A 288,358-nucleotide genomic window follows, 5' to 3' on the forward strand; every position below is an offset into this window, starting at 1 on the left:
TGACATTGTTTTTTCTTTCACTACTTTAAAAGCAATATTCCATTGTACTCATCTCACCCAATAGCAAAGTGATGCTCAAAATTCTCCAAGCCAGGCTTCAATAGTATGTGAACTGTGAATTTCTAGATGTTCAAGCTGGAATTAGAAAAGGCAGAGGAACCTGAGATAAATTGCCAGCACCCATTGGATCATCAAAAAAGTAAGAGAGTTCCAGAAAAATATCTACTTCTGTTTTATTGACTATGCCAAAACCTCTGACTGTGTGGATCACCACAAACTGTAAAATTCTGAAAGAGATGGGAATATCAGACCACCTTACCTGCCTACTGAGAAATCTGTATGAGATGAAGAAGCAACAGTCAGAACTGGACATGGAACAACAAACTGGTTCCAAATCAGGAAAGGAGTACATCAAGGCTGTATATTATCACCCTGCTTATTCAACTTATATGCAGAGTACATCATGAAAAATGCTGGACTGGATGAAGCACAAGCTGGAATCAAGATTGCTGGGAGAAATATCAATAACCTCAGATATGCAGATGACACCACACCTATGGCAGAAAGCGAAGAAGAACTAAGAGTCCCTTGATAAAAGTGAAAGAGTAGCGTGAAAAAGTTGGCTTAAAACTCAACATTCAGAAAACTAAGATCATTGCATCTGGTCCCATCACTTTATGGCAAATAGATGGGGAAACAGTGGAAACAGTGAGAGACTATTTTTTGTGGCTCCAAAATCACTGCAGATGGTGACTGCTGAATTAAATTCAAAGATGCTTACTCCTTGGAAGAAAAGTTATGACCAACCTAGACAGCATATTAAAAAGCAGAGACATTACTTTGCCAACAAATGTCCATCTAGTCAAAGCTATGGTTTTTCCAGTAGTCATGTATGGATGTGAGAGTTGGACTATAAAGAAAGCTGAGTGCTTAAGAATTGATTCTTTTGAACTGTGGTGTTGGAGAAGACTCTTGAGAGTCCCTTGGACTACAAGGAGATCCAACCAGTCTATCCTAAAGGAAATCAGTTTTGAATATTTATTGGAAGGACTGATGTTGAAGCTGAAACTCCAATCCTTTGGCCACCTGATGCAAAGAACTGACTCGTTTGAAAAGACCCTGATGCTGGGAAAGATTGAAGTCAGGAGGAGAAGGAGATGACAGAGGATGAGAAGGTTGGATGGCATCACCTACTCAATGGACATGAGTTTGAGTAAACTCCAGGACTTGATGATGGAGAGGGAAGCCTGGCGTGCTGCAGTCCATGGGGTGGCAAAGAGTTGGGTACAACTGAGTGACTGAACTGAATGAACTTTTTCTTTCTACCTCAATATTCAGATCTTTTTTTATTTATCATTGAAACTCAATAAGTCCACTAAGATGACCTTGTGTTGACTGTTCAGTAACAACTTTTGTTATGATATATATACTCTTGTTGAAGATATGTAATATATGATATATATATTGTATGTTCAGGATGTTCTCTTCATCAAAAATGCTTTTCCTCTCATATGTTTTGTATACATTTTCTGTTTCTTTTTTTAAAATCAGAAGCACCAATTACATATATATTGAATCTTTGATTTCCTTAGTTTTACAATACCTATCATTGTCTTTATGTACTTTAGTAACTGTATTATCTTCCAGTTATTTTTGTATTAATGCCTTTAACCTGTTCACTATCTTTTCTGTTTTCAGTAATATATATTCCATTGCTTTTGCTTTCACTATGGCTTTTGTTTATATTTATCTTCGATTCCCTTTTCGAGCACTTATAAACTCAGTCTTCATCTTCTATAGACATGTAACACTTGATCTCATAATTTATTATTAGTATAATTTGTTAATAGAAATATCACATACCAATTTTACTGAGAGTCTGAAAAATTCTTTATTTGAACTATGGCTCTGTTTTTTTTCATGTGCCTTCCTATTCTTCCTCTTCTACCTTTTGCTTGCTTTCCTTTTCTCTTTTTATTTTTCCTTTCCTCTTTTTAGTTTCCGTGCTGGCATTAACAGGGCTAGGAATTTGCTGAAAGATAAAGTGGAGAAAGAAAAGTCGTGACAAAGAAACGAGCTGGAAGGGCCTGTGACTCTGGTTTGGATTTTTTTCTTAAGCACCCCTTCAAGGTACATCCTTACTCAGTTTTCAGCATCCATGAGATGGTATGACTGACAGTGATGTTTGCAGTGAAGGTCTCCATCCTGTTCACCCATCCTTTCCCCACAGACTTTCTGAGCTTTGATCTGGTAAATGTTATAGATCATTTGATTAAGTGCTATGCTATCACCTTGTGTAAATGTTATATATAAATACAATAATTGAAAAAGGTAGTAGAAATTATATGGCTAAATAATTATCTTGTGTTGATATTGTCTTGTAGCTGAGGGAATGGACTCTTGTCTTGCAGCTGAAGGTACTAGACTTTGAAACTCAGTTCTAACCACTGTCCTTGCCTGATTATACTTAACCATTCTAGTATTTGGTTTTCTTAACTTTGAACCTACTTCATACATGATGTTTGTATTAAATGATATTAATTTCCAAACAGCACTGAGTAGAATGCTTGGCACAAAGTATTCAATACATTTTATTATTACTGTTAGTAATTTGCATTTATTATATCCTTTTGCTTTCAACTACTCATTCTGTCTCACTTATAAATTTGTGAAATCCTTACCTACAAGTTGCTAAAGGAAAAACTCCCCCTAATCTCATCTGGATCACTTTTTCTTAGCCTTCTTTTTTTTTTTTTTTTTTTTTTTTTTGCCAATAGTCTGCTGTATCTAACACTTGGAAGAATTCTAGTTTTGATAGATTGTGTATACCAGAATCCTGGCAAGAAACAGATGAGATCCTCTGGGACGCAATAGAGGATGATGAATGAAAACATTTACAACGGTGTGAGAAGGAAAGTATGTTCAACAACAAATGGTAATGCACCCAAGACCTGTGTTTATCATCCTTGGGCCTGGATAAATAAAAGAAGAGAACAGTTTTTGGAACCTGGGGAAATGTTGCTTTAGGAAAAAGCTACCCCGCAGGAATGTAGCCATTCTCTAACCACAGCGGGGCAGGCGGGGGCCAGGAGAATAAATACTCTGACCTCATTCTCTTCCTGCTTTCCAATCCCCTACTGTGCTTCCCAATGCCCAGACCATAACTGGCCAAGCCAGAGAATGAGGTTGTTGATGGAACTGTAAATGTCAGCCTCTTGGGACTAGCAGATGTATAGAGAGAGATGGAGAATGAATCTGATGGGGCAAAAGGAGAAAACCAAGTACATCTGTTGCTTTCTTTGGGAATTTATTGTATCAGAATAAATATTCTAACTGTAGAAAAGTCTGTAGAACCATATCTGTACAGAGTTTAGACTTTAAATTGAATAGTCTTTTTCACCTGACTTTTTAGAGTTCTGGCTATAATTTTTAAATTAGCCACCCTACAGCTTTGTGTTCTGAAATAAAAGCAAACAAATATAACACTGTGGGTTGTTCTATATTTTAAAGAGAAGAGGAAAAAATTTGACTAAATGCTGCCTTAATAAATATTACTCTATAGATGGTTATGGCATTATCTCGTGTTTCATCTTCCTTGCTAACATTTACCAGCTAGTTTTACATTTAAGTTTTTAATGACCACCAATATGTGAATTATAAAAGTTTTTACTACATAAGAGTAGAATTAACAAAATAGTCATTTTACTTTTTCATCAAGGGTCTGCTCAACAATTTGTATTTATAAGAATTCAACTCAAAAATGTTACAAAACGAACTGGTCTTAATTCTGTTGAGTCATAGTCTATTGAAAAGATAGAACATCATGTAAAAACATAGTTTTAGAAAAGGAAGAATATTAATGTGGCTGAATGAAAGAATACATCGATGAAGTAGTTGATGAATAAATTAGAAATTAGAATAGAATTGCTCTGAAAATAAAAATCAATAACTCTCTCTTGCTTTCCAACTTGGAATCTAAAATAACGATTATTGCTGAAACAAAAAATTAGTTTACATCTCAAGTTGATAGATCGGTGGCTTAACGCTGACTATCATTTCTTCTGCTTATTTATTAATATAACTTTTGTCTATCCCTCAAGAGGATGACTTATATATGTTCTACAACAGTAGGTAAAGAGTTGATTTTCAGACCTTTAATTGTTTTCCATCTACTATTATAAAAGCAACTTATGGATGATTATTTAACTTTTTAGACATATCATTAATAGAAGTATCTGATAAATGGCTCTAGTCAGCATGTGTTTCCCACTTGTCAACAAACCAACAAATAAAACGTCATACCTCCATCCATTTTTCTAGCAAATATTCTACCTAGCCTATCCTTTCTCCCTAGATTTTTCCAAAAAAGTGGTACCTACCACCATGTTTCCCTTTTGCTATCGACATTTCATCCACTTAAAGATGAGCTTCATACTGTTTCCTTTTTAATAAGATCTTTTTCTCATAATCAAATAATCACAGAGTGGTGGTAAAAGAGGGGCTTCACACATGGCACTAGTGATTAAAAAGCCCACCTGCCAATACAGGAAACATAAGAGACATGGGTTCGATTCCTGGATCAGGAAGATCCCTTGGATAAGGGCATGGCAACCCCACTCCAGTAGTTGTGCTTGGAAAATTCCATGGATAAAGAAGCCTGGCAGGCTACAGTCCACGGGGTTGCAAAGAGTCGGACACGACTGAAGAGACTTAGCACGCACCATGCGTGGTGGTAAAAGATCTCACTTCACTCCAACAGCACTGTGAAAGAGGAGTAACTGCCAGCCTAGATTCTGTGCTTGTAAGTGTATTCCTTGTCTTTATGTCTATATGTCTTTATCTTTATTGTATAAAGATAATATTTATATATTCAATCTCCATCTGGAAAATTGATGTTAAAGAATAATATACACTTCTTCCAGGTAGGAGTGATATACTCCTAGATCTAAATATGTATTTTATTAAAGGTTAAATTTGCAGAATGAAAAAATAACAAGGGCTTATGAGAAACTTCTGCTACATAAAAGAATAGTAATATGAAGCCTCTGGCCATACTTGTTTTCTCTGTTTCTTAACTATATCAAGCAGATCCTATCTTAATGCATTTGTATGAGTTTTTGCCGGAGTTTTCCACCTTTGAAGATTTTCATGGCTAGCTATTTTTTGTCATTTGGCTCTCAGTTTAAACATCGCTAGTAAACTAAATAAACCTAAATAAACATTCTTTTTAAACCAATTCAACAGCTTTAACATATCTTTTCTTAGCCACAATCAAGCATATACTTGTCTCCAGCGGCTTTATCTATCACACAGAAACAGAGAATTCTTTCCAGGAACTCTTTCCATCTTTCTTTATTTATAATATCGTAAGTTAGGGAACAGCTTAATATCTGACAACAGGGGAATGACTAAATGAATTCTAGATTAGATGTATGATAGAAAATTACATAGTCGCTAAAAGGGCCGTTCACGGACACTAGGAAACCAGTAGGACATCAAGAGATTGCATGTAACATGCATTCACAAATGAAAGAAATTTGAAACAAATAGTGTGTTAAAAATTATTATATCAGGGTTTATTAAATGAAATCATTTTCTTTGTACTTTCTATATTTTCCATTTTCTAGGGATGGGGAAGTGTATGCTATGTTTACTCTTGTAAACATGAAAATTACATACTATCTTAAAAATGTAGAAGAGAACTGGACATGCTTGGATCATGGTGTGGAGCAGTGTTTCCTGAACTTTTAGTTTGGTTTCAGGAGCCTTTTTCACTTGTATAATTATCAAGGATTCCAAATAGCATTTAGTAGTTTATACTTATTGATATTTACAATTTTAGAAGTTAAATCTCAGAAATTTTTAAAAAGTTATTAAGTCATTGAAAACAATATACCTATTTTATGTTAACATCAAAGATGCGTTATTATAAAACAACCATATTTAACAAAACAAGAACTTAATTAGATGAGTGGCATTATTTAAAAATTTTGCAAATCTCATAAATGTCTGGCTTAAGAGAATACAGCAGATTCTCATATTTGTATCTGATTTCCATCTCTTGCCATATTTTGTTATGGTTAAAGTATATTGAAAAACATGGACTCATACAGATATGTGATTGCAAAAAGGAAAGCTTCACAGACTTACTCTTACATTTTTACACCCCAACTCCCTAAATGTAGAAAGTCTTGGGAGCACCCGAGTATGTAGACCTTCCTCCGAGGTAGAGGAAGAATTGGAAGTCAGATCTGGGTTGAGTCCTAAATAAGTGATTTATTTACTAGTTGTGTAATTCTGACATTTCATTTAACGCCACTGAACTAAATGTTACGGAGAAGGAAATGGCAACCCACTCCAGTGTTCTTGCCTGGAGAATCCCAGGGATGGCAGAGCCTGGTGGGCTGCCGTCTATGGGGTCGCACAGAGTCGGACACGACTGAAGCGACTTAGCAGCAGCAGCAGCAACTAAATGTTATCTGTGAAATGAGATTCGTATTCCACTGTGTGGTTGAGAAAAGTCATTGTTGTTGTGAAATTCCTTTGCATTGTCAAAACAAAGACTTGAGATACAACATATGTCATTTTCCTATTTTCTCTGTTTAATCAGATAGTAGTAGTATTTATGTTTGTAGCTTTCATAGTCATAAGTGGTAAAGAAATAATATTTTAATTCTGTGCATTACTTCTATGCAAAAGGAAAAATCTTTTCTTTTTTTTCAGAAGGTTGTTGGACTGTCCCCCTCATTATTCTGTCCCCTCCTGTCTCTCCCGGAGAAGGCAATGGCAAGCCACTCCAGTACTCTTGCCTAGAAAATCGCATGGATGGAGGAGCCTGGTAGGCTGCAGTCCATGGGGTTGCTACAAGTCGGATGCGACTGAGCGACTTCACTTTCACTTTTCACTTTCACACAATGGAGAAGGCAATGGCAACCCACTCCAGTGTTCTTGCCTGGAGAATCCCAGGGATGGGGAGCCTGGTGGGCTGCCGTTTATGGGGTCGCACAGAGTCAGACACGACTGAAGCGACTTAGCAGCCTGTCTCTCCAAACTCTTGCTCTCCTCTTAGCTCATTCTATGAGATCAGTACTCAGTTGGAAGTTGTTTCTGAGTTTAGGCAGTCTAAAGGGAACCCTGCAAACCAAGGAACATCGCATTGTTCACTTGTCTTGTCCTTTTACCCATTGAAAATATGCGTTTAATGGCTAAAAATAGCTTTAGGATTCACTGTCCTTTCCTAAGCAAAGAAAGGTATAGGATTTTTCTTAAATGGTCTGTTTATATTTAATCATTCTTTAAGTGTATTAATAATGAGAATGATAGCTTATATTTTATTAATTTTTAGAATTTTTAATGCTCATTCATGAATAGCCTCTGTGACAATACCTGGGAATATGAAGGGACTTCTACTACTTCATTTGGTAAATAAGAAACTGGGCTCTGATAATGTAGAGGGGTCCTTCTCAGGTCAAGAGGTTGATCCGAGATCGTCCCAGGACCAGGTTTGTGTTTCCCAAGGCCCAGTACTGCTGCTGATAATAGTCTATCAATTCTTTCAGAGATATCACACTTCAAGTTCTTAATGACAGAAGATTAATTTTTGTATTTTTTTTGTAATCTAAAATTACTTTGATTTTACTAGCTACTCATTCCCTCTCTTCAAGATTTGGAATTTGAAATGGTATTTAATCTTTCCAAATATTTTAAAGGGATAGTAACACTCACAGACAGATAAGATAGGGATCTTCAGATGTGTATTTTCTACTTCTCCTTGGTGTGTTGACTCAAGCTGCTGAAAAATCACTTTGGAGAGAGCTTAGATGAGATGAGGTTGCTATGTGAAAAACAATTCAAGTTTATGTATGGTTACTGATTCATGCATTTTTTCTTGAACTATGTCTTCTTTTGGAAGCTAAGATATGGGTGTGGTTCTACAAGAAACAAAACCATGCAAAGTATTAGAAAAGTTTTTTATTTTTGCTACAAGACTAAAGATGTGGGGATATTATCAATGTCTTTCTGTGCTTCTTGAATGACAGAGAGTTCTGCAGAATCCAGTACAGTAGTTTATTAGTTTAGTGAAATCATTAAAAAAATCCCTATACCCTGAAATACAATAATTACCATAGATGTTATCTTGAAATACTAAATAGACTTTTAAAAGATAAAGGTATTTTTAAGGTTGGGATTTATTGCAATTGGCTTTTAAATATTTTGGGGCTCATCTTCCTATTTCTTTTACTGTAAATACCTTATACTTTTAAAATATCAAGTTTTCAGAGAAGGAAAAATATTGTATGGCATCTCTTATATATGGAATCTAAAGAGTAATGATACAAATGGACTTATTTACAAAACAGAAACAGACTCATAGTCCTAGACAATGAACACAAATGCCATGGGTAGGATGGGTGGAAGAGGTAGTTTGGGAGTTTGGGATCCACGTGTACACACTGCTATATTTAAAATGGATAATCATCAAGGACTTACTGTATAGCAGAGGGAAATCTGCTGGATGTTATGTGGCAGCCTGGGTTGGGCAGGTAGTTTGGGGGAGAATGGATGCATGTGTGCGTATGGCTGAGTCTGTTTGCTGTGCACCTGACACTATCACAGTATTGCTAAATGGCTACACACCAATATAAATTAAAAGGCTTAAAAAATAAAATATTAAGTCTTACTAATAATATTTTAAGTTAATGTGTTTTACTTTAATACTTCACAGTTTTAAAAACACCGAGTTTTTATTCCTTCCTTTGTACTGTTAAGTGGCTTCTGATTTAAATCTGCTAGATTACGATCAGATTCTCTAAGTCACTTGTTCTCTGTATCTTCCCTAACCTCCCTTCAGTCAATCTTTGTTGAAGCATTATTCATTCTTTGATGCTCTGCTTAAATTCCATCACATCCATGGGCTCTTTCCCAGATTCCTTGCGATTCTGTCCTTCTGCCCCGCTCTGTTCTTCCATTGCTCTGTGCACTTTTACAATACAGAACTCATGCCAATATCATGTGGGTTATATCAATAGATACCAGGGCTTAAGTCTATTACCACCAAACCCGGTAAGCCCATGGAGGACCCAGGCTAGGTGCTATATATATTTGCATCCTCAAAGTAATTTCCTGAAAAATGTACCTTATATTGAATTGCATATATCTTCTGAAGCCAGAACCTCCTCTTCCCTAAGTAAGTAGAATGGACATATTAGGATGGGCAAGGTATACTACTCATGCTTCAGCAGTACAGTGACTTATTAACTCCCCCTGTTACTGCTGATTTCCATGTCACAGATAACTGAAGTAATTTTTAGAGTTTTTAACAGATTCATAAAAATTGAGCAGAATCCAGAATAAATTTAGTCAAGTAGTGCATTGTGGCTTTTGGAGACAACTGATGGGCCTTAGAGATTCACTACAAGAAGTGAATTAATAAATGATCTTTTCTTACAAATAAATGTGTATAAAATTAATGCTAACTAGTGTAACAGGAAGGGAAATGGCCAAATGTTCTAAGCGTCCCTTGATTGTTTTAGCTATATATTTATGGAGAAAGGACTTCTAATGTCCTAGGAACAATTTTCTGGATTCCTCTCATTCCAAAATCATGGAAGTGGAGATGATACTGAAAGAGAAGACAAGGCACATTTATAAAATTTCACTCATTCAATAGTATCTTATGATTGCAATTATTCCAGAGAAAACAAAAGTAAGTCTTTGTAAAACAGAAAATGAGATCCATGTGTTCCTTCTAATCTCATGAGACGATATCACTCACATACTTAAAAAATAAAAATAAAACATTATTCAACTGGTGAGTGAAACCTACATTGGTATTTTCTATATATTAGGAATAATGACCCATTTTTTGGCAGTAAGTGATCACAGGAGGCTATGATTTTCTTATCCTTCGGTATTCAGGACTCAAATTTATGTGGCTGAAATAACTCAAGAACATATTAAAAGTCAAGCTTGTAAATTGTTCTCTTGCCAACTCTTTGTATATGTGTGTAGATATCTAAATATTTTAATTAAATAGTAATTAAGGCAATATGTGATAAATATGTAGAATGCTCCTGATTTCTAAGGCATATTGTCAGTCAGCCACTGGGTCCTTGTGGTGTTTTGAAGACTGAAAAACTTGGATACAGAGTGACTAATTTTAATAATTAATTAAGACTTTAATACTGCAGTCAGAGCCTATCTTAATTTATACTTGTAAATTCATTTCAAAGTAACTCGTTAATTACTTGGAGGTATTCAAACAAAAATTGTAATCTAAATGTGTCATATGTTTTTAATCAATATATTTCAGCTTTTTCATGATTATTAAAGTACTTGCATATGACAAATAGTTGTGATAGTAGAGACTGTGAGCAGAAGTTTGGCCATTTCCCATTTGATATATGCACATTGGAAAGCGGGAGTTAGGGATGAATTTTTTATTGCTCATAGATTATCTAAAAGTGCTTTAAAAATTGGCATCAAATACTTCTGACATATTGACAACTGATGTAATTTTTGGTGTAGTTATTTTTCATATTCACATTCTGCACACAAATATAAAACATCAAGCAAAATTATAGCATAAATCACACTTGAAATGGCAGGCTATATAAAATGCTATACTTTCTCAAGTAGCCAATTATACAAAAATTTCTTTTATGACCTCTCAAAGCAGAGAATTCCATAGCTCTGTAAAACAAAAATGAACTTATAAAAGGGTCTGAAGGGTAGTTTGCCCCAAGCAAGGAAAATGTAGAATATTAAGCAAAATATTGATGGAGGTATGAAGTGTGATAAAATGTATTACTTTGATTTCTTTGCTTTCTGCTGCCCTCTCCATACCAAGGACCAATTTCCCAGACTTCTGATCTCCACATAGTTGTCAGCTGAACAGTATAAGAACTCAAAAGTCTTATGGGCTGAAAGAGTCCTTATTTTGTTGAGAAACAACTTGGGACTCTCAGGCCTTTAATTTTCTCAAAACAGTATACGGAGCATGGCAAGCTCATTTGGTATAAGTGGCCTTTGGTGTCATTGAGTTTCTGGACAATTTCCCCTTTGTAGCTTGTATGTACTCCTGCCATCTAACAAGTTTCCCTTAGGGGAGCCCTGACTCATAGACTCTCATTTTAGCTACAGAGAATTGTCTATTCCAATTCAAACAATCATCCACATTTTAGGATTTATTAGGCTTAATAAATAATGGATTAATGGTTAAGAATGAGGGTCAAATTTTAAAAATGTGAACATAAGTTCTTTAAAAATAAGGAATGAACTACTGATACATGAATGAATCAGGACCAGATACAAAAGTATGCATATGCCTGATTCCACTTATGTAATGTTCTGGAAAAGCAAAGCTATGGGAATAGAAGTCAGATCAGTGGTGCCAGGAGTAGGGTTGGGAAGAGAAGGTTGAATTCACAAGTGGAGGCACTTTTGGGGGTGAAAAAAATGTCCTCTAGGTGGTGATGGTAGTTATACAACTGTATACCTTTGTCGTACTTAAAGATCTGTACATCTAAAATGGTGAATTTTACTCTGTCTAAAATATACCTTAATAAACATAACACAGTTACCTTTTTTTTTTTTTTTGGTGGTGAGAACAATTAAGACCTCTTCTCTTACCCAGCTTGCAGATTTTTTTGATGCTATCTTCCTACTTAGTAAAATGAAATTATATTATAGTTCAATTATCATGAAGTACAGGGCCTAGACTGCTAGGATTTAGAAACCATTTTATAACTATTGTTTGCATTGTCTAAAAAGTAACTTAATCTCACTGAATCCCAGTATAAAATGGGAATGATTATCCTGCTCATTTCACTGGGTTATTGTTAGTCTCAAAGGGTATGTACTCAAAGAGTATGTAAGCAGTTAGGTGCTATATGAGCTAACATTATTTGCTAGATCATTTTATGGTTTTCATTTACAGGACTCTCCATAACTTCTAAATGTGACCATTGATTGTCTTAAGAGATAAGAAAATATTTTAAAATTTAAAATTGCAAACTTCTTAAAATATGACTTATTCTAAAATATAAAGATCCAGATTAAAATGAAAGTTCAGAGTTTAAGAAGTTAAAAAAGAAAATATTCCTTATTATGCCTACCTGTAAAAAATTACATTTTTAATACAAATATTCAGATAGAGCTAACCTTTATTTATAGAGTTTGAATATAGATAGCATTTATAATTAAATTAATTGATTCATATATTTGTTTACTTGAAAAGCTACTATGCTAAAGACATTTTGAAAGATTCTCTAAGTGTTGTCATTTGTTTTAAAAAAATCAGTGATGGAACTTAAGCAAAAGAAATAATTATCATATAATTTATTTGCACCACATCTCCTTAAGAGAAAAGGCTGTGAAATGAGAGTTCCATCCAGGACCTAGCCCTTTCTTGACTAGTATGTCATTTCTTGACTAGTTTAGTATGACTTGACACAAGTTATTTAGCTTCTCTGAGCCTCAGTATCCTTCCTTCATTTGTAAAAGAGAGAAAATAATAGGACTAATTCTACAGTATTGATATGATGATTAAGTTGATGAGTCCATACAAAGTACTTACATAGTACTTGACCCATAATGAATACTTAATATGGGCTTCCCGGTGGCTCACACAGTAAAGAATCTAACTGAGGTAGGAGACAGGGGTTTGATCCCTGGGTCAGGAAAATCCCCTGGAGAAAGAAATGGCAACCCACTCCAGTATTCCTGTTTGGGAAATCCCACCGACAGAGGAGCCTGGTGGGCTACAGCCCATGGGATTGCAAAAGAGTCGGACACAACTTAGAGACTAAACAACAACAACAAATATAAATAACCAGACAATGAGCATAATCTTAAGGCACTTTCAGTCTGACAGGGAGGTCAGACATGTAAATATTGTGTAAGGTTAGGGAGGGCCCTGGGCTTCCCTGATGGCTCAGATGGTAAAGGATCCGCCTGAAATGAGGGAGACCTGGGTTCAGTCCCTGGGTTGGGAAGAGCCCTTGGTGGAGAGCATGCAGCCCACTCCCCACAGACAGAGGAGCCTGGCGGGCAGTCCATGGGGTTGCAAAGAGGCAGACATGACTGAGCGACTAAGCACAGCACAGCACAGGAAGGAACATACAGAACACGCTGGTCAGCTCTATGAAGGAAAAGGCTAGTTTGTCGGGGGACCCACACTTGAGCTTTGCTGGCTCTATCATCCACTTAGTTGGCAGAAGTTTCCTCTTCAAATTCGTACTTCAACTTCTCATAACTCATTAGGGATTTTATTTCCAGAATATATTCTGAATTTTTCTTCTTCTTTCTATTTTCATCATATCTCATTTGGACTAAAAGTGCTTCCTAACCTGTGTCCCCACTTCTATTCTTGCTTTGCTATAATACATTTCTCACAAGCCATTCAGATTTTTTAAAAAATCAGTAAATTAGAGAACATCATTCCTTTGTTTAAAACCCGTCATTGGATTCTAATTGCATATAGAAAAAAATCTCAATTCTTCCACACGACCTACTTTACAGTAGGTACATAGAGTAGGTACTTTACACTAAGGTACACAGATCTTATCTCCAACCTCACATCATATCAGGCTGGTTATAACAGTTTTCTTTTATTCTTGCACACTCAAAGCTTATTCCTATCTTTGGAAAGAGGAATTATAGCTTCCCAAAGATGTCCATGTCCTGGTGTCTAGAACCTGTGAATATGTTACCTTACATGTCAAAATTGATTTTGTGATATATGATTAAGGATATTGAGATGGGGAAATTGTTCTGGATTATTCAGATAGAACCAATGCAGTCATACGTATTATTACAAGCAGAGAACCTTTCCTGGCAATGGTCAGAGAAAGAGACGTAACCCCAAAAGTAGCGTCAGAGAGGCTCTACCTTGCTGGCTTGAAGATGAGACGAGGCCGTGAGAATGCAGGTGATCTCCGGAAGCTTGGAAAGGTAGAGACACGGGTTGATCCCTAGATCCTCTGAAAAGGGGCACAGTCTTGTTGACACCTTGATTTTTGCTTAATGAGACCTAGGCTTCTGACCTATAGAACAGTAAGATGATACATTTGTCTTCTTTTAAGCCACTCAGTTCAGTTCAGTCACTCAGTTGTGTCCGACTCTTTGCGACCCCATGAATCGCAGCACGCCAGGCCTCCCTGTCCATCACCAACTCCCAGAATTCACTCAGACTCACGTCCATCGAGTAAGTGATGCCATCCAGCCATCTCATCCTCTGTTGTCCCCTTCTCCTCCTGCCCCCAATCCCTCCCAGCATCAGAGTCTTTTCCAATGAGTCAACTCTTTGCATGAGGTGGCCAAAGTACTAGAGTTTCAGCTTTAGCATCATTCCTTCCAAAGAAATCCCAGGGCTGATCTCCTTCAGAATGGACTGGTTGGCTCTCCTTGCAGTCCAAGGGACTCTCAAGAGTCTTCTCCAACACCACAGTTCAAAGCATCAATTCTTCAGCGCTCAGCTTTCTTCACAGTCCAAATCTCACATCCATACAGGACCACTGGAAAAACCATAGCCTTGACTAGACGGACCTTTGTTGGCAAAGTAATGTCTCTGCTTTTGAATATACTATCTAGGTTGGTCATAACTTTTCTTCTAAGGAGTAAGCGTCTTTTAATTTCATGGCTGCAGTCACCATCTGCAGTGATTTTGGAGCCCCCCAAAATAAAGTCTGACACTGTTTCCACTGTTTCTCCATCTAATTCCCATGAAGTGATGGGACCAGATGCCATGATCTTCATTTTCTGAATGCTGAGCTTTAAGCCAACTTTTCACTCTCCACTTTAAGCCATTAGGTTTGTGGTAATTTTTATGGCAGCCATAGAAAATTACTACATCATTCCAGGCCACTTGCATTTGCTGTCCCGTCTGCTTGGAATGCCATTTTCCTCATACTTCTCCAGGGATAGATCCTTTTCCAATTTTAGATCTCAGATTCATTGTTACCTCCTACAGTGGTTTACTCTTATGGCCTTATCTGCAGCATCCTTTTCCACTCCTGACTCCTGAGCAACTCTAAACAACACACTGTTTATTTCCTTCATGGAGTATCACTGTCTGGAATCACCTTGCTTGCTCACTTATTTTTTGCCGTTTTAAGCTTTGTAGCATCAGAGACCCTGTCTGTGTTGTTCACACTGTATCCTTTGGCAAATAATATACAATCAACAAATAGTTGTTGAATGAGAAAATAAACCTGGGAGGTGGTTATTTCAGGCAAAAATCAGAGCCTGAATAAATTTGGAGGTGTGAAATTGCTTATGTTCCTGGGAAAATCTGTGTTTCCAATGGCTGAAGCCAAAAGAGGAAAGCAGAGGAAGATGGAGACCAAGAGCTAGGCATTTTCCTTCTCTTCTTTTACTATTATTTTAAATATCAGGTTGCTATTTCATGTAATTATTTAGGAATTAACAAGTATAAAATAGAGACTCATAGAGAATGAACTAGTGTTTACCTGTGGGGAGAGGGTGGGAGGGGCTACACAGGAGTAGGGAATTAAGAGATACAAACTATGTATAAAATAAGCTGCAAGGATATATTTTACAGCACGGGGAATATAGCCAATATTTTATAATAACTTTAAATGGAGTATTATGTATAAAAATATTGAATTCCTCTGTTGTACACCTGAAACTAACATAATATTGTCAATAAACTACATTAAAAAAATTCAAACGCATAACAAAGCCAACAAGACCCAGTGAACAATTGTGTGTGGGCTGAGTGGAGAAGGAAGAGTGTCCTCTGTGTCTCATCTTGGGACGAGGATAATTGTGGTAGTGTTAACTGGTATAAAGAACAATGCGAAATCATGATTTGTCTCATTCTGGACTTGGAGCTATATGGACTTGTCCAGAAGGAGATGTTCAGTGCAAGTACTTAGGGTCTGAAACTTGACTGGAAGTTATTAGGATGTAAATAGACACAAAGTCAAGGGATCTAATAATTAACAGATAAAGACAATGGGCAAGGAGAGAAAAAAGCTGATAATACAGCACTAGAAAGCACAGTAACTTTCTGAGAGGGACTGGCAAAGGAAATTGGACCCCAAAAGCAGAGGAGAAGAAGTAGTATCTGGGGCCAGGAAGCCATGGGGAGGAAAATTTCAGAAAGAAGGAGGGAGTAGTCTGAATATCACACACTACATGAGGAAAGAGGAAAAACCTTTGGATTGATCAACAAAGGGGTGAAAAGTGAAAGTGAAGTTGCTCAGTCGTGCCTGACTCTTAGCAACCCCATGGACAGTAGCCTGCACCAAGCTCCTCCGTTCATGGGATTTTCTAGGCAAGAGTACTGGAGTGGGTTGCCATTTCCTTCTCCAGGGAATCTTCCCAACCCAGGGATCAAACCCAGGTCTCCTGCATTGTAGACAGATGCTTTACCATCTGAGCCACCAGGGAAGTCCAACAAAGGGGTACTGGTGTCTTTTGCAGAGCTGGTAATGACATCCTGACACACAGGTGAAGTATAACCAGGAGAGGACTGAGAGGAAAAAAAAAAGGTGGTAGAAGACGTGGAGTTAAAAGAAACTTTTGGTTTTTTGTTTCTCTTTTGAAGAAATTGAGGAAGACACATAGTAATGTCTTGAAGGACATGTAAAGAGAAGGGATAAAGAGAGCAGAGGGAGGGATTAAGCCTGCAGGGTGCTGAGACACCTGAGATTGGAAGTGTTGGTGGCAAGTAGATCAAGTGTCGGGGCTTCCCTGGTAGCTCAGCTGGTAAAGGATCCGCTTGCAATACAGGAGACCCCAGTTTGATTCCTGGGTTGGGAAGATCCCCTGGAGAAAGGATAGGCTACCCACTCCAATATTCTTGGGCTTCCCTGGTAGCTTAGATGGTAAAGAATCTGCCTGCAATGCGGGAGACCTGGGTTTGATGCCTGGCTTGGGAAGATCTCCTGGAGCAGGGCATGGAAACCCATGTCAGTATTCTTGCCTGGAGAATCCCTATGGACAGAGGAACTTGGTGGGCTACAGTCCATGGGGTCATGGAGAGTTGGACATGACTGAGCGACTAAGCACAGCATAGATCAGGTGGCTCAGTGATAAAGAACCCGCCTGCCAGGCAGGTGATATGGATCTGATCCCTGAGCCAGGAAGATCCCCTGGTGAAGGGAATGGCAACCCACTTGAGTATGCTTACCTTGGAAAATCCCATGGATAGAGGAGTCTCGCAGGCCACAGTCCGTGGGGTTACAAAAGAGTTGGAGTTGGACTTAGTGACTAAATAGCAGCAGCAGATCTAAAATCTAGAAAGTGGTGAGAACACTCGTTTTTAGAGTAATAGAATACTGAATCTACCACTTATTAGCTTAGCAAACTTGAAACTTCTTTGAAGCATAATCCCATCATACATGACTTGAGAAATATAATAAATACCTTTCAGTGTTTCTGTGAAAAATTGGACTAGTAAAAATTCACCCACTAGGCACATATTATTATAATATGCACAATTCACTGGAATTGTGACAGATATCTGAGCTCTGCACTCAAGCACTGAGGCCTAGAATCAGTTCTTTGGGGACCAAGAAATGGTCAAGTCTTCCTGAATTCAGCCACATCTATTAAACAGACGCACCTGGTCAACACCTGTATATGTTTCACTTTTTTCCAAATTTTAATGTAGAACCTAAAGCCAACCATAGAAGAAAAGCCCAGGTCACAAACTTACAAAGATAAGAGATAATGCTAATTTATCTCAGTTCTCCTGAAAATATTTGCGTGGTCCCTATCGTAACATGTGCTTTTGGTATGATGGGAAGAGGAGACTGAAGCTGGAGGAAACTAGGAGAGGTTGCTTTAGACTTTTAACCACTTTTATAGAAACTGTGCTTACATTTAAATGGAAAATAGCTGTATTGTTATGCTGATGATATCTGTTTTACTAACAGATACTGAGATGCAAGCACGGAGTGTTCATGGACACTGACTCTGCTACAAGTCCTGTTACCATCTCTGTGCCCTCAGCACCTAGAATACTTTATGAGAATTGCAGATTCTCCATAAATGTCCTTAGTCTCTGTGGCTCAGTAAAGATTCCACACAAGATGCCTGAAAACTGGGCCAACCCTTTGGTATTGTGGTGTTGGTGTCTCAAGATGGTTTCAAAGTAGAATAGAAGTGGGAAGCACGTGGAGTAGTTAATTTTTTTTTTCTCTGCATTTTCCACTTATTCTTTTTGAATATTTGGCAAAATGTTTTTCAAGTCCTGGCCTCTCTCAGATATTCTAGTTAGAATTAGCAGAACGGTGACTTTTTGATCCTTACTCAATGCATTCATTTAAGTGGAAGCAGGGCCCTGTGTTAAGTGTGGTGGTGCCAGAGCAATTGAAAAGGTTCTTGGATTTCTTCTACAAAAAAAAGTAAGGATAATGCATTAATTGCCTAATCTTACCCTATAATCTCTCCTTTCCCTGAATTTCTGCTGGGTCTAATGTATATGCTCTGGTTTATGGTTCTTGCTTTACGTAAATCTTTTTTCTTAGTGTGTTCCTTGGAGACAGTGGGCATGCCTCTCACTTATTTTGTGTCATCCTCTCCCTCCAATGCTTAGCACAATGCAGGGTTCCTGGTCATTGCTGAGTAATTTTAAACCACTGACTCACCTGTGTTGTGTAGCACAGCCATTCGCATTCTGCGTGGACTCGAGGTAGCAAATCTACTAGATTATGTGGAACTCTCTGAGGTCATTAAGATCTTGGCAAGCATGAGTGTGGCACAAAAACTCATGAACAGTGCTCTCGAATGACATGTACAACTGGAACTACCAAATTCCCTGCAGAGCTAGTTTAGGGGTAATATCACCACTGTAACTACTTTTAGGTAGTTCTTTGCAGCTTGAAACTTAGTTAATAATGTATTACTCATTTTAATGTCACTAAACTCTGTCCTCTGATTAGAGCAAAGCTCTGTTCTCAAATGAGAAAATTGGAGTGCACAGAGATAAAGGGCTTAGTGTTTACAAAATGGGTGAGTGGCAGAGCTGATGTCTGAAGCAAGGCTTTCTGCATCCAAATACAGTGTCCTTCCCATCCCTCTACACTGACAAAGTGGACTGCTTTTCCGCATAATAAAACTCTCTGGGACAAGAAGGCGATGAAGATGTATTTCCCCAAATAAGAGAGATGGAGAGATAAGGAGATGATCTTAATCCCAAGTATGATGCATTTGTCTAAAATAATTTCTTCACCTGGACATTTAAGGGTCCTGTTCCAGAATCTGGGTAAAGAAACAGAATGTAGCAAGGGGACAAGAATAAGTCCTGCTTAGTAAAAAAGAAAGGGTTAAAATTTGACCCTTTGAAAGTTTAACGCGGACAGTTTAAGGTTTAATTATCTAGATACCAAAAACTAGGCTGAAAGGCTGTGTTTCCTTCCTGATGTCTTTTCAGCTTATAGGGAAAAAGTGAAGGGGTGTGTGTTTGGGGGAAGGGTTAGGGAGGGAAGAATAAGACTCTTTCCTTCTAACAGGCTTTCTTTAAAAAAAAAGAAAAAGAAAAGGAAAGAGAAACAAACGTTTGCTTCTGTGATTAAGCCACATTTATGTTTAAAACATAAATGAAATAGGGACAGTTCAAGGCACAGGGGCTTGTGTTCTGATTTGGTTGTTTACCATCAATCATACCGTTGCTTGGCAGACACTGGATGGTTATGAGCCTGAACAAGCTGAAAAGGGGCAGGAAAAGAAGTGGAGGCAGCATTCTTCCTATTTAAAGCTGCATCGCTTGAAAAAAGTTTTCGCAGACTGTGCTGGAGCCGGTGCTGAAAAAGGGGGTTTGCAGAGGCTGCCCTGGGGCTGGTGCTGAAAGAAGAGCCCGCAGCTGACTTCATGGTGCTACAATAACCTTAGAATATACTTTTAACTCCCAGGAGGACCCACATGTCTAATATTTAGACATGATGGCAAACTGGGTGGAAGCAAGACCTCTGCTCATTCTTACTGTTTTATTAGGGCAATTCGTCTCAATAAAAGCCCAGGAAGAAGACGAGGATGGTAAGTTTGCCGTTTGCTTTCCTTCTGGTGTTTATTGCACGGTTTGGGAAATGGGTGGAATATTAAACCTCAGGAAGAGCATGAAGAGGAGGTTCTGGTTTGAAGTTGAGAAGGGGGCTGACAGATTTGCACCTGGGAAACGGCTCGGAAGACAATCGGGGACTTTGTAAATCCGGAGCCTCTACATCTGCCGTTCGAAGAGTACACTACTGAATTCTTTTTGGGAAAGCCTAGGATAAGTCCTTTTCCCTGAATGTGGAGAGTGGGAAGTTTAAAAGAAAAGGAGAGTGCTTAAAACGGAGGGCTAGAGACACTCTTAGAGGAGGTCTGTTCTGTGGGCTAGCGTTCTCAGAGCAAGGAAAAGTCGCGGCAGAAGCAGAGTAGGGTGGAGCCTTTTTTGTACGGAACTTCAGCTGCTTCATAAAATTCTTTGTTTAGAAAAACCTCTGTAGCCACTCGTAACTGATTTTTCTTTGTCTTTGGCTTCTTATTCTTTTCTTTTTATAGATTTTTGCGTCCCTTCTGGTTTCATTTGTGATCTTACAATCACTTTTGCTTTCTGTGAGACAAGTCTTTCTTTCTCCATAGCAGAGGTTGATAGAAGCCAGATTTCTTATTTTCCCACCCTACTGACTTGACTATCAGGACAGTGGTGGTTCCCTGTTGGAGGCGGAAGGCAGGAAATCGGCATGTCTTATATAATTTATTTATCACGGAGTATTTGCACGGGCATTATTCATTAGACACAAGTTTCCTTTCTTCTCTTTTTAAGAAATGTAAGACAAATCTTGCCTGGTTACCAATTTTTTCCCTATGAAATTTGCATATGTTAGGGTTGCTTTCTATGGTATGGTTAAGCAAAAATGTGTGGCTGCTAGCAAATATAAGAAAATATTTAAATTGGTTTCACATTGTTAAATCCTTACCCTCCAGGCCTGAAGTTTCAAATACAGACATGTACTCTTTCATAATAGGCTTTAAAGATTTTCATAACAATTTAACATCAAACTCAAGCTTTTAAAACTTAGCACACTTATTAAACTTTTCTGTTACTGTCCTTCATATATATTTTATGGCTATATATATATTTAAAACCTTTCTGTGTAGTTTTGCTCTATAAATGTTCATAAAATTAATCTAGAGACCCCGAGGTCTAAAAAACATTTAGAGTGAAAATAAGAATCTGGAATGAATACCCAAGAATCTGTCCAGAGTCCCATAGAGGGGGCACTTTCTGAAATCTTGAAACTTTTATGTTACTTTTTATGCTTTAAAAAATGAGACAATTCATAGAACATTAAACCTCTTGAGTTTCTTGTAATGTTGTGAAAAGCATGTGTAGTTTGGAAGGGCTGGGGGATAATAGAATAAGAAGTAGAAGTCAGGAAAGGGGAGGGAAAAATGCACAAAATTACTATAGCAATAGAAATATCTGAATATAAAAGAAGTCGACTCCCCTCCCCCACCAGAAAAACCAACAACTTTCATTCAAAATTTTACACAACTTTCCTTGTTACTATATTTTAAGATAAAAATTTTCATTTATAAGGTATGAAAATAATTGAACATGTGAATAAATGAATGTTTCCTAAAGTATATGGAGTAGGCCATATGTTAAAAGACTTTCTCAAATAGCTGTAATTACACTGTAGGTGTTTCTAAAAAATGCGCAGAGTTCAATTTACCTTAATACTAATTTATATAAATGTTAGAAATGTGATGCTTGGTGCAAAAAAGCCTTGTCTCCCCAATATAGCCAAATAACATAGAACATGGAATTCCAAACATTTTACAGAAAAAGGGTAAATTGCTTGCATACATATTGTAAAAGAATAAATTGCTCAGTTATGTTACTCAAGCTAAGAGAATATATGTGATAAAAATTCAATAGCAAAAGTAAATAGTTAAGGTCTTAATTAAAGGTGATATAAAAAAGAATTCCATAATCCAGGATATTCAGAACTACATAACTTGAACTTACCATGCATATTTTAGTTTAAGTTATATTGTGTGAATACTTGGCAATACTTTATTTTTCCTGTTCAGGCTTGTCACAAACTTAATAGAAGAATCAGAATTTTGAAACTCCATGTAATTTTAAGTTTGGAGAAGAGTAAGGTAAATGTTTTAAACTAAAGAAGTTTCTAAGGCACTCATGCAAAACAATATGTTTTTCAAATTTTAGCTCTAAGTCATATAATGTGGTGCTGACTTTGTGTATGAATATGTCCTCTTTGAAATGTAGAGACTTATTATCATATGTAAGTACATACTTAATAAGTTTTTTTCTTTTCAGGACTTCAAAGTATATTTTTATTCTGTTTGTGATTATTTTTACTGGAAATTTAAAATTTATATTTTACATAAGTTACATATATAATGTCTTATAGAAATACTTATGAATGATGAGATAAAAGAAAACAAATAAAGCTTTAGGCCTCTTAAGCCAAAATCGTTACTACTTCTCACTAAATTTTAAGAACTGAGTTGATTTTTTAAATTCGTAAAAGTGAGAAAGTTGGAGAGTTGGACTAACTTTAGTTGCGGCTATTAAGTAAAATTAAGTAAACAAATGAGTTAAGATAACAAAAATCAGCTTTTCATGAGTTTGTGTGTGTGTGGAAGTGTGTTGGTTTTGGGGGAGCTGCTTGAAGAGATTTTCCCATTTGTTTTCTGTAGGAGAAAATACTAGTGCATTTATACTAATTTTTATATTCCTGAATAAAGGTCTAATACCTAGGTCTAATACCTAATAAAGGTCTAATATCTAATACTTGAATACATTCTTGTTATTAGAAGTGGACATACTTAATCTTGGAAAATAATCTTTGATATGAATCATTGATTTCAACAACAGAGAAACAGTGGAGAGAAGGAAAGCTACAGAAGCGTAGTGTTTTATTTCCAGAGACTATAAATGTCAGTGCTTCTCAGAGGTCAGGCAGATGACATCAACAAGTGAAGCAAGAGCGTGTGTATCAACAGGTGATGGCGGGGCTGTGGGGAACTGAAGATGCATGCCCACTTGCAGCCATTCATGTCTAATGTTTTCACAAAGTATTACCTAAGCCAAATACAGTATATTTGGAATGTCAAGTGTGGCTCATGGACCATAAATTTGCAACCCTCTTATTTGTAACCCTGTACTAGTATCACGGACCCAAGCTGACTTCTGATTACTAAGAGATGAGGGGCTCACAGAGGATGAGATGTTTGGATGGCATCATTGGCTTGATGGACATGAGTTTGAGCAAGCTCTGGGAGCTGGTGATGGGCAGGGAAACCTGGAGTGCTGCAGTCCATGGGGTCACAAAGAGTCGGACACCACTGAGAGACTGAACTGAACTGAGGGGCTCACAGTTCTTTCTATAGCATGGGTGCTTAGTCGCTCGGTAGTGTCCAACTCTTTGTGACCCCATGGACTGTAGCCTGCCAGGCTGCTCTGTCCATGGGGATTTTCTAGGCAAGAATACTGGAGTGAGTTGCCATACCTTCCTCAAGGGGATCTTCCCAACCCAAGGATCTAACTCAAGCCTCCTGCATTGCAGGCGGATTCTTTACCATCTGAGCCAACAGGGAAGCCCTTTCTATAGCATGGCCTCCTGCATTTTTATTATATTATGTCTGGCATTTATCTCATCATTCAAATACAAATAACAAGAAACGATGCTTAATATTCAGCAATATTTGGATGGGATCATTTTAAAGGCAGTAGAGAATGCAAATATATAGTTTAAGATACTTGTTCACTCATAAATTGTTTTAAACTTTTTACTGTTGAAATTGATACTTTGGATCATTCAGTTCAGTTCAGTTCACTCGCTCAGTTGTGTCCGACTCTTTGAGACCCCATGAATCGCAGCACGCCAGGCCTCCCTGTCCATCACAAACTCCCGGAGTTCACTCAGACTCAAGTCCATCGAGTCAGTGATGCCATCCAACTATCTCATCCTCTGGCATCCCCTTCTCCTCCTGCCCCCAATCCCTCCCAGCATCAGAGTCTTTTCCAGTGAGTCAGCTCTTCTCATGAAGTGGCCAAAGTACTGGAGTTTCAGCTTTAGCATCATTCCCTCCAAAGAAATCCCAGGGCTGATCTCCTTCAGAATGGACTGGTTGGATCTCCTTGCAGTCCAAGGGACTCTCAAGAGTCTTCTCCAACACCACAGTTCAAAAGCATCAATTCTTCAGCGCTCAGCCTTCTTCACAGGATATGCACACTTTTCTTTTATAGTTTGTTTAAGCTAGGTTTAAGCTAGGTCCACCTGCATATAGGAAAGTGTAGTAGTTTAAACAACAAAAAAGTGTTTTTTTCTTATTTTATAAGCTTCTAGTTTAGTAGTGAAAGGTTGGTTTACCAACTCTACAGAATCATCAGGGATTCAGTTTTTTCTAGCTCTCTTATATTCCTAAGGTACAGTTTTTGATGTTCTAAATTCCTAGACAGCTACTGGAATCCCAGCCATTATATTTACTTTCCTGGCTTCTAGATAGAGAATAGGAGATAAAGGCTGTGATTCTTTTTTAATGGAGATTGTTAAGTCATCATATCATTTCTTACTTGTAAGTCATGTGGTCACACAAAGCTACAAGGGCTGCTGGGAAATGTAGTCTTAGCTGGGTAACACTGACAATGTACTCTGTTGAATAGCGTTATGGAGGATATAAAAGAGAGAATAGCTGTTAGGAGGCAACTGTAATCCTGGCCACAGTGGGCATAATTGTCAACCACTTTCAGTGGAATGGATCTGGTTTCAATGGACAGAATATAGTTGAGTAACCAGACTTACCCTGGTTATTGTTCATTCCTAGGTAGAATACAAAGCCAAGAACACCGGATGGCACTTAAACATTAGGTTTTATTCTTTACAATTTTTTCCGTAGTCTCTTCAAATAACTTTACTTTTATAAAAATTAGAATGAGGCTTTATTTTGGAGAGTATCTCTCTACATATGTGCTTGGTAGATTGATAGGTACAGTCCATTTTTTATATTGACAAATACAGGGTAGACTTTGATCATGACTCTTTAGGTTAGTTGGTAAGCAATCCACACAGATCAGTGCTGAGCTGATTGCATAAAAAGTCACCTGAAGAGCTTGTTGCCAGTATAGAGTCTAGGCTGCTCTTGTTCCCAAATAGCCTGATTTGGTGGTTGTGGATGGGATTTGGGAAGCTTTCTAGGTGACGGATTCATGCTGGTGAACCAGTGTTAAGTCCCTGCCTAGACTCTTGATCTTGATGTGGCATCAGTTGGCTTCCTCTTCTAAGGCTACACACTGTGACTTTGCTAACAACTTGCTATTCTAGTCATTCCTTTCACTTATAAACCTGCTTATTGAAAATTTGTAGATAAGACATTGTGAATTCACAATCATTTCTGGAAAAAATAATCAAGACCCCAATCCTCCTTATGGCAAGTTAGATGAATCATTCTACTATACAAAGGCCACACTATTAAACTGTATTTCCAGGTGACTATATAGTCTTTTTTTTCTTTCTTTTACTTCCTGCTCTTCACACTTTTATCATATCCCCGAAGGCCAAAGACTCATTGCGTTGATCATTCTAGAAGTGCACATAATGCCATATGTTAAGTAAAAACATCAAGAGGAAGTTTTGTTTTCAGAGGAGGAGACTTGGAGATTAAAGTTATGTTAATCTATTTTTTTTCTTTTTTTAATCAAATGGTTTGTTCCTACTTGAAGGAGAATTCATGTATCATTTCTCAGTCTTAAATGGCAATTTATAAAATATTTAAAATTGGATTAGTCACTTTTTGATGTTTTGTGTTCTGAGATTACAACATCGAAAAGTTTAGAGTTATATAGGAGAGATATAGTAATAGTAGGAAAAAAAGACTAAAGTTATTAATTATTAATTGACCTACTATGTACATTTTGGCCAGTTGAACAAGTTTATATAAGACAGTGGAATTGCTAGGAATATATTGACAATTCAGTTTTCCTCTAAATTTCTTTTCATGTAAATTTCATGTGGCTTTTTCTAAATTTTATTTAATGCTGAAGAGCTATTACACACAAAGAGTATCTATTCTTGGCATTTGTGTGAGAAGTAGTCTATCCAGTGGAAAATTTTTCTTTGAAGTTGTGACTTGCATTGGTGGCTTTAGTGTTTTTACTTTATTTTATTGGTATGTTTAAAACTAAACTCTTTAACAGAAATCAGGATGGTTCCATTTTATACTGAGTATTTTTCCTAAGGAACAGTGTATCAGGAACATTATGATAGCACAAGATTTTCCTTACCCACTTGTTGTCTTCTACAGAGAAGTAACATTAACACTGTTAAAAAGTTAGCATCAATAAATTAATGAACGTTGTCTCTATACCTTTCTGGTATCATTTTCAAACTCAAAAATGTTTGTGTGCTTTAAAAAGTTTTTTTTTTTAGTGTACATCTGGGAAGGAGGAAAGACAGTCTCACAGTTGGTTTTCTCTCCTTTTTCTTTCTGGGTGTCTATTCAATCAGAATTATAAGTTCAGTTTAAAGATGACACTGTTGCTTCATAGCATCACAGCCTTGTTGTAGTCTACATACTTTAGTAAGTAAAGTAAGCCACGGTCCTGCCACCACTGGGAGGACACCTGGATTCTGATCCATCTCTGCTATTTAGGAGTTTGGCAACCTTTAGACTCCTTTCTTGAGGGCAGGAGGAGAAGAGAGCGACAGACAATGAGGTGGTTTGGTGGCATCACCAAATCAATGGACATGAGTTTGAGCAAACTCCAGGGAAACCTGCCATGCTGCAGTCCATGGGGGTCACAAAGAGTCAGACACGACTTAGTGACTGAACAACAACAACAAACCTTACAAAACCTTTGGGTCCTCATCTGAATTTGAAGAAATTATACACACCCCTGTCAATCTGATGGAACTCTTAAGAGGGTCATTTGGGAAATTTACCTGAAGGCAATTTTAGAGCATTTACATGAGACTCACAAAGTGATATTTTGGCCTGATCTCAGTCATCACAGCTATAAATCGTGGTGGCATAAATTCTACTGTTACCAAATCTTTGAATTTGTTTTGAAGAACCTTCCGGATTTGTCTTCCTTCTGTATTGTGTTTGTTCTCCACCTCCTGGGGCAACTTGCTCCGTTAATTGTGCTCTCTTTTCCATAACTTCAACAGCTTCCTTCCTATGAGCTCTTTCCCCTTAGCCTGTAAACAAGCTCAGCTCTCTCCCAGGGCCTGCGTCTGGCTTTCACCCTTTATTCTTAGCCTAGCTGCTTTAAAGGAGCAGAACAGTTTTCTGTCTGACTCCGTGCCCTCGCTCACCCCACGCACCCTCACTTTTGCTCCCTCTGTTCCTCTTAAGCTTGTCCAGTAATGTGTGACGTTCCAGTGGACTCCTTTCACCTACCGTTAACTACCCCGGCTTTCTTGAAAGGCAGTGCTCTGAAGGTTCTCGCTTTACCTTCCTGACCTTTCCTTCTCAGCTTCATGGGCTCCTCCTCTCTCTCTTTTTTATCCCTTAGCAATTTGTTTTCTCATAGGATTTAGTCCACTGGTTCTGTCTATTCTCTTCCTAGATTATCTAGGAATCTTACTCTCAGGGTTTTGCTTAACAACTAATTGCTGATCATTTTCAAATCTCTCTCTTCAACCCTGACCTTCCACATGAACTTCGGAATACCCAATTTCCCACTGGCTGGTCCATAACCACTTCAAGTTCAGCGTACCCAAAACTCAACACATTATCTTTCCTTCCAGACAGGATCATCTTTCTCATGTATTCTTTATGTCAGTTAATGGCAACATCATCCTACTCGGTTATTCAAGCAAAATTCTAATCAGTTACTAAATTCTACCATTGTACCTGCTAAATATTTCTCAAATATACCTCCTCTCCATCTCTACTACAAACACCCCAGTTTAAGCTCTCATGGATTACTGCTTTTTACTGTAATAGCATGTAAGTTTATCTCTTTGGCTCCCATGTGGCTACTTCCCATCTGTACCTATTGGGACCACTTCTGTTGCTAAAATCTGATCACTTCATTACCTTCCTTAAAACCTTCCATTGACTCTCATAACTTGAGGAAGGAATAATGTTCAAGCTCCTAAGCAAAGCATACAAGACCTTTCATGATCTGTCTCATTTCTAGAATTTTAGTCCCGTGGCTATCATTCTTTGCCTCAAAATAAGGAATTGCCTTAAGTTCTCACCTCCCATGACATACATGCACACACACTTTTCCTTAGTCTACTTCCCAGGTTCCACTGTATGTCATAAAATTATTTTATGTATTAGGTATATGATTGCTATTCCTTGCACATAGGCCAATTGAATATTATTTTTTTTAAATCTAAAAAAATCTCTCCCACTATTTATTCATTCAAATATGAGTGAACCAATTTCAGATTTAGATTTTTCAAGTTATATTTGCATATTCTTGAGTAATTTTCTTGAGTGCTCTATGTTTTAGTTTTCTCATCTATAAAATTAGAGTAGTAATATTTAACTTAAATAATTATTTTGAGGACTATCATGTATTAAACCACCTACAAAGTAGTATGGTTCCTGACAAAGAGTAGGAGCTCATCAAATGATTATTGATACTATTATCCAACATAATTATCCAGTTGATATTATTATTCAACTATTTAATAATATAACAATAATAATAAATGCTTATTGGGTAATTATAAGAACCAAAATGTTAGATGTTATGGAAAAAATAAACAACTTTTCTCTCAAAGAGATTAAAATTATTGTAAAACTTAAAATGCACATTTTATCTACTACAGTCACTTAGGCAATGCGTCAGTATTTTTATCTAATGTCTAAATAGGCTATAATTTAAGCTTACTTATACATTTTGCCTTTCAAATAGAAAAGCAAAAGGACTGTAGTGTCTTCTTGTGTAGGTTTACTATGGGAAAAAAAAGAAATAAAAACCTCTTTCCATTAAATACTTTCTAAGGGCCATGTGATTTGAAGCATTACTCCTGCTCTCCTGTTTCATACCCCACACACATTTCATTCTCTGCGATTATCTCCAAGATGTGAGCAAGCCAAGCACGATCCATGCCATGCCACAGTGCTGCCTCATGTCTGTCTACCAGCTCTGTCTGTTTCAGAGTTTATTTTCTGAAAATATGATAGTCATAAAAGTCTGTATTAAAAACTGGAAGCGTATTTTCCACCCTGCATTGCTCTGGGTTGCATCTGGAATGAGAGGAATTGCTTCACTGCACGGGGATTTCAAGGCAGCTCCCAGGACTATTGGATACAGTAGTGGGAGTGACCATCTTTTCCCAGATTTTGCAGCAAGTCTCCTCATTTTCCAAAGGCTGCTGGTTTCTTCACTCCCTTCACTCCCAGGAGATTTTTGTGAAATTGACTCCAGAAAGCAGACACTGATATAAAATGTAGGCACATTCTTCATGCTCACACTTTCCTTATTTTGCTGCAGTTTTCTTTCTTCTCAGTTTTTCAAACTTGAACAAAATGATGGGTTTCACTTGGAAGAAGGTATGTACACGGAATTTCACCAGATAATTAGTAGCTATGAATTACTTTAATTAAAAAAATTTTTTTATTCAATAGAGCTGTTCTGTCGCCATCAGCTTTAGTTTTTCATTATGGAATTTAATAATGTGGATACTTCCCATAGCAAATACAACTTATTTATAGAGATTTAATATTTTCATTAAAAAGTTTAACTGCTTAAATAGCAGTTATATAGTTATTATTTGCTCCTGATGTAGAAGAACCTATCAGATTCATTTATGCTAGTTTGAAATTATTTTTAAATTTTTTCTTTCTCATTCTTTCCAGAGCTTTCTATTGAAGAAATGATCAAGTTACAATTTAATTCAGAACATTATGCTTCTCATTTAGTGCTCAACTTTTATCTAGAGTTTCTGATAGGATGGACTGGTGGGTGAACAGTGAGGTTAACTGGTTACCATGGGAAGATGAACTGCAAGGAAAAAGTTTCTAGTTTTCTGGTCTTTGGCTACAAACACAAACCCTCTGAAGTTTTATAAAGAAAGCTTATACTTTCTTTTGAAAGGCAGAAGGGCACTGGCCATTCTAAGGCAAATGAGTGGTTCTGATATAGGAATCTTCTTTTTGTGCTGAAACAAAGGAAAAAACACTTGGAGTCAATGAAGGAGGAACAATTGAACATTCCATTGACAGCTTGTGTTAAAGCTTTCAAGTGCTACAAGTATTATGTCTTTCTGAGTATTTACAAAAAAATGACTTCTTTTTTCATCCCTTCCCCGTTTCCTTTTAAATCTTGGTCTCTACATGTTAGATTAGGCATTTGTTTGTTTGTGTTTTTATTTTCTCCCTTAGGCACATTAAAATTGAACTGAATTTTATTGAGAAACAACTAATAAGTTCCTGAACCAATGGAATTCTCATTAGCCTGGGAAGATTTCAGGATGCTTGTAGTCTATTTCATTAAAAAAAAAAATGGGGTAATTACTTTATGAATCAAGAAGGAAACAATGAGTTCTAAAGAAATTAATCAGTGAATGCATTCAAAGTTCCGTTGGCAGTGTTTGTATTTGGGTATGTGGAGGATGATGAAATTAAATTAAGTGTTTTATGATCATTAGTATTTTCATGATATTTTGGTACATTCAGGATATAAATATTTCATAAAACTGTTAAAGCTATACTCACTTGATCTACCTGGTACCCCCTCCACATCTATTCTGTGGATGCAGTGTTGCTAAAGTCCTAGGAGGACAAGCAGTTCCAGTTTTAAGAAAACAGTTTTGAAGTAGATGACTTTTAATTTTTTTTTATGGGAAATATGCTTTAAACTTTCAGTTTGAAGGAAAAGCATTCAGGAATCTACCTGAGAATCAGGGTCTCACACTGAAGGTTTATTTGGATGTCTCCTTCTCAAATATGGGCTTCTCAGGTGGCACTGGTGGGAAAGAACCCTCCTGCCGATGCAGGAGACTTAAGAGATATGGATTTGATCCCTGGATGGGGAAGATCCCCTGGGTTGGAAAGATCCCCAAGAGAAGGGCATGGCAACCCACTCCAGTATGCTTGCCTGGAAAATCCCATGGACAGAGGAGCCTGATGGGCTACAGTATCATGAGGTCGCAAAGAGTCATACACAACTGAGCAACTGAGCATTCACCCAATCTGAGTGTATTATTATATGGTAATTTGCCTTTTATGATTTTCCCCCAATAGTCTCTGGCCATCAAAATCTGCTGGCATCATGGCTCTGGGGGAAAGTCCCAGTGCTGGGTGGGCTCTGTGGCTCACACCGCAGGCAGATGAAGCACAGCCATCATGGGCATTCCGTGTTTGTCCGTGGATGGTTCCACAGTCAACACTAGAATCACTTCAAATCCAATCTAATAGAAACTGAAAGTTGACTTCGTATAATCAAAATGGAAATTTGTCCGCAGGATTCCCGCTGTTTCTGAAGAGGATATTTGAGTTTCTTCAGAATAGAACTGTATGATTGTGCATCATATACAAGGTATAAGTACATGGGAAGATGAGTTTTCTGTGGTACCCAAGGATACCAATTAACAGTTGGCACAGATAGCCTCATTAAAGGCTATTGTGTCTTGTGGGATTTATTTGGAAAATTTCAAAGAGGCTGGGAAAGTTTGTGATATCTCTTAATTTTTTTTCTTAGATTTCTCTAATTTTTTTAACCCTATATGCCTAAGACACGTTCATTTTGGAAAGAACACATAAACACAACCACAGTCCTGTATCTCTATTATTTTGAGCTAACAACATAGATACTTATAACTAGGCCAAATAGGCCATAGGAATAGTAGGAAGAGGGTAGCGTCTCACAGTTAGATTTTTTTAATTCTGGGAAATTTCTTCAACTCCTAATTACTACCATTTTTCTACACTTAGGACCTTTAACAGTGAACAGTTTCTACATTTAGAACTTCTCCTTTTCCATTTAGTTTCAAAAAGCAGTTAACAGAGCCTGGGTCTTTGGAGTCTCACATTTGAATCCTGCGTTTTTGCAACCTTGTGACCTTGAGCAAGGTACGGATCTTTGAGATTCAGTATTTTCATCTGCATATTGAAAAATTGAATTGCAATTTATAGGCACTGAAGAAAAGTAGATATTATTCTTTTAGGATGAATCCTCTGGTTGGGCCATTAGATTTTTCCCCATAACTGAAATAATTTTTATCAGACCATTCCCAGTTACTAAAATGTGTAAGAGAAACGATGGAGGAGCAGAATTCCCGGGGCAGAACAGGGCCGGGGATGGGGGTGGGGAGGAGCGAAATGGTGATAAGAAATTTTGTTTATTTCATGCTTTTCCCTTGGGCCAGGCCTGTGCTCAGCTCTTGATTATTCACAAAGGAAAAGCAAACCGGTACAACTCCTGAAAGTTTTACTTTGGTATTAGGATGCATTCACAAACTGAGTGGTACATATACTCATTTGATTTTATTCTTTTTTTCTATTGTAATGCTTTTGGTAATTGAACATTTGGTTCATGTAGAGTTGTTCCAGAAAAGTAAAAGTATGCTCAATACATACAGCATTTATTTCCTTTCCTGAGATTTCACTGGTTCAAGACAGACTTATCTGGACCCTGGCAATGCTTTTATGAGGGATGGTGTGCACCTCCACCTGGGTGGTCAAGGTGGAAGAAGGAGCTGTGTGAGCTCATTCCACTTCTCCTAAGTCAACATGGCAACGGGGTTCAAAGACCACTTGGCCCTAAGTCAGACAACTCTAGTAAAGTCCTGATTCTTTCCTCATAAATTCCTTATAAATACAATATGTTGGCACCTTAATTTCCTCATTTATAAAACATGGATAATACTTTGTATTTTTCTATCTCACAGGTTCAGAATGAAGAATTCATAATAATATCTGCAGAAATTCTGTGTCAGATTTAAAAACCTCAGTAAGGGTCCATATGATTTATTGTAATTAAATTTTAGATGAATATAAAATAAGTGTTTATTTTAGGTAAATGAGAAATATTTATAATCCAAAGGAACAGAAAATTCTTCATGAAAATGAAAGAAAGTAAGTTAGTGGGTTTCTTTAAAACCTTGAATTGCAGAAGTAAAATACCTTGCTTACATAATCATCCAGAAAACTCCCAAAGCCCCAAAATAGGAATTAAATAGGAAAAAATGAGAATAGAGACCTTGCCTTGAGGATAAACAGAACAGATGGAAAAACAAAACGTGATTTTTCTAATATAACTGGTCTGCAGTCTCTCTACAAGCAAAAATGTAGCTTCCTGGCAGAAGGCTGAATCCACTGTTATTATTACTTTTTCCCTATTCATCTCTCATCAGGAAGCCTGTCTCAAAATCAAAGTTAAGCTCTGAGGGCCTGTTTGCAGCATGGTATCCCTTTTCCCGGGGTCAGAAGGTGACTGTGAGACAGAAGTTTAAACTGATGATAAATATCCACAGCAATCTGAGCCAAGTGTTTAGACAAAGGTTCCATCATCCCTCAAGCCTGTCTACTTTCTGGTATATTTTAAGACTCTCTACTTTTTCAGAGAGAAACATGCAGTTAAAGAGATGAGGGCCTCAACTAAATAGACTGTTTCTTTCTTTCATGAATGAATTGTTGAAATACTTTTAAAGAAAAGTTTCTAAATTAAAACTAGACCAGGTCGCATGAAATCTGCATTCTAATTGTAGCTCTGTCATGAACTAAATCGGTGATCTTGCGGAAGTGGTTTAAAATCTCTGGGCCTCAGTTTCCTCCTCTGTAAGACCTATGGCATATTATCCAGGGCTACTTCCTACTCTGAAAGTCTAGGACTATAGAAGGTTTACATAAACTTATTCACATAGGTTAGATTTGTGCTATACCACCATGAAGAATTTCATGTATGAGTTTTGGTACGTTGAGGCATTATGCATAATTTCTATAGGTAATATCTTTCTGTACTTTAAAATTAGGATTTGAAGTTTTGATCCAGGTTTCTGATTATTTACCTGTGTGTAAGGCTGAGCACTGCAGAATTGATGCTTTAGAGCTGTGGTGTTGGAGAAGACTCTTGAGAGTCCCTTGACTGAAAGGAAATCAAACCAGTTAATCCTAAAGGAAATCAATTCTGACTAGTCATTGGAAGGACTGATGCTGAAGCTGAAACTCCAGTACTTTGGCCACCTGATGTGAAGAGCTGACTCACAAGAAAAGACCCTGATATCACTGACTCAATGGACACGGATTTGAGCTAGATCCAGGAGATGGTGAAGGACAGGGATGCCTGGCGTGCTGCAGTCCATGGGGTTGCAAAGAGTCAGACATGACTAAGTGACTGAACAACAGCAATGTGCTAAGTCGCTTCAGTCGTATTTGACTCTTTGCGACCCTATGGACGGCAGCCTGCCAGGCTCTTCTGTCTATGGGATTCTCCAGGCGAGAATACTGGAGTGGGTTGCCATTCCGCCCTCCAGGGAATCTTCCCGACCCAGGGATTGAACCTGAGTCTTACGTCTCCTGCATTGGCAGGAGACTACCTTACTGTGATTTATTTAAGTAACGCAACTTCCAAAATGATCCGTTTTCCAGTGAATGGCTTTTCAGGTGTCCTAGGTGGCTCAGATAGTAAAGAATCTGTCTGCAATGCAGGAGACCTGTGTTGGGAAGGATCCCTGGGTTGGGAAGATCCCCTGGAGGAGGGAATAGCCACCCACTCCAGTATGCTTGCCTGGAGAGTTCCATGGACAGAGGAACCTGGCAATCCATAGGGTCACAAGGAGTCAGACATGACTGAATTGATTTAGCACACACACACACAAATGGCTTTACAAAGTTTCTAGACTTTGTTGTAAAGGTAATTGTGAAAAAAAAATTCACAGTAATCTGGCAATAAGTTTTGTATATTTCAGATTAACTTTGAATTTTTCAATTAGAAAATATGGAAATACATTCAGTGCTGTGTTATACTATTTCAATCATAAGACTTGATACTCTATAAATATTTTTTGGTGGGATAGTGGTCAAAGTTTAGTGGCATCCTAGGCTCTTGCCCTTAAAGCTGATGGATTTGTCTTTGCAGAGAGGACATTGCTTACTTTTCCTGGCAATCTGCTGAACCTACTAAACTGCTATTTTATCTGGCCTTTTACAAAAAGTTGGAAGGAAGGAAGAATAGAAGGAAGGAGAATTTAAAGCTTATGAGATTTCCCTGAAGAGTAGATCATGAGATTATCATGATTGTTCTTGATTCCTTATACCTGTTCCCGAGTCCTTATTTTTCTTTATTAATAATGTTTGTTGGGAGATATTTACATATTTAGTTTGAATATTTAGAAGGTTTGATTTAATCCATTGATATTTTTTGAGCATATGGGGTTGCAAAGAGTCAGTCACGACTGAGTGACTGAACAACAACAACACCATGCTAAGTTGCTTCAGTCATGTTTGACTCTTTTCAACCACCTGGACTGTAGCCTGCCAGTCTCTTCTGTCCATGAGGTTTTCCAGGCCAGAATACTGGAGAACTTTTTGGAACATGCTACTTGCCTCCCATTTTCTTCAGGGAAAATGAGGAACTCCATTTTTGTGTTTTATTTCCCAGTTTTCCTCCTTCACTGATAGGGATTTAGTTCTCTAAACATTTAGGTACCCAAGATCTGCTAGAATTTCACTCCCAGGCATTCTGGGCAGAAAATGGCCTTAAAAATGTCTTTACAAGAAGTATGTTTGTTTAATTAAGATACAGGAAAAATTTAAATTAAAAATCTGACAAGATTTTTAAAAGGCACTCACAAATGCTCACAATCCATGTTAAAATCAGAAATACCAGTAGGAGAAAGCTGTCAGGTTTTAGATTAATGTACTCGTTGATAATGAGATATACTTGGTCATCTCAAAGCAGATAACAGTAGTTTACTTCTTTAGGGAATATAAATCTCATTCTGTTCTCAAAAACCATTATATAAGTGTTTTAGTGACAGAATTTGCTTCAGATGATTCTGAAAATTTTGATTTTTTTTTTTAAAGAAATAGTTTTCTGATCTCAAGCAATGATGATTTTGACTTGCTTTTCTCTACAGAGCAGTATATTCCCACCTTGCAACCTACTTTCATCCCTTCATTATTTATTATAATGATTAATGAGTACTTATTGTTAACCAGGCACTTTACTGAACTTTAAATACAGAAACAAGTATTTAATCTCCCCGCCGCCCCACCCCCTCCTCCCACCACCTCTGGCTCAGGGAGCTAATTGTCTAATGAGTACAATAAAAATCAAGAACAATTGACTACTACATGCCAGATGGTGTCTAGGAGGCATCCCTACTACACAGTGCCTGAGAGGTGGAAGGCGGGATGCGAGGTCAGGGAAGGTCTCAGAGGAGGGAACACCTGAGCAGTCTTCCCCTGCATTCACCCCATTATTTCCTCTGTCTATGTCATCCTCGTCTAGCACATCCTCGTCCTTCAAATCATAGTCAAATCCGATGTGTATCCTCTTTGAAATCTTTTGATTATGCTCTTTTCTCTAAACTGTAGCACTTCTCCTTTCTTTGACATAGTTAGCATTTAATAAAAACCTTTTCCGTATAACCTATTGTTTTAATTTCACTTAATAAATGTCATTGGGGAAGAACATGGTAACCTACTCCAGGGTTCTTACCTGGGGAAATCGCATGGACAGAAGGAGCTGGATGGGCTACAGTCCATGGAGTGGCAAAAGAGTCAGACACAACTTAGTGAATAAACAACAGTAATAAATGTCATTAGTTCCCTACTTATATCATATGCCCCTTGAGTGTAAAGACCATTTCTCAAACCCAGAAAGTCAGATACAGATTCAGTGCTATGCATGTATTAGCTACTCAATAAATGCTTGTGATTAACAGTTTGAACAAATTATATTTCTCTTGACGATTCAGATAAAATGCCTTCTCTCCATTGATTGTCAGATTGCTGTCTGACAACAACAATTACTCAATCTTGGTTGTTTTTACATTTGTAACAGCAAATTTTAAAAAGTGGAACCAGTTTTTACATATGGGTTAGCTGTATTTCAGAGAAGGCAATGGCAGCCCACTCCAGTACTCTTGCCTGGAAAATCCCATGGGCGGAGGAGCCTGGTGGGCTGCAGTCCAGGGGGTCACTAAGAGTCGGACACGACTGGGCGACTTCTCTTTCACTTAGCTGTATTTAGTGCACTTTTGTGTGAAGCCGCATAAAAATACATACCTCAAAGCACACTAATTGACTTAATAAATACAAATGTAAGTTAATTTTATAACTTACCTATTTTACTTACCATGATTTTACTCAGGTTATAGGGATGCAAAGATATACTACCTGTATTTAAGGGACATCCAAATGAGAGCAATAGACATATGAACAAATAATTATAAAACAATATAATAATAAATATGATGAAAAAGAATTGCATGGGAATATTCAACTCACCCATTAGAGCAAAGGTTGGTTTCCTGGAGGAGATAAATCCAAAATATGAATGATGAATGGACACTAACCAAAATGAGATAAGAGGAGCAAGTAAATAGTATGTAGATAGGAAAAAAAATGCTTGAAATACTCAGAAGTAAATTTAGTATTGTTTCACAGGAAACTACAACTACTTTGATGGCTTGGAGAATGGAATGCAGGATGATCTCATTTATTATTAATCATTGTTGTTTAGTCACTAAGTCACGTCTGACTCTTTGTGACCCCATGGACTGTAATGCTAGGCGCCTCTGTCTGTGGGATTCTCTAGGCAAGAAGACTGGAGTGGGCTCCCATTTCCTCCTCAGGGGCCTCTTCTCAACCCAAGTATCAAAGCTGCGTCTCCTGCATTGGCAGGAGGATTCTTGGATACTACTGAGCCACTAGGGAAGCCCCATTTATTATTAGAGACTTGACTTTTTGGGATAATTTATTACTTATTTTAAAATTCAATACAACAACAACAGAGACAGAAGGTATAGACTTTTTTTTTTTATTTCCCTATTTATTAAGCAACTTCAGTTGTAAGAAGAAGAAGAGATATTGGACCATAGTTAGGTAGAGTCAAATGAGGATTTTTGTTTTATTTTGTTTTCAGATGACAGTTCATAAACTGAAAGAAAGAATCCCTTGGAGGGACAGATGTCAGATGTCAAAGATACAGAAAGAAAGAGGGTATAGACTGGCCAGGATTTAGAAAGATGCAGCACTGGGTGTGAGGGGGAGAGGAGTTAGGGTCTAAGAGAGATTGGCTATTGTATGTGATCTTAGATACAGGGAGGTAAAGATGCAGGTGTAGCTTCAGGGGAAAGAGATATGTTTGCGGTACAAGCGGTGAGGGTGTGATTGTTCATGCTTGAGCACATCAACTCTTTTTATTGTCTCAATCATTTTTAATATCTCAGTCATTTTAATGCAACTATTTTAATTTAAGTTAAAATTGAATCAACTTAATTTAAACAGAGTACATATACTAGGAGGTTGTTTGAGACCAGTTGTTTCACCTGTTGCTCTGCTTGTGCTAGCATCATGTAAAGATTAAGTTATCAGTAAATCATTTGTTTTTATTGTGAATGTCGATTAGATACCAAACAGTTGCTCAAAATGCTTGCATCATGACACGTGATGTTCCTTTTTCTGACTAGGCAATGTGTTGTGCTTTTGTATAGTCAGCTTCAAATTTCCATCAGTTACTAGCTCTCCCCACCCCCCACTTCAGCCCCACTAAAGGTCAACTGTTACTAAATCACAACAATAAAAAGAGATTCACTCTCTCAGAGGCAAGGCTAGAGTAGTATAGCCTTTACAGGCCTATAGGCTATATTCCGTTGATGTTTATTTTTAGATTTTTCTGCTTTTATTAGTAATAATATCACACTATACCTAAAAAAAAAATCGTACAATTCACAAAGTGCATCCAATCTTTTGATGTCCCTGTAAACCTAAACACCTTAGATTACAGATGAGGGACTGAGGTGCATAGGCATAGATGATGCAGCAGACATTGGGCAGAGAACCGAGGTTCCCAGTCCAAGACGCTTTCAATTGTATCTCATAGAGAGAAGAAAAGGAAAGAGAAAGACAGTTTTAGTTACCAAGAAAAGCACTCCACACTACTATATGAAAATCACTTCTATGCAGTGCCACATTCTTAAAGACTTCGGTAAGACCAAACCTGTGACAGGCAAAGACTAGGGAAAGTATAAATCTATCTTGTAGAAGCTTAGATATTTTTTTAAACCTGGAAGTTAGGGATTTTCATGAAGACTGTAATGAGGAGGAAAGAACCATACAACTTTTGATTTATCCAACTAAAATTTTTACTTGAGATGTAATAGGAAACCTTGTAGTCTGGAATCTGTATAGCTGTGAAAGCAAATGCTATCACAGGTTGTTTTACAGGGCAAGAGGCAAAAGGGACTCTTGGAAAGAAAAACTAATGCTGATTTAGCATTTAGTGAGATCCCTCTATTAGGCTTTCTGTCCTGGTTTTATGTACCCCACTGATTATAAAATTAAGGAAACCATCATTGGCCATATATTTATTAAGTGTTTCATTGAACCTTAACTACTAAGTGCCATACTAAAAATAGGAAGTAGAAAGAAAAATAATAAGTGATCTTTATATTGAAGAATCCCATTACGAGAGACCCAATCTGTTACTCATTTTTGTAAAAAGATGTGATGGATGTATAGGTAACAACATGTGTGTAGACCATCTTAAGCTGGTTTATAAATTAGTCAAAAACTATAAATATCAGACATCTGAACCAAACACTTTCAATGGGAGTATCTGCAATGAAAATATTTATTTTCTAAGAAAATATTTTTCTTCCCCTTGCAGTGACATTTTTGGTCAAAACATTTGAAAGAGTTTCTGTTGATGTTGTTACAAATGAGTTAAAACTTCAATCACCTGCAAAAATGTTTTACCAATTTGTGTACATGCTGCCATTGATAATCACTCAAGCTGCCAATAAGAAATATTTATTTGACTTCTATATACCAAGTCAAGTGCTATGGTGCAGTTAACCTATATATTTATTAATAAATTAGGAAGTAGAATCCTTGATTCCAAACCATGAGGAGTTTCTAATTTAGTTGGAAAGTAATTAGGCTGAGAAATAGAATATGTAACATGAACTAAAGCACATTAAACCTTTCAGAATAAACCTGGAGTCAGTTCAGGAGGGGGGAAAAACAGCGGGAGTTGTCAGGAAATGAATGAAGGTTTCGACTGGAGGATGTAGTGTTGTGAGAGCTATCAGAAGTGTCCTAAGCAGCAATCAATGTCATTTTATCACCGAGAGCCAAGGGAAGGGTGATGGAGACAAAGCTCTGGGTCTGGCAGTGTGGAGTTTCCTGCTCATCTTTGAGAGTGGTTGTCCAAACAGTTAAGAACCAAAGCAAAATTTCCACAGGTCAGACTTCTTGTATATTCTAAATATACTGATTTCTGAACTAATTTCATGTAGTAGCCATTTAGGTCATATATTTAACTAGTTTGTACTCAGCTAGTTTTAGTTCTGTGCTGTTTTCTAATTCTAATGGCTTATTGGATGTCATTAATGAAATGATAGATATGAACTGTTGGTGTTTCCATTATGTGAATATTTTTAGTGCCAAGAAATGTTTGTGGTTCAGGTTAGGTATTACAAAAAATAGAGAATGGTGATCTTGGATTAGGTAGATAGCTGCATAAAATTCTCTCTGGCTTGATGATATTTAATCTACATGTGAGAAGAATACTTGTTGTTACCATGAAAGTAACATAAATTTCCATAAATTACTCAATAAAGTCATCCTTATGGAGTCAGTCATTGCACATATCTTCTGCTATCATTGTGCTGATACTCAGAGACTAATCTATTAAATATTGGTATGATTACCTAAAAATCTTGACTTTCTTATTACAATTATACATACATTTATTGGACACTACTGTGGTCCAGATATTATGTGAAGCTGTAGTCAGGGCTATGGTTTTTCCTGTGGTCATGTATGGATGTGAGAGTTGGACTGTGAAGAAAGCTGAGCACCGAAGAATTGATGCTTTTGAACTGTGGTGTTGGAGAAGACTCTTGAGAGTCCCTTGGACTGCAAGGAGATCCGACTAGTCCATTCTGAAGGAGATCAGCCCTGGGATTTCTTTGGAAGGAATGATGCTAAAGCTGAAACTCCAGTACTTTGGCCACCTCATGTGAAGAGTTGACTCATTGGAAAAGACTCTGGTGCTGGGAGGGATTGGGGACAGGAGGAGAAGGGGGCGACAGAGGATGAGATGGCTGGATGGCATCACTGACTCAATGGATGTGAGTTTGAGTGAACTCCGGGAGTTGGTGATGGACAGGGAGTCCTGGCGTGCTGCGATTCATGGGGTTGCAAAGAGTCAGACCCGACTGAGCAACTGAACTGAACTGAGGGATACTGCAGTGGATAAGACATATATATAGTCTCTCTAGAGAGAGAGGAAAAACCAAATACATAGAAAAGGGATGTTTAAAAATTTAATCGTCACAAATAAAGTACTATTTTCTATTTAGATCAAGAAAAAGTCATATATGTATCTCTGCATGTGTCTGCGTGCTCAGTAATTTCCAGCTGGATCCCACAGACTGGAGCCCTTCCCGCTGCCCTGTCTGTGGAATTTTCCAGGCAAGAATACTGGAGTGGGCTGCCATTTCCTCCTCCAGGGGTTCTTGGCAGGCGGATCCTTTACCACTGCGCCACCTGGGAAACCCTGTAACTAATATCAGGTAAAAACTGTTTATTACTTCAGTGATTTCATTGATGGTAAAAATATTGTTTCTTTAAACCAGGACATACCAGAGGGAGTAGGGCATTTTGACCAAACTCTTGGCAAAGTTTTATTTCAAGCAAGAATACCACAAAACATTTAGTTCCACTGAAGACTTAGCCCACATTTTATTTTTGTCATCCAGAGCACTTTGTATTCCAGACTTCCTGTAACTGGTACGTGTGAAAATCACTGTGAAGCAGACAATAGTGTGGGCTGGAATTCCGTGTTGTTTACTCCATCCAGTCAGTTCAGCAAAGTGGTGTGACTAGGCCTTCCTTTGGCATAAGGAAATACCGAAATCCTCTGTTTGTGATTGTTGTTCAAGATAATTGGTGAAATTGAATTCCTGTTCTTTGTGTACTTTTTACTGAAATGTTCTTAGAATGCCCTGTTAACTGAATGAATATTTTAAATTCTTTTGTAACACTGTGTTGTTTTGTACTTTGGTTTTAGGTCAAGCTTCCAGATGTGTTATCATTTACATATGCTTTAACAAACATGGAAGAAACACATTTTTGAAAAAGAAAGCAAATTTACACAACTTACACTTTAAATGTGATTGAGTAGTTTTAGCCCTGGTTGTATTCAGATCTTCATGTTATCTCACAAAACTCATGTAGAACATTGTACTGTGCATTGTAATATATCTATCTAGATCTCTAATCTTCATTGAATGGTATAGAACATTTAGCTACTTGCTAAATTATAGCCTGAGCGCTGAGGGCTCTCTCCTGGAAGATGGGTGAAAAATACAGAAGTAGAAGGCAGTCAAAGCTATTATATAGTCATATTAACAGCTTCTTAGGCTGAATTTTTCATTTTGTTACCAGATGTTATTCTTCATCTACCATGGCAACTAATCCCCCATCATATTTCCACTATTTTATTGCAAATTATTAGAGTAGCTTAATAGACCATATGCTTATTATATTCCCTAGTGTGAATTAACACTGGATTTTGCACTAGCTTTTTGGAAAATTTCAGAAGATAACATACCACTGAAAATTTAATGGAAATTATTCTTAGATAACAGAATCAAACATTTAGCACACAATCGTCGTTGTGGCACACCAATATACATTTTGAGGTATGCAAAAGTAACATTAATTTTATTCTGTTAATGCATCTATGTGTGATATTTTTCTGCTTATGTAATGCCTGTGAGTCTTTGGGGAATCTCTCCAACAAAGCAGGATAGCCAGACTCTTTTTAAATTAATATACGAGGGCAAGACCACTAATATGTATCAGAAAACAGTATATTTGAAACTTTCAGGTCTTGACAAATCCTTATTAAAGGACAATATGTTGCAAAGAAGAAATAATGTACTGATTTGTTTTCAAATAATGTAAATTGTGATTTATGGTATGCTTTATCTTGTATTTTTTAATTCTATAATCTTCAGTATATATAGTAAAAAATTGTTCCCTAGGGACTTCCTTGGTAGTGCAGTGGTTAAGATTCTGCAGAGGGCATGGGCTGAATCTCTGGTCTGGGAACTAAGATCCCACATGCCATATGTGTTCCCCCCACCCCGCCAAAAAAATTGTTCATTAAAAGGGAAATTAGAATTGAGTTATTTATTGACTGCAATGTGACAGACACAATTCTGAGACTCTGGGAATGCGGCAAGGAGTAGAGCTCTGACCATGTGGAACTGGAATTCTGCTCCAGGGTATGGCTGGCAAATAATGGCCCTCCAAAGAAGTCCATGCTCTAATCCCTGTGACCTGTGGATATGTTACTTCACACAGTAAAGAGGAATTAAGTTGATCCGTGGCATCATGGATCCATGGTATTACTAGTTGACTTTAAAAGAGGGAGATTAACTTGGATTAACTGAGTGGGCCCAATGTAATCACAAGAATATTTATAAGAGGAAAAAAAGAGGCAGAAGAGATGCAGTCAGGAAAAATATGATGACTAAAGCAGGGGTCGGAGTCAGAGAAAGACACATGAAGATGCTACATTGCTAGTTATGAAAATTGAGGAAGGGGCCATATGTCACAGAATGCAGGCCTGCAGAAGCTGGAAAAGGCAATAGAGCGGATAATCTTCTAGGGCCTCCAGAGTGAGTGTAGCCCTGCTGGCACCTTGAGGTTAGCCCAGTGAGCCCTATTTCAGACTTCTGATCTGCAGCGCTGCAAGGTAATACATTTATGTTGTTAAGACAGTAAATGTGTACCAGTTTGTTACCGCAGCAATGAGAAGGAAATTCAGCAATATAAAAGTAGAGGAGGGAACTGGAAGAGAGAAAGAGAGAAATGGCAGCATTGGGCGTACTGGGCTGTTGTTGCTGGCTTTGAATTTGGAATGGCTCCATGAGCCAAGGAACACAGGCAGTCTCTGGAAGCTGGAAAAGACCATGGCATTAATTCTCTGCTAGAGCCACCAGAGGAATGCCAACACCTCGCTTTTAGTCAGTGAGACCTGTTTGGGATTTTTTTTATCTCCAGAGCTATAAAAAATAATACTGGTGATACTTTTAAGACTCTTTAGTCAGTGAGGTTGTTACAGTAGCAATTAAAAATTAATACAATGGGATAAGACAATACATGAGTAAAATATTTCTCTTAAAAAAAGAGATAATTTCAGTTATTAACTGGCATAAAGGAAGAGTAGGATCCTGAAGCTGTGCTGGCTAGTATATATTCACTATCCACTTTAACAAGTTAAATTTAATTTAATTAAAATCTAATTGCTACTAGTATAGCTAGTGGTGTTGGACACTACCGTGTTGGACAGCGCAGGCAACAGAACATTTTCATTGGAACAGAATGGCCTCTTGGGCAGTGCTCTTCAGGAGAGCTGGAGTGTTGTGCTGCTTTACATAAGGTGGGTTTAGTTTGTGTGAAAATCTGAATGAGAAAAAGGAATCAGGCATGTGAAAGGCCAAGGAAAGGCATTTCTGGCAGGAGGTGTGGAATTCAGAGCAATATATGCTATAAAATAAGTAAAACAGACAAATGAGATGCAGAGCACTTAAAATCCTCTCAATGTCCTTTAGAGACATGGTTCCATTTTAAGTACCTGTAAAGAAACATTCATCCACTCAGCAAGCATTTATTGACAGCCTAATTTTGCATCAAAGTCTATGTCACATAGTTCAGTTCAGTTCAGTCTCTCAGTCGTGTCCGACTCTTTGTGACCCCATGAATCGCGGCACGCCAGGCCTCCCTGTCCATCACTAACTCCTGGAGTTCACTCAGACTCACGTCCATCGAGTCAGTGATGCCATCCAGCCATCTCATCCTCTGTCGTCCCCTTCTCCTCCTGCCCCCAATCCCTCCCAGAATCAGAGTCTTTTCCAATGAGTCAACTCTTGGCATGAGGTGGCCAAAGTACTGGAGTTTCAGCTTTAGCATCATTCCTTCTAAAGAAATCCCAGGGCTGATCTCCTTCAGAATGGACTAGTCGGATCTCCTTGCAGTCCAAGGGACTCTTAAGAGTCTTCTCCAACATACATACAAAAGTGATATGACAGAGTTGTTAGACTCATGGAACTCACAGTTTGGTAGAATTCTCCTTTTAAAAATTATGGTTCATTGGAAATCAGTCCTGATTATTCATGGGAAGAACTGATGTTGAAGTTGAAGCTCCAATACTTTGGTCACCTGATGAAAAGAACTGACTCATTGGAAAAGACCCTGATGCTAGGAAAGATTGAGGGCAGGAAGAGAAGGGGACAACAGAGGATGAGATGGTTGGATGGCATCACCGACTCGATGGACATGAGTTTGAGCAAGCTCCGGGAGTTGGTGATGGACAGGGAGGCCTGATATGCTGTGGTCCATGGGGTCACAAAGAGTCAGACACAACTTAGTGAGTCTCTCTAGTGTCTTTCTAGAGGTAGAGAGTTAAACTAAAATTTTGCTTTGTTTTAGGGAGGGTGAGGAAAGAGGGGGTTTGTCAGAATTCTGCTCTGCTGGGAACTGCCCACCTGTTCAGTATCAAAGACATTTTCTTGATCATTTTCTGGAATTGATACATCCCTGCCAAAAGCACAAATTCACATCAGTGGAAGGTGCAGAAGTAAGAGTTGTGAATTATGGCTTCCCTAGCTGATAAGGCTCATTTTCAGTAAAACCTAAGTCCTTCTATTAGTAAATCTTGAACTAGAACTTTATCTTCATAGTGTATTTTTGTTGTTGTTGCTACTAAGTATTCATTTCATTGTTGTTTTGCAGTTTATATTAGTGATATTGACTTTCAACTGTCATGTCTTATAGGATGAACAATAGAGTTTCTGGTATGGCTTTCTCCTTTAAGGAATCCAGGGTGTTGTGTATGTGTATGTGTGTGTGTTGTTGCATGCTTTCTTGTTTGCTTCATCATTTGTTTTAATTTTTCCTTTTAAAAGTATTTTACTTTGCTGCTAAGTCGCTTCAGTTGTGTCCGACTCTGTGCAACCTCATAGACGGCAGCCCACCAGGCTCCCCTATCCCTGGGATTCTCTAGGCAAGAATACTGGAGTGGCTTTCCATTTCCTTCTCCAATGCATGAAAGTGAAAAGTCAAAGTGAAATTGCTCAGTCGTGTCCGACTCTTAGCAACCCCATGGACTGCAGCCCACCAGGCTCCTCCATCCATGGGATTTTCCAGGCAAGAGTACTGGAGTGAGGTGCCATTTTACTTTAGAATGCTACAATATTGACTTGTAAAATACATCATTATTCAGCTGATAGAAAGTGCCAGAGTTTGCAGTCAGTGGATTGCAATTTCCATAGTGAGGAAACACTGAAAAGTTGTTACTCAGAGGTAACGTGGAATCTCCAGGGGTCTATATGGGAACTACCTTTTAAGGCAAATGCATTTTACCAGGGAAAGTGATGGGGGATGATTTCCAGATGTTGAAATGCTTGTTTTGGCATTTGCTCCAAAAAAAGCTAAAGCATGTCTTGCCAGAACAACCAGAAGGGATGTGAAGCCCTGATGTAAGCAGAATCAAGCCCGTGGAAAGCAAGGTCAGAAGAACCCAGAGAGTATAGATACAGGGATGATAGATGAGCCAAGAGATCAATATTCGGTGCCCCCATTGATTGCATGAAATGAGAGTATGTCTGTCTCTGTCCTGGCATGCACACACAAGCTTATCACAGCTGTGCACCTCACCTGCCCCTTCCTGTGTCTTCGTTATCTTTCTTATAACTGTTTTTGACAATATATTAATAAAGAAACTCTTTCTGGATAACATGTTTGTCAGATATTATGGGGTTAATAAAACCAGTGTGGCTGGAGGGAAACAGATTTGTCTTCAAATTCTGGGTTGCGTTTAACACCAGGGTGGTTTTGACTGAGTTGTTCAACCCCTAAGCTGTCCAGTTTCTTCATACGTACAATGGAGGTTATGATATCATTGCCAGAGGCCTGTTGTGAGAATCAAATGAAATAATGTGAAGTGCATGCATGAATGAATTTTTTCTCCTTTTGGTCCTCTTCAGCCCACCTCCAGGATTAGCATTATGCTTTTGTCCAGTTAGGAAAAAGACATTTTCAGAAGACATCTGAGAGTTAAATATATGTGATATTGGCTGACTTACCAATTGGATATTTTTAGCCAGGTTGACTTTTTGTGAGCTCTTGTAATAGAATCACACACCATGTATTCTATCTATGTATCAGGCATCCTCTTGGAAATGTTTCATAAAGGGTGAGGAAAACATGAAAATAAAAATCTGTCCTTGATAAATTTCCTTTTACACACTGAATAGCCATGATGCTTCTTTTATTCCAGCACTCTTTTAGCCTATGTGGTGATTTTAAATAGGAGACTGGTAACTGCCCTACCAAAGTAGTCAACCAGTTCCAAGCAGTTCCAGACAGATAAATTCCCCATCTGCCTTCACATCTTGGTGAGATCTTGGACTTCCCTTTCTAAGTCATTTTCATTTTCACCTTCCTCTACAATCCTTCTGCCCCAGATCTTTTCTGAAAAAAATAGAGATCTTTTTTTTTTTTTCCCAACCTCTGTGCTAAGCCTGGTCCTGGGCCAGAAAAAGCCAGGTTCTTCCAACAGGTCAACCTCTGCAGGAGTCAGAACCTAAAGACATAATTTATACTCCAACTATTTCCCCAAGGGGCAGAGTAAAGGGAGCCAGGATTACAGGAAGAGATCCCCATGGGGAGCTAGTCATTCCACACCTGGACCTTTGGCTGCGTTCCTCTGTGACTTTACTGTGGAAGCTTTGAAGTATGAATTTTGAGCTACACCTGTGTCAATCTTCCTGCCACTTCAATTTACACATTAGTTGCCCACACACCTTGCCATCCTGGTTTCTCTGAAGAAACAGCACAGGGATACAATTCATAACTTTTTTGTATCATGATTCGTGTAGTACAAAGGTCATAGTGAAATTCTCTAGGCAAGAATACTGGAGTGGGCAGCTGTTCCCTTCTCCAGGGGATCTTCCCAACCCAGGGATCGAATCCAGGTCTCCTGCATTGCAGGTGGATTCTTTACCAGCTGAGCCACCAGGGAAGCCGAAGAATACTGGAGTGGGTAGTCTACCCCTTCTCCAGTGGATCTTCCCCACTCAGGAATCAAACCTGGGTCTCCTGCATTGCAGGTGGATTCTTTACCAATTGAGGTATCAGGGAAGCCCTTACCTGTGATTATCCTTGGAGTTAAAAATGTTCAGTACAACTCTTAGCTCTTCCATTGACTAGCTGCATGATCTTCTAGTTTAAATCATATACATAAGCCTCAGACTCTAGACCTATCAAGTGTAGAAGATAAGAAGACTTGCTCTGACTGCCTTGTACTGGGTGCAGACTGAAGGAGCTCATGTGTGCAGAAGTACTTGAAGCAGAGTGGATGGCTCCTCAGTTCTCTGAGATTTTGAATAATTCTGTTTACATTGTAATTTATCTGGTTCTGTATGGTGCTCGTGTTTAGTCATGTCTGACTCTTTGCGACCCCATTTACTGTAGCCTGCCAGGCTCCCCTGTCCATGAGATTCTCCAGGCAAGAATACGGGAGTGGGTTGCCTTGCCCTCCTCCAGGAGATCTTCCCAACCCAGGGATTGAACCCAGGTCTCCCACATTGCAGGTGGATTCTTTACCATCTGAGCCACCAGGGAGGCCCATGAATACTGGAGTGGGGAGCCTATCCCTTCTCCAGGAGATCTTCCCGGCCCAGGGATCGAACTGGAATAGCTTGCACTGCAGACGGATTCTTTATCAGCTGAGCTACCAGGGAAGCCCCTTGACTCTGTCGGCTTAGTGACTAAAGGATGGAAATCATTTTTATTTCTGTGCATTTGTCACAGCCACAGTATCTAGTACTTGGCTGATCCAGGGGAGGTATATAGAACATTTTTGAGTGGGGCCTTGGAAATCAAGCTGCAGCAAATCCACATTTCAGGCTGCCTTGTTCTGTATGACTTTGAGCAGGAATTTAACCTCAGGAAGCCTCATTTATCTCATTAGTAAAATGGGATGAAAGTCTTCACTTATCTAATTGGTTTATCAAACAAGAGAATATAATTACAGTACTTAACACAATGTGTAGTATGGATTAAACTCACAAAATCTCTTAGATTTAATTTTGACTGTGGGTAACCAGTGATTTTTTAATATAAATGTTTCTAATGAGATTTTTTTTTACCTAAATATGTTTTCTTCTACATTAGATTAGATGATTATGCTTTTTATTTTTCTGGAAGTTTGAAAACAATGTTATGCCTTGAATTATAAGGTGTTATCTTTGTAAGCTTCTAAGTAAGCAAAGGAACAGAACAGCTCTCTTTCGAATATAAATGCTAGGATCATAGACCCAACAATACAACTTTCAGATGAATTCCATAGTTATGTGATCTTTTAAAGAAGCAATGTGCTTTTTAAAATAAAAATAGCTTTTATATAATTTCTTACTGGCTTATGTAAAGTGTGTTTAATTTTTTTTTAATTTTAATTTAATTTTATTTTATTTTTAAACCTGAAACACTGTATTAGTTTTGCCAAACATCAAAACGAATCCGCCACACTTTTAAAACTCATTGCGGATGGAGAATAAGCTAACTGAAAAGGAATCTTTTACAAGCAGTAGCTAAATGTCAGATGTTTACTTGATTTTTAGATTATCTAGACCATCATTTGCATTGGAGAAGGAAATGGCAACCCATTCCAGTGGTCTTGCCTGGAGAATCCCAGGGACGGGGGAGCCTCGTGGGCTGCCGTCTATGGGGGTCACAAGAGTCGGACACGACTGAAGTGACTTAGCAGCAGCAGCAGCAGACCATCATTTCTTTTTAAGCTTTCCCATGCATCCATGTCTTCAGTCATGGGTACCATAGAAAAAAGAGTCAAACAAAACCCAGTTATTTTCACTATTGCTTGTCTTGAGAGGACCTTTTATGTTGATTATGAATGTCTTCACTCTGAAGATGCTGCATTTGTCATCATGCCTTTATTGAATATAAACCATAAAACCATCTTGGGATTGACTGACTGTAAGACCATTTGCCAAACAGATCATTTTAGTTTAAAGAAAGTACATTTTGGAAGTATGTTCAGGGAAGAATATGGTAATTCTATTGTAATACAAAGGGTAAAGCGATTGAGTATGTATGAGAGAAGATAATAAGGTGGTGGCCTTGTAAGTGCATCTTAAAATATTTTAAGGGATCATCTGTGTGGGAATGAATTAGGTTTATTTCTTGCAACTCCAACAGGCCACGGTAGCTCCATATGGTAGAAAATATAGGTAGGACGATTTGGCTGCTGCATAATCCATGACATGTTCATTGTATTACATCAAAGACTGCTCTGCTGTGTATTTATACATAGGAACACTCTGAAATCCCCTCTAGGATTCCCTGTGGAAGAGCTTTTTAATGGCTTGACCTAATCAAAAGTAGAATAGGTTACCATTTAGACGGTGAATTCTCCATCTCTTAAAGTAACCAAGCAGACAAATATCAGGGAACATTTATTGCATGTACAAAACTCTTTATCTTCCAAGGATCTTTTTAAACAAGGAATAAAACCCAAGCCTGGTTTAGATTTATTTTCTTAAAAAATAGAAAATAATGATAGCCTACAAAGATAGTAACATTTCAAACTAACATTTCAATCTTTGAGAACCTTTAAAGGACTTTAAAGTTTACAATCTTCAAAACTATTTGTGTCCCAGGGAATTCTAGTTGACTAAATTTCAAATAGAAATCTCTTCTGTGAACCGTGTCTCAAGGGTTTTTATACTGACGTAACAGAAAGTTTGTGTTTTGCCTTTATATGTGACAAGAGCATGAACGCTGCTCACTTCCTGTGATGTAGCTGTCGTCTGAGCGCATTTTGGACGTAACTTATTGCCTGTTAAGCCATCTGCAAAGTGCAATTGTAATTTAGCAAACCATCACAACCGTTCAGTGGCTGAACATTTGGTTGCTTTCGTTTGACCTTGTTATGGACTGTGAGCCTGTTAGTTTGATTTCTGAAGGCACACACATTTTTCAGGAATGTTTGCCAGTAATGAGTGAGGGCTACTTTTCCATATCGACCTCATACATAATTACATAAATTAAAGCAAACCATAACAACTGAGGGTACACATAAAATACACTTCACAGAGAGATTTTAAAGCCCTTGCACTAAGCTTGAAATTATATAGCTATATGGTACATATATCATTTTTGCAAAGTGTATGTTTTAAGTTTCTAAGACTTCACAAAGAACACTAAATAAAAGGTTCTATTTTAATAACTGTTATCATAAAGTTTTTCTCTAGAAAATTTGGTTATGGAAGAGGAATGTCAGTTTGTAGAATAGAAGCCCATATTTTTATTCTGGAGGTTAATGACTTGATGATAGAAGTTCCTAACGCTAGCCTTCCAAGCTGTCTGGAAGCCAGCAACTACTAAAAGGGAAAAGGGGAACACGGAATTTAGATCCTAACCTACCGGAAGGATCAGGCATTTTTAATGCACTTTATTTTCTGTATTATCAGAATATGTTGATATTAAGCCAAATCTAATTTAATTTTATAACTAACCTTTATCATGTGTGGGTTTTTTTGTTACTAATATGGGAGATAATTGTTTTTTTAATGTGAAGTATCACATTAGTTTTTATTCTATTAGACTTCTACAAATAAAATTGCATTTCATTTAATTATTAAAAGAATCATATACTCTCAGAATTAAATGGAATTTAAACCCAATATTAAAAATACTTGTTGTTCAGTTTCTCAGTTGTGTCCAATTCTTTGTGACCCCAGGGACTGCAGCACGCTGGGGCTCCCTGTCCATCACCATCTCCCTGAGTTTGCTCAAACTCATGTCCATTGAGTTGGTGATGCCATCCAACCATCTCATCCTCTGTTGTCTCCTTCTCCTCCTGCCTTCAGTCTTTCCCAGCATCAGGGTCTTTTCCAGTGACTCAGCTCTTCACATCACGTGGTCAAAGTACTGGAGCTTCAGCTTCAGCATCAGTCCTTCCAATGAATATTCAGGGTTGATTTCCTTTAGGATTGACTGGTTTGAACTTCTGAAGTCCAAGGGACTCTCAAGGGTCTTCTCCAGCACCACAGTTTGAAAGAATCAGTTCTTCGGCACTCAACCTTCTTTCTGGTCCAACTCTCACATCTATACATGACTACTTGAAAAACCATAGCTTTGACTATATGGACCTTTGTTGCCAAAGTAATGTCTCTGCTTTTTAATATTCTGTCTAGGTGGTCACAGCTTCTCTTCAAAGGAGCAAACATTTTAAATTTCATAGCTATAGTCACTGTCCTCAGTGATTTTGAAGCCCAAGTCAATAAAGTCTGTCACTGTTTCTATTGTTTCCCCATCTATTTGCCATGAAGTGATGAGACCGGATGCCATGATCTTCATTTTTTGAATGTTGAGTTTTAAGCCAGCTTTTTCACTCTCCTCTTTCATCTTTATCAAGAGGGTCTTTAGTTCCTCTTCACTTACTGCCATTAGGGTGGTGTCATCTGCATTTATGAGGTTATTGATATTTCTCCCTGCAATCTTGATTCCATTTTATGCTTTATCCAGCCCAGCATTTCACATTATGTGCTTTTGACATAAGTTAAACAAGCACAGTATTTACAACTAATTTATTTTAGCTTGTGGAAAGCCCAAAATTTAAGTTATCAGTTAAAATATTAATGTTCTAAGGTTATTAATCAGCAAAAGTTAATGTATTTGTTTCACTCTCTAAACTAATCTTGTTTGAATTTTGTAGAAATTTAGATCTAGTTGACTTCATCACTAGTGTCTGAAACAACATGAAAGATATAATGGTGAGAAAATCTTAACTTTAAAATCACATATTAAGTTTTCTTTCTGATAAGGAGAAGTGAGAAGACTTTATGGAGAAATAAAATGTTCCTTTTTTTTCAAACTTTTATTGGAGAACAATCAGTATTTCTTATGCAGATCATATTTCAGGAATTCTATCTTTGGTTAAGGCCATGGTCTATGTGAATTATCAATCTATATGTGGGATCAAGTTTGTGCAGTAATTCTTTGAGGCAAAATGAAGATTCAGCTTAATCTACAATTCATGGAGATGAAGGACTTTTAAAAATTCTTTGAAACATCTTTGTATTTTTTCTAGCATTCCTAAGTTTAGCTAAATCTTGTTGCAGTACTTCATAATTTTCTAATACCACATAGGAGGCAAATATGGATTTTATGTTTATTACCAACTTTATAATGTTCTTTTATTTTCAATCCTATATTTACATCTTTCAAGCCTCAATTTATATCCTTATGACTAAATAGAGGTCACTGGCCTATCCCACTCTTCTTGGCTTCATCTAAGCCTGGAAGCCTCATCTCTTCTATATGAATGAATTTATCCAGATGCCAGCCTCCCTTGGGTCTGTGCTTAGCCTTTGCTATATTCTTACTAACTCTATATATCTTTCCCTAGAAGTAGCAACCTAAGCTACATTACATGTTCCAGGCTCAGATACATTATGACTTTTAGTGTCAGATACTACTTTGCTTATATACTTTCCTCTCATCACAAATATGTTGCCTTTTTAAACTAGTGTCATGCTGGAATATCTTCCCAGATAGCTGTGCAAAACCTCGGATTATTTTTCTGAGTCTTTCCCATCAGAGCATAATTTTCTATCTAAGGATTCTCCCTTCCCCCAATGAATGGACATTTGTTTTTCTGTAAATGTAACCATATTTTCCACAGATAAGTTCATTAGTCCTTTTATCTGTCTACTTAGAGCATCACAGAACATTTCCTTAATAATCATAATTTGGTTTTTTAATCTTCAGAGGGCTGAGCATTGTTTACTAGCAGTTTTAAAGATTTGTGATAAAATGCTCAAATTTTTTTCTACCAGCTCATTTGGTATAGGTCCAGAAAGTATGAGAGAAGAGATCAGGCTTCTTTTTCTTTTCATCTTCCTCCTCTTATAATGCCCTCCTCTTTCTCCATCTCTTCCACCCTGCCACTCTCTCATCTCCCTACCCAAGAGATTTTGCTGGGGTGCTGGAATATTGGGGAAGACTTGTAGACAGATTTGAAGATAAAAATCACTCTCATTATTCGAGAGAATTCTCGGGGCCCTACTTTGTCTAAAGAAATCAGAGCACTCTACTCCTTAAAATGTTCCAGTATTTGAACTTCTCTATCTTAAGAAGTACTTATTTGCCCCTCCTATTTAGTGTTTCGGAGAAGGCAAGGGTAACCCACTCCAGCACTCTTGCCTGGAAAATCCCATGGACGGAGGAGCCTGGTGGGCTGCAGTCCATGGGGTCGCTAGGAGTCAGACACGACTGAGCGACTTCACTTTCACTTTCCACTTTACTGCATTGGAGAAGGAAATGGCAACCCACTCCAGTGTTCTTGCCTGGAGAATCCTAGGGACGGGGGAGCCTGGTGGGCTGCCGTCTATGGGGTCGCACAGAGTCGGACGCGACTGAAGCAACTTAGCATAGCATAGCATACTTAGTGTTTCCTGACTCTAAGCGAGCTCCTTATGCAAGTCAAAACATCTTCCCAATTCTCTTGGTGACTCAATATTCAAGTAGTTTTGGTATGAATCGTGTCAGAGTCCTTTTGAAAATATAAATATATTTCAACCACCAGGTCTTTCCTGTCCAAACAGCTTACTTTTCTTGACAACTCTAACAGATTAGTCAAGCATCATTTGCCCTTCCAGGACAATGATTCCTCTGTGAGTTCTGTTGTATTAAGTACATAGTTATACCCCATTTAATAATAGGTTCCATAAGATTGCCTGGGTGGAAATCAGTCTTAGATTTCCCAGGTCTTCATTGGACTTTGTGTTTATGAATGAGGTCACTATTGACTTTTTACCTTTTCTGGCTTGGTGTAATTTGGTATTGATAAGTCACATGTCTTTCTTAGCTCACTGTCCAACACTCACTCTTAAATTCTTTCATAATTTTTGGGTAAAAGGTAAAATCACAGGTATTTATAATACCTGTATATAATAAATTTCTGGGCTGAAAAATCACTACAGATGGTGACTGCAGCCATGAAATTAAAAGACGCTTACTCCTTGGAAGGAAAGTTATGACCAACCTAGATAGCATATTCAAAAGCAGAGACATTACTTTGCCAACAAAGGTTCATCTAGTCAAGGCTATGGTTTTTCCTGTGGTCATGTATGGATGTGAGAGTTGGACTGTGAAGAAGGCTGAGCGCCGAAGAATTGATGCTTTTGAACTGTGGTGTTGGAGAAGACTCTTGAGAGTCCCTTGGACTGCAAGAAGATCCAACCAGTCCCTTCTGAAGGAGATCAGCCCTGGGATTTCTTTGGAAGGAATGATGCTAAAGCTGAAACTCCAGTACTTTGTCCACCTCATGCGAAGAGTTGACTCATTGGAAAAGACTCTGATGCTGGGAGGGATTGGGGGCAGGAGGAGAAGGGGACGACAGAGGATGAGATGGCTGGATGGCATCACTGACTTGATGGACGTGAGTCTGAGTGAACTCCGGGAGTTGGTGATGGACAGGGAGTCCTGGCGTGCTGCAATTCATGGGGTCGCAAAGAGTTGGACACGACTGAGCGACTGATCTGATCTGATCTGAAGTAAATATAATAAATCGGAGAAGGCAATGGCATCCTACTCCAGCACTCTTGCCTGGAAAATCCCATGGATGAAGGAGCCTGGTAGGCTGCAGTCCATGGGGTCACTGAGGGTCGGACATGACTGAATGACTTCACTTTCACTTTTCACTTTCATGCATTGGAGAAGGAAATGGCAACCCACTCCAGTGTTCTTGCCTGGAGAATCCCAGGGACGGTTGAGCCTGGTGGCTGCCATCTATGGGGTCACCCAGAGTCAGACACGACTGAAGTGACTTAGCAGCAGCAGCAAATATAATAAATAATCACAGGTATTTATCTGTGCCCAATTTCCTAATGAATAAAACACTTAATATATTTTTTAGCAACTTGAATCTAGTAACTCAATATACAGTTTAAATGTTGAAATCATAAAATGAATACATCAAAACAAAAAGTAACTATTAGAGAATTCCTCCAATATACTGTTTTATATTTAGCATTCTTTTGAATGCTGTGGTTGGATTTCTTCTTTTCTTTGAAAAATTTTAAGAGTCCTTTTCATTACTGGCTATGATGTTCCTTGTAACATAGTTTCCAGATATTTTTCTGATCTGCCTAATTTCTATTTGTATCTGATCCCTCACATTTTGGAATTTTCCCTTTTCTCTCTTAATTTGGAAATATTTACATTTTATGCTTACTGCTTTACTCTCTATGAAGTCAGCTTGTACTGTAGCAATCTGCTGTTAAAGCATTTTTTCTTTTCTTTTCTTTTTTTGCATTTGGCTTGTTTTTATGATTCAGGACAAAAAATTCATCTTGGGCTTCTATTGCTGTATTTTAAAATAGTCTCCAGACTTCCTGTGGTTTATTTTATTTCAAACTATTCCTTTTTACCTTTTTTTTTTTTTTATATAATGGCCACATTTTCCTAGGCTTTCTTTCCTAAAATTAAATTATTTAATATGGCATTCCTTCTTTTGCCCAAATTCTGAACCTAATTGTTGTAAATAATGAGTAGACAGACTCAGGCACTCATGATACAGCCTACTAAATCAATTCCTGCTCAATTCTGTCTAGACACTCTGAAATTTCAGTTTCACCAAGCAGATGTTTGTAATCTCTTGTATTCTTGGTTATCTGCCTGTGGGAGAATGACAATATAAATTCACATGATCATTAATTTATCAAGTATTTTTCACTTTCTTAATTGTTGTATACTATTCTGAATATTTTGCTTAAAATGGTTCCCTATAGCATTTAGAATAAAAGGTTTATATTCTTTAACAAACAAGGCCTTTGATAACTTGGTCTCTAATTACATATCATCATTTACTTCCCACACAAACTCTTCCTTTGCTCTTCCAGTAAAGTTCTTTGTAATTGGTATAATTTCACAACTCTATACCTTCTCCCAGATCTTCTTGGAGTACTTGTTTCTATCTTCATGTATTCAAATGTAATCAAGATGTCCACTATAATCAAAATGTTATCTGTAGGCCACTTTTCAGTACATTGCAGGCAGATTCTTTACTGCCTGAGCCACCAGGGAAGCTAAATTACATATGTGTGTGCATGCGTGCATTGCTGCTCAGTCATGTCTGACCCTTTGTGACCCTATGAACTGCAGCCTGCCAGGCTCCTCTGTTCATGGGAATTCTCTGGGCAAGGACACTGGAGTGGGTTGCCATGGCCCTCCTCTAGAGGAACTTCCCGACCCGGGAATCGAAGCAGGGTCTCCTGCATTGCAGGTGGATTCTTTACCAGCTAAGCTACCAGGGAAGCCCTAAATTACATATGTATATGTTAGTTGCTTAGTCATGTCCGACTCTCTGAGACCCCATGGACTGCAGCCCACTAGGCTCCTCTGTCCATGGAATAATCCAGGTCAAAATACTGGAGTGGGTTGCCATTCCCTTCTCCAGGGGATCTTCCCAACCCAGGGATCGAATCTGGGTCTTCCACATTACAGGCAGATTCCTTACCATCTAATCCACCAGGGAATCCCTTAAATTACATATAACTTTACCTAAATCTATGATCCTTTGCCTTCTCTATAATTCTATTGTCTTGCCCTGTGTAAGTCTAGATGTGAGAGTCAGCATGTTGCTTGGAAACACAATAAAGACCGTTCGTACCAAGTGTCTGAGAATTTAATCATTTAATTGAAAATTTGGGATTCTAAGAAAGAGTCATGTTATTAAGGACTAAGATCACAATTACTTTCTTTCCTCATCCTTCATCACTCTTCTCTGTCTCTGACTCCATCTCTTTATTTCTATCTCTCTTTTTCTTCCATACCTTCCTTCTCAAGAAAAGGAAAAAAATCTTTCCTTATTTCATACATTTTTGTAGTCTGACCTTACCTTCTATACAGACTTTTTTTATACTCTAAAAGGTGAAAGGTGAAGTCACTCAGTCGTGTCTGACTCTTTGCAACCCCATGGACTGTAGCCTACCAGGCTCCTCCATCCATGGGATTTTCCAGGCTAGAATACTGGTGTGGGTTGCCGTTTTCTTCTCCATTATACACTAAACAACTTAGCAAATGTATTCTTTCTTTTGCAATGTTGTGCTTGCCCAATAGAAATCTTACTGAATAAAATCTTCTTCAGCTTATTACTTAACAGTAATTTTTAAAGTGCCCACAGCAATCTACGGAATGTAGTAGACAGCATTTCTACAGTGGTGAAAGGGCAGATAAAATTTTTGCCTTCTTGGAGTTTCTAATTTAGTATGTCATCCAAACAGCCATGCACAGTTACAGATTACTTGGTTTGGATCCCTAGTTGGATTTGATGTCATTCCTACGGCTACCATAGCATACAATACATACTTCTATTCCTACAGGCAACCATGAATTATTATAATTGGTTATTTGTGGGTTAATTTCTACTAGTCTGTAAACTCAAAGGAAGGATGATGTCTTATTTCACTTGGCAATTCTCAGAGTTGAGTGTTGCTCCTATATATGTGTATAATGCTGTACTTAATAAGTATTGAATAAATATTTGGGTTTGTAGGGACTAATCATTTATATTTTCAGATTAGTTTCATTATTTTAGTGGACCATAGTGCATTTTCATTACCATGATTTTATTATTAAATAAGAAATCCAGTGAACACTGCCTTGAACCTATGTACAAATATTAAACAAGGAACAGATGCTCAGTGAATACGTTATTCTTCATTTCTAATGTAAGTGAATTTTCACATTATTTTACTCATTTAAATAAGGTTTATATTGGATTCATAGTCCCCAAGTAGTATTTTTAGTGCTTTCCAGATGAAAGAATCCTTCTGTCCTCTCATATCCCATTTTTTTCAGAGTTTGGGATTTAGGAAGTCTTTATGAGAATAAAGAAACACTCATGGCTTCCATTGTTCCATAATGTAAGAATTTAGAAGGAATTCTGCCATGCTCTGAAGGCAATGCTGGTTGCGGACTATAGCTCAGCTTTCCGTGAGTTTCCAAACTCAAAGGGCTAATTCAATAAGAATCACTGTAATAGGAAGAAAATTGCGTGCTAAAGTGTTCCGGGAGATGATGAAATCTCTTATCTTATTAATTTGGCAGTGCTGAGTTCCTCTTACGTAGAATGTAATTTCCTTTCTAAAAGAAAATGAGGCATCTGTTCCTACTCAGAACCAAATGGAGAATTCTTCATTCACCTCAGCAAGTCAGGGCTGTTCAGTGCTCACACTGCACTTCCTGCTCAGGATGTTTTATTCATATAAACTACTTAGTGTAGCTAGTGTTTCACATGATTTGTTGGAATACTAAGCATTTGCCATTTCTCAAGTTCATTATGACTTTAAAAAAACTTTGATGAAAATGTATATATTTAAAAAATTTAACAAAATGGCTCATGGAATTCATTCAGTCAAAAGTTTTTTGAAAAAGTGTCACATATCATATCAGGTATATCTTTTTTTTTTGGGGGGGGCTCCCAATCTTTTCAACATTTTGTGGTTACCACAAGGACATTGCAGTCTTCTGAGTCTTGATGAAGCTAAAGATATATTTATAAAGTCACAGTTCAATTTTCTAATCCAGCATTTAAACAAGCACTGATTATTTATTTTTCCTCCCTCTCCTTTTAGAAAACTCTTGCTCAGAAATAAAACTTTTGCTCCCCTAACTAGATAAAACTAAACAAATTCCCAACAATGTACTCACTTATTGAAACTGAGATTCCTATTCTTCATATGTGTCAAACAGCATATTTCTTTCTTTCCTTTGTCTATTTCTCTGATTTCTTGAATTGTTGAGAAAACTTTCAAGTACTTTTGAGTTCACTGTTTTTAGACTCTTGCATCACAACAACATGTTTCTTGCAGGGGAAGAATGTCTTTGAGAGTCCGCACCCATCTGGTTCGCAGATGAAAAATACAAGCACTAGATTTTTTTTCCCCCTAATGATCTGGGAAAGAGATTGGACCTAAAATTCTACCCTGCTGATCCCCAATATAATAATCTCCATTACTGTGTCAAATTCTCCAGGAATTCAGTTCTCCAGCTACCTATTTTTTAAGGATGAAGCACACACTACCTATGACATTCCATTTGTAGGACGTTTACCATGGGGCTGTAATGTCTTCATTCTTTTCCATAGCCTGGCCACATCTTCCTCCTTTTTCCAGGGCAAGGCTGGCTTAAGGTTTTTGTTTTTTTCTCTTGTGAAGTCTTTCCTAGTTAAACCAACCTTCATGCATCTCTCTTTCATTGCCCAGAATACTTGTTTTTGCACCAAATCATGGTGTATGTTGGTTTAAATGTTTCACAAGTGTTTGGTTCCTCGATCAGAGTGTAAATTGTTTGATAGCAAGATTCTTTTTGTTTTATTCTGTAAAGTGTAAGAGACAGTATAAGAGATGCAATGGATAGTCAAGACCTCGTTGTTGAATAAATACTAATTAATGCCATTGAAGAAGCCTCATTCTAATAACAGAATGTGGGAGAGACTATATTAGGAAGGGATTAAGTTAGGAAAAAAATTGTAATGTATAATATTAACCTCAATTACAGGGCGGGGTCTAGCATTTACACAGGTGTCAACTCTGGGTGACCTTAGGTAAGAGGTCAGTGTGCTCTTCATCTAGTGGTGCAAGCTTCTAGCTGAGGCTCATAACAAGACAAAGGGAGCTTGGAATTAATTTCAGCTCCCATTGGGCCCCTCAGTTGGAGCTTTGTGAAGTGTTCAAAATGCAAATGATACATAGCAGCCCTCCAGATAGTGACACAGATGATGTATGGAAGTACAGGAAGTTTGGTAGTTTAGGAAGTGCCTACACTGTGTGATTTACTCTGTGTGGCATAAAGCTAGAGCCTATGAACCCAGGACATTTTATGAGTTACATGCCGGAAGAGAGTTGTGAGTAGCTGTGGCTGTTGCAAAAAAGATTTATTTAAGAAGGTAGGTTTTAAAATAGCTGTAGAAATATTTGAGATCGAAAAGGCCAGAGATAGGTAGGAAAGTAAGGGAGCAGTAGGTGAGGTTTGTAGGGTGTGAGCAACAGAGTGAAGAAAATGACACAGTGCTGAAGGTGTGGATGCATTTGCTACTGGGGTAGAGTGCAACCAAGGGCTATGGCTCAGATTCAACAAAGGTGACATGGTTGAGTGCCGTTGAGGAAGACAGTTTTAGAAGCTGCATTTAAAATAGGTTGCAGGGCATCAATAGTATTAAAAAATTTACAAGATGTCTATGGTATTGAAAGCAGAAAGAAAAGGGGTGAAAGGATGTTGCTGAACCATGAAGGACGCTGGGATTCTTGGCCTCCAGAGGAGAAGAATTCAATCTGGGGCCAGAGACGAGGCTTGACCGCTCAGAGCTTTTGTGTAATAGAGTTTTAGCAAAGTATAAAAGGGATAGAGAAGCTTCTGACATAGACATCAGAAGGGGGCAGAAAGAGGACCCCCTTGCTAGTGTTAGCAATGGAGTTATATACTTTTTAATTACTTATTACAGTGAATCAAAAGAATGTCTGGAGGTTGTAAAGACCTTACTAGACCTACTCCCGTAATTTACATTTTCTTCCTCCTTGAAAATTCCAGACCCCTCTCTCTTTGGGGACCCCTGGACTTCTTATCAACCTGCCTAGGAAGTGACTCTCTCAAGGGGAGTGATTAAGATAAAGTATAGAGAAAAATTTCTGGTTGACTCTATGTGGGTATAAAGTCTGAGGATGTGTGCTCTGAAAGTTGAGGAGATAGAATGGAGAGTAATGACTTAAATTATTATTCTATTTGGATATTCATGAATGTAAAAATAATTATTACTGTTTTGGGAGTACTGATTATTGAGTTCTTAATATGTGCACTCAATTATTAAGCATTCTTAAAGCAAAACAGTATTGAATTGGCATTCAAAAATATGATCTCCCAGGTATAGGCTTAAAGTATTCATTTTTAATAAAGGATCATTTGTTTTCCTTAATTGAAAATCTGCTTATAATTTTAATGGCATAAACTATCTTCAAAAATTACTCACACTCTAAAATTCTGTGGTCTTATGGGAATGTTTCCCAAAGAATAGAATATTGGTCTATAATGATACACAGGATAATTTCAGGTAGCCCACATTTTATATTTTGCAGTTATGTGTTTCTATGTATGTTAGAGAAAAAACTGTATAGCTTATCAAATCTGAGGTTTGTTTAGAACTAAGTTTAAAAATTTAAAGCTTCAAAAATAGAAGAGTCAAATTAAAATAAATTTTAATGGAAAATACACAGAAATAATGGTTTATAATATAAACAAGTACAGAAAATTTTTGATTATGGTGAACTAGTTGACTGTCAAAGGGGAAATACTGATCTATAGTTTACTTATTTCATAAATTTTAAGCATGTATCTCAAGAATAAGAATAAAAGGAAATCAGGGGTAATTATAAATGTTTAGCCTGGAGGAGCAGAGAAGGCAATGGCACCCCACTCCAGAAGTCTTGCCTGGAAAATCCCATGGATGGAGAAGCCTGGTGGGCTGCAGTCCATGGGGTCGCAAAGAGTCAGGCATGACTGAGTGACTTCACTTTCCCTTTTCACTTTCATTCATTGGAGAAGGAAATGGCAACCCACTCCAGTGTTCTTGCCTGGAGAATCCTGGGGATGGGGGAGCCTGGTGGGCTGCAGTCTATGGGGTTGCACAGAGTCGGACACGACTGAAGCGACTTAGCAGCAGCAGCCTGGAGGAGGGCATGGCATTCCGTTCCAGTATTCTTTCCTGGAGAATCCCCATCGACAGAAGAGCCTGGTGGGCTACAGTCCACAGGGCTGCAAAGAATCAGATTGACTGGGTGACTTAAGCACAGCATAGCACATAAATGTTTAGACATATTTAGTTGAAAAGAAAACTTGTAATAGAAAGAATTTTACTATTTTAAGGAAATTTTTGATTTAAAGTTATTTTCATTGTAAAGCAATCATCTTCCACTTTAAAAAAATAAAGTTATTTTCAATCACCAAAACATTTAAAATAGTTTTAATTTAAATCTTTTAGGATAGTTTGTATATATTCCAATTGTAGACTGTCATCTCTATGCAATGTTTTTAATATTTACATAAATTAGGGGAAAATTTAGCTGTCACATATCAAATTTATATAATCTGTTAGCATAAACCATAAGAGATTCCAGAAAAATTTGATAGTATCCATAAAACATCTCAATTTTTTCCTTACTATCACAAAGCTTAATTTGTGGTCTTTAGTCTTTGATGTAGACTTCATTATGAAATCAAGCAAGTGAAATCTGTTGCACAACTGTATTTCTTTACAATTAGAAGATATGGCTTCACTACTAAGCTCTATAATCTCTTTGATCCAAGTAATTGACCACTTGACTTTGTCTACAGGTCAGCATTTACCTTAAGAATCCAGAGGAAATTTAGCCGTGAATTTGTTCACTCTTTCCCTGCAGCACTGATAAATTTCAAGAATCCAGGGGAAAGTTGAGAGATGAGACTATGTAAGCTATAAAGATTGCTTTAACCGTGTAACCCAAGTGACTATGTAAACTTATTTTATTTATTGCCTGAGATGAGACCTTTAACCAGAGCCATAAATAAATTATCCTAGACAGCTGGACATTCTACTGTAGATCAGTGACATCAGTTCAGTTCAGTTCAGTCCAGTCGCTCAGTCGTGTCTGACTCTTTGCGACCCCGTGAATCGCAGCACGCCAGGCCTCGCTGTCCATCACCAACTCCCGGAGTTCACTCAGACCCACGTCCATCGAGTCAGTGATGCCATCCAGCCATCTCATCCTCTGTCGTCCCCTTCTCCTCCTGCCTAGTTGTTGGCTAAAGTAATAGAAAAAACACACCTTCTGCAGTCACATTAATAAGCCTTTGAAAACTGACTCTTTAGTACTTTGGGGAAATCATTTGCCTCTGTGAGTCCCAGTCCTTTTATCTGTAAAATGGGGAAAGAGGAAAATAATTTCTATCTCAAATAGTTGTGAGCATTTATCAAATAACATCTGAAAAATGCATTGAAAAAAAATAAAGTTAATAAGTAATTCTTATGATTACTGATGATCTTGATAATCTAAATTAAGTAATATCGTCATTGTTCTGTTGCACACTATAGTTCCACACTAAACCACCTGGAATCTTTAGCTCGTGTTACTCATCTCCCATGTCTGCCTGCTAATCTTGTTTCAATTCTTAGACTGTTTCACTTTCAGCATATCTCTATGGTAAGGAATACATCTGACTGTATTATAGTTCTTCTCAATAAAACAATAATGATTTATTATTAAAAATGTTTTTAAATATCAAATGGGCAAAGTATGCTTTTTAGTACATTTTAGAATAGGATAGTTGAATCTTTATTCATTAACAAGTAATATTTTTGTAGTGATTAGTAGAGTGCAGTACCTTCCTTCACACAACGTATCTCACTCAATTTGAGGTAAGCATTATTAAACCTATTTTTTGAATTGGAAGAATTAAGGCTTAGAATAATAAGTAACTTACTGAAGGTGTCCCTGTTAGTATTTTCTAGAGCTGGATCTTTAGATGTCAGAAATGATTTTTCCTAGTATACATGAAAACTCTACAATGGGAAATAATACTTAATAAAAACAAGGGGAAAGGGAGTATGAATATTTAAAGCTCTGACACTATAGCATTAGCATTTAAAGCAAAGATAAACTTCCCCATTCTTTCCCTTCCTTTTTGTATACATGTACAGTGGCTCAGATGGTAAAGAATCCTCCTGCAGTGCAGGAGACTTGAGTTTAATCTCTGGGTCTGGAAGATCCCATGGAGAAGGGAATGGCTACCCACTCTAATATTCTTGCCTGGGAAATTCCATGGACAGAGGAACCTGGTGGGCTACAGTCCATGGGGTTGCAAAGAGATGGACAGGACTGAGTGACTAAGCACACGCACATACAATTTCTATATTCTTATCACCATGGACAGAGGAGCCTGGCAGGCTACAGTCCAAGGAGTCACAGAGAGTCACACATGTCTGAGCAATTAGGCACAAGCACATACATAGAATCTCTGTATCCTTATCATTAGCTTCGTTGAATTTCAGTGGTATCTCTGTGTTTAGCTATCTGTTCTACAAACAATTTTGTTTGTTCTAAAAACAATCTATACTTCATAATAATGTGCCAAATGTGTCTCCAGGCTTAAACTCTATGGATGTTCAGAATAGTCCTCTAATCTGTTCCACAGAAGAAATAAAAGAAGGTGAAGGCAACTTGGCCCTCAGGAAAGAGCTCTAGAGTGGGACTCAGAAGACTGTGTTCCTCTTTGATGGCTTGGGCATGATTTTTGTGTTTTAACGATCTGGAATATTTTTGTGTTGCTCTTTATTCTATATGGTTCTCTAAGTCAATGATCCCTACCTGAATTTCACAGGCTGAATGGGCTGGCATATATGTTTTGTTTGGACCACATGGTGTTTTTTTTTTTTTTTTAACTCTTTGAATTATGAAACTACCATTCGAAAATTGAGAGATGTCACACATAAGTGTTGATTTCCAGAGTCGCTTTAAAATTTATCACGTCTGAGAAACTGTGGCCCCGTGTTGTTCATCTATCAATCGCTTTGCATCGACTGGTGGTTGAAACCTTGGTGAGGGTCGCACACTTGGACACTGAGGGGCCAGTTCAGGCTTCACCCACGTGCACTGTTTTTTCACATAGTCTTGAACCCTTGACTAGCACATTGGGAAAACAAAAGGTTGTCTATGACACATGTTTTTTAAGTAAAATGAGAGAAAGCACATTTCTCAATGCAAAGGAGAAATATCCCTATTTGCTTGATCTGCAAAGCGTCACTGCAGCAAAATAATACCACTTAAAATGTTAATGCAAAATAAGCCCTGTCCACTAAATTTGTAGGTTTGCCCTAATCCTTGGTTCTCCAATGAGGATCAGAACAAAATGTCTTCCTCCTGCCACTTCTATAAAATGACTCTATAAAGTATTATGACCTAACATGGAGTTTGGATTTTTGTGTGGCCTTAAGGTATATACTATTATTATATGGTCAGGTTTTAAATCTTTAGAAGACATCTCTAATGTCATATTTTTTCACAACAATTTTTGTAAATCTTGAACATGTTATTTTGTGTAAATGGCTAATGAAAATAATGTATTCAGGATCCATGAACTACATTTACTGCTATATGTAAAGCACTATATTTGTATTTTTTGGTTGCAAAGATCAGTCTAGTTAGTTTTATTCAGAAAGGAAATGAATAAAGACAACATTCATTAAAATTGTAGAATATAGATTGCTGGTATGCTAAATATAGAGAATATGGATTTAGCATTATATTTGGCATTTATCTTCTGTTTTTAAAATGATGAACATTATGATAAACTAGAAAGTTTGAGCAATTAACAGTTAAAATGAAAATAAAGCCCGGATTATAAATAGCTGGAAGTGAAGCAAGCTTATAGTTTACTATGTTTTACTGATTGAACTATATTAGATATATTTGGCAAGACAATGGACTTATGGCAGAAGCAACAACAACAAAAAGGTTATAATTACCTGGAAAAGGTGGGGAGGATTTAAATCGTTTTAAGTATAAAAATAAATATGTTTTTTAGTCGCAAGTTGTGTCCAAATCTTTTGTGATCCCATGCACTAGGCCTGTCAGGTTCCTCTGTCCATGGGCTTTTCCAGGCAAGAATATTGGAGTAGGTTGCCACCCCCTTCTCCAGGAGATCTTCCTAACCCAGTGATTGGACCTGCATCTCCTGTATTGGCAAGTGAATTCTTTACCCCTGAGCCACAAGTTCAGTTCAGTTCAGTTGCTCAGTCATGCCTGACTCTTTGCGACCCCATGAAATGCAGCACGCCAGGCCTCCCTGTCCATCACCAACTCCCAGAGTCCACCCAAACCCATGTCCATTGAGTCAATGATGCCATTCAACCATCTCATCCTCTGTCATCTCCTTCTCTTCCTGCCCTCAATCTTTTGCAGCATCAGGGTCTTTTCCAGTGAGTCAGCTCTTTGCATCAGGTGGCCAAAGTACTGGAGTTTCAGCTTCAACATCAGTCCTTCCAATGAACACCCAGGACTGATCTCCTTTAGGATGGACTGGTTGAATTTCCTTGCAGTCCAAGGGACTCTCAAGAGTCTTCTCCAACACCACAGTTGAAAAGTATCAATTCTTTGGTGCTCAGCTTTCTTTATAGTCCAACTCTCACATCCATACATGACCAATGGAAAAACCATAGCCTTGACTAGATGGACCTTTGTTGACAAAGTAATGTCTCTGCTTTTTAATATGCTGTCTAGGTTGGTCATAACTTTCCTCCAAGGAGTAAGCATCTTTTAATAGAAACAAGGGATGCCCACAAAAATAAGTATAGTACAAAAAAATTTTTTTAAGTATATAAAATAAATCAGGTTTAGCAATTTGACCACCTCCCTTCCCCAGTGTCACTGAGTAACTGTCAGTATCATAAATTTTACCATGTTTTTGCATATTTTCTGTATTTATAAATAAAAAAACACAAGATTCTTATCTTGTTTATGCATGTATAATATTAGGTGTATATATTTGTATTTATGAAAAATTACAGCTGCCTAATGAGTCTAAATAATGATTTATATAAAATAAAATATCTCTAAACACAATACAAATAGCTGTGAAAATAAGAGAAGTGAAAAGCAAAGGAGAAAAGGAAAGATATACCCATATGAATGCAGAGTTCCAAAGAATATCAAGGAGAGATAAGAAAGCCTTCCTCAGTGATCAGTGCAAAGAAATAGAGGAAAACAACAGAATGGGAAAGACTAGAGATCTCTTCAAGAAAATGAGAGATACCAAGGGAACATTTCATGCAAAGATGGACTCGATAAAGGACAGAAATGGTATGGACCTAACAGAAGCAGCAGATATTAAGAAGAGATGGCAAGAATACACAGAAGAACTGCACAATAAAGATCTTCACAAGCCAGATAATCACGATGTTGTGATCACTCACCTAGAGCCAGACATCCTGGAATGTGAAGTCAAGTGGGCCTTAGGAAGCATCACTACGAACAAAGCTAGTGGAGGTGATGGAATTCCAGTTGAGCTATTTCAAATCCTGAAAGATGATGCTGTGAAAGTGCTGCACTCAATATGCCAGCAAATTTGGAAAACTGAGCAGTGGCCACAGGACTGGAAAAGGTCAGTTTTCATTCCAATCCCAAAGAAAGGCAATGCCAAAGAATGCTTAAGCTACTGCACAATTGCACTCATCTCACATGGTAGTAAAGTAAAGCTCAAAATTCTCCAAGCCAGGCTTCAGCAATACGTGTACTGTGAACTTCCTGATGTTCAAGCTGGTTTTAGAAAAGGCAGAGGACCCAGAGATCAACTTGCCAACATCCACTGGATCATTGAAAAAGCAAGAGAGTTCCAGAAAAAACATCTATTTCTGCTTTCTTGACTATGCCAAAGCCTTTGACTGTGTGGATCACAATAAACTGTGGAAAATTCTGAAAGAGATGGGAATACAAGACCACCTGACCTGCCTCTTGAGAAATCTGTATGCAGGTTAGGAAGCAACAGTTAGTACTGGACATGGAATAACAGACTGGTTCCAAATAGGAAAAGGGGTACGTCAAGGCTGTATATTGTCACCCTGCTTATTTAACTTGTATACAGAGTACATCATGAGAAACACTGGGCTAGATGAAGCACAAGCTGGAATCAAGATTGCCGGGAGAAATATCAATAACCTCAGATATGTAGATGACACCACTCTTACGGCAGAAAGTGAAGAAGAACTAAAGAGCCTCTTGAGGAAAGTGAAACAGGAGGGTGAAAAAGTTGGCTTAAAGCTCAACATTCAGAAAACTAAGATCATGGCCTCTGGTCCCATCACTTCATGGGAAATAGATGGGGAAACAGTGGAAACAGTGGCTGACTTTTGGGGGGGGGGCTCCAAAATCACTGCAGATGGTGATTGCAGCCATAAAATTAAAAGACACTCCTTGGAAGGAAAGTTATGACCAGCCTAGACAGCATATTAAAAAGCAGAGACATTACTTTGAGAATAAAGGTCCATCTAGTCAAAGCTATGGTTTTTCCAGTAGTCATGTATGGATGTGAGAGTTGGACTATAAAGAAAGCTGAGCACCAAAGAATTGATGCTTTTGAACTGTGGTGTTGGAGAAGGCTCTTGAGAGTCCTTTGGACTGCAAGGAGATCCAACCAGTCCATCCTAAAGGAGATCAGTCCTGGGTGTTCATTGGATGGACTGATGTTGAAGCTTAAACTCGAATACTTTGGCCACCTATGTGAAGAGTTGACTCATTGGAAAAGACCCTGATGCTGGGAAAGTTGAGGGCAGGAGAAGGGAACGACAGAGGATGAGATGATTGGATGGCATCACCTTCTCAATGGACATGAGTTTGAGTAAACTCCTGAACTTGGTGATGGACAGGGAGGCCTAGCATGCTGCAGTTCATGGGGTTGCAAAGAGTTGGACATGACTGAGCAACTGAACTGGACTGAACTGAAACACAGTACACAGTATGAAACTATGTTATATATATGTGTGTGTGTATGTGTATGTGTGTATAAGTATATATACACATATAATGATATATATGACATAGGGATTTTACTAGATATTTTTACATGAATGCGCAAGTGTTAGTCACTCAGCTGTGTCTGACACTTTGTGACCCCATGGAGTGTAGCCTGCCAGGCTCCTCTGTCTCGAAATTCTCCAGCAAGAATACCTGAGTAGGTAGCCATTTTTTTTCCAGGGGATCTTCTCAACTCAGGGATCAAACCTGGGTCTCTTGCATTAAAGGCAGATTCTTTACTATCTGAGCCACCAGGGAAGCCCTATTTTTACACGAAAGTGAAAAGTGAAAGTGAAGTTGCTCAGTCGTGTCAGACTCTTTGCGACCCCATGAACTGTGGCCTACCAGGCTCCTACGTCCATGGGATTTTCCAGGCAAGAATACTGAGCAGGTTGCTGTTTCCTTCTCCAGGAGATCTTCCCGACCCAGGGATTGAACCCAGGTTTCCCACATTGTAGGCAGCTGCTTTACTATCTGAGCTACCAGGGAAGTCTATTTTTTACATACATAATAGTAATATTTCTATTAGAAGATGCTTCTGAATTCAATGGAAACTTCTGGTTTGCAGAACAATGTGTTGGTTTTTCTTATACAAATTAATTTCTTGTGAAATTATACCACATAAGTTAACATTTAGAGAAATAAATCTGATGAATATAGATTGAATTAACCATCAAGATTCTGGCCTTTCAGTGCTGAGAAGCCAGAGCTTGAGTCATGACCCTATCTCAGCAAGTCTCATGCTACCAATCATTCTGTACTAATATCCGACTACATCCCATCCAGAAAATGAATGTGGCTGAGAAAAAAATGTATGATTAAATAAAACTTGTTTCTATGCTGATTTTTCATTCTTCATAAAAAAGCTAAAACCAACTATGCAGTCTGATTTCAAATCCAGAATCTATCACTTGTGAGGCGTGGGAATCTTGGTAATGGGGCAAGTTGTACTCATGAGTTACCTACTGGGGGTGAAAGTATGTTTAGGATTAAATGAGATCAAGAGTATAAAACAGTTTGGATAGTCCTTAGCACATATCGAGTATTCAATAAATATAAGCTCCTATTGCTATTTCTAGTGCTACATTACTGTGAATATCATTTTAAATAAAGTCCTTTGAACCTGAATTGTATTTTATTTTAATAACTCTCAGAAAATCAAAAAAAGATTAGCATCAAAATGCTGAGCCACCAGTTCTTTGTCATTAATCCAGAAATTTCCTAAGTGTGTGTAAGTATGGCCATAGTGTTTGGCATTGTTGGAAGCTGCAACAATTGAAATATTTTAGCCTGCAGATTATTATGAACAATAAACTTCCAAGTGGAATACTACCTTGGGTTTCCCAGTTCACTGTTTGTAACCAATATTTATGACATGGAAGAGTAGAATTTGTTAGAAATCATTATAGTACTTCATTTACAAGCTTAGGTAGTGTATCTCTTACCGGGTACCCTGCAGCTTCATGGAGAATTGAAAATACTTGGGTGCTGTTCAGAACACTGTATGTGGCAATGTTTTGTCCAAAAATATCTTCTTAATAAATTACATGTTGCATATTATTATCCAAGTTTGAAAAGAAAATAATTTCTAAAGGGGTTGAGATAGGTTCTGTTTTTACTGTTTGGGTGATTTGGATTAGAAATTATTTTTAAATTAAACTAGTACTTTACTATTTGACTTCAGCCATAAATGTAAGTTGAAATGGAAAATAGAAATAGGAGAACAAAAATAAAAATTACTTTATTATATACAAAGATTCATTATATACATTATATGTATATTCCAGCTAACCATAGATTGTGGAGCTGAAGATATGTTCTAAGGGCAAAGTGACTTTCCAAAACTTTTAAACTAATGCTTCTTATAACTTCCCAGATTGTACTAATTTCGTGTGGTTAATAAGGCATGTAGGAGTTAGTGTTTTTACTAATAATGGAATAATTAGGACTAGGGAAATTTCATTTTACAAATCTTAAAACTGATTATCCACACCACTTCCTTCTTTATAGACAGGCTTAAGACATATAAATGGAGATTTTGCATTGCCATTTATTATATAATTTGCCTCTCTTTCCTGAAATGTGCCCTTTATTTCTTGGTATTTGGCAGCTCCCAAATTCTAAAAGGATGTTTTTATGTAGTGTTTTTTTTTTAACTCTGTGATTTCTTAAATTTAAATTTGCTTTCTGCAACACTGTTGAAAATGATGCACTCCAGCACATTCTAGCAAGTTTCAGAGAGATGATTATGTTTCTTTGTAAACTATTTTGATAGAATAATTTTCAATCTCAAGATATAATTACTATCAACTCTGTAAAGACTACTGGCTGGTGAGAGAATAAGTTTTAGATGAGTGACTTTTGGAACAGAATGGAGGGCTAGAAGTATTAGTAACTCTCAGATCAGTATGGAGAGAAAGGTAGATCTAGGAATCTTACTTGATACCAAAGAACATTGATGAGCATATCATTTCCAGTATTTGTTTCTGTTTTATTAGTCAAAGAAGAGCTTTCAGGAATGGTGAACCGAGTCTACATGGCTGTGTCCTCACTAGACTGTAAGGTCTATAAAGGCAGGGGAGTGATTTCCTATGCATTTCCTCAGTCTCTTATTCAGAAACAGCCACCTAAACGACGAATTAGTCAATCCACTCTTGGAGACAGGACAAACTGCTCCTGAAAAGCCTGTCTTGTAAGAAACATAATTTCTGAACTCCTCTGGCTCTGTCTCCAGTCTTTGGCTTCCCATGGCCTCTCTTGTTTCTTTCTTTTTCTCTCCTCTGTCCTTAGGCTGAACCCTCCTCAGTTCATACTAGGACCAGAATAATGACCTGGTTTGCTGCCTGGAATCTTTCTCTCCTCTTTGATTCTCCCTGTTTACAAGCTCAGGAGATTCAATCTTCTTCCTTTCATTTTTCTGCTCAATTAAGGAAAGGACTTCAGTGCTGTTACATCATCATCAATCAAGTTAAATACAACACTGTTAGTTGGTGTTCAGGATTTCTATGATTGGAAGTAACTGGCACTTTCTGGCATTTCTTCCCCTTGTTCCCTATAAAAGAATACTCAGTAAAAGGCAAACCAAATTCTGCAATGTTCCCTAAGCATATCCCATCTTTAACTCCTGATCTCTGAGTAACTGCTTGAGTATCTCCCCATTGCTTTTAAAACTCCTAATAGGCATTTATGGGCAGTAATTACCTAATTGTTTTATTGAGTTTTGACAATAAATTAGATAGGGGTTATTATACATAAGTTTTTTTGCTATATATTATGATTTGGCCAGTTGAATTTTGTTTTTTTGTTTTAAATTCTATTATGCTTAAAAAATTCATAGCTTGGGCTTAAATAAAAGTAGAGTCATATTATTAGAAAGTCAGGATAGTTTTTATTTTAAATTTGAAGCCAGGGCTAAAACAATTTATACAACTTCCTTGAGTGTGCAAAATTCATTTTATCTGATTAACATTTTTTTTTAATTTAAAAAGATATATCTAATCAAGATTATAACTCTTCCTAAAACAAGATCTTTTTTTCTTGGATTTTTTTGAAGTTGTCTGTACCAAAATGATACTGTTATTCAGGAATGTTGATGTGGTAGGAAACTTCTACTTATGTCTCTAAAAAGTAGGCCATGATTACATATCATAAAAATAGACATAAAACGTGGCTATTCTGGCTTCTTGAGGTCAAAGAAGCTTGCCATGAACATGTTCAATCACATGTCCGTATGTCTCAATGACTTTAACCTTTCAAAAAAGAGGCATTTTATACAAGACAAGCAAAATACGAACCTCAGTGTGTGAATTATAGATATCTTATAATAAAAATCTAATATCCTCTGAGTTAACCCAAATTTAACATCCATATTTTATTTTATCAGTTATAGTACATAGGATTATTTTGTTCAAAATGTAAATATTATGTTTAAAATCCAAATAGTATTATGACAAATATGATTAACATACATAGCCTCTCCCTTTCCTTTCTAATTTGTTTTGCCAAGTACAAGAGGTGAATTTAGCTAAAATTTTTACATATATATGAAGACATTCTCTTGGAGAGACTGTAAAACTAACCGAATCATAGTTTTCATTCTTTTCAACAATTCAGTTTTTAAATTCAAGTTTCACCAGAGTTGCTAAATTTTTACCTTTTAGAGCTGAAGAGAGTATCACTAGTGTATTCTTCTGAAGCCCAATTGCATCAAGAAGTATCATATATTTTTTCATCCTCCAGGGTACAGACAGTCTGAGCATCATATTAGTGGGCTCAAAGTCTAATTTATTATTGTTTCTGCTCAACAGAAGCCTCCCTGCTTGTGACACACACGTCACATGCCTTTCTCTGTGAACTAAGCAGAGTGCTTAAAGCTGCCTTCAGTATTCCGCAGCAGTTCAAACCCAACCTCTGACTCTTAACTCTTCTGTCCAGTGAAGTATCTTAAGACTGTCTATTTTGATGCTTTAAGGCAATCTAATTCATTAGACTTGTTTTCGGCTGAGAACTCGTTAAGCAAAGTTAAATTTCCTCACTAAATTACTGTCATATTTTCATGAAATTTTTGAAATGGTATGAACAACTTAAGGGCAAAACAGAATTCTTAAAATGCTTTGTATTCTATATGCTGTTAACTATCATTTGCAAAATGCCCCTTTATATGAACTTTCAATACACTTAACCGTCAAAGTCATCTCCTATAACCCAAGGATCAACTTGAAATCACTGTTCATTATTACAATTTTTGAAGATGACATTTCTCCTAATAAGAATGGTCATTTTAAAATACTATGTTATTTCCTTTAGATCTCTGTAACACTCTGCTTTATCTGTGACATCATCCCTGATTATTAAAACATTTTCCTGCTTTCCTCTCCCCATTCAATTCTTTTCTCTTCTAGCATTCTTTGCCTCTTCCTTGCTACAGTTTTCTTTGCTCATCACTGTTAGACAGATGGTGTGATAATGTAGTTAATTTGCTTACCTTCTCTTTCCTTTCATTAGTTTGTAAGGTCTTTGAGGAAGAAATCTTTTTATATTCTGTCCATACTTACTTTCCTAACACTGGTATGGTGCCAGTACAGAGCAGTACTCAATATATATGTATTGAATGAATGACAAAGAACTATATTGAGCTTTTTGGGACTTTAAATCCAGACTCACAGTTCACAGTTACAGTGCTAAAGGTAAGATTGTAGACGGGTTTATCTTCTGAATATTTCTTCATCTAGAAAATGGACATATCCCTTTATTTCTTTTTTTTTAAATTTTATTTTTTAAACTTTACATAATTGTATTAGTTTTGCCAAATATCAAAATGAATCCGCCACAGGTATACATGTGTTCCCCATCCTGGACATATCCCTTTATAAGAAATGAAAGATATGTATGAAATCTTTTCCTGGCCAAAGTGGCTATTTAAATATGGTAACAATCCTCTGGTTTGATTTCTTCCTTTCCTTTTAGTTTACCACGCAGCTATAATGAACACCACGTCTCAGGTTGTCTGGTAGATGTCAATGATTCAGTGAACAGAACAGAGTTACCTTGCCTCCGTGGACAGTTTAGTCTGGGAGGTATTAAAGCAAAAATTAGGGTTGAATATGATGAGCTTTTTATAGAAATATCTTTGTTAAATGAATCACATATTAGGTGCTCAATAAATGTTAAATGAGTGAGTAAATGAATTTTAAAAAAATTCTCAATCAAAATTTACTCTTTTCACTTTTTAGTGAAAAGCAAACTTTTTTTTTCATAGAATCTCCTCTCATGATATCTCTGTGATTAACAAGATTTGTATTAAATTGTCCAAAAGTATACACATGAATCCTACCTACCAATACTGTCATCTTTCCATGAATTACTAAAGGAAGGAGAGTTATTATGCAAAGCTGGGTGAGAAGTAAAATTATTCAGACATGTATTGTCCATCACTGTATTACCAGGGTCCAGGGAAATGCCTGACACAGAGAATATAGAAAATGCATTTTTGTCAAATTGAGCTGAAGAAATATAAGGAAGGAAAAGTATTTTAATTCTGTGGCCAAAAAGATCTCTAGATATCACAATTGAGATGTCTTACTTTAGTTAACTATTCATTTCTTTCATATTTCTTTGCTTCAGTGGCAGTTATGGTCATAAAATTCATAACTACTTTTAGACAGGACCATTAAAAAAGCAAAATTTAAAACAGCTAAAGCTTTCATACCACATGGAGCCAAGAACTTTATATCACTATAAACCTCCAAGCATACTATATTCCATAATATGTCTGTTTAGTAAATGGCTAAATTATAATCCAACCTCTTTTCCTATGTCCTTGCATATATTAAGTTTAAATGAATGCACACAATACAGTTAAGTCATTCTTTGATTCCTAACTTGAAAATAATTTCCTAGGCTATAAACTTTGTCTGTTTTGAGATTAAGTAGGTGATTTCCTTGGAGAAGGAAATGGCAACCCACTCCAGTATTCTTGCCTAGAGAATCCTTGGACAGAGGAGCCTAGTGGGCTGCTGTCACTAGGCTCCTCTGTCCAAGGATTCTCTAGGCAAGAATACTGGAGTGGGTTGCCATTTCCTTCTCCAAGGAAATCACCTACTTAATCTCAAAACAGACAAAGTCCATAGGGTCGCACAGAGTCGGACACGACTGAAGTGACTTAACATACATGCATGCATTGGAGAAGGAAATGGCAACCCACTCCAGTATTCTTGCCTGGAGAATCCTTGGACAGAGGAGCCTAGTGGGCTGCTGTCCATAGGGTCGCACAGAGTCGGACATGACTGAAGTGACTTAACATACATGCATGCGTTGGAGAAGGAAATGGCAATCCACTCCAGTATTCTTGCCTGGAGAATCCCAGGGACAGAGGAGCCTGGTGGGCTGCCGTCTATGGGGTCACACAGAGTCGGACACGACTGAAGCAGCTTAGCAGCAGCAGCAGCAACAGGTGATTTCCTAGTAGTTTTTGAATGTAAAAGAGAGAAGAGGGTTTTAAAAGACAGCAACAAAAGTGATATTCATCATAGACCCTACTGTTTCGTTTACACTGTTATTCTCTATGTTCTCTTGCGTACTTGAGGAATGTTTCAGAATCATCTCTCAAAAGGAACTAAAAAGTCATTCTTCAATCATTTAACATATTTCATACCCAAAATATGGATTTTCAGATTTCTTTAACAATTCTTTATGGGCTGTACCCTTTTTGGTAAAACATAAGGGACTTTCCATGCCAATTTATAAAGGCACAGAAAATAGGCTGAAGGTACAGCTGACAGCCTTCCAGCTTGACTAACACTAGCATCTGTTTTCTATAAGTTAATTGTTATTTTTTCTTGTTAAATTCTCCCTGTAATGTTTTCCTTGAGATTTTTATTTTGGTATGAAATCTGCCTAGTGATACGACTCACTAGGGGATCATAAAGACCCAATTGGATTCTCAAGGAACTTTGCAAGTTCTTACATTCACACCAGAGTCTCATTGTACTCGACATTGGACACTCTTCTAGTGAGATTTATTACTGAAATACCAGAGTCATAATTATTAAAGCAACTTAAACTTCAAGGTGTTTACACTTTAAAAGGATGATTATTGAGTGAGATTTCAGCTTTGTGGTCATTCTACATAGTAAATCCTCTATGGAGGGGAATGCTGTGTTGTTATAATGAAGGGGCAGAAAATATATTCTTTAATAACTTGTCCGTAAGGAAGGAAAGGTCCTAAATGGGCAGAATTACACTAAGCAACAATAGTTTTTCTATTGTTTCTTCCACTTAAAGAACATGGTACATCATTGGAAATGCTTGTTGTGATGATACTGCTATGCTGTACTTACTCGCTCGGTCATGTCCGACTCTTCGTGACATCTTGGGCTGTAGCCCGCCAGGCTCCTCTGTCCATGGGAGTTCTCCAAGCAATAATACTGGAGTGGGTTGCCATGCCCTCCTCCAGGGGATCTTCCTGACTCAGGAATTGAACTGGGGTCTCCTGCATTGCAGAAGGATTCTTTACCAGCTGAGCTACCAGGGAAGCTCATTGTGATGAGAGCAGTGTCCCAAATCTGGCATCAAAATACAGAGAAGCATTTACAGAAATAGAGATTTCCAGTTGCAGAACAAAATTAGAGTCATAAGAGGTAGATTCTAGGAACTGGTATTTCAAAAAAATTCTTTTGAGTAGATTCTACTGGATCAACTTAAAGCGAAGACTGAAATTAAATTTGGGCATTTACAGCATTTAAAATCACAAAAATATATAGTTTTTATAGGAATGATTTTGGGTGAAAACTTTGAAGAAAGAAATAAAAAATCATAAACTGTGGACATAAAAATAACCCGAAACTTTAAATGGCTCTGAAAGATGACACTGAGGTTTGCCTCCCAACCCTGTAGGCTCAATACCACTTACTTTTTAGAAACATAAGTGGCAAGTTATGGATCATATTGGCTGAAATCACAAAATATACTGTGACAACTTTAAAAGCCTCTTGTCAAAATGCCATGTAATTAACTGTGATTACATTAAATGCTGGTATATTGCTGTGGGCAGGTAGCTCAAGTATTGTGGCATTAACTGTGCTGTGTTTAGTGGCATCCAACTCTTTGCAACCCCATGGACTGTATGTAGGCTGCCAGGCTCCTCTGTCCATGGAATTTTCCATGCAAGAGCACTAGAGTGGGTCACCATTTCTTCCCTCAGGGGATCTTCCTGACCCAGGGGTCAAACCCACATCTCCTACATTGGCAGCCAGATTTTTTACCAGTAAACCACCTGGTACGCCCTTAGCATTCTGTATTTATTTCTATCAAGGTACTTATTATTACATACTTAAATTGCTTGATTATCTGCCTGTCTTCCTCATTGGGCTATAGCTATTTGGAATTAGGATGGCATATTTTGTTTTGTTCAGCTCTAGTACCTGGTAGAGAAATGGCATATAGTAAGTGCTCGATATTTGTTGGCAGGATAAAGACCATATTACCTCTCCTCATGGACTTAGCATTCCTTGGAATGTTTTTGTGGATATTTCTTTGGAGACTCTAATTAGTTGTTTCACTCTGCCCAAAGCTCTTCTGTAGCACATTTGGTTGCATATGTTTCATTTAATTAAATATGATCATTTTTGTCATTGCTGTTGTTGATTTAGAATGCATTTTTATTACAATGTTACTTCATAGGGGAAATAAGATTTGATTAACATTATTTTATTTACATATTTCACTAAGATACATAAGTTATTCCTCCTGAGTTTTAGGACTTTTTGATGTCTTAGTATAACTGCCAAAGAGCTTATTTCCTCTTTCCTTTAAAGAAAATTCTGCAGAATGTTCCACTTGATGTGATCTAAGTGTTATATCACTTTTCTTGAAATTCTTCCTTGTTTGGCAACATGGAAAGAAATACAATTTTATAAATGTTATAAGGAAGAGAAATACTGTTTTGATTATTAAATAATTCCTAAGTATTAATAATATATTAAAATAGTAACTTTGTGTTAATGATCATGACTGAGGGAAATTTTCCATAGTCTCTTTCTATCACAATAAATACCACCATGTAAAGAATCCACATATATTTCCTATTAGATAATATACATTTTCTACCTTACCGTCACATGGGCCTTTTTCCTTTACTGATATTTTTACTGAAGATTGTTTCAGTCTTAAGATTGACAAACTGAGTGATTGTTGAGCTAAATTCAGTTCAGTTCAGTTCAGTCGCTCAGTCGTGTCCGACTCTTTGCTACCCCATGAATCGCAGCATGCCAGGCCTCCCTGTCCATCACCAACTCCCGGAGTTCACTGAGACTCGCGTCCATTGAGTCAGTGATGCCATCCAGCCATCTCATCCTCTGTCGTCCCCTTCTCCTCCTGCCCCCAATCCCTCCCAGCATCAGAGTCTTTTCCAATGAGTCAACTCTTCCCATGAGGTGGCCAAAGTACTGGAGTTTCTGCTTCAAGCATCATTCCTTCCAAAGAAATCCCAGGGCTGATCTCCTTCAGAATGGACTGGTTGGATCTCCTTGCAGTCCAAGGGACTCTCAAGAGTCTTCTCCAACACCACAGTTCAAAAGCATCAATTCTTGGGTGCTCAGCTTCTTCACAGTCCAACTCTCACATCCATACATGACCACAGGAAAAACCATAGCCTTGACTAGACAGACCTTTGTTGGCAAAGTAATGTCTCTGCTTTTCAATATGCTATCTAGGTTGGTCATAACTTTTCTTCCAAGGAGTAAGTGTCTTTTAATTTCATGCCTGCAGTCACCATCTGCAGTGATTTTGGAGCCCAAAACAATAAAGTCTGACACTGTTTCCACTGTTTCCCCATCTATTTCCCATGAAGCGATGGGACCAGATGCCATGATCTTCATTTTCTGAATGTTGAGCTTTAAGCCAACTTTTTCACTCTCCTCTTTCACTTTCATCAAGAGGCTTTTGAGTTCCTCTTCACTTTCTGCCATAAGGGTGGTGTCATCTGCATATCTGAGGTTATTGATATTTTTCCCGGCAATCTTGATTCCAGCTTGTGCTTCTTCCAGCCCAGCGTTTCTCATGATGTACTCTGCATATAAGTTAAATAAGCAGGGTGACAATATACAGCCTTGACGGACTCCTTTTCCTATTTGGAACCAGTCTGTTGTTCCATATCCAGTTCTAACTGTTGCTTCCTGACCTGCATATAGGTTTTTCAAGAGGCAGCTAAATTAACCCCCAATAATTTTAACTATAATCTAGTTCTTAAGAATTAGTTTTTAAATTTCTGACATCTGTAGAACACTCTATATAATGGAGTTCGTAATCTGTCATACATGGGCTGGTATAAAATAGCAGAAAGTCATGGCTGAGAGAGGTATATCTCTTCATATTTCATATTCCTTTAAGTTCTGGATAAACTCTTCACTTACTCAAGGGACAGTTTAAGGACTCAAATCTTGGGAGCCTATGAAATGAAAAGACTTTAATTTTATGAGATGTAGTACAATAATGTTGAATGCATAAATTATGCCATACAGGACATACAGTTTGGTGTGAATATGAAGAATGATTTTGTCTTTGCCTTAGAATTCCTAACTCTAAGAGAAGTTGTTTGTAAAGGTTTACAGGCATGACATAATGCCTCTCAATCTATTCTGTTTGGCAATTTAGATGCTGAGAATGACCTGATTCTCCTGTGGTTGAATCTCTAACTCCAGGGAGATTTCTATTGGTGGAGATATACTGTAAGGGTTTTTGTTTCTTTGTTCATTTGTTTGTTTTTATATATAGCCCACATTTTCATCTAATTGTCTTATTTGATAATGTGATGCAGTCATGAAAAGTTTGACTGAGCTCATGATAAATCCCATCAGTCTTTATATTTGATATTTAGCCAAAAATTTCCATTAAATAAATCTTAATTACTGCTGTTCCATTAATATCATAAGAATATCCAGATTAACCCAATTATTTCCTGTTAGATTAAGATTACATTTTTATTAGATCATATTCCCTCTTTTCTTTAACATAAAGCAAAATGTGCAATCACATCTATTCCATTATTTTCTTTTATTTCTGATCATGATTGCCAGTCAAATAGATTGTGACTGAACTGATAGTTATTAAACAGGAAAAACTTGAAGTTGTAGATTGGTTCTTTGAGGAAATTTCTATTTTCAAAGCTCTTAAGAGAAGATTAAATGTTAAAAAAAAGAAAATAGTTAACTTTTGTAAAGACCAGTTCAGACTTCAGGAAAATGAAAGGAAATGAACTGAATATGATGTAATTTAAGAAGCAGGTGTTTGATGGTTTGCTTTTAAATTGTATTTTTTAATGTTGAATTTCCCCCAATGGCTTTTTCAGCATCCTTTTTCAGCTTAAATAAAGTAAATAGAATAAGTATATTGTTTGCTGTGAGGAAAATCACTTTTATGCAATGAAAGCTGAATTTTCTGGGGGAAATTTTCATTTCCTGTGCTCTATAAGCCAATCTGAAAAAGAACTGAATAATAGTTGGTATGCAGTCATTAACTACCCATGCTCATCAAAATGTCTGAGGGAGTATTTGTGTCATGGAGCTAGTTTTCCCCATCAATATCCTGTGAAGCCTCAGGAAAGCTAGGGGGAATTTCACAGGATATTAGAATGGTAACATTTGGTCTCTGCATAGGCACAGCATCAGGAAATGAAATATTGACCGTTTAGAGTTGGGAGCTGAACAGAAAGAAAAAAATGGAGTCCATATTCTTAATATGTTTCATTTGCTTCCCTTTGATAACAAATTCATTAAAAACCACACAACACTCTCTCTCCCTGTCCTTATCTCTAAGAGTGTTTTACTCTTTTAAATTTTTCTCTCAAGTCAGTCCAGACTCCTCTTGCTCATCATCCTTCATATGGATTGTCAGGTTATTATTCTCAATATTCAAAATATACAGTTAGACAGTGAAGTTTAGGTCCTATATATACAAAACTGTCTTTCTTTTAGGACCTCCCTTGTGGCTCAGATGGTAAAGCATCTGCCTACAATGCAGGAGACCCGGGTTCGATCCCTGGGTCGGGAATGTCCTCTGGAGAAGGAAATGGTAATCCACTCCAGTACTCTTGCCTGGAAAATCCCATGGATGGAGGAGCATGGTAGGCTACAGTCCATGGGGTTGCAAAGTTGGACATGACTGAGCAGCTTCACTTGGTCTTGGTCTTTCTTTTATATACTAAGGTAGCAGTCTAATTTAGAATGTTGTAGTTAGGAGGATGTAGTTGCTCAAATACTGGCTCTGCTACTCACTAATTTTGTAATCCTGATTGACTCCAAGCCTCTACCAGGGTGGTTTAAGGATTAAATATGAAATGTACATAGGAATTTAGCATAGCTCTTACAATGGAATAAATAGTAGCTACTAATATTTATACTTCATTGTTATTCCTTAATATTCATCCAAATATGACTTATACAGGGTTTATAATTTTTTCCAATCAAATTTATGTATCTATCCAAAACTTTCATTTCATTCAATGTTAAGGCCATCTTCCTTTTCTACAGTTATCTGTATTAGTTTTCCAGGACTAGAGTTGGACACGAGTTCACTTTCACTTTTTACTTTCATGCATTGGAGAAGGAAAGGGCAACCCACTCCAGTGTTCTTGCTTGCAGAATCCCAGGGATGGGGGAGCCTGGTGGGCTGCCGTCTATGGGGTCTGAGTCAGACATGACTGAAGCGACTTAGCAGCAGCAGCAGCAGCAGCTGTATAGCAAAGTATAACACGCTGAGTGGATTGAAACAACAGAAATGTATTGTCTCACAGTTCTGGAGGCTTTAGTCCAAATCAAGGCGTCGGCGGGGCCATGATCTCTCAGAAACCTGAAGATTAGCCTTGTTTGCCTCTTCCTGGGATCTGGCCTTGCAATCTTGGATTTTCCCTGGTTTGCCGCTGCCGCACTTTAGTCCCTCTGCTTCTATCACGTGTGTCTGTGTTTCTCTGTGTGCTCTATTCTCCTCTCTTTATGAGGACACCAGTCATGTTGGATTAAGGACTAACTCTATTCTAGTTCATCCTCAACTTAATTAACTACATCTTCTAAAGACTTATTTCCAAGAAAGTTCAACATACCTTCTGGGTGGACACATTTAATCCACAACTGTATCCAATAGATGTTAATTCCTCCATTCTTTCCTGATGTTATTATTAACCTTGAAAGTTATTTTCTAGTTTTTCTAATACCTTATCCCATCCATAGTTAATCACACTCTACATATTTTCTATCTTGTGTCCTGTGGATTTACCCCTCTTGTTCCCAGAATGACTATTTCTCCTAACTACAGTATAATATTTTAAACTACTGGCCTTTAGTCTAATTTGCTTTCATCTTCAATCCTGTTGTTAGATTAATATTCCTGAAAGCTACTTATACATTCTTCTGTTTATTCACTTACTCATTTATTCAATAAGCATTTACTGGACATGTTGTTGGGCTTTCCTGGTAGCTCAGTTGGTAAAGAATCTTCCTGCAATGCAGGAGACTCCAGTTCAATTCTTGGGTTGGGAAGATCCCCTGGAGAAGGGACAGGTTACCCACTCCAGTATTCTTAGGCTTCCCTCATAGCTCAGTTGGTAAAGAATCCGCCTGCAATGTGGGAGACCTGGGTTCTGTCCCTGGGATGGGAAGATCCCCTGGAGGAGGGCATGGCAACCCACTCCAGTATCTTTGCCTGGAAAATCCCCATGGACAGAGGAACCTGGTGGGCTACAGTCCATAGGGTCACAAAGAGTCAGACGTGTTGTATATGTCAGACACTGTTCTACATTCACAATGCAGAGAGAAATTAAATGTGTTCTCCCTGATGAAATGTATCACCTGGTAGTGTTTACTTGCAAACAAACAATAGATTGTTGCAGGTATTTTGCCAGGTGTGTGGATAAGATAAAATCAGAGCACAGAGAAGCATGTGGGAAAGGGTTAAGTCAAGAAAACCTTCCTAGAGGAAAAAGCATTGCTTACACCAAGAATTCACATCCCCTGTCTTTTCCTACTAATATGACATGTTTGCCCTCCTCTCCACACCTCTTTTAGGTGGTTTCTGCTCCCCTTCCCCAGTACTCTTGCCTGGAAAATCCCATGGATGGGGGAGCCTGGTAGGCTGCAGTCCATGGGGTCGCTAAGAGTCAGACACGATTGAGGGACTTCACTTTCACTTTTCACTTTCCTGCATTGGAGAAGGAAATGGCAACCCACTCCAGTGTTCTTGCCTGGAGAATCCCAGGGATGGGGGAGCCTGGTGGCTGCCGTCTATGGGGTCACACAGAGTCGGACATGACTGAAGTGACTTAGCAGCAGCAGCAGCAGCACTGTGCTTTCTTCCTTTATTTGTCATGTCCTAGTATATTTCATCCCACCTGAAAGTGAAGGATCATATTTTATCTTTTCCTATACATTAATGAGTAGAGAAACTGAGGCACATTTTCCTTTAACAGACAGCCTAATTAATCTTTTTGTTCAACCTAAGTCTTACCCTCCATATTAGCAAATGTTTTACATTCTTGTCTTCTGATCTCAACATCTGCTAACCCACTGCATTAGCCCAAAAATGTGTTCCACAGCTATTTGGGATTGAACAAATAATAAAAATTATTTTGAAAACTCTAAATCTTTCAACAGATGTTTTAAGAAAATAATATGTGTTCCTTTCCTCTATATACTTTTTATAGTCATCATGTTTTAAGAAACTAAAATATGAAATAAAGAGAAATTTAAAAAATTGTAATCTAAAACTAAAATGAATAGTATTGAATAATTATTAATAGTTTAAAGCTTTTGAAATTGCAATAAAGCTTGTCCCTGTTCACATTTTCTCTACATAAGGGTATTTTAATTTCTTCTGTACTTATTTACTTATTTGGAGAAGGAAATGGCAACCCACCCCAGTATTCTTGCCTGGAGAATTCCATGGACAGAGGAGCCTGGTGGGCTACAGTCCATGGGGTTCCAAAGAGTTGGACATGACTGAGAGACTAACATTTAGTTATTTAGGATAATAACTTCTCAGAAGCACATGGCTTTACAGGTCAAATTCCTAGATTCCATTAAAAAAATTTTTTTTTCTTATCCAAACATAGGATAATGAAATATCACTAGTTTAGTTCTGCATTTTGCTAAAGAAATTTGAAATTAATCTTCCTTCTCTATGTAGTAAAAGTTTGTCGGAGAAGAAATGGTTATCTTGCTTGTTGGTCTTCTCAGCCTCCTTCCCTCTCCCTCTGCTTCTCCTCCTCCTCCTCTTCTTCCTGCGCCTTTTATCTTTGCTTTTCTTGTCTATTGTTTTCCCTACAAGCACAGAAATTTTACAATGAATAACTTTGTTGTACATCTAGAAAGTTATTAAGAAAACTTCCCAGGAAAGGCCACAACTTCTCTTTCTGTTCCTGAATATTCCTGGAGCATTTGTCCTCTGTTGAGACTGATGTTGAGGCTTGACCCTTAAATAAGGTGACTTCTATACAGTCATGAATGTGCATTATAGTAGGTAAGCTGAACATTAAATTAAAGAGATAGATTTATATTCTGAAATGATGGTAAGGGAATACCAGAAAGAAGGGTAAAATCCATTTCATTACTGTTCTTCAGAGAAATTACCTTCCAATTTTTAATAGCTACAAAATAGACATAAATTAAGTCTTGGTGATAGTGATAGTCGCCCACTCATGTACAACTCTTTGCGACCCCATGGAGAAGGCAATGGCACCCCACTCCAGTACTCTTGCCTGGAAAATCCCATGGACGGAGGAGCCTGGTAGGCTGCAGTCCATGGGGTCGCGAAGAGTCAGACACGACTGAGCGACTTCACTTTCACTTTTCACTTTCATGCATTGGAGAAGGAAATGGCAGCCCACTCCAGTGAGCTTGCCTGGAGAATCCCAGGGACGAGGGAGCCTGGTGGGCTGCCATCTATGGGGTCGCACAGAGTCGGACACGACTGAAGTGACTTAGCAGCAGCAGCAGGGCTGTAGTCTGCCAGGCTCCTCTGTCCATGGAATTCTCCAGGCAAGAATACTAGAGTGGGTTGCATTCTTTTCCTTGATCCTCAGGTATCGAACCCAGGTCTTCTTCATTGCAGGCAGATTCTTTACCATCTGAGCCAAGGGTAGATCAGGACAAAAGTGGGTATTATGGATACTAGTTCAGGTCTCTAGATATACTCAAGTGGATAAACATAGAAATTATGTCTTCAGAATGAAAGCACTAGAAATGAGTTCCAGAAGTGAGCTCCAGAGATAATAGTACACAAAGAGATAGCTCCTTCAGTTTCACTTTCAGTTCAGTTAAGTCGCTCAGTCATGTCCAACTCTTTGCGACCCCATGAATTGCAGCATGCCAGGCTTCCCTGTCCATCACCAACTCCCGGAGTTCACTCAGACTCATGTGCATTGAGTCAGTGATGCCATCCAACCATCTCATCCTCTGTCATCCCCTTCTCCTCCTGCCTCCAATCCCTCCCAGCGTCAGAGTCTTTTCCAATGAGTCAACTCTTCCCATGAGGTGGGCAAAGTACTGGAGTTTCAGCTTTAGCATCATTCCTTCCAAAGAAATCCCAGGGCTGATTTCCTTCAGAATGGACTGGTTGGATCTCCTTGCAGTCCAAGGGACTCTGAAGAGTCTTCTCCAACACCACAGTTCAAAAGCATCAATTCTTCAGCACTCAGCTTGTTCACAGTCCAACTCTCACATCCATACATGACCACAGGAAAAACCATAGCCTTGACTAGACGAACCTTTGTTGACAAAGTAATGTCTCTGCTTTTGAATATGTTATCTAGGTTGGTCATAACTTTCCTTCCAAGGAGTAAGTGTCTTTTAATTTCATGCCTGCAGTCACCATCTGTAGTGATTTTGGAGACCAGAAAAATAAAGTCTGACACTGTTTCCACTGTTTCCCCATCTATTTCCCATGAAGTGGTGGGACCAGATGCCATGATCTTCGTTTTCTGAATGTTGAGCTTTAAGCCAACTTTTTCACTCTCCACTTTCACTTTCATCAAGAGGCTTTTGAGTTCCTCTTCACTTTCTGCCATAAGGGTGGTGTCATCTGCATATCTGAGGTTATTGAGATTTCTCCCGGCAATCTTGATTCCAGTTTGTGTTTCTTCCAGTCCAGCATTTCTCATGATGTACTCTGCATATAAGTTAAATAAGCAGGGTGACAATATACAGCCTTGACATACTCCTTTTCCTATTTGGAACCAGTCTGTTGTTCCATGTCCAGTTCTAACTGTTGCTTCCTGACCTGCATACACATTTCTCAAGAGGCAGGTCAGGTGGTCTGGTATTCCCATCTCTTTCAGAATTTTCCACAGTTTATTGTGATCCACACAGTCAAAGGCTTTGGCATAGTCAATAAAACAAAAATAGATGTTTTTCTGGAACTCTCTTGTTTTTTCTATGATCCAGCGGATGTTGGCAATTTTATCTCTGGTTCCTCTGCCTTTTCTAAAACCAGCCTGAACATCAGGAAGTTCACGGTTCACATATTGCTGAAACCTGGCTTGGAGAATTTTGAGCATTACTTTACTAGCGTGTGAGATGAGTGCAATTGTGGGGTAGTTTGAGCATTCTTTGGCATTGCCTTTCTTTGGGATTGGAATGAAAACTGACCTTTTCCAGTCCTGTGGCCACTGCTGAGTTTTCCAAATTTGCTGGCATATTGAGTGCAGCACTTTCACAGCATCATCTTTCAGGTTTCGGAATAGCTCAACTGGAATTCCATCACCTCCACTAGCTTTGTTTGTAGTGATGCTTGATAGCGTATTCAAAAGCAGGGACATTACTTTGCCAACAAAGGTCCGTCTAGTCAAGGCTATGGTTTTTCCTGTGTTCATGTATGGATGTGAGAGTTGGACTGTGAAGAAAGCTGAGTGCTGAAGAATTGATGCTTTTGAAATGTGGTGCTGGAGAAGAGTCCCTTGGACTGCAAGGAGATCCAACCAGTCCATCCTAAAGGAGACCAGTCCTGGGTGTTCACTGGAAGAATTGATGCTGAAACTCCAGTACTTTGGCTGCCTCATACGAGGAGTTGACTCATTGGAAAAGACCCTGATGCTGGGAGGTTCACTTTAGACACTTCAAAATACTTTAGAATCATTGGTAGTAAAATGAATGTGGTCAAAGAACCATTGAGAACTGTGGAATGTTTAGTTCACTGTAAGAACAAGTTCAGTTTAGTTAGAGTGAGGGCAGTGAATAAAGAATAATCCAATAAAGAATGAATTAGAAGGAATAAACTGACTACACTGATGTCTAGATTTTCTCCAGAAGCCTTAATATTCTTCTACATGAGAAAAGATAAGAAAAGAAGGCAAAATGCACCTTCAAAGAAATCATAAGATACAAAGTTGACTTGATTCTAAAAGTCTCATTATATATAATATTTAATTTTATACTCTTTTGAACATACCATACTAGATATTCTCTTATAATATAACAATAACTCTTTTTAGTCATACATAAACTCTTAGTCATACATAACTCTACAATTATAAGACAACTCTACCACCTAAAGTGGCTAAAACAAATAACTAATAACTAAATAACTAATAATTAAAAATTAATTCAACAGATATTTAATAAGCGTATACTATGATCCTGACTACTATTCTAAAACACCAGGCTATATCAGGATATATCAATGGACAAATCAGAATAAATGATATCTGTCCTTGCAGAGCTATAAATCTATCACAAGGAGGCAAAAAAAAGACAAAAAATACAATAATATAGTAGGTTCAAACGTGCTAAAAACCACATTAAAGAAAAAATAGAGCAGAGATTGTTAGATGGAGAGAGACATGGGTTTGTGTGTGGTAGTTTTCAATTTTTTGTAAGGTGGTCAGGGTAGCTTCATGGAGAAAGTGACATTTGAGCTAAAAACAAAGGAGATGAAGGAAATCTGAAATGTGGGCATTATACACTGCTCAGGATTTGCTACTTACTTATCTCCAGATACTCCATGACCAGAGTCTCGGGAGATAAATTTATCTCCATGACTACCTAAAACTCAAGATCGTACCCGTTTGAAGAGAGAAATGGCTAGGCAGATTTTTGATTCTCTTCTTTATTTTAAGCAATGTCATTGCTGGGGATAGATTAGGTACCCAGACTTCATCCAACACAATTCAAAACCTTTCATGCATTTAGGCAGGCAGACACATTTTGCGTGGCACAGATGGTACTTAATTATTCACTTAGGATTAATATAATATTTGAGAATAGGACTAGAGTTTGCTAGAGATATTACTACTAACATTTCTAGTAGGCTCAATTCTTTTGGTGGAGTTTTTACAGCTCTTCATTATTGAGCCTTCTGTTTGGAGGAAAAAATCTATGTCAAATGGATTAACAGATTGAAAGTTGGTTTTCCAGACAAAACCATAGATGAGCATTGCATGTGCATTATGTGCAGTTTTAGTTTCACAGTTTGGCCACAGTTATTTAGATTTCCCAGTGATACATGGAAAGTTAAGTAGTACCCCATATAAAAGTTTCCTTTGTATTTTTTCCATTTTAAGTAAAGGAAAAACAGCAGCTTTACTAGCTAACTGAAAAGCCCTTGGACATGAGACAGAAAACGTTCATGACTGTATTGAAGAAACTAACTACCTTTGTACAGCTTATCTAATCTCATTTTATCTGTACTTCTCTGTTTCACTGAAATACTATGTATTAGTTGTCTTCTTTTTGCTTTCTCAAATTTCAAGATAAGTTTTCATAATTGATTGTTACTATGTTGCTTTTGGAGAAGGAAATGGCAACCCACTCCAGTGAGCTTGCCTGGAGAATCCCAGGGACAGGGGAGCCTGGTGGGCTGCCGTCTATGGGATCGCACAGAGTCGGACACGGCTGAAGCGACTTAGCAGCAGCAGCATGTTGCTTTAGAATATTAAGTATGTAATCTTGGTGGAAGAGAAATTCAACTCAGCTTAAATAATCATTGAGAGGTAACTTTATCCAATTGTTAAAAAAAAAAAATAGAGGACACAAGAAAGTAATAATTTGTGTAATCATCCTAAAAAGAGATTTAAATTCAGATGGTTTATTGGAAAGTAAAAATCTATAAGTGGATTGAAGAAACAAAAGATGCAAAACTTCACAGGTCTGCTTCTTACTCACCTATCCACCAACTCAGACCTTGAGGCTGAGGTGGAAAAGTATTGTCAAAGTATGTGACACGTCCCCCTCCGCTATCTCTGGCGGCCTCATATGAATCTAATTTTTTAAATGTGAGGGGTCAGACAGGGAAAGAGAGATGATCGGTGCAGAACTGTTGGCACTGAGTCAGAAGGGTCTAAAGGAAGGACTCAATACTCTAACCTCTTTGTCTCTCGTGATGATAAACAGTGCCTGAGAGCAGAAGGAAGGGAGGGATTTCCTTGGAAGATTCTCCAGGTCTGAGTCCAGCAGCTGGAGCTCTGCTGTGCATTGGTAAAGGCAGCGTCTGTGGTTTGGTCCATAGGGACCAGAGGGGCTGCCGTGCTGCATCCTCTTTGTCCTGTAAAGCATTCTCTGCCCACTTCAGAGGGGCACCAGCTGACTCTGCCATGATTCTAACCCTGCAAAAACTTTTGCAATTAGAGAAACTTTAAATAATGTCAGCCCAGACTTTCATAACCTCCAAAGGGACCTAGACCAAGTGGGCCAGGAAGGCTGTGTGTTAGCCAGTCAGTCACGTCTGACTCTTTGCCATCCCATGGACTGTAGCACATGAGGCTCCTCTGTCCATGGAATGCTCCAGGCAAGAATACTGGAGTGGGTTGCCATTCCCTTCTCCAAGGGATCCTTCCCAACCAGGGACTGAACCCGGGTCGCTTTTCAGGCAAATTCTTTACTGTCTGAGCCACCAGGGAAGCCCAGGAAGTCTGAAGGACTGCTATTAACTTAAAATTTTTTTGTTTCAAAATATGAGCTGCTATGACTGACATGGACTTCTTCCTTTCTGGTCACACAGAAGGCTAGATGTCAGGGGAACACTTAGCAAGAACCACCAAGTGACCCATTTCCCTTTCATTCAAAATAGAGGTCCATAGTAGACATCCTGATTATGTAACATTGGGTATGAAGATTACCGAGATGAATACATGTCTGGCTCCCAAGGAGCTCACAGTCTAGTGAGATACAATGATCTGAACAAACACTTCTCTGAATAAAAGATTTAAAATTTCTGTGATAGCTGAGCATATTATTTCTTCAAGAAAAGTTCTTTAGTTAATGTCTACAGAATGTCCAGCATAAGCTTAGGAAGGTTTATTTTGTATATTTTTCAAAATTTTTAGATAAAGCCCAATAATTTAATATTAAAAATAGAATCACATCACTCCTGAACAGTCAAAGGTTTCAATAAGACCATTTCTATTCACACTTTTTTGCACAAGTATGATTATAAAGAAATGTAGCCATAGGGTGTGGCTCATAGTTGTCAAACAGCAATTCTGATGGCTGAGTTTTTAAGTATTTATTATAATAAGATGGTGGATTTGGCCTGCCATCTAGTGATTAAGAACTGAATTCTTACAACCAAATTCCACAGCACCTAAAGTTTATGAGAAGACAAATCTATGAGGATGTTTGAGAAACACAGAACAACTGAGTTACTCTCAAACAAAACATGGTCAGATAAAATATATCTCTTCTCTCTTAAGAGATCAGTGCCAAGATGTTTGTGACCATGACTTTGCAATGGATTGGTTCAGTTTGTTGGAACATTTGGTAAGAGTGAAAGAAACATGTAGCTTGGGAGATGAAATTTCTGAAAGTTACAACACCTTGAGAGATTACAAAATAATGGCAATACAATTAGGTATCTATCAGTCCTCCTCAATTATAGAAAAGTTAAAAAAATATAAATGGAGAAAAAATGCAAGTGTCAAAGTACTTTGGATTTGGAGGTCTTTTTCAGATTTTATAAGAAATGGTTTTTAAACTTCTGGGCCTTCAGTAAAGGCTAATGTCAGCTTACATTAATTTTATGATTTCTATAGAGGAATCCGGAGGGTGGTATTGACCCTCTCAGAATGTCATATAAAAATTCTTAGTTATTTTTAATAATATTGTCATTCATAAAATAATTATGTCATGACTACTTCACTGCAAATTGGCTGCAATTTTGCTTCCTCTATTTTACTTTTCTTTTCATTTAAATAAACATCTATGTAGAAGACAGAAAAGACAACCTAATCATAAGGTACACAACTACCATGTACAAACTTGAGAACTGCAAGCCACCCTGTATTTTCTGCCCAGTGTTTGTACACGTCTTTCATTCAGACACGAACAATGAGAATTCACTGAGTTTTTGCGCCGTCTGGGATGAGCATGGATTCTGTGCGGGGGAAGAGAAGGCAGGGTTTAGCAGCGAATGTGGTTTTTCATCTCCTTGCCATTTAAAAGCACTCCAACTGACTTTCCACATCATCCTAAATTTAATTATAAATCCTCAGGGGGAAACAGACCAGTGATGACTCAGAGTATAAAACTAACTTTTAACATTGTCATTTAAAGTAAGTAAGATAGTGGCCCACTTCTTTGTCTGTTGGATTGAGGTTGAAACTGTTCTAAGCTTTCAGGAAGAAACTGACTTATGAGTTAACACAAGTCTGAGGAGTGTGTCTTTTTATCCCAACCCTAAAGGAGACACAGAGAGCAGGATAACCCACCCCTGAAAAGGCTCTCACACATTTTAATGATATTTAATCGACGACATCATTGTATGTCGTCTTGTTGTTTGTTTTCCATATTCTCTATTTCCCCATTTATAATTGTTTCATCAGTGAAATTGAGATCCACTTCACAATGATAATATTTATTTTGAGAGCCGAATGCTTTAAATATTTTACATATGCAGTACTAGGCCCACTTAGCCCTCTGTAAATATATGTGAACACTTTTGCCTCCCAGGGTGTGGCAAGGGAGAAGCAAGCGAATTGAACTTGGGGTGTATCTCATTTTCAGCCAATGGCACTTAGTCCTTGTGATTAGATATTTCTGTCTTAATCATAAAACTTAATGAACAAAAGTATTTTTTTGTTCTTAATGGAATAGCTCAATGGACTATGGGTGTGAATCCATTTCTATGGAAATTGTGTTTTATGGAAACATTCACCTTGGAATTGCATTGTTTCAAAGTGACTTTTCATGTACAAGTAGCACTGCTTTTTTGAAGTACTATTTTCTTATGTTTTCAAAATAGTTCTGTAGAAAAGCATGTTAAAGCTAGATATTTATTTTCTCCTTCCTTGAGCATGCCTATAGAAACACTGGATCAGTTCAGTTCAGTCACTCAGTTGTGTCCGACTCTTTGTGACCCCATGAATCACAGCACGCCAGGCCTCCCTGTCCATCACTAACTCCCGGAGTTCACTCAGACTCACGTAACACTGGATAGACAGAGCCAATTTTATTTTACTAATGAACTACATAGTATGTGATAAACATCTTTTGGTTAGACAGAAATTAGACAGATTAGAAATTTTGTGCTTTTCTTATGAATAGCACAAGAGTCAGGATGTGGTGCCATGCTTTGAAAACAATTTTCCATTTACCAAATATCTGTGATGAGAGACTAAATATGTGAGGCAAAGTATTCCATAGAGCAGTGAGAAGAATGTTATCCAAGAAAAACTTTCTGAAGTTATGAAGATGGATATTTAGACTAATGTCTTTTTAAACTGAAATCATTTCTGTCTGTAGTTCTATATTAGCATTTGACTATATCTATTGTGAAAGACATATAAATGTTACTAAATATAACTATATTTCAAAAACGTATTGTAAATGCATGTAAAAATTTTTAGTGTTATTTTTGTAAAATAGTGGTACAATTTTAGTGAACCATAATTTAGATTCACTCATTCATTCATGTCCATCCATTGAACAAGTACTTGTTGAATGTTGATTCTATGTAAGGTATGATGTTAAGCTTTAGAAATACCATGATGAACAAGATACACTACTTCTCACTTTCATATTGCCTGGTAGTGGACATAAGAAAATAAACAAGTAAAAATAAATAAATAAATACTAATTGTGATAAACCTTATGAAAGCAGTCATTTTTGCCTAAAGATTCCATTTTAGTAAATGTTACCTTGCTTATAATACAAAATGAATGAATCAATGGATGGATGGATGAATGAGTTCTTTAAAGCGTTCTATAAAGCATATCAATGGGATAAAGAAAGTCTACTTTTAGAGATTAGTCAGAGAAGAATTGTGGGGGGACAGGTAGCAAATGTGATAGTGAGCTCCTGGAGTTGGAGTTGAGGAAAGGAAATGCAGTGCCAGGCAAAGGGATCAAGTTGTAGTGATTCCTTTGGGAGGAAGGGACTGGGAGGACTTTTGGGCTTTAAAAAGGAGCTTTGAATATAAGTAGCTGGAAATGAAAGGAATTAAGCAAGGATTTATGATCCACATTGTGTTTTAAAATACTATAGTTTTGTTTCTGGAGAATCACAATGTTAAAGATGTATGTGTTTATTTTATAGTAAATGTATAACAGAATTGCTATGTGTATAAAAGTGCATATATATTTCCAAGTCTGCATTAAATTTTTATCTAAAATAAAAAGTATTTGGCAGATATTATGTAATAGCTTACCATGTTGTCTTGGTCCTGACTTAGTTAATTTTGATACAAAGATAATTAATGCATTGGCATTAATTTCATTTCCACTACAGTTTAGCAAACTACTTTCAGATGTTTAGCGGAAATCCACTCCATGAATGGGTCACCATTAGCTTTTTTTATCTTAATGTTTAAAATAAATTTAAGTTTTTCTTCATGAGACATGAATACTTATTGTCTTCTGTTGTGGGATTTACTAATGGAAAGTTTCAAGTCAGTTTCAAGTCACATAGGGTTCACCAAACACTGAAATTATGTATTCTCTTTAGAACTATTCTTTTCGCCCTCTTTTCAAATGGTTTACTTTTATCCCTGAAACATGATCTTACATTGTTTGATTATTTGTATCTTCAAAAATGATTTTGGGAAGCACTCTGATAAGACTCTTGAGAGTCCCTTGGACTGCAAGGAGATCCAACCAGTCCATTCTGAAGGAGATCAGCCCTGGGATTTCTTTGGAGGGAATGATGCTAAAGCTGAAACTCCAGTACTTTGGCCACCTCTTGCGAAGAGTTGACTCATTGGAAAAGACTCTGATGCTGGGAGGAATTGGGGGCAGGAGGAGAAGGGGATGACAGAGGATGTGATGGCTGGATGGCATCACGGACTCGATGGATGTGAGTCTGAGTGAACTCGAGGAGTTGGTGATGGACAGGGAGGCCTGGCGTGCTGTGATTCATGGGGTTGCAAAGAGTTAGACACGACTGAGAGACTGAACTGAACTGAACTGATTTAGTATACTTTGGATCACTTTCCCTGCCCCCATCATGCCACAATATAAGTTTCACAATAATTTAATTGTGAATTACATGTTTGTCTTTAAATACTAATGGAGTAAGCCCATTTGTGTTTGGCTCCGTAGGAGGTTACCACTTAGCCCAGAGATTTTAGAACCCACAAGATGATTTACCTTCCTAAATATTTCCCAGATTCTGAAATTTCAGATCACTAACCTCTTTTTTTTTTCTTCTTATTCTAGAAGGATACGGTGAAGAAATAGCCTGCACCCAGAATGGCCAGATGTACTTAAACAGGGACATTTGGAAACCGGCCCCTTGCCAGATCTGTGTCTGTGACAATGGCGCCATTCTTTGTGACAAGATTCAGTGCCAGGATGTGCTTGAGTGTGCTGACCCCGTCACTCCCCCTGGGGAATGCTGTCCTGTCTGTCCGCATACAGCTGGAGGTGGCAATACCAACTTTGGTAAGAATGCATAAGGCCAACTCAGAATTTGTCCAGTGACTTATCTTTATAGTTGCAGTGTTTTTTGCTCTCAGAATTCAGCAACCCAAGAGAATAATCAAGCTGCTATTCAGTAGTCTTTGGTGTAATAATTTTACTCACCCGCTTTAATCTAACAGTAATGAAAAGAAAGTTATTTCTTCTTAAAAAACAAGGAATTTTTTGGGCTGCATTTAAGTGATTATGTCTAATTTGAGAATTCCTTGTACTACTTAAGATGTTCTTTTGTTATCCTATCCATGCTGGGTGCCTCCAACATATTTGTTGGTTTTCTATGAAGTCCATTAATGTCTAAGAGGAGATCTAAAACCACATTTCTCTTCCCTGTGCCAACTTGGCCCTTGGAAATGGAGTAATAATTTCTAATGTAATTTAGTGCCCACAGCACCCTCTGTTACATAGGTTCATAAATGCAGAATGCTTTTAATGTTGGCTAAGAGAAACAAGAGAATGGAATGGGTTTTCTGGAGAAAACGATAATATAAATTATTGGTTCTTAAAGCTTCTTTTTTGGAGAAAAGTGTCTGTGTTTAACAAAGACTGTATTTGAGTATACATGTTAGAAAAACTTACATATAAGAGAAACAAGTTCATGTTTATGTGTTTTAGTGAACCAGATAAGATTGGCATTAAACTTTTAGGTTATTTGTTTTAGCAGTCATGAATGGAGGCTTGCATGCACCCTTGTCAAGACAGTGTCAAGGCTTTATTTTTTCCCCTAAATTTCACTGCAAATAACAGCAAATATAATGAAGTGCTCAAAAGTATTTTCATGGAAACATTACACAGTAATTTACCAATTAGCCTCTTGGATATCATTCAACAGTAACAGTTGGCCTGGAATAAATACCCAAACTTAACTTTTAGCCATGTAATAAGAAAGATCCCACTTCGGTATTCTTGCTGGAGAATCACACGGACAGAGGAGCCTGGTGGGCTACAACAGGTGGGCTGCACACTACATAGGGTCGCAAAGAGTCGGACGCAACTGAAGCAACTTAGCATGCACACAGTAAGGAAGATATAATGGGAAGAATTAAAAACAGGGCACTAAAGGGCTACCTGAAGTGGATATGATCTGCACAGAATCCCCAGGAGTAAAGCAAAATTAAGCCTGTGGGTATAAGTGCATGTTGAGACAATGGTAACAAAAAAGAAAAAACAGAGCAAAATACACAACCTCCTGCAAAAAAAAAAACAAAACAAAACCAAAAATGAGCAAAATACACGACTTCCTGAAAATAGGTGATTTAGGAAAGGCCAATTTATTCCATGATGAATAATTTTAAAAAGTACTGACAACAGTGTTGATACAAAGATACTATAAGGCAAAAATGAGACTGTTTAACTAAATATATGAGATATCATCACAGAACAGATAAAAATTCTGACCAACCCTTATTTCCATTATCACAGAACAATTTAACATTATTAACTGCACCTGACCAAACAATTAGACAAGAACAAGGCATTGAAACATGTATAATATTATATATGAAATGAATCGCCAGTCCAGGTTGCTTGGGGCTGGTGCACTGGGACGACCCAGAGAGACGGTACGGGGAGGGAGGAGGGAGGGGGGTTCGGGATTGGGGAACACGTGTACACCCGTGGCGGATTCATGTTGATGTATGGCAAAACCAATACAATATTGTAAAGTAATTAGCCTCCAATTAAAATAAATAAATTTATATTAAAAAAAAAGAGAGGAAAAAAAAGAAATTAGAAGTTTAGATATTAGAAAAGAGGAGGTTAAATGATCAATTTATAGAAAATATAATTGTGTACTTACACAACCTTAAGGAATGGAGTAAAATAATGCTACAAAACAATTTAGTAAGATATTGCAATATAAAATTAACAAATTAATAGATATACTATATACAATTACTTCACAGAATGTATGTGTGTTAGTCGCTCAGTCATGTCCAAGTGTTTTTGAGGCCCTGGACTGTAGCTCTCCGGGTTCATCTGTCCATGGAATTCTCTAGGCAAGAATACTTGAGTGTGTTGGCATTCCCTTCTCCAGGGGATCTTCCCAACCCAGGAATTTGAACCCTGGTCCCCAGCATTGCAGGCAGATTCTTTACCATCTGAGTCACCTATATATGGCTATTATAAATATTATATTTTTATTCCTATTATTAATTCTATGAATATTAATGAATAATAGGAATAAACATATATATTTGTATATTACTTCATAGAATGAATAATAGGAATAAAAATATCTCATTTATAATAGCAATATATAGGATAAAGTGGTTAAGAATAAACAAAACAAAATATTTAAGATATGTCTGAAGAAAACTATAGAACACTACTAACTCAAATAATGACTTTAATACATGTAATGTTCCATTCTGTTCTTGGTTAGGAAGGCTAAAAGAAAATCAATAATAGTGACCTCTGGTGACAAGTGAAATGTGGGAAATAGAGAAAAGGGGAGAAGGAAAATTTTCACTGTACAATCTATACCTTTATTAATATATTTTAGGTTTGTTTTTTAATCATGTGAATGAATAACCTACTCAAAAAAGTATAAAAACCAAAAATTGAGAATATTGATTGAAGATAATTAGTTATAATTTTAATAGCCAATTTTTTTTCTACATAAAGGTTGTGAAGAATTTTCAAATGTCAGAATTTTCCTAAGGGTACGTTATTTTGCCTCTTATGAAAATATTGGTGCAAAATAATTTGGATTTCTATCTACTGGTGACAGGGAAAGCTTTTTAAATTAAATCTGACTCTATAAAAATTATTGAAATAAATATAGATTCTTAATAACTATGTATGCATAAAATAATATATTTACTCTTTTCTTTTTTATAGGAAGAGGAAGAAAGGTAAGTTTTACTTTGCATAGTTTCATTTTTGTAAATTTAAAAAATTCTAATGATATCTACATAATTCTGTGCTTTGAAGAGTTTGAAAGCTCTTTGTAAAGTACCATACGAATATAACTATATGACCATAGTTTAGCTACTTTGATTATAGATTATAGATGCCTCTATTTTCTTAACTTTTTAAATTTTTATTTATAGATGGTTCTTTCAGAAGCTTGTAAATCCTTAAGGGATTGAGACTATGTCATGTTAATCATATACCTTATATATATATATCAGAATAAGTGTCTAATTGCAATGCAGTAGACCCTGCAAAAAATGTTTAATTGAATGAAGTAAGGAATGAAGAAAAGAAGGAAGGAAGGGTAGGAGGGTATTTGTTCTACTTCAGTGGAATTGTGGTCCCTCTCCCACCAGTTGGGAAGTAAAGATTTGATTGGAGCTTCCCTAATAGCTCAGTTGGTAAAGAAACAGTCTGTAAAAAAAAAATACTAATAAAATAAAATAAAATAAATAAAAATAAAAAAATAAAATAAAAAAAAGAAACAGTCTGCAGCGCAGGAGACCCTGGTTTGATTCCTGGGTCAGGAAGATCCTCTGGAGAAGGGATAGGCTACCCACTCCAGTTTTCTTGGGCTTGCTTTGTGGCTCATCTGGTAAAGAATCTGCCTGCAATGTGGGAGACCTGGGTTCAATCCCTGGGTTGGGAAGGTCCCCTGGAGAAGGAAAAGGCTACCCACTCCAGTATTCTGGCCTAGAGAACTGTAAAGTCCATGGGGTCGCAAAGAGTCAGACATGTCTGATTGACTTTCGCACACAAAGATTCAATGAAAAGAATTAATTGAATGACTTCTTATTGAAGGACCCTGAAATCTAATCCCAGAAACAAACATTACACTCAACAGGACAATAATGGGGTGTAGCCAAGACCTTGGTATACCTACTCAGTTTAGTCAATTGTTAATTGGACATGTGTATGTTAGAGTCGCTCAGTCTTGTCCAGTTCTTTGCGACCCCATGGACTATAGCAGGCCAGGCTCCTCTGTCCATGGAATTCTCCAGGCAAGAATACTGGAGTGGGTGTCATTCTCTTCTCCAGGGCATCTTCCCAACCCAGGAATTGAATCCAGGTCTCCTGCATTGCAGGCAGACTATCGTCTGAATCACCAGTGATTGGACATAGGTGATCCCATTCAGTGAGAGAGTTCCATCCCCTTGGAAATGTTCTTTGTTTTCTGGTTAAGTTGAAAAGTATGACATTTGCTCGGTCTTATCCAGATGGGATGGACACAGGAATTAAGAATGAAAATGAGGAGTCATCTCAATTTTCATGGCAGATATTAGATAGCAAATTTAAATTCTTTGCCTTTGCATGCAATGAAAATTTGGTAAATTAATAATTGTACAATGCAATGCAATACCTTCATGGTAAGTAAAAGTGATGTCATCAAGGGGAGGTCCTGGTCACTTTTTACATTTTTGGCTCAGAGGGCTATACCGTAAATTCATCTTATTTGTCATAAATATCAGTGAAGATATTTATATGTCAATATATGTCAGAGGAGAAGGACTGCAAATGCCAGCTCACATTTAATTTACATTTGAAAGCTAAAATATTACGAAACTTAAATGTTTGAATTTAGCCTGCAAACAGATAGATGAATTAGTAGGTAAATAGATAAACAATCTGTGAAATAAAAAAGGAATTGACTGTGAGAACTGCCTTGATGTAATCAATTTAATTTGGTTAGTAATCATCCAGTTTACTGAGGGACAATTGCCAGGCTGTGTCCTCTAGTTTACTGCCTCTTTCCAAAGGTGGTGTGGGACAGCTTGGAGACGGACATCCTCAAAGCAGCTGTTAATTAACACATTCTAGTTACATGCTTATCTTCATGTCTCTGCCATTTATTATCAAGTCATCAGAAATATGAAAGCAGAGCAATATTGTATAAACACATTTTGTGCTAGGTTTATATAATATTGATTTTTATTTATAATTTATTCATTCATTCATGTTAAGCACCAAGTGATTATGAACCTTTGTTAAAATCCTGTAGGAGGCAAATAATGCAGATGACGTGATGGTGGGAAAAATAACTGTGACTGCCTCCTGTGGTAAAGGCTCCTATAAAAGTGATGAGGCATATCCACATAGCATTAAGTGATGATTAACAGATGAGAAGTAAAACCAAACTGTAATTCTCATCTGAACATGAATACTTGAATTTTGTTTCCCAGGGGTATGAGAATCAAATTTAGTAAAGCTATCATTCCACATAAATTGATTTATTCAAAGCTCATATTAACAAAAGTGACAAATATTTCCATTTTTGACTTATTTCCAAAATAAAAAATACATAGAATCATTAGATAAATTTGTTATCAAAACTTGATTATATAACATTTAATCCCATATCAAGTATTGTGGAACAGTAGAAGGCTCATTTTTCTAATTTTGGTTGAAATAATTTCTCCTCCCTTTTTACTTGTATTTCTAGGCTTGTTCCAAAAAGGAATTATTCTCATGTATGTGTGTGCTTACTCAGTTGTGTCCAACTCTTTGTGACCCCATGGACTGTGGCCTGCAGGCTCCTTGGTCCATGGGATTCTCCAGGCAAGAATACTGGAGTGGGCTGCCATGCCCTCCTCCAGGGGATCTTCCCAACCCAGGGATCAAACCCAGGTCTCCCTCATTGCAGGTGGATTCTTTACCATCTGAGCCACTAGAGTCCTTTATTTATTAGACACAGATTTACATACCCTCTCCAAACAAGTAAAATTCTCTTGATATTTCAAAGAAAGTTTTTTTTAAACTCTTAAAAGGTTAATTTGTATTACTTTCATGCTAAAAATGGAAAGATCTAGTCTAGAAGTTAGCAGAGGGAGAATGCAGAGATAAGCTTCTCTGCTTTGCTGCTCATATGTGTTGGCCCCTCTTCCTCTAGTCTTTTCGTGGGTGTTTTTCAGTCTCTTGTGTTCTGGCTTGAGGGATGCTCCTGCCTCTGTAGAGCCATTTCCAATACTTCTGAATTCTCAATTTATTCCCGGCTTCCTGAGTATTAGCTACTTCAGCATTAGAATCAGCAAGTATGATCAGGGTATTATTCTGTCATTGAGTCCACGATTAAAACTATCAAGATTGTAAAATAATTTTTTAAATGAAGACAAAATCTGAAAGTGAAATATTGAAGCATTGTTTAGGTAAAACTCAGGTACATGATGAAAAACTAAGATTGTCAGAATGTTAACAGTGATTATCTCCTGATTGACTATGATACATACTTTATCTCTAGATTTTCTATTATAATTCCTCACTAGTAACTCCTATTATTTTTATAAACAAATGTAAAGACAGTGTATATGAAAAGGAGAAGTTAAATAAAATAGAATTCATTACCCTTGTTTTTCCTATAGTTTGGATATAATTCCTAATGCATTCATTCTCTATAATTACCTGGGAAAAAGCATTTTTATAGTGTATTAATGATAATTACTATATTAATTTTATTGAGAACTTCTGTGTGCCCAACTGAGAATATAAAGTAGATAATCATTACCTTGGGGAGACCAATATCTATTGGAAGACAAATACTGAAATAAATGATCCAAGTGAATATGTGATACAATAGAGGCATTGTGTGCATTAGTCGCTCAGTCTTGTTCGACTCTCTGTGATCCCATGAACTGTAGCCCACCAGGCTTCTCTGTCCATGGAATTCTCCAGGCAAGAGTAGGTTGCCATTCCTTTCTCCAGGGGATCTTCCCGACCCAGGGATTGAACCTGGGTCTCCCACACTGCAGGCAGATTCTTTATCATCTGAGCCACTGGGGGAGTTCACAGTAGAGGTATATAAAGATATAATTCAACAATGTTATTTAAACAACATACTTGACATCATGCTATAAGAATACAATTTTTGAAAATGTAAAGTTCCAAGAATCAAAAGAAATCCCATCTATATCTGTGGTGTTAAGATATAGATGCAAAGATGGTGTTAAGATAAAGATAAAAGCAAATTATGCTTTATTTACTTTGAGTTATGATAATTTCTTGTGTTATTTTTTATTTTTCTGTTCAAATAGTCATTTTCCTAGGTTTTTCCCAGATATTGAGAATTACCTAATATCATTATGTCTTTTATTTTCTTTCCTTTTTTTCTTTAAAAGATGATCACATATCTCTTGTTATTTCTCATAGTCTTCCATGAGTTTAAAAAAAGAAAATGATGGCACGTGTTTTAGGATTGGCATCTGATAAGTTACTAAAAACTAAATGGCATGTAATATGAGTGTGAGAGTTCAAATATATACATATATCTGGATTTTCCTTTGTGCTTTCAGCCTTTGGGTAGTTTTTCCTATGGTGTTTTGACTTTACATTTTTTAATCACAAGCATTTCTTCATTTTTAATTATATTTCTTATTCTTTAAAAAAAATGCTTGTTATTTTTGGTTGTGCTGTGTCTTCATTGCCGCGCACTGGCTTTTCTCTGGTTGCGGCGAGTGGGGCTCTCTCCAGCCGAGGTGAACGGTCTCGCTGCAGTGGCTTCTCTTGCTGCAGAGCATGCGCTCTAGGTGCTCAGGCTCAGTAGCTGCCGCTCGCGGGCCCAGTAGTTGCGGTGCACGAGCTTAGTTGCTGCGTGGCGAGTGGATCCTTCTGGGCCAGGGATCAAACCTGTGTCCCCTGCATTGACAGGTGGACTCCCATCCACTCTACCACCAGTGGCATTTCTAATCATCTCTTTGGGTCTGATTGCCGTAAAAACTGAACAGAAACTTTACACATTTCACACAGTGGATTAATTTTATTTTCATGTTTTTGAGAGAAGTAGTGCCTTTTCATGAATAAGGTCTGACTAACTATTCTAAAATTGAGTGTTAACCTTTTTCACATTTTATTTTTTACCTTTCTTACTTAAAAATTTCCATTGTTTATATGGAATATTTTGATATAACATGTTAATGCTCAATAAGCCACCATATTTTGCTAATTGCATTTTTTTTTTTTTTTTTGGCTTCATAGGGACAAAAGGGAGAACCAGGATTAGTACCTGTTGTAAGTATACATGTATATATGTTTTCATGTACCTTTGATAAACTTAGTTATAGCATTGTTGTATATTATTGCTTATATACATACTTTCAAAAATAGGGAATTTAATTATTTTATAACCAAACTTTTAGTATAAAGCAAGCAAAATAAAATAAATCAATTCTTAATTTAATATGATATTTTGTTTATTTCTCCTGACTTTTATTTATTTATTGTCCCATGACTAAAGGTGTAAATCAAGATTTACAAAATTAAATATATTGTATGTGAATATAAAGTGATAATTAAGATGTATATTTTTATAGTATATTTAGCTATATCATCCAAATGGAGAGGCATGATTTAATGTGCCACACTTTTGAAAATATGTTATGTTATTATCATGATGTAAAGTCCATAGTGTATAGAGTTCTTAGGAGTTATTTAGACTTGGAGATGATCATAAAGTATATCATTATATAGGATGAAAGTTCTTCACTATTCTTCTTGCTTTTAAAGGAGTTATCATTTTGTTAAGACAAAAGTAGAGCATGTTGATTTATTTAACAATATTTGCATTTTTGCTTTGCTTTTAAATTGACTTGTTTTTAACAAAGGTTACCTAAGAGGTGAAACCATTCATATTGTTAGTATTTATTTAAAAGCACAATGCCTAAGGTACTGTATTAAGCACTTCCTAAATATTTATTTGTTTGTCTTCACAACAACTCTGAGAGGGAGTTAATTTCATAATCATTATCACCATTTTACAGAAGAGGAATCTTAAGTACAGAGAGGATAATTAATTAGCTCAAGGTCATACAGTTGGTAAGGGTTGGAGTTAGGATTTGAACGCAGGTTTCCTGGGTCCAGCATTGGCTCGTAATCACTATACCAGTACTGCTTCCTTGTATTAGAATTTAAATTAATGTCTTAGCCTTATAAGAAAGTCGGGGAGGGAACGGGCACCAATTGTTAACATCCATTTGTTCTAAAATAATAGCCGGGCCTTTTGTTCTTCTTATCCATTTGACTATTGAGCTTTCTAAAACTCTTGAAACTTTCTGTGTTGTCTCGTCTATTGTTTAGGTGACAGGCATACGTGGACGTCCAGGACCTGCAGTAAGTAGTTGCCTCCAGTATTCATGGTATTCTTGAAGTGCTTTGAGATACTGAATCTTTATGGATATTATGTCCAAGAAAAGACAATAGATTAGAAAACAATGATGTGCTTGGTTTCTTGAAACATTTTGTTTTGAAAAAACTTAAACATTTCTTTGCAGCAGTGAATGAAATTGATGAACCCTATTTAGGTTAACTGTACTCATTGAAATTAGGGCATATTAGTCTTGTTGACAATGATTAAGGATAGACTACTTTTATCTATTTCATGAAATAAACTGTTAATTCCATCTGTTATTAAAATTAAATCAATAGAATTTGATATTATTGATATATTTCTGATATATTCTATTGTAATATTTACTATTACATTATATAACAATATATTACTATGTATTAGATTGATATAACAGTAAATATTACAGTAGAGTTTGAGAAGATATACATCAGAATGGCATATTTCTGGTTTAGCATAAAAGACTACTGATTTCAGGTTTGGATTAGTGGTAGTATTCACAGGTAGCCAGATGAGTAACACACACACACACACACACACACACACACACACACACACTCCTGTAAATTTTAAAGCACATGAGGTCAATGTAAGTGAAATACTGATACACTTCAACAGACCTGCTGTAGTCATTCTGAAGCATTTGCTTTGAAACAAAAGATTGTGTTCTGGATTGAGTAAATGCACAATCAAATTTTTATAACTCAGTTGAAACACTTTTGAAGAGAAATAAAATTCTCCTGGCAACTGCCATTTTCTGGGGAAAAAAGTTAATTTAAGATATAAGCACAAAATGCCAGTTTTGAAATATAATAATCATTTGTTATTTTAATGGAAAAATAACTGCAATTGCAGTTACCATTTTGAAAATTCTTGGTGGGTTTTAAATGTACAGTGGAGATGAGGCAAAGTTAAAAAATGATACTGGATACTTCAAGGCACACAAGGTAGGAGCAGAATAAGCCTTTTTTGCCATTGCTTTCATCAGCAACTTGAATAGCGATGAATAGTTTGGGGTATTGTGTACCAACATGAATTCATACCTTTCTTCAGAAAAATTGAAAATTTGGAGCTTGGACAATAATGTAGTTCTCAAAATTTGAATTGTAAGTTTTGTGTCTAAGACAACAGAGCAAAAAAAAAAAAGATCCTTGCAAATTTACAATTATTGTTCAAACCAATTTATGCAACTCATTGGGTACCACGTTGTTATATTTACTTCTTTACAAGTCTTTAAGCTTCAGTGTGAAAATAAACAGCCTTTCTGTATACACAGAACTTTTATACATACATGGCTTTATTTTCTGTAGTCTTCAGCTGAAATTTTAAAATAGATGATATTTCTGTTTTCCAGTTTTCTTATATCAGTAACCTTTAAAGCAAAATTGTCTGAAGTATACATGTTTTACAGACATAACCATCATTTTCTGTTTTAGGGACCACCAGGATCACAAGGACCGAGAGGAGAGAGAGGCCCCAAAGGAAAACCTGTAAGTTGATGGTGGAGCTCCCTTTTTGTGAACTTGAACAAGTAAGCCCATCGATGCCAAGTTCCGTGGATGCAGCAAAGAGCCAGTGGCACTCTTCCTTTCTTACCTCTATTAAACATGACGTAGAATTCAGGTCATGAAGTGATTGTGCATGGATCTTGATTCAGAGGAAAGCATCGCATGCTAACAATTACCTATGATCTTCTCAGATAACACAGATGATATCCATGTGTCCTTTATGAGGTTAAATTAAAGTAGAATCTAAGGAAACAAAATGAATACCTCATACTGTTTTCAGAAGTTGTAGCTCATGAGTAAACAGTGCCAACAATGCATCCTTGAGAGAAAACACCCAAGTTGTGTGATCTGCGGTTGCTCCAGGAATAACCAAATTGGGTAAAGGAAAAAGAAATTATTAGAGGACAAAATTTTCTTTCAAGTGGTTCTGTGATGAATTTATTTCCCAAGTAATGCTGCCTTTTTCATTGGGTAGCTGCTGCAGAGCTACCAAATGAGTAATTTTAAACATCAACAAATTCATTACCATAGGGAATACCTTTAAATTTAAATAATCAACTCTGTGTTCTTGAGATAAGCCATGAGATTATTATAGAATACATGCTAAATGTTTTCTCTTATTATGTTAAGTCATGTTAAGTCGCTTCAGTCGTGTCCGACTCTGTGCGACCCCATAGATGGCAGCCCACCAGGCTCCTCTGTCCCTGGGATTCTCCACTCAAGAATACTGGAGTGGATTGCCATTTCCTTCTCCATCTCTTATTAAGAAGTCCTATTATAGCAATCATTTTTCTTTTTTGTATCTCACCCTCAAAATTTGTCTTTTATATATCAATACCAAATACTTAGATGAATTTGTGTATCAAAAATAGATTCAGATAAATCTATCATTATCCTATGTTTCAATCTGAAAACTTTATGCTGTTTAATTTTCTGTCTAATGATATCTACTAAGATATAACTTTCTATTGGGCTTTTTAACCTTCCAAATATGTACTTATCCATATCTAAATGGGAAAAAATAGATGAGCAAGGAAGCAACAAACCACCTTAAATATATAAGTAAGGAAAAAAAGCATATTCTAGATCATGTTACTAGGAACCCTTTACCTGGTTTCATCTTTGATACTGTTTTTTGCTTCTACTCATTTCACCAAGAAGGGGATGATGCCAGTACTTTTTCCAAACTGCAGCTGAAGTTATGGAAGGTATTTGCAGGCACGCAGGTAAATGGCAGTGGTCCCAAGGAAGCAGGTCATAGCCATGTAGGTGGGCAGTAAAGCTGGTTTCTGACTACCTCATGGCCCATTCTTCGATGGTGTTCTGCCATGCTGTCTCACCAGCACTGGTAGCTGAAACCCTGTTGGTGGATATTCGGACGTCTGTCCAGAAGTCTGGGATAACAGAGGCAGGTGGAACACGACTTCAGCTGGGTGGAGGGTGGGGTCATGCAGGAAACACTGTGGCTCAATGTCCTTGTGCCCAGAATAATTGATAGAACTGAGTCCTAAGCGTAGGTGAAGCTGCTGTGAAACTCGTGGCTGGGATTACAGAATTTCTTGTTAGGGTTCAATGAATCTACTCCCACTCCTCTTAGTCTTCTCTTTCCTTTCTCTTATCTTCTCGACTTAGTATGTGACAAGCTCCCTTTCCTGTCTTGGTTTAGTCTGAGACAATCAATGGGAAGTGCGTGTGTGTGTGTATGTGTTGAAACGAGTGAGAAGTAATTATTTATTTGGAATTGAGCAAGACAGTTCTGGTAGATACCCAAGTAGGAAATCTGTTCCTCTCTTAATCCTAGCAAGCAGTGATGTGATGGCCAAGTGTTTAATAACTGATTTATTTAAAAAAAATATGCCTATAGCTTTTGCTGATTTCTCTGGTGTGAATACTCCCACCACAACTTTTTCCAAGATACTGGCATGATGTCACAAATGCCTATAGGTAGAATGTTTTACCTCCGGTCCTTAGACTGGCTGGTCCTAAGATCCTTACCTGGACAAAAGCTGTGGATGCCGCAACATAAGCTGGTAGTGCAATCATGGATGCCACTTTTCTCCCCTTTGTTACCATCGAACGCTACAGATAGCTCATAAAATAGAACAGTTTCTCACTCTTAACACCGCTGATGTTTCAGTTCAGTTCAGTCGCTCAGTCATGTCCGACTCTTTGTGACCCCATGAATTGCAGCACGCCAGGCCTCCCTGTCCATCACCAACTCCCGGAGTTCACTGAGACTCACGTCCATCGAGTCAGTGATGCCATCCAGCCATCTTATCCTTTGTCGTCCCCTTCTCCTCCTGCTCCCAATCCTTCCCAGCATCAGAGTTTTTTCCACTGATGTTTGGGGGCAGATAATTCCTTGTGTTTTGTAGGATAATTTGGCAGCATTCTTGGTGTCGACCCTCTAGATGCCAGTAGGAACACCTGCCCCCCCCCCCATTCAATTGTAACAAATGAAAACATCTCTTGGTGCTGCCAAATGTTCCCTGGCAGTGGGGAGGGGAGCAAATTGCTCAAAATTGGAAACTACTGATACAGAGATCCTCTCATGAAGCCCTCCTTACTAGCCAGTGATCACCATGATTCTCGCTCACACATAGCCTTAGTTTTAAGTGTACTGTCCCGGTAACTTCATAGTGACAAACTAGCAACCTGTCAGGAGATGGGCGGCAATCAATGGTGTGCTGAGTTCTAATCGCGCCTGTCGCTTAACCTGTATAGGTCTCTTTCCTCATCTGTAAAATGGAGAATATACCAGTTATTACTAACTCTCACATTTCATAATGTGGGTGTGTGTGATATTCTAACTATCAGTGAAGAAAGTTCTTTCTGATTTGGGGGCATTATTATTCCTATTTGTGAATGTTTAAACGTGGCCACCTAGTGGCAGTCTACGAGTACTTTTTGTTGTGGATCGTCTCCTGAGACAGTGAAGTGTCCTGGGGGAGGGGAAAGAATGAGTATAGACAGAATGCTTACCTTGATTCAAAACTTTTGTGATTCGTCACACCTGGAAATGTGAAAATATGTATTTTGATGTGTTCTGCAGTTATACTTTCTGTTTTAAATATCATGTATTATAGGCTTTTTTTTCTTATTTTCACTTATAGTCTTGCTTATTATGCTCACTTAGTTTTGGATGATTTTCACAGGTCTTTATTCATTTTAACCTCAATTTGTATAAAAGTAGGTCATGTAGGCTATTTAGAGGAGATACCATGGAGGCACAGAATGCATCATGAAGTCAGTGAAAAAGTGGGCTGTCTTCAGAGCAGACTTTGAAACAGGATTTTTAATCACAGAGGGCTGGGGAAAGGACCCAATTTTTGAGGATTAATGTTACCCAAACCTCTCTCTACTCCCAGTGACAGTAAATGTAGTTTTTGGTTTTGCTTTGGAAATCTCTTTGGGAGCAGAGAGAATGTTTTAGCTCATTTTTTCGTATTAACAATACCTGATTATTAATGAGCAACTTCACATTTTAAAAACACATTAAGTTTTCCACACATGGTCTGAGTAGTTCAGACTACTATCTTTTATATGCCTCCATTGGCAGCATACATTTCCAGACCATGGTGTCACATTTGTATGATCTAGAAGTCTTAGGCAGCAATGAAAAATTAGCCTCCGTTATGTAATACAATGAAAAAAGAGTAGAGTGCGTAGTCGGTTTCTGAGAAATTAGTTTTCAAAATGTGAGGTTTTATCAGGCTGTTATCTACTTCTGTTTGAATAGATAAATTTGCTTAATTATGCCACTACTCCAAGAAGTAAACATGTCAAACAGGAGTGTTTGAATATATAAGAATATATATTAATTAAATTTCAGAATAGCTCTTATGCCACCTTCCCCCAAACCATCATCTGCAAGCCACCTCTCCTCCCCACTCTGCTTGTCCTGTGCTTCCTCCCTCCACTGTATCAGCTCATGTTTGCTTATTGTGTGCTGAGAGATAGTCTCAGGTATAGGCATGGTAAACTTCCTTTACTGTTTAACTCATTATATATATATATATATTTTTTTTTTGATCCCTGCTTCTAATTAGTAAAATCATATTGCATTTTGAGTTCTTTGATCCTCCCTTTTCTTTCTTTGGTCCTATTATGAATTTCAAGTGTTAAAAAGCTAGAAAATACTTAACAAGACTTGTGGGAATGATGAGGTTAGGAGATGGAGCATTTCCAGAACTGGGGACGTGGCTGTTCCCCAAGCTGCCTTCAGAATGTGGGTTAGGAGGAGGGTGGAATTTGGCAGCTGTAGCTCATTGCTCATTTCCTTGAGAACTAGACTTGGCTGCGTCCCCATGCCTTTCCCTCTGCTTCTCATGGGTCTGGTCTACCTTTGGGAGTAGTAGGGAAAATAAAGTATATCAGACTTCCAGTACTAAAGAAACTGAAATGCGAAAATGTAGTAATCATATACTGAGTGTCTACTATGAGCCAGGAACTATGTAAAACATTAAAAAATTAGATGAGGAAAACCACAAACACTGTTCAAAGATCCATAATGTTCTTTTCTTTAGTGGGGGAAAGTTAAGCAGGAACATACACAGTTAAGTGAATTTAGAAATCGTTGACTAAATACCCTTAAACAGCAAAACTCAAACAAGTAAGGAAACTTTTTCTAGAATATTGACAAACTGAATACACTCTTATAATTATTCCAAAACAAAGCTGATTACTGGGAATTTAACACATCAAGAATAAAATTCCTACCCAGAATGTGTCCTCTCCTGATGGCAGAGGCTGTGACCAGTGCTGAAGTCTGCAGTTTTGGTGTAGCTGATGAAATTACTGTGGGTGGCTGGATTGCTCTTTTTCAAAAAATAATGAACACTTCACCTCCATCAAGAAGTTTGTGGCTTTTGTTTTCTCCTAGGTACATATTTGGCAATGGGTTCTAATTTCTTCTGGCTTACTTTTCCAGGGGCCTCGTGGTCCTCAGGGAATTGATGGAGAGCCAGGTGTTCCTGGTCAGCCAGGTGCCCCAGGACCTCCTGGGCATCCATCTCACCCAGGACCGGATGGCATGAGCAGGGTGAGTGGTGTGCATTGCTTAAAATCTTCTGTAGATAATATATTAAGTTTTTGGTACATTATTAGGATCTTAAATTGTGTTAGTTCACATATTGGTCCTTAGCTGTAAGAGCAGCTAAATGAACACAGTGCTGCTGTGAATAACAACAAAACTAGGAAATCCACAGGGAATTGTTGGAAAATTCAAAATATCACTTTTTAAAGATGCTGCTTCAAATGGTTTATCTTTCTTAATGTCAGTTCTGGGCACTGGGATTTTGTTCTTTCTGTCGATTCTCAAGGACCACTAATATTGTTCCCACTGTGAACTGGAAAGAGAAATGCGTCTCTCTCCTTTTTTGTTCTCTTGGCTCAGAATGCTGAAAGAATCTGTGTCATGTCCTCCCACCAAGGAAGGATGACACATCCAGATGATGCTTGCGAAAGGGCCACTGAGTTGACATCAAAAATGCATTCTGGTTATGTCTCTGAGTGTTAATTTCCTACCAGAAGTAAAATAAAATGTCTTTCTATGCCTGCCTGTTTGAATTCTTAGTGGCAGACTTTTGAGTAGATTTATGAGCAAATTGCATAGGGCAATTTATGAGCAAATTGCATACGAGGGAATGTATGGAACCCTGAAATGTGATTTTTGTTTTACAACAATTTTTACATTTGCTTTTCAACTCATTGTAGAAGGAATTGCCAATTTATTTTTTAAAAATACACACCTTCTTTTCCCATTAAAATCTGGAAATTGATAGAACTCCTGGAATGAAAATGGACAGTTTTAGTCAATTGGGTTACCAGAGATTTTTAGATGTGAAGGAGAGAAGGTAAAACTGTTACCAATTTTGGAATATTCCAGGATTCATTAAAAAGATCATAAAATTTTAATCAACTTATATAAATACAGTTAAAATTTACTGGCTACTAACAAAGAAAGAATACCATCTAAGTAAAGCAGTCTGGTATAATGGAAAAATCTTTAGGAGAAATGTTTTAAAGGCACCTTTAGGTTTTGTTCAGATGTTTGGCTTGCTCTAACAATGGGAAGAAAGCAAATAAAGAGACTTAAACCTGAAATCGATTAGACTGGCTAAATGCTTATCAGAATGATCCATGCTTTTATCAGGTATCAGGCATTTGGCCCATTGCAGTAGTTATTTTGAAGCAACATAATGAGGAAGATTGTTCACTCAAAAACACGTACAGTGAAAACAGCGTGAATCTTTTTCCTTGCTTTGAAGTCAAAAGTTTACAATGATCCTCAAAAGAGTCATTCTTTAAGAATCCCAGAGATCGTACACTTCTCAGTTTAAAAAGTATGTTGATACATATCTTTTACTGTGGAAATAATGTCAACACATTTCTTTAACAGCCGTTTTCAGCTCAGATGGCTGGGTTAGATGAGAAGTCTGGACTTGGAAGTCAAGTAGGACTGATGCCTGGATCCGTGGTAAGTGTAGATTTTATTGATAATCAAAGTGCTTTGGAAAAAACGTTATGCAGAGAGGTTTGAGCTAGCTAGTAAAGAAGTAACATGTGTCTTCTTAAAATATATCCATCCATCCATTCATTCAATTTACTTATCAAACTCTGCTGTGTAATATTTGAAAGCCCAGTGGTGTTCCATTTGTAACTGTGCAAAGTTATTTGTCCTCATTAATAAAGGACTGTCTGTATTTTTCAGACAGTTATAAGTTAGGTTGTAAGTTTCCTAACTTATAACCACCACAACAAAAACTGTACTTTCTAAAAACTAAAAAAAGCAAAGCAAAGTCTGTTTTATGGTATTGTTAGAAAGTTATTTGGCAAAATGTATTCTTTCCTTACATTATTTCCTTACTTACTCTCTGGTTGCCTTATGCCGACAACTCTAAAATTCACTCACTGGGCCATTAGCATTCTCTTTTGCATTTCTTCAACAGCCAGAAAGATTCCCATTTTCTCTACTTTAACCTGGGTATTTGGAGCAATGTAATTTTATTAAATGAATTAACTCTCTGCCAAGCGACTCTTCCGTACTTTTTTGCTCATAACATACTTCAAAGGCATTCCAGATTAATGACATTTCAGACAATATAAAGTCAGACTGCATAGATAAATACCCCTTCTACCTATCCTTTGGGCTTCCCAGGCAATGCTAGTGGTCAAGAACCTGCCTGCTAATGCAGGAGACATAAGAGACCTTGGGTCGATTCCTGGGTGGGAAAGATTCTCTGGAAGAGAGCATGGCAACCCACTCCAGTATTCTTTCCTGGAGAACCCCATGAAAAGAGGAGCCTGGTGGGCTACAGTCCATGGGACTGCAAATAGTCAGACAAAATGGAATGTTTGAGCACACACACTCATCCTTAAGGCCAGTGAGTAATTTAAATATTGTTGGTATATATTTTAAGTCACTTAAACATTGTTTGATTATACACATTCTAAGTCAGTAGCAGTATGGTCTCATTCAATGATTAACTGGGGATATTTTTCTGAAATACATGTTTTTAATCATTTGAAGTTCAAGTTACAGGTGTGTTTATTATTTTTTTTTAATGAACTCTTATTTTCTTGCTATCTAAAAATCTGATCAATCCAAAACAAAAATTTAAGTTTTCACCATAAGAACAAACTAGATTTTGATTTAATTGCTTTCAATTTTTAAAGTGTGACATTTAAAAAAAATTACATAGACATTTACTAACAACTTTTTAAAATAGCATTTTCCTTTTCTTATCTTTGTTATGTCACATTGTAAGCGTTTCATAATAAATGGGGGAAGACTGTTTGGATACTTTAGATGTATGTCATGAAAGAAAGAAATAACCTACAAAACTCAGTGCCCCAGATCATTTAAAACTTACATTTAAAATAATCCAGTTGCTATTGTTAATAGTTTCATAAGCCTTTAATTCAATGTGCTCATTTAAATTATGAGTTATTTGTTGTGAAGCTGAAGAATTAAATAGACAGTTTGATAACTTATGCTTGCCAAGATTTTTCTTTGTTGGTTATTCTGCTTCAATTAAACCACCCCTTCAGTATGCAAGAGTTCTCATCCCAAGACATTGGGTGTGCACAGGCATTTTTATTTCTTTTCATGACTCTGAATTTGGGTATAAGATCATCCCAAACCTTATCCAAGCTTTAATCTGTTTGAATTTAGCTGTATTCCAGGTGAATACAGAAGGACAATGTCATCACCTTTTCACTGTCAGAGATTCATTTTTCCAGATTCTAAAGTGAATTCAACATTTTTGAAAGTTGTGAACTGATTGTCATGAACACTATGCAACTTTTCTTCTCATTTGTTTTTAAGGGTCCTGTTGGCCCAAGGGGTCCTCAAGGTTTACAAGGGCAGCAGGTAAGTCTTTTTATAATTAAATCACATACTGTAAAAAAAAAAAAAGAAAAATAAATAAGTTAGTTCTCTGGGAAATGACTGCTTTTGGTTAGGTTTTAAATTGCATATTGTAATGCTCAGAGGACCAGATGGTTGGATAGCATCATCAACTCAATGCACATGAGTTTGAGCAAGCTCTGGGAGATGGCGAAGGACAGGGAAGTCTGGCATGCTGCTGTCCATGGGGTCGCAAAGAGTCGGACACGACTGAGTAACTGAACAATAACAATACTCACTGAATGGGCTGTATTCAATTAATTTTCACTCACTTAGAAATATATTCAATATGTTTTTCAAAGATTTTTCATGACGCTGAAGTTTTATCACCTGTTTCTTTATGTGACTGACCTCCAATACAAAGAATTTTTATGTGCCTGTGTTTGTAAAATAACAGATCATTATCTCATGTCTGGTGAAAATCCTTATAATTAATTATGTGCCAACTCTGGAGCTATGAAATGAGGTCATAGAAGAATATCACCTCTTAGTATTATTAGAAAGAACAGTGACAATGATCACTCCATGAAATCTTTATAAAGCATATAATTCTGTACTTTCCTTCTATAACCTTTCAAATACCAATAAAATACTCATGTAGAGCTATTTTCATTTTTGTAGTGATTTGACAGGCTGTAGAACATGTTTTTTTCTAAAGAGACAGAGAGAAGAATTCCTAGCTCAAATATGCCATATTTTCATTACCATGTGTGTGGAGTTTTACCCCAAGCTATTTTACAGTACTGCCGTTGTGAATGGAAAATGTAGCTAATAAAGAAGGAGGAAGAGAAGAGGGAGATGACTATCACTATCGACACTGTGCCAGCGCTATTCTAGGCTCTCAACATGCGCTAGTTACCCAAAGAGTTACAGCAGCTTAATGAAGTAGGCGCCACGCTATTCTCATTTCACCGATTAGGAAGTGCGATATAGAGAGATGAAGCATTAACAACTCATCCAGAGTCATAGCTGGAGAGTGGTCGAGTCAACATTTTGAGTCATTGCACTGTACTGTGGACAGTATAGGATTCAGTATTGTGTCTTCTTTGATTTGTTCATATAATTTGTGTATTATATATAAATTTTATACAATTTTTTTTTTTGCATTTTAGGGTGGTGTTGGCCCAGCAGGACCTCCTGGTGAACCTGGTGACCCTGGCCCAATGGTAAATGTCAAGTAAGCATGTAGACCCAGTGAACTATGGGTCCACCATTACAATGATGTCATGAGTTATTTATGTTACCACCTCTTTCCTAATATAGCAATATATTCTAGTGCAGTTCAGGAGTCCTGTGTTATGGACTGCGCTTAAGCTACATATTTCTTGTGGCAGAGTATTTAAATTCAGAGGCTTTGAATGTGGTCAGCCGAAAGTGCTAAGATATGTGCATCTGGGAAATTAAATTTTTTTCCTTTGAGCACATAATCTGAAAGATACAACATAAACTTCAGAATATTAATGAAGTTGTTTTCTCTGATATTTTTCATTTGTCTCAATGGTATTTTGGATTATATCATTGAGGGATATGGGTAAATAAGGGTAAATATCCTTACTTTCCTTTTGTTTCATTTTGTTGTTAGGGTCCAATCGGTACACGAGGACCAGAGGGCCCTCCTGGAAAACCTGGTGAAGATGTAAGCTGCTTTTCTTCATTTTGCTTTGAAATTTTTCAAATTTCAACATTTGCAAAATTTTGGCTAGGAAAGAGCTGCAACATTAACATGAATATTATTCATTGGTTCCCATTTCATCCCCCTACTTTTTACTGTCATTAAATTTAATAAAAACAGGAGAGGTCAGAATGGAATTTTATAAAATCTGAAAGTGCTCTTAGTTGTGATGGTGTTGTATTGTTAGGCACTGTATCTTTGCCTGCTCGGGTTTTCCATTATGATTTCTCCGTGGGGTACTAGAAGTCTTGTCACAACGGCAACAATATTTGGTGGGCAGAGCTTTTGAAGTGATCTTAAGGAAAAACACATTTCTTTGATCCCAGAAGATCATTATGAGGCCCTCATTAAATAGATTTTTAAAAATGTGTTCACAGAATAGTGTCAGTATTGCTCTCCAATGCTCAAAAAGTTGTTTCTTTAATTGAATTTTTAAAGTTCGGCCTAAATTTCAGATTTTAACATTAAGAACATGTGATACGTGTTCTTAACAACAGATTTGCTTTCCTGAATTCCTCTGTTAGTTGCACTAAAGTTGAGGATAAAATTATTAGGTAGGCCATTAATGTCTATGTGACATTAAACCAAGAAAATATTTTCTTTTTGTGTGTCATGAGATTTATTTAAGTGGATTACAATGAATTTGGCCATAAAGAAAATATCTCTGGTAGTTCTTACATTTTTTTTCATCACAAGAAATAAATGGTAAATTTATTTTGAGAAGCACTGTTTCAGTGCTGCATGTTGATGTGGAATTTCATGGCGTGTGTGTATCTGTGTGTGTGCAAATTTTGATGTTGAGTAAAATGGAGAGCTAGGTCAGACCAGTATAATTTATATTTATTTCTTCTCCTGATAAACGAATGGAATCTCCACAGACTGACTTGCTATAATGCACTGCCCTCAGGCGTAGGGCTATGTTCTCACCCTGCTTAGACCACTGGATGTGAGCTTTCTAAGGAAGACATTTTACCTGCAATTGATTTGTCATTTAGTCTCAGGAGAGAAAATTTTAAATTCCTCTTTCCTCCACTTTGCTTTTTTTCCCATAAAGGGTGAGCCTGGTAGAAATGGAAAACCTGGTGAAGTGGGATTTGCAGGATCTCCGGTAAGTTTATACTGATCAATACAACAATACAAAGACAAAATTCAAACAATGAAAAACATTTAAAACTAATTCACCATTCATGGCCTGCACATGTAGTAGACACTGTCACCAAGATATGTTCCCTTCTGTCATTGTGAAACAGGACATTTTGCCAGGATGAGAGCTAATTTGATTTCCCGGCTTTGCATTGGCACCATATGAATGACCCTCCCAGAGCTAGAGAATTAAAACCAAATTTTCAGATAAGTCACCAGCTTGACTTACTTACCTTTCATAATATCTCAATCCCAATTTATCTTTTAAAGATATTTTTAGTTTTTTAAAAGATTTTGTATTCATATGTCAAAAATGACAGCTTTAAAAAGTTTGTTGATTTGTTTTTTATATGCTAGAACAATAAATTGTGGACAGGATGCCTCTTTGGCTGTTCCCTAAACCCTAATGTTGACTGAAATTCTTTATTGATGTTCTGGCCCCTAAAAGCTTATAACCAGATATATTAATCACCAGCTCTCCTAATACAGTTGTTTTCTTCTCACTTGACTCAATACAGGGAGAGTAACTAGCTCTACCAGAATTCAAGACCTGGGTCACTTGGCCGCTCTGAACCCCCCTGTCTTTCTTCACTCATGTTACTTTGATAGGTGCTCCCCTGGGATGTGCTACAGAGACAGTGGGGAAAGTTAGAAAATAATAAGTAAGCATAAATGCCCTAACATTCCTGCTCTTAGACTTTCTCTTGGTCCAGAATCCCCTGAACTGATTCAACTTCCTACTTATTATATCTCCTATAATATCCTAATATTTCTACCACCATATACATACAACAATACTGAATTATTTCCATATACTTTATGAAAATTGATGAGGTTCAATGCTAGGGATTTTTTGGACACACAAATGCTAATGATCTTTTACGGGAATTTAAGCACAGGGCTGTAAGGATCATTTAGTTTCGAACATAAAACCAGGCCTGCAGCTCCCTCCTCTCTTTTTCCTTTCTTCCCTCGTCAGCCTGCAAACAAAGCCTGCAGACAAAGACAGGTGGTTTAGTCATTAGCACAGATGTCGGTGTGAACCAATCCAGACTTGAAACTCCCGCCCTGCTGCACACTTGCCCCTACTCACAGCGTGGGCCCTCCGCGGGGAGGAAAGGCGCCCCGCCAGCCCGTCACAGATGCAGTCTGCAAGTGCAGAGCAATGATGTGTGATTGGGGTGTGATGACAGTCTTGGGTCAGCAGAACGAGAAAAATTTTATGAGCGCTAGTACATCTGGTTTATTTTCTTGCTGTATTAGAGATATGTAATCACATGAGAATTCCCTTACAGACCACAAAAACTCAAAAGTTTACTAATCGTTTGAAATAGCATAGCTCAGTAATTCCTCTATAGGCTTAGACGGATGTATGCTGAGTTTCTGCTCAGGATGGTGGGGAGATGAATCTCAGTAAAGGGCAGGATTCCATTCCAAACTCAAAGACCATTTTTGAAGTGAAAGAATTCCTAAGTAGGGCTGTGTAAACAGGAGCTTTAGTGGAACTTCATGTGTTCAGAGTGCAGGGTTTGATGTGCCCTTACTGTGATAACCCCCTACAAAACACTGCAGAGACATTTTTCCTGAAAGAGGTCATTGAAGAATTATTGCTTTGCTTTTATCATACAAAGTTTGTTTATTGAGTTATTTGTTCATTTAGTTAACACTAAGTAAAGGGTATGGTAATACAGAACAGAAGGATTTTGCTGCCTCTGTAAGATTGTACTAACACAAGAGACGTTCCTTGAAAGATTTAGGGGAAGCTCTATGAGTGTTAAGAAGATGAAGAAGATGATGAACGTGAAGCCATTTCTTTATTCAGTTGTTTATTCAGTTTTTATTCTTGAATGCCTACTAATAAGGCAGAAGGCTAAGTGTTAGGGATATGCGGATTGATAATAATAATTGATAGCGTCAGTCTGTGCTACCAAAGTGCTTACTCTACCGGTGGCAGTAGATAGGTTTCAACACAAAACCTATTTAATGCAGGCAACTGGAATAAGTGAGTAATTAAGTCACTGGATCCTTAACTATTTAAAGAGGGTATGAGGAAACAGTTTCAAGCATCATTTCAAAGAAGTCATGCCATTTTGGATTTGATTTAGTGTCTGATTTCGGGTTTTTTTTTTTTTTTAATTTATACAGTTAGGCAAAGGATGCATAGAATTAACAGAAATTAAGAAGTTGAGTCAAGGAACCAACCCATTCTCTTTGTATTACTTGACTTTCTTTTCTGTTGGATATCTCGTTTTCTCAGTTTTTAGAACAATCACAAATCCATAAGCTGCTCCTGAATATTTTATTAAAAAATTCTGATAACATTTTAATATAATCTTTCTAATCATATTTTACTGATAATATTTAGGAGTCCAGAAAAAATAGATTATATTTATTTGCTACAAATGCATTAATTATTCTACCACAAATAAAACACAATATAAAAGAGAAGCATAATTTTCCTTAAGTTTCCTGATTATTTTTCCTATACATTGACCTACTTGATTTAGACACAGAGAATGTAGATTAAGGCTTATTTTCTTATTGTTTATTCTTTACTAATTATAACACAGCAATATCATTTGAAAATTTAAAAATGTCATCAAATCAACACCTGGAATTAATCCATGTCTCTGTGTAAGACTTGTTTCCATTTGCCTTGCTAATTTTTTGATAACCTAGATGTATTCTGACATATAAAAATATATTTCTTCTTTTTCTTCTTAGGTTTGTTGGCAAAAAAAAAAAACTATGTACCAAATATCTTTTTTGGGGAAAAAAAGTGCCTTATGCAGTTAATGACTCTGAAATGCCTTATCTCTTTTTCCCCCCACAGGGAGCTCGAGGATTTCCTGGGGCTCCTGGTCTTCCAGGTCTGAAGGGTCACCGAGTAAGTTCAATCCTCTGTAATCCTTTTAGATACCCTGGCTTATGGAGTAAGGTCTGGGGAGCATTACCTTCAAAATCTTCACAATTTCATTTGTCAATTGCCCTTAACTGGCTATGGTTACAGTAGATGTCAGTTACCAAAATCACAATGCATTTTTACATTTCCTTTGAATTTCATTTGATTCTATAAACAAATGTATTTTGAGTTCTTACAATGTGCTGAATACTGTGCTATAAATGAGAAAGTAGTGATAAATGGGAAATGTCCATGACTCTCAGCTTCAGTCTAATGAGATTTATTTAAGAAAACAGGCAACTACTACGTAGTGGAATATTTACCTAATACCATAAAGTGCACTGGATCACAGGGGCCTAGTCAACTCGGGTCCAACTCAGACACAGAAGGCTGTAGAATGCTTCTCTCTTTAACTCAAGATAATTAATATGCAACTATTAGCTACGTACATACTTACATAGAAAGTACACATCTATCTGAAAGCATAGTTGATATTCACTCAGTGTACATTGGCTGGCCTCTGTTTTGAGTGGTTGAGCTTATGATTAGAATGCGTGTGCTGTACTAGTTATTAAGTATTTTTAAAATCACTCCTGGATGTGAACCATATTTTATAACTAAATTCTATAACCATTTGTTTCCCCTAAGGCCACCATACATTTTTCTGTTTCTATTAATTAAATTTCTATGAAGTCACAAAAATTTGAAAGATGAGCCCATTGCAAATTGAAAATGTTAAAGAGGGGAAACCCTACTTTAATTTTCATTGAATAGATGACTTTCAAAAAAAGAGATGAGAATTTGGGAACATTTTGAATAATGACTTTACATTTGCAATCTATTTTCATAAGGCACTTCCTGTGAACTTGTTTTTGGTTCTTCTTTTACATGCCTGAGGCTCAAAAAAGCTGTTAATACAAATTTATATTTTTCTTCTCAGGGACACAAAGGTCTTGAAGGCCCTAAAGGTGAAGTTGGAGCAACTGGTTCCAAGGTAACTGAATAATATCTCAATACAACCTCACTACAAAATTTCTGTTCTGCTTCAAGTCTAAAATTTTTTTTCAAGTCCCCCTTAAATAGTTCTGGAGGAAAGAGTAGTATAAAGAATGAATACTTCAGTTCAGTTCAGTTGCTCAGACGTGTCTGACTCTTTGCGACCCCATGAATCACAGCACACCAGGCCTCCCTGTCCATCACTAACTCCCAGAGTTCACTCAGACTCGCGTCCATCGAGTCAGTGATGCCATCCAGCCATCTCATCCTCTGTCGTCCCCTTCTCCTCCTGCCCCCAATCCCTCCCAGCATCAGAGTCTTTTCCAATGAGTCAACTCTTCGCATGAGGTGGCCAAAGTACTGGAGTTTCAGCTTTAACATCATTCCTTCCAAAGAAATCCCAGGGCTGATCTCCTTCAGAAGGGACTGGTTGGATCTCCTTGCAGTCCAAGGGACTCTCAAGAGTCTTCTCCAACACCACAGTTCAAAAGCATCAATTCTTTGGCGCTTAGCCTTCTTCACAGTCCAACTCTCACATCCATACATGACCACAGGAAAAACCATATCCTTGACTAGACGAACCTTTGTTGGCAAAGTAATGTCTCTGCTTTTCAATATGCTATCTAGGTTGGTCATAGTTTTCTTACAAGGAGTAAGAGTCTTTTAATTTCACGGCTGCAGTCACCATCTGTAGTGATTTTAGAGCCCAGAAAAATAAAGTCTGACACTGTTTCCACTGTTTCCCCATCTATTTCCCATGAAGTGATGGGACCAGATGCCATGATCTTCGTTTTCTGAATGTTGAGCTTTAAGCCAACTTTTTCACTCTCCTCTTTCACCTTCATCAAGAGGCTTTTTAGTTTCTCTTCACTTTCTGCCATAAGAGTGGTGTCATCTGCATATCTGAGGTTATTGATATTTCTCCCGGCAATCTTGATTCCAGCTTGTGCTTCTTCCAGCCCAGAGTTTCTCATGATGTACTCTGCATGTAAGTTAAATAAGCAGGGTGACAATATATAGCCTTGACGTACTCCTTTTCCTATTTGGAACCAGTCTGTTGTTCCATGTCCAGTTCTAACTGTTGCTTCCTGACCTGCATACAGATTTCTCAAAAGGCAGGTCAGGTGGTCTGGTATTCCCATCTCTTTCAGAATTTTCCACAGTTTATTGTGATCCACACAATCAAAGGCTTTGGCATAGTCAGGGATGAGTGGTAGATTTAAGAAGATACATGGTACGACCTTACTTTGCCACTAGAAACCCCTACCATGCCATTTGGTTTCTACCGATGTAAGATGAGTGTTATCTTTATATAAAGATGCACTATGAGTCCACTCTCTAAAATGCATTCACTCTTTATTCTTCTTTAAAAATATCAGAGAGGTTTAGATGGTTCATTGGTCCCATTATTTAGTACCCTTTTAATTTTAGGGCCTTTTGGCCATTGTTTCTTCCCCAAATTTATGCTTCTTGAAGGAAAGAGAACATCCAAGAAGTGCATATGACTTTTTAATGGAAAGTACAATGAGACAAATGTGTGAAAAAGCATTTGGATTTAAATTTGTCATTTCTAAGCTTCCTACAAGAGATCTTAAAGGAATATTATAGTCAATTTTAGTTTTGTAAAATTTTACTTTTATTGTCAGACATAGACTAAGCACTTGTATTAAAATTCAGTTAATGTGGCTAGGTATAATGAAAATGAAAGTGAAAAAGAGATAGTCCCATAAGTCTTGCTTAAATTCCCGGTTTGATTTTAGGCTTATTTCTGTAGACACTAGATTTCCATTGTATTTTGAGAACAGGTGATACAGCATAGTTTTGAGGCCCTTTATTGAAAGTATGCCTTTCAAATGCTCACTTTGAAAATAAGCCTTTTAAATAACACTCTTGGAAGAGAATATTGTGAATATCAATTGTAGGCTTCCTGTATTGTAATGTGATCTCACTTTTGCTTTAGGGTGAAGCTGGACCTACTGGTCCAATGGGTGCCATGGGTCCGATGGTACGTATCAATTTAATTCGTTGTTATTTCTTTGCTTTTTAGCTTATGCTAAGAGAATATTTAAATGGAGAAAAAGACATAGAGAGCATATGTTAGCTGGTGAAATAATTCTTTATTATCAGCTGAAAGGCAAGCATCCTATAAGAACTGCCCCTTCAAATAGAAAAGGCTTCCTGCATTACATTGTTTTTCTTAATTGTTGAGTGCACTTTTCTTTTTCTGTACTCAGGGACCAAATCAGGATTATTATAGATTTAGGACATTAATGCTAGATTAAGTGAAATCTATTTGGGCCAATTATAATGAGTAGTGGTTATATTAATGATTGATTTGAGAAGTGAAATCAAAGTACTCTCAGATTCAAGTAAGATGTTTCAAGAGATGGTCTCTCTCTCTCATCTATAGGGTCCAAGAGGAATGCCAGGAGAGAGAGGAAGGCTTGGACCACAGGGTGCTCCTGTAAGTATGTGTATTTCTGCTCTTTCAAATACTTTGTTGAATATGCCTTTTAAAGGAGAACAAACTTTACTTTGCTTACTTTGTAATTTTTATACTTTTCTTTTTGAAACAAAGTTAAGTTTACAGGAAAGTTGCAAAGATAGAATAGAGAGTTCACAGGTATACTTTACCTACTTTCTGTTAATGTTAACATCTTACATAACCAAAGTATGTTCGCTGCCTACTTTTTTAATAAAGAAATTAAGAAAATGTTATTACTTATTATTTACCAAGTGTTCTAAATCTCTTTATCTCCTGTTCCTCACAATCCTAAAAGGTAATACTATGAATAAACCCCTTAAAAGATTAGAGTCTCCTGATCATTTTCCCTTGATTGATTTTAATTGTACCTGCTAAATTGCTTTGGAGAAGGCAATGGCACCCCACTCCAGTACTCTTGCCTGGAAAATCCCATGGGCGGAGGAGCCTGGTGGGCTGCAGTCCAGGGGGTCGCTAAGAGTCGGACATGACTGAGTGACTTCACTTTCACTTTTCACTTTCATGCATTGGAGAAGGAAATGGCAACCCACTCCAGTGTTCTTGCGTGGAGAATCCCAGGGACAGGGGAGCCTGGTGGGCTGCTATCTATGGGGTTGCACAGAGTCGGACACGACTGAAGTGACTTAGCAGCAGCAGCTAAATTGCTTCAGTCACGTCATGCTCTTTGCGACCCTATGGACTGTAGTCCGTCAGGCTCCTCTGTCCACCACGGGATTCTCCAAGCATGAATATTGGAATTGATTACCATGCCCTTCTCCAGGGGATCTTCCCGACCCAGGGATCAAACTCACATCTCTTATGTCTCCTGCATTGCCTGGCAGGTTCTTTACCACTAGTACCACCTAGGAAGCCCTTTAATCATACAGATTGAAAAATACTCTTGCTCTCTGCCCATCTACCTTAAACCTGGGGCAGGGGCAGTTATTTTATTCATTCTCTTCAAGCTCTCTGGAAGTCAGGCTGTACTTCTAGTATTTCAAACTTGCAGTTCATTACATTACACCCACTTTTCTTTTGACAATTAAGGACTGCCATCTGACCTTTCTTATTTTAATATCTTATCATCTCCTTTAGAATTAAGAGTCCCAGTTTTATCACATCCCCTACTATGATCCCACAGAAGACAACCACTTTAGAGCTTCTCAGTGGTACTGAAGTCAGGGCCTTGGTTCAGAACAAGGGACACCCTCTCACTAGACCATTCCTTATCACTTATAGGCAGAGCGTCCCCTGGAAATATAGAGAATATTGTAGAATATCAGTTCAGTTCAGTTGCTCAGTCATGTCAGACTCTTTGCCACCCCATGAACCGCAGCACGCCAGGCCTCCCTGTCCATTATCAACTCCTGGAGTTTACCCAAACTCATGTCCATTGAGTCAGTGATGCCATCCAGCCATCTCATCCTATGTCGTCCCCTTCTCCTTCTGCCCTCAATCTTTCCCAGCATCAGGGTCTTTTCCAATGAGGCAGCTCTTCGCATGAGGTAACCAAAGTACTGGAGTTTCAGCTTCAACATCAGTCCTTCCAATGAACACCCAGGACTGATCTCCTTTAGGATGGATTGGTTGGATCTCCTTGCAATGCAAGGGACTCTCAAGAGGCTTCTCCAACACCACAGTTCAAAAGCATCAATTCTTCTGCACTGAGCTTTCTTTTTAGTCCAACTCTCACATCCATCCATGACTACTGGGAAAACCATAGCCTTGACTAGACAGACCTTTGTTGGCAAAGTAATGTCTCTGCTTTTTAATATGCTGTCTAGGTTGTCATAACTTTCCTTCCAAGGAGCAAGCGTCTTTTAATTTCATGGCTGCAGTCACCATCTGCAGTGATTCTGGAGCCCAGAAAAATAGTCAGCCATAGCCAGCTCTTACTTTGTCCAGCCATATATATTATATCCAATCTACTGTGTTCACTTCTCTGCCTTATTCTACTGTCTGCCCAGGCAGCTCTGGCATTTCTACCTCACTTAGTGCGGGCCATTGCTCTTTCCAAGTTTCCAAAAGCTATTTTCCCTGTTAATACTGTTTCCCAGAGTCTTTATCCGGCTGTTAAATATATATTAGGGTACAGCGCTTCCAAATCACTAAAATTCTCCAGTTTCATACCCTGTCCCTCTCAATCCCGTACCTTTAGGACTAGTCCCATGTGTTCTTTCCTGAATCCTGCCTCTACATGAGGTATAGAACTTACAGTGTTTTTGGTAAAGGATCTATTCTTTCTTTTATCAGAAACAGCGTTCCTTCAACCAAGCTATTTTGTGACTAGTTCTTGGCCTAGTGGCCAGGGGAGAAGCAGGTGGTGGTGGTGGAAGCATATATGGTCTGGTAAAGTAGAGGGCTCTGTATCACCTTTAAGCAAGAGGGAAGTATAAATTGTTAATGGGAAAGGATCACTTCTGTAGGCCCAGAGGCTTCAGGGTCCTTGAGCTTTCAAAGTTCTTAACGTATCCCAGTGCCAAATTTCAGTGCTCATCCTTCCAATCAAGGGCCTTGACCATGGCATAGCAGAATTTCCATGTTTTGGAATTCAACCTTTTCAAAAGTACTTAAACCTTTAGCATTAAGTCCTGAGCTGATCTTCAACTTTTTCTTCCCTCTAGCTGTCGAAGATAATAATAGTTTTAAATGCTGCTAAGGAGGTTTATATTGATGATTAATTACTATCAGCCTTACAACATCTTTCTCCAATGGATTCACTCAACAAGACCCATAGAATTCCATTAACTTTACAATTGTTACATCCTCTGCTGCTGCTGCTGCTGCTAAGTCACTTCAGTCGTGTCCAACTCTGCGTGACCCCAGAAACGGTAGCCCTCCAGGCTCCCCCGTCCCTGGGATTCTCCAGGCAAGAACACTGGAGTGGGTTGCCATTTCCTTCTCCAATGCATGAAAGTGAAAAGTGAAAGTGAAGTCGCTCAGTCGTGTCCGACTCCTAGCGATGCCATGGACTGCAGCCCACCAGGCTCTTCCGTCCATGGGATTCTCCAGGCAAGAGTACTGGAGTAGGGTGCCATTGCCTTCTAAACCTTCTCAAATGCCTAAGCTATTGCACCCATAGCCCATTCCCTTCTGTGCGTGCTAAGTTGCTTCAGATCAGATCAGATCAGTCGCTCAGTCGTGTCCGACTCTTTGCGACCCCATGAATTGCAGCACGCCAGGCCTGCCTGTCCATCACCAACTCCCGGAGTTCACTGAGACTCACGTCCATCGAGTCAGTGATGCCATCCAGCCATCTCATTCTCTGTCGTCCCCTTCTCCTCCTGCCCCCCATCCCGTTGTATCCAACTCTGTGTGACCCCATGAACTGTAGCCCAACAGGCTCCTCTGTCCATGGGATTCTCCAGGCAAGAATATTAGAGTGGGTTGCCATGCCCTCCTGTAGGGGATCTTCACAACCTAGGGGTGGAACCTGTCTCTTACATCTCCCATGTTGGCAGGCAGGGTCTTTACCACTAGTGCCGCCTGGGAAGCCCCCATTCCCTTATATGTGTACCCTATCTCAGTTCACCTTTGGAAACAATATTTACCACTGCATCACTACAGCATGCCAAGAGAATTCCATACCCCATCTATCACCAGCTGGCCAGTGTGGAAGTCAGATTAAAAATTCCATTTTAGCATCTGCTTTCTTGACTATCTCTGGCACCAGTGGTATATGAGTCAGTTTTCCAAGGAACTGGCATCAAAGCAAAGACTTGTGTGCAGGAAATTTATTGAGGAGTGCACTCAGAAACTATACCTATGAAGAAATTACTGAAATAAGCAGGGCTTGTTACAAGGAGAAATTAAAAGCTGTGTTACATTTGCAACAGAGGCCTCAGTCTCCATGAATCTTCCATTCCATGAGAACTATGGATCTGAAATGGCTCTTCAGACTGTTTTGAATGGGGCTAATCCTTTGTTTCACTGCACTGACCATGGAAGGGCACAGGCATAATCTTGCAATAGCTACCATCTTGCAGCGGTTTGTGGGGAGGGTCTCAAGTATGAGCCATCAGCTTACAACACTTCCAAGGGTGATAGGATGCTTACTTCTGTGCTGAAGGGGGATCTGGGTGACATGCACAGCGTTCACTATCACTTAATTTCCTTTGTGGGTGAGTACATGTGCATGTCAGCTTTAGTTTTTCGTTTTACTCCAAACACATTATTATTATTATTCTAGCTATTAAGAAGAGCCCAGTGTTCAAAGTTTCTCTGTCTTTGAGCTCGTTTGATAGAAGGTGATGTGTTCAAGTAAAAACAAAATCATTTTACACAGTTTTATATTTCCAAGTTTGATTTTTATTTCCTGTCCTTGGATAGATGTGTTTTATTGCTCCCTTACCCATGTTGTATAAATGTGTATTTTTATTGCTCGTAACCTAGTTAAGGTTTTTGTCAGTTAACCTTAATAGATATTCTCTAATTTTTTAATGTGGAAATTTTGTGAATTGAATGACTTGTCAGCAAGTGCTATAGAAATGCACTCTGATCTTGTCTCTTCTTCTACTTAGGGACAACGAGGTGCGCATGGTATGCCTGGAAAACCTGGGCCCATGGTGAGTGTATTACTTTCACATTCATTCATTCACTTATTCACTCTTTCTTCCATTTGTACATTCATTAACATGTATGAAGCACCTACTGTGTCCCAGATGCTTGGAGTAACAAGACAATGAATACACTGTGCTTGTTTTGAACATTTCCCTATCAAAGAAGAGAGATATATTAATTAATATGGTAGCATAATGCTACTGCTAACTGCTGTAATAGGGAAAGCAACACGAAGTATGGGGACCTACTTGTACTGACACCAGTAGAGAGACAAAGATCTCAGGGACGACCTGAAGAGGAACAACTGTTAAGCTTAGTCTCGAAAGATGAGCATATGAAGAGAATAGGAGTATAGTGTGGTCCACAGGATGGACTGATGTAAAACACAGTAAACTCAGGGAAATACAATGAGGGTAAATTAAGAGCTCTTAAGAGCTCTTCTCCCTCGTTACTTACAAAAATGAAACAAACTATAGGAAGAAAAATCCGTGTAACTTAAAAGGACTTTTATTAATGCAAAACTTGATGGCGTTAAAATGCAGTCCTCAAAGAAGAATCAGGATAACCTAGAATGAAATTCACCTACACTAATTCAACTTTAAAATCAGTGGTTTAGACTCTATTCATGCCTTTCCTAATGTAGTATAGTGACACATGTTCATTTTTCATTAGCCTGAAAAAAATCACTCTAAAGGTATCCAGCTGATTCTTAAGCATCATTTGTATAAAGTGGGATTCTAGGTTTTGGTACAGCGTGTAACTTTCTAAGAGCTATCTTTATTACTTGGTTAACACAAAGAAAGTAATTTCTCAAGAGGCAATTGTTCCAGACAGTTTGTGCTTGTGACTGACTTACTCTCATATGGTACAACCAGGAGATCCTGTTATGTTTAATACCACTGGACACCTCTTCTACCAATGTCTCATGTCAATATTACAAGGTTCTTATAATACAATTATAATATTATCCTTGTGATTTTAAAATACCAAGCGGATTATTCCTATATATCAAAGTGCAAAATGTTCAAAGGATAAAAGATTACATGTTGATAAAATATTGATTAAAATACATGCCTCATCACTTTGCTGGTTTCTTTAATAGGGTCCTCTGGGGATACCTGGCTCTGCTGGTTTTCCAGGAAATCCTGGAATGAAGGTAAGATGTTAATATATGTAGCTCTTGAGGACATGAATTACTTCTTAAGCACATGAATCCCCAAAGAATGTCATTTAATTCATTGAGGAGTGTGGACGTTGCTGTTAACTAAGTAAAGTGCCTAGAGTGCTCTCAATGTCCATTATGGTAGGGAAAAAATAGAAAATGAAAAAAAATGATATTATTATATAAGTAATTTGAAAAGAATTACCTATAATCATACAGTTGTAATATCAAAGAATCTGATGGCACTAGGACTCTAAAGCCAGACAATTTAACAGCTGCAAGGAAAAGCTTCAATTCGAATTGTAACTATGTTCTTGAATACTGTGTCTGGCAGTAATAAATAGCATAATACTCTAAACAATAGGAGGTTAAAATAAATCAGGGGTTGTCAAAAGGCTGTTCTCTTATGCAATATTGTCCTTCACATCCGCCTCCCCCCTGCCCTTGTACCCTCAACTTACACAGTCATTAAAGGAATAGGCAGGGAGGCTATTTGTCTCTCCCCATGGGAATGGATTAAGATATTCTGCTGGGATGATTTACATTTGTAGTGAGTCACAGTTTGTTCTTTCTCCCAAGTACTTTGGATGATAAATTCAAGGATTGCAGTAAGAGGTTATAAGCTAAATTAGTGAATAAACTCAGAAAACTACTTTCAAATTTTGAAAAACACAATATTGGCTCAGCGGTAAAACCGCCTGCCATGCAGGAGTCACAGGAGCCGGGGGTTTGATTCCTGGGTCAGGAAGAGCCTGTGGAGAAGGAAATGGCAGTCCACTCCAGTATTCTTGTTTGGAGAATCCGAGGAGCCTGGTGGGCTACAGCCCATGGGGTCACAAAGAGTTGGACATGACCGGGCTTAGCACACACAGCATAGCGCCTGAGGCAGACGATGCCCTCAGGATAGGCTCGTGCTTCTTGTTAGTGGGGTCACTCAAACTGGATTTGAACTTCAAAAGAAACAAGCAAACAAACAGTCTATAGTTGACATTTCAAGTGCTGTTTGAAATGTGGGAGTCATCAAGCCAAATTATTTTTCTGGCTCTCTCTAACATTGACTGTAAATTCTGTGCTGCAGGGATGTGGCTGTTTTATTTTAAAATGGTGCCCTCTGACAGTTCAGGAAGCAGTCCCTCCTTTGACTGAGAATTCACTGTGAGCTCAGCCAAGGAGGACCCTCTCTCTTCCCCTCTGTATCTGCTCCCTGAAGTCCCAAGGCTGCTGCTCCTGACTCTGCTCCTTACTCTTGACCTTGGAGCGCCCAACCTCCCTGTGTACCTCAGTCAAAGTATGCAAAATCCCTTCCCTTTCTCTCTGTCACTGTGAGACTCTCCACCCCCAAACTGAGCTCTGGATAGAGAATTCAAGAAAGAATACCCACAAAGCCCAGGACCCTGACTTGGCAGGAAGTGGTTTCTGCACCTACTGTGGCTTCTGATCCAGACTGCACTCGCCGTCGTAGTTTATACCAGGGTTCACTCTGGACACTTCCCTCTCCTCCTGGGTCTTTCCTAGTACTGTCTGTTGGCGACTGAGAACCGCTTAATAAAGTTAAACACCTTGAGAAACTGTTTCTCTCAGAAATTGTTTTCCACTCCCCACCCCCAGCACAAAGACCCCCACCCCCAGTCTCTTTTCGGTCCAGTTCTGCTATAACCATAATGTCCCTCCAGGGTCTCTGGCTCTCTGCATGAAGAATAACTTTCACACCTAGTTCTTTGTATTTCAGTGAAGGGTAACAGGATTCAATAGGGATTTTCTATGTTTTATTGATACCAATGAGCCCCCCTAAGCTTAGAATTTTTAGTCCTAAAATTCCATGTCCAGGCTCCTCTAGGATTTGACCTACATTAGGTATTTAGTATCTTGGATAAAATGCAGAAACCCAGGCAAATTTGAATTTCAAATAAATAAAGAATAAATTTTTAGTATAAGTGTTTTCCAGACATTGTGTGGGACAGAGTGACCCTGAGATCCATTGTGTTTTATCTGAATTAAAACTTAACCAGGCATCCTGTATTTTTACTGTCTGGACTCCTATCTGGGGTTGGAAACTGGGGTGTTTCAAGGTTATCAGGTGACCTTGAGCAGGTCCTCTGCTCTAACATGCTGTACGTATCACTGCATCCCGAGGGTGGGGAAAATATGCCCACCCTTGAAGAAACTGCTTTGTGCACTTGACCTCTTTAAATGATTAGGTGTAAAATGTAAAACTCCAAATAAGCAGTCAGCTTTGAACCACATCGCATTTAGGTTTTTCTAAAATTAACATTTCCTGCTTGTACCCCTTTAGGGAGAAGCAGGTCCCACTGGGGCACGAGGCCCTGAAGGTCCTCAGGGGCAAAGAGGTGAAACTGGGCCACCTGGTCCTGTTGGCTCCCAAGGTCTTCCTGTAAGTTCCTTGTCACTCCAAGTTGGACATGCTTTATAACATCAGAACAAAGGCAATCTATCTTAATATACTCTCTTTCAATTCTGATTGAGTGTTTAGAACTCATGAGAAAAAAAAAAACAAAAAACATTTCCCATGTCAACTCTGCAAATTTTGTCTATTTTATCGAAAAGAGAATTAGTCATAAAAGTGACTTTTATGATACAATGGTTGATTCCTTTATCCTTTTTTGTTTTGGTTAAAATTTTCTGCTTCCTTTTGGAAGGTGGGTGGACATCTGAACACTACCAACATATGGCTTACTATCTTGTGAACTTTTCCTGTATCCTTTAGGGCGCAGTAGGAACTGATGGTACGCCTGGTGCCAAAGGCCCAACGGTGAGTAACTAACTGCATTTAAGCCACGGGAAGTTCGCAGGGACACAGTGAGCTTCAGACAGTGACCATAGACTTGTGCTGAGATCTCTGCTTATTACTCTTGCATTCCAATAGGGCTCTCCGGGTACTTCTGGTCCTCCTGGCTTAGCAGGACCCCCTGGATCTCCAGGACCTCAGGGTAGCACTGGACCTCCCGGAATTCGAGGCCAACCGGTAATGTGCTTCAGAGAATTATCCCCCTGTATAATACATCTGATATCACCAGAGAAATATCAATAATAGATTATGAAATACAGTGAAACATAGATAGTCTAACTTATCTGAATGAGGCAAATGAAGATAGAAATTTTTGTAAAGTGGAAGCCAAATGTTAATGTACAATTCATGTGTTTAAATTCAAAGTGGAAAATTACTGCCTTTTGTTCAATTTTAGTGTTCTTTTATTTAAAATTATAAGGTCATAACTTCATGATCCACCTCATAAAATTTATAAATAGTTGAATGATAAATATTATGAGAATATTTTGCAAGCCGATATGGGGAAATATGGAAGTTTCATGGGGATTTAAAATAACAGTGTGGCTAACATGTGTTCAACAGCTATATCTTGAGATTTGTTCTTGAAGAGTGCCTCCAACATATGGTTTATATGGAATGAATATCCATATTTTGTAGAAATTTGTATATTTTATATTTGTGTATTCATCTATTGGTAAAGTAGTATGGTTAGTTCTTAAGAAATACATACTGAGAAGTTGTGATTATGTATCTTTTAGCTTGATATAAAAAAATTAAAACCTTTACTAGTACTACTTAAAACAAATATTTTGGATCCTATTGTAAGTAATTTGGCTACACTGATAAGTCCTTTTCAAATACTGATGACAAATTTATAAAAACATAAATGTTGCTGATATTTTACATTTGATTTTATCATGTTCTCAATTTAGCAATCTGGTTCCCACAAATTAAAGTACACTATACATGCACCCAAACCCTAGAATACTCTAAACATAAAATACCCTATTTGAAGTTGTCAAATCTTAATAAATACTACATAGATATAAAATTACTTTGGTTTTGGGTGAACAAAATCTATTTCCTAAAATAGACCCTAAATAGATATACCTATTAAAATTGTCATTGTTAGTTCTTTTTTTTTTTTTGAAGAATGATTTTATTTTATTTTTAAACTTTACAAAATTGTATTAGTTTTGCCAAATATCAAAATGAATCTGCCACAGGTATACATGTGTTCCCCATCCTGAACCCTCCTCCCTCCTCCCTCCTCCCTCCCCATACCATCCCTCTGGGTCGTCCCAGTGCACTAGCCCCAAGCATCCAGTATCGTGCATTGAAGCTGAAGAAGCATTGAATTATTCTAATCATCTTACTATGCATGATTAAAAATAAGACTTTAAGGGTAAGTTTCTTGAAGATCACTGTAAAATATACAAATTGCTACCTAACTATACTGGGTTTTATAAAATTTCACTCACATTCTATAAGATTTGTGTACATTTAAAAAAATTACTGTATTATTGATTCAGCACAGACTCTGCTGCAGAAATTGTCAAAGCGCATTCACTGTAACAATTAAAGCAAGTTGGGCTGGATGAATATCCTCGTTCTTATAGTTTTCTATATTCCTATTTTAGGGTGATCCAGGAGTCCCAGGTTTCAAAGGAGAAGCTGGACCAAAAGGGGAACCAGTAAGGTTTTATTTCTTTTCAATGATAAGAGGAACATGAATGTGATTCCAAAGTGTAAGCCCAAAATACTCAAATATTTAAAAGGATGATAAAGAGAATTATACTTTTTGATGGAAACAGTTCACTTAATATAGTTTAAAGTTTGTGACTAACTGGATTCTTTTGACTGTAACTCGATTGCTAAATGGCTGTATCTGTTACCTGTCCTTTTGTTTTCAATAGGGGCCACATGGTGTCCAGGGTCCAATCGGCCCACCTGGTGAAGAAGGCAAACGAGGTCCCCGAGGTGATCCAGGAACAGTTGGTCCTCCGGGACCAATGGGAGAAAGGGTAAAATTTGAATAACAAAATAAATTCTTATAGTTGTGGGGAGATTACTCAAGGAACTTTTGGGAAATTGAGGAAAACTAGGGCAGTTAAGAGAAATGCTAGCAGGTATGTTACACAGTTCAGTATGGCTGTCTGTGAATTAAGGGAGCCAGCTGTCTAATCATTGTATAGTCATTCATTCAATAATATTGATTGAACAACTGCTCCATGCCAATTTTGATACACAGTGCTTGGGACACATCAGTGAACAAGAGTGCTATGGTCCCAGCCTCCATGGAGGGCTAGTAAACAATAGTTTAATGGGGAGGTAAGCACTAAATAAGTCAACATATAAATAAAAATATAATCCCACATTTAATTTTTTTAGATTATTTATTTTCATTGGAGGCTAATTATAATATTGTGGTGGTTTTTGTCATAGATTGACATGAATCAGCCATGGGTGTACATGTGTCCCCAATCCCAAACCCCCCTCCCACCTCCCTCTGCATCCCACCCCTCTGGGTTGTCCCAGTGCACTGGCCCCAAGCACCCTGTCTCATGCATTGAACTTGGACTGGTGATCTGTTTCACATATGTTAATATACATGTTTCAATGCTATTCTCTCAAATAATCCCACCCTTGCCTTCTCCCACAGAGTCCAAAAGTCTGTTCTTTATATCTGTATTCATTTTGCTGTCTCACATATAGGGTCATTGTTACCATCTTTCTAAATTCCATATATATGCGTTAGTATACTATATTGGTGTTTTTCTTTCTGACTTACTTCACTCTGTATAATAGGCTCCAGTTTCATCCTCATTAGAACTGATTCAAATGTGTTCTTTTTAATAGCTGAGTAATATTCCATTGTGTATATGTACCACAGCTTTGTGATCCACTTGTCTGCCGATGGACATCTAGGTTGCTTCCATGTCCTGGCTATTGTAAACAGTGTTGCGATGAGGTTGGGATACACGTGTCTCTTTCAACTCTGATTTCCTCAGTGTAATCACATATTTTACATTTAGAGAATAACAGGGTGATGTGGTAGAGAGTAACCATATGACAGTCATGTGTCATTAGATTACGTGTTTAGGAAATGAGATTCTTTGAAAAGTTGGCATCTAGATAAGATCTATAAGATAAGGATGAGCCAGCAAGAAACTTGAAAGAAAGAACATTTTCAGCAGAGCAAGCAACAAATGCAAATCCAGGAAGCCTGAAAAGGTTGAGTGACTTTAACGATCATAAAAAATTGTTGTGACTGGACTATAATGAAACCAGTCTGCAAGGGAGATTAACAATATCACCTTACTTTTGTGTAGAACTTCAGAGAATGTAAACAGTTTCATATCCAAGACAATACTAATGCCTGCAATCACTGACATTGTGATTATCAAACATGGTACCATTTCTTGTCTCTTGTCTCTGTATCTAGGTATCAGTTTTTCTCAAAGTTTGATTTTACAGTGAAGCATTAGAATGTTTCTTGATTTGAATAATTTTGGCTCAGTACATATATATATATATATATATATATATATATATATATATAAATTTCAAAATTTAAAGTTTCTTTCTGTTTAGTCAGGTTACTTTTTCTTAGACATATCTATTGCTGTGTAGGCTTGATCATAGCTCCTAAAATCTTATAATACTAAGAGTAAAAATTACCCATTCATTGGATATTACATAAACACCCACAATTGAGAATCACACTTTGGTCACCTGCAGGGTGCTCCTGGCAATCGTGGCTTTCCAGGCTCTGATGGTTTACCTGGACCAAAGGTAAGTTTATCCTGTCAAGGCTGACACTCTTGTGGGTGCTGTTGCAAAAGATGCCATTGTCTTGAGGGGTTATCTAGCTTTGGCTCACGTGGGTTCCAGATCTAGAAAAGAGTTGAACACAGATATTAGACCTAATGCCAGATCCCTCTTGTGCAATTTCTTCATTATAGAGGCCTCCAGGGAGAAGGATGATAGTTGGAGGTATACTAGAGTTTGCTTTTCAAACTTTTCAGGGAAGTTCCTGAGAAGAACAGAACGTAAATCTTTCCTTTAGCTGATATAGTTTGTTTCCTTTCTTTAGAAATTTAGACTCTTTTAAAATTCTGGGGTTTCTAAATCTAAGTTATTGGAGTGAGGCTTTAAACACAACTCTCATTAAATAATGTTGGAAAACCTTTATTCCAAGGAATCCAAATGTGAATAAAATGTGAAGTGACATGGTTTACAAAGAGGTCTTTGCACCCACTTTGACCAATTCCTTTATACTAGTGGTTTGATTTATAAAACAAGGGTTTTACATATAGTTGCTTTTGTTTGCCTGTATTCCTTTTGTTCCTGACGTGTTCTACTTTGCTTTGGAACAGGGTGCTCAAGGAGAGAGGGGTCCTGTTGGCTCTTCAGGACCTAAAGGAGGTCAGGGGGATCCAGGACGTCCAGGTGAACCTGGGCTTCCAGGTGCTCGGGTAAGAACACAGCAATTTTTTGCTACATCAACCCAAGGGATATGCTCCTGAGAATTCTTTTTTTTTTTTAAAGGTTTTATTTTTTAGTAACTTGATTTCACGGGACATTTTTTTTGTTTGTTTTGTTTTTATGGATTTGGCTTTATTCCTTATGAATTGTTTGTTATTTTTATCATGTATAGAAAAAACTAGTAACTTCTAATCTCCTTTTTTCAAAGGGGTATGTATTAGTAACTTTACCACTTGATTAAAAAAAATCCAGTTTATCAATTTTTATAATTTTCCTTTATTCACTGATAAACAACAATTTAACTTTTACCAGAGAGTGTTCCTGGTAAATTTCATTTTAACAAAATGTCATTTGAAAATTCATTTGAACAGTATGTAAATACTCATATTCAGTTGTCAACAATGCCCCTTAAAGAGAAAAAATTATACAAAAGTTGCTTGGAAAGATACATTTGGCTCACTGTAAGTTCTTTTTCTTGAGCCCTGTGTTAGAGGTAGGAGTGAAAGTCTCCTACAACCCTTTCGCTGTCCTTCTATGTAAGAACCTGTCCTTGGGTTCCTCTTTGCCTTGATAACCTTCTCTAGATACCTGAGAAAGGTGGAATGCCCACTGAATAGCCAATTACTTTTAGTAAAAATGACCCCTGATTGTAGATTTTAAACTTGGAGGACTCTGAAGGGTATTAAGAACCTGGTAGGAGGTGTAGCTTTTGTATTTCTTGAGTTTGCAGAGACTTGCACCTGGGCCTTCACCTTGCTAGGACTGGTATACTAAGTCCAAGGTGCTGTTAAAAAAAAAATTGGTTACCTTGAGATTTCAAACCAGGGTGGCCCCTTGCACTTCCCATGTAGATGGATTTCCTCACATGGGGCCCCCCATTACAGGAGGCTTAGAGACTGGCCCTGCAGGCTGTGCTGTGTGGACTTCTCCCAGTGGAGGGTTCCACCTGTGGTACCTTGTGGGCGTGTTGTGCTGTCTGTCCTGAATCCTCTGAAGCCAGTTTGGGTGAAGTCCATGACGGAGCTCAGAGTTTGTCTAGAGGAGCCTCAGGCTCCCGAGAGTGGGCACTGCAAAACAGGACTGGATCTTTTAAATGCAGTGCTATTTTCACTCTTTAGAAACTTTACTTCAGTGGTAGGTCAGCAGGAAACTGACAGTCGCTTTTAATTTTTAGGGTCTGACAGGAAATCCTGGTGTGCAGGGTCCTGAGGGAAAACTTGGACCTTTGGTAAGTGATTTAAACAAAAGTCCACCACCATTAATATTTCTCAATGGACATGCAGTTTAAATGGTAAGAGCCTTAGTTAAGGTTAATGTATGTTGAGCAAACTTTGGGAGATAGGGAAGGATGGGGAAGTCTGGTGCACTGCAGTCTATGGGGTTGCAAAGAGTCAGACACGACCTTTCAACTGAACAATAACAATGTTTTTGATTATGTGGGTGCTGATCATGTCTGAAATAACCCTCCCCTCCTGGAAGCAAATCCTAAGGCTCTGATCATTTTCAAATTGACCAAAAATTGATCACACATTGAAATAAATAAATTGCTTCTCTGACATAAATGAAAAAGTTGAAATGATGTATTTATGAATATTGGTAGAATTTGTCTGTTAGTAACAATCTCATTTCTTGATATCCTCCCAATCTTATACATTTAAGAGATAAATAGGTATAAAATTTGATAACTCACATATTCTGGGCCCTTCCTTTATGTTGTACATGTGAAACAGAAGTCCTGAGTTTTCATTACCATACATAATAAATGAAGGAAGAGAAAGATTTCCCCTATTAATATGAACGTGTAAAGAGATATAAAGATGAAACGTATATAGAATAAGAATTAAGTCTCTGTTCTAAATATTAAAATATCTCAGGTTTTTGTTTTAAAATACTCAACTATTCTGATTCACTAACATAAAAATGTAGCATAATTTAAAGCTTATATATCTTTTATAGTGTGCAAAAACAAGTGACAGCTTAGGCGATGTGACATTTATAGAGAACTGATGTGAAACTTGCATTGCTCCTGTCAACTCTGTAGGGTGCGCCAGGAGAAGATGGCCGGCCGGGTCCTCCAGGCTCCATAGGAATCAGAGGGCAGCCTGGGAGTATGGGTCTTCCAGGCCCCAAAGGTAGCAATGTAAGTACTGTGTATAATGTTGCCATCTCATCATAATCCTTACTTGCCGTAACTGTCAATCAGCAAACTGATTGAAACTTAAGTTAGTTTGTATTGATTCTCTAGGGTGATCCTGGAAAACCTGGAGAAGCAGGAAATGCTGGTGTTCCTGGGCAGAGGGTAACTACCCATTTTCTGTTAAAGAAAAAAAAATGGAATTATCCAAATTCTCTTGGCCTCACCTCATATATTATCTCTGTGTGATGCTAGGGAGCTCCTGGAAAAGACGGCGAAGTTGGTCCTTCTGGTCCTGTGGGGCCCCCGGTAAGTTTTATTGAGAACATATTCACATTACATTTTTCAATGATGGTTGTCTTATCTGTAAGACTTGGCTTTACATATTTATAAGTTTCAGGGGGAAACAAATAAGAAAGTGCAAGGTGAAAGAATTTCAGTTATATCTTTTGATAGCTGAAATAAAAAGGCATCTCATGCCTTATTATTTTAAGCTTCTATGAATGCTAATGGCAAAAGCTACCTCATCATCTCTTTGTTGTCACAGTTGAAAAATATAGCAACTAGGAAAATAGTGTCTGACAAATATTTTATACTGTATTTTATTTAAAGTATGCAAATATTCAATTATGCCTGTTTTTCTAATCTTATACCTTATAGAAATTTATTTAAGCTGGAAAATAATTACAAATAATAATAATACATGTTATATATAATTATGAATTATTATGATAAAAGTTATATTATATAATATAAACTAACATAAATTTATTATTTCCTACTTATTATTCCTCAAAGGAATAATATCTCGAGGTTTATTCTAAATTTATTATTTCCTACTTATTATTCCTCAAAGGAATAATATCTCGAGGTTTATTCTCATCCTAGGAGTCTAAAATGTGTTTATAAGAAATGTTTGGCATGTTTATTTGTTTTGAACTGGGGCAATTTAAACATCTTTCTAAAAAGTTAGCTTTGCTTTCTTAGTTACTCTAGTTTTGAAAGTTTGATTAATACTTCTTATAACACTGAGAAACTACAATGGAAACATTAGACTGGATATATAAAAGTAATGAATTTTTCTGTGCCCAATAGTCAGTTTTCCCACAAATTTCCAGACACTTATGTTTGGATAAAAAAATGAACACTCTATCCATTTATTTGCTGGCTTTAGGAGGTATTTTCTCACCATCAAGGACTTCAAACAATACCATTAGGTGATTTTTAGGACTAGTTTATTATCTAGCTAAAGCGAAAAACTTGTGATTGGAAGAAATGCAAAGAAATATGAATACTTGGGTCGTTCACGCAGGGAGGAAGCGAGTAGATCTGGCTCCTGGTGTTCATGGTTTTCTTTCCTTTGTGACTCAGGGTCTAGCCGGGGAGAGAGGAGAACAGGGTCCTCCAGGCCCCACTGGCTTTCAGGTATGCACTGACTCCATCTTCCCTTTCTTCTTCCCCTAATAAAATGCTTTTTCTTATGAAAAGGATATGGTTGAATGATGTGAAATTCTATAATTTTCAAAGAAGCAACTCCTCTTTTAGTAAATAGGATAGACATTTGGATGAAATCAAACATTTTTGTTCAAAGAACAGGAATAGGTTTCCCCTGAAAAACTGACCCAAACCCAAACCTTTTAACAAATTAAAAATTATAAAATGCTTTTGATATCTCAGTAGGATTTATTTAACTATATTAAGGCTTATCTAATGTGTTGGTGTCTAAAATTTTTCTTTTAAACTTTTTATGTTGTATTGAGGTATAGCAGATTAACAATGTTGCGACAGTTTTTAGGTGCAGGGGCTCAGCCATAATTTATTGTTGAACAAATTTTCATGATTTATCTAAATATGTTGGTAGAATATTTAATAGCATTGGGTGATCATCATTTGGGGGAAATTTTTCAGGCTAACTTTCCATATTTATTCTATCAGCCTAAAATGTTGTTCTGAGAGCCATTAAATACTTCACAAATATAAAGAAACTATTGCTACATTATCATTTTGTTAAGTGGTGTGCAAATGTAAATCTACACCCACAAAAGGATTAGCTGCTGTGTTATATTAGAGGGTATAGGTTTCTAGTTTTGTTTTGCTCAACTTTTCTTTAAACAATATCATTTGCTTGAAAATAGTAAGGGAGCTCCATACATTGTAAAGGGTGAAGGGGTTAACACTGGTGGCCTATTAATTTCCATGCAGACACAGGTTTATATTCTTACTTTTACTTTAGGGGCTTCCTGGTCCTCCGGGGCCTCCTGGGGAAGGTGGAAAGCCAGGTGATCAGGTAAGTTTTTGAATAATAAGAGTAGTAATACTAAAAATTTCTGACATAATATCACTTACTATGTGTCAGGCTTTGTTCTCCTTTGGTTGAAATTAATTATCTGTTTTAATCCTCAAAATAACTGTTATGTACTGGGTACTATTACAATGCCCATTTTCAGTTCAAGTCAGTTCAGTCACTCAGCTGTCTCCTACTCTTTGTGACCCCATGAACAGCAGGAAGCCAGGTCTCCCTGTCCATCACCAACTCCTGGAGTTTACCCAAACTCATGTCCCTCAAGTCAGTGATGCCATCCAACCATCTCATCCTCTGCTGTCCTCTTCTCCTCCCACCCTCAATCCTTCCCAACATCAGGGTCTTTTCAAATGAGTCAGCTCTTCACATCAGGTGTCCAAAGTATTGGAGTTTCAGCTTCAACATCAGTCCTTCCAATGAACACCCAGGACTGATCTCCTTTAGGATGGACTGGTTGGATCTCCTTGCAGTCCAAGGGACTCTCAAGAGTCTTCTCCAACACCACAGTTCAAAAGCATCAATTCTTCTGCACTCAGCTTTATTTATAGTCCAACTCTCACATTCATACATGACTACTGGAAAAGCAATAGCCTTGACTAGACGGACCTTTGTTGGCAAAGTAATGTCTCTGCTTTTTAATATGCTGTCTACGTTGGTCATAACTTTCCTTCCAAGGAGCAAGCGTCTTTTAATTTCATGGCTACAATCACCACCTGCAGTGATTTTGGAGCCCCCCCAAAAAAGTCAGCCACTGTTTCCACTGTTTCCCCATCTATTTCCCATGAAGTGATGAGACTGGATGCTATGATCTTAGTTTTCTGAATGTTGAGCTTTAAGCCAACTTTTTCACTCTCCTCTTTCACTTTCTTCAAGAGGCTCTTTAGTTCTTCTTCACTTTCTGCTATAAGGGTGGTATCAGCTACATATCTGAGGTGATTGATATTTCTCTCGGCAATCTTGATTCCAGCTTGTGCTTCCTCCAGCCCAGCATTTCTCATGATGTACTCTGCATTAATTAAGTTAGTTAAGCAGGGTGACAATATACAGGCTTGACGTACTCCTTTTCCTATTTGGAACCAGTCTGTTGTTCCATGTCCAGTTCTAACTGTTGCTTCCTGACCTGCATACAAGTTTCTCAAGAGGCAGGTCAGGTGGTCTGGTATTCCCATCTCTTTCAGAATTTTCCACAGTTTATTGTGATCCACACAGTCAAAGGCTTTGGCATAGTCAATAAAGCAGAAATAGATGTGTCTCTGGAACTCTTGCATTTTTGATGATCCAATGGATGTTGGCAATTTTATCTCTGGTTCCTCTGCCTTTTCTAAAACCAGCTTGACCATCAGGAAGATCATGGTTAACATATTGCTGAAGCCTGGCTTGGAGAATTTTGAGCTTTACTTTACTAGCATGTGAGATGAGTGCAATTGTGTGGTAGTTTGAGCATTCTTTGGCATTGCCTTTCTTTGGGATTGGAATGAAAACTGACCTTTTCCAGTCCTGTGGCCACTGCTGAGTTTTCCAAATTTGCTGGCATATTGAGTGCAGCACTTTCACAGCATCATCTTTCAGGATTTGGAAGAGCTAAACTGGAATTCTATCACCTCCACTAGCTGTGTTCGTAGTGATGCTTTCTAAGGCCCACTTGGCTTCACATTCCAGGATGTCTGGCTCTAGGTGAGTGATCACACCACCTTGATTATCTGGGTCATGAAGATCTTTTTTTGTACAGTTCTTCTGTGTATTATTGCTACCTCTTCTTAATATCTTCTGCTTCTGTTAGGTCCATAGCATTTCTGTCCTTTATCGAGCCCATCTTTGCATGAAATGTTCCCTTGGTATCTCTAGTTTTCTTGAAGAGGTCTCTAGTCATTCTCATTCTATTGTTTTCCTCTATTTCTATGCATTGATCGCTGAGGAAGGCTTTCTTATCTCTCCTTGCTATTCTTTGGATCTTTGCATTCAAATGGATATATCTTTCCTTTTTCCCTTTGGTTTTTGCTTCTCTTCTTTTCACAGCTATTTGTAAGGCCTCCTCAGACAACCATTTTGATTTTTTGCATTTCTTTTACATGGGGATGGTCTTGATCCCTGTCTCCTGTACAATGTCACGAACCTCCGTCCATAGTTAATCAAGCACTCTATCAGATCTAGTCCGTTAAATCTATTTCTCACTTCCACTGTATAATCATAAGGGATTTGATTTAGGTCATACCTGAATGGTCTAGTGATTTTCCCTACGTTTTCAATTTATGACTGAATTTGGCAATAATGAGTTCATGATCTGAGCCACAGTCAGCTCCTGGTCTTGTTTTTGCTGACTGTATAGAGTTTCTCCATCTTTGGCTGCAAAGTATATAATCAATCTGATTTCATTGTTGACCATCTGGTGATGTCCATGTGTAGAGCCATCTCTTTTGTTGTTGGAAGCGGGTGTTTGCTATGACCAGTGCATTCTTTTGGCAAAACTCTATTAGCCTTTGCCCTGCTTCATTCTGTACTCCAAGGTCAAATGTGCCTGCTACTCCAGGTGTTTCTTGACTTCCTACTTTTGCATTCCAGCCCCCTATAATAAAAAGGACATCTTTTTTGGGTGTTAGTTCTAGAAGGTGTTGTAGGTCTTCATAGAAGCGTTACTCTTGGGGCATAGACTTGGATTACCGTGATATTGAATGGTTTGCCTTGGAAATGAACAGAGATCATTCTGTCGTTTTTGAGATTGCATCCAGGTACTGCATTTCAGACTCTTTTGTTGACTATGATGGCTACTCCATTTCTTCTAAGGGATTCCTGCCCACAGTAGTAGATATAACGGTCATCTGAGTTAAATTCACCCATTCCAGTCCATCTTAGTTTGCTAATTCCTAGAATGTCGACGTTCACTCTTGCCATCTCCTGTTTAACCCCTTCTAATTTGCCTTGATTCATGGACCTAACATTCCAGGTTCCTATGCAATATTGCTCTTGCAGCATCGGACCTTGCTTCTATCACCAGTTACTTCCACAGCTGGGTATTGTTTTTGCTTTGGATCCATCCCTTCATTCTTTCTGGAGTTATTTCTCCACTGATCTCCAATAGCATATTGGGCACCTACCGACCTGGGGAGTTCATCTTTCAGTGTCCTATCTTTTTGCCTTTTCATACTCTTCATGGGGTTGTCAAGTCAGGAATACTGAAGTGGTTTGCCATTCCCTTTTCCAGTTCTGTCAGACCTCTCCACCATGACCCCTCTGTCTTGGATGGCCCCAGATGGCATGGCTTAGTTTCAGAGTTAGACAAGCGGTGGTCCGTGTGATCAGATTGGCTGGTTGTGATTGTGGTTTCAGTCTGTCTGCCCTCTGATGCCCTCTCTCAGGACCTACCCTCTTACTTGTGTTTCTCTTACCTTGGACGTGGGATATGTCCTCACGGCTGCTCCAGCAATGCGCAGCCGCCGCTCCTTACTTTGGACGTGGGGTAGCTCCTCTCTGCCACCGCCCCTGACTTTGGATGTGGGGTAGCTCATTTTATAGATAAGGAAAATGAGGCACATAGATATTAAGTAATTTTTCCAAAATCACACAGCCAATATGATGTTTAGTGTTTATAGGATTGTGTTATTAATCACTAAACATGTCTTATTGGAACTATAGGGTTTTATTGGAGACTTCATAAACAGTTATGAACAGAAAATTACCATTTTATTTATATCATTTTACCAACATATGGGTTTATGTATTTTATTTTTCTTGGAGTGATTTATTCATTCATTTAACTTTTAAACAAATATTTGCTGAGCATTCTGTGCTAAGCTCTACTAAACTTTGGCCTTAACCAATTGAATAAGATGAATTGGACCTTGCCCTAATTTTTATTTTAATAGGTGACAGAGAGCATAGAAAGACAGTTATGACAATAGTGTGTTTTAAGTGCAGTGGTAAGGGAGGCACTGTGTATGTATAAATCTAGAGGATGCAGATGAATTAGTTCAGACATTGGAGGTTTAGAAAAAGTTCCCCAACAAAGTATTATCTTTTATGTAATCTGAAGGATGAATGATGGTAAGTCGGGAGGAAGGAAGGTAAGAAAATATTCTAGGAAATGGAAACAGCAAGTGCAAAGGCTTGCTTATCAAATGTAGGCGCTGAAAATTTTTGGTAAGTCAGAAATATGATATACAACTTGAGGAGGGTGAAGATGAGGTTAGAGGATGACAGGGAATGTTTTGAGTCTAATTTGTTCTTGTTACTAGAGTAATGGGAAGCTAAGGGAGGGCTTTTAATTAGAGAGAAATACTGTGAGATTTGGGGTTTAGGAAGATTATGCCACAGTGAAGACAGTACATTTAAAGGGATAAAACTGGAGGCCTACTTGATAGTTATTATTTGTATTAAATACAAATAACATTTGTATCATTATTATAATACAAAATTGTACTTGTAATTTTAAGTGACAAATTTTCTTTTAGTTAAGAGCTTTTAGTTAAGACTTTTAACATAGTCATGACTGCATTAATTTAAACTTACAATTTTTAGTAGAGTGTGTTGTCTATATTCTATGTTCAAGAAATATTTAGTAAATTGTATTAAGTTGGTTCTATTTAAAAGATCAGTACTTCATTAGTTTTGATTTCACTTTCCTCTGCTAAAAGTTCTTCACATTCCATTAGGAAATTAAAGTTCTTGTGCTTTTATTGTCACTAAGTAATGCACTATCTTTGTGAGATAATATTTTGCCTGTGCTCATTGCCAAAAAAAGATCATGCGGGTATTTTCATATAATATATATGATATCCCCTCATTTATAAAAGTGTACACATTTTTCTTTATTCAATATTATGAACTTAGATGTCCAATAACGTATTAGAAGAAATTAGGTATATGGTCTGGAAAACTTTCTAATAAATATCTAAAATTTAGTTAAAATTTTTCATTAAAAAAAATGTGTTTTATAGGGGGTTCCTGGAGATCCTGGAGCAGTTGGCCCATTAGGACCTAGAGTAAGTATTTTCTTCTTCTTCTTCTTTATTTTTGATTAACTGTGTTTCCACTGGCTTCGGTTTATAAAACCATCTTTCATCTTAAACTTGGCTGTATATTAATCATTGCAGTTCTTTTGCTTGATGAAAATCAGTCTGATGAGAAACAGTCTGTGCTGTGAAGCCAGCATATGCTTACTTCAAGTTCATTTCTTATCACTAAATTAGAAAACTGAGTCTTAATCGTTGCTCATTTCTAAATTTTTTCCCAAAAATCACTTTTCAGATTTCTGGAAACATATTTAAATCCATTTTCAGATCAAGCACTGAGACTGCTTGACATTTCTGTGTTGTGTAGGGAGAACGAGGAAATCCAGGGGAAAGAGGAGAACCAGGAATAACTGGACTTCCTGGTGAGAAAGGAATGGCTGGAGGACATGGTCCTGATGGTCCAAAAGTAAGTGTGGTAGTGAGCTCAGTATTTTTTATTCATTCATTTTTTTAATTGTTAAAAATATTTTATTGTAAAATATTTGCTTTACAATAGTGTGCTGATTTCTAATTTACTGGTCAATGAACACATGATGGTACTAGAATTTATTTTTCTTGTTTTTCCAAAGTAATTTCTTTAACAAATATTTAAAGAGCACCTGCTTGACTTTCCTTTGATGTGAAAGAGTCAGGTATAAAGGAGTCTCTTCCTTGATGGGATTTATGATCTACTACACGAGGCAGTGATATTTCCTCATATGCAAAACCGTTTCTAAAATTTATTTATATATTTTCCTAAGGACTTTTATTTATAAGTAGAGGCAATAAATGGAAAATTGCATAATTTATTAGGAGATGTTCCTAATCATATGCTCCATTTCCCTTGTCTCTGTTTCTGTAATTCTGCTCACTAAATATATAAAATTATGTCATTTTTGAAATCTGAAAGTACATGCATTATAAGGCAAAAATCAGCACCATTTCCTTTTGGGTGCCATGGTAAAGTTGATAGAAGATAATGTGGCCGTTTTCAGTGCAAACTACCAGAGTAGAAATTTTTGTGATCAGACGTTAGATACCTTATCACCTTTAAGGGCCAGAGACTGTGTAAGATCTGCTTCAATTTCATTACTGAATAAGCCTGAAAACCAGCTTCATTTCATGGGTTCTTTAGAGAGAGAATGAATGTACTCTTTAAATGTAATGTCTTCTTTTTCTTATTAGAATCCTTATGATGTTGCCAATAAAAGAAAACAAAAAGGCAACTCTATCATATTTGTTTGAATCAGTACCCAGTTTTCCCAAAGAAAAAATCTGAAAACAAAGCAACAATCAAAACAGAAAGGTAGTATTTAAAGAAAAACAATGACCTCAGAGACAGGTTTCCCAAATGAAAAATATGAACATGAGCTTGAACCATATGTAATTGCCAAGATTCTACTCTTTTGGGTCTACCAAAACAGGGATTCCATGTGGCTAAACCTTAATATATAGATGAGCTTACCTACTGTTGGTTCATTTTAGGGCAGTCCAGGACCACCTGGAACCCCTGGAGATACAGGCCCACCAGGTCTTCAAGGTATGCCAGGAGAAAGGGGAATTGCAGGAACTCCTGGCCCCAAGGGTGACAGAGTAAGTTTATTTATTTTATTCATTCATTTAGATTTTCTGCTGATAATGATTTTCTGGGCAGACTTTTACTTCTGCCATCCTAAGTTGCAAGTCGTTCATTCTTTCAGTATACATGTACTGAGAAAATGCACAGTCCCGACATTGTTCAAGGCCCAAGGGGATGCAGTTGTGAACATTAGAGATGAGCCCCTGCTCTCATGAAGCTTCCATGCCAGTGTAGGAAAAAGACAATTAAGTGAATAAATGGCGTTTTGTGTGTTTTCACAGGGTGGCATAGGAGAAAAAGGTGCTGAAGGTACAGCTGGAAATGATGGAGCAAGAGTAAGTGAAATCATTCCTTTCAGTGGCAGGGCTAGGAATCAACGTCATCATTACTGTATGAGTCTGCCTGAACTTTCTAGAATAAGCCTCATATTCCCATGGTGGTCAGGATTTGGGAGAATGATGAAATCTGAGATTTGACATTGATTGCCTGTGGATATTCATTTGCTTACCTTGAATTAGAACAAGCCAAAAAAGTAAAGTCATTATTGAGAGAATGAAATAAGATACGTTTTTACTGTGCATATGAAATTGATGCTTTAAGCAGTGGGGCCCTCTTTTTCCTTCTCTATCATATTTATTCCATATGCAATGTTTCTTTTTATTAAAATACTAATCTAGTGAGTCATCTTAGACTTCCTTCCAGTATAGGCAAGTAGAGTTTTACAGAGTAACCAAAGGTGTGATAAATGTTTCTCAATATGCTAGATGTCAGGGATGAGAAAATTACTGCATGATGAATCATTAATGAGACTGAACAAGTGAAATGTGAAGAAGGATTGCTTAATGCCCTTCCAGAAATTGATGTTTAACAAGCTTTGTGTCCTCAAAACTAGAATGTATTTGCAATTCCAAGGATAATCAAACAATCAGAACGAAAATATATTTTCAGACATGAATGATTCTCTCCGGTAAGAGCAGATTTCTTGTGAAATCTTGTGAAATCACAGTTTCTTGTGAAAAAGCAATACACAAATACCAGAGAGAAAACCTGTTTTAGGAAGGGCTCCAATGCTGTGCAGCAGTTTAAAAACTGTGCTTGTGTGTCAATCACTCAGATAGTCAACATTTTCTGAAAATACTTCCTGATATTTGCTAAATAGTTTCTAACTCAGTACGACTTAGTTTGCTGTTAATTGTCATGCTGTACCCTGACAAAAGCAGCTGTGCTATTAAAAAAAGAGATGACACTGAGCCGCTGTTAACATTTTGATTCTGCCCATTGAGTCACTGTTAATACAGATTATATTAACCTTTGATAAAAAAAAGTATATTATAGGAATTTAGCCTTATTATAATGATTCCTTTTTTCTTTTTCTGGAAAGCTAGTTGAAGGTGAAACAATTTAGCAGACTATGAAATCAAAGTATCTTTGCCTTTTAATTAAATCTAACATTGAATGCAATATTTCAAAAGTGGTCTAAGTGAATCTGGTTTATTGTTTGTGCTTCATATCACAGTTGGTCTGGAGTGCACAGTAAATAATGAAGAGCTGTTTGAAGGAATGATGTGCTGTCAGTTTATTTTAAGGAGAAATATCCATCTATTGCTCCTTTCAACTATTGAATATTTTGAAACTGCAGTGAAATAGGATCAAGACTTAAGCAATGACTGCTTAATTTCTAGTGAGGAAAATATGTTGTTTTAGGCAAGAAGCAGAGAATTTATCTCATTTAAAGGGGAAAAAATTTTAGTGTAGTCACTTTTATATTCAATCAAATCTTTTAAGGAAGTGTATTAGGTGAATGGCAGAATATTGTTTCATTATAGATCTAGAGAATTTAAGATCACAGTTTTCTCATGTTGTTGTCTTAAAATACAATATAAAATTAAAAAGTCATTTTATTCCCTAAGTTTCTTCTGTAATGCATACATAAATTAAATGGCAAAGGAATATCTGAGTTTCTTGTGAAAAAGCAATACACAAATACCAGAGAGAAAACCTGTTTTAGGAAGGGCTCCAATGCTGTGCAGCAGTTTAAAAACTGTGCTTGTGTGTCAAGAAAACCCCACGTGTCGCTCTGCTATGCTCTGAGCCAAAGAACACCCTCACCTTCAGTGCAGTGGGGTGGTTCCATTCATCTCCATCACAGAAGAATGTGGAATACTGAGGGCGTTAGCACAACTTCACTTTTCTAAAAAATAAAAGGAATGATATTTCACTTGTATAGTTTAAGAATAAAGTATGCTATACAAAATAAGAAAAGCCTGTTCAATCTATTGTCAAATTTCAAATAGAGATTAGTAAAATTAAACAAGCTAAGAAACACAGAAACCTTGTTGAAGGATAGCATTGGTTTCCGACTAATGTTTGAAGACAGTGTTATGTATACAGACGAGTGAGTTGGATGAAACATATTGAAACGTTCTGTGGAGAAAATCCACTGGGAATTGTTTTAGTCTAGATGTAAAAATATTCAGAATATACAGATTGTATCATTTATTACAGGTGATGTTTTACAAAAGCAGTCATCTGTAACAAAATAGTACCTTCTTGGTTTGTTTGTTTAAACGTGGAGATTCTGTGCATTCTTTTCCTCAATATGCCTATGTTATGTTCATTGACAGGGTCTTCCGGGTCCCTTGGGCCCTCCAGGTCCTTCAGGCCCTACTGGAGAAAAGGTAATGTCAAAAGTTGTTATCTTGTGGACTCAAAATTCCGAGATCTGAATGCTGGCTCTTTTTCATAATGTCTTCTCTTCCATAAAGTATGATAGCTGGGCTAGATCATCTCAGAGTTCTCCTCCCATCCACCCAACACATAGGGCACCATGTCCTACAGTTCTACTGTGTTTTGCTGTTGCTTTGGACAATAAGCATCTAAAATCTGCTTTTCAGGGAGAACCCGGCCCTCGAGGTTTAGTTGGCCCGCCTGGCTCCCGTGGCAATCCCGTAAGTGACAGAATTTTGATGTTCTTTAGGATGAGATTGAGCAGTAAAACAAGCCATCATTTTGTCTTGATATTTATATGAAACCATGTCTATTGGGTTAGGTTACTTTAACTTCCTGGTTTTCACCTTTTACTTTTCTTATTACACTTAAAAAAGAAATTAGTGTATTGTTTCTATACAGTCTATTAAGTCTATATAAGCAGCTCATTTACTAAATAACCAGAAGCTTCTTTGAGACTTTGGGCCTTGGAAATTTTTTTCTATGACCCTCATCTCTATACCACCCTTAGGAGTCTTCCTCAAGCAACATGTCTAATTTCTCTAATGTACATTTCAAGACACTGCAGATTTATAAAATTGTATTTTAAAATACTGTTCCTGTTTAGAATCATGTGTGAAAGCCACAGTAATGTTTGTCTTCTAGGGCTCACGTGGTGAAAATGGCCCAACTGGAGCTGTTGGTTTTGCTGGACCCCAGGTATGATTTTTAAATATCCTGAATTTACAAATGTTCGTTCTTCTTGCTACAGCAATGAATTTAATTAATTATCACTGTCATATGTTTTGAAGGTATATTCAAGATTCTGGAAAACATAGTATTCTAGGCAATAGTCTCATTTTCAATACATTTTTTTTTCATGGACTGGCACAAAACATGTGGTGACATAACTTACTTTTTCAGACTGTCTTTGAAGATCACATTGGGGTGTTTTGTTTTTTTTTTTTCTTTTAAGCTTTTATCCTGATTACAAATCACCATTTTATAATATATGAATATATATTATATATTATATTTATAATATATGAATATATATTATATATTATATTTATAATATATTTATATATTTATAATATATGAATATATATTATATAATATATATTAAATGATAATTATTATGAAAAATTTGTCTTTAAGTGTTGCAACCATTTCCTTATTTATTCTTTGATGTAGGGTCCGGACGGGCAGCCTGGAGTGAAAGGTGAACCTGGAGAGCCTGGGCAGAAGGGAGACGCTGGCTCTCCTGGACCACAAGGGCTGGCAGGATCCCCAGGGCCTCATGTAAGTTTAAAGTAAAATAAGATAGAACTTGAGTCCAGTGCCCACTGTTTAGACCTTGTGTTTAGACCATCTTTCTTTACTGCAGCACCCTTTTGTTTGTTTCTCTCTATTTAGGGTCCTAATGGTGTTCCCGGACTGAAAGGTGGTCGAGGAACTCAGGGTCCACCTGTAAGTTGGTTTGAAGCTCTGGGAATTATGCATAACTAGTCACAGATATCTAGTACTTTATAGCCATCTTAAAGTTCCTTTGAAGCTATAACAACCAATTTTTAGTTGTATATATTGCAATGGAAAAAAAAGTGCTTAACTTGGATGACAATCTGCATTAAAATTAGTTTTATGACTTTGGAGATCCGGTTGCCTCATATAGAACCTAAAATATAGATTACCTATGGAAGAGGGAATGAATAATGTGAACCCACTTTATGTAATTCTGTTATAAGACATTCTAATGTGATCCTAGTGCTCATCTTCAATGCTTGTATATGTTCAAGATAAATGGAAAGTGGCAAGGGAAAAATAGCATCCTTCCTACCAGTTAAGCCAGATCAATTAACAAAAGCAGGATACAAGAAAAAAATTTATTGCTCACCACAAGAAAAGGGATATAAAGTCCTAGGTATCCCTATAAAATAAGTAAGCCCTATAAAGTATATATAACTAATTTTTATTTTAAAATTGCTTATATGATATTATATTTCTAGGGTGCTACAGGATTTCCTGGTTCTGCCGGCAGAGTTGGACCTCCAGGTCCTGCTGTAAGTCAATTCAATAATTGAAATTACTGATAGTGGAATAATTACACACAACACATAAAAGTACACACAAACACACACATGTACATATTATAATGATATGCACACATATATTTGAGTTTTTATTTGTTCTTTTATTTAATCACTTAATGATTTGTTATCCCATGTTGACAGTTCTTGTCCCAGTAATTCATGCTGGTATGTTGTCAAGTAAATCATCTTTAATCATTGAATGTTTCTTGGAGGAGCTTTTTTGCAAATCCTTTTAAGCTCCAATATTTGACTATTACTTCATTTGGGTACTGAACACTCACAGTATTGTGTGGTAATAATCATTCCTTTCAGTTAGGAAGAATCTCTGAGATTATCTGTAATAAAAATTATTTTTTCATTAAAAGATCAAGTCAGACTAAAAAAAATGCATATTCATTGTTGGTGAAGAGCCTTATGGAGTTTGAAAATTCAAGTTAATTTCAAACACTTTTTTTTTTTTTTTTACAATTTCAAACCATTTTTCGTTCTTAGTTGAAGTTTAGTTGATTTATAATATTGTCAGTATACTTTTCATAATGACTCAGAGGTAATTGTCTGCAGATAATGAAATGAACTTACAGCTGTGTATTTTATTTTTTGTTTAAATCCACTCAGTGATTAACAGGAAAAATGGACCTGTGAAGCATGGGGTTCTGCTTCTAAAGCAGAGATCCCCATATTAGGTATTCTAACATGGCTTCCACTTCGCCCTCTGGGTCTCTTTCCATGTTATACTAGGGAGCTCCAGGACCTGCGGGGCCCTTAGGGGAGCCCGGGAAGGAAGGACCTCCAGGTCTTCGTGGGGACCCCGGGTCTCATGGTCGAGTAGGAGATCGAGGACCAGCTGGCCCTCCTGGTGGCCCAGGAGACAAAGGGGACCCAGGAGAAGATGGACAGCCTGTAAGTTTGGCATCTTGGCTCTAAACTACCTCTAACTAGAAACTCCTAATAACTACTGCCACAAAAATCTGTTTATACATTATCCCGAGCACTTTTATAATCCTTTGAGTACATTGTGCCCTATAGTTTTTTAATTTACAGTTCTCTACTCTAGGAAAAAGTATATGTACAGGTATAAAAATATAACAGTAATGGATGTGGTACTCAAAAACTAAACAAGAAAACAATTGTTTGTTAAATATCTGTACTGAATTAAGAAAAAATGTTAAAGCAATTTACTGAATATATAAATGCTGCAACATTAATATGTTTAGATAGAGCCCAACTTCTTTCCTTTGTTTAAAAATTTTTCTTGTCAGTTTAAAAGAAGGAAAACTGCCTGAATATTTACCTCTTTTATTCTGTCAATATTCACATTATCTTCAAGTTCTTTTCAACTAATTCTCAGCTTTAATAATGGTTTTATTGGTTTAATTCCAACCAGTTCTCACTTTTAAATATTGTTAGAGGCTCAGCGTGGATTACTCATTTTGACTACTCATATATAGTATGATTTTGTAGAACAGAATCAATACTAACTTAATACTACTGACAATATATTACTATGAGTAATAATGATACTCATACTTAATAAACTATAAAGCTGTCATCTATTACAAAGTATTTGCATATAGTTTTCCCTGGAGAATTTCTTATTATAGTTTGTATTCAACATTAGGGTCCAGATGGTCCCCCTGGTCCAGCTGGAACTACTGGGCAAAGAGGAATCGTCGGCATGCCGGGGCAGCGTGGGGAGAGAGGGATGCCCGGCCTTCCAGGCCCAGCAGTAAGTAGCTGCACCGGTCAATACTTCATCTGATTATGTGCAATATCATTTGTGAAGGGAGAATTTATCTTTTTTTTTTCTTAATAAATTTAAAATCTTTTAAAGGCACAAATACAGAATATCTTAAAAACCTTTTGACTTTAAATGTCAAATTCTTAAGTACCTTTGAAAAATATATTTATTTAACCCTGGGACTAGAGACTTAGACAAATAAGGATATGGATTTTTGGTGACTCTAAATCTTTCTTCAAAGATTAAAAATATCCATGGAGCTAGAGAAGGGGGATAATCTCCTGGTGAGTAGGTAGCCTCTTTTTAAATAAACATGCCTAATGGAAAAATCCATATTTCACAGTTCAGAGACTAAGTTTTCATAAACCATCAAAGGGAAGAAATAGTTGAGCTAAAGTAATACTGGAGGTGAAAGTGGGGTGAACTATAAAGAAGGATTCTGAAAGCAATCTCCTGTTCCCTGGAGGGTGCTAAGAATTTCATATTCCCTGAAGTATGGATAAAAGTTTAACTCACTGTTAGCTTTGAAGAGATTAAATTTTACTGCTGAAAGTTTACATGCTTGAGGAAAAAAAAATGATGTTTTTATATGGAATGTGGAGATAGATTTACTGTTGGGGTCTTGGAACTGGGGACATGTGGGTGGAGATATGAAACCAGTAGACTGGGAGTCTAGAGCAGTCTTATTGTTATCAGGAGTGAGCCAAGGAACTTGGAATATTTGGTCTCCCAATAGTGAGATCAAACTGTCAGGAAACAGCAATAAAGTGAGGAGACTATGCAGAAGAGTAAGGATGAGCATATTTTAGTGACACAGATTCAAGACGGGCATCCAGATCTGAAAATAGTACTTTGGAGTAAAACCCAAAATGCACCTGAATTGGTGCAAAGGATAGTCCCATCGATACATCAGGATGGGTGTGATAAGAAGCGGGCGCACCTCTGGGAAGGTACCGCAGTGGTACTGGTGTTGCGTGATAACTGACAGTTATTACTCCAGAAGGAGACACTGGGTGCCATTTAAACATAGCCTTTATGTGAACCGTCCCCTCAAGCTTCTTCAGAAGTGGCTGACACATTTATACTTTATTTCAGGGCACACCAGGAAAAGTAGGACCAACTGGTGCCCCAGGAGATAAAGGTCCACCTGGACCTGTTGGGCCCCCGGGCTCGAATGGCCCTGTGGGGGAACCAGGACCGGAGGTGAGTACTGCAGGGAAGATCATCCTCCCCTCCTTATCTGGGTGTTATGGGGACATTTTTGAAATTTAGAAATTAATTTAGAAACTAGAAATTTTACATTTGACCTGAAGGACATTTTCTAGCGCTGTTTTTTGATGTGTTTTTCTTCCCTAGATAGTTGACTAAATGATGACATAAGGAAAAGGTAATAAGATTGGTGTCTTGCATTGGCCTTCATCTCATCAGAAGCCAAGCATTTTAGTTGGTTTAGGTTGTTGCCAAATTGTTTTGAAGGTGAAATGTTACAACTGTTTATCTTTTCTCTTGTTATTATTTCATTCTGTAATGGCATATTTGTCAAAATTGCCAACTTTTATGGTGATAGGATTAATATAATTGTTAAAGCTTGTGAAGAGAGCCAAGTAAGTAGAGGTCATTTTACTTAAATATCCCTATATATAACATTTTGGATATCTACTTCCCTTAGGCTCTTTTGAGAGGAAATCAGCTTGATTTGAAATCAAGAGGAATCAGCTTGATTTGAAAAGTTACAGGTTGAAATTTCCTCTGTTCAGTGCTTTAATGAGTAAATTGCCAAACATTTAGTGTCACATTTTCTTGAAAAAAAAAAAAACAATTAATGCCTTTCAGAACAATTTTTGTTCAAATGGTAAAAATATAGTTCTGTGGAAAAAAAAATCAAAATAAAATAGGAAAGGAAGACTATATATTTTAAAATGTAATTTAATGTCTAAACACAGATATTTTATTTTAAAACTTTAAGGATATTATTTGGGTAAGTAAAAGTGAGGGAAACCATTCACTGGTAATATAAAGAAAACAAAACACAAGGAATATAATTGTCTATTTATTTTGAATAATTTGATTTTTTAAAATAAAAATAAAAAAAGACGAGTTTAGACTAAGTATAGGAGGCACAGTAAAAGAAATGTCTGGGGGCTTCTCTGGTGATGGAGCTCCTCTGTCTGGTTGCAGCTCCTCTGGGTCCACCATCGAAGAGATTGATTAAGCCAATGAGTATAGATTTAGTATGTTTCACAACAAACGTTGATGAGCCCAAATTTATAGCAATTCCAGGACAGTTTTCAAGTTGAACTGCTACGGTAAATAACTGCTGCTGCTGCTGCTAAGTTGCTTCAGTTGTTCTGACTCTGTGCGACCCCATAGACAGCAGCCCACTAGGCTCCCCCGTCCCTGGGATTCTCCAGGCAATAACACTGGAGTGGCTTGCCATTTCCTTCTCCAATGCATGAAAGTGAAATGTGAAAGTGAAGTCTGGGCATCCTTAATTCTTGACTAAGGAATATGTACACAGAGAAATGAAATAACATTGCACTTTAGAAGCATTGTACTGTAAGTGGAAAATAGTATCTTAAATAAAACTATTTAAAATTGGCACCAAAAGTGTAAAAATGTGTTAATAATTTTACAAGCAAATCAGAATAATAGAAATATGGCAGAAACTTTCTTCTACTGAAGTTTCCATAAATGCTAATTCGTAATGTGGAATAGAGGTGGAAAATATGCTGTAATTTTTCTGGCAATTGAAATGTGAATTTTTTTTATTACTCAGTTAATTCATTTTTCAAATATGATTCTTTATAGGGTCCAGCTGGTAATGATGGTACTCCAGGACGGGATGGTGCTGTTGGAGAACGTGTAAGGGCAATTTCACTGATCAAAAAATCTGAAATAATGTGCATTTGAAATCTCTGTAATACTAAAGAGTAAAAAAACTATTCTTTCTTCTCATCTTGATTCTTTAAGTAATTAGCTATGTAATCTTGAACAAATTTTCTGAACCTCAGTTTTTAAATACTTTAAATGTGATTAATATTTATATCATTGAGCTCTTATGTTTTAAATATCATGTTCAAAGCATCTCATAGGCACTCAAAGAGAGGGAAAGAAAGAGTTTTGAGGAATCCTGGGGGAAGGCCCGCCCCTCCCCTCCATCTTCTGTAAAGCCAAGGAAATGTAAATTCTCTTGGGATCTAAGTTTTTCCCAGGGTTGGTATATATTGTCCAATGTAGTAGTCTTCAGAGGTTTTGCTGATGTACCCCTAATATACTCTGGAAAAATCTCTGAACCCCTGTGCATATTTTAAGTTACCATCACATTTTATTTTAATCATAAGTTTTGATAGTTATGTTGGGTCAGTTCTTTTCCCTCACTTTTTGTCTCCTTGTAGCAAAGAATTGAAACAACAGACCAAGACAGCTCAAGCAGGCACATAGTCCACTCTCAGAGCAGACCAATCGTGTAGGAGTGGTCCTGCTGCATTTTAGGGTTTCCTTTCAGTGTCCTTTGATCCCTATCCTAAGCAGACCCTGGAGCCTGACTGGTTCTGTCCCATGCAAAATAGGGCTTGTACCCAAGACCAATCAGGGAAGTAAATGCAAATATAGTATATGTTCAAGCAATCAGGGAAGGGGGCGTGCTTGGGCATGTTTTCTTGCTGGAGGGCTTCACTCCAACCAGAAGTGGTTTCCCTTTTTCATGGGCTTTGTCTTTTCTTTGTTTGCCCTCTGGATGTTTCTTCTAGTCGCCACTGTCTCTAATTGCTATCTTGGACTCCTTTTTCCTATTCTAACTGTCTAACAGTTACAAAGGAAGTAGTTCTGGTAAATTCTAAATGTATGTATGCTTTCATCATATATATTTTTTAAAGTCTTGGAGTTGCCAATTCAGCTTATTCAATGTATTTTATTACATGTCCATTCTCTAACCTAATTGCCAAAGTTTATCCAGTTGCCAAACTAATCAGCCAAATAAGACTTAACTTCTGTTAGAAATAAAGATCTGGCTCCATTCTTCAAGTCAGATAATTATATTAATACACATTCATGTAACTATAATCTCACCTCTGACTTCTTAAAGAGACAAGTAAGATTTGGAGCCAAGTAAGACTGGGAAAAATAAAGAGCAGCTTTTCTTTCCAAATACCTCTTTATTTTATTATCAAGTGAACTGTGCATTCTGGAAAAGTCCCTTAGTTTTATGCCCAGTGGGGTTTATTCCTTGAAGCATTGTGCCGTATTAAGGTTGCAGATGGTATGATATATGCTTTTATTTCGTAAAATGGGAGAGGGGTGATTATTAAAGAGGAAGATGCTTCAAATCAATTTTCTGAAAGAACTCATATGAAGTTGTAAACCTGGAAAGTGGTTTCCTTAGAATTTTCCCTGTTTTCACACTCTGGAAAATTTTTGTTTGTGCTATACTAAAAGTACAGATACCCCAGTGGGTCTAAGTCACATGCTGAATTCTGGAGGTGACCACTTCCATATCCAGCAATCTTGACTATGGGAATAATAGGATGAGAATGAGGGTACAGATGATATTGGGGGAAAATATCTTACCCTTTTCAGTTTGATTTATTAATGTGTAAATATAAGTAGAACATTTAAGTAATATATAAATTAATAAACAGAATGTTTTAAAAGGTGTGTTTTTCCTTTCATGAATAACATAAGCATATAGAATTTTGCTGTTTTATAATAAATATTAAAAAGGTAATATCTTGGTTTCCTTGTCAGGGTGATCGTGGAGACCCTGGGCCTGCAGGTCTGCCAGGCTCTCAGGGTGCCCCTGGAACTCCTGGTCCTGTTGGTGCTCCGGGAGATGCAGGACAAAGAGGAGATCCGGTAAGGAGAGTCAGTTTCACATTGACAGTTTTAATCAACATACTGTATTATGAGTATGTGTATATGCACGCATGCGATGACATGTGTGCTTGGAATTATCTTTTCTAGTCTTAAAAATTTGATTTCTAATAGGTCTTCAAAAATCTTGATGCTTTGGCTTTCATTATCTAAAAATGTGATTTATAGGAAATATAGTAAGTATGGATCATGTTAAATTTAAGCAAGTAATGTCTTATGTAATTAACTAAGGTGATCTTCATTCAGAGAAGTCCATTAATAAAATTGACTATAGAGATGTGATTGGGGTTATAGTGAGCACATTCTTATACCCAGGGAGATTAGCCTGGTTTTATTTAGTTAGCCATAAGAGTATACACTTAGATACACTTACACATATAGAAGTATTCAACTACAGACATATATTATTGAATTATAAATCTCTATAATATATCCATATTTTTTTCTTATATTAATTTTGTGAAAATTTCTTCTAGGGTTCTCGAGGTCCTATAGGACCACCTGGTCGAGCTGGGAAACGTGGTTTACTTGTAAGTTCTTGGATTTAAAAAAATAGAAAATATGATTTCTTACATAAAATATTCTCCCAAAGAAAAAACATAATTTTTAAGATTCATAAATGAAAATTACCAAATTCTTCAAGCCCTAGACAAAATATTAATTTAAAACAGCACCCAGGTGTTTATATTTGTTTTTATAGTGTTAGTATAATTCTTCTGAATTTTACTATGAATTATTTCAATAATCAATTAAAACTTTTAGTCACAATTTTCTCCCACAATAGCAAGGGTAACAGTGCCATTCTTTTAGATTTTCTAAAAATTATGTAGGCAAATGGGTTTGAAAGCTCTTTGTAAACTTGAAAAGTACTATTCAAGTATATTTTATTTTTAGCTAGATCATTACATAATGATATAATCTAAATATGTGAAAGAGAATCCAAACTTTCCAAACTTTGGAAAACATCTCAGGCTATATTAAACTTCAGTTCAGTTCAGTTCAGTTGCTCAGTCGTGTCCGACTCTTTGTGACCCCATGAATCGCAGCACACCAGGCCTCCCTGTCCATCACCAACTTCTGGAATTCACTCAGACTCACATTCATTGAGTCAGTGATGCCATCCAGCCATCTCATCCTCTGTCGTCCCCTTCTCCTCTTGCCCCCAATCCCTCCCAGCATCAGAGTCTTTTCCAATGAGTCAACTCTTCGCATGAGGTAGCCAAAGTACTGGAGTTTCAGCTTCAGCATCATTCCTTCCAAAGAAATCCCAGGGCTGATCTCCTTCAGAATGGACTGGTTGGATCTCCTTGCAGTCCAAGGGACTCTCAAGAGTCTTCTCCAACACCACAGTTCAAAACCATCAATTCTTCAGCACTCAGCTTTCTTCACAGTCCAACTCTCACATCCATACATGACCACTGGAAAAACCATAGCCTTGACTGGACAGACCTTTGTTGGCAAAGTAATGTCTCTGCTTTTGAATATGCTATCTAGGTTGGTCATAACTTTCTTTCCAAGGAGTAAGCGTCTTTTAATTTCATGGCTGCAGTCACCATCTGCAGTGATTTTGGAGCCCAAAAATATAAAGTCTGACACTGTTTCCACTGTTTCCCCATCTATTTCCCAGGAAATGATGGGACTGGATGACATGATCTTCGTTTTCTGAATGTTGAGCTTTAAGCCAACTTTTTCACTGTCCTCTTTCACTTTCATCAAGTTCATCAAGAGGCTTTTTAGTTCCACTTCACTTTCTGCCATAAGGGTGGTGTCATCTGCATAGCTGAGGTTATTGATATTTCTCCCGGCAATTTTGATTCCAGCTTGTGCTTCTTCCAGCCCAGCATTTCTCATGATGTACTCTGCATATAAGTTAAATAAGCAGGGTGAGAATATACAGCCTTGATGTACTCCTTTTCCTATTTGGAACCAGTCTGTTGTTCCGTGTCCAGTTATAACTGTTTCTTCCTGACCTGCATACAGATTTCTCAAGAGGCAGGTCAGGTGGTCTGGTATTCCCATCTCTTAAAGAATTTTCCACAGTTTATTGTGATCCACACAGTCAAAGGCTTTGGCAGAGTCAATAAAGCAGAAGTAGATTAAATTTAAAATACTTCATTTTAGTCCAAATATAGGTTAAATATTTAAATAATTGAATCTTTAGGAATCATTATTATATATACTATGCTTTTAGTGATCACTTCCATTCCTTGAGAAAAAAAGATTAAAATTAGTAGATAATAATAGATAAAAATTCCTAATAATATTATTTAGATAAGTAAATATATTAGTTCATATAAAATAAAATGCTCAAAATTGTAGCAAATACAATTGCACAAAGTAAAATTGTAAATTGTAGTTTCAACAGGCAATGCTCATGCTATGACCTTATTTCTAGGGACCGCAAGGACCTCGTGGTGACAAAGGTGATCATGGAGACAGAGGTGATCGAGGTCAGAAGGGTCACAGAGGCTTTACTGGTCTTCAGGGTCTTCCTGGACCTCCTGTAAGTTATTCTTTTAAGTATTATTTGCTCTCCATGTGAAAATGAAAAGGTATTTTGACATGAACATTTATTTGTCTATAAAATGGATAGACTTTTTGCATCTTATTTTCATTTTAAAGAAAATCTTGATGAATAAGTCATTACCTAAGTACCCAATATAATTGTTCATATGTGTGCTGTAATTTTGTAGGAAAGAAATAAACCAAAAGGTTATATGCACTATTACTCTTACAGTTGTCTTTAGTGTTCGTCAACTCATGTAGACATAGAGATTGATGAATGAAGTATATGCTGCTAAAGTCAATGACAGGACATTTTTAAAAGCTAGAGTGGTTAAATATAGGATATAAATATTTTGGCTTTTTTTTTTTTTTTTTTCTACTTAGGGTCCGACTGGTGAACAAGGCAGTGCTGGAATCCCTGGACCATTTGGCCCAAGGGTAAGTAACAAAATTTAGCAATAAGTTGCAGGGGTAAATACTAATGCACCTGGGGACATTTTGTTAGTGCTTGAGTATCATTTTCATGGTATTGAAGCTGGAGTTGGCTTAGGTTCTCTGAAGCTGGCAGCAAACATAAGAGACAAACCATTCAGCATTTACATTTAAGTAGACATAGCCTGAAATATATTACTTCATAGGCCCATTTAAAATCTCTTACCTAGGGTAGATATACTCATCTGTTTGTCCATTTTCTTACTCTATGTTTTTTGAAATTTCCATTTAATTGTACTCTTTGAGATGATACTGTAGGATTTACCATGAAGTGGAGACAGATTTTGAAGCTGGATATGCTGTTTTCATTTAAGCAATTCCTATAGTTCCTCAGAAGTAGTTGGCATAAGGCTAATTAGGAAGCAAATCATAAAATGAAACAAATATTTGAAGGTTGTAGAAATTCTACATTTAGCATCAATGCAGTCTAATAGGTCATTAATGCCACAAGATAATTATTTAGGAAAATCATTAGAAAGAATTTCTGCTATTTCTAAATACAGTATAAACAAGTCACACATAAAATTGAGAACAGTATCAAAATTACTGAGATGTGATAAAATTCTGGAGTATAGGACACAAATTTAATTTATGTCAAACACTGAAACTTTTGTGATTTTCATACTCCTACTTAATTGAATTTCTAATTAAGTTTACAATATGTGAAATGTGATGAAACAGCTCCTGCCAATGAAAGTAGATGAAAGAAAGTGAACGTGCAAGCTGCTCAGTCGTGTCCAACTCTTTGTGACCCCATGGACTATACAGTCCATGGAATTCTCCAGGCCAGAATACTGGAGTGGGTAGTCTTTCCCTTCTCCAGGGGATATGCCCAATCCAGGGATTGAACCCAGGTCTCCTGCACATTTCAGGCAGATTCTTTATCAGCTGAGCCACAAGGGAAGCCCTAAAAAGTAGATGACTAGTCCATTAAAAGTAGATGACTAGCCCGTTAACTCTTGCCTGGAGAGTCCCATGGATGGAGGAGCCTGGTGGGCTGCAGTCCATGGGGTCGCTAGGAGTCAGACACGACTGAGCAACTTCACTTTCACTTTTCACATTCATGCATTGGAGAAGGAAATGGCAACCCACTCCAGTGTTCTTGCCTGGAGAATCTCAGGGACGGGGGAGCCTGGTGGCTGCCGTCTGTGGGGTCACACAGAGTCTGACACGACTGAAGTGACTTAGCATAGCATAGCATAGCCCATTAATGTTTTAACTGACACTGGTCTTTTCCCATGCATGGATGGTGGAGAATTCATGTGTGATGAAGCAGTAAATATTAGAAAGTGCTAGAAGTCCATTTATTAGTCATTAGGAAAACAAATATGAGAAATCAGTGTGACAGCTCCAAAAAGAAATAATTATTTGATCATAAAAAGACCTTGTAGAGGTTTTCCTCCTAGGATCTAAAATACAGTCTTTGTTTCTTGCAGGGACCCCCGGGTCCAGTTGGTCCTTCAGGCAAAGAAGGAAGCCCTGGACCACTTGGGCCCATTGGGCCTCCTGGTGTGCGGGGCAGCGTTGGAGAAGCAGGCCCTGAGGTAAAATCACAGAGATTTGTATGTGCTATTGATTCGCATAGCTTGGATTCTGTCTAAGGAAGATCTGTGCAGCACGAAGGACAAAATACTTCAGGAACTCTGAAAATGAGCCTGGAAATCACATATAGCTTGTCTGTATAATAGCTAATTCAAACATTTTAACACAGATTATTCAGAGTACATAAAATTAGAGTCTAAGCTACCTAGGCCTTGACTTCAATGAGAGTAATGGAGTGATATCAATGAGAGCAAATAGTAAGTTATGCTTGTATTATCGTTAGAGTTATGAAAATGTGGCTTTGCTCTAAGGGGCAATAGACTAAATGGGAGATTTGATGAATGTATTTGTTCATGAAAATGTTGGAAAGTGAAGCCTGTGAAATTAACGTGTTATTTACTGAAAATGAAATTCAGAAAGGATTCAAATTGAAACTTTCAATAGAATATTTCGGTAGTATTGACTTGTAAAGCTTTAAATTGCTTTAGTTAGGCTTTAGTTAGGCTTCTCAGAAACCGAACTTTGGGAAACAGTCTGCTCTAAATGCCATGCATGCGTGTGTGTGCACGTGCATGTGTGAGGTGAGGTCATGCATCCCTCCCTGGCGTCTCTTCCTCTTTTGCTTTATTTTCCATTTCCTATTCTGTCTCTGTCCTAATGATAATACCATTCAACCAAATATTTAGTATTACATAGAAAGAATAGCCTTACATTTCCTATGTTCAAGAGAAATATTTTCTGTTTATTTCTCTAATTTTACATGGAAAACAGCTGCAGAATTGGAATACCTCTTACTTATGTGGCTTTTGATTGACTTTATCTTGCATTTTAGTGGTCCTTGATAGCAAAAAAAAAAAAAAAAATCTCTTCCCCTGAGTTTAGCATAAAGGAATGTATGGAATCATGAGACGACCTTAAAAAAAAAAAAAAAAAAGGATTTAATGGTTGCTTGATAGTGAGGAAATGTTTGCACTAGAACTTGATACAACTTGTCCAGACCCATTTAATGAGTGGCAGAGCCAGTAACAGAACTCCAGCCTTCTGCCTGCCAGGTCTGTGCTCCCCAAGAGAGATGTGGACCACACATCTTTTCGGTTGTGGAGAATTCTCTCAAGTTGCTGAGTTCTTCCTTGGGAAAATGCAGAAGGAAATTAATAGAGAGGATCTGTTTTTCTAGTCTCTGATATTTTGTGTGCTCATCTCCCTTTTGCTCCAGTAGTTTTTATTTGGCAAAATAATAATAATTATTGAAAGAGCTCTTTAGGCAAGGATAACTTCCTCCAGTTTGGTTTAGTAGAGATAATTTTGATCTACCCACTAATTAATGCACATAAAAAGATTTCCTGTGGTTTCCCCTTATTTAGATATGGGGGAATTCTCTTGTGGGTGTTTCTTCAAGTATTCCCTTGGTACTGATGGACAGTCTTATGGAAGTAGCACCCACAAACTCCTCTGCATCTCCTTGTTCAGCCTTTGTTCACACATCCTTTTAAAACATTTTAGTTGTGCCTTGCCAAAATAGTTTGAAAATGAGTGTACAAATCTATATATACCTAACATAAAATGTATTGTATCTTCAGGCGTAAACATCAAAGCAAATATTTTCTGTTTTAATCTTTAAATAAAGATGCCAACCTCAGATGCCAACTTGCAGATATCTTGTCTGAGAAACAGTTATGCATCGTTTCTCATTCTTGGAATGTTATAAGTTAGCAGACCAGAACCATCTAGTTAAAAAAGGACTCAAGCCACAGATCTCTCAGTGCCGTCAAATTGAGGTTTTGCACCGTCCCCCTTTGCAAGTCCCATCAGTGCCTTTGTGTCCAATGGAAAAGCAAAAACTAAAAACTGTTTTAAATATATTTCCGATTTTTTAAAAATTAGGGTCCTCCTGGTGAGCCTGGTCCCCCTGGCCCTCCGGGACCCCCTGGCCACCTTACAGCTGCTCTTGGGGACATCATGGGGCACTATGATGAGAGCATGCCAGACCCACTTCCGGAGTTTACTGAAGATCAGGCGGCTCCTGATGACAAAAACAAAACGGACCCGGGGGTACATGCGACCCTGAAGTCACTCAGTAGTCAGATTGAAACCATGCGCAGCCCTGATGGCTCTAGAAAGCACCCTGCCCGGACTTGTGATGATTTAAAACTTTGCCATTCTGCAAAGAAGAGCGGTGAGTAGACAGCTGGCCATTTGAGCAAAGCTCATTGTTTCTGATGTGTAATTCTCCAATGCATACCAAAATATTTTATTTACTCTCTATTTAGTGATAGACACGAGATAAAACGGTGGCCATTCAGAGTCTGAGGTTTGCTGATGGGAACTGTCACTGATATGAAAAAAATATGGGGTGAGATAAGTACTGTAATAGAGGACATATCCCATTAATGACCCAATTTCATGGTGGTATTTTCATTTCCATCCAGAAACCTTAAAATATGGATAATTTTGTGGTGCTGTAAATGTCAAAACTACTTGCTTGAGCAAGGTTAAATATGTTTAGTTTCCTCAATAATTCTGAGTGATTTAATATGCTAACATATAGTTGGATCCTCAAGAGTAGAATAAAGTTCTATTTTTAGTTTTTAAAGAAACCTTCATACTGTGGAATTTAGAAAAATAGTACAGATGAACCTAGTTCCAGGGCAGGAATAGAGATGCAGACATAGAGAATGGATGTGTGGACACAGTTGGGGAAGAGGAGGGTGGGATGAATTAGGAGACTACATACACCCCGGGCTGCCCTGTTGGCTCATTGGTAAAGAATTTGTCTGCAATGCAGGAGACACAAGTTCGATCCCTGGGATGGGGAGATCCCCTGGAGAAGGAAATAGCAACCTACTCCAGTATTCTTGCCTGGGTAATTCCATGGACAGAGGAGCCTGACAGGCAACAGTCCAGTTTAGTTTAGTTCAGTCACTCAGTTGTGTCCGACTCTTTGCCACCCCATGGACTGCAGCACGCCAGCCTTCCTGTCCATCACCAACTCCCGGAGTTTACTCAAACTCGTGTCCATTGAGTCGGTGATGCCATCCAACCATCTCATCCTCTGTTGTTCCCTTCTCCTCCTGCCCTCAGTCTTTCCCAGCATCAGGGTCTTCTCCAGTGAGTCAGTGCTTTGCATCAAGTGGCCAAAGGATTGGAGTTTCAGCTTCAGCATCAGTCCTACCAATGACTATTCAGGACTGATCTCCTTTAGGATGGACTGGTTGGATCTCCTTGCAGTCCAAGGACTCTCAAGAGTCTTCTCCAACACCACAGTGCAAAAGCATCAATGCTTCAGTGGTCAGCTACAGTCCATGGCTACAGTCCATGGGGTCACAAAAGAGTCGGACACAATTTAGCAACTAAAGAAACAGCAAATACACTATGGTGCATAAAATAGATAGCTAGTGGGAACTTACTATAAAGCACAGGGAGCTCAACTTAGTGCTCTGTGATGACCTAGGTGGGTGGCATGGAGGGGAGGTGGGAGGGAGGTCCAAGAAAAAGGGAATTTACTTATGCATATGAATGATTCACTTTGTTGTACAGCAGAAACTAACACAACATTGTAAAGCAATTATACTCCAGAGATAGTAGAATAGAGTATGCCTTATTTCCCAGATTTATTTGAATATGAAATTCTTTTCATGTAGTTTAATGTTCTACAAATCATACTTCAATAATCTCTGCTGCAGAATTGTGTTATGGTTATTTTATAAAATATTTTGAAATTAAAGTCTTTTCCCCTAGATGTAAACACTATGCCTAAAGTTTGCAAAATTCCATCATTTTGATTAATCTAATAAGACCTGGAAAAGAAAGATCCATAAGAGGGCCATGGGAATGAGCTATGAAATGCTTAAGTGTTTCAAATAACTTTGAAATGATGCTGACAGGGATAGCTAAAATTGTTATCTTTGCAGAACAGGCCATTTGATTACCAAGTCTATACTTTACATCCCACCACCAGTGCCCCTTCATTTATTTAAAATCCAGTTTTTAATGCATATTTTATATATACATACAGACATGGATTTTATACATGTATTCATATTTATTATACATATATTAACATATGCTATTATATAAACTATATATTTACATATGTTTATATAAATATACATGTAATATAATCTATATACATATATTTTACATATATATACAGAATATACATATACATACAGATATATACATAAAGATATATGCATAAAAATGTATTTGTTTGCATATTTATTAAGCTGTATCTCTAGCACCAAGCACTAACTTGGTGTAGCCTACTTCAAGGATCTCTTCTACATGGTAAGATCAATTTTTTGCACTATTTTATATTGGAGCATAGATGATTAAGAATGTTGTGTTAGTTTCCAGTGACAACAAAGTGATTCAGTTATACATATACATGTATCTATTATTTTTCAAATTATTTTCCCATTTAAAATAGGATGCTACGTAATATTGAACAGAGATCAATTTTAGGGCCATTGAGGGACTTCCCTGGCAGTCCAGTGGTTAAGACTCCATGCTTCTGTTGCAGGGTACATGTATTCAGTTCCTGCTAGGGGAACTTAAAGATTCCGCATGTCACATGATGTGGCCTAAATAAATAAATAGGGCCAGTGAGATAATTCATAGCATTCTGATTACAGTTTGACTCACTTAATAGTTTTGAAAAGACATTATGTTTTTAATATTCAGTTATTATTTGTTTTAAAATATTGACTTTGTAAATTTAATGAGAACCCATCCATTTTGGCAAAGCTACTTGCTCACCATGGATTATCTTTTTGGTATAATTTCTAATCTACAAAATGGCTGTGATGATATTTCCTTCACATTTTTGTGTTTTGAACCTTAGGTACATTTGGCCAGTCACCTTAGAATAGAAAGGAGAAAGGACCTGAATGCATAGCAGTTACTTTTTCTTAGCTGCAGGTATTTCCTTAACTGGGATTCACTTTAAAAGAGTGAGTTAGTCCTTAATCAGTGAGTTAATCCTCTGTCAATTATTTTAGAGACTCATAATCATGTTTGAGATTCTTTTTATTTAGCAAATATTTTTTATTTTGGAAAACAGGAGAGTACTGGATTGACCCTAACCAGGGATCTGCTGAAGATGCAATCAAAGTTTACTGCAACATGGAAACAGGAGAAACATGTATTTCAGCAAATCCATCCAGTGTACCACGTAAAACCTGGTGGGCCAGCAAATCTCCTGATAATAAGCCTGTTTGGTATGGTCTTGATATGAATCGAGGATCTCAGGTAATTTAATATGCTTGCTTAAAGTTGTATTCATTGCTTGTCTTTATTTATTGTATTTTAGTATTGACTTAGGACTTTTGTAATTATTTTTTTTGACCATGTTTATTTTACTGTGTTTATTAATAATTGGAAGTGATAGATTCTCATTAGTTGTATTTGCAATATCATTGCATAAACATTGCTATGAATTAAATTAATATAGTTTTGAATGATAATCTTTCTATTGATGGAATGTAAAAAAGTAATTATTTTTCATATTAGCTCCTTTAATGCCTGAGACACTGCTTGTGGAGTAGAGTTGAAGGGTTTTGCCATAGCTGACAGACAGGGATTATATTTAGCATCAGGAAACCTAGGTTACTCATACATGGATCTGTTACTACCTCTGGGACCTAGAAAGTCTCTTAACCTTTTTTTGTTTTCAGTTCTGCCATTTTAAAGTAAGAGTGATAATATTTATTTCATAGCTTCTGTGTGTATATAAAGCGTGTGTATATAAAGTATATAGTATCTGGTATTTGGTAAGTTATGGATAAATATTAGATCCTTATTATGATACTTTTGATAATCGAATCCCTTTGTAAACTTCATAGTTATTTAAACTTAACACTTTTATAATTATAATATTACCTAATAATTTTTGCTTGAGTCTTATCCTCTCTGTTTCTTTCATGGTCCAGTATTTAGATTCTTAACTAGTCTTGCCACTTCCTATTGCAATATGAGTATTCTATTCCACATCTCTTTGTGGCAGCTTAACTTTGCAATTTTCTTCTCAACTCTGCTCTGGACCTTTCCTCAGAACTCACGTTCATAATAAACATAGTATGAGGACATTATGGGTATATGCAGGATCTACCATTATTTAAAGAACAGGAAAAAATTTTAAATTTACCTACCTAATTGGAATATAATTTAGTTAACATATTACATAAAAAGATAAGTAGGAAATATCTTACAGAAAATTATTTTTGATTATTTGTTTTTGTTAGCTAATGGAAAACTTGTAATTCATATTTCCTGTAAGTATGTAACAGTTGGGTTAAAAAAAATTTTACCAATAGTTAAGTCCAAATTTTTATCATAATTGACAATAAAAGCAATCAGCTATTTTTGATACATGATTGAATATCCAAACCTATGCTTAAGTATATAACTTCTAAAAAGTAATATTCAATATTTTTTTAAAGAAATAGAGAAGCAAATTTTAAAATACTTAAACTTTCTCTGGTGAGTTATAATTATATTTGGTTTCACCACCATTTGTTTGGGATAGTAAGGATGAAGTTTCTTGTGAATATTCATAGAAATTTTAAGATATTTCCACATTGTAGACAGACGCTTTACCATCTGAGCCACCAGGGAAGCCTTAAGATATATATATATACACACACACACATATATATATATGTAGAATATCTTGTTATGTGAAAGAATAGACGCAATACCCTTCAAAATTAATTTGTCTGAAATCAACACACATACTCACACACAGCACTATAAAACCCATCAGTGTTACATATATTGGGGCTCAGGGCAGGCTGCTCTAGAATTTGCTTCAGTGACACATTGATCATTTTCAGTTAAAGTCATGTAAGTAATGGTTGCTGCAAGAGGAATGCTTTGATCCTGCTCTCTGTCTCCCTGAAAGTAGGAAATAAATCTCCCATGTGAACTCTCCCTGTACTGAGGGTAGAAAGACGACCTTTTATCTCCACAGATAGGGAATTTAGAACCAAGACGCCTGTATAAATAAACATCCTTACTTCCTTAGTAATTTACTACCCAAGCCCAAACTTTAAATTCCTTACCAATTATGCACCCAAACCTAGGTTTCTTTGTTCTGTCAATTCCTCTTAAATTTATTGTTTCTTTGGCTCCTACTTAGGTCCCATTTCTGTGAGACCTCTGACCTCTGTGTCCCAAGTTAAAGTTGTTTCTTTTTCTCTGGCTAATCTGTCTTGTGTTAATTAGTCCAATCACAAGAACTCAGGAGGGGTAGACATGTATTACAAAGACTCTTTTTGTTTTTCTAGTTTGTTTATGGAGACCACCAGTCACCTAATGCAGCCATTACTCAGATGACCTTCTTGCGCCTTTTATCAAAAGAAGCCTCCCAGAACATCACCTACATCTGTAAAAACAGTGTAGGATACATGGATGATCAAGCTAAGAACTTGAAGAAAGCTGTGGTTCTCAAAGGGTCAAATGACTTAGAAATCAAAGCAGAGGGAAACGTTAGATTCAGATACATAGTTCTTCATGATTCTTGCTCTGTAAGTACTTTTGAGTCTTGCTCTGTAAGTACTTTTGATCCATTTTGATTTGGTTGAAGAAAAAAAATTTACTTTGTTAAAAATACTGTCATGGCACTAGAGGTGGGGGGAAATTTACCCTGTGTATAAACACAACAGCAATTAGTTGTTCCTTAGGATAAACCTGAATGTGTGTTGGTATGTGAAACATGCTAGAGGCTTTAAGAAAAACATAAAGGACTGGATCCTTGCAGCTCTTTTGCAAACTCACTTTAGTTCTGCAAGTTACTTAGTTTACTTAATCTCAATTCTATGCTTAAAATTCCTGGATTCTAAAATATATACTCCATCTGAGATACCTTAGGTCTTTCTGATACCTTAGGTTATACTGATTGGTATGTCTTTCCTCTTGCATATCTATATATATAAAAAAGAAAATATTTAATGATGAATTTTGGTTTCAATCATGAAAACCAAAAATGCTTTCATAATTTATGAAACAAAATATGAAATTTAGTGTTGTTAGTGACCATTTGGGAAGCTGCAAAAGAATAAAGGGCTTTTCCCCAATTTAAAGAATGAGAGAAATGCCTGCCAGCTATGACAGTATCTCATTTGATGTTGGCAGTGCTCTTACTTTTAAATAGTGCTCTAAAAATCATTGCTTTTACATTATAAAAATTGGTTTGGAAGTTGCTGTCTAACATTTTTGTACTAATTTGGGTATGCTATTAACCCACTGCACCATTTAATTCCAGAAACGAAATGGAATCGTGGGCAAGACCATCTTTGAATATAGAACGCAGAATGTGGCACGCTTGCCCATCATAGATCTTGCCCCTGTGGATGTTGGCAGTACAGACCAAGAATTTGGCATTGAAATTGGGCCAGTTTGTTTTGTGTAAAGCCAGCCGAGATACATCGACAATGAGCACCACCCCTACCATCAGTGACCACCACCATTCACGAGACTTTGACTGTTTGAAGCTGATCCTGAGACTCTTGAAGTAATGGCTGATTCTGCATCAGCATTGTATATATGGTCTTAAGTGCCTGGCCTCCTTATCCTTCAGAATATTTATTTTACTTACAATCCTCAAGTTTTAATTGATTTAAAGTATTTTTCAATACAACAGTTTAGGTTTAAGATGACCAATGACAATGACCACCTTTTTAAAAAAGTAAACTGATTGAATAAATAAATCTCCGTTTTCTTCATTTCAATGTAATGACAAAGTTGCTTAGTATTTATGAGAAAACCTTTCTTCCTGGCAGATAGCTTAAAGAGTGGGGTATATAAAATCACAACACGTTTATTTCACGTGGCTGCAATTGGAAAAATACAATTTTGTGACCTCTCATTTACAGATGATCAATTAAAAATGAAATCAAAATGTTTATCCTTGTGATTGAAACTGAATGCTTGTCTTGATATTGTATAACTAACACACAGACTCTTTAAAGAGAACCATGAAAAAATATCAATTTCTCATTGTCTTAAATGGAATGTTAAAGTAGTATATATTCAATGGGATTTCTGACCAAAAAAAAAAAAAGATCTTAAATTTTTGTAAAATGTGGTAAATCTAGACTTCGTTTGCGTTCAAATTTAAAGCTACCTTTCCATATATTGACTCAATCTATCAATTTAGATAGAAATTAAATGAGTATACCATTGAATATATTTGCACTTTCTTGTTTAATAATGCAAAATAATTCCCATACAACTTTAGAAACAAATATTCGGGACCCTTAGTTGAGAGTCTTCCACATATACAATCTCATCTTCCTAAAGCCTATAATGAAGAAAAAGATTTAGAAACTCAGAGTTGTGGAGCTGACTCTAATCAAACGTGATGGTTGGAATTAGAACATTTGGTTTTTGAACTCTCTTAGGAAAAATGACCCAACATTTTTTAGCATGAGCTACCTCATCTCTAGAAGCTGGGATGGACTTAACTCTTCTTGTTTATATTTTAGGTACTAAAAGGTGCTATGCGTCTGTGATTATTCCAAGACTGGAGATAGGCAGGGCTAAAATGTATTGTTATTATTATCCTTTAATGATGGTGCTAAAATTCCTTCTATAAATTTCTTTAAAAATAAAGATGGTTTCATCAATACCATTTGTGAAAACGTAACTGTTAGATTTCCCGTTTCTGAAAGAAGGGGCTTCGCTCCGCTGCCTGCTCACTGTTCATCTGTCATACTGTATCAGACTGTTCTGTAATACTTGCATGTTTCTTAGACTAGAACATGTAGGTCCCCTGATGTCTCAAGGATTTTTTTCCTTTAATTCTCTGTTGGCTCCATTTTTTATTTTTTCTTTAAAAATAAACAACTGGGACCATCCCAAAGGACAAGCCATGCACACAACTTTAGTCATGTATCTCTGCAAAGCATTGAATTAAATGCACGCTTTTGTCATGTCAATGGTTTTCGTTTGGTGGAATTCCTTTGAACATATTAGATCCATTTCATTTTCAGTAGTGAAAAGTTAGGTGCTGTGGTATTCTTTGTTTGCTGTTTGTTTAAAAGATAAAACAAATGCCTTTCATCATGTAGATACTGGCTTATAATGAAAATCAGTTTGCAACATCAGTCACAAAGGCAGCATGACACTAATTTCACCATCGATGCCCTTAAAAATCTCAGGGTAGTTCCTACTGATAACAAGAGAAAAGCAGCTAATTCTTCATAGTTGAATAAATTGTGATAATATATGTCTCAGTGTGTCACATATGAATTTAGCCTAAATGTTTTCAGAATTTTATCTTCAACATTTATTTCACAGTATTGTTTCTCTCCAAATTGGTTATTATTTGAGCTCCACATCTTGAATATGAATATTTGAATATGTATATACCTAAATATTTGTGAGTTTTGTTTGTATTAAAATTTCCTCCAAGTTCAACCCATTCAAGTTTGTACAAGTTCAGCTAGAAAAGCCAGAAACATGTAATGATTCTCTTAAGTCAAAGCACTAAATAATTGCAGCTATAGAAATATCACTTCTTATTTGGAGCTCAGGAATGTTATAAATAAAGGCTGTCCCAGACCATTCTGGGAGCCCTCAAATTTCTTGCCTGAGTTCCAGATATATAGGTTCCATTAGATAAGTGTACTGCTTTCCTTCATGTCCAACAGACACCTCCAAGTCTACATCATCAAAAGTAAAATAATCTGCCTCTGGGGAGGATGTGACCTTAATTTATTATTACTTTATTAAAAAATACAAATGAAAATTCGCCAATTAACTGAAATGAAGAAAAAGGAGAAAAACAGCAAGGAAAACACAAACAAGGCCAAAAAAGTCCCAAAGTCATATAACACAAAATTTGGCAAATTATAGTCAGTTTCAATGTAACTTGGACTTCCCTGGTAGCTCAGTTGGTAAAGAATCTGCCTGCAATGCAGGAGATTCCAGCTCAATTCCTGGTTCAGGAAGATCCACTGAAGAAGGGATACGCTACCCACTCCAGTATCCTTGGGCTTCCCTGTGGCTCAGCTGGTTAAGAATCTACCTGCAATGCTGGAGACCTGGGTACATCCCTGGGTTGGGAAGATCCCCTGGAGACGGGAAAGACTACCCACTCTAGTATTCGGGCCTGGGGAATTCCATGGACTGTATAGTCCATGGGGTCGCAAAGAGACAGAACTGAGCAACTTTCACTCACTCACTCAATGTAACTTATTCTAAATTTAAAAGAGACTGAAATGAATTATACAGAACATCTTTTTTTCAAGTGAAAGTTGTCATACAGCAGAAAGCAAGGGCAAAAAAAAAAAAAAATCTGGGAAGAAACAAAATCGATGATTGGAAGCACCTCACTTAGAGTTTCTATCCCACCATGAAAAAAGAACATATCAAGATAACTCCTTTCTTTGAAATTATGAAAATTTCAGGAAAGACTAAGGTCAGTTCATTTCAGTCAGTCGTGCCCGACTCTTTGCGACCCCATGGACTGCAGCGCGCCAGGCTTCCCTGTCCATCACCAACTCCCGGAGCTTGCTCAAATTCATGTCCAACAAATCGGATACCATCCATTCATCTTAGAAGAGACTAAGAATAATTTGTTAAAAACTGATTTAGGGGTTGAGATCCAACAGTGGCAAGCTAATGCAATAATTCTGCAAAGACAGCTAAAACCTGTGGAGTGTGGGGCATGCCAGTATATATATATATTTTAAATCAGACCTGCCGGCTTACCCAAGAGCAGCTTTTCTTCCCAGTCTCTTTTATCAATGCATCATTTTACTCCATGTTTCAGTGTCAGCATTCCCCAGGGATCTGCCCTTTTCTCTTTACTCTTACAGGCAATACTCTCATCACTGGCCCCTATTCATACCATATCTATCTAATGCTAGTAGCTCCAATGTATATATACAACCTAAATCTTTCCCGAGAGTTCAAGAAATGCCTGTGTAAATGTTTAACTCACCATCTTCATTTGGATTTCAGAAGTACTTGTAGCAAGTGCCTGCATGAGTGCTCAGTCGCTCAGTCGTGTCCAATTCTGTGACCCTATGGACTACAGCCCTCCAAGCTTCTCTGTCCGTGGAATTTTCCAGGCAAGAATACTGGAACGGGTTGCCATTTCCTACTCCAGGGGATCTTCCTGACCCAGGGATTGAACCCGCATCTCCTGCATTGACAGAGGGACTCTACCACTGTGCTACCTGAGAAGCTTATGATGAGTTTATGTAGCTCATATGTTTAAAAATTACGATAGTTATATCTCAAAGCTGATTTATGTTCTGTATTTGCTATCTCTGGCAAGAGCCTCATCATTCATTGCCTTAGGCCAGAAACCTGGTGGTTATTCCTGTCATCCCTCGCTCCCTTACCATGCCAGAATCCTTATTGCTAATATTTTGAATTTTGCTTCCTAAATGCTCCTTATTGCCCATACCCTTTGCTCCATCTCCATGGTCACTGTCTTAGTCCACAGTATCATTACTTCTCAACTGGGTTCCTTCAATAGCCTCCTAAAAGGTTTCCAGGCATTCTTGCCTTCCTCTGATCCATTCTTCCCAGAAAAGCCAGAGTGATCAACTGCAATATAAACCTGAATACATCACCTCACCCTCACCCACCAACCAACACAACACAGACACAGACACACCCTTTAAAAGCTTCAGTGGTTTCTTGTAGGATTAAGACAAAATTACTAACAGTCTATGAGGGCTCTGACATGATCTGACTTCTTACCTTTTTCTCAAGCTTCATTTTGTTATTCTCTGCTCGACACACAATGTCTTTCTGTCCCTTTCCTAAACCACGCTCCCCACCCTGTTAAAGGCCATTTGCATTTCTTTTGCCTGGTTTACCAGTACTCATCTTTCAGAGCTCTGTTCAGTGTTGCGTCCTCATGAACTCCTGGACTCCTCACCCTTTATTACCTCCCAGATTAGATAACATCTCCCATTAAGAATTTTCTTGGCACCTTGTATTCTTTTCCTTATAGCACAAATCATGATGCTTTACATAATTATATGATTATTTGATTAATGTCAGTCTTCTCTATTAATTAAAGGACAGGGGGCTGTTTACAAGGATCCAACATATTACTTAGTATTTGTGTTTGTTCAAAATACATTCATTGGATGAATGATGAGAAAATTAATACTGTATAACTGGAAATGTATATTTAGGGAATATTAATGCTTGATTTATGTACTAGTGTGAAGCACATCTCATTATTACTATGGTATTATGATTACTGTTTCTATTTGTATTACTGAATAGAAAACATATCAGAAGAAATGATTCTATCCACAAAAGCAATAAGATATGTAAAATAAGGTAAAATGGGAATAATTGCTCCTTTTTCTCACATAGAGAAACTTGGTATTTGAAAAATGCAGTTTTTCCTAAATCAAAGCAAAAATTAAGTACAATCTTACTCAAAATCCCTTAAGATCCTAAAAGTATGAAACATGACAAAACCATTTTGAAGCTCATTGGAATAAAAAACATTTATTTTTTTAAAAAATAAATAATGATAAGGAATAAGGAAAGGAAGTGATAAGGAAAAGTGATAAGGAATCCACCCCAAACAGAAATGGTAAGACAAGTCATTGTGCCTATTAGATATGAAAAAAAAATAAAAAGTTACTAACCATGATGAAAGAAAAGTATTTAGACATGAATCTATAGAACAATTTAATATATAATTAAATTGTTGTTGTTTAGTCACTAAGTTGTGTCTAACTCTATGTGACCCCATGGACTGAAGCACAGCAGGCTCCTCTGTCCTTCACTATTAATTCAATAAATGGTGTTATAGTTACTTGATAGACATTTAACATTTTAAAGAATGGTTTCCTCCCTTAGTCCTTAAACCAAGACATATCCCCAATGGACTGAATATTTCCATTTTTAGAAACATCTCTAAATGTAGTATTTGCATAAGATATTTTCAGTAGTTTAATAATCTTGGAAATTTAAAAATATTGAATAATATAATTTAATTTAAAATCTACATTTTAAATCTTACTATAAAACTCTCAATAAGTGTGCTTAAGAGCTTGTTCAAATGGGGAAATTTTTTGTAATAACTATGACAGAAAAGACTTCATATACTTTACTTGCAAAAACAAGTACAAAAAACAAAATTATATATAGCTAATTCAGAAAGCCATAATATAAAGGCCAATAAACATGTGGAAAGTATGTAATGTCATTAGAGATAAAAAATGCAATCAAAACATTAAGATATTAAATTCTATCAAAATTTAACAAATACTAAAATATCTGATTTTGCTAGGTGTAAAAGAAGATGCAGGAAAACACATACACTTCTGTCTGTTTTTCTCACTGGACATGGAAAGTATAGTTAAAGTCATTTTATCAAAGTGGTTTACTTAGAGTTCCTGTAAACGTGAGTACATATTGCCACCAGAAGTCATCTGGGGGCAGGAGAAGGAACAGGATATACTGGGATATCTTCCAGGACCATGAATTTTAATAGATGATGAACGGATTAAAATATCATTTGTAAAAGTTGCAGACACAAATATAAAATAGAACAGAACTTAAAATTCACATAACATAATCAATTTCACAATGGTGGCCAATTAATTTACATATGTGCTCAGTCACTCAGTTGTGTTCCCCTCTTTATGACCCCCTGGACTGTAGCTGGCCAGGCTCCTGTGTCCATTGGATTTCCCAGGCAAGAATACTGGAGTGGGTTGCCATTTCCTTCTCCAGGGGATCTTCCTGACCCAGAGATTGAACCTGTGTGTCTCTTGCATTGCAGGCAAATTCTTACCACTGAACCACCAGGGAAGCCCAATTAATTCACACTACTGCCTAAGAATCTGCTGTGAGTGCACGTTTTGCTTGTGTAGTTAATGTAAGAACGTTGGTACATATTTTTTGTTTGGAATGTAGTATCCAGTTGATGCTATAGAAAGACATTCTATGCTTTGGTGTTACCGTTTTATAATTTTGTGGGTAAAATAGACCAATATATCAACTGAATTGAGTAAATATGTAGTGATAGGTGATCTAAATAAAGTATGGATAGTGGAACCACAGAACTAAGCCATCTAAAGTAGGCTGGGATTTGGAGAGGAGGTGGAGCAAGGAAGACTATCTGGAAAATATTTTCCCTCAATGAGTTTTGAAGGATAAAGACAGTGTCTTGAGCAGTGAAGTACACCAGATGTAAAGAACATAAACGAGGGCATGCAGTTCTTAAGAGGAGATGTGGCTTCTTCAGGGAACCCCATGTAGGCTGATATGGGGATTGTTTGGAAATAAAGCAGAAAGAGGAACCATGAAAGTATGTCAAGCTAAAGAGATTAAAAATTATTCTGAAGAAGTCTTTTTTTTTTCTTAGGTAACTATTTTTGGTTCTCAGCTGGGTGTGTAATCATACTCTCCAGAGGGGCCTTGGAAATGTGTTCATGGTTATAACAATTGGGAAATATTCTAGGCATTTTGTGGTTGGGCTAATGATGTTGAATATCTTGCATACCAATCCCTTTGAACAAAATCTAAACCACCCAAAATATCAATAGAATCTTTATTGCAAAATACTGAAGTTTTAAGCAAAGAAGATACATATTGTGATTTGTATATTGGAGAGATCACCTTGGCAGCATTACTCAGGGAAAATTTTTAACCTGAGTGAGACTGACAACAGAGAGGTTAGTTAGAACAAAATTGGGGAAAATGAAACAGGGAATGAGAAGTCAATGTTACTGAGGATGGAGAAAGAGATGAACTCGAAGATATGTAAGAAATAGAATCAACAAAGTCTGATGCAAGAGTGATAGAGTGAGGCATCAGGAGATTTATATGAGCCATCATATCAAGGAGTTGTTAAAGCTTTGGGTGGAAACGGGATCACTCAAGAAGGATGTCAGAGGAGAGCAGTGAGCCAGAGCAGATACCGGGAAATGTTGCTGTTTAAGGGGAAAAGAGAGAAAGAAAAGTTGTTTTGCTATTACTAGGAATATTATTTCTTGGTTATAGTGTCCTGAACCTTGGTTATTAAAGGTATGACATGAACTCTGGAAAAGCTTGCTGGAAGCCTTCCTTGGTGCTTGTCAATAATGCAGTTCCTCATTTTTTACACTTTCATGACTAAATTCAAGAATACCAATAGAAAGAAATATGAAGAAAGATGAACGTTCCAGTTGAAAAATCAATCTAAACAAAGACACCAGTGAGACCATTATAATAAGGAACCCTGAAGATGAAATTGTACTAATTAAGCATAATCCTATATAATTCATGCTTTTAATTCTCTGCTGGATTTTATTTTGTAATTCATGCTTTTAATTCTCTGCTGGATTTTATTTTAATGCCATTAACGACCACCTCGAAAGATACTTAATTCATATAGATGCCTTACCATGGGTCTCTCTTATAAGTTAAAAAAATCAAAACCAAAAAAAGTGCATTTATTTTTTCAAGGAAATGATTCACCACAATTTAAGGAGTGTATATCAAAAGCCCATGTATATAAGCAATTATGGTTAAATGCCATCAATACTATAAGAAATTGGTCTGCACATATGTGAAGTAAAATAAATGTGGCTCCATAAGGTAAATAGAGGAAGGTAGAACTGCAATGTGAACAATTTTCCCAAGAGTTGGAACTGTTATGAGATAGATCTTATAATGAGAGGCAGCTGGAGATACAGAATGACCACAATTGTTAGTCACTTTAATGAGAAAAAAATGCAACAGAAATTGAAGACATCTGTAGTCCAAATGTAAGCCCTGAAGATTCAGATAGGAAGCTGCAGTCCAAACCCCTCCCAGAGACATCTGACAAGTTTCTCTGCCTAGCGCTGTGCTCTGTGGGTTCTCGCAGCCTTCACTCCTTCAATTCCGTGCTCTTGCTGATGCCACGGAGGAAAGTTTCCAGGTGTGTTTAAGACAAGATGTGAAAATCAGATCCGCATCATTTTTATCAATAGCACAGATGATAAGTGCCCTTCTGTTTCATTTCCTCTGTCTCTTCATATCCCATGAATTAATCACTAAATTAATCACAACCTTAGTCCTCAAAATTAAACCCTACTTTTCTTAAAACATTAAGAACAACAGGATGCCAAATCTGACTCTTGGTGATGCTTCCTCCCCATCACCCCTCCCATCACAGACTCACTGTACTGTCCTTTTCCCCTTTCCTTTGGAAGTTTTGCTCCCTAATGATTTCATTCTGGAGCCAGATGATTTCATCGACCATCTGTATAAGGATACTTTCCAAATCTACTTAGCCGCCCCTGACCTAGTATACTCCAATCAGCCACACATTTTATCGTGTTTGACCACCCTTCCAAATGAATCACTGTCATGGTGAACTGCCACGTAGAGGGTGGTGAGTAAGACTGGGGTTGTGTAACTTTCGACTGAGCTCGTCTGTGTTAAGTAGAAACATCTCTCCATGACTTCTGATGTCCTTCTTTTGCTGTCCTCATTTTTCCCTCTTAACCCAATTTTCCCAGCAAGTATGTCTACACTCCGTGAGTCTTTCCTCAGTCTAGTCTTTGAAAATAAATGTGCTCTTTCCCATGCCAAGGTTCCTTAGTCTCATCCTCTTCTTCCCCAAAATGTCCTTTCATCCTTCTTCCTTCCATGGTAGGTTTTGTAGGTATCTCCTCTTTGGCTATAAAATCTGATTCTGTTGCACTTCACTTCCCTTGACCTTGTGCATTCCTCAAGCAAAAGCCTTCCAATATTTAAAATGTTTATATGGGTTTACATTGAGATGCAGATTAAAGGAAAAAAAAAAAGACAAAGCCTATTGCTTTGCTAAGCTCTCTGGTCCAGACTTTTACTTCCAGCCTATTTCTTACACCACCACATGAAACCCATGTTTCATCTGAAACCAGGCTAATATAAACTGCCAAATATTTCACATAGCCTTTCCCAAGGGCCTCAAAGTAGACATGATGGATCCTTTCCTGTGTCCTTAAGTGCCTTAGATCTCTCTAACAAAACTTATTACTTTGAGTCTTGTGATAGGTTATTTTCTAAATTTCATGGAATCTCATTCTCCTTGAAGCTTCTTGAGTACTTGGTTCTGAGGTTTATTAATTGCTCAATAATGTTGTGGATGGAAATAAATAGATTTAGGTAGCCTGGATTCTTCACTATCCTGTGGGCATGGAATAATCATTCCTACTTTGATTTCTCCTCTCTTTTTTTCTTGTTTCCTAAAGTGGCTTTCCTTTTCTCTACAGTTTACCAAAATCTTACTCCTTTATTACACAACTCAAGTTTTATCTTCTTAACCAAGACTGTTATAACAATATAATCATCACTGGCCAATTCCTTTTCTCACCTACTAGCTATATCTTGGATGGTTGGCCCAGCGTAATATAGCACTTAATTGTTCACCATGTTGAAGGCTTTTGTACCTTTTCATATGGGTTCAACTTATCTTTTCTAGACAAGACATTCCTAAGGAGGAATCATATGTTATATTTCCCTATAGTGTTTGGCAAAGTGCTGAGAATGGAGTAGGAGCTCATAGTAGGTAATGTGTTGCTCCATTCATAGTCTCTCTTTAAAGTAAAAGCATCAGCTCCTTGAAATATTGTTACTGAGGACTCACAGGCATGCTCCTCAATGAAAGTTTCTTTCATTCAACAAGACTGCTTTATAGAAGGTCCTCCCACTCCCCACACCTTCCAGATTCTGGCCAGAGTCAATTACCACCTGAGTCAAGGATACGCAGATACATCCCTCTTACTGTGAATTATAACCACTCTGAAAGGTCATCTTGGTTCCAGAGCTTCTTTTGGATTGTCTCAGTGTCAATTATATGTTGGTCAGCCTCTCGTTCTGTTCAAATGTGACTTTCTTTGTCTTCTGAGATGATTCCCCATTAAATATGCATCTAAGTCGTCATCTTAGAGTGTTCCCAGGGAACCTCGTCTAAAACACATCTTAAATCTTTTTGTTATTTCTCCCACCTATTTAATTATGAAATATCTCCTTTTCAAAATTGAAACAAGCATCTTATTGCTTTCCCATTGTCACTAAAAACCGTGAAATATAATAACCCCCATTTATAAATTTTGTGGAGCACGTAGGGTAACCTTTTTTCTGTTAATAAATATCAGGTTAAAAGATGTCAAGTCATGTAGTGTATTTTAGTGAAAACATTCAGGAGTTTAAAGGAAAATATTTTTTGAACAAGATTTAAAGAGGTGAGAAGGAAAAGGAGGAGGATAAATATAATCACATAAGAATTTATTTAAAAAATATTGGTTATGGATGATTGCTTCTTTTTAATCTTTATGGCATTGACTCTACAAGTTGTTCTTCAAAAATTTCTGAAAACCTCAGTTGTGGTAAATTGGGAAACAAAGATTTGGGAAGAGCTTTCATGTATGTTCCGTAATATAAAATATTTTCACTGATGTTGTATCAAGCTCAGGGAGCTATGACTCAATGAAGAGTTATGTTTGAACCAATAAAGTTTTTCACAGTTTATGACTCACTTTTAAAAATAAGTACATTCCTCTAAGATAGAACTCAGACAAGTAAAATTTTAACATAAACTAGATAAAAGTACAGTCACTTTGATGTTATTTCTGACTTTGGAGCCATTACTTTAATTTTTCTCTATATTTTTCCAAATTTTAACCCAAATAAAATTTTTTTTTCATGGATAAAATGGTATGGTGTCAAATGAAATAAGAAGTATACAAAACTGCAAATGTAGTTTATCACAATTATATCAGCATATATAAAGAAGATTTTAAGGAAGTATCCACTGACGTGAGATGAGGATAATTAATTTTTCTTCTTACTTTTCTCCAATTTTCAGAAATACTGTTAACGACTGAAGTGAAATAATTTTTGCTTAAATGTTACCTTGAAGGTAAAGAGAATTGTTTTCACTTCTTCATCAACAAAGAGATAATAAAGTGATACTATAACCATGAATTAGAAGGTTTGATAATATAATTATTTGACATCTATAGGATAGGAAAACTGATATAACTTCACCTGATCTCGCTTTTTAAAATCCATACTTAGTGGCCTTAGAATATATCAACCTTAAGTTTCCTTATCCTCTTGAAGTGCTATAATTCTGAAATTTAAGCAACAAACATTTTTATTCACTCGACACCTAGATCATTACACTTTCCTGCTTTCCCTTCATTCTTATTCCATCTCCTTAGCTGCTTCATCCTCACTTCTCCAACCAGTAAATATTCCTATATTCCAGAGTTCAGTTTTATGTTCTCCTTTCTTTCCACACTCAATTACTTTATGATTGCACACACTTGCATAGATATAAAAACCATGCATATGCTGAAATTCCTAAATTTATTTCTCTAACTTGGACCTTTCCTCTAACTTTTAGATTTATATATAATTTCTAACTCGTCAAGTTTACTTAGGTGATTGACAGGCATTATAATTTAACATACCTTGTTTTGTTAATTCTTTTGTGGTGGTTTAGTTGCTAAGTTGTGTCCAACTCTTGTGACCCCATGGACTGTAGCCTGCCAGGCTCCTCTGTCCATGGGATTCTCCAGGCAAGAATACTGGAGTGGGTTGCCATATCCTTCTCCAGGGGATCTTCTTGCCCCAGGAATCAGACCTGGGTCTCCTGCCTTGCAGGCAGATTCTTTACTGACTGAGCTAGAGGGAAGCCCTGTAAACTCTTTTATCTTCTCAAATCTTTTACCTGATCTTCTTGTTCAGGTATTCAATTGTAGCTATTAGCAATTCTCCAAGTTACTCAGGCCAAAACTTTTGAATTCATGATTGCATCTCTCATTCTCTTAGACCACACTTCCAATTTGTTAGCACTTCCTGTTGCCTCTGTATTCAAAATAGATCCATAACTCAACTACTTTTCATCACTTCCACTATTACCATCCTGGTGGAGGTTACCATGATCCTTGGCCCAGATTATTGCACTACACTCCTAACTATTCTCATAGATTCTGCTCCAACATGCTGTTATCTCAAGAGAGCAGATGCAGCAACATTCTAAACCTATAAGCCAAATTGTGTCATCCACTTGCTCAATGGCTCCTCATCTCACTGAAAGCAAAGGCAAAAATCCTGAAAGCAGCCAAATGAAAGTAGGGTGGTCACATAATATTATCAAATCAGAATACTTATCAGAGTCCCCAGATCCTCAATGCTATGAAACATAAAAAGAATCTGCACACACTGGAGCTTTCCCAGGCAAACCTGGACCTTTGGTCATCCTTCCTATATTATGCCATACAATCTGTTTCCCTCACATTTCTTATTTATTTGGCTTAGTTGTGGCATGAGGGATCTTTCCTAGTGGCATGCAGGCTCTCTAGTTGTGGCCTACAGGCTCAGTTGCCCTGTGGCATGTGAGATCTTAAATTGTAGACCAAGGATTGAACTTGCATCTCCTGAATTGCAGGGCAGATTCTTAATCACTGGACCACCAGGGAAGTCACTCCCTCACTATTTCTGTCATCTTTTCTTGTACTAGTCTCCCATGTGCTAACTCTGCCTCAAACATGCTGCCTTTGCTCTTCTTTGAACCCACCAAGAACATCCCTCTCGCAAGGCCTTTGCAATTGCTATTCACTCTGCTTGGAATGGGGGTTTCTCAGGTGGCACTAGTGGTAAAGAATCCACCTGCCAAAGGCAGGAGACAGACGAAGGTTCAATCCCTGGGTCGGGAAGTTCCCCTGAATGAGGCATGGCAACCCAGTCCAGTATTCTTGCCTGGAGAATCCCATGGACAGAGGAACCTGGCTCCCTATGGTCCATAGGGTCACAAAGAGTTGGACACGACTGAAGTGACTTGCCACATACTGCTTAGAGTGATCTTCAAGACCCTCAAGTATATTGCTTGTCTCATGAGAAATATTTGAAAACTTAGTGGGGATCTTAGTTAGACCATAAACTATATGGTCTTTAGTTCCATGAAATGCCGATATAGATTTGTGAACTATCTTCAATGGAAGTGATAAGTAAAGATGTGGAAATAGATAAGACTGTCAGGGAGAGATACTAGAATGACTAATCCAGTCTAGTGACTGGATAGAGGAAGAAGAGATAGAGGAGGGATGGTCAAGTAATGGTAGGAAATTCACTTACAGTAGGATATTTTCTCAATGAATGGTACACAGTAGATGACCAAGTGGCTTACTAAATAAATGCATGCTCAGGTGAAATAAGCATGAATTAACATCATCTTGGATGTACATAATCAAAATCCCAACTCTAGCTGAGAGTGACATTCTGAATATCTAGGAATTGGTGATAATTTATAATTACTCTTCAGTAATTTCTGAATTGCATTTCTTTTCCCTAGTGTGTCTACAACATGGGTTGCTTAGATTCCTTTTGTAGAAACAGTTTAATAAGCATTTTATAATAAACATTTTAATAAACATGTTTATTTACATGGTTAGAGTTTTAGTTCTAAGTTATACTGTTTGAGTTAGAATTTTAGCCCTCCCTCTTACTAACAAGGTGAACTTGGGCAATTACCAAAATCTCATGCCTTATTTTCCCTTTTTTGGTTAATATGAAGATAATAACCCCCACAGGATATTGAAGTGAGTGATATTAATGTGTAAAGTGACTAGGATGGTGCTTGACCCCTGGTAATTGCCCTGTAGCTGTGTCATTTCTGCACAGGACAGCCTTCAAAGCACTGAGCTTCCTCACTGAAGGTGCTGGTCTATGAACTCATCGTCTAGGAATTGGGTGAAAGTACTGTGGCCTGTGTGGTTGCTCAGCTAAGCTCTCCTTTCACCTGCACTGATTTTTTTGAAATTTTTTGTTTATAAAAAACTAAGTAAAACTGCCCCAGGCAGCCAACACCAAAGACATTTCGGAATTCAACTTTTTTTTTAAACCATGCTACCCTGCAGTTCTTCTCACTTCCTTTCTGGTAATCTAGAGATGCCTCTGGCATGTAATCCTGTCAACTCCATTGAAATTTATGTAATCCTGTCAACTCCATTGAAACTTAAGCTCCAAGAAGCTTATGTCAGCTGGGTTTTTTCTGCTTCCATCTCCAGGCTAAAGACACTCTTACAAGAAGGTTTTCAAAGATGCTGTCACACACTTGCCTTTCATTTCTCAAGACCTTGGTGGTCCACCCTGAGAACATAAATTCGAAGGTGAATGGTATGTTACAGATGATAAACCATTCCAAAATTCTATCTTAAAATTTTAAGCTACAGTCTCCTTTTGCCAATTTGATATCTCAAATTCATTTACTTTGGCCTGTCACTGAGGCCTGGTTCAGTCAACCAGCCATGTTCATAAACATAATCTTCCTAGAACTCTCTGTTACCCTGACATATTGATAAATTTTGTCTGATCTGGATTGCACAATTCTCCTTTGTCTAGTAACCTCACCACACACTTACACACATATGGCCCAAATTTTAGACAACATTAATTAGCTAAATTCTTCCATTCTTTTATGCATAAGCCTCCTCCTGAGGTTGGCCTTTTGATTGTTACCCCCCTGAAGCATTCTGGAATCTGACTTTAGTTATAAATCTGGAGACAATAAACAGTGGTGGAAGTGAGGTTTGGGGAGAACCGGTCTTTTCTCATAGGCATCTGTGTTTCAAGAGAAGCAGAATTATTACCAGACAGGAAATAAATGGTCTTATTTAAGAAGGCTAGAGAAACTTAATGTGAAACAGAAAAGTTTGAAGAGCATTAACCCCATGCAAATTCCTGGGTCCTCTTATTTCCCAATTACACAACAATCTAACAGTTAGTCAGAAAATCCATTTAGATTTATGGTGAAGTTTTGTGATCTGCAGAATTACAATTTATATTTGCTTTTCAGTTATCTCAGATTTCTACAAAAGGATGAGTTTTAAAATACATTTTAATTTATGTTTTTATTGTAGTACAGAGAAAGTCTATAGCTTTTCTTTCTGCACCTTGAGTCAAGAAGTTAAGGATTTGAACTTATTCTTTTTTTGTGCATCACTAGAAAAACAGCCATACCCGCATGAGTCCTGCACTTTCTCATGAAATTTGAATATATTTTTGTATAGCAGAGGCTATTCATCTTCTTAAGCCTTGGCTTCAAAGTGCAAATCACTCCAGGAAATCAGAGATGATAAATCCTATTCCCTTGGACCACTGACTTCTCATCCCAGGATACAACTTGGATTTTCTTACACTGATCCCTAACCAGTACAAACATTTGATCCCCGAATTTTCCATTTTCCTGCTCCCTGCCATCAGTTCTGTTATCAATTGCTAGTCCAGTCAGGATTCTTAGTTGCAAAAACCTAAAACAACTTTGACTTATTTAAGTAGAAATGTAATTTATAGATTTTATTTGAAGTTTGGGAAAATTCAGAGAAAGCTATAGAACCCAGGTTCATAAAATGAACAAATATGAAGAGAATGTTGACATCCAGAGCCATCTTCAAAATCACACCCCAGAAGCAGCCTGGTAAAACCAAAGAACTGGGCACTGGATGCCATTTCTGTCACTACTGGCCAAGTTCTTTTAGGAACCTGGTTGTTGCTGCCCTGGCTACAGCTATGACCACCATCATTCTTCTTACTTGTATTACTTTTCTTTTTTTTTTTTTTTTATAAGATTCCAGTATTTATTGTGATTAAAAAAATATGGGAATAACAAAAATGGATACTTTTTAGGTGAGATAAGAAAATATTTGATCAGAAAGTCAATATTATGGATTCATATATGTACAAATAATAATTTACACTTAATTTTAGTGTGATCATTGGCACAATAAATCCAGAACATTCAATTAAAATACATGTACACACTTATAGAGCTCCTAAGTATATCCACATCCTAAGCCCTGGATTCTGGAAATATGCCACGTTACATGGTAAGACATGAAAGAATTAAAGTTGCATATAAAATTAAGTTTTCTAATCAACTAACTCTTCAAAAAACAAAGAAAAACTAACTCTTCAAAAAACAAAGATTATGGCATCTGGTCCCATCACTTCATGGCAAATAGATGGGGAAACAATGGAAACAGTGACAGACTTTATTTTGAGGGGCTCCAAAATCACTGCAGATGGTGACTGAAGCCATGAAATTAAAAGACACTTGTTCCTTAAAAGTAAAGCTATGACCAACCTACATATTAAAAAGCAGAGACATTACTTGGCACACAAATGTCCATCTGGTCAAAGCTATGATTTTTGCAGTAGTCATATATGGATGTGAGAGTTGGACTATAAAGAAAGCTGAGCACCAAAGAACTGATGCTTTTGAACTGGTGTTGGAGAAGACTCTTGCGAGTCCCTTGGACTGCAAGGAGATCAAACCAATAAATCCTAAAGGAAATCAGTCCTGAATATTCATTGGAAGGACTGACTGATGCTGAAGCTGAAACTCCACCTGATGAGAAGAACTGACTCATTGGAAAAGACCCTGATGCTGGGAAAGATTGAGGTGGGGAGGGGAAGTGGACGACAGAGGATAAAATGGTTGGATGGCATTACCAACTCGATGGACATGAATTTGAGCAAGCTCTGGGAGTTGGTGATGGACAGCAAAGCCTGGAGTGCTGCAGTCCGTGGGGTCAGACACAACTGAGCAACTGAACTGAACTGAACTGAGGATAGGTGGACAAAGAGTCTTGGCATATGATTGATAGCATTTTTATTTTTGAAAGTATTATTATTAATCATAGAGTGAATAAATTTCAAACTATAAAGTCAGGTATGTAAGATGATACTACTATTATTTACAGTAGCTAAAAAATTAATAACCTGTTGGTGGAGAAAATTAATAACTTACATTGTCCTGACCCAAGAGGGCAATGAGGTGGTGTTTAGAAGCAGTAGAAAAAGCCTAACCTTGCAATTATTCTCAATGTTAAAGTCTGTTTTGCTAGAGCCAGCTTACTTTCTTCTAAATTACCAGGAATTTCCTCCTTTATTACTCCCACTTTAGGGACTCGCTAATTTACCATGTTACTATTTAAATAGAAGCCCTTGGTTTTCAACATGTCCCAAGTTCTGCTAAATATGATCTAAAAATCTGCAAGATTCCCCATTGAGCATTATCTCTCTTTCCGTCATGAGTTATATTATCTCATATTCTCGAAGGAGCATTATTGTATTATTAAGTGAGAGAGCTAAGACTCAATATGCTTTTTCCAGGAAAAATCACTGGAGTTCCTGAGTGCAAACGTACATCTATGAAAAGCTGACAAAAGCCAGGAATGTTTTATTATGATCTTTTATTATGGGTGTCTGTCAGAAAAAAAGATCAACAACCACATACAAGCTTACAAAGTTTAATTTCAACACATTCTCTGTGTTTCTGTGACAAAAGCAGCCCCTTTATTAGTTTTTTGTTGTTGTTGACTTTCACAGGATGCAGGGAAAGTGTCTCCTGCAGTGATACACCAGGAAACATTTTTGACAGGAGACAAGTACAGATGGTGCAACTGTGTTTTGAATGCAAGGCAACAATTCTGACCTAGAGTTTTCAAAGTGAAAATACATTAGCACCAGACCATGTGTCTTTAAAGACTTGCCAAATATTGGTAAACTTGACCAGCAATGACCAGAAAAAAGAAAAGCACCTTTAAAATCAGTTGATATTCAAGATTAATTATGGCTTCAAAACTATTTCTTTAAATTCTTGAACTACATTCTACTTTTTTTTTTAACCAATGTTTTAGGAACATAAGTTTTGGCATTTTATACAAATTTTTTCATCTTCTGGGACTCATAGAATTCATTTGTGTTTCTGACCAGGTTGAGGTAGTTGAAACAGGAAGTTCTTTTCTAATTTCTTGCTTGACTGTTTCAGAGAAAGGTAATCTTTTAATGGTAAGCACCGTCATTGCTCTGAAAAAGGGCTAGGATTCAAAGAATGTAACGCAGTGTTATTGGAAGAGTGTTGAAGTTTATTTATTATAGCACCATTGAGACATTTTGAAATTGAAATTGGTAAAAAAAATAGAACAATAAGCATTTGAACTGTATTTGGTGTAATAGCAAAAACAAATATCCTTTTTTGGTCAAATTACACTTTTTTCCCCAAAATTTTGGAAATAAATAACTGGAACTTGGTCACTTGTACTGGCTGACAAGATTAGAACAAAAGGAACATATGGAGTGTGAAGCTTTTTCTGGGACTTTGGATAGAGTTTGGTTTATAAAAAGCAAACAGGGCCAATGTCCGCACCAAATTCTTGATCAGGACCACCGATATCATAGGGTGCAATATCTACAATAGGTAGTCTGACGGCCTTGCGTGTTTGATACTGGAAGACTGTTTTGCCCCATTCCCCAGTGTGTTTCTGTAAAAAAAAAAAGAGCAAATAAAAAATGTAAGTGATAATGACATTACAATTATTTAGTTTTTCTAAATATTTTGCTGAAAGGGAGTTACCAACTTGCAATGTATACATATGAGACTTGCTCCAGTTCAAAGTGATAATCCTCCCAGCAGATAAACCATATCATTAACCAAAAGCCTTACAGTACTTCAGGGTAAACCCAACAGGGAGATTGCCACAGGCCAGTGCCTTCTCAGAAACCTCAGTTCCGATCAATACTAGCAGGTAGGGAGCTAGTTTACTAAGAAGTAGATAGGTCTCTTACATTGGAACTTGTGAGATATTATTAATATTAGGAATGAATTCTCCTTCTGTTCATAATGATAATAACAAAGGGTTGATTTAAAGTAACCTTTAAAATTAAAAACAGATTTTAGATTGAGATCATATGATGGCAGTTATGTAGAATGGATAGCAACCATCTAAATTATCTGATAAAATTTATATGATGGGTTTAAATTTCAATTGCTTTCATAGCAACTAGTTTTCACCAGGAGGTTGAGAAGATAAACTCATTGTTTGTGACATTTAACCTTCCCTGGAATGAATCAGTATTCAATATAACTCACACTGAATGCCATCTTTTGTTCACACTCATTATTTTTATTCCTTCTTTTAAAAATAGCATGATTAAATGAGCAAGCTGAGCTCATCATAAGACATGCTTATAAAAATGCTGATACTTACTGTGCAACCATCCTCCAGAACTGTGTATGTGAATTTGCTATTTCCTTCAGCCTTGAATTCACCTTCATTTGACCCCATCAGCTTCAAGGCTTTCTTTACATTCCCACTGGCATGATCCATGTATGCAATGCTATTCTTGCAGTGATATGTGATGTTCTGAGAGGCCCGGCTGGAGAGAAGTCGGAGGAATGCCAGCTGGACATCGAGGACATCTTCGGGAAGTTCAGGATTGCCATAGCTAAACTGTGGTGGGGAACAAATAAAGCTGATCAAACATTTTAGCAGCAATTATGCCTAATGGATTTATACAGAGAGTATGGTCACTATAATATAAATTGTTTATGTATTTTATCTACAACTTTTTATTGCATGTATAATATATAATGTCAGAGTAAAGAAGATCTTAAATATGAAAGAAAGGTGACTGTGTATTAAGAATCATTTAATCTAATTTAGCTTTGAGAAACAAGTTATAATAGCTATCTGAGTATATACAATCTTTTGCACTTTTCTCTTTATTAACTATCTTTGCTTTGCGATGAACAAATGGGAGGAACAAAAAATTAGGGAAGCAAAGATAAATCAGTTAAAGAAAAATGGCGTATCTTTTCTTACCTGAAAACCACCCTCAATGGATTCTCCAAACCAAACATGTTTCTTCTCAGCGCCAGAATCTGTCCACCAGTTCTTCTGTGGGATAGTCAAAGGACTGGCACTTATGCACGTTTCCCCGGTTTCCATGTTACAGTAGACTTTAATAGCATCCAATTTGCAACCTTGGTTAGGATCAACCCAGTATTCTCCTGAATAGTCACAAAAAGGACAATGGAATTGGTTATGAAGTCCAGTAATGGGATTTAGGCCAAAATGATTTTGTAAGGCATTCATACTATAGTCCATCCAGTCGCAAGGAGTCTGACTCAACTGGAGTGACTGAGTGAGGCATTCGCAATGTTGACTGCCAATGTATTTGTATTTTCCATATTTCCACTTTTTAGTGTAGCGTAATAGAGGAACTTTGGGATAGTTTCGTAATTTGAAAAATGTAGTAATTAGATTATTATAAAAACTGTTTCAATGAATATAGGTTACAATGATTAAATTGCAAATTATGCCTGCATCAAATTACAAATATTTGATCCTGAGAACAAAGTGATATATGTTGTTTATAACTCAAATAACTTTGTGATGATATGAAGAAATGTGCCCAAACATGATTTGTTTTAAAATTTCTACAAAATTGTCTTTAAATTTTCCTAAATTGGCATATTTTGAATTTATGTTACAGTTTAAGTACATCTACAAAATTCATGTTTTCTTACAACATCAAGGAGTTTCAATTCAACTAACACTATTTAAGGATTATTCCTGCTATATAATATCTTCTACTCACAGTAAAATTTTCCTTTTCCCTAAATTTTAATACAGGCAGTTTTCTCTGTTATCTTGTTGCTATGAGTGTGAAAGTTTCCCCAACATACCACTCTGGAGTTCAGGATGGCAGAATTTCAGGTCCCTGCAGTTCCGTGCAGGGTTTTTACGGGAACCATCAGGACTAATGAGGCTTTCTATTTGTCCATTGACTGATTTGAGTGAGGTCATAATCTCATCGGTGTTGATTTTGAAATCTATCGGTTCATCTCCATAATATGGGGCAAAACCACCAGCTTTTTCGGCTCCAACACCAGCAATGGCAGCAACCCCGCCAGCACCACAACATGGACCAGGGGCACCAGGAGGTCCAGGAGGGCCTGGTTGTCCTGGGTGGCCTGGGGAGCCCTAGAAGGAGTAAGAACATACATCACTGATGTGTAAGAACATATGTCATTGATGTGAACTTGTTTGGTATCCACGGAAAAAATACATTGCTAGCCCAAGAAAATGTCTTACACAGAATTAATACATTGTGTAAGCATAATTATTTCGATACAAGTTTGGGTTGTTTTTTGATAGAATATTAACCAATTTATCACTATAATCCTTTATTATGAGGTTCATTGTGTTCTACTGTATAGGAAGAAGTGGTGTTAGATCACAAATTTCACTCTATCGTGTGTTCTTCTAAGATATTAGCGATTCTAATGCTGACAAGTCAGAGGAGTTAGGATCAGGAAACCTAGATTCTGACCCCAGATTTATCATTAACCTTGTGGTTTGGGGTTAACCACTTAACTTTGTGTTTAATTGTGTAACCTGTGGGGTTAATAGTTTTCCTTCCATTTATCCCAAAGGCGTGGGATAGGAATGTGTTAGAAATGATGGTGTAAGCAGCAAAACAGGAATAATCACTGAAGCTGTTTGAGCAGTGGAATGCATCAGTACTTTAAACCTGTCATTATGATGATCATAGTGTGAGCTGTCTAATATGAGATCAGCACTGGCAGAGTTCTTTTTATTCACTGACCTATTTTCATTTTATTCACTGAGCAGTTTTCATTCTGCTATAACTGTTATCTGTAAGGAAGGTTTTCTTATTTTCTCCCTGTTGTGGGCAGTGTGGTGGAGAAAGTTTTAATGTGCTGGAGAATGTCCTAAAGTCAGTGTTCACTCCCTAACATAAGTTTGGTAATTGTATTGTGTTTAACTAGCCATCTCAATTTTAAAATATTGCAAAGTGTTTCCGAAAATGTGCAGATTATAGCAAATTAAATACACATGTTTATAAGTAATGTCTTACCTCAGATCCTCTTTCACCTCTGTTACCTCGGGGCCCTGGTGGTCCAATGGGACCAGGGTGTCCACTTGTTCCATCCTTGCCAGGGGGCCCGCTAGGTCCAACAGGTCCCTAAGAAATGATCATGATATCACAATGCCAGAATACTTCCCTGCAGTGCAAAAATTTTAAAACATGGAACTTCCAATATCTCTTTCTTGTACATACTCTGGGGCCTGCAGGGCCTGGACTGCCGACTGCACCTTGGTGACCAGCGGGACCCTGAAAGGAAAGGAAGGTGCATTTGAGTGATGCCTTCAAAAAGCTCAGTAAACTGTATTTTCAAGGTCAGATCAAGAAACTTGAGGCTCGAGATGAAACAAGAGTTCTTTTTCCTTATTCTCCCCATTGTCTCATGCCAACTACTATTTCAAATAAGCCCTTAAATTGATTTCTAATCTCATGTAGCATAGGCTTTTAGAGATGAACATTTTTCTATTATTGATCTCTAAGGAGTGCCTATCTCATCAGCGAAAATGCATTGAGAGGACTTTCTAACAAAGCGGACGCACTTACTGGAGATCCGGGGGCCCCCGGGTTGCCAGGGAATCCGCGATGTCCTTTGATGCCTGTAGCACCACGCTCACCGGTTTCACCTTTGTCACCACGTGGGCCTTGGGGACCCTTTACAAACACATTTCAAATTAGGATCATACACACACATGTCGGAAAAACAAATTAGAACTCACAACAATTAAGTCCATTTTATAATATTCTACAAGCTAGAAGTCCCATCGACAGACTGCGTAGGTGCAACTATACAAACTGCAGTGGTTGTTTCGATTTTGGACTGAGAATTGTATAGAGCCCCAATAATTGCCATGTATACACACAGCCCCAAGGGCGTTTTAGATCCTAAATTACTTTCTGTTTCATGAAAGGACAGTTTAAATTTGGTTCCATAGTTAGGTGTTTATTCATCCCTTTTTCCCGAACATGCTAGAAAATAGACTGTTTCCTACACCATAGAATTAGTTAAAATAGACAACAAACCAACAAACAAAAACTTACAGGAGGACCTCTTGATCCGGCAGGACCTGGGGCCCCAGAAGGACCAGCAGGGCCCTAAAATAAAAATACACAAATAAACAAACACAGGGGGAGGTGTTTACTTTTTGATATAGATTTGTTTTATTTAAATCCTAATCTTTTCATTGTGGGAGAATAATGGTATGCTTGCTGATATTACTGAAAGTTAGTATTACTTTTTCCTTACAAATCCTTGACCTGTTTATAGCTTTACCTGGGGGTCTAAACAGGAAAAAGAGAACATCCTGTTAGTTCAACTATATGTTGACCAAGCGGATATACACTTGGTATGATTAATACCATTTTGAATTTAAAAAATGAATTCTTCATTGACTACTGCCAGAAATTTCTCATATATCTTCATCACCACAATTGTCTAAGGAACGACTAGCATACAAAACTGTAAAACAAATGAGAGTAGATCTTTCGGTTGGCGGATATGACATTCTATCGTCTATCTACTGAGTTCTTTACTGCGGAAAATGGATAAGTAAGGAACGATGGTGTTCATTAGAACTCACAGTTTCTCCTCTGTCACCGCTCTTTCCAGGTGGACCAACAGGACCAGCAGGGCCTGGGTGACCAGGAGCTCCAGGGGCACCGGGAGAGCCGTTTTCACCACGGTCACCCTGTGGACAAGTTCACAGTTCCAAAATCGATCTGATCAGCAGTTATTGCTTTAATTACATCTATTAAAAGGTATAATTAAAACCTACAAAAAAAAAATTACTGTACTTGTGTTTATTATACCTTGGTACCTGGAGCTCCATCTCGGCCTGGCAGACCATCTGATCCAGGGTTTCCCTGATTAAAGAAAAAAAAATAAGAAAAGAAATCAAAAATTTTGGAACTATTTAAATGCCATTGAAGCCATGCATTCTCAATGGGTAAAATAGCATTCCTAAAGAGAATAAAAATTGGTTCTTGGGAGTGAAAAATCTTAGATGTGACAATGGGTGTGGCCCTGCAAGGGTTGACAATGCCTACATGGAGATGCAGTACACCTGTGATACTACAGTTTCACAGGGTGAGAGAGAAAGAAGTGACTGGGAAACTAAAAAGGGTTCTTAGGAGAGAGGTAATAAATAAAAGCTTGACACACAGTAATTTAAGCAGATAATGAAAATCTACAATTTAAGAAAGGACTAATCACAGATAATATGCAGAATATTTTTACCCGGAAGGAATGCTGTAAACTGGGGCTTTCCCCATCCCCAACTCTTGTTTATTTAGCTAAAGGTCATATCCTTCTCCATTAATGATCATTCACTGCATAAATATTAAAGAACATGAACGGTTAAGGCTGAGTTGTAATAAATTGTAATAGAAAGAATATTCATTACTAGAGAAAGAAGGTGAACTTTGACATGTGGCAATATTTACACTTTTAGACCCAAGTAAGGCCAATTTGAATCTTGCTTAAATGTTATGGAAGGCAGGAGGAGAAGGCAATGACAGAGGATGAGATGATTGGATGGCGTTACTGACTCAATGGATATGAATTTGAGAAAACTCCAGGAGATGGTGAAGGACAGGGAAGCCTGGTGTGCTGCAGTCCAATGGGTCTCAAGGAGTCAGACATGACTTAGCAACTGAACAACAACAGTGTGCCTCATTGGATATTTTCTGAGAACTAGTACTTACATCTCTTCCAGGTTCACCAGCTGCACCAGCCAGACCAGGAAGACCCTGGGGGCCAGGAGGACCACGTTCTCCATTTTGACCACTAGGTCCTGGTTTACCATTTTCACCCTGTGTACAAAAAAATAAATTCGTATTTCTTTCCAGGAAATCAATTAATATGATACTTTTAGATGTCTTTATTTCCCAGGGATGAACTTTGTATTATTCAATTCTTATGGAATTTGTTCCTAAAACTCCCTGCCAGAGGAAAAATGCTTTGGGGAACAAACTTCTTGTATGTTCTAACTTGTTCAATGAACCTGGATGCCTGAGTAATTACATTGATTATCATATTAGAATACATCCTAATATGAGGTGCATAAGTAGACATGGCTATTGTAAGAAAAAAAATAATGATTAATCATCATGAAACCACAGGTTTATGGTGCCCATTAGAATTAGGTTATATCGAATGTTTGGCTGTATTTAAAGAATACACATTTATTGGATATGTTCATATAAATCGAATAGACTTAAATGTTATATTGTAATTTCACTACAATATTATATGACTATCAGTTTAAAAGGGTGCTCAAAGTGTCAAAATGTGAGCCCTAATAAAATACAATTTTATTACCCTATTTGCTAAATGGATATTTAAGACGCTAAGCCCTAGGATGTTATAGCAGTATCAGTGAAAGAAAGTCAAGAGAATAAAATGAATTGAGTTGATGGATAATTGGTATCAATTAAAGGAATCATAGGTCTACAAGCTGAGATTATTTTCCCCTTCAAGACTGACAGTCAGCAAATGGAAGAATGCTGACAAGTTTCCTAACAGAGGTATTTGAGATGACAAGATATTTCCTGTGATATCAAACTATTTGTGTTGGTATTCACAGTTGGCCTATGATGTGCATTGTTTTTGGATTCCAGAGCCTCTTGATAATATGCATGCTTCTTGAAACTGAAAATATCAAGAATTTACATCTAATTACAGGAAAACTTGTTCATTACATACTTGCTATGGTCATATGTCTAAAGACTATCAGTCTTCATAAAGGAAACAAAGGTCCAGTGAAAGATAGCTACACTCACCTTTATGCCCTGTGGGCCGGGGCTGCCCCTAGCACCTGGCATGCCTGGTGGGCCTGCAAGACCTCGTGCTCCAGCAACTCCTGCAATTCCGAGTGGGCCTGGAGCTCCCTGTTGTGATGGACAATGAAATCTGGGTTACTCTTTATGTGACTATGTTTTCCTTTATTGATTTGTTATTGAAAATAAAACTGTTATTAATCAATAGAGCAAAGAAAGCACTCACCGGAGGGCCCTGAGTTCCAGGTGCTCCCCTCTCACCTGGTGGACCAGCATCACCCTTTGGTCCAGAGATCCCAGGGCTGCCAGGAGCACCATTACTGCCAGGTGGACCTGGGGGACCATCTTTGCCTGGAGCACCACTGGAGCCTGGGGGGCCTGGGTTACCCTACAAAGAAATGTTTGATATTAGAATATTTTATAATGAAAAAGTACATTTTTTCTTCCCTCTTTCACCTGGATTCAAGTAATTTTATATGGAATTTAATAAAAAGAGAAGTTGCAGTGGATAAGTTTCTCACCCTATGCATATATGAGTAATATGCATATTACTCATATGTAAAATGAGTAGAATGCATATATGAGTATTCTTTATGGAATATATGGCTTAAAATTATTTTAAAAAGTACTTACATTACTGCCAGGAGGACCAGGAGGACCACGACCACCGGGGAAACCAGCAGCACCCTGCAAAATGATAAATATACTTTTAAATGTCAAAAATCAAGGAGAACAAATAATTAACTACTAAAACAAATATGAAATGTAAGAAATGTGGTAGGAACTGCATTCTATTCTGAGATTTATGGTTTGTTTTTTCCTCTTGGAATTTACATATAACTCACACATGAATACGTGATCATAATTTTATACTCTCTGTAGGAAACTAGGGCTTTCAAAGCAGTTTTTATACAGATTGATATTGATTAATGCTTTTCAATAATAGTTAAGACGATCATTACTTACAGGACCACCAGGACTGCCACGTTCGCCTTTGACACCTTGGGGGCCTGGGGGACCCTATATGGAATGGAGATCGAAACGGTAGATAGGAATAGCATCAAAATCAAAATTTGGGATTAGTGTTAAGCCTTTGAAAAATCAGTAACTCTGTTTATTATGACAATCATTTCACAACACATACAGTCATTATGTTGTACTTTAAACTTATACAATGCAATGTATATGTCAGTTTTATCTCAATAAAACTGGGGGAAAACACTACAATGGAAATGAGAACCTACATCAAAACACAAAAATAGTAACTCTCTGAGGACATGAAAATAACTTGATGGAGGTAACTAGATTGTTGGAGCCTAGCTTCAAACTCAGAACTGTATTCCTACAAAACCTGTATTCTTGTCACCATGAAAAACTCTCTCTCGGTGTGAAAATATTAAATTATTGACAAACCTAAGTACTTTCTTTTAGAAGGCTTAGAAAAAGAGAGATACTTACAGCAGGCCCAGAACCTCCGGCGGGTCCTGCGGCTCCAGGAGGGCCTCCTTCACCTTTCTCACCAGGAGCGCCTCTTTCTCCTTTAGCACCAGGCTCACCGTTCTGGCCCTGCATTCAGAAACAAACACAGCCTGTGAGCTGACACCCTTCACGATGCACTGGGCTTATCCTTATTTTTTTCTTCAGAAAATAGAATTCTTCATGCAGAGAGATATTTTTAATCTATTTTTAATTTTTAAATTAATTTTTATTGGAGTATAGTCGCTTTACAATGTTGTGTTAGTTTCTGCTGTACAGCAAAGTGAATCAGCCACATTACACATGTATCTCTTCTCGTTTGGATTTTCTTCCCATTTAGGTCACCAAAGAGCATTGAGTAGATTTCCCTGTGCTATATAATAGATTCTTATTAGTTATCTATTTTATACATAGTTATGGATATATTTAGATGTTAAAATAAAATTGGAAGACTCTCTGAAGACATGGAAGAAACAAAGTCAATGAAAATGTTTCCATGATAAAGATTTCCCTGGTGGTTCTGTGGTTAAGACTCCATGCTTCCACTGCAGGTGGCATGAGTTTGACCCTTGGTTGGGGAATAAGGTCCCACACTCCACATGAAGCCACCAGAAAATAAAAAGAGTTTCCATGATAAAAAAAAAAAAAATTGTCCAGAAAGTGGTACGATTTCCATTATTTTTTATAAGGGAGAACCTCTCTCTAAGGATTGTACATTTCAAAGCAAGCACCAATAAATGCATTTGAGAAAGATGGGGCTTAGAGGAAGTTTTATTTAGTACCATTTAAAAATGGAAGAACTTTAATAAAAACTTTCAGAGTGCTTTAAGTCTAGGAGATCGTGTCAGTCTTATTAATCTGGTGTAAAGGCAGGCCAGGTGTTTTTGTATCCATCTTTTAAACAGTAAGAATAAAGTTCAAAAAAAAAAAAAAAAAAAAAAGGAGGTGGATAAATGAACCCTCATAGGGAATGAGTGGCTGAAATAGACTAGAATTCAGACTTGACTTATTCTCCTACTATTTTTTAGTGAGATAGTGATTCTGGGCTATGTGACATGCATGTTTTAATGATCATACTTACAGGAGCACCAGGGAAGCCAGCAGGTCCTGGTGGCCCCTGTTCGCCTCTCTCACCCTTAAGTGAAAAATATCCTCATTAGTCACAGTGAAATATATTCCTATTGGGAGCACATGTCATCCTCTACATCATCTTATCTTTTCCTTTAAGCTAAGGAAAGATAATGTTAGTGTGCAAAGCTAACAGAGCTTAACCTCTAAAGACCTTTCCATTTTTCAATAAAATTCGAAGTAGCAATTTTTTTATTTTTGTAAGAAAAATAATTTGAGAATTTTGAAGTATTTAAAAAACCTAATTGTATAACTTCTAAAAATGCAAGGATTTAAAAAAATAAAAATAAGGTTAAAGTGTTTAGAAATCATTCAATTAGTTAAAAACATTTACTAAATATCTCTCCTGAGTCTACAAACACCGAAAGCAGAGAATTTTAGATCTAGAAGTAGCCTCGGGCAAAGATCCTATGGCTTTAAGAAATACTCTTTTACAAATGCATATTATTACTTATGCAACTTTTATATTTTTTTTTCCAGAATTACTTAGGAAAGATGGCAAGATTTGAAATGGTCTCACAGTCTCTTGTGAATCTTACTTTAAGAACTTTAACCTTGCCTTGCATGTCATATGATGCTAACAGGTAGTATCCCACCATTGAGACTAGGGCCATGGACAGAATTGCTAAAGAGGGAGGCACAGGTAGCTGCTGCCTGTGTGGGGCTCAAATGATGTTAAAATGTCTGTAACACTTACAGGGCCACCACGAGGACCAGCTATACCCGGAACTCCAGGGGCACCACTTTCACCCTTAAAAAAGAAAAAAAAAAATTGTCCTTCATCCAAACAGCAACAAAAGACACTTTCTGTTTCTAAACAGTGTTATGTGTTACCTTATCTCCAGGCTGACCAGCTGGGCCAGGAGGACCAATGGGACCAGTGGGACCCTAAAGAAATAGAAATATATTTTAATATTGAAGATGAGCAGCATCATTTTCCTTATTAATCAAAAGGCATATATATGGATATATTGTTCATCTAATAAGCTAGATAATGTGGTGTCCTTGATGGCTTGAATTAGATATTTTTACTCAATGTGAAAATACCACACAGTTTACTAAATACAAGATTCAGTGGCAATTTATTGATCCAGTTTTCTTTCTATTGCAGAAGATAAATAAGACATGATGTAAGATCTTACTGTCATATCTTTTAAAATAAAAGTGTACTGCTTTATTTAACTGTATAACAATTCAAAATATTTAATTTAACCAAAGTATTGTTGCACATATCAAAGTTTTCACATCAAAATTTTCAAATATTAAGGTTTACTTATATTACATAAATAAAATATTAGATTTTAAAATATTGGATGATGGCTTACCTATTTAGTCTGTTAAAAGTGAAGTACTTTTGAATTTGTTTAAAGCAACTTCAGTAAAGATAATGTCTATCTAATGGCTTAATTACCATGTTTATTTGCTACAGTCATATCTAGGTGTTTTCTAATGTGAACAGAATTGATTGTAATGTGTTTTTTTAACTTTTATTTTGAAATAGTTTTATGGATTCATGGAAGATTGCAAAGAAACATACAGGAAAATTCTGTACATCTTTCTCCCAACCTCTCTCAGGATTGCATCTTACAGAATTATGGTATAGTATCAAAACCAAGAAACTTATATTTGTTCAATCCATAGAGTTTTTCAGATTGCACCAGTTACACATGCACTTCTTTTTGTGTGTATATGTGTATGTAATTTTTAATGCAATTTTATTCTGTATAACCTTGCATGACCACCATTACAATCAAGATATTCAAATATCCAATTACCATAAAACACCCCCTTATGTCATCTCTTTATAGTTATATCCATCTCCCTCTCCCCTATTCCTAACTTCTGGCAACCATAAAACTGTTCCATATCTCAAATGTTTCATGAACATCATGCAGTATGGATCCTTTCAAGACTGACTTTTATCACTCAGCATGATGTCCCTGGTGTCTGTCTGCATTGTTGCATGTATCAACGGTTCATTCCTTTTTATTGCTAAGTAGTATTCCATGGTATGAATATACCATGGAATTTCAATGCTTTTTTTAAATGAAAAAGTTTCTTCATGAGCAGTATTGATTATCTTGGATTTTAGTGAATTACTATGACTTTAGTTTGTAATATTTATCATACTTTTGAGATTTTTCCATTCTCAGGTCATTGTTGAACTGTTAGTGACAGAAATCAGGAATTTTAACAATCATCAGTTCTTTTTAATGCCCTGAAGGTGGCAAAGTATGATCTAACTTATAAGGAGTTTTTGGAAAAAATAAGATGAGGTGAAGGGCTGTTCCATACAACATAAATTTTGCTTCTCCCCAGTTTGAGTACTCACCCTTGGACCATCTTTCCCTGGAGCACCATCGACACCTGAGCTGCCAGGCTCACCCTGTCAAATAAAAAACAATGGCATCAGATTAGAGGCATCTCCAATGAAAATATGACAAAAAGAGGAGCAACCCTCAAGAGTCACTGCAATGTATCATAGGTGTCCCGATTAAAAAGTTTCTCTAGAAATGGATTACTTTCCAGTAATGTTGCCTTCCTTTAACCAAAAAAGTCTGTCATATTACATAATTAACAGAAAATAGGTTGATACCTTGTCACCCTTTGGACCAGGGCCTCCAGGACCCCCTCTTTCTCCAGGCATTCCTTGCAGACCAGGTGTACCAGCAGACCCAGGTGGCCCAGGGGGACCAGCAGCACCCTGAAATTAAAGGAGAAATCATAGCTCACAAGAAAGATAAGGAATGCATTTTGTAAAATCTAAGTGAATTAAATTGGGTGGGGGAGTTACCTTTCCTCCTTCGGGACCAGGGGGGCCAGGTCCACCTCTAGGTCCAGGGGGCCCTCCTGCTCCTGGAGGTCCGCGTTCACCGGGAGCACCAGAATCACCCTGTAGGAGGAAAACAGAAAATCCCTGTTAGGAAACTCAGGCTTAAAACCAAACAAAAACACCCTACATTGTATTATTTTGATACAGATCACAATGCTCTTAACTTTTGAATAATCTGGAAATTTTAACAATTATAAACTGCATTTGATCAATTGAGTGAAAAATGGAAACATAAGCTGAGTTACTCTAAGCAAAGGAATTTTTATACCTGGCCTGATGAGCTAGCTTTGACACTTTTATTATTATTTTATCACGAGGGGAAAATTTGAAAGGTTTTCTCTCAAAACCGTTTTCCTGTAGAGAAGCAATGCACTAGAAAGGTTTTCTTTTGAAATTTCAGGCCCATAGGTGACTCTACTTTGTTTATTCATGTCAGAAAATTCAATTTTCTAGATGATGCAAATTTAATGTATTAGAAATGTCTTGGATTACCCTAAATGTATTCATCAAACATTTTCAATGTTGAGCTTCTAAAACAGGAATATTTTGGTTTGATATACTAAAAATGCTGAAGAAATGAGAAAGTAGGTTGAAATATTTACCTTGCCTCCTGGAGTTCCAGGTGCACCAGACTCACCTTTGGGACCCTAGGACAGTGATGACATTGTGTGATTAGGCTTCTATCAGAATGTATGTTATATAAATAAATAAGCAAAATACACACTTGACTTGTTCAGTTTATCCAGTCATGAGCTATATTCTCTTCTTTAAGGTCCTTTTATGATAAAATTCAAACTTTTAATGGAATAGTTATGATTCAATATTTTTTTTTGTTTTGTTAATGAACTAACAAATAACATTTGTTATTTCAAAACTAAATGTTAAAACTCAGATACCGTGGCATGAAAATGTGAAAGCTAATCATTTATAAATGATTATTCTTTTGGCTTCTGAGTTTTGAAAACGTGACATGCAACTTACAGGTTCACCAGGTTTTCCGTTTTCTCCTGGAGGACCACTCGTTCCAGGCAAGCCCTATAAAGAATCATATTTGTATTGTATAATCACTTCAAACGTTGATTATAGGAAAGCTTCTCTTAGTATGTATGTTTCTGCAGAGTATTCAAAAAATGGTTCCAGCAGTCTTTTTAGGTGTAGAATATTTGTAGCCCTCAGAATCCTGTGACAGAGAGGTGATGTTCATATCTTAGAAACCTATGTTCATCTCCCTCTATTCTTTATGTTGTTGTATATAAAATTGAATTATGAATAGATGAATTTAGCTATATACATTTAAATTACAATAAAAATAAATATAAGCATACTGAATTATGTGAACTTCAAAGTAGAAGTCAGAGGCACACATTTTAAGCTTAAGATGAATTATCTTTCAGTGTCACAAAAAAATTGAAGTGTTGATTAACTTAACAAATATAGCTATCAAATGAAACTACTGATAAAAATAGGGGCCCAATGACATTTGATTAACAAATTCTTACTTGTAGTCCTTGTGGACCAGGGGGTCCTGTGTCTCCTTTGTCACCAGAAGGGCCCTATGTAAAAACATACAATGAGATGCTTCACTATAAAATATCTTTTCATATTTATCCACATATTTTTCATCTCATCAGGCCAACTGCTTAATTTAAAAATTAGTGGTATGAAGGAAGGCAGAGTCTGGCTTGTGGAAGTGGAGTAAGGAAGACATATACGGCAGAAACTTTATTCAGTGTCAGTATTTAGCTAGCTGATTAAATAAACAATCTTCATAATTGCTTTGGTGAGCTATAACAATACAGTGGCAGAGACTGTATAATTCCCAAAGTCTTCCCTCAGGCCCACTCCCATCCACTTCCGTTTCCAGTTCACGCGAGGAAACTTACAGTAGGTCCTGGAGGACCCTGAGGTCCGGTCTCACCATTCTTTCCAGCAGGACCCTAAAAGAAAGCAGTTATGGAAGCAGAGATCAAGAAAACAGAAGTCATGGGGTTGGAGAGAAATGCCTCTAATACAACAGGCATTGCCTCAACTTCCAGGATCTAATGCCTGATGACCTGAGGTGGAGCTTATATAATAATAATAGAAATAAAGTGCACAATAAATTCAGTGTGTTTGAATCATCCCCAAACCATCCCTTCTCCCTTGGTCTTTGGAAAAAAATTGTCTTCCATGAAACTGGTCCCTGAGGCCAAAAACGTTGGGGAGCACTGTCAGAGGACTGGAAATGAGTGGATAAAATCTACATACCTGAGGGCCAGGACCTCCAGGGCCACCTCGTTCTCCATTTTTTCCAGGAGCACCCTAAAGAAGTAGCCAGTATTTACTAAATCTCAAAAGGAAATTATTCATTATCATGTTCTCTCATGTTTTTGATCTGCCCCCTACTCACACATGTATATATCCCCAACTGAAAACTCATTTCTAGACTAGGCTTCTGTAAGTGTTCTGCTCTTTGCCCAGAACTCCAGAAAAAAATACGTTAGCTCCGTTCTCACACGGTAGAGGGAAGCTTCTTTCTCATATACTCTTCTGTGCTTTGAAGTGGAAATCAGTTTGGGGCCATCTGCACCCCCATATGGAAAATAAAAGGACTTCCATCAACTATTTATTGAAGAAATGAAGGAAGGAACTCACATCGTTTCCTTTGGGACCAGGGAAGCCCATGACGCCAGGCTGACCTCGTGGACCAGGCGAACCTGGAGGACCGGGTCGACCAGTCTCTCCTTGGCTTCCCTAATAAGAAAAAATTATATTAACAGAAATTTCAAAAAGTCTGATAGAATATGCAATGTACATCCTAAAGCTATACAATATACATGAAGGCTAGTCCAAATTGTGCATTTAACCATTCTCTGGACTTGTAAAATGAGATGTTGAAAATGTACTTACAGGAGGCCCTGGTTTCCCATCACTGCCTGGTCCTCCGGGGCTACCGGGAATACCCTAAATTGAAGAATTCAGTCAGTCAGCTGATTTAAAAATGATAATTAAAAAAAAAAACTAAAAAATCTATCTATAAAATTTTGAGATTTCCACTGACATATGTAGCCTCATGGAGAAGGCACTGGCACCCCACTCCAGTACTCTTGCCTGGAAAATCCTATGGGCGGAGGAGCCTGGTAGGCTGCATTCCTTGGGGTCGCTAAGAGTCAGACACAACCGAGAGACTTCACTTTCACTTTTCACTTTCATGCATTGGAGAAGGAAATGGCAACCCACTCCAGTGTTCTTGCCTGGAGAATCCCAGGGATGGGGGAGCCTGGTGGGCTGCAGTCTATGGGGTCGCACAGAGTCGGACACGACTGAAGTGACTTAGCAGCAGCATGTAGCCTCATATTTACACACATTTTTCTGTCTTTAAATATTTTACTGAAGCATTCTATTTTATGCTCTTCAATCTATACCAGGTTAAATTTTCGTAAAATAATTTTGTTTCATCTGAGCTTACAAAACATAGTGTCTGACTTAAGTTATTTTTGAACGCTCTTCATTTGCTTTTCCTCTTACTAAATGACAGTGTGGATCAAACAAGTGTTTCTCTTTACCCTCAATCCTGGACCTCCAGGGAGACCATCTCTGCCGGGCTCTCCAGCAACTCCTCTGGGCCCTGCAGGGCCTGGGCCACCACGCTCCCCAGGAGGACCCTATGTAGTGAAATAAACCAACATATATGTAAAACAGCCTTCGTTGACCTGGACATTGATGGTACTGGGGCTGCAGCTAGAGAACTTCTTTTGGCCCCTTCAAGAGAGATGGGACATTGCCGACATGCTCAGTGTAAAGCACATTATCTATTAGCTTGCATAATATATTAAGGTAACTTTGATGAACATCACATGCTGAAGGAACTAATATTTAGTGGGCTTAGCAATATATTTTGGTGCATATAAAATAAAATATCTTGATGTCATGAAATCTGATTTATATTGCACTTCAGAGTTTTCGAAGAACTTTCAGACACTTTAATTTATTCTTGTAATTATATTGAGATAAATAATTCCTAGTTGAAAGATAAGTTAAAGAGTTCTCACAGAGGTTGAGTAATGTTAGTTACAAAGCTAGGAGAATGGCTGAACAGGAGCTGGAATCATTGTTTTACATTGGGAATTATTATTATTTTTAGTTCCAATATATTTCTTTCAGATATTTAGGTTTTAATTAATGGGAAACTGTTCAGAAGAATATATCTTTATATAGCACAAGCATTTCTGAAAATTGAAACTAATGTTCTATACCTTTTCTCCTGGAAGGCCATTTGCTCCAGCAGGTCCTCGGAATCCAGGCACACCCTGGAAATAGTGAAAGGCAAATATTTAAGTCCAAAACGTGAAAACTTTTTCATAATTCTCATAGTATGAGATGCTTCAAAATAATCTTTGCGATTGAGTACTACTCAGATTAAGAACAAACACAGTTGCCTCACCACGAAGGTGAAGTTCTATGATTGTTTTCCTTTTCCATGCCCATGGGAGACATACCCTTTCTCCTGCAGCTCCAGGAAGTCCATTTGCACCAGGTTCTCCAGGAGAACCGTCTTTGCCATCTTCACCCTTAGGTCCTGGGATACCTGGAGAACCAGCTTCTCCCTGTGAAATGACAGAAATAATGACTGAACTTCAAGCACTTTTTTTTTTTAACCTGCATAGTTCTTAACTATGTTCTATATTTCTAAGAAATAACTGAATCTGTTGAGGCAATACTTACGCGTTCCCCACGTGGTCCTGGGTCTCCTTTGGCTCCATTCTTACCGGGTTCACCCTAAATGGAACATAATTGCGGCTTAATAAACAGGGAGAATAGACTAACAAAATCATCAGCAGTCACAGCTGATTCAATTACAAAAACAATGAAATCAATATACATTCAATGGAATAAGAACAAAGAGCCTGTTATTTTTATTGTGAGAAAGAAGCCACACCTCTGAGACAATGAAGGAAAACAAACAAACAACTTACTGCAGCACCTCGTTGCCCGGGAACACCATTGGTGCCAGATGGCCCTGGAGGACCACGAGCTCCTATCAGCCCAGGAGCTCCAGGAATGCCAGCAGGACCCTGGACACAATCCAAGGACATTAACATGAGCCAAACTTGAATTTTCTTTTCTAAGTAACCAACTTAAATGTCTTATCATGCTAAATACAAAGGAAGCCAATAATGTGTGTTGGACTGAGATGAGGGTGGGTTGTGGGGACATCTTACCATTTCACCTTTGCCACCAGGACTACCATTACTCCCGGGAGGCCCCTAGAGGGGGAAAAGAGCATATTCATAATAATGCCAACAGTGCACCTACATTTGAAGCTGCTTATATAAACTAAAATAAATTTATTAATGGGTGTTGTGCTTTATCGGGGTAGGAAATGAAGACCCCCTCCAGTACTCTTGCCTGGAGAATCCCACAGACATAGGGATCCCACCAGGCTGCAGTCCATGGGGTCACAAAGAGTTGGACATGACTGAAGTGACTTAGCATGTATACATGTTGTGCTTTATAGAGATTAGGTGATTCCTCCAACTACAGGACAACACATAAAAAGTAGCAAAAAAATGATCATTATCTGAATAAATTAAAGATAATATGCACTTGGACTAAATTATTAAATAAGTACATAAAGAGAAGAGTTTTTTTTGGTCTTGTTTTCTTTTCTGAATTTCTCTGGTGATTAGTTTGGGGCATAGTCTTCAAGGTATCAGATAGCTATTCATCCTCTACTTCATTTGGTGTCATATAACCACAACATTCATAAATTCTAGAAAAGCACAGACCTCAAAAATTAATTTCAGTATTTAAATCAGTAATTTCAAAACAATATTTATCTTAGTAGAGGCATTGCAGAGCACTAAGCATTTTTTTTTTTCAAAAAAGTAGCTTTAATTGACAGCACATTAAAATATATGCTTTCATGAAATGAAGTGTAGCAACACTTGTCCTCTCAGTAGTTTTTGGTACTTACAGGGGGACCTGGAGCACCAGCATGTCCCTGAGGTCCAGGTTCTCCTCTTTGTCCAGGGGCACCGCTTGAACCAGGAGATCCTGCAGGTCCAACTTCACCCTAAGAGATGAAACCCCTAGTAGTCAGTCTCCCTTTCCACTTCTAATCTCTTAGCTAGTTTATTATTCAGTCCTGCTTAAATTCATCTCCCAAAGGCTGGAGTAGTATGAAAATTAAAGTGAAGTGTCATTAATCATAAAGGCAGAAAAAAATCATAACCATGTATACAACAGTGTTATCTCTGTTTACAGAAAGAGATTGGGAGAAAAGAAAAGACATCGGAAGAGATCAGAATACTGAAAGTCAGGGATAACATCCCCTTTGGAGTCAAAGACAGGGCTTCAAATATCCAAATAAATCAAAGAAATCCATTTGAGTATTAAAAAATCATTTCCAAGAAGCAATCCAATGATTTTATGAAGTCTTCAAGATATATTTTACATTTTTCTATGGAAATACATGCTTACCTTAGCACCAGGGGAACCAGGGAATCCTGCAGTTCCAGGGGGACCAGGGGGGCCCTAAAAAATGAAAAAAACGTTTCAAGATCTCTTAAGTAAAGGAAAACTCATACCACTGGTAAATAATGAATGGGTACATACACAATACAGAGGAAAACTGTACAGATAAAAACAGTATTATCATCAGAGATGACTATTATATGGAGAAACAATATGGCAGAATAAAATGAAAATTTTGATCCCCCTTTCCCCACCATTTATGCCATGAATTCTGTGACTTTGTATAGGTTGCTTAGCCTTGAAATGTCATTTGTAAAATAGAGATAGCATTAGTATCCATCTTTGCAAGACTCTTATAATTGTCCCATATCCAATATTAGCCAGTAACTAACATTGTTAAGTACCATACAGATGTTAGCGACTGGCCAAGTATAATAAGGAGTATCAGAATTTTGTTTATGGACTTAGAGTTTTTAGATTAATTGTTCCTAGATTTTGTTTATGGGATTAGTGTCAGTTTGAATCAGATATTTATAAAAAATGTTGAGTTTTAGGTTTACAATCCATATTATTCCAATATCCAATCCCATAATCTCTCATTACACTAAGCACATCAGGGTTTGACAAAAAGTTGCTTACCGGTTGTCCATCACTTCCTCGAGCTCCATCATTACCTCGAGCCCCCTAAAAAGAGAATTTGGTCTCAAACATCTTTCTCTTTCTGAAAGGCTGCTCACAAGTAAAGTGATATTTTAACTAAAAGTCTGATGCAACTGAGTTGACTTTTCTTCTAGTGTATTAAAATCTGCTTAATGATATACTTAAAAAGGCAAATTGTTAAAAATTCTGATATGTACAGCAATGATCTGATGTAGAAAATTTGGATTCTGTGTTTTAAGAACTGAATGCAAGTTAATACATTAAAAAATCCTCACCAGTTAAACTATAAAACGCTTATTTGTTTGCTTATAATTATTGCTAATTATGGAGGTGACTTTAAATGCAACTTTATAAAAAGTTTTTTGCAGATTGTCACAGCCTGAAAACTAACCGAGATGCTTATCTGTGACTCAGATTGCAATTGTGTAATGTCAGTAGGAATACTCACTGCGGCTCCAGGAAGTCCTGGCCGTCCTCTCTCACCAGGAGCCCCTCTTGGACCCTAGAGGATAAAATTAGAAGTGTGGTCTTACTTTCAACTAGACATGTATAAGAATGGCTGGGGAAGCAGGGAGGCAAGTTTTGCATTAGATGGAAGTTAATAATAAAGTTGAAAATTGTATGATAAGAAACATAATTACCATGGGTCCAGGAGCTCCATTTTCACCTGGAATGCCATTTTCCCCCTAGAAACATGTAACATATGTCACCATTTTGTGTAACAGGAAAAAAATTTATAATTTTTTCAACACAGTATATTATAAAAAACATATGGAACCAAAGAAAAAGATTACATTAAGCAATATCAAATTTTGTAGCAATCTTATATACTGTAAATCTCAATTTTTGCATTTTAAAAACTTGAAGACTAAACAGAAGAAGTCAACATGTTACTTGGGGATACTTAGTCATTTCTAATCTAGACAGTTTAAGTTATCAGCTTTCATGGAAGCTTTAATAGAACATCTCAGTTATATCTCCCTATTATTTAGCTCCTAAAATGTAAAACCCAGGTAGGTTTTAGAAAAATCCAAACCCTAAAACATAAACCTTAAATATAGCTATAACATTTAAATAAATTTATTTATCAAAATGTGAGTTTGTTGTGATTTACCTTTAATCCAGGAGCACCAGTTTCGCCTTTCTCTCCATTTCGTCCATCAAAGCCCTATGAAATATAAAAAAGTAGTAAAAATATTAAGACCCGTTAACAATTCAGAATAGTTAAAAACTTTACATTAAATTTTTATAGCTAGCTTTAGCACATAGCACTCTTTTCAACACTGACATAAATGATTTAAAACTCTGTTAAATGCACTAAAGAACTGAGACATTGATTTTACAATAAAAAAAAATGTGATCTAATTAGAAAGTACAATTTAGTTCAGTTAGGAAGTTGCCTTTACTGTAGAGTAGCAAATATCTGTGTCATAAATTTTATTTCTATGAAGTTGATAGAATTTCCATCTAGTTGTTTGACACTACCTAATATTTTGCCTAGAATAAAGTCATTTGATTTGATCTGTAAATCATATTGACTAAGAATAGTTATCAATAATTTATTTTCATCTTTTCTGACAGTGGCAATGAGACACTTATTCTTTTACAAATATTTTCTGTGTACTTAAGTTCAGCTTTATTGATTTATGTAAAATAAGTAGTTGATTTTGTCAACAAAGTTGATAGATTTAGAAAATGAAAACACAAACAAACAACTAGTTGGAATTAGTCATTTTTGACACACACTCAATTGCCCAATAAAGTTGGCTAGGTAAATAAACACAGCCAAATGGAACAACTTAAGAGTTAATTTAGAAACTGTACTTACTCTATGTCCTTTCATACCAGGGAATCCAGGCATACCAGCTGGGCCTTTCATACCCTAAAAAAAGGAATAAAAAAGATATTAATGAATTTTCAAATAGACTCACAATCCAGTGTCTTCTATTTTAAAGTATAATTTAATCATACAATTTTCAACTGAAGACCATTGTGATTACTCCAACTAACTCATTCTATACTGAAGACTTACAGGAGGGCCAGGAAATCCTCGCTCTCCAGGTCGTCCGGGTCTTCCTGATTCCCCCTAGATGGAGGAGAAAATATATGGGAGCTTGTGTAAGAGAAAACCCACTGCAGCCAGTTAGTGAACTGATTACTTTGTATTTCTCTCACTGAAGATTCATGAACACAGTTAGGCTAAACATATGGTTGTGAGAAAAGATTCCTCAGCAAAAGGAATGAGGCGTGTTTCTCCCACCTTGACATAAACTCATCAAAAATTCAGGCATCACTCCAAACAAATATATGACCAACTCTCAACCCAGTGGGAAGAATTTGCCATTGGAAATTAAAAGGGAAAAGAGAATAGAATAATATTAATGGTGTTTTTTAAGTTTTCAAGTTCATAAAGCACTGATACCGATTTCTTTATTACAAGAGACAAAGAGAAGAAACATCTTTAGTTAAGTGATAAATTCATTGGATGAGGGGTTTTGTTAGTTTCGAATTTTAAAAATGGTATATATACCTATACAAATAGAGCATAGATATTCAGAGATTAACATGAGCTTAAATGTTATTAAGATAGTAACAAATTTTGGAGTAAGGTTTTTCTTTGAGATTCTAGAACATGGGATATATTATTTAGAACATTCCAGCTTGAATTGTACTGCATCCCCATGCATTTCTTAAAAACTTACATCTTTTCCAGCAGGGCCAGATGGACCTATAGCACCAGGAGGTCCTGGAGGACCCTGAAAAAAGGAAATAAAAAACAAATACATCTGTAGATTTTTCTGTTACAATCAATTTATTATTATAATTAGGTATATTCTTAGAAAAAAATCCTTTTAGAAAATACTCTCAATGTGTCTCATTATGAAAATGACACCTTGAGTTAATAGGTTACCTATATTAAATCCAATTATTACTGTTTATTAAACGTATTTTTAAGGAAAATTAAAAGTACCATGTATCTGTGTTTTATATATATTTATATATATATATTAATACATCATATATATATAACCCAAATACACTTCTACATTTTTGAGATATTGAACTTTTAAATATATAGGTATTTTGAAATATTAATTCAAACTAACTTCATCTTATTTACACAGCATGTTTTCTTGGTGGACTTTTACAACAAAATTAAGTTTACAAATTATATTTCAAGAAAGTCGACACATAGGTGAACTAATTAATAGATTAATTAATCTATATTTAACAGAACGAGGAGTTGTATTCATACTAGGAAGTGGACTGTTGTGGTGGCTAATTAGCCAAGAAATTCCTAGATTAAAATAGTGTCTCTAAGATATCAAAATGACTGAGTCCAAAAGATCTTTGGAACCAGTTAAACAATCCTAAAAGTACAGCTTATTATTTTAAATAAATTTGATAAATATTTTGTAGGTTATGTTTTAGAATATAAAGGTGGTTTCTATCTAAAACTGTCAATTTATTAAGTATAGCTATAAATGTTACTTACTGCAGGACCAGCTTGCCCAGGTTCACCGGGGGGACCTTGGTATCCTGGAGCACCCTAGTGGATAGAATAAATAATATGTAAATATTTTTACACTAACTTAATTTCATATGATTCATTTACATCTTGAAGATAGTATGAAATCAGAATTTGTGAATGTAGTCAGTGAATTCTATTCGTTTGTAAAGATGGAAACCAAAAATTTTCAGGTCAGAATCGTCCATTTATTCCATTTTACCCACTTAATTCTATTGAAACTGCATTGTTTCAGACTTGAAGCCATATGACATGCAAATTAAGAAAATGATTTAATTTTGCCAAGCTTTTAAGTGCTAACAGTTGGTGGAAAGGAACTAAGCATGAAATTCCATCTTTAAAGGAGTGATAGTTTCTTGGTTGCTACTTCTGTACTTAACTGGGATTATGTCTGCTGGAATAGCAAAATTACAGCAAGATCTGTATTAACTTGACTCATATAATATTCATAAGAAAGAAATCGCCACGAATGGCTATACTTACAGGGGCACCAGGATGGCCAGATGTGCCAGGGGGTCCGGGTGGGCCAGGAGGACCCTGTAACACGAATTCAAAGGATAAATACAAAACAAATGCTTCTGAAACACACTTTATCCAGGCATCAGAGATGCCCCTGTTTGGAATGATACTGACATCTTTAAAAATGAGAACAACATACCTCATTATGCAGTAACTATTCATAGATATAATTTATTTTATTAATGTTAAATGAAAATCTCATCACAAAAACTTCATTTTAAATGAAATTCTCTCAGAGTAAATAAAAATTATAGGCAAATGTTATAAAACATTAACCTGAGTTCTCCAAAAGGGGCATTCCAAATCTGGAAAAATCTACATAAAATGCTATGAGAATCTCGGCAACATTAAGATGATGCTAGAGCTGGTGAAGAAGAACACTTTTGCCTGGAAGCCCAACTCAATGTGGAAAAATATTAATCTGCATACTATAAACACAAGTGTCTAAAAATAATGATGTAAATTAACCCAATATCATTGAGTTGTGTTGATATGAAGATTTAGATGTGTATGTAAGACTCACTGTACCTGGGGCAACAATAAATTATAATTATAAATGATTTGTCATTGTTCATAAATACAGATTAAATGAAAAATCTTCAGTTTTCTAGCATACTATTTATAAATACTGATAATAAATTTAGAAAATGAGTTCTTAAATTTTATCTTGTAATTAAAAATATAAGTATTAGATTTTTTTAGCTTTTTTTGTTTGCTTGTTTTTTAGTAAAAACAGTATGTCTGACTGAAAAATAGGATCCATAATGTGAATGTAGCTGAGAAACACGAGATACTGACATTTACATAGTTAATGCAATTACCATTCTGGTTTTAAAAGATACAAAAAATAAAAATAAAACCCAGGCTCTAAAACTTAAAAATTGTCTTTTTACTTTTTGCCTACTAAGCGTCTTTCTGTAATTTATCATTTAGATCTAATAGCTGAAGTTTTATACTTTCTGGTTTTAGAAGCTTTAGAAATATGGGGTCCAATGATCTGGGCAGCAATCCTCCATGATCCCTGGCAATCCAGCTCCATGTCTCATTTACACAGTTACCTGTTTCTGGCAGTAAAATGATTACCTTCCCTGGTACTGTTCCTTCTAAGAGCTGTTCTTAAAAAAGGATCATTTACATGGGACACCACGCCTCAAGCATGCATGCCCACGTTTCAATGCTTTTATGCTATTTTCTTCTATCAAAACTCTAGGTCATTTACATGGAAGAAAACCCTTTGGGTACAGTGTGAATTGCTACCACTTACAGTAGATGAACTTAAGGACTTGATAAATTCTGGAAACATTTGTTATTTGATTTCAGGATTGGAAGTGAGATGAATTGTGATAATGGATTGTTATCCTGTGGATTGTCATCTAGATAGCAGCATTTAAATAATGAACAAAGATTAAAAGAAGATTCTGAACAACTCAGGTTAAAAAAGAAGAAAAGTGGAAGCAAAAAATAACAAAATTTGGTTAAAATTGGGAAATAGAGTGTAAGACCTAAGCGTGAAGGCAGGTGTGCCCCCTGGTTGCGTAAAGAAGGAAGGAATGGCAAAACAGGTGTGAAATGAGTCAGTGAAGACAAAAATGAATTTGGATAGAAGGATCATGGTAAACCTACCATTTTCTTTCCCAGCCTTAACAAAAATAAGCTATTTTGCACAATTCTGCTGTAATACTGTGTTACTAGAAGAACAACCATTCAAGGTTTAACAGAACGGAAGGCTAAATAATTCTCAGAAATGCTGACAAACACTTGTACATACAGCTGGCCCAGGATAGCCTGCGATTCCTCCTCCTGCTATTCCAGACTTGACATCGTATGCTTCGTACTGGGGAGAATAGTTCTGTAGCAAAGAGACCAGATAGATAAGATCATGTTGCTATGTAGATCATAGTTCTTTTCAAAAGCATTTAGTAGAAATGCATGCAACATCTATTCATTGATAGAAAGTTTTCTGCATGCCAGAGAGTGTATGTATGATTTAATTATCTTGCTCATTCTCTCTGTAACTTTAGATATTAGATGTCCTACAGAAATACTTGCCTATGCAATGCAAATTTTTTTCAACTAACTGTAAGCAATTTGTTTCTAAATAATTTGTTTTTATATGCTTTAACCAAGCATATCATTTCTAAGTGATATCCACCGCTTTGGAAACATAGGATCGTAGATTAAGGCCTTGAGATCAAATAACCTGACTCTCATTTTGAGCAGAAAAAATGAAGATGTCAAATTACTTGTCCAAAATTACTGATACAAGTAAAATGTATATCTCCAGTTTTTTGTTAATGCCTAACAGATTCACCAAAAAATAGACATCCCCATAGAAAACAAGAGGAAGAATAATGGAAAGGTTTATATTTTTATTGGATTGTTTTGGAGACTATTTTATTTTGAATTCTTGGCCTAGCAATGGATTCTGTTTGTTAGTATGATAAGAATAAGTTAGACTCTATCCTTTGCCTCCTGTTGATTTTTTTTTAATCTTTTTTTTTTCCCCAACCTACAGTGATTTGTGTATGTGTTTTCTAATTCTTCCTAATTCCATGTAGCAGAAACATTGTCTTATTTATTTATTTGTTTACATGCAGAGTTACATGTAGAGTTTACATGCAGAGATAGTGGGTTGCCATGCTTTTCCAGAGGAGCAGGATGTGCTCTGAAGCCTGGGCAAGAGTAGTTGCATAGTCTTGCATAATCCTTTTGACCTGAAGTCATTAAGGAGTGTTCATAACTCCTTAACTGCTTTTGGTACAGACTTTCAGAGGCTTCACCATGAGGATTATAAGGGGAACAAGGCACAGCTGCAGCGCTTCCTAAATTCTCAGGGTTAATTCTTTGAGTAGTTGATTGCTCATTTCTCAAACATAGTGCATGTATTATATGCCTGCTGAGAAGTTGGGAAATTTTATAAAGATATAGTAGCAATGGCATTAGAATTATGGAGAAAGTGAATTTACTTATAAAACAGGACAGTGCCTAGCACAAACATAAGCACTAAATAACAATTTGATAAACACATAAAATCAGAGAATAGATATAGAGATGCCACAAAAGTGAGATGTAATATAGACTAAAGAAGAGAAAATGAACCAGATAGTTTTGAATGGGTGATCTTTTAGTCCCAGAATGTATTACCTGGCCACCAGTAGGACATGATTCACAGATTCCAGGAGGGCCGGGAGAACCTGGGGAACCTGGTGATCCTGGAGGACCAGGATCACCATTTCGCCCAGGAATACCAGGAGGACCCTAAAAAAATAGAGATAAAAATAAAGAAAACACTGAAAAGTCTTAGTGATTTAAAATCATTATCAAATTGTAGCTTCCGTGCTTATAAGAAATCAATATATGTGATATGTTTTCTTGGGAATCTATACATTTGTAAACAAATGATGTAAATCATTTCAGTGTAATTTATTCCTTTGTATATTGACCTCTATTTTATTTTTCAAACTGATAAGAGAAGTGAAGATATTAGACAAAGTTTGGGAGATCAAATGCTTACATGCACAATTATGGTTCTCAGTTTGAGCTCTCATGTGTTATTATTTAAATATGTGATACTAAAGGAAATGTATAAATGATGAAAGTTCAAATATGGAAAGGTTATTAGAAGAAAAAAAAAACAGACTCATCAATGAACTAATTTCCTTTCACTGTTTACTTACTGGATCTCCCTTGGGGCCTTGAGGTCCTTGACCATTAGGAGGGCGAGTGGGCTAATAAATGGAAAAGATATAGATTAAACACAGAAAAAATTTTCCATGAAATATGTCCCAATTTCTTACCCTAAATCATATCTAACCCCTGGTTTTAAATAGGAAGGTTCATCTTTTACTGGTAATGCCCATTTGACTGTTTGCCAGATATTACCTTCATTTCCTTTCTGGCTCCTATGACATAGGAACTACTCATGAATATATACAGATTTTCTTTAAACTCACAGCTGTTGGAGGCTGTGGGCAAACTGCACAACATTCTCCAAATGGGATTTCAGGGTTGGGGCAGTCTAATTCTTGGTCGTCACATATTATGTCATCACAGAGAACGGATCCTGAGTCACAGACGCATATTTGGCACGGTTCTGGTTTCCATACATCTCTATCTGCATAAGACTGACCGAGATGGGAGCATCCTCCGTCAACAGCTGGAAAATGAGAGAGATGGTGTGATATTTCACATTAAAAAAAAATCCAAAAATTAAACTACCAAGAATATTATGTTCTCCCTACATAATTTGCTAAGTAGTCTTAATTATGTAGTAATAATTAAAATACCAAATCTGTTTATTAACATCAAACTAGCACACCAAGATAAAACTGCCTTAGGGCTAGTAGATATTTTAATTTTGCTTGTAGTAAGAATTTAACACCAGTGGAAATCCCATGCTCACTTAAGCATTTATATATTAATTGTGCAATTGAAAAGAAGTTTTTCTAATTGCTATTCTTTGCTTTAGCTATAGATGGAAGCATTAAACTATAAAGATGGTTCTGTCACTGACTCTGAAGCCTTTCTGGATTTTATTAACCTAGTTGAGAAATTCAGGGGAAAACTGAGCTACTCTTGGCAACATAAAACTCTTCCAGATTCCTGGGAAAACCTCAAGAAGTCTCACTGTATGTATTGACTATCACTGTTAACTCTGTTGGGCATTAATATGATATGCTACAATATATTGTATATCCCATATGGATGTAAAGTGGTCTCCAAATCACTAAATTTTTTTAAAACAAATATTGGCAAGGAATATGTTAAAATAATAGGGAAAAATATGAATCATGACCATGTGTATTTGTGGCTTAAAATGGTCAAAAATTCACTTTGACCAAAATTTTAGACTTGTTTCCTAATTATATGTAGGGTACTGAAATTTCAGTGGCTATTAACAATGAATTGGCTTAAGGGTTGCCAAACTAAGAACTGGTCTCAATTTTTAAGGCAGTGGCTCTGAATTGTGGTTGAATACAACTTTAGCTTTTGAGGGCTACCATGATAACTTGCCAGTAACTGAGTAAATAAATCAGAAGTTACTAAATATCTGCAAAAATTTTTGCAAACGAATCATATACTTGTTCAGTATTTGTGTTTTTGTGAAACAGTGAAATTTTATTTTCTCAGAGCCATAATCTTTAAAATGCTTGCTGAAAGAGGCCTGCTTGGGAGAAGGCAAGTAGTTTGAATACACTTTTTGGTGCCTTATGGCCTAAAAGCCTTTGGGAGAGTCCTAGATTTTTCTTTCTGGATACTACATACAGACATGAAGCAAACCTTTCCAAGTTCCCATTTTTGTACCTTCTCCATACCTGAATTAATGTTAAATATAGGGTTGGCCAAAACATTTGTTTGTGTTTTTCCCATGAGATGTTATGGAAAAACCTGAATGAACTTTTTGACCAACCCAATATTTTGGGTTTAGAGGTTTAACTGACTCAGTAAAAATTTAGAAAACAAAGTAGAATTTTAGAAACTATGGACTGTACAGGATCCCTCCATTCCTCATTTCCATCTATGTCTGTACATACAACTTTAATGGTCTTGTGCTACACCTTTGATGGATTCAAGAGGTTTAAAAGTCCATTCTTACATGTTATAATTACCCTATGTGGTTTACAGCTAATAAAAGAAAGCATGATTTTTTCATTGCAATTTTAAGTAGGCAAGAAAGAATCTGTTTATTTTAAAAAGTTATTTTAGTTTCCCCTCCATGTTTGAAACAGATGAGAACATTGGAAAGAAATATTGTCTCGGCCTTAAAGGAGCATTCCTTTATACTTTGTGAGCATAAAAGCTGAATGCCAGAATGCTTACCTAATGTGAATGAAGTAGGCCTATCAAAATGGTGTTTTGAAAGACATGCTTAAGAGAAGTGCAATCTTTTTTCACATTATTTTATGAACAGTAAGGATCCAGACATTAAAGTTTTTTGCTAAGGAGAACTGACATCTTATACTTAGAACTAAGCTCACTGGTTTTCAGAAAAGGTCTGAAAGTTTTGATGAAAGATTGTTTAATAAAATTGCATGAAATACAGTCTTCAATGTTTACCGTGGCTCCCTTTTCTTAAATGAATTATTTAAAAACCTTCTTTAAATTAGCATTATATGGAGTGTTTCAACAGATCGGTTTTAGTTCAAGATTTTTCTCATTAATAATATGGCTCTCAGGCTTCTCAGCTTCTTTGAAAATAACATTAGTGTACAAAACATTGGCTACAGGTAGCAATATTGTATTGTGTGCTTGAAATTTGGTAAGAGAGTAGATTTTAAGTGTTTTCACCATGCATACACACAAAGGAAACTATGTGAGATGCTGGATGTATTAGTTGACTTGATTGTGGTAATCATTTCACAATGTGTATATATATCAACTCATCATGCTGTAACCTTGAAAGTGAAAGTTGCTCAGTGAAAGTTGTCCGAGTCTTCTGGACCCCATGGACTTATACAATCCATGATATTCTCCAGGTCAGAATACTGGAGTAGGTAACCTTTCCCTTCTTCAGGGGATCTTCCCAACCCAGGGATCGAACCCAGGTCTCCTGCATTGCAGGCAGATTCTTTACCGGCTGAGCCACAAGGGAAGTCCAAGAATACTGGAGCTGGTAGCCTATTCCTTCTCCAGAGGATCTTCCCGACCCAGGAATTGAGCAGGGTTCTCCTTCACTGCAAGCGGATTCTTTATCAACTGAGCTATCAGAGAAGTACACCTTAAATATATACAATTTTATTTGTCATTTACACTTCAATAAAGCTAGGAAAGAAAAAAGACACCATCAGTTTATACTAACAATTTTTTTAGCATTTTGCCTTTGGGTCAAGAATATCTTTCTGTATTTAACACAGGGTCTGTGTTATAAAAATTAGGTGCTGGATACTGATGATGTATTAAAGACAAATGAAGATGACAGAGCTAGGGTCAAGCATCTCGTATTTTTAATATCTTCTCTTCCTATGTTTATAATCTGCCTTAAAATTAACATAAAAATTTTCACTTATGTATTCATACTCCTATGTTTGTGTCTCATTGAAGGTATCATCAAACCTAGAACACAGTATTTTCCATTCCCTCTGCAAACCAGTAAACAAATAAGCATAATATCGATATTTAAATTTGTAAATGAATTTGTTAGAATTTGGGTTAAGCCCAATGTTACATAAATGGAAATTATTTAGTTTTTTGTTTTCAAATTTTATTTGGAGTCATACATGTGTGTTATGCTTTTTATAACATAAAGGTCTCAATATAAAGATTGAGTTAATTTGGTATACTTTTAAAAAAATATGATTTGTTCTAAATAAAAGAAGAAAGTTGGAATGGTTGAAAAGTAAGAATTAATACACTTCTATTTATTGTCATAATTTATCTCTCATCCATTTGAAAGAAATTGGGCTCTCTTGAAGTCAGTTCCTATAGAAACTTGCACCTGAATGTCAGACTTTTCTTTACTGTTCTATCTCAGTCACCCTTGTTGAAAGAACAGAGAATTTTATGCAGTTCCCTTTAACTTTTTGTTTTGTGTATGACCAAATACGGTTGGCAGTATGTTCTCTTAGAAGCTAAACCTCTTACACAAATGTCTCACAGTCCTCAGTTTTAGGACCATAGCCTAGTTGTATGTGAGAAAATCATGCCAGAGTCAAGGAAAAAAAAAATGTTTTGTTTTTAAAAGGAATAAAATGCTCTGGTTAGCCACTTGCAGTGTTTAGAAATAAAATAGAAAATGGAATTCAGAAACAATAGTCATCTCATGTTATTCCCTTCTTTTCTAGATATCTAAATTCAGAGAAGCTTTGATGAAAAGAAATGTTACATACTTTTGCAAATATGTTAAAGAAAAGGCAAATAATCTAATTTTTACTATTGCACAAATAGTAGATTTTCCAATTCCCTCCTTTATTGTTACTGCTTAAACTAAGTCTCCCTGTTCCATTGTATAACTAATTTTAAACCCCATCTCTCATGTCACTTTCTGTTTCTGAGTACAAAAAGCAGTCCTGAAATCAATTCTTTGTGGTCACATGACAATGCATTAGACTAAATCATCATCTAAGTTATTTAACAAAATGAAACTAGTGTATGACATAATCCCTTCTTTGCCTCTTTAATTTTCTAGCTCTTTGGAATTTTAGAGAAAAATAAAATTGAGTAACATAATCTTATATTTTCAGATGTTCTTAAAAGTTTCATTTTGTTGTTTTGGTTTCCATTCTTCATGTAAATTTATGTTGATTTGATAAAATTTTACTCTTGTGACTAAACTATAATACACTGTAAGTTATCTTTGTCTTAATTCTAGTTTTGGAGTAAAAATTATATGCCTTGAAGCATCCAATCAAATTGTTAATTTAGCTTGAGTGGCAGGTTTAGTTTTTTTTCCTCTTCCCTTTTTACTGAATCTTTCTCAGAGAAAAGGTGTTCTTTAATCTGAAAATCTAAAAATAACAGATGTGATATGCAAATTATCATAACATTTTCCTGTTACTGTAGAAAGCTGAATATTTTGTAAGTGTGAACAAAAGGAATTCATAGTTTTCAACTGAAATATATTTGGCTTTTAAATTATACTAATGTTTGGAAAACATACATTTTTATTAAATATGTTTTGGCTGCTATTATTAATCAGAATATGTTAAAATATGTTAGATGAGTTAACAAAAAGGACTGAAAGAAATATCTGTAGACCTATGTAGATGAATAATTTCAATTTTAAAGTGGTTTTTGCATGGACAAGGTAGAGTCTTCTTATTCTTATCCCCTACAAAAAAACCAAAGACCAAGAAATTTTATGAATCATTTCTAGATGTTTTCTTGTTTTATTCCTTATAGATATATGATTTTTATGTCTCCAATTAGAAATTTCCTTTAAGATTTTCTCCTGTGAAAAATAAAAATAATTAAAGAATTAGAATTAAAAGTGTCATATATCTAACAATCAGCCATTGCATTATAATATAATCTGATTACTGACAAATTATAAGAATACTGAAGAAAACATATTCTACTTGTATAATTACAGTTGGCAAACATCTTTAAATTTTATGTCTGATAACCAAAATGCTATTCTTTACTTTCCTTATCACTGAATTATGAAGTATTTTAATTTCACCTTCCTTACAGTAATTTTATTTTCCAGTGTTAGTAAAACTCATACTAGGCAGAGTTTGTGCCTGTCTTTCCTGTGTTGCAGGCACTGTTCTATATGTGTTGCATATCTATCCTACTTAATCTTCCCACAAGCCTGCGGAGGTGGGTGCCATCATAATACTCATTTTACAGATAGGGAAGCAGAGATACACAGACAGGAAGTGATTTCCCCAAGGTTATAGGGTAAGAGGTGAAGCTACGATTTGAACCTAGGAAAGGTTATCTCTAAATCTGATATTCTTAGCTACTACATTCTATTCCCTTTCTGTAGTTTCAGGGGCAGGATAGGCTCTGTCCCATTATAATTTCTAAGTCCAGCAAATTTGAAATCAGAATGTAAAAAAGCAGGGTTTTCTTTTCTATTTTTTTTAAAGGAATAACATTTTTCTGCAGAAAATCTTTTCAATCTGGCCTCAAAACAAGAAGACAACATCTGGAATTGAATTCTGTTGTTTATTTTCTTCTGAACTTATGAAAAACAGTTTAATCTCCAAGACCACCCTAATGACATCCAGACCACCAACAGGATTAACTGGCACTGGGAACTCAGCATATGTTTTACTAGATACAGAAAACCAGGATCCTATCTGCAGCAACAACAATGAACATATAAGGCTTACGTATTCATGCAGAAAAATGTATATATTTAGGATGTCTAAGATTGAGTGGCAGCACATATAGTAACTAAATGAGTCATATTAATGAACTTCTACCTTCATTAAGAGATTCCCTTCTGTATGTGGACATAGATGAACATATCAGGCAGCTCCAGAGAGTTTCTCTGATTTTAACTGACTTGAGAAACAGTCCCTGTTTGCTCTCCTCCACACCAAATATTATAGAAAACAAAGTTTTGAAAAAATAAATGCCATTTTGCTGAAGCAATACTTTCTTAATCTGACTTTCCAAAGCAAATATAACTTCTAATAGGTTCTGGATCCTTTATCTTCAGTTTTTACATCTTTGGGGAGCACTAAGTTTTGCACTCTTCTTTGAACTTTTCATTTTGTTCACTAAGATTACATTTTAATGGCAGTTCTTGACCTCAGTCATGGAAAATACAAGGGTTGTATTAGTTAATCTGAAAGGAATCCATTTCTGCTGTGTTTTCATTAGGCGCAGACAGAAATTCTAGTGGTTAATGTAACTTCCCAAGCTGCAGTTAACAAATGATTTGTGTAAGACTTGCTATCTCGTTTTTTCCGTTGTCATCATGACATGAAACAGGCCAAGTTTCCCGTTGGAAAACTCTAGATATTTGTTATACCACACTACCCCTCTCCTGTTTTTTTTTTTTTTTTTTTTCTTTTCAATGTGGAAAACAAGAGCACTGCACTTTTTTCTAAGGAAAGCTGTTTTACAAGAAACAGCCCTCTGAGACGTTTCCAGAAAGTTATTGTAGACCTGGAAACTTTACAAATGTTCTTCATGTCCAGCAAAGGCAATAACATCTTTCATCTTTAAAACTTTAACTCTTAAGCAATCCACTTTAATCACTTCAAGGTGGTGATCTCATTTGATGTTACAAAATGAAAGAACTGAGCTGCATAATCTTTGAACTCTGCGCCAGTCATCCACAGTGGAAACCATAGGGTTTCAGTAGATGGCGCTCTTCTCCCTGAGTGACTACTCAAAAGTCTTGCATGCAACTCTGTAGGTGTGGAACAGGGACTTTCGTGAGGGTTTTTAATTTCAACTCTACTCCAGGAAAACTCACATCCAACAGTTCTTGATTTTTTATAATGAGCCTGTAGATAAGACATCAACCCAAGAATCTGAATTAGTAAAAAGCACATAACCACAAGTCTTTCTTTCTTTACCAGAATTGTTTCCCTGGCTTTGCTCTTTTCTCTTATAATAGAGATGTTTAATTTCAGAATTTAGTCAGAATCTGTTTACTTATAGGCATTTAGGTCATCTGATGATGAATACTCCAGAGATGGGAAGAAAATGCAAGGTATCATGAATGAAAAACACAAAATTTTGTATCAGTACTTTATTTACTTGAAATTTATATTTTTACAGAACTGAAGATAATGTCTGGTTAAATTATAAAGGAGGCTCCTATTTAAAAAGTAGATGTAATAATTCAAAGTGTTAAACAGAAAAAAATTATCTTTTTTTTAAACCTTAGAAGTGCATTAACTCATGTATTTTCTAGGACAATATACAATTTTTTACTATCTCCTATGAATGACAGTTAAAAAACAAGAAAATTCAGATACCCTGGATTAAATGTTTGTTTTGTATCCTCTAATTACCTAAGATTTAACAGAATTTTTGTTCTAGTCTTAACCCCTAGTTATTTCCTAGTTGTGTAATCTTAGCTAAACCACTGAAACTGTTATATATATGACTGACACTGATTGACGTGACCAATTATGTATTCTTTCCTTTTAAAAGTACAATTGTTTCTAGTGATTTTATGCTACATTTTTTCAATAGTTTGGCATGTTTCATTTTAAGGGCAACACAAACCAGAAAACTTGAACAAGCTTGATCAGTTACAAATCCCCTCTTAAAGCATAATGGAAATAAGCATAACAAAATAGACTCTTCTTTACCTGTGGTAAAGAACTGATTCTCTGAGTCCATTTACAGTGGACTTTAATTCTAAAACAATTAAATGCTCACAATTCATTATCACAGTGGAATTATCAGAGTAACAAAATATAAGCTGAAACATTAAACCACTTTTAACTAAAATAAAAGTTTATCTCCCTGCCCTAATGAATCAATATAAGTAATAATTTTTAATCCTTTTATTTACCAACTAATAAGCTATAACTAAAATACTTATTTCAAATATTCTAAAAAAATGAGAAACTTTACAAATATTCACAAAAATAGTTATATGTTATATGTGTAAAGTTATATACTGAATTTTGAAAATGGCCATAACATTCAAGTCCATTTCCTGTCTTTGAATATTATTACCATGTGTTTGTGTGTGAGTATGTGTGCTTGACAATATTTTATCAGTAACATACCTATTTTCTTAGCAAAGTAGTATTTAATATTTAAAATTCACAAGTAATATTGTAAAATATCATTCTAAGGTTATGGAATACAGCTGTGTAAAATTTATGTTGGCATTAGTATGCAAATGGTAACTGTCAGCCACTAGGTGGCGAGTCTTTGTATCAATACTTAAAACTTGGCATGTTTATAAACTACAGGAAATATAAAACAGATCACATTTCTCCACTGGTTCAAGAAAACATGTGAATTAAATAGAACTTTCACAGATTTGTAAAAAGACCAAAATTTTGTAAGGACCTGTTTTATGTTCCAGAAAATTTGTGTGAGTCAACTAGAAGTTAGTGTTTACTACGGCTGTTCTGTTTCTCAGGACATTTATAAGAAACCCATACCCCAGAACTATATATGAGTATTCTCAATGTCTTGAACATTCAACCACCTCCTATAACCTTCCTATAGCTAATCTATCAGAAAGATTTTTTTTTAAACCTGTAAGGAAAATAAGATATCCTATTTTAAAACAATTTTTTTTATGACAAACAAAAACAGTAAGCTGAACAAAATCTTTTTCAAGTTCTTTTAAGCCTAAAAGCAAAATTTCATGACTATTTATTATATTTTGAAACTAAAGGGAAAATGAAAAGAACTTATGTGATATAAAGATACTGTAGGTATTAAACACTTTTTCCCCTCTAAAGTGGGAATGAGAAGAAAAATAGCCATAACGATTATAAAAGATTGTAACCACCAAGCAACCACAAATATTTTGTCACTCTTTTGAACGAAATGCAAAAGTTTTGTAGTCTTTCCAGTAAATGAGAACTTTGTGATTTTTTTTCCCCCTGGAAATTAGAAGTTAAGAATTTTTAAAAAGGTAAAAGATTTGATTGAGGTGAGGGGATGTGGTAGAAGTCATTTGGTATTTTAGCCTAGGACTGGGAGTTGTGACATCTTCTGGGAGGATAGAATGGGGAGGGAAAAAGAGGAGGGAGGAAAGAGAGTTGAGAATGCAAGGGAAGGAAAGGCAGAGAACACAGGAGAAAGGAAGAGAGAAAAAAGATGGAGGCACATGGAGGACACTTGGGGATGAGGGAGAGAGTGACAGAGAAAGAGGAGAGGGAAGAGGAGACATGGGCTTGCCTAGGAAGGGGGTGGGGTGACAGTGAAGGAAAGACAAGGGGGAGGTGGAAAGAGGCCAAAAGGGGTGGAGAAAGCAAGGGAGAAGAGGAAAAAGGAGGAGAAGAAATAAAGGGAACAAAGAATATGGATGTTTCTTTTCTTTTGTGGCCATGGGCTGAATGTAACTGAAGCAAGATCATTGGGTGTGTCCCCCAACTTACATACACAACCTGTGAGGACATTAAAGGCATGATATTAAAATTGAAAAGCTGTTTTCAGACACGTGTTCACCAAAGCAATAGGCTTAAATGTAAAGTTTTTTATTATGTGTGTAGCAATGTAGAGACTTCTAGCATCTTCAAATTTAGCACTTAAAGATTTATTTGTATGAAAATTTTAATTCTAATATGTCAGATATTTTCATGACTCTGAGAAACATATAAATTAAAAGACATGTTTTCATAGAATGAAATAATGAAACATGGCTTCTAGGAAATTAGAACATGAAAATCACTGCTTGCACTTATTAGAATATAGAGCAAATCAACTTTTTGAAGTCAAACAGCACTAGCGTCTTTACCTTGTTTGCAGAAAAGTCAAACATTCTATTGAAAATATTTTCATAAATCTTCTCCTTATTAACATAAAAGTAGTTAAAATGAAGAACATGCAAAAACACTAGACCCTTAACAATAAAGTATTAGCAAATACATGTTCATCAACTATGTAAGGGCTTGAAACCGGAAAAAATAGAAATGATGAAACTTCTTTGCAGTTTGAACCTGTTTAAAGAACACTGAAGATACTGTTGCTATCTTACAGAAATATATTTGGTGATTCTAATAATATATAATATTTCCCTGTAGACTGTACTTAAAGCATGCTATTTTTAAATTATCTTATCTTACTGGGTAAACAATGCTTAATACTCTATGCTGACAAAGAACCCAGCATACAAAGGAGAGCATAAAAGTATTACAAGAGACCAATAACTTCCAGATTGCTTAGGGAAGCATTCCAAGATGTTAACAATCCAGGAGGGAAACTTTTTAAAGCCATTTAAAGAGTTTCCAGTACTGTTAACATGAAAACAAGTTAGTACAAGAACATCTTTATCTTCAGCGACTGGAGAACTTTTAAATACAGAAATGACAATATTCTCTTTAAGCAAATATAAAAGGCACCATCCTGGTCAGTTCTACATTTCACAGCTGGGAGCTGACAGACAAAATTAGCATTTTGAGACAGATTTCCCCTTTCTACCTATTTGTAAGGAGAAGTAAAAACAAAAACCCCATGAAGTTTCTTGAAAGCAATACCTACTCACCTTCCTGTTGTGCCAAAATAACAGTGGGATGAAGCAGAGCGAAAAGTAACCAGGTCCCCTTTTGCACAAAGCTCATCATGTCTAAATGTCAGACATGAGACTCTTTGTGCAAAAAGGAGAAAAGAAAAGCAGGTCAGAGTAGCACCATCAGTTGTTCCCTGCCCTTCAGCACCGGGCCCGTCATAAAACTCAGCCACTGAGATTCCTGTGCTTTGGCCTTAAATAGGAAAAAGTTTGGCTTCCCTCACTTTCCAGCCCCTTTCTGAAATATGAGAGCAGCACCCATCCCCTTAGCAGTAAAAGAAATGATTAATATGCCTTTTTCCCTTATGGAAGACACAACCCACAAAGAAAAATGGCACATCTGGAGTTTGTGTGCATCTGAGTATGTATATGTTTGTTACATATTTTAGTCATGTGTATATTTGCATAACTTAAAATATATATCAAAATGCTCTGCCTTGAGTTTTAATAAAAGAATTACATGTGTGTATTTTAAAATAACCCTTCATTAACAGCTGCATAATTTTAAGAAATTGCCTGATGCCCATTTTTGGAGCATGACTAATTTGCAACCCTGATCTTCCTAGAAGATTTTTATATTGGGATTTTGCCAGAATCCCCCTTAACTCAATTTAAATAGGGAGCTGCAAAAGATTAACTGGAAGAAAAAAACCTCTGTTTTTCCCTTTCATTCATCCACCCACTCTGAGTCCCAGAAATTCAGTTTTAAATAAATGTCAAAAGACTATGTATCTAAGGTATGTTTGAATGGCACCTGAAAAGTTAGATGCTTATCTAGAGCTGTTTCTATTTCTCACAAATTTCTTTAGCCAGCCAAAGAGGGATTCCTTGTGAGATTTCAAATTTTATGCTGCTTGTAAAAGCTGAAATGGATTTTACTAGAGGAAAATTTAGCCCTTCATGTCTTGACTGTGTAAGAAACAGAAAGAGAAAGCGCTTATCTGTGAAATATCAAAATAGTACCAGAAGTTCTCATTTTATCTGGATTGGTATAAATACTAGTATAAATATTTCCAAATTCAGATTTCCATGTGTCTAACATAGCTTTTGTGTTTAACATAGCTTTTCAATGTATTTATTTCTGAATGTGGGGAGTAGTTTCTGGGTTGTATTTGGAAGAAGGGCAAATACCATTTATAGGTCTTTGATAAATCTTTGCAAGAAAAATATGCTTATCCACAATACCAAGTTATTTCTAGCAATCAAGATATTTCTTTATACCCTAATCATAAGCCCATATTTCCTTCATTTATCTCTATATTCTGGTAGAGCTACTCAATTCTAATCACGATCACCTGCATTTATTTTATTTTTGCCATGTCAACTTAACCATGCCATCTCCATGCCTGTATGTGCACATAAAATTCTCCCCACGTCACAGCAATTCATGGAAGTAACTCCTCTAATGCCTAGTTCAAAACTTTCTTCCATTAAACTTGTTTTTGTCTTCTTTTTCTTTCTGCCAATTCTTGTTACTCAATTTTTACTCAATTCACATAATATCTGCAGAATCCCAGGTTACATCCGTGCTATAAGCGAGGAAGTAGTACACAGGCCTCCCTATAGGCCCAGTTACAGAAAGCACACAGATGTTCCAATATAGATGACATCATCTGGTGACAGGAAAAGAAAACCAGTTGGACCAATCTCTTGTACATCTTCTGATTTTAAACCAGAGATTCACCACTTTAAAGGGAAAAAAAAAAGGATAATGATTGAACAGTCATGAAAACAAGCTCTGCTCTTGGATCATACAGGACATATTGGGGGAAAAGACTGTTATGTCTATCATTCTATCTCTCAGTCAACTTTATTTTATACTTTAAAAAGATCCCCTTGTGTTCAAACCAGTTCAGAAACATGGTTAAATTTTTCTCCTGGTGTCTTTGACACTTGCATGAAAAAATTCATTATCTGTACACATTATCTTATTATTTTAAATAATAAAAGTTGAAATGCATTAAATTTCATTATAATTATAATTGTTTTCTAATATGGAAAATTGGATATGTTAGTTTTAAAATAATGCTTTTTATGCCTTATTTCAGGGATTACACATACCGATTTCTACTGTAACTTTTGTCTTAAAATTCTCAGTTTGATATCTATTCAAATAAAGGTTTTATACCCATAAGAAAAATTCATGATCAATGGGCTCATTAGAAAAGTTAGTTGATATTTTGCACACACAGACACAAATTGTGTTTTAAGATATCCATGAGAGATCCAGAGATAAATCTCATACTCCAAATTTTCTGATTTAGCATTCTTCACCACCTCGAGCATATTGAGGTCCTGCACCAGGATCCTTTGTAGTCTATGTCCCCGATCCTATTTTTCTTCTTCAAGTCAAAATGTTTTATAATACGGTATCTAGATATGGATCTCAGTTGGTGTTATGACTGGGTGAAATACACACACTGGTGAATTCTACTGTGCAATCCAAGAGTTGATGTCCTCATGGTAACCTAGACACACATTTCTTTCTATACATCCCTGATTTCTCTGATATTAGCCAGCTCAAACAGAACATGTCATTTTGCTCTCTGGCTTGCATCTAAGGTTTAACACAAATCTAAACACCCACACCAACTAAAGCACTGATTAATCTGGTTCTCCTTTAACAAAAAAGAGTGACTATAAAGATGAGGCAAAGCCAGGGTGTGGCAGATTATCAAACAAAAATTCAAATCTTTTCCAGTTCAGTGGAAAACAGAGCTTGGGAGAGATGCATAAGCACAGCTGTGATGAACTCAGTAGACCAGTGAATGTCAGCAGTGCTCTCTATAATAGCAACAAGAAAATCAATTACCTGGATCATGAAAAACACATGAAAATCTCTCTGTCTCTCTCCCTTATATTGCTTCATATGTGATTTTCTTCTTTAAGCAAAAGAGATGCATTTTTAATGGACATTTTCTATATGCTTTCAAACCACTATAAAATGCTTAAAATGTATCTGTGGGAAGACTTACCTAAAAATATACTGAATCCATAGCAGAATTACAGCCTAAAACATGATACTTACAATACAATTGTAAAATACAACATAAATTTTCTTTGCTACTACTCCTAGAGAAGTGGGTCAGTGGTGAAATGATGTTTGGAGAGATGTGTTCCTTTAAAAATAATTTAAACAAATACTAATATGCATATAGAAGAGCCAAAATGTGATTGCAAATGTCATGCCACAGTGAAGGACTTGGGCATATCTAGCCATAGATTTATCTAAGATTGAGATTGGTAATGGGACACAACAGGCAAATTTTTGAACGATTACTGTGATCAATTCTTTAAGACCCTTTAATGTCTTCTTATTCCCTGAAGTATAGTTAAATTGTCCCTTTATTTTTGTTTCTACAGAACTGTGTTGATAATTACTTCTCTTTAACACAGAAATTTTACTTTGGTACAGGACTCACATTTCCTTGATGCTTAATAAAACGAAATGTGCTCATTTTGGAAACACTAGTATCTCTGTTCTTATTTATTTATTTTTTAAATATCTTTGTTGTTAAGCCTGAGGTCCTGTATTTCTCTCCTTGCATTTTTCAGCTGAAAATTATCCCAAGATTGAACAGAAAGTTCAAAGAGGTTAACTGACTCTCAGAATTACTCATTGGAATTGGAATGGGAATTAAATAGCACATTTTCCAAATTTTTTTTTCACCATGTTTTCCACTTGAATTAGTCACTGATGTGGTAACAATATTTTTATGCAATTTAGGAACTTGGTGAATACATTTTTTTAAATGAGGGATTGTAAAAAGATGGAAAGAAGAGAAAGGATACTGTTGTAGAGTTAATACCGATTAAAAAAGGAATATTATGATTTTGGCTCATCATTAATCTTTAATTTCCGGTGTTGCTGTAACTGTAAAAGTTTTAAGTTAATCCTTATTAATTTATACTGAATGATGGAGTTTAATCTTAGAGCATTCAAGAGAATTTGCATATGTGTTTGTTTTTCTATACGTGCGGTTTGTGTAAGCATACATGTATATATACATGAGCATATATTTTAAAATATATTCACATATGGTTTTAAAGTTTGACAAAAATTTGAGCAAGTAAAATTTCATGGAAACTGCCTTAATATATGTGTTTGAATTGTGAACGTTTATGAAATATTATAATTATTTCCTCCTGGAATGAAGTCTTTATATACTTATGTTTCAGTGATATTTGCCATCTTTTATAATTATGTTTGAAAATTTATAGAAAATTAGAATCAATCTCATTACCTAACATACTGACTCATCTCAAAACAGTGTGATTATTTTATAAATTATGTTGTAATTTATAAATTATAAATTCTGTCTTAAAGATTCTGGGTTGCAACATCTCATAGGAGTTCAGAAGTTCTCTGTTGGGTCTTCAGTTAACTTAATTGTTTTCAGGATTGAAGCTCCACTCTGCAAATCCCACTAGACTCTCTATCAAATAGAATTTGTCATCTGAGTCATACTTAGGAATTTTCAGCAGTATCCAACACAGCTGCAATAGCTTTTCAAATGAAGCCAATTTTGTCTGAAGATAAAAAGACGACCCAAATTACGGTCTTCTGATAGGAGCATGAGATAGGCCAAAGCCAAACTTATTGGATTTACATGCTTCAAATAGAGTAATTTTAATTTCTCTCAATATTTTTATATTCAGATATTTCATGGGGGGCTATATTTAGGGTTTTTTAATCCAAATAGTTTCTTAGGACAAAGAAATTTAGAGCCATGTGCTTCTCTCTCCCCAAATAAATGGAAGTAAATGTGGCTTTCCTAGGTGTAAATTATGACTGTTACTCTGCACAGCTAACCTTCCTTCAGGTCAGCATTGATGTTCATGTAAAAATATTCTGCTTGATTATCTGAAGACTGCATTTTTGTCTATACATTAAGTCATGTTTAAAGAAGCTCCATATTGGTCTATGGAATAATTCAATATTAGATTCTTGGTGGAAGAAAGCTGTGGTAAACAGGCTCCTTTTGTCCCAAAAGATTGAAGTGTTGCCCTTCAGAGTCTTGGCTTTCATGTGACAATGCCCATTTTAGTAGTTTTGCTTTGTGTGTGTGTGTGTGTGTGTGTGTGTATATATGTATGCATTTTATTCCTGTTTATAGGCTATTCTTATTTTTTACTTCCACCCTCCTTTTTAAAAATCATGCACAGCAGTAAACCCAGTCCTGTGTCAGTCATAGGTAATAAATGTAAAAAAAAAAAAAAAAAGAATGGATTGGTATGGAATAGTTAAAATATTAGGCATTCTCTTTCCACCATCTTGGGACCTGTGGAGGCCTGCTGGGAATAGACTTTCTAAAATGCAGATATGTCTGAAAGGCTGTAGTCCAAGACTATTTCTCCTGGCTTAAGTAGGATCTCCAGAGCCAGACAGAGCACCACACAGCTCTTCTAAAAATTGAAGATAATAATCCCTGAAATAAAACTGAATTCTATTTGGGCAAGAATTGCTCTTTTGTGTACAAAGCAAAGAACACAGTGACTCCTGGTGGCAAACCAAGCAAAACCAAAAGAATCTGGGAAAAGCCATTTCACTGGTGTTCATGGAAACAGTGGCATGGTGAGTGCCAAATTCTGAAGCAATCTTCTGCTCAAGCCACTGGACACAGAATCTATGTGATGCTGTACCCCTCAAGATTTTAAACTTATTGAAAATAAATAAATAAAAGTGTGGGGGAAAGTTAGAGTTTAATGATATGGGCATTTCTTAAAATTACAGGACCTATACCAGGACTCCACCTCTGCCCTTCACCATTTTACAGATGTTAGCTACATTTCATGAAATAATTAAGTCCAAACATCTGACTAATGAAAAGAAGCCACTCCAAGTAGAAAGTTTCCATATAAAAATTATGCCATCCTGATTATTCAAAGTGTTAATCTTTGGATGATCATACTGAGTAGACTCATGTTACTTTATTTCTATTCTTTCATGTCCAGTTACTGAATCCTTTGACCAACCCCATCCCAACACTCTTTTAGATAATTTCTGATATGCAATTCATCCCGATTCAGACACTAACTTCTTAACAAATCGAAGGCTCTCTTTTTCCAATACCTAACATATTTATTTGTATTCGTGCCTTTGCTCATGCTGCCTTTCTCTCTGAAATGAGCCTTCCTCATCTCTATATGCTTGACTCCAATTCAACTTTTAACACTCAAGATCTTTGATTTAGGAAATCTCTTCGATCTTCCCTGTTGAGGTCTTTCTCCTCCTTTTCTAATCTTCCTTACCCTTCTCATGGCTCTTAGTTTCTTTTACAGTGTCTTATCTTTCTTGCTAGACTGAAAGCTACTCCAGGGCAATATTCAGGCTTATTCATCATTTTATACCCAACAGTAATGATTACTGGGTCTTACATACAATATGCAATAACATTAGTAATTGTTAAGTGTCACATGAGTTACAATATGAAACACTTAATCCAACAAAATGCATGTGAAGTAATCTATTTCTTTGTATTCTTTAGAACTGATGCAATTTTTAATAAGTTAATTACTTGCAGTATTTCCATCAACCTGAAAAAAGGAAGGTCACTCTTTCCAGCATAGGAAGTCTTTGGATAATGGGTTTTTAAAACTTACAGATGTTATGAATTTATTTCCAAAATTAAAAAAGTAAACAATAGGACTAGTTAGCAAACAAATTGAAAGCAGTTGAGCTCTGTGTTTCCCACAAGTATTACAAGTAAAAAAGCATTAAAAAAATAATAATTTTTAATGGAAAGAAATGTAAGTAATTTACCAAGGAATATAAGAAAGAATGACAGGTTAATTAAAAAAAATTAAACAATTGAGCTAGAAATGACCACAATTTTCATCTCTTTTATTTTGGGGATAAAAAAATTTTAAATGGCATATAAATGATTATCATCACAAAATACTTTAAAGAGGAGTTCTCACACTTCTGAAATGTTTCCCTTCCTTTGACTCAATTTCCTTGCAGTCAAAATTTTAAAAAGAAAAAAAAAATGTAAAATAATCAAGTCATCAAAAGACTGAAATTTCCCTTCTCTTTCACAAATACAGGCACCTCACACATAATGTAAGACATATGTTGAATGCTTGCTTTATTAACTTAAATTCCTTGGAGATGTATGCAAACACCAGTTGGTTTAGTTGAGTATCCCTAGGAATATATAGAAGTCAGATAGTAGTATTATCAAGAGTACCCCTGTGTATAGGAATCATAATCCAGTTTTTGGTTGTTAGCATCAAGGTCAGCTCCAAAATGAGCAGCCTCATTGACCTAGATTCAGCATCAGGGTTGTATCACTCTTGATTGCTGCTTGGTGTGAGCTGAAACAGTCACTCCTAAAATATCAGTTAGGGTGTGACTGGCAATGGGAGGCCAACAGTTAAAGGTTAATAGCTGGAGGCATGATGTGATCAAACTGCAAAGGGTTGGGTAAAATTCATTGACCCTCCTCATCTCCCAATTTGAAATGATGTACACAACACATTTGTGGTGGGGAAGGGAAGAAATAAGAAATAAATACATTTGCTATTTATTAGTTGGATGACTAACTGATTAAGAAGAAATCCAGGGCTAAAATAGGCTCTTGAATTATTTCAAAATATCAGAGTTACTATTTCCTATTTGAAATATAATCAAAAAAGGATGGATTCTGAGATCACACAGATTTAGTGGAGGAAAAGGGGAGATGATGCATCTTGAGAGATTTCACTGAAATTAACATCAAGTTGAAGGTAACTTTATATCTGCACTTTTTGCTACAGCAAACACCAGAACAAAATATGGCCAGACAGTCAACTGGGACAGCATGACACACCACTGGAAAAAATGATGTCGAGTGCAAAATTACAAGAAAAGTCAAATCATTGTTGAAGCCACGTTACCATCCCCTGCTCAAAATTATATCTGATTCTCTAGACAGTTCATTTGGAAGATTCCCCAAAACAAAAGCAGAGAAATTACATAAATGGTTTTCCAGGCCAACCTTTCTGATTTGTGTGCCGTAAGTTGCTTGCAGTGTTTCTCCAAGCAAGGAATCCAGGAAAATTTCTAGGGGTTGTGTATTTTGGAATCTCACCAAATTGCTAATGATTGCAGCCATACTAGTTAGCAAAGTCCTTCCTAGCAGGAAGACTTAATAAAAAGTCTTAATAAGAAGAAAAGGTGACCAGTGAACTAGAAGAAACAACAGAAGTGATGACAGGCACCTTGGGTACCCATGTGTACTGACCATGATGTTAGCTCTCTTCCTAGCAGTTTTTTTCCAGCACTACATTGGTACAATTCAATTTTCTTCTCCTTGGCTAAAAAAAGGTGAAGAGAACACTTCTCATTTCCTCTTGTCAAAAGTTTAGAACTTAGGGGAAGTGGGCATCAAGAGTTTGAGATAAAGAAATCTTAAGACACAGGATTTTAAAATATTGAAAAACAATGCCAAAATATGGGCTATATTGATTGGCCACTTGCCAAAGTGACTCATTTTCTAGTAGTTATTTACTTATGATAATTTCTTTGATTACTCATAATTATTATTTTGTATTTTCTGCAAGAATGAAAGCTCCTTGGGGAAAGGACTGGGTTCTGATAGTCACTGTTTCTCTGGCACCTTGCAGGTAGTCTCCAAGAACAAATACTCAGTGAGAATCTGTTGACAGATGAGATGCTGATAATTCAGTCCGATACCAATGATTCTAAGCTTTCTGATGGTTTCGTTATTTTTCCAGTGTAACTTATATAATTCAAATTTAAATGAAAGGCTTCCCAGTTCTCAACCTGGAATAGTGGTTTTATAAGATAATCATTCGGAGAAGGCGATGGCATCCCACTCCAGTACGCTTGCCTGGAAAATCCCACGGACGGAGGAGCCTGGTAGGCTGCAGTCCATGGGGTCTAAGAGTCGGACACGACTGAGTGACTTCACTTTCCCTTTTCACTTTCATGCATTGGAGAAGGAAATGGCAACCCACTCCAGTGTTCTTGCCTGGAGGTGGAGCCTGGTGGGCTGCCGTCTATGGGGTCGCACAGAGTCGGACACGACTGAAGCGACTTAGCAGCAGCAGCAAGATAATCATTACTCTGGAATAATAATATCCATCTGTAAAGTCATGACATTTTTCTTCATTGCTAATTTTTTTTAGTCCCCAAATAAAATCCCTGCCAAATGAAAGTAATGCAAGAAAACTCAAATAGAAGTTTATTAACATTTTTCCAAACAATATCTTATTTGAATTATTTATTTTGAATCACCAGCCAGAAGAGAATTCTTTTTAAAGCTTATAAGAAAATACTTGGCTTGTAAATGTTAGTTTGCCTTGACAAAGGCAAGGAATGGGATTCAGGGAGAGGAAGAGTGCCTCCCACAATTAAAATATTCTCAGAAATTGTTTTTGATTGTGTCATTTAAATCCTTATTCTTAAAGAATGTTGGGGCTTCCCTGGTGGCTCAGCAGGTAAAGAATCTGCCTGCAATGCAGGAGACGCAGGTTTGATTCCTGGGTCGGGAAGATCCCCTAGAGTGGAAGATGGCTACCCACTTCAGTATTCTTGCCTCGATAATCTCATGGACAGAGGAGCCTGGTGGGCTACAGTCCATGGGGTTGCAAAATGTTGGACATGATTGAAGCAACTGAGCACATCTTAAAGAGTGTTAATGCAGAGAGTTTTAATCATCTCAAAATGGAATCTGAAAAATATTAAATATCTAATTCTTGATGCAGCTCCTGGCATGTAAGTGAAACTGTTAGTCACTCAGTCATGTCCAACTTTTTGCAACCCCATGGGCTGTAGCCCGCCTGGCATATAAGGTGCTCAGTAAATTCCAGCTTAATAAATGAATTATGAAGTGGGTTTTCATGTTTCGATTTAATTGGTATTAAGAAGGCTATTTTCATGAAAAAATAATTGTGGACGATTGTCTTATGATTAAAACAATAAACAAAGCCTTTAATAATAATAATAGTAGTAGTAGTAGCAATTTTTATTTAGTGTTTAGAATATATCAGCATTATTTTGGAGAAGGAAATGGCAACCCACTCCAGTATTCTTGCCTAGAGAATCCTGTGGACAGAGGAGCCTGGTGAGCTGCTGTCCATAGGGTCACACAGAGTCAGATACCACTGAAGAGACTTAACAGCAGCAGCAGCATTATTATTTTGTTTTATTTATATGTATTTATTTTTATATGTATTTAATATAATATATAAAAATATAACATATATATAATATGTATATAATTTATTTAATCTTCACTACAACCCCATGAGCATGATGAATGCTATACTTGTTTTGCAAATGAGTAAAGTGACTTCTTGAAGATCACAAGGTTAGTGATCCCAGAGCCAAGATTCAGACCTAGGAAATTTGATTCCAGGATCCATTCTTTTGATCCCCATATATGAACAATAGGTTCAGTTTAGTAGCCCTGAATGCTGTCAATCTTTAGAACCATTATATTTAAATGAGTGTTTTTCTCTTCAGTGAACACTTTGGAGTAGCTATATTTAGTTCATTTTTTCCTCTTAATTGCATATTTTTTGAAATATTATTTTCACTGTTTTCATTGATGAATTCACTAAGAGTAGACTTAATTTTTTTTTTAACTACCACAAACAATTTGCTGCAATTTCTGGTGAAAAAGTAGGATTAAACAAGTCAAGTTGTGTAACACTGCATCAAAAAACAAAATGATGATAATGATTGGTAATGATTCCAATTTTCTTTCATGTCTCAGAAAATGATTTTAAAGATAATCCCAGAGATTAGATTAAAAAAGTGTTTTTTTAAATAATATATCAATTGAGGATGTAGTCAAAGGTGTATTTTTTTCTGTTATATTAGTAAAAAGAGAATAAAAAAGAAAAACCTCTCAGTGTTTTATGGAATTTAAGTCAGTGGAAGAGTCTTAAAGTCTATTGTCTTGAATTGAGATGGTGTGAATGTACCTTTGAAAGCAGAATCTTTGGGTAGAATCTCATTCTTCTATTAAATTATATTTTTTAATATGACTTTTGTTTGTTTCAGAATCTGTTGGGACAACCCAAGTTTTATTGCAGTCAGCATTAAGCTAGGATTAGCCAAGCAAAACCAGAAAGTGAAAAATTGGGCTTTCCCTCCCCTCAGGGCCTGTCCACGTTGTAAACTGTACAAAATGATCCCATCCTGACAGTGCAGAAATGAACAGTTTCCAGCAAAACTTACATATGTGGCAGGGAGCTGTCCTGAAATGACATACTTAGACAAATATTTCCAAAAGGATCATAGGATTATCTTTACAACAGTATTTCACAGACTTTACAACATTTTTCAGCTGGGTCTTCTCTTTATTGATTTCTCTATCATTTTTTTTAAAGAGCTTTATTAATTTTCAATTTCTGCAAAGAAAATTTTATGCAAATATTGTTATTTTGATATACATGTTGATTTAGTGCCAAGAAGCAATTGAAAAATATAAAAAACAGTTAGTTGGAGGACACTATGGATTATTAACAGTTAAAGCAGCTAACAAATTCCAATTTTTATTTGATTTTACTTTAATCCTTAAATAGACATGCTACTTGCTCTCACTTTATAAATTTGGATTTTCAAGAACATTGTCCACTTTCTACAATTTTTCCTCCAAATTACTTTCCAACAATTCTGGTAAGTGCCTCTCGGTGGATAGCAGTATTTCCTTGATGATTCCAACAATTTATGATAAATTAACTAATTACACTACTCAAATACCTATTGTATACAAAGCAAAACCCTAAATTTGTTATGGTATAAACAGAAAAGTAATACAATTCTTAGCCGTATAAAGATTATACAATTTACTTAATATTCAACAAATACTTTGTCCAAAAAATCCTTTATTCTAAGAGAATAAATTCATTTATAAAGTGATAAGTTTAAACATAATTTGATTTATTAAAAAAAATCATATACTATGTGTTTTTCTCCAATTAAAAATGTGTCGGTTATTTACTCAGATTTGCTTTCCCCTCCTGTAATATGTTTTGTATTTCTACAGCAGTATCTGTTTTCCAAATAGCTCCCACAGAAATAGATGCATCTCTTCTCTGGACTTCACAGAGTATCATTCTTTTTCTTAGAGCATATTACTGTAAAACACAGGTAAAGAAAACCAAACACTTTATTTTAATTGCACATGAAGTGGTTCCTATGAGCTATTTAAGCTCTCTCTGGAACTGATATATAGATGCTTTTCACCTAAAGATCATGCTAGAATTTTTTGTACTTTAAAATAGGGGATTATACCTTTTCTAGATTCATTCTTTTTGCTGTTATTTATTTTATTACATTTGACTTCATTTTGTTTTTAATTGAGGTAGCCTGATTCATTGATGTATAAATTTTGAATGAGATGCTTCAGAATGAGGCAATAAGCTTACAAACTCTCACTACTAGTAGGTGGCACCTATTTTTTCTATTGTATATAGTTTAGTGAAATGAACCTAGAAAAAGGAAAAAAGAAACTTACCTTCTCAATCCAACTAAAGTGTTTCCTATAGCAAGATATCAGAGAAATCCACATGAAAATATGTAGCAGTTTTAAAAATAATAAATATTGGAACTGTTAATATCCACAATCCAGAGATAGGGTGGTTAGCCTTTTTGTGACTGCTTTGTTGAGTTATGGCAAGCATAGTCTTCATCTGGCCATCACATTGTTTCGTCAGTCATAGCAATTGAGTCAGATTCATACTGTCCTATAGAAAGCTCAAAGTCTTGCAAGCATGCATTCTTTTGGCATTCTAATCAAAAGCTTCACTCTGATTTAGAAAAGTACTGATAATAATGTTACCCTTGTTTGTGCACAGAAGAGTGAATATGCTTGAAAATGATAGGACAAAAATCTCAATATTACTACCTTCCCATTGGACAATTCTACATATTTGGGACTAATTACATAGTGGGCTGATATCAACATAACAAAGCTATGTAAGAGATGAATGTAATAGCATTTATCACATGCTATTAAAATTTATTACATGCTATTAAAAATTAAGGCATCTATTAAAAATCAGTTGCCCAAGAATACGGTGAAAAGACATGGCTGTGTACTAGTTGTCATCGTATTTCACTCTCAGTTGTGTCCGACTCTTTGCAGCTCCACGGACTGCAGCACACCAGGCTTCCCTGTCCTTCACCTTCTCCCGGAATTTGTTCAAACTCATTTCCATTGAGTCGGTGATGTCATCCAACCGTCTCATTCTCTGTCGTCCCCTTCTCCTCCTGCCCCCAATCTTTCCCAGCATCAAGGTATCTTTTCCAATGAGTCGGTTGTTTGCATCAGGTGACCAAAATACTCGAGTTTCAGCTTTAGTATCAGTCCTTCCAATGAATATACAGAGCTGAGTAGTTGTGTATTAGTACTTGATGTGAAAAAAATAGTTGGTAGGTTTTAGTCGATCTTAGCAAGGAAATATGGCTGTTAAATTGGTCTATGCCCTCATTTGTGAATTAAATGTATACATTTATGTATACTTATGTGTATTAAATGTATATTAAATGTATACCTATTGTGTGCTAAGTGTTGTGCCTGGCATATTACTTAGTGATGAAAGAGACCTGATCTATATCTTTAATAAATCTACAGTCTAGTCTGAAATGCTGACAAGAAGCATTTTCAACTCAGAGTGATAAATACTATGAAAAAGATGGTACAGAAACTTGTAAAGGCCACCTGATCCTATCTATAGCTGTCAAGATGAGTTTTCCAGAGCAAATGATTTTCAAAATGACATTGCTTCTATTTTCCACCAACCTCACACAAAGAGGCTCATCCAAGTTACATCTAAATCCTAACCTTGGCCTGGTCTATAACCATCTTGCTACCCTTCCCGTCCTCTACACTATAAGGGAAAGATTGAACATGGTGTTGTTTCTAACTTCCTTAACCATCCAGAAAATTCTTAAAAATGTGAAATTGGGCAATGAAAGATTCTGACTAGCAAAGGGCTTTTGTAATATGCCTTCCCTCTCCTTGATAAGAAACGGACTTGCATTCAGGTTGTGCATCCCAGTAGCTTTTTTTTTTAGGAAAGAAAGTAGGAAAGAAGATAGATAAATCTAAAAGGCAGATTAGTTACCCTTTATTTCCAGATTGGAGCAAACACATCTATAAAAGCCATTAGCTCCTGAACAAGCCCTATTCCATACTGTTGTCAATCATATTTACCAGTAAGAGTCAGCTGCTCAATTGTGTCCAACTCTGCAACCCACCACACTCCTCTGTCCATGGGATTCTCCAGGCAAGAATAGTGGAGTGGGTTGCCATTCCCTTCTCCAGGGGATTTTCCCAACACAGAGATTCAATCTGAGTCTCCTGCATTGCAGGCAGATTCTTTACCATCTGAACTATTACAGCAGCTCTTACCAGTAAGAGAGCATTTACATTCTATATTCTATTAAAAGAATTAGGCAATTTTATAACACATTTGAGAAAATGCTCATGCATGTGCTCAGTAGTGTTCAACTCTTAGTAACCCATGGACTGTAGCCTACTAGGCTCTTCTGTCCATGGGATTTCCCAGGAAGAATACCGGAATGGGTTGCCATTTCCTACTTTATGGGTTCTTCCCCACCCAGGGATCGAATCCGTGTCTCCTGCATTGGCAGGCAGATTCCTCATCACTGTACCACCCAGGCATCCCCAAGACTTCTTTATAAAGTGTCACGTTACAACTGTATGAAGCGACAGGTTTATCCAAGATTACTTTGAAGATTTTTTTTTTGTTTGTTTTTCTTTTTTTTTTTGCTTTTGAGTAGTTTCCTTATCTTTTTTGGGGTTTGGAATCAGTTTATTTTCAGGGGTGTAACATTACAGTTTGCTGACCCTCGGTGAACTTTCTTCGTGGTTTAGATAATTTTTCAATGGAAGTGTCCAAAATCTCGTTGTCTTAGGCTTTCTGAAGATTCTGTCTCCAGGTACTCTCCGAGTCACTGCACATTTAGACTGGGGGTCTCTGGGCGTGACGGCCCTCAGTTGCTCCCTAAAGGCATTGGTGTTTCTTTTGAATCCCAAGGCCAGGACGTATTTTCAGCTCAGGAGTCATTTTAAGCCCAGGGCGGGTGCGAGCCTCTGGCTGGGCTGGGGCATCCTGCAGATGGCGGTACTTCCGCTGATGGCTCAGCTGCCTCACGTGTGCAGTGACGATGGCTGGCTTGGCCGACAGACACACCAAGGCCAAGAGCAGCTTGTTCCCCTCCGGGGCTCTGGTGACCTCGCGGATGCCGATGGGGTTGCTGCTTCCTGAATTCGGCGGGAGTCCATCCTGACGCCTGAGGGCCACCTTCTGTCTTTTCCTCCTCCTGCTCCTCACCAGGGTCCACATCCATGCGAATCCTATCTCCACTTTATTTTTCCAAAGATGGCTGTTTTTTCTTTCTCTTCCTGTCCACAACCTTCTGAAGCTGGAGAGATTTAATTCTGTCCTCTGGAGTCTGCAGTATGAAATTCATATCCTCCGTGGCCAGGGCACCCCAGCCGATGCTGCGCTGGGTTATTCAATCTTGCCTTCACAGGTAAAGGTCTCTTCTTCAGCCTGGAGCCACTCCCTGGCACTTGGGGGCTGCAGCCATTCTGAAATTCAGTTCTGTGCTTTGGGCATTAGCTCCGTCTTCAGGAGCAGCTGTCCCATTCAAAGCAGAGGAGTGGCAAAATTAGAAAGATGTCAGAGAAAGATCTTGGCGGACTCCAGCCAGGAGGGGCCTGGCTGGAAGTCTTTGCCAAGACTGGAAGCATCAAAGAGGCTCCAGAATAGTCTATAAGTGTGTGAGCACAGAGACCTTGCCTTGGGCTGGGGAAGAGGGAAGGTGCAAAAACGGTCAGAGAACACTTTTCATCCTTCTGCATCCTGCGTGCTAAGTTGCTTCACTCACGTCTGACTCTTTGTGACCCTTTGGACTGTAGCCCGCCAGGCTCCTCTGTCCATGGAATTCTCCAGCAAGAATACTGGAGTGGGTTACCATGCCCTCCTCCAGGGGATCTTCCTGACCCTGGGAGAGAACCTGAGTCTCCTGTGGATCCTGAATTCCAGGAGGATTCTTTATTGTTCTTCTGCACTGGGACACTTCCAAATGGGAAAGTTGGCCTAGGATGTCACAAAAGAGCAAGGCTGGATCTCTTAAAAACCCTGAGTTTAACAGGGAAGAGGGGAGGGCTCTGGTCAAGGCCCTCCCCAACAGTGGAGAAAGAATTCTAGCTAAACATCTATTTTTAGAATAGTCTTTGTATCAGTTCAGTTCAGTTATCAGTTCAGTCGCTCAGTAGTGTCTCACTCTTTGCAACCCCATGGACTGCAGGACACCAGGCCTCCCTGTCCATCACCAACTCCTGGAGTTTACTCAAACTCATCTCCATTGAGTTGGTGATTTACTTTAAAATATCTTTTGCACTCATTATTAGAGAAATGCAAATCAAAACCACAATGAGGTACCATTTCACGCCAGTCAGAATGGCTGCTATCCAAAAGTCTACAAGCAATAAATGGTGGAGAGGATGCGGAGAAAAGGGAACCCTCTTACACTGTTGGTGGGAATGCAAACTAATTCAGCCACTATGGAGAACAGTGTGGAGTTTCCTTAAAAAACTGAAAATAGAACTGTCATATGACCCAGCAATCCCACTGCTGGGCATACACACCGAGGAAACCAGAACTGAAAGAGACATGTGTACCCCAATGTTCATTGCAGCATTGTTTATAATAGCCAGGACATGGAAGCAACTTAGATGTCCATCAGCAGATGAATGGAGAAATGAAGAAAGCTGTGGTACATATACACAATGGAATATTACTCAGCCATTAAAAAGAATACATTTGAATCAGTTCTAATGAGGTGGATGAAACCGGAGCCTATTATACAGAGTGAAGTAAGCCAGAAAGAAAAACACCAATATAGTATACTAGCACATATATATGGAATTTAGAAAGATGATAACGATAACCCTGTATGCGAGACAGCAAAAGAGACACAGATGTATTGTACAGTCTTTTGGATTCTGTGGGAGAGGGCGAGGGTGGGATGAAATAGGAAAATGGCATTGAAACATGTATATTATCATATAAGAAATGAATCGCCAGTCCTGGTTTGATGCAGGATACAGGGTGCTTGGGGCTGGTGCACTGGGATGACCCAGAGGGATGGGATGGGGAGGGAGGTTCAGGATGGGGAACACATGTACACCCATGGCGGACTCATGTATGGCAAAACCAATACAATATTGTAAAGTAAAAATAAATAAATAAAACTGAAAAGAATAAAATAAAATATCTTTTGTTTTTCTTCCTTTTCTTTTTCTTCCTTTTCTTTTCCTCCTCATTCTGGATCACTCCTTCCCAACATCTACATGGTTTGCTTCCTTGATTTCTGCAGATCTTTGCTCCAATATCAATGAGTACTTCTTTGACTATCTCATTTAAAATCTCATATCCTTACCAGCCTCCTGCTATCTCTTTCCTGCTTTATTTTTCTTCTCACCACTTATGATCCTCTGATAGACTATATATTTCACTTACTTTTCTGCTGTTGTCTTTCCAACTGGATTATAAATCCCATGAAGACAAGATTTTTGTCTTTTTTGTTCTTTCCTGTAACTCCAGCACCTAATACTCAAGTACCAAGTATTAGACATGGTAGATATGCAATGAATATTTGTAAAAGTAAATGAATGAATAAATAAACCATAAACATTTACTTCACTCTGACCTCTTTCTTGAGTGCCGCAGCTTTTTACTCTGGATACCGGCACTCTAGCCCACCTCTTGCCTGGATCAGGTAACACCCTTCTAGTTTCTTGCCTTCTGGGCTTCCTTCTTTTTGCATTTATTCTGTATACTATCTCTTGAGAAATTATTTTAAAGTCCAAATGTTATCCTGTCACTCACCAATTTATGGTTTTCCAATGGACGTTACCACTTTAGAAGAAAAACCTACATTTTAAAAAGAATCAGATTAGCTTTCCTCATCTCACTTTGCTATCTCAGGTCTAACACTCCAAGTCTTCACTCTGACCATCCTAGATTACTTTGACTTCTAACTCATCAGTTTCTTTTGTACCTCCAGATCTTCACCTATATTCTGCTTGACACACTTCTCACAATCCACACTATTAGCCTAACTCTCATGTAGACTTCAGGGTCAGATGCTCTTGCCCTGGGAAACTTTCCTTGAAGGACAAAAAAGCCAGTTGTTCCTGATAAGCACTTCCTTAGTACTGGCATTTTCTCAAGGCAGTTGTCACACGTTACTTAAATTGCTTATTCCTCTGTACCCTCTGTTGGGGTCTCAGTGCCATGCAGACGGTCATCTCATTTGTTTCTTTCACATCCAGATCCCTAGAGCTTAGCATGGTGCTTAGCTTATGGTGTGCATTTGATATTTGTTGCAAGTAAAAGAGAAAGAATGAATAAAAAAAGTGTGGAAAGGGAGGAGGTGGGGGAACTAGACTTTATTCTGTATTTAAAAAGAAACTAGCTTAGATTGCCCATGGAGATAAATGTTCTTAAAAATTTAAATTGGATAATAAAAACACATTTAGGATCCAGCAGAAAATGTATCAGTGTTACCTTTAAATCATTCTCTCATTTTATTTAACCCAATATGCTCCCCAGGTGGTAACATTTTGTAAATAAATATCTAGTAAATAACACACTTCCCAAGTATGGTTCAAAATTGGGAAAGGAGTACGTCGAGGCTGTATATTGTCACCCTGCTTATTTAACTTATATGCAGAGTACATCATGCAAAATACCGGGCTGGATGAAGCCCAAACTGGAATCAAGATTGCTGGGAGAAATATAAAAAACCTCAAATATGCAGATGACACCATCCTAATGGCAGAAAGTGAAGAGGAACTAAAAATCCTCTTGATGAATGTGAAAGAGGAGAGTGAACAATCTCGCTTAAAACTCAATATTCAAAAAGCATGGCATCCAGTCCTATCACTTCACGGCAAATAGATGGTGAAAAAATGGAATCAGTGGCAGATTTTATTTTCTTGGGCTCCAAAATCACTGGACAGTGACTGCAGCCATGAAATTAAAAGATGCTTGCTCCTTGGAAGAAAAGCTATGACAAACCTAGACAGTGTATTAAAAAGCAGAGACATCACTTTGCTGACAAACATCTGTCTAGTCAAAGCTATGGTTTTTCCAGTAATTATGTATGGATGTGAGAGTTGCACCATAAAGAAGGCTGAGCGCTGAAGAATTGATGCTTTTGAACTGTGGTGTTGGAGAAGACTCTTGAGAGTCCCTTGGACTACAAGATCCAACCAGTCACTCCTAAAGGAAATCAGTCCTAAATATTCATTGGAAGAACTGGTGCTAAAGCTCCAATGCTTTGGCCACCTTATGTGAAGAGCCAACTCATTGGAAAAGACCCTGATACTGGAAAAGCCTGATGGCAGGAGAAGGAGGTGACAGGGGATGAGATAATTGGATAATATAACCAACTCAATGGATACGGGTTTGAGCAAACTCAGGGAGATACTGAAGGACAGGGAAGCCTGGCGTGCTGTAGTCCTTTGGGTCGCAAATAGTTGGGCCCAACTTAGGAACTGAACAAAAACAACAACAAATAGCACACAAGACTATTCTTTTTTCAGCCAGATAAGACGAAATCTGTGTGAATAACACAGAATATTTGTTTAGTAAATTTTTACTCTATTTTAGTGAGAGCATTTAAAATGAATGAAGCATTTAAAATGAAGTAAGCCAGAAAGAAAAACACCAATACAGTATACTAACGCATATATATGGAATTTAGAAAGATGGTAACAATAACCCTGTGTACGAGACAGCAAAAGAGACACTGATGTATAGAACAGTCTTATGGACTCTGTGGGAGAGGGAGAGGGTGGGAAGATTTGGGAGAATGGCATTGAAACATGTAAAATATCATGTATGAAATGAGTTGCCAGTCCAGGTTTGATGCACGATACTGGATGCTTGGGGCTGGTGCACTGGGACGACCCAGAGGGATGGAATGGGGAGGGAGGAGGGAGGAGGGTTCAGGATGGGGAACACATGTATACCTGTGGCGGATTCATTTTGATATTTGGCAAATCTAATACAGTTATGTTAAGTTTAAAAATAAAATAAAATTAAAAAAAAAAAAAAATGCTCTCCAGGCCAGGACCTGGTTCACCCAGCCCAGTTCACTATGAAAATGATGGTGAGTCCATGGAATGAATGGAATGGGAGACCTCTCAGTAGTCATTTCTATGTGATAGATTTTTAATCAAGTACTTCTAAACTAACCATAATTTATTATGGACATATTCTTCAAAATAGCTATTAAATTGTTCCATCTTCAAACAACATCAACCCTCAGGCAATCAAGTTCCACAAATTATCAGAGAAGTATTAAATGTTCAGTTGTTGTAACACTACCTATTCAAAAATTTCCAAGTTGCCTAATACTTCTAATCTTTCCAGACTTCTTGAACCACCCAAACGACCAAATGATTAACTTCCCTGTCATTTCTCTTAGCTTTGATCAAGTTTTTCTGCTCTTGCCTTTCAAGCGTACTGAGACAATTATCAAATTCAATCTGCTTGCACCTAGAAGTTGTGCTGTAGAGAGGGCCAGGTGGACCCTCATACATTCACAGCCCAATAAAAGGATTCTCTGTCCATTCATCTCAAATCTGCAACAATAACCACTCTGAAACAAAACTGGAAATGTAGGTGAAGAAAAAGGGTGGAACCAATCTGAGCTTGAAACTGCTGCAAACATCATGTGTACTGATTTTTTCCTTGCCAACGTATTATTACCATCTTTCAGAGCTCTGCCAAGGATTTGGAATCCATCTCTTTGCTGAGTTTACCACGTGTTATCATTCTCCTCAGACCATGAGCTAATGCTGCAGGATAGTCCACCATCTGGTTTCTTTGCAGAACTAAACTCCATCTTCATGCTTAAGACAAGAATGCTAAAGAGGAACTCCTATTAAGTAGAACTTAAGTAAAACTTTCTCTTTCATACCATGTTGGCAAAATTAAACACACACTAAAAAACCAGGCAATAATAACAACAAAATTTAAAAATCACAGGGAAAAAATTTACATATGAACATTTTCTTCCTTGTTTATTTTATTGTGTTTGTTTTTTTGGTCAAATATGGCATCATATACTAAGTGGACATGAGTTTGAGCAAACTCCAGGAGATAGTGAAGGACAGGGAAGCCTGGTGTGCTGCAGTCCATGGGGTCACAAAAAATTGGACACAACTGCGCGACTGAGCAACAACAACAAATGCTCAACTCCCATTTTAGTGTAATGCTTTACTTGTCATTCTGCTTACATAAGATATCTATAACTGTAACAACCATTCCCTAACTGATTAAAGGAGTGAAATGTAGGAGAGAGGTCTTAATAAGTATTAACCTAAGAAAATGAGAGCTTGTCAAATATGATTTAAAGCCAGATATTGGTTATTAATTCTGTTTGTGTGGTAAGTGACTTCAGGCATGTCTGACTCTTTGGAACCCCACGGACTGTATCTCATCAGATTCCTCTGCCCATGGGATTCTCCAGACAAGAATACTGGAGTGAGTTGCCATACCCCCAGGGGATCGTCCCGATTTTCTGCTTTAACTGCAACAATTAAAATGATTCAATAATAGGTTAGATGTTAATTCACCACAGAATTGTCAATTTACTGCAATGGTGATTCTTAGAAATAACGAAATGAACAAGTCTTGGTATGTTAAAGTGAGATCTGAGAAGTGAGACAAATGAATGTGAAATTAAAATATGGCACAACTTGGAAAAGGAATTGATTGAAGTAAGATTTTGAGATGGAAAAAGTATTGAGCAAGTTTGTTATGTATGTGCCAGAGTCCTGGCTTGCTTAGGAGTGAAATAGAAGAAAGGAGAAAGAGTTGTTAAGAAAATGGGTAGTTGAAATAATAAATGGGCTTCTCAGGTGGCTCAGGGGCAAAGAATATACCTGTCAATGCAAGAGACGTGGTAGACACGGGTTCTGTCCCTGTGTTGGGAAGATTTCCTGAGGAGGAAATGGCACCCCACTCTAGTATTATTGCCTGGGGAATTGCACGAACAGAGGAGCCTGGTCCGCTACAACCCATGGGGTCACAAAACAGTCAGACATAACTGAGTGAGTGACCATGCACACAAAATAAAAAGGCAAACCCTATTTCATATCCATAATTTGATTATTATTATTGAATCTCTTCTCATTCTTCAGTTAATAAGTAATCCTTTATAATGAGTGTGTTTCAAGTGATGCCAAACAATAGTCCTTGTCTTTATGTTCACAGCTTTTGGATAACAAATAAAAGTATTCTAACTGAGTTAAGCTAAGAGAACAGTGAAAAGAGCAGGAGTCAAATTAATAATTAGTAAACAACTGTTGCATTTTCCTCAAGTTCATTTGCATCAAAACCATCATGTTTTGATTTATGAATCGAACTTTCACAGTAGTGTGAAAAGACAAGGTGATGGGAAAACTTGAGCGAAGAATGAAGTAGAAGTTATAAGGGCAAGAGAATAACACTTCCTTGAGTGTATGCTTTTATATAATTTTGACATTTGAAAGCTCTAATTTTAGTTCGATATATAGGCCATTTGTATTTAAAGCTATTAATGTTAAGCTTAGTTTTAAATTTCTACAAATTTTAAATATAAATGGGAAAGGAAATAAGTAACTCAAAAACTGAAAGACACTGAATCAAAAGGATCTAATCATATTTCAATTGACTATCATAACCACACTATAGGGATAAATAAACAAACTCAACTAGTTGCCTATTTGAAACTCAAAATATAGGAGATAATAAATAAGCTTTCCTAATAAGTGTATTAGGAAATAAGAACACCATACAAAATTTTAAAAAATATGAAACAAAAATTGCTTGTGATGTGCTCAATAAAATTAATAATAAACTCTAGTCAGGATAATTAAGAAAAGAAAAAAAAGATACTGAAAAGAAACCAACTGCTCATATTAAGAATAAGAAAGGTGATAGTACTACAGATGTTACAATTATTAAAAAGATAAGAAGGTGATATTATGAAAAATTTATGTCAGCAAATTTGAAAATTTATATTAAGCAAATAACACGAAAAGCACAAATTGTAATGTTTATACAAGACAAAAACAGATAACCCAAATGTCATAGGTTTATTTAAAAATATTTAGTTGCAGTTAAAATCATTATAGAAATTTTTGCAGTTAAAGTTTATTTCTAGAAAAGAGGTGAATTCTAATAGTAAAGAGGAAAGTAATATTTATGCTACTCTATTTCATTGAGAAAAACACACAGGATGAAATATTTCCCAACTCATTCTATGAAGCTAGTGTTACTATGATCCTAAAACCAGATCAAGATAATACTCAAATAAAAAATAGCAAACATATACCTTAGGAATAGGTGCAAAAAATTTTAACAAAATGATAGCAAATTGAATCTGACAATACTTTTAACTGTATAATATACTGACCACCTGGGTTTTAATAAAGGAATGAAAAGTTTTAGAGTTGGAAAATCAATCAGTAGAGCTAACAATATTAACACAGTAGAAAAAAAGAAAAAACACATAATCATTACAACAGATGTAGAAAAAGCATATGGCAATATCCAAATCTAGTCCTGACTAAAACTTTCAGTTTGGTTGAAATAGAAGAGAACTTTCTCAACCTGATGAACAGCTTCGATGGAAAATCTACAGCTAAACTTACACTTGGTGAAGAAAGACTGATTACATTGCCCTAAGATAAGCAAGAGAGAAACACAGTTTCGTTTCATTGCTTCTATTCAGCATTGTGTGGAAGGTTCTAGATAGTGCAGTAAGGTAAGAAAACTAAATAAAAAGCATATAGTTTGGAAAATAAAAACTGGAACTACTGAGTTTAGCACAGTGCAGAATATCAGATAAATATACTAAAATTAATTTTATTCTGTATGCTAGCAAGATTAATTGAAAATTGCAATGTAAACAAACACAATATATAATGGCACTAAAATATAAACTGGTGGTGGTGGTTTAGTCACTAAGTCATGTCCAACTCTTTGTAAGCCCATGGACTATAACCTGCCAGCCTTCTCTGTCCATGGGACTCTCCAGGTAAGAATATTGGAGTGGATTGCCATTTCCTTCTCCAGGAAAATATAAAATACTTAAGAGCAAATCTAAAAACATGTATAAGGCTTATGTACACTCAACATAACAAAACTGATAAAAGATTTCTAAGAAAATCTAAATCAATGAAGATATATGTCTTGTTTACAAGTTGGATCACACAATAATGTTAAGATGCCAGTTCTCCCAAAACTGAGCTGTAGATTTAATGCAGTTTCAGTCAAATTATAGCAGATTTTCTGTCATGGAAACTGGCAATGTCATTTGAACTTTCGTACAAAAGTACAAATGATCTACAACTGACAAAACAACTTGAAAAAAGATTAAACTTGAATGACCAAGGATATGACTTTAGAACTTATTATAAGTTATAGTAGGCAATATAGTATGGTGATGGTGTGAGGATAAGCAGATTGATGAAATAGAATCACAATTACAGAAATAGACATACATGTAAATAGTCAACTGATGTTCATCAAAGGTATAAAGTCAATTTCATAAAGAAAGAATACAATTCTTATACTGTGCAGGAATAACTGAATATCCATTTATAAAGTACTTGATCCATATTATTCAAGTACTGGGATTAAGTAAGAACTTGCTAATGCATACTAATGCTAAAGGGAAGTTCCCTCAGATACCATACTGATTCCTTTAATTAATAAATTAATATTTATCTGTAAGTTCCTTCACTAGACTCAGGATATTTTCTTTTTCCTTTCTTCAAGGTTTATTGAGATAAAACTGATCCACAGGACTATATGAATTTAATGCATACAACACATAGATTTGACTACGTACATCACAAAATGATTATCAAAGTAGGTTCAGTGAACATCTATCATCTCATATAGATACAAAAGTAAAGAAATAGAACATTTTTTTCCTTTCTGATAATAACATTTAGGATTTACTCTCTTGTTGATTTTCATCTATAACTTAAATAGTGTTGATTATATTTATCATCTTGTATGTTACATCCTTGTACTTATTTATCTTATAACTGAAGGCATGTACATTTTGACTGCCTTCCTCCTGCTGTGCTCCACCACAATCCATCTCTGCTAACTACAAATCTGATCTCATTGTTTTCTAAGTTTGTTTGCTCCTGAAGTATAATTGACCTATACTATATTAGTTCTTGTTATAAAACATAGAGATTGTTGTACATTTCAGAATGGTCACCACATTAGTCTATTTGCCATCCATCACCATACAAATGGCAACCCACTCCAGTATTCTTGCCTGGAGAATCCCATGGATGGAGGAGCCTGGTGGGCTACAGTCCACGGGTTCGCAACAAGTGGGACACAACTGAGCTACTTCACTTTCACTTTCACCATACAAAGATATTACATAATTACTGTCTGTATCCCCACGCTATGCATTTCACAGCTGTAACTCACTTATTTTGCAATTGGAAGTTTGTACTTCTTAATCTCCTTCACCAATTTCTTTCTCTTTCTCTCTCTATAAAATATATGTCATTCTTTATATACAGAAATAAACTCAAATGGTGCATAGAGCTAAATGTAACATCAAAGATCATAAATTCACTAGAAGAAAATGAGATACAATTTTTTGATCCTGTGTTGGGTACAGGTTTATTTTGTATCAAAGAAATAACTGATAAAAGGAATATCATTAAAATTAAGAACTTTGGGTCTATGAAAAACACGGATGAGAAGTTGAAAAATCACACATGGGGAGAAAATATTTGTAAACCATGCATCTAGTAAGAATCTTGTATCTAGAACATATATAGAACTCTCAAAGGTCAATAATAAGACAAATAACAACCAAGTTAAAAAAGCAAAAGATTTGAACACTTTATCAAAGGATATCTATGGATTGCAACAAACACATGAAAAGATGCTTAACATCATTTGTCACTGGAAAACAGAAATTAGACCAATGAAATAAGTCTGCACATGTATTAGAAAGTCAAAAATTAAAGTGTAGATGAGATGTTAAAGTGTTGATAATGTATAACAACTAAAGCTCTCGTACACAGTTGGCACAAATGTAAAATAATACAACTGCTTTGAGAAGCAATATTTCAGTTTTTTTTTTAATTTAATTTTATTTTTAAACTTTACATAATTGTATTAGTTTTGCCAAATATCAAAATGAATCCACCACAGGTATACATGTGTTCCCCATCCTGAACCCTCCTCCCTCCTCCCTCCCATACCATCCCTCTGGGTCATACCAGTTTACTAGCCACAAGCATCCAGTATCGTGCATCGAACCTGGACTGGCAACTCATTTCATACATGATATTTTACATGTTTCAATGCCATTCTCCCAAATCTTCCCACCCTCTCCCTCTCTCTCAGAGTCCATAAGACTGTTCTATACATCAGTGTCTCTTTTGCTGTCTCGTACACAGGGTTATTGTTACCATCTTTCTAAATTCCATATATATGCGTTAGTATACTGTATTGGTGTTTTTCTTTCTGGCTTACTTCACTCTGTATAATAGGCTCCAGTTTCATCCACCTCATTAGAACTGATTCAAATGTATTCTTTTTAATGGCTGAGTAATACTCCATTGTGTATATGTACCATAGCTTTCTTATCCATTCATCTGCTGATGGACATCTAGGTTGCTTCCATGTCCTGGCTATTATAAACAGTGCTGCGATGAACTTTGGGGTACACGTGTCTCTTTCCCTTCTGGTTTCCTCAGTGTGTATGCCCAGCAGTGGGATTGCTGGATCTTAAAGCAGTTCTATTTCCAGTTTTTTAAGGAAACTCCACACTGTTCTCCATAGTGGTTGTACAATATTTCAGTTTTTTAAATTAAAAATACCATAGTTATTTCATTCTTAGCTATTTACTCAATGTAAATAAAAGCCTATGTTTATACTTGTTCATGAATGTTATTTTTAATAACCCCAAACTAGAAACAATCCATATTTCCAACAACAGATCAATTGATAACAAATTATAGAATTTGGCATATAATGGAATACTACTCAGTAATAAAAAGCAGTGAATTATTGAGCCACATAGCAGTCTTGATGCATATCAAAATAATCATACTGGGTAAAAGAAGCCAGATTAAAAAACTATATAATACATAATTTCACTTGTATTAAATTCTATAAAATACAAATTCATCTACAGTGACATAGAGTAAATAAATTATTTTCTAGGATGGAGGGGGTGGGGAAGAGCAGAGAGAGGAGTTACAAAGAGACCTAAAGAAATTTTGGGGGTGATTGCTTATTATCTTGATTTTGATAATAGTTTTATACATATATACATATATCAATTCTTATCAATTTAAAACTTTAATCATAAGCATTTTATTGTATATCTATTATTCTTAATTAAAGCTGTTAAAAAAAAAAGAGAGAAGATGACTACATAAAAGGTGTAGAAAATGGCAGGGGCTGGTGGGAGTGATCAACAGGCAATGGATTTCTTACAAGAGAGAATGTGAATAACATTCAGTTCAGTTCAGTCGCTCAGTCATGTCCAACTCTTTGTGACCCCATGAATCGCAGCATGCCATGCCTCTCTGTCCATCACCAACTCCCGGAGTTCACTCAGACTCATGTCCATCGAGTCAGTGATGCCATCCAGCCATCTCATCCTCTGTCGTCCCCTTCTCCTCCTGCCCCCAATCCCTCCCAGCATCAGGGTCTTTTCCAATGAGTCAGCATTAGGTGGCCAAAGTACTGGAGTTTCAACTTCAACATCAGTCCTTCCAATGAACACCCAGGACTGATCTCCTTTAGGATGGACTGGTTGAATCTGTTTGCTGTCCAAGGGACTCTGAAGAGTCTTCTCCAACACCACAGTTCAAAAGCATCAATTCTTTGGTGTTCAGCTTTCTTTATAGTCCAACTCTGACATCCATACATGACTACTGGAAAAACCATAGCCTTGACTAGATGGACCTTTGTTGACAAAGTAATGTCTCTGCTTTTTAATATACTGTCTAGGTTGGTCATAAGTTTCCTTCCAAGGAGTAAGCATCTTTTAATTTCAAGACTGCAATCACCATCGGCAGTGATTTTGGAGCTCCCAAACCTAAAGTCAACCACGGTTTCCGCTGTTTCCCCATCTATTTGCCATGAAGTGATGGGACCGGATGCCATGATCTTAGTTTTCTGAATGTTGAGCTTTAAACCAACTTTTTCACTCTCCTCTTTCACTTTCATTAAGAGGCTCAACTCAATAGTCCTTCTTCACTTTTTTCCATAAGGGTGGTGTCATCTGGATATCTGAAGTTATTGATATTTCTCCTGGCAATCTTGATTCCATCTTGTGCTTTTTCCAGCCCAGCGTTTCTCATGATGTACTCTGTATATAAGTTAAAGAAGCAGGGTGATGATATACAGCCTTGACGTACTCCTTTTCCTATTTGGAACCAGTCTGTTGTTCCATGTCCAGTTCTAACTGTTGCTTCCTGACCTGCATACAATTATTCATACATTGATCAAAGTTAAGTACACAAGTGCCCTGGGGACAGGAAGAGAGACCCCTCCCATGGGCACTCTGCTTTGGAGGGCTCACATAAGCAAACACACAAAAACCAAATGCATATGTTTATAATATGAAAGCCTAAGAAGAAGTTAGATCCTTCCCTAACAATTTTTATTGAAAGAATTCATCTTGAAATTCTAATTAATATAAAAACTTAATGACTTAAAAAAAAAAAGACTTTAATGGAGTTTAGGCAACATGCATAGTCTCCAGGAATAATACCCCAAACACCGTCCTCACTTTAGGCACCAGCCACAAGTCTGGAGACCCCAGGGCCACCTTCACTTTGGACCAACTTGACTATAGGTTCAGGTGTTCCCAGAACCCCACTGAGGTTTGAGAATTTGCTAGATAGCTCACAGAATGTGAGCAAGCACTATACCTACAATTATACTATTTTTTTTACGTGAAAGTATATAAATTAGAACTAACTGAAAAAGAGACACACAGGTCAAATCTGAGAGCGTGTTGAACATGAAATTCCCGCTGTCCTCATGGACAGTGTGATGGCGTGATGGCGTTGTAGCGTGATGCTGCTCAGAGTGTTTCAATCAGAAAAGTTCACTTTAGTCTTTGGTGTACAGAATTTTTACTGAAGCTCACATACTACCCATATCGGTGATCCTTTAGACTCCAGTGCACCCTTCATTCCAGAGGTTTAGCCAATATCTTAATGTCCAGTTTTCTCTTGAAAGTCCAAACTAATATGGTGTGGTCTAAAGCCCCTTTCATGAATTACATTGTTGGGCTGTCTGGTGATCAAAGCCTCTGATAACAAAGATGTGCTTATCAGCAACGCATTCTTGTAGCTTGGAATCATTTCCCAGTAGCTAAGGATGAAGACCAGACCTCCTTTTGGATAAAGTTAATTCTTCACTACAGTGAAGAATGCATGGACTTCTGTCACTCAGGATTCAGCACTTGGCACCCCAGCAAAGCAACCCAAACAAAGCTTAGTCTGAGCACCCACAGTCTGTGAACTAAAGCCATTCTGACCCCTAGGAAACTCTTCTGCTTCCCTTTCCCAATGTTCAGAAACTAAAGTCAATCCCGTCCTAATCCTGTGAAAATTTTAGTTTGTGTTAGGCTAAAGTTGGGAACTGACTATGATTACAAGTGCCCAGAGGATTTGAGTGATAGAACTGCTTACACAAGAGAAAAGACAAATTAATGAATCATATGCTTCCATTAAAAGAGCATCATTACCATAGATTCTTGCCTAATGAGGTACACTTTCCCAGTTGTTCTAATATATATTTTATTTTGCTTTTCTTTTTGCTCCATTCTGTGGTTTTGGAGACACTCGCAAATTAGCATGATATTTATTGGTATTGCTCATGACAATGAAGGATACTGTGCAATTTTAAACAACTAACATCACTTTTTTGCAATATTAAACATATCATTTTTACTTTTTTCTGGGACCTGCATGCATGCTAAATCACTTCAGTTGTGTCCAACTCTTGCCACCCTATGGACTGCAGCCCTCCAGGCTCCTCTGTCCATGGGATTTTCAAGGCAAGAATATTGGAGTGGTATGCCATTGCTTTCTCCAGGGGATCTTCCCTACCCAAGGATCAAACCGGCATCTCAATGCCTCCTGCATCAACTAGCAGGTTCTTTATCACTAGAGCCACCTAAGAAGCCCCTTTCTAGGACCTAGCCAAACCATAATAGAAATGTATTAGTTCTTTGAATTGGCAACTAGATGGACATTAAGTAGTATAACAGTATTTAATTTACAAAGTTTTATGACAAATTTAGCTTGATGTAAATAATTTTGATTCAAATTTTTTATATTTCCTGACTATAAGTGTATTTGCCTCTAATTTCTTTTTTTTTAATTTTATTTTATTTTTAAACTTTACATAATTGTATTAGTTTTGCCAAATATCAAAATGAATCCGCCACAGGTATACATGTGTTCCCCATCCTGAACCCTCCTCCCTCCTCCCTCCCCATTCCATCCCTCTGGGTCGTCCCAGTGCACCAGCCCCAAGCATCCAGTATCGTGCATCGAACCTGGACTGGCAACTCATTTCATACATGATATTTTACATGTTTCAATGCCATTCTCCCAAATCTTCCAACCCTCTCCCTCTCTCTCAGAGTCCATAAGACTGTTCTATACATCAGTGTCTCTTTTGCTGTCTCGTACACAGGGTTATTGTTATCATCTTTCTAAATTCCATATATATGTGTTAGTATACTGTATTGGTGTTTTTCTTTCTGGCTTACTTCATTCTGTATAATAGGCTCCAGTTTCATCCACCTCATTAGAACTGATTCAAATGTATTCTTTTTAATGGCTGAGTAATATTCCATTGTATATATGTACCACAGCTTTCTTATCCATTCATCTGCTGATGGACATCTAGGTTGCTTCCATGTCCTGGCTATTATAAACAGTGCTGCGATGAACATTGGGGTACTCGTGTCTCTTTCCCTTCTGGTTTCCTCAGTGTGTATGCCCAGCAGTGGGATTGCTGGATCATAAGGCAGTTCTATTTCCAGTTTTTTAAGGCATCTCCACACTGTTCTCCATAGTGGCTGTACTAGTTTGCATTCCCACCAACAGTGTAAGAGGGTTCCCTTTTCTCCACACCCTCTCCAGCATTTATTGCTTGTAGACTTTTGGATCGCAGCCATTCTGACTGGTGTCTAATTTCTAATAGATAATTTAAAATAATCTATTAGAAATAGATAATTTAAAATAATTTAGAAAAATAACTTTTTGGAAAAATATGTAAGTGTCATTTTGATGTTTTATATTTGCTTTTTTTAATAGTTTCATTTTTATGTATTTTTAAGATTACCATATAATAACATTATGCTAAAATGAAAATAAGTAAAAGCAAATGCTCTGGACTAAATGTATGAACATTTATTATATTTTTATTTTATTTTTTCTCCAAAAATTTCAGGTCATAAACAGAATGCCTACATGCAGAGTAATAATTGATTCCAGTCATCTTTGACATTATTTTGGCTTTTAGTAATATACAAATAATATAATATACAAATAAAGCCATATAATATACAAATAAAGTAATATAAAAATAAAGAAAGCTGAACACTGAAGAATTGATGCTTTTGAACTGTGGGGTTGGAGAAGACTCTTGAGAGTCCCTTGGACTGCAAGGAGATCCAACCAGTCCATCCTAAAGGAAATCAGTCTTGAATATTCATTGGAAGGACTGATGCTGAAGCTAAAACTCCAATACTTTGGCCACCTGATGAGAAGAACTGACTCATTGGAAAAGACCCTGATGCTGGGAAACAGGCGGGAGGAGAAGGGGATGACAGAGGATGAGATTGTTGGATGGCATCACTGATTTGATGGACATGAGTTTGAGTAAGCTCCGGAAGTTGGTGATGGACAGGGAAGCCTAGCATGCTGCAGTCCATGCAATCACAAACAGCTGGACATGACTGAGCGACTGAACTGAACTGAATTGAATACAGAAATCATTGTGCATGCGTGCTCAGTTGTGCCTGACTCTTTATGACCCCATGGACTGTAACCCTCTGGTATTTCTCAGGCAAGAATACTGGAGTGAGCTGCCATTTCCTTTTCCAGAGGATCTTTCCAACCCAGGGATAGAATCTGTGTCTCTTGCTTCTCCTGCATTGGCAGGTTGTTTCTTTACCACTGAGCCACCAGGGAAGGCCCAAACCATAGCTTTACACATATTTCTTTAAATATATTTTTATGAATGTATATTTGTTAGGCACAGGGATAAGTCATAATGTATTTGCAGTTTGTTACTTGATTTATAATCTTTAAATATTTAGCCATATGCTTCATGGACCTCTGTTCATTCTCACGTTTGCTGTGCTGTGCTGTGCTCAGTCACTTCAGTTTGTGTCCAACTCTCTCTGACCCTGTGGACTATAGCCCACCAGGTTTTTCTGTCCATGGGATACTTGGGTAGGCTGCCATGCCTTCCTCCAGGGGATCTTCCCAACCCAGGGATCAAACTCAGATCTCTTAAGCCTCCTGCACTGCAGGCGGATTCTTTACCGCTGAGCCACTGGGGAAGCCCCATTCTCATGCTTTGTGAAATCACTCAGTTGTGTCCTGCTCTTTGCAATCCCATGGAAAGCAGCCTACCAGTCTCCTCCGTCTATGGGATTTTCCAGGCAAAAATACTGGAGCAGGTTTCGATTTATTTTTCCAGGAGATCTTCCCAACCCAGGGATTGAATCCGGGTCTCTCTCATTGTAAGCAGACGCTTTACCGTTTGAGCTACCAGGGAAGTCTCATGTTTAGGGCTGCACAAGTGACAGAATTGAGGGTGCTGGTAGAGATGAGACATAGCTGCCCAAGAAATGCCATAAGGAGACTTAGTGTCTGAAGATACAAAGAGCGGAGTGATTTGTGGGGCTATTATGCAGAATAGTTGAGATCTGTGTATGTGTGTCTGTATGCAAAACAACTTAGAGGCCTCCAGGAGATATGTTTTCAAGAAAACACGACAATTTTGTTGAAAAACTAACCAATTGAAAGGGCACATTATTATTATTATGTCAAAAATATGAAGGCAGTCTAGAAACTGAGAAATATACAATGCTCACTAGAAAGTCATGGATCAAAATTTTAATATATGTGATTTTGAGCAACTGATAGAATAAGGAGATTACGTCTATCACATTGATGTCTAAATGCACACGACAATTTAAATCAGTAATTTAAATGAGCCTCTCGCACTCTGAAAACAGTTCTTTTGAATCTCATCCTAGATTCTTCTTAGTTTCTTTTGGCCTCTATTTCTCATCCTAATGTTCTAGTTTTTAATTTTGTACACTCTCTAGCAAATAAACAGAGGTGAGGGAGCCTTTTACTAATCTTAGTAAAATATCTCATTTTTGTGATACACACATTACTCTTGAAGGGATGGGAAATCAATGAAGAGTGAAAAAGTAAAACTGCAGTGGTGGATAATTAAATATTCTGGACAAAATCACAATCTCTCCCTCTTTCAGATTTCTTCCTTAATCGTTAGAACAGATCCTTATGATGCCTATGATAAATTCCAGTGCAGGTTTAGTTTTACTTTAATTTGAAGTTAGACTATTTATTTCTTACATTTTGTTTTGGTTTTATAATTAAGTCTTCACATTATTAAAAGTGTGAGGGTATGCATACCCTATATAATAGGTATTAGAAGCAAATGAGTACACATGAAGACATAGATTTGATTTTGTGTGTGACAGCTGGTTGGTAATATGAGTTCAAGAGAAGTAATATATCCATCAAGACATATCTCTTTGACTGATATTAGTTGTATATGATATATGGAGGTGAAAGTGAAAGTGTTAGTCACTTAGCCGTCTCCGACTCTTTGTGACCCCATGGGCTGCAGCCTGCCAGGATCCTCTGTCCATGGGATTCTCCAGGTAAGAATACTGGGTTGGGTTGCCATTTCCTTCTCCAGGGGATCTTCCTAACCCAGGGATCGAACCTGGGTCTCCTGCATTGCAGGTGGATTCTTTACCGCCTAAGCCACCAGGGAAGCCCATGATATATGGAAAGAGTGCTACAAAAGCATTATAGGTCAATAATGTTCTTTATATGAGAAAACTGAACTTTCCAGTTCTTGAGGAAATTAGAACAAAAACAGAAGGGAAGAGGATTACAGAAATTGAGAAGAGGTCATGATTATTTTTCATAACTTCTAGAAATATTAGGACATGGATAAAATGTGAACAGCAACTTTGGCAGGTTTTTTTTTTCTTAGATATACAAAAGAATATTGTACAGTTACAGAGAAAAAGCAAGTAAACATAAGTGACTTAAAATTTAATTTTGAGCTTAGGCAAAATTTTTGAAATTCAAAATAAATATCTCCATTGGACAAAAAATTAGTATCTGTGGCTTTGCAGTTCAGTTCACTGATTTCTACCAATGTTTTCTGAGATCAGAGATCAGAGATCAGCCGCTCAGTCGCGTCTGACTCTTCGCGACCCCATGAATCGCAGCACGCCAGGCCTCCCTGTCCATCACCAACTCCCGGAGTTCACTCAGACTCACGTCCATCTAGTCAGTGATGCCATCCAGCCATCTCATCCTCTGTCATCCCCTTCTCCTCTTGCCCCCAATCCCTCCCAGCATCAGAGTCTTTTCCAACAAGTCAACTCTTCACATGAGATGGCCAAAGTACTGGAGTTTCAGCTTTAGCATCATTCCTTCCAAAGAAATCCCAGGGCTGATCTCCTTCAGAATGGACTGGTTGGATCTCCTTGCAGTCCAAGGGACTCTCAAGAGTCTTCCCCAACACCACAGTTCAAAAGCATCAATTGTTTGGCGCTCAGCCTTCTTCACAGTCCAACTCTCACATCCATACATGACCACAGGAAAAACCATAGCCTTGACTAGACGAACTGTTGTTGGCAAAGTAATGTCTCTGCTTTTCAATATGCTATCTAGGTTGGTCATAACTTTCCTTCCAAGGAGTAAGCGTCTTTTAATTTCATGGCTGCAGTCACCATCTATAGTGATTTTGGAGCCCAGAAAAATAAAGTCTGACACTGTTTCCACTGTTTCCCCATCTATTTCCCATGAAGTGGTGGGACTGGATGCCATGATCTTCGTTTTCTGAATGTTGAGCTTTAAGCCAACTTTTTCACTCTCCACTTTCACTTTCATCAAGAGGCTTTTGAGTTCCTCTTCACTTTCTGCCATAAGGGTGGTGTCATCTGCATATCTGAGGTTTTCAGAAGAACTCCTTAATATTCAGTTTTCCTAAGGCTATTTTGTATAACGTGTTAACATTAGTTATGTCTTTTTAAACATGAAGTTAAACTTTAAATCAGTGTTATTTTTGACTATGTTTGTACTGCAACTCATACCAATTATGAATATAAGGAGATAAGATACATATATATTTAAATACAGTGGTTCACAACAGATTTAAGTCACGCAATAATAATAAGCAAAATTATAGAAATAATGCCAAGTAACTAAGCTTATGTTAGAAAGCTGAAACACACCTATATAAATTCATTTTTACTGAACATTCAGAAATTCCGCCTTATGATTATGTAATCTAATCTTGTTTGTATTTTGAAAAGAATTTTTCCTATCAGATTTTACCAGGTTAACAAAAGCCACGGTTTGAAGCACCATTCACCATAAGTTGTCAGAATCCCTGGGCTGGAAAGCTGTCTGTGATAATGTATTTTAGTACATTAGGCAAATTTTTCAAGGAGAGTACTGTAGATTTGAGGGTTCCTTATGAATCAGTCATTATTAAAGACTCAGGAATTCCCTGGTGCTCCAGTAGTTAGAATTCCCAGCTTCCATTGCAAGAGGCCTGGTTGGAGAATTACGATCTGACAATGCAGTATGGCCAAAAAAGAAAAAAAAAAAAATCACTCACACTATTGAAACTATTGCTGAGATACATGTCATTTTAAAAATATGGAAATTTCATAATGTTTTCCACATAGCTTTCAATTAATTTTAGGCTTGAATATATTTCTAACAAGTAACTCATTTGATGAAAATAAATTTTTTTAGAAATAACTTTTTTATCCAAAGAAAGAATATGTTAGATATAATGAAAATGTGGCCTTCAGAAAAGCAGCAGATGGTTTTTATTCCTGGGAAAGTTCATGAAACTATATTAATGAGCACAATTTCCACATTGAAAATCACCTTCTTAAGATATTCTTTTTCACAAATGTGTATAGAATAGCTCTGTAGCAGGCAGCAAAATAGACTACCAGAGATGTCATATACTAGTTTCCAGAACCTGTTGATATATTGGTTTCCATGACAAAGGAATTAAACATGCAGATGGAATTCAGGCTGCTAATCAGTTGACTCTAAAATAGGGTGATTATCCTGGATTATCTGTGTGGGCCCAAGGTAATCACATGGGTTCTGAAATGCAAAAAAGGGAAGTGAAAGATTTAGCGTCACAGTGATACCATATGAAGAAACTCCACCAGCTACTGCTGGCTTTGAAGATGAAAGGAAACCACAAATCAAGTAATGCAGGCAACCTCTAGAAACTGGAAAGGGCAAGGAAATTTTTCCTCTAGAGACTCCTGAGATGAATGCAAGCTGTTCTTGATTTTAGCCTGTGAGATCCATTTTCAACTCCTAGTCTCCAGAACTGCAACCTAATAAATGCATGTTTTTTTAAGTCATTAAGTTTGTGGTCATTTGTTATAGCAGCAATACAAAACTAATACAGTCTCTGTGTTGTTGTTCAGTAGACAAGTTGTGTCTGACTCTTTGTGATCCCATGGACTGTCAGCCTTCCCTATCCTTCCCTATCTCCCAGAGTTTAATCAAATTCATGTCCATTGAGTTGGTGATGCTATCTAACCATCTCCTCCTCTGCTGCCCCTTTCTCTTTTTTGCCATCAATCTTTGCCAGCATCAGGGTCTTTTTCAATGAACTGATTCTTAGCATCAGGTGACCAAAGTACTGGAGCTTCAGCTTTGGCATCAATCCTTCCAATGAATAATCAGGATTGATTTCCTTTAGGACTGACTGGTTTGATCTCCTTGCTGTCCAAGGGACTCTCAAGAGTCTTCTCCTGCACTACAATTAAAAAGCATCAGTTCTTCAGTGCTCAGCCTACTCTATGGTCCAACTCTCACATCTGTACATGACTACTGAAAAACCATAGTTTTGGCTATATGGACCTTTGTTGACAATGTGATGTCTCTGCTATCTGTGGTCTAGTTTTGTCATAGCTTTCCATCAATATAAAAGACTGTGGCTTTGCCTACCAGGACATTATCATCCTGGGTTTTGATGTTACAAGAATGAGTGGATGGAATGACAATTTTCTCTAAGTCACAAAATAAACTAAATATTCTCTATACTTGTAAAGATTAAATCAGTTACCTCAAATTAAAATGTATGAGCTAAGAGAAAGAAGAGACAAAAATGGCAAGTAATCAATATTACTTCAGAAATCCTTTAATTTATTAACTAACAGGAGTGCTACCCTTAACGCTCTTGCTTAATAGTATGGTGGATTTTGGCAAAGGGGCTTTAGTAAACATGGAGAGAAGGCTTAACTTTTAATGAAAAATAAATCTTGCTGTTACCTCCCAACTGGACAGAGATATGCTACTGTGGCCCTTGCAATTTGTTTAGAATTTTCATGATGCTTCTGTTTGCCAAATATAACATTATTATGATTATTATTGCCACTACTGCCACTTTAATGCCTCAATTACCCATAGAAAGTTGTATTTTTTTCCTCTGAGTTTTTTTTTTTTTTAATATCAAAGTCAATAGCACCACTAAAGGTTGTAAAGTTCTCCAATTGACTTTTTTAAAAGTAAGTGGTTTATTTTGGAACAGTGCACATAGTTTTGAAACATTCTAAAACCATTGCAAGACAAAGAAAACCATACAAGGTCCTCCCCACCCATTGGTCATCATCACCTAAGACTGACACTGTGAATGGAAATATATTAACTTTTCATTCTTTTACCCAGAAGTCATGACTACCGCTGCCAGTGTGTAATACGTGTTCTGACCACTGTACTCTTGACCTCATATGGCACCTGTCCTCAAATGAAGTGGAAGCGTTTACACGGGAACTAGAAATGGTGTGTGGCACTAGGTTGTCACAGCCAGAGAGTGTTTTTTTGGAGGGGGAAATGTTGCTTATCCCAAAAAAAGCATACCCTTTGCTACTGCAGAATTATCTCTTAAATTTTTTCACATAAAAATTAGGACATAGTGAGACTACCTTTCAAATGAGTTGGATATATTTATATATGGATCCATTTTTATACCCATACCCCCCCAAAACAACAATTTACCAACCCCTCCTGAGAAATGCACCTCAAACAATACTTTCCTAATGAGATATAGCTTAAAAATTTGTAATTTTCTCTTTATAGAAAACCACTTGGTCTAAGTATACTAGAACTGGCAATTAGTTTTATGGTACTTTTTCATAAATGTTGAGAATTCAAGAACATTTGTGTGTATTCTCTTGATTTGATAATGTATCCAGTGTTTGAAGTCTCTCATTACCACTCCATGTCCTTTACTGTCAAGATGTTAATGAGTTTGGTTAAACTTTTTTATTCTATTCTATTCTCACAGCCATATTGTATTTTTATGTATAAAGTCACATATACTAACTTCTAGTCAAGTTCAATGAACTATAATGAAAAATACTAAGAGAAAAATAGATTAGAGAAAACCAGCTTTTCTGGGGCTGTACTAGTGAATATGAGAATAAATTAAAAGCAACTTTCCAAAAAGTCAGAAAAAAAAGTATAGTATCAGAGTTTGAGGTCTACAATGAAAGAAATTATATATATATATAAATATAATAAAATATGCATCACTTTTCTTTCATCAACCCATCTCTTCCCAGTGTCAATAAAATTATATAGATTTATAGTTTTCTAACCCTAACTTCACTTTAGTGCTAGCTAGCCTCATATTCTTACATTTACCATACACAAGAAGAAAGATTAAAAGAAATGTTTTCACTTTTATTGAGGGACAATTCAGAAAGCGTTTCAACCGGTGACAGATAATTCAACTCAAAGTTAGAAAGGAAAATATAATAATCAAGAAACTGGCAGTGGTCCACAGGAAAACATTGTTCATGAGCCGACAGGACTGGAACATTTAAAGAGATGGAAGCTGTGGGTGGAAAGCCACTGTCTACATTAAATAAAGTGGGTTTTGGCACTGCTTTAAACTTGATGTCGAATTCCCTGTCTGTACGCTTTTGTCTTCCCAGACAGTCAGTTTCACTGAGGGCAGCAGGCTAAGGGTGGGGGCAGGGGAGCCAGTTGCCGCAATCTCCTCTGGACTTGCCAGCTCCCTGGAGGGGATTGTTAACAGCCCAGCTGAGTCTCATCACAGCCATGGAAAAAAGCCCTCAGTCAATAGTCTGGTCCTGGGAACAAAGTCCTGAGAGACTCAAACGCCTTCTACACTAAAAGTCTTACTTTGTTTTGTATATTTTGAGTTGACACTTTATGGCTCTTTAAATTCATACTTTTAAAATCATTTTCTTGAAATCAATATGTACTCCATTTAATGTTGATATGTTGTTGAAAAAAATACTGTTCACAAACAGGTGTCTGCTAATTTCTTGTCACTGAAAATTTGCACATTATGCATTGAATTTCTTATTTCCAAAGGACATGGGGAACTTTAGACCGTATCTAGGTATTAAAAAACTTGCAAGAAATGTTTTCGTGAGTAGTAATAGATCTTGGGAAATAGGAGAACTGGGATGCATGTCTTAAAATATCTGCCTTCATTTCAGAATAAAATGCTAATATTTATTTCCTTTAACATTTAGTGAAAATGCTCAGTATAATGAGTAGCATACTTCATGCTTATAAAATTTGAGATCCTACATTCCTATTGAGTTGCATTTGTTTCCACCAGTTAGAGTACCTTCAGTTCCCCGTTACCACAAAACTCCAGACGAACTTCTCTGTCAGTTTTCAAATTCTAAAATAGAATTTATTCCGATTCTTATATAAAATGGAGATGTCTTAAAATATATGTTTCTGTGAAAAATAACTGTAAGTGAACACATCAACACATATATTCCTGATATCACATCAGCTATTGCTTTTTATTTTAAAATTATCTTTTTTGGACATAGGAAAAGGAAGAGGAGAAAGATAGAAAAAAAGAAAAAAGAAGGAGAAAAGAGGGTAAGAAAATAAGGTGGACCTAGTACAGTTGAATACTGCTTCTGCTGGAGATGTGTATAAACCTGTTCATTATTTTTCATGTCCCATATCATTTTCTCCAAGCTTTCCAAACAAAATAATAGAGATAATTTGCACTAACTCCAAATGGCACCACTTTTACATTATTGTGCTCTAAGTTGTGTACAATTACATATTTAGGGGTTGGAGTCGGTGGGTGGAGCTAAGAACTCCGGAGACTGAATAGCCATAGAGAAGGAAAGCAGAAGGATTCACAAAACAAATTTCACAAGGTTGCCTTGTTTCAGATCTGTACATCTTGTTCTTTTTATGTACTTATGGCTACTGCATTTTGGAGGGATACAGAAACTTAACTAAAAATCATGATTTTTTTTTTTTTTCCTGAGAAAGTCATGCAGAATCTGGACGGTTTAGCTTATCTACAAAGTTGTTGAGTTTTAATCCATCAAAGTGTCAAATGTTATTAAGCAATCTACTTGATGCAATAATCAGGATAGATTACCTTAGGTTGCAAAACAAAAAGTCACCACACTTTAGTGGTTTAAAAGAACAGCATCTATTTGTTTTTCATGTTGCATGTGTTATCCAGGTTGGCAATGGAAAACAGTCTTACTGAAGTTTCTCAGAAGACTACCTTGATCAAGGCATTGTCATATGAATGTAAGATTTCAATCATTGTAGGATCAAAGAATGTGTATAACTGAACTTCTTAAGTACTTCCAGGAATTACACATCACTTTCATTTACATTCCATTGGCCAAAACAAGTCCCACAGCAATGCATAATTTAGAGTGAATCTTTGTGGAAGGAGAGAAGAACCAAAAATCTCTGGGAATAATAGTAGTATTTATCAGAGTTTACTTTTTTTTTTTTTGATCAGCAAGTATTATGTTCATTCTCCTTCCCACTTGTAGAACTTACACATGATCACCTCAAAAAAGAAAATCCAAAAATCTATTCCAGTCATGGTATGAAGCTTAAAATCCAGATCTCTGAATAATGTGTATTAATATGTTCATCAGGTCATAAGGTGGCTTCCCTTGATCTGGAGAATAGTGAGCTAAAAGGAGCTAAAATGCACCACCTTCCTAACCAGATACACACTCAATATGAAATGATAGAAAAAAACAACTCCCATTCAGAAAGAGGAGGAATGAGGGACTTTCTACAGACTCTGGCTCACAGCAATTCTAAAATTCCGATAGGAAGATATTATGAGGCTCCCTTCCCTGGGGGTATGGAATGTTCCCTGTTTATGCCCTGATTCTGTTCCTTGGGAAGAGCTTCTTTGTTCACTGTTTTTCAAGTCACTAGCTACACCCTCTGGGAGAGTATTCTTTTTCCAATATATTTCTTGGCCACATCTGAAGTGGACACTGGGGAATATGCATTTCTGTTTTCTTAAATAATTTCCTGTCTATATATGGTTGGGTGCCCAAAGAGCATTTAAAGTCTAGAAGAGGAACAGACTCCTTAGAAACTCAGTAAGATTATCATCTTTAGTCAGCTCCTTGGGCCGGTAACCAGACCAATGGCATTTTTTAAGACATAGTTCCCAGAATGCTACATTATTTTGTTTTCTCTTCCATGCTCTTTTTCTCTCTCTCTTTTTGGTGTCAAGTGCTGTGAGACCTTGGAATCTAATAAAACTTTTTTCCTAACTAAAAGGACTTATGAACTTGATACTCCTAATTTGCTACTGGCCCAGAGGTAATTTAATCAACTGAAAGGTTTTAATGGATTTTGATCTCACAAAGTATTTCTCAACCTTACCTTTCATAGTTTGGGAAGGAAAAGTAGTTTCTGGACTCATTCTATTCCCTTTTCTCTATGTTTTGGAAACTGGCTAGTCCTTTTCTGAGTTCATTTGTTTCTTACAATTTATTGCCAAACCGTCCAGTGGTAACCAAAACACACAACCAACATTTTGCTTTCCAATATAGTCCCCTAGAGTTGCAAGTGCATTGGGAACATGATCTACCTTTCATGTTATTATAGGTCTAAGCAAATGTTTCACCATGCTGTGGAGCACAAATCTCCATCTTTTCAGTTTCCAGTACTTCTTCTGACTGCCGGCTCTTGGATTCCTAAGGCCAGTAATACACATTTTAGGTTTTTAGGGAACTAGCATGCTTTAGGTGCAACTTTAATATTCATCATGATGATTAATTGGTGACAAATAACCCCAAAACTTAATGGTTTAAACAACAGAAGCAAGGAGCAGTTGCTTTTCTATAGACCAGCAATTAACAACTAGAATTTGAAATTAAAGAAAAAATGTGTTTACAATAACACCAAAAAGAAAAATGAAGCAATTATATGTCTACAATATACATGTGGGATATTTCAGGTTATTGATGAAAGAAACCAATAATATTGAGTAAATGGAAAAGAAAGATATTCCCGTGTCCATGAATTGGAAAATTCAAGAAAGTTAAGATGTCAGTTCTTTCCAGTCTGATCTAAAGATTAAGCATAATGCCAATCAAAATCTGCACAAGCTTTTTTGTAGGCATAAAAAAAATATTCTTAAATTTATGTTGAAAGGCAAAGGGATTAGAAGAGCTTACACAGTTCTAAAATAGAAGAATAAAGTTGGAATACTCTGAAAACCAGATTTATTATAAAGCAACCCAAATCAAAACAGCCTGGTATTGACAAAAAATAGACACACTGACTAATGGTAGAGAATAGAAAAGCCAAAAGTAGACCCATACAGATAGTTAACTGATTTTTGACAAAAATTCAAAGGCATTTCAGTGGAGATATGATGGTCTTTCCAACAAATAGTGTTGAAATAATTGGATGTTTTTATGCAAAAATATGAGCATACATGCAGATCTCACATGTTACACAAAATCAAAATGAACCAAAAATGTAATGTAAATATATATATAGTGTTAGTCACCATGGATCACAGCCTCCCCCTAGGCTCCTCTGTCCATGGGATATTCCAGGCAAGGACACTGGTGTGGTTTGCCTATTCCTTCTCCAGGGGATCTTCCAGGGATAGAACCCAGGTCCCCTGAACTGCAGGCAGATTCTTTACCAACTGAACTACCAGGGAAGCCCATAATGTAAAATACAATGCTATAAAACTTCTGGAAGAAAAAGTAGGAGAAAATCTGCATGACCTTTTTATTTGGTGATGAATTTTCAGATACAACACTAAAAATACTATTCATGAAAGAAAAAAAAAGCACTTAAAAATAAGTTCTTAAAGCTAAGAACTTTTCTCTGTGAAAGATACTGTTAAGGATGTAAAGAGACGAGCCACAGGCTGAGAGAAAATATTTGCAAATCACATATTCAATAAAAGACTTGAATCCAGAGTAGATAAAGAACTCAAAAAGCAACAAATTTGTTTCACACTTATGCTACATGTCCGTGGAGATTGATAGGGGTTTGCTAACCATGGTCACTCTTGGAATCAGACAGATGGAGCCTCTGCTGTCATATAAACAGGAGATAAGTGACAAGTTTCCCCCTGTCAGCTGAAAAGAATATGAAGAATCAGACAACTTTTAAGTGTTCTCACTAGTAATTGGAATGCCAGTCTTTCATGGATTAAAGAAAATAACATGACCTGAGATGTGCCCTCAGAAGAAAACTTCCAGAAAAAAAAAAACAAAAAACTGGAAATGTTGTTGAATGCTAGTAAATATTCCAAATCGAGTTATTGACATTCATACAGATAGTTAAGAGGTCATTTACATGATATTTACTGAACACTGTGTAAGTAAAATTAGATATTTAATTGTATAAGAAGCTAGTTACTTCCAATCTTTGCAGGAAATCGAAAGTCTAAAGCATTAAAACTTTCATTTTAAAGTGTTGGATTGTAATTTATTCTCTAGGTATACATCTTAGCAAATTATAAAACCTTTAAGAAGACAGAGAAAGATGAAAGAAAACAAATATGCCTTTTGAAAGTGAACTTATACAGCAAGGGTCATTAGAAACAAAACAACTTCAGAGGAATGTCTAATAAAGCCATGTAAACCTTGGTGGTTTCCTCTAAGTTTGCTGAATTCTTAGGTTCAATTAGACCTCTCTAGTGAACTTAAAGACAATGCAAACATAAGAAGACCACATGAGGGGCTTCATGAATCAAAGGAAAACCATCATATTCAAACAAGTTATAGAAGTTCTTATGTTCAAAGAGCTTCATTTGAGAAATAAAAATTATATACAATTCACTCATTTCCATAGATTTTTTTTAAATAAAAAATTAATCTACTATCAAAACCCACTGTCATTTAAATAGGTCAGTATCTCTAAATATTTATGCAAGCTTTGGTGGTCTTACTTCTTTGAGATCTTTCCAAATTTAAGTTAAATTCAGTATGGAAGTAGATAATGAAAACTTTTCTCTTTCAACAAAGAGTATAAATCTACCATTGGAAGAAAATACATTTCAGTTCAGTTCAGTTCATTTCAGACCCTTAGTTGTGTCCAACTCTTTGCAACCCCATGAACCACAGCATGCCAGGTTTCCCTATCCATCATCAACTCCTGGAGTTTACCCAAACTCATGTCCATTGCATTGGTGATGCCATCCAGCCATCTCATCCTCTGTCGTCCCCTTCTCCTCCAGCCCTCAATCTTTCCTAGCATCAGGGTCTTTTCAAATGAGTCAGCTCTTCTCATCAGGTGGCCAAAGTATTGGAGTTTCAGCTTCAACATCAGTCCTTCTAATGGACACCCAGGACTGATCTCCTTTAGGATGGACTGGTTGGATCTCCTTGCAGTCCAAGGGACTCTCAAAAGTCTTCTCCAACAACACAGTTCAAAAGCATCAATGCTTCAGCTCTCAGCTTTCTTCACAGTCCAACTCTCATATCCATACATGACTATTGGAAAAACAATAGCCTTGACTAGACAGACCTTAGTTGACAAAGTAATGTCTCTGCTTATTAATATGCTGATTAGGTTGGTCGTAACTTTCCTTCCAAGGAGTAAGCGTCTTTTAATTTCATGGCTGCAATCACCATCGGCAGTGATTTTGGAGCCCCCCAAATAAAGTCAGCCACTGTCTCCACTGTTTCCCCATCTATTTGCCATGAAGTGACAGGATTCGATGCCATGATCTTAGTTTTCTGAATGTTGAGCTATAAGCCAACTTTTGCACTCTCCTCTTTCACTTTCATCAAGAGGCTTTTTAGTTCTTCTTCACTTTCTGCCATAAGGGTGGTGTCATCTGCATATCTGAGGTTATTGATATTTCTCCTGGGAATATTGATTCCAACTTGTGCTTCTTCCAGTCCAGTATTTCTCATGATCTACTCTGCACATAAGTTAGATAAGCAGGCTGACAATATACAGCCTTGACGGACTCCTTTTCCTATTTGGAACCAGTCTGTTGTTCCATGTCCAGTTCTAACTGTTGCTTCCTGACCTGCATACAGGTTTCTCATGAGGCAGGTCAGGTGGTCTGGTATTTCCATCTCTTCCAGAATTTTCCACAGTTTATTGTGATCCATACAGTCAAAGGCTTTGGCATAGTCAATAAAACAGAGTCCCTCTCCCACAGAGTCCAAAAGACTTTTCTATACATCTGTGTCTCTTTTGCTGTCTTGCATACAGGGTTATTGTTACCATCTTTCTAAATTCCACATATATGCGTTAGTATACTGTATTGGTGTTTTTCTTTCTGGCTTACTTCACTCTGTATAATAAGATCCAGTTTCATCCACCTCATTAGAACTGATTCAAATGTATTCTTTTTAATGGCTGAGTAATACTCCATTGTGTATATGTACCACAGCTTTCTTACCCATTCATCTGCTGATGGACATCTAGGTTGCTTTCATGTCCTGGCTATTATAAACAGTGCTGCGATGAACACTGGGGTACATGTGTCTCTTTCCCTTCTGGTTTCCTCACTGCGTATGCCCAGCAGTGGGATTGCTGGATCATATGGCAGTTCTATTTTCAGTTTTTTAAGGAATCTCCACACTGTTCTTCATAGTGGCTGTGCTTATTTGCATTCCCACCAACAGTGTAAGAGGGTTCCCTTTTCTCCACACCCTCTCCAGCATTTATTGCTTGTAGACTTTTGGATAGCAGCCATTCTGACTGGCGTGAAATGGTATCTCATTGTGGTTTTGATTTGCATTTCTCTGATAATGAGTGATGTTGAGCATATTTTCATGTGTTTGTTAGCCATCTGTATGTCTTCTTTGGAGGAATGTCTATTTAGTTCTTTGGCCCACTTTTTGATTGGGTCGTTTATTTTTCTGGAATTGAGCTGCAGGAGTTGCTTGTATATTTTTGAGATTAGTTGTTTGTTAGTTGCTTCATTTGCTATTATTTTCTCCCATTCTGAAGACTGTCTTTTCACCTTTCTTATAGTTTCCTTTGTTGTGCAGAAGCTTTTAATTTTAATTAGGTCCCATTTGTTTATTTTTGCTTTTATTTCTAATATTCTGGGAGGTGGGTCATAGAGGATCCTGCTGTGATTTATGTCGGAGACTGTTTTGCCTATGTTCTCCTCTAGCAGTTTTATACTTTCTGGTCTTACGTTTAGATCTTTAATCCATTTTGAGTTTGTTTTCATGTATGGTATTAGAAAATGTTCTAGTTTCATTCTTTTACAAGTGGTTGACCAGTTTTCCAAGCACCACTTGTTAAAGAGATCATCTTTTCTCCATTGTATATTCTTGCTTCCTTTGTTAAAGATAAGGTGTCCATAGGTGCATGGATTTATCTCTGGGCTTTCTATTTTGTTCCATGGATGTATATTTCTATCTTTGTGCCAGTACCATACTGTCTTGATGACTGTGGCTTTGTAGTAGAGCCTGAAGTCAGACAGGTTGATTCCTCCAGTTCCATTCTTCTTTCTCAAGATTGCTTTGGCTATTCGAGGCTTTTGGTATTTCCATACAAATTGTGAAATTATTTGTTCTAGGTCTGCGAAAAATACCATTGGTAGCTTGACAAGGATTGCATTGAATCTGTAGATTGCTTTGGGTAGTATACTCATTTTCACTATATTGATTCTTCCAATCCATGAACATGGTATATTTCTCCATCTATTAGTGTTCTCTGGTGAAACCAGTGTTTTATAGCTTTCTATATATAGGTCTTTAGTTTCTTTAGGTAGATATATTCCTAAGTATTTTATTCTTTTTGTTGCAATGGTGAATGGAATTGTTTCCTTAATTTCTCTATTTTCTCATTATTAGTGTATAGGAATGCAAGGGATTTCTGTGTGTTGATTTTATATCCTGCAACTTTACTCTATTCATTGATTAGCTCTAGTAATTTTCTGGTGGAGCCTTTAGGGTTTTCTATGTAGAGGATCATATTATCTGCAAACAGTGAGAGTTTTACTTCTTCTTTTCCAATTTGGATTCCTTTTATTTCTTTCTCTGCTCTGATTGCTGTGGCCAAAACCGCCAAAGCTATGTTGAATAGTAGTGGTGAAAGTGGGCACCCTTGTCTTGTTCCTGACTTTAGGGGAAATGCTTTCAATTTCCACCATTGAGGATAATGTTTGCTATGGGTTTGTCATATATAGCTTTTATTATGTTGAGCTATGTTCCTTCTATTCCTGCTTTCTGGAGAGTTTTTATCATAAATGGATGGTGAATTTTGTCAAAGGCTTTCTCTGCATCTATTGAGATAATCATATGGCTTTTATTTTTCAATTTGTTAATGTGGAGTATTACATTGATTGATTTGCAGATATTGAAGAATCCTTGCATCCCTGGGATAAAGCCCACTTGCTCATAGTGCATGATCTTTTGAATGTGTTGTTGGATTCTGATTGCTAGAATTTTGTTAAGGATTTTTGCATCTATGTTCATCAGTGATATTGGCCTGTAGCTTTCTTTTTTGTGTGGCATATTTGTCAGGTTTTGGTATTAGGGTGATGGTGGCCTCATAGAATGAGTTTGGAACTTTACCCTCCTCTGTAATTTTCTGGAAGAGTTTGAGTAGGATAGGTGCTCTTCTCTAAATTTTTGGTAGAATTCAGCTGGGAAGCCGTCTGGACCTGGGCTTTTGTTTGCTGGAAGATTTCTGATTACAGTTTCAATTTCCTTGCTTGTGATGGGTCTGTTAAGATTTTCTATTTCTTCCTGGTTCAGTTTTGGAAAGTTGTACTTTTCTAAGTATTTGTCCATTTCTTCCTCATTGTCCATTTTATTGGCATATAATTGCTGATAGTAGTCTCTTATGATCCTTGGTATTTCTGTGTTGTCTGTTGTGATCTCTCCATTTTCATTTCTAATTTTATTGATTTGATTTTTCTCCCTTTGTTTCTTGATGAGTCTGGCTAATGGCTTGTCAATTTTATTTATCCTTTAAAAGAACCAGCTTTTGGCTTTGTTGATTTTTGCTATGGTCTCTTTTGTTTCTTTTGCATTTATTTCTGCCCTAATTTTAAAGATTTCTTTCCTTCTACTAACGCTGGGGTTCTTCATTTCTTCCTTTTCTAGTTGCTTTAGGTGGAGAGTTAGGTTATTTATTTGACTTTTTTCTTGTTTCTTGAGGTATGCCTGTATTGCTATGAACCTTCCCCTTAGCACTGCTTTTACAGTATCCCACAGGTTTGGGGTTGTTGTGTTTTCATTTTCATTCGTTTCTATGCATATGTTGATTTCTTTTGTGATTTCTTCTGTGATTTGTTGGTTATTCAGCAGCGTGTTGTTCAGCCTCCATATGTTGGAATTTTTAATAGTTCTTCTCCTGTAATTGAGATCTAATCTTACTGCACTGTGGTCAGAAAAGATGCTTGGAATGATTTCATTTTTTTTGAATTTACCAAGGCTAGATTTATGGCCCAGGGTATAATCTATCCTGGAGAAGGTTCTGTGTACACTTGAGAAAAAGGTGAATTCATTGTTTTGGGTTGAAATGTCCTATAGATATCAATTAGGTCTAACTGGTCTATTGTCTCATTTAAAGTTTGTGTTTCCTTGTTAATTTTGTGTTTAGTTGATCTATCCATAGGTTGAGTGGGGTAGTAATGTCTCCCACTATTATTGTGTTATTGTTAATTTCCTCTTTCATACTTTTTAGCATTTGTGTTACATAATGTGGTGTTCCTATGTTGGGTGCATATATATTTATAATTGTTTTTTTTTCTTCTTGAATTGGTCCTTTGATCATTATGTAGTGTCCTTCTTTCTTTCACAGCCTTTGTTTTCAAGTCTATTTTATCTGATATGAGTATTGCTACTCCTGGTTTCTTTTGGTCTCTATTTTTGTGGAATATCTTTTTCCAGCCCTTCACTTTCAGCCTGTATGTGTCCCCTGTTTTGAGGTGAGTCTCTTGTAGACAACATATATAGGGGTCTTGTTTTTGTAACCATTCAGCCAGTCTTTGTCTTTTGGTTGGGGCATTCAACCTATTTACATTTAAGGTAATTATTGATAAGTATGATCGCATTGCCATTTACTTTATTGTTTTGGGTTCGAGTTTATACACTGTTTTTGTGTCTCCTGTCTAGAGATATCCTTTAGCATTTGTTGGAGAGCTGGTTTGGTGGTGCTGAATTCTCTCAGCTTTTGCTTGTCTGTGAAGCTTTTGATTTCTCCTTCATATTTGGATGAGATCCTTGCTGGGTACAGTAATCTAGGCTGTAGGTTGTTTTCTTTCATCACTTTCAGTATGTCTTGCCATTCCCTCCTGGCCTGAAGAGTTTCTATTGAAAGATCAGCTGTTATCCTTATGGGAATCCCCTTGTGTGTTATTTGTTGTTCTTCCCTTGCTGCTTTTAATATTTGTTCTTTGGGTTTGATCTTTGTTAATTTGATGAATATGTGTCTTGGGGTGTTTCACCTTGGGTTTATCCTGTTAGGGACTCTCTGGGTTTCTTGGACTTGGGTGATTATTTCCTTCCCCATTTTAGGGAAGTTTTCAACTATTATCTCCTCAAGTATTTGCTCATGGTCTTTCTTTTTTTCTTCTTTGTCTGGGACTCCTATCATTCGAATATTGTGGCCTTTAATGTTGTCCTGGATGTCTCTGAGATTGTCCTCATTTCTTTTAATTCGTTTTTCTTTTTTCCCCTCTGATTCATTAATTTCTACCATTGTATCTTCTACTTCACTAATCCTATCTTCTGCCTCCATTATTCTACTATTTGTTGCCTCCAGAGTGTTTTTGATCTCATTTATTGCATTATTCATTATATATTGACTTTTTTATTTCTTCTAGGTCCTTGTTAAACCTTTCTTGCATCTTTTCAATCCTTGTCTCCAGGATATTTATGTGTGATTCCATTTTGATTTCAAGGTTTTGGATCATTTTTACTATCATTATTCGGAGTTCTTTTTCAGGTAGATTCCCTATCTCTTCCTCTTTTGTTTGGTTTGGTGGACATTTATCCTATTCCTTTACCTGCTGGGTATTCCTCTGTCTCTTCATCTTGTTTATATTGCTGAGTTTGGGGTGGCCTTTCTGTATTCTGGTAGTTTGTGGAGTTTTCTTTATTGTGGAGTTTCCTCACTGTTGGTGAAGTTGTACGGAGGGCTTGTCAAGGTTTCTTCATTAGCGAAGCTTGTATTGGTGTTCTGGTGGGTGCAGCTGGATTTCTTCTCTCTGGAGTGCAATGAAGTGCCCAGTAATGAGTTATGAGATGTCAATGGGTTTGGAGTAACTTAGGGCAGTCTGTATATTGAAGTTCAGGGCTGTGTTCCTGTGTTGCTGGAGAATTTGCGTGGTATGTCTTGCTCTGGAACTTGTTGGCCCTGGTGTGGTGCTTAGTTTCAGTGTCAATATGGACGCATTTGATGAGCTCCTGTCGATTAATGTTCCCTGGAGTCAGGAGTTCTCTGGTGTTCTCAGGATTTGGACTTAAGCCTCCTGCTTCTGGTTTTCAGTCTTACTTTTACAGTAGTCTCAAGACTTCTCCTTCTATACAGCACCATTGATAAAACTTGTAGGTGAAAGATGAAAAGATTCTCCACAGTGAGGGACACCCAGAGAGGTTCACAGAGTTACGTAGAGAAGAGAAGAGAAGAGGGAGGAGGGAGTTAAAGGTGACCCGAATGAGATGAGGTGGAATCAAAAGAGAAGAGAGGAAGTTAGCCAGTTATCACCTCCTTATGTGTGCTCCACAGTCTGGACCACTCAGAGATATTCACGGAGTTATACAGAGAAGAGAAGAGGGAGGAAGGAGACAGAGGTGGCCAGGAGGATAAAAGGGGAGAATCAAAAGGAGAGAGACAGATCCAGCCAGTAATCAGTTCCCTAAGTGTTCTCCACGGTCTGGAACACACAGAGATTCACAGAGTTAGGTAGGGTAGAGAAGGGGGAGAGAAGAGACAGAGGCGACCTGGAGGAGAAAAGGTAGAGTCCAAAGGGGGCAGAGGAGTCAAGCCAGTAATCTCATTCCCAAGTAAAAATGGGTACTGAACATTGGGTCTTAAAGGAACAAAATTGATGACAAGTACCAAAAAGTGAAGATTAAAAATCTAGAGTAGAGGTTGGATTTTCAAAGATACAATATTAAAGAAAAGAAGGAGAAGAAAAACAAAGTCACAAAAATTATAAAAATAATATGTATATGAAGTTTGCTTTAAAAAATAGGGTCTTTTTTTTTTGCAAAGTAATAGTATGTTATAAAAATGAAAATTAAAGGAGTGATAGAGGACTTAAAAATTTTTTTTAATTAAAAAATAAAGAATGATAGTAAAAATAGTAAAAATATATCTAGGACTTTCTCTGGTGCTGTTGTGGGCAGTGTGGGGTCAGTTCATTTTCGGATAGTTCCTTGGCCCGGCTTATAGTTCTCAAGATCTTTAGGCCCCTTTCCATGTAGTCGGTAATAACTACAGGGTTTTAATCGATTGCACCTGTCACTTCCAAGGCAGTTCCCTCTGTTTTAACTTCTTCTGTTTGCTGGTCTCTTCAGTGTCTGATTTCTGCCCTGACACAAGGGGCGGTGGTGGACACTTTTTTAGGCTCACTTGTTCAGTCGCACTGTGGGGAGGGAGGGACGCTGCAAACAAATAACACTGGCGTGTGCTCGCAGTGTCTCAGCCACACTGGGACTGCCCCCGCTCACAGCTCGTGTGCCCTCCCTTCCCACACTGCTCAGGCTCTAGGTTGCTCCGCCAGGAACCGTCCGAGGCCTGCCCTGGGCTGCATGCACCTCCCAGGTCTAAGCCACTCAGGTTCAGGCACTCTGGTAGTCCTCAGAGGCGCAGACTCGGTTGGGCCTGCGTTTTGTGCCCTTCCCAGGTCCGAGCAGCTCAGGTGATGAGGGTTGGCGAGCATGGTCGCTGCGACTTATTGCCTCCCTGTCCCTGCTACTCAGTTTTCTGGGTGTACACCCAGTGCACCTTCTCAGGCAGATGTTAACTGTCCAGAACCCCAAGAAGTCTTAGTTAGCAAAGAAGCCTGCTTTAAGTTTGGTAGATAATGTCTCTCTGGGGGAGCGATTGCGCCCTCCGGCTCTGCTGCCTGTCACAGGAGGGGGATGGTCTGCAGCTGGCTGGTTCTGTTCAGTCCTTTGTTCTGTGCTCAGGACTGGCAGTTTCTTAGATTAGGGCTTTTCGCATGGTAGCTATCCTGCAGTCTGGTTTGCTAGCCCACATTAGTTCCCTCAGATTGCCCTTGGGGCATTCAGGCCCGGTCCTACTCTTAAGCAATGCAGCCCGCATCTCCCTGCCCAGCCCCCGCTTGCTAGTGGTGGGTGCAGCATCTGCGCTGCTTCTCCGCTAGGGCAGTTACTGTTGGGCTTGTAATCTGTGGGTTTTAATTATTTATTTATTTTTCCTCCCTGTTATGTTGCCCTTGCACCCCACTCCGGTACTCCTGCCTGGAGAGTCCCGTGGATGGAGGAGCCTGGAAGGCTGCCGTCCATGGGGTCGCTGAGGGTCAGACATGACTGAGCGACTTCACTTTCACTTTTCACTTTCATGCATTGGAGAAGGAAATGGCAACCCACTCTAGTGTTCTTGCCTGGAGAATCTCAGGGATGGGGGAACCTGGTGGGCTGCCATCTACGGGGTTGCACAGAGTCAGACAAGACTGAAGCGACTTAGCAGTAGCAGTGCTTGCAAGGCTCGCCACAGACTTGGCAGTGAGAGTGTTTCCTGTTGTTTGGAAACTTCTCTCTTTTTAAGACTCCCTTCCCTGGACGGAGCTCCATCCCTACCTCTTTTGTCTCTTTTTTTGTCTTTTATATTTTTTCCTACCTCCTTTCGAAGACAATGGGCTCCTTTTCTGGGTACCTGATGTCCTCTGCCGGCATTCAGAAGTTGTTTTGTGGAATTTACTCAGCGTTTAAATGTTCTTTTGATGAATTCGTGGGAGAGAAAGTGGTCTCCCCGTCCTATTCCTCTGCCATCTTAGGGCTGCCCACAACAAATCAACTTCTAAAACACTTTAGGAATGCTTTCTCTCCAGGCCTTTTTCTTTTGATACTAATTAATTAATCTATGGCTGTGCTGGGCCTTCTCTCTAGTTGCAGCAAGGGGGCTGCTCTCTAGTGTGGTGCCCAGGCTTCTCATTGTGGTGTCTTCTCTTGTCAGGGAACAGGGGCTTGGGGCATGCAGGCTTCAGTAGTTGCGGCACGTGGGCTCAGTAGTTGCAGATCCTGGGCTCTAGAGCATGGATCAAATATTTCTGGTGCATAGGCTTAGTTGCTCTATGGCATGTGAGATCTTTCTGGATCAGGGATTGAACCCATGTCTCCTGCCTTGGCAAGTAGATTCTTTACCATGAGCCAGAGAAGCCCATTCAGGTCTTGATATTATGTCAATTGGCATTGTTATTTTCTTAATTGTCATCCTTTTACTCAAACTATGATCCATTCAGCAATGCATTTCTCACCTATTTGCATGCATCCAAGAATCTTAGAAAGCGGTGATATCCTCCTTTGAGTTTATAGGGTATTGACTATATTCTTCAAATTTAGAATGGTCTGATTAGAACATCTGTTGGGCCAAATTGGTGACTTTAATATCAACTGTGTAAAAATCAAAATTCTTGTCTGTTGGCAAATATCTTTTGAAGGATTGTGGGCACAATTTAGTGACTTTATTCCCTGCTCAGTTCTGATTATCTGCTGGTTTCAAAATTGATTTTGTCTTAGTATTCTTTCTCATCTTCTTCCATAGATACATAATCATAGTATAGCTACAGTAACATTCAAGATTTTTTTTTTTTTTTTTGAGTAACGTATTCTATGGGAAAACTAGTTTCAAAGTAATTTCTCAAAAGATTGTTCTTTTCTACTTATACTTTCCACCTACCAGATAAATATGGTTTCCTTTTATCCCAGTAAGAGGAGATAAGGTAAATTTTCATCCATTTTATTTTATACACACATGGTAAGTTGCTTCAGTCATGTCCAATTCTTTGCGACCCTATGGACTATAGCCCACCAGGCTTCTGTGTCCATGGGATTTCCCAGGCAAGAATACTGGAGTGGGTTACCATTTCCTCTTCCAGGGCATCTTCCTGTTCCACGGATCAACGCTGCATCTTTTATGTCTCCTGCATTGGCAGGTGGGTTCTTTAGCACTGTCACCACCTGGAAGTTAGAGGAAGAAAAGTGAGGCTTCTACTAGAGTTGGTAATCTTTGGGCAAAATATGTTCTTACACATTGATACCTCTGCTGTCTATTTAAGCAATCATGCTACAATTTGTGATCCCAACCCTCTCTTGCCTCAGGGATCCAGAAGCAGCCATCCTTAGGCTGGCTACTAGCCTTAGCTGTGGACTACTGACATAGTGTAAGTGTACTAATCCAATCAGGTTTCCTCTTAAAACTCTAAATCAGACTATAGAAATGATTTACCAACTAAGAAAAGGGGCTAAACTTGAAAAAACGCTATGCATGTGGGCAGAGCACATACATAGATGAAACTAAAATGATGAGAAATCAGAGAAAATTGGTTATGAGAAATCCTTTCAGAGAAAAATCTGTAGCTCATGAGAGAAACAAGTTGTTGCCAAGTTTCCCTGTGTCCTTAACACCATTCTGAATCCTAGTAGAGTCTTTCCCTTTGCTAGAGTCTCTAACAACTTCAAGGTGTTTATTTTTTGACAACAGGATGTATAAATCATTGTGTAAGGGATACTATGCCTCGGTATGGACAGCAGATAGTGTGAACAAATTACACTAATTTTTGCTATCTGGAGGAAATGAAGATCAAGAACAAATTTTATAATGATGAATTATTTAGCACAGAATGTATTAGACTTTTTGGAATGGCTTAGAAATAAAATGGTTTATCATGTGGGAGATTTACGTTTGCTAAGGAAAGTATGAATAAATGCCATAGCAAAGCTCACCCACAAAAAATATGTTTTATTTATTTTTGAATGATAGCTTTATACATAGCATGCATCTATAATTGTTAACTTTACCTAGAGAAAATTGAGGCCAAGCTGGAATGTATTAGTTGGCTGTTTCATGTAATAAATTGTCACTAACTTAATGGCTTAAAACAATGTGCATTTATTAGTTCAAGTTTTTCAGATACAGTCTGGTCTGATGTGTCTGGTAGCAGATTGTCACAATGCTGACATCAAGATGTTGGCTGGTTGAGTTCTTACCTGGAGGCTCAGTGGAAATACTACTTCCAAGTTCATTCTTGGCCCTTGCAATTGGAGGTGTTGATGTCTTCATTCCCTTGCCATCAACAGAGAAATACTCTCAGTTCTAGAGGTCACTCACATTCTTTTTCAAGTGGCCTCTTCCATCTTCAGACCAGCAGTGGTGTGCAGATCATTCTTGGAATTTGGATCTCTGACTTCCTCTTCTGTAATTAGCCTCAGAAAATTGTTATTTATTATTTTTTTTAACTTGGCCACACCACACAGCTTGTGGGATCTTAGTTTCCCAATGATGAACTGGACCCTCTCCCTCAGCAGAGAAATCATAGGGTTCTAACCATTGGACTGGCACAGCATCCCTGGAAAATTCTAGGCTTGTAAAAGATCCTTGTGATTAGATCAAGCTTACCTCAATAATCTCTATTAAAGTCTAGGTGGCTCAGTCATAAAGAATCAGCCTGAAAGCAGGAGACGTGGCAAAAACTGAGAGTTTGATTGTGGATTGGGAGTATCCCCTGTAGAAGGAAATGGCAACCCACTCCAGTACTCTTGCCTGGAAAATCCCATGGACTGAGGAGCCTGGTGGGCTATAGTCCATATGGTCGCAAAGAGTCAGACATGGTGATCAACTAATGATTTTTACTTACGGATTGAAGAAGAAAGTACAAGAAATTCTCAATCTATACATTCTTATTTAACTGTTAAGGAAATTGTGATCCAGAAAGACTGTGATTTTCCCAAGATGATACAGTCATTTGATGGCAGAATTGAGACTACAGTTTCTATCTCTGATCTCAAAAGTTTGTTTCTTCTGCTACCCTTTCGAGAACTGACACCCTTATTGTCTCTTATGCCATTTCCCCAATTGGACTCCAAGTACAAGAGTGAGAATCTGTTTAGTCCCTCCTTCTGCCTTGAAAAAAATTGAAGTAGCCACTGTAAACCAAATTAAAAACTGAGTCTATTTAACATAAAAATAAAAAGAACAGCATGACTAACAATGTGTCTGGTTATGATGGCTGGGCATAACACGAAACATCCAAGACTTGAGTCAAGAGCACAGAATACAAGCCTTTGGCTCTGCCATGGACTAACTTTGGACACAGATACTGGCACTTAACCCCATGAACAATTATGAAAGTATGAAGGAAAGATGAAAGATTAAATATGATATTAAACTTCAGAATAAAACTTTTAACAATGGGCTTAATTTTATGCCTAACTCTGAGGTATTTATCGTAATATACTTCCTGTTGTTTCGCCACACATTGGTGACAACTAGAATTCATCCTCAGAGTTCTCGTTAGTTGGCAAAATACTTTCTTGCTCAGAATCAACCTTACTGCATTGACTCTGATTTGCAGATGATAGCCAGCAGTGTTGGAATTATTCATGTGGACTATGGGCAGGGATTTTGGTATCTGGACTCAAACTTAAAAAATCTAAGCCAAGGAAAACCCTTCATTAAAATCAAAGGACTCTATATTTATTATTATTTTTTTAATTTCATAGAGCTCTCAAGTATAACACAAAGAATATTCATTGCCACAAAAGGCCTATTTCATCATAGTTATAAAGGATACTCCCTTAAAAGAAAAGCTTTACTTTTAGAAACATTAAAACAATTATTCAGAATGCTCCTTAAACCAGCTCTAGAATCTTGGGCTGGGGAGAATCATGGAGATCATTTATCGTAAACTGATCCTTTTACAGGTGAGGAAACTGAGAACCACAGATTAATTTATGGATGAAAGTCTTGAAAATCCAGGAAACCTCCCCCAGGTTTAATGTATTTTCTATCACATCATGCAAAATTTCAAGTACATATACTTTCATTTGTGGATCTGAAATTAACCTGTATTTTAGGATTGAGGAACTGAAATATTAAAATCATTCTACCCCGAGAAATTCTGTTTAAATTATTTTCATTATTATCAATCTAGAAATTAGCTTAGCTGTTTTAAAATCCATATATCTATAAAATAACTGTATTCTTCAGGTTTCTCTACAAAAGTGTTTTTCAGACTCAATTGCACATTGAAATCCTCATGGGAGCCTCAAGAAAGACAGATGCTTGCTTCTCACTCTCAGAGATTTTGATTTATTTATTCCGAGTTGCGATCGAGGAGGGATCTTTTGAAAGGTTCCCTAAGTGATTCTAGCTAGAATTGAACCACTGCAAGGTCAACAAAGTAGACAGGGTTGGTAGCAAGAATCTAGGCTCTCCAGTGATACAATTCAGATGTCTTTGTTCTGTCTGTTGTGAGTTCCTTTATTAATTGATTAGAATGTTAAAAGGAGAATTGGCACATTTTGCTTTTACTTTTGTTTGTTTGTTTGTTTTGCGCCTACTTTTACAAACACTTTTGTCTACTGAAAATCTAAGTATTTGCTAAATACTGGTAATATAAATACAAATAACACATATTCCCTGTCCTTAAGGAGTTTCCTGTCCTGGTAGGGTCAGATTAGGAGGGAATCATGTTACTGAAGATTATAAGACACAGGGAAAAGTGTCAAGATGAGGCCTGCATGGCTGATTTTGCCCACTGACATTATTTATTTATAGTAATAGTT

The 288,358-nt window shown here is 37.0% G+C and overlaps 2 protein-coding genes and 1 pseudogene across 2 annotated transcripts; 1 reads left to right on the forward strand and 2 right to left on the reverse strand.

The window, feature by feature from the left end:
* The first annotated feature begins 19,907 nt into the window (after positions 1-19,907).
* On the forward strand, positions 19,908-174,421 carry COL5A2 (collagen type V alpha 2 chain). The gene is made up of 54 exons (XM_055571970.1): positions 19,908-20,007; positions 95,951-96,175; positions 99,050-99,063; positions 104,090-104,122; positions 105,188-105,220; positions 106,673-106,726; positions 111,675-111,785; positions 113,145-113,222; positions 115,074-115,118; positions 116,267-116,320; positions 116,737-116,790; positions 117,881-117,934; positions 120,803-120,856; positions 121,812-121,865; positions 123,828-123,872; positions 124,278-124,331; positions 128,870-128,914; positions 130,012-130,065; positions 132,365-132,463; positions 132,797-132,841; positions 132,956-133,054; positions 134,500-134,553; positions 134,776-134,883; positions 136,601-136,654; positions 137,239-137,337; positions 138,522-138,575; positions 139,389-139,487; positions 139,593-139,646; positions 139,737-139,790; positions 140,853-140,906; positions 141,715-141,768; positions 146,715-146,759; positions 147,097-147,195; positions 148,254-148,361; positions 148,629-148,682; positions 150,972-151,025; positions 151,242-151,295; positions 151,720-151,773; positions 152,248-152,355; positions 152,470-152,523; positions 153,060-153,113; positions 153,882-154,043; positions 154,762-154,869; positions 155,977-156,084; positions 157,690-157,743; positions 159,625-159,732; positions 160,227-160,280; positions 162,146-162,253; positions 162,640-162,693; positions 164,184-164,291; positions 166,174-166,465; positions 169,352-169,539; positions 171,576-171,815; positions 172,553-174,421. The coding sequence occupies exons 1-54, from the start codon at positions 19,911-19,913 to the stop codon at positions 172,697-172,699; spliced, it is 4,500 nt and encodes a 1,499-aa protein (XP_055427945.1). The 5' UTR covers positions 19,908-19,910; the 3' UTR covers positions 172,700-174,421.
* A 16,044-nt stretch (positions 174,422-190,465) lies between these two features.
* Positions 190,466-230,139, reverse strand: COL3A1 (collagen type III alpha 1 chain). Its single transcript, XM_055571971.1, has 51 exons — positions 229,936-230,139; positions 219,305-219,507; positions 219,029-219,079; positions 218,496-218,609; positions 217,120-217,200; positions 215,316-215,369; positions 214,800-214,853; positions 214,006-214,059; positions 213,336-213,389; positions 213,132-213,185; positions 212,418-212,471; positions 211,945-211,989; positions 211,752-211,805; positions 211,283-211,327; positions 210,650-210,703; positions 210,144-210,242; positions 209,389-209,433; positions 209,143-209,241; positions 208,892-208,945; positions 208,666-208,773; positions 208,423-208,476; positions 207,733-207,831; positions 207,077-207,130; positions 206,822-206,920; positions 206,435-206,488; positions 206,071-206,124; positions 205,687-205,740; positions 205,169-205,222; positions 204,790-204,834; positions 204,149-204,247; positions 203,951-204,058; positions 203,687-203,740; positions 202,189-202,242; positions 202,052-202,105; positions 201,308-201,361; positions 200,209-200,316; positions 199,717-199,770; positions 199,384-199,437; positions 198,977-199,138; positions 198,754-198,861; positions 197,677-197,784; positions 196,783-196,836; positions 196,554-196,661; positions 196,015-196,068; positions 195,520-195,627; positions 195,172-195,225; positions 194,968-195,075; positions 193,772-194,069; positions 192,906-193,093; positions 192,291-192,533; positions 190,466-191,564 (listed from the first exon to the last, which is right to left on the reverse strand). Exons 1-51 carry the CDS (start codon positions 230,012-230,014, stop codon positions 191,418-191,420), a joined length of 4,401 nt encoding a protein of 1,466 aa, XP_055427946.1. The 5' UTR covers positions 230,015-230,139; the 3' UTR covers positions 190,466-191,417.
* Positions 230,140-243,749: 13,610 nt separating this feature from the next.
* LOC129647268 (ribonuclease P protein subunit p38-like) lies at positions 243,750-248,306 on the reverse strand (annotated as a pseudogene).
* Positions 248,307-288,358: the final 40,052 nt, after the last annotated feature.

This window comes from Bubalus kerabau, chromosome 3, assembly GCF_029407905.1.
Source record: "Bubalus kerabau isolate K-KA32 ecotype Philippines breed swamp buffalo chromosome 3, PCC_UOA_SB_1v2, whole genome shotgun sequence".
NCBI classification, from domain to species: Eukaryota; Metazoa; Chordata; class Mammalia; order Artiodactyla; family Bovidae; genus Bubalus; species Bubalus kerabau.

Coding starts and splice junctions, on each gene's coding strand:
- COL5A2 (XM_055571970.1), top strand. CDS start 19,911: ATGATGGCAAACTGGGTGGAAGCAAGACCTCTGCTCATTCTTACTGTT. Junction 151,774..152,247: donor TTGGTTTTGCTGGACCCCAG/GTATGATTTTTA, acceptor TCTTTGATGTAG/GGTCCGGACGGGCAGCCTGG. Junction 153,114..153,881: donor TTGGACCTCCAGGTCCTGCT/GTAAGTCAATTC, acceptor ATGTTATACTAG/GGAGCTCCAGGACCTGCGGG.
- COL3A1 (XM_055571971.1), bottom strand. CDS start 230,014: ATGATGAGCTTTGTGCAAAAGGGGACCTGGTTACTTTTCGCTCTGCTT. Junction 200,317..201,307: donor CTGGCTTCCCTGGTGCTCCT/GTAAGTATGATC, acceptor TTCTGAATGCAG/GGCCAGAACGGTGAGCCTGG. Junction 196,662..196,782: donor ATGGAGCTCCAGGTACCAAG/GTATAATAAACA, acceptor ACTTGTCCACAG/GGTGACCGTGGTGAAAACGG.